Below are 248199 nucleotides of genomic sequence, written 5' to 3' on the forward strand. Positions count from 1 at the left end.
TAATAAAGCACTGTAGACGGGGTGGCGTATACACAGCAGAAATCCATTTCTCACAGCTCTGGAAGCTGGAAGTCCAAGGTCAAGTTGCCAGCATGGTTGAGGGGTGGCCCTGTTCCAGGTGGCAGACTTCTCATTGTTGACCTTGTATCCGATACCGTTGTGAAATCTACTTATGTAAGTTTGCTAAGACTGCCATAGCAAATACCACAGACTGAGGGCCTTAAACATCAGATAGGTCTTTTCTCACAGTGCTGGAGGCTAGAGGTCCAAGATCAAGGCGTCGGCAGGTCTGGTTTCTTCTGAGGCTTCTCTTCTTGGCTTGCAGATGGGCATCTTCTCCCCGGGTGCTCTCGGGATCCTCCCTCTGTGTGTGCACACGCCTCTGCCCTAATCTCCTCTTCTTACAAGGACACCCGTCATACTGGGTTAGGGCCCATTCATGTGAGATCACTTTACCTTAACCGCCTCACCAAAGGCCCTGTTTCCAACACTCATTTCTGAGTTAGTACGGGTTAGGACTTCGACATATACATTTTGGGACAACTCAATTATGCTCAGAACACTTATCAAGCCCCACAGTTCATCTCTAGATTATTTTGGGTTGTCTACATGTAGAATCATGTTATTGGTGAATAATATATTGTGTGTGTGTGTGTGTGTGTGCGTGTGTGTGTGTATTCTACAAGAAGAGACAGAGACTAACCAAACAGAATAAGGCAACAGAATAAGACATTAAAAAACAAGCAAACAAACAAACAGAAATCTCACAACATGTGAACAAATGATTCCTGATGAAAACAACATTGTAGAGGGGCCTCTGGGTGGCTTAGTCGGTTAAGCGTCCAACTTCAGCTCAGGTCATGATCTCACGGTCCATGGGTTCGAGCCCCACAACCGGCTCTGTGCTGTAACAGCTCAGAGCCTGGAGCCTGCTTCGGATTCTGTCTCCCTCTCTCTCCACCCCTCTCCGGCTCACGCTCTTTCTCTCTCAAAATAAATAAAAATGTAAAAAAGAAAATGGCATTGTAGAGCGGAAATGTAAGAATGATCTTTTCCATAAGCGGTGTTGAGTCTTTGTGCAGATTCAGTGCAATGGATATTATACAGGGATGAATATGAGCGAAGTTCTACACGCAGCATGGACGGATCTCACCTGCATGATGTTGAGCAGAGAGAAGCAGACATACATACTCACTTATGATCACATAAAGTTCCAAACCCTGGAGAAACCAATCTTTGGGATTAGGAATGAGAAAAGTAGTCGGCTTTCGGGAACTGGGAAGTGGATTTCTGGGGTTCTAGTAATATTCTTATTATTTTTTTAAAAACTTCTTAATGTTTATTTTTGAGAGAGACAGAGACAGAGTGCGAGCGGGGGAAGGGTAGACACAGAATCTGAAGCCAACTCCAGGCTCTGAGCGGTCAGCACAGAGCCCAACGCAGGGCTCGAACCTATGAACCGTGAGATCATGACCTGAGCCGAAGTCGGGCGCTTATCCGACTGAGCCACCCAGGCGCCCCAAGCAATAGCCTTATTCTTGACCTAGGTAGTAGTTATGTGGCACTCTGGAATCATCTATTAACCTATAGCCCTTGTTTTTTTGTACATGTTTATGAATGCATGATAAACTTCAATTTAAAAAAAGTCTGAAAGTGTTTGCATTCCTTCTATATCGCTGTGTAAGAAATTCTCACAAACTTACTGGGTTAACACAACTTCCATCGATTATGGATCACAATTACCGTAGGTCAGAAGTCCAGCCTGGCTCGGACGGTTTCCAGAGCTGGGCACGCTTCAGAGCGCCCAGGGTCATTTGCATAGGGGAAAGCTCACTTTAATCCATTTCTGATTCGGCTTGGGATTTGCATTTCGGCCTTCAACTTCCACTTGCTTCTAATCCATTTCAAAACCATTCAGAGCTGTGAAGAATGCCCGGATGCAATCAAACCCAAAATCCACTTAAGAAGCGCTTTGAAATGAGATTCTCCAGGTCTTGTGACCCCCACCGCTCTGCTGGAGCCGTGACTCGGTCGGTGTTCCCTCTCCATCAGCATTTTTTTTTTTTTGGAAACTAAAATGGCACTTGGCGTAGATTTCTGGGCTTGTCTTATGACGGAAGGAGCCGGTGATTAGGGTGCCGGAGCTCTCTGTCTCCCCCACTGCGCTCAGCACACAGTAGCCGGTCAGTCAATATTTGTTGAATTTGATTGGCAGGAGAACAGTTTTGGTGGGAAAGCATTCTAAACCGTAGACATGGCTAAAAGCCTAAATCAGACTTCCGGTAAGCGCATCGAGATTATCTTGTCTTACATACAGTCAGCTGTCCCGAATAAGTTGTCCGGATTCAGCAGAGCGGGGAGCACTTAGGATTTCCTTTTCTTCCCTTCACTGTCTGGGGGGAGGGGCAGGCTTTGTTGGACTTCCCGGCTGGAGATGAGGCAAGCAAGTTGTCCTCCCGTGGTGCCTCTCAAAGACCTTGCCCTCGCCCCACCCCACCCCCTCCCGAAGCGACGGCTGAGACGTATTTCTGTCCCCCGGGGATGGGGCAGGCGGAATGAAATTAGCCGGAGGGAAGGCAGCCCAAGGTCACGCCGCACAAGAGGCCGGGGAAGCTGCGATGCTGGGCTGACCAGGTCTCTGGACCTCCTCGTCTGGGGAACAAGGCACTGGGGGACGGGTTGGTGAAAGATCTGAAAATAGGCAGCTCACAATACAGCGTGGCTAAGACGAGGTCAACCCCAGCAGCGGGCGCCGGGTCGGGGCTCCGGCCTAACCGGAAGCCGGGGAAGGGAGGACTGTCCTCCGGAGAGGGCTTCCCGGAGCAAATGGCAAGAAAGAAGTCAGTTCCAGTTAGTTCTAAGAGCTACCTGGCAGCTCGTAGAGAAAGAAACACAACATCCAATAAAACCCGGAGACGATGTGAATGCAAACCACGAGATACTATTTTCGGACACAGAATTGGTACAAATTAAGGTGCTTCCTGCAGCCGGCTGGCGAGGACAAAGGGGAAGGGAGCCTAGGTGGGCGGGGGAGAGGAGACTGGTGCAACCTTCCTGGGAGATGATTTGAAGTGCCCACCCTTTAAGCAGGCAATTCCAGGGCCAGGCATTTCCTGGCTGGAAAAGCCTTCTCCCCATCAGCTTTCGTATCATCCGTGTGTCCCCTGGAGGGGCACCTTTCATTTTCCTTCAAGAACTTTCCCTTTTCCCCGTCGCAGTCACAGCTTGGCTAACTGTTGGGCAAAGGAGGCTTAGCTCTCAGCCTATGTCGGCTTTGGACGCGCCTTCTTCGCTCAGCTTTTGATTTGAAGGGAAAGACACGGGACTCTTCAAATCCCTTCCCTTGAACACTCAGAGGCCACGGTAGGGTTATCCACTGGCCTGAAGTCAATATTGTGTCTCAGGGAACAGGGAGGCCCGAGGAGAGGGAGAAAGACGGATGGGGGGCGGGGGGAACCACTGGCCAAATCAGGGTCGCCGAAAACCTTCAATTTGTTTAAAAAAAAAAAAAAAAAAAGGTAGTGTCTGCAAAGCGCCCTGAAGCGAAGCGTGAAAACAAGAGGTGTGCCTGTCTGTACTTTCTTTCCTTCCCGACAGTTCCTGGGGTTGGGTGATTAGCATTCTCCTCATCGCTGCCCTCCCCCCACATCCAGCTCCCAGAGCTTCAAGCTGAGACCCCCGTCCTCAGGGAAACTCAGCGTGTCACCCGAAGCATTTAACAAGTCAAAAGGCCACACGTCGAGCTGAAGCTTAGAGAGAATTGAATAGCCCCTCAGGTGACTGGGCTGCACCCAACCATTGCTCCGGTGGGGCCCTCCCACCCTGTAAAAAAAAATATATATATGTCAAATTTAATTCCCCCAAGATGCAGGTGTGGAAGCAAACAAGGGCGCCTCTCAGCACCTGTGCCATGGCCTGCGCGCACAGGGGACACCGATGCTGAGATGGCCCCGATGCTGCCCACGCCTGCCGAAGTGTGAACTCAGTGGACAGAGAAGGGTGAAAACAGAAAAGCACAGAAAAGCCTCCCACCTGTGTGCTCGCAACGTTAGGCAAACGGCAGGCTTTTCCTTTGGAAATGAGAATTAAAGGGTAGTTGGAAACTACCCATGACTTTGTATGTATTTAGTAACGAACGACATCATCCGGGGCACAGAGATGTTAGGTGGGGACTCCGGCTCTGGGACGCGCCTCTCCGGCCGCAGGGTCTGGAGCTCTGAGGAACCACCAAATTACGGCTGGTGGGGTAACACAGGATGCGGAATTGGGGTAGGGGGTTAATTGCAGTGTCTTGGGGAGCCCGGAGGCGACTCCACCCCCAGTTTGAGCCGCCTGGAATTTACGCTTCCCCGCAGGAGGTCGGGAGCCCCCAGGGACCCCTGGCGACCCTGAACTTCCCCTTTGAGAGTTTCCCCGCCTTTCTCCTCCCGCTGGCGGAGACACGCCCAACCGGGCCGCCTAAGTACACCCAAGGCCAAGCACTGGGCTCAACACACCTTTTTGGGGGGAAAACAAAGATGAAAGCAAGTTTCAGGTAAAACCTGACAATTAAATGTCAAGCTCCTTGAGAGACCCATCCGAGGTGTTGAGGGTTTCCTGATTAAAGCAGTCCCTTTCCACCGCTCCTCCAATCTGGAATCACCTACTGGACAGAATAATTGATTTGTTTTTGTTTGTTTGTTTTTTAAGAGTAAATCTGTTGTTTTTAAATGGCAACTAATTATAGAGACCTAAGGGCTAGTTAACCAGCTTTATAAGACCCCACCTTTTCTCTCTTTGTCCCAGGGCTTCACCGCCTCCTACCTCAGCCCCCGGGAGGTTTCCATGGTAATGGGCTTGGGTCTCCGCCTCCGAGCCCACCTGAGGGCCCTCCCTGGCGCCTGCGTGGTTGTTGAGGAAGGAGAGCCCCCGGCGAGGCTGATCCCCGGCTTAGGTCAAAGCATTCCTCAGGACCGAGCTCAGCGATGAGCCCCCAGTCTCCCCGGACATCCTGGTTCCTGCTTCTCCTAAGAACTTCTGGGCAAAGTGTAATTCTCATCTGGGATACCCTTCTTTCTAGATTCCCATTTTCGCTTCAGGAAATCCATGTTTTCCTTTAGGTGTTCTAGCAACGGCTGTGAATTAAAGCCATGCTGACATCGTCCCCCCCCCCTAGCGTGTTAGGAGCTATGGACCGCAGAAGCATGGAGCGCCTCTCTTGCAGGTATGAACCCATCTTGAATGTGAACTTTTGACCGCTAGAGCTTGCCAGCTTCGGAGATAATGGTCTGCGCCTCTCTGTCATTTGACTTCATCCTGCGCGAACCTTACAAGGGCTGCCAGCGGTGATGCTGTTTTTCCCGAGAGACCTGGAACTTGACACTGAAGAGTTCCATCCAGCGTTGCCTGTTGGCTTTGAACTTTTCCAATGGGGGTAATGGCGCCATCTATCAAATGACTAGGGCTTTCCTCTCTTGTGTAAGAAAAGTTCAGTGTCACAACCAAATGAAAACTCTGCTTCCAAAAAGTTGAAAGGCACAGACAGATTCGATACTTGCAAAACCCTGAAGAGCGATGGGGGTGGGGAAGGGATTGTCCTAACCTTAAAGTCTTCTAAGTGACTGGTTTAAGTGAAATCGTTTGCGAGATGTGATTCATCAATTGCACAGAATGTTATGGCGTCATTTGTGAAATCGAAGCCAAGAGATTTTCGCCTACTTAAAATTATGTGTATATGAGGACAGAGCCTATGAAGGCATAATACATATTGGAAGGAACTGGCTTTTAGGCGGCTTTTATTCTCATCATTCTTTCTGCTGTTTGATGAATTAGCCATTTAAAAAGAAAGGAAAGGAAAACAAAGGTGGAGTTCTACATTTTCTCCCTAGTGGTCTGTGGTCTTGTCCTCGCGTTGAGAAAGCCCAGGTGTTAACTCGAAGAGCTTGATTTGCTTTGTTTTGCTAACGGATGTTTGATTTCCTCCTCCCAGTGTGATTTTGATCTTGGCCATTTCCAAAGCGTTTGAACCGGAATTCGCCGCCGCAGCCGGTGAGGGACTTTTATTTTGATCGGTAGCAATTCTCACGTGGCCTGAAATACTGACCCCACCGAGCTAATTTTGTCCTTCAGGGTTGGGCCACCCCCGTGAACTTGCACGTCCCCCTCAGGGAGACCCCGCCTGGAGAGATAACGGCCTTGGGTCCCTGGAGGAGCCTGCAATTCGCCATCGATCCTTGCAGTTGGTGCCGTCCCTAGGAATCCAGGACAGTAAGACCTACCTGCCTTAGATCTACAGCGCGCTCTCCCCATCCTGGTCCCCCCTGCTTCCTGTCTTTCTGATGCACTTTCTCCTGAGTGGCCACCTGATGCTGGAGCCAGGTGGATGGTTGGACTGAACTTGGCTCAGGAGGCCAGACCAACAGTGTGCATTTCACCTCCCTGGGACGCGGTTTCCCCCCTGCTTCTCTGGGAACCACCCCCGGCCTGAGCATGAAAAAAAGCAGAGGCGCGATAGCAAAGCAACATCAAAAAAACAGAGTCCTGGGGCGCCCGGGTGGCTCAGTCGGTTAAGTCTCTGACTTCAGCTCAGGTCATGATCTCACGGTTTGTGGGTTCGAGCCCCGCGTCGGGCTCTGGGCTGACAGCTCGGCGCCTGGAGCCTGCTTCCGATTCTGTGCCTCCCTCTCTCTCTGCCCCTCCCCCACTTGTGCTCTGTCTCTCTGAAAAATAAATTAAAAAAAAAGAAAACAGCGGAGCCCTATTTTGTAAGGTCCACGATATTTAGACCTCGCCAAGCACTGGGACGACCAAGCCTTCAGCACTGTATTAACCTTTGCTTTTCCAGGACCTCAGCTTTTCCGTTCCCCCACCCTCTCAGCTGCCTCTTCTTCCATTTCAGGTAAGGAGCTGAACAGAACTTGCTGTCTGAACGGGGGAACCTGCATGCTGGGGTCCTTCTGTGCCTGCCCCCCCTCCTTCTATGGCCGGAACTGTGAGCACGATTCGCGCAAAGAGTAAGCAAGCCATTAAGGCAGGGGCTGGGGGGGGTGGGTGGCGGGGGAAAGAGGTGAGGGTGAAAACCCATATGCGTCACCTTGTCTGTTCCTTTTCAGGAACTGTGAGTCTGTACCCCATGGCGCCTGGCTGCCCAGGCGATGTTCCATTTGTAAGTGCTGGCACGGCCGGCTTCACTGCTTTCCTCAGACATTTCTACCCGGGTGTGGTAAGCGGATAGTCCCCTCTTTCTCGCTTTCAAGTTAGGTGCCTGTGGCCACTGGGTTAACGGGGTCTCTCCTCTTAGCTCATGGCTTGCCAGACCCTGGCAGCCAGATTGTGCTTGTGAAAGCACCGAGGACCCCAGATGGGGTGGGCACGTGCGCGTCCTTTCTATTTATTTTATATTCACTGCCTCAGAAGTGTCGCCTTCGAGGTGGAGACAGTTATTTCAAGCCTGTTTGACATTTTATCGTATGTGGACTTCTGCGAAAAGTAAACAAGCAAACGCTTGGCCTCTTAAACACCAAGAGATGCTCTCCATTTGGGCAGGGAGATCCAGGCAAGCCCCAAGGAGACAATTCAGTGCCCACCCAACTCCACCTCACGCCCTTGAATTCCACCGGATGCTTGACCTCCCTCTCACTCCTTGAGAAGCTCATGGATCTCCAAGGCCCCCTCAACCTTGTCACGTTGTATTGATTTGAGGAAAACAATAACAAGAAGGGCAGGGACCCAGGGGAGAACAAGAGTCGAGAGGGTTCTCTCCTCACCCTGACCTGAGCCAGATTTCTAGGTGCACCCAAGTTCAGAGGCCTCCCGTATTCTGACCGTGTAGATGTTAGAAACTGCAAATGGTCAAGTCCAGAAATGAAATGAAGGCAAATGCTTCACTTGAGTACAAGATGGGACCCCCGACCCAGGCGGGGATTGTGGCTTTTCCATTTACATCCTGGATGTCAGGCCCAGGATAGGTAAGCATGGATAGGTGGAGACCATATTTTCTTCCTGGACCTTGGGACCCAAAACGTGCTGTCTCCTTAGCATCAGCGCCTCACCAGGTTCGGCTGCATCCCTGCCATTGTCACCGGCTGGGGTACTTTTCCAGGTGTGAGGGCATGTGTCCAGGGAAAACCAAGTTAACGGGAGACCCATGTCAACTTGTGTTGAAAGATGGTTTTTCAGGGGAGTCTGAATTCCACGTAATCGGTACTGTTTGGTCCCATGAGCGCCCTGTACTCGCCTAATGTGGGGTCCCAACTGATTTTTGGCGGGTGTAGATATGCCATGTGCGCAGGATCAACTGCAGGAGGGATTTCCTTTAATGACCAAGTGTCCTTACCTTTCAGATGGCCACGTGATGGATGAGCACTTCCTGGTTTCCAGGACTCCAGAATTAGCACCGTCTTCAGGCATCACTTTCTCTCTAGCTGGCATCTGCCTTGCTATGCAAAGTTACCGTTAACAGGCACCAGCATATGGGGTATTTCCATGCAAACCCCATAACCTGTAAAGGCCGTCACCCTAATGTCCTAACTGGAAGATGATCATTTGTTAGTTGCCTTGAAACAGCGGATGGATTTTCATCACAGTCCGTAACACTTTCTTAAAGTCCCAACTACTTTCCTCTGCCTTCTCCTCTCCAAAAAACTTTTGTAAAAAAAAAAAAAGTCAGCCATATCTACACTGTGACCAAGTTCTGTTTCTTGATACATGTTTCTTTACCAAGGGCTTCCTGTTTCCTTTAAACAATTGAATTCTATCTTCAGATTATTAAAAGCTACTCCTAATGTGGAACTGGGGCTAAACTGAGGAGTAGAGTTGACCAAAATCAACCAAGATCTCACCTTTAGGGGCGCCTGGGTGGTTCAGTCGGTTAAGCGTCTGACTTTGGCTCAGGTCATGATCTCACAATTCATGGGCTCAAGCCCCGCGTCGGGCTCTGTCCTGACAGCTCAGAGCCTGGAGCCTGCTTCCGATTCTGTGTCTCCTTCTCTCTCTGCCCCTCCCCTGCTTGCGCTCTGTCTCTCTCTCTCAAAAGTAGATAAACATTAAAAGAAGAAGAAGAAATTATGTTTTCTCCACACCTTGCAAGTATTCTAACTGTTGCAAAAAGAAAATGTCCACAATACATGTATTTCTTTGTAAACCAGGTGGTAAAACTATTTTGTTGTGACTGTTGTAAAATCCATTTTTAAAATAGATCGTGTGTGTGAGTATGCCCAGTAAAAATGGGAAATCTATGGACCAGAAGGTGACGTGTGCTTATTTCTAGGCAGTGCTGACAGGTTCTTTGTGGTGGTGGGTTTTTTCCCTCGCACCTTTGTGTTTTCCACAGCAAGGGTGTGCGCCGTCTGTTTTCGTGGGGAGAGCCAAGACTAACTACATCACACTCAAGGGCTCAGACCCAGTGTTGTCTCTGGCTTTGGTGTCTGTGCTGTGCTGTGAAGGACAACATTTGCTTACACTATTCAGGTACCGCTTGGTCCCCAACTCCTTCTCCACCTTAATGCCTTTGCAGATGCAAAATCCCAAAGGGGTGGGATTTTTTTTTTTTTTGCAGTATCCAATGGCTAGAAGATGATGTGGGGTCAGCAGGAAGCAGTGAGGGGCACCCCAGAGACCTCAGCATGGGGGTGGGCTGCCCAGTGTGGAAGGGTATTCTAGCCCCGCACTGGCTATGGGACCCAGTGTCCCAGTCTGTGCACCTGGGCTAGTCCCTACACCAGTGTTAAAATTAAGTAAGCTAAAGCAGAGCACTAGTACAGAAATTCTCAACAAATGTCACAATTCTTCGCTTTGTGCCTGTTTGTTTACTAGAGCGTTTTTGCCCAGAAATGGAAATTTAAAAAAAAAAAAAAGGCAACTTCAGAATATTGAGAAAGCCTTCCCATTTGCATGCAAATAACCTGTAACCTGTTTTCCAAACTTGGGTATCGCGTGCCACCTCGATTTGAGCCACATCATCTGTTTATGATTTTTTAATGATTTTTTATAATTTTTATATACATATATATTTTAAATATACATAATATAAAAGTTAGCATCTCAACCGTTATTAACTACAAAGTTCAGTGGTACTTTTCAGTACTTTCACATTGCTAGGCAACCGTCCCCACTGATGGGGTTTGGGGTGATGGTGGGGTCCGGAGCCGATGGCCGAAAAGAATTTTTGAAGACGTCTTTGGTGCCAAAAGGTGGTTTTATTAAAGCACGGGGACAGGACCCGTGGGCAGGGAGAGCTGCACTGGGGTTGTGAGGGAGAAATGATCATATACCCTGAGTTGGGAGGGGGGTTAGGCGTAGAGTCAGTCTCTAAGGTATTTGGGAAGCAAGGTTTCCAGAACCTTGAGGCTAGGTGTTGTTAGGAATATGCTATTTATTACCATTTGGTAAAACCTCAGTCATGAGACCCTTCAGATGTATATCAGGGACCATATGTTTGGGGTATGATTGCCAGCATATGTCTTGGGGGAGTTGAGATAAAGGAAGTTTCCAAAGAAATCTTTATATGTTAAAGTAGACTTACAGGACCCTGGGGGCGGGGGGTGGGGGTTGGTGAGGGCAATGTGAAGCCAAGATTCCCTTTTGGCCCTAGCAAAGTGTCACCATGGAGGCGGCTGAGCTCCTAGAGGGAGGTCACTTTCATTGGGAGGGAATTTCATTTTTCCTTTGCCTTAGTTTCCCACATCACCATGGCAAGCCCTTAAACCCCTTTCCTTTGTTCTTGGGTAGCCAGGAGTGTCCGAGGAAAATCACACACATTCCCCCTGGAGGGAATTGTGAGGTCCTAAATGATTTACACAAGTCTTGAAATTCGAAAGCAGTAATAATGAATCATAACATTCACCTGTACGCCATCTAAAATCATGAACCAGATGTACGTTTTGGGGAATGGTGCCCCAGGGGATACAAATGACTAGATTCTACCTTCAAAAAGCTTATAGGCTTTTCAAAGCAAAGTGCCCATGGTGATGAGGGCAGTTCCAGACCAGGCGCCCAGACTCTGGGGGAATCAGTGTCCTTCATGGTCCTGAGGAGGGAATCCAGGCTTTTGTGGCCATCAGCCCCTTGTGCTGTTGATTCCACTTCCTCCAGGATTCAGATTGGTCCTGGGAGAACTTTAAGAAAAGGATTAGTGGACCAGACTGCAATCTCCAAGCTCGGGGCACAGCTGGCTAAGGCAGCCCCCTCTGCTCCCCCCTCCACCCGTTCTATATTCCCTTACCCTGGGCCAGCACAGCTGCTGCTTTATGTGGCTCACCTGGTGGAGGGGCTTGGCCCTCGTCCCTGAAGTCTGTGTCCCTGACCTCCATGCCCTTCTCACCTGTGGCTGCAGTATTTGCCCACTGACCATCTAGCTGGACAAGGAAGACCAAGATATGCCTCCGTGAGTCACCTGGGCTTTGGATCCCCCACAGCAACCAATTGTTAGGTGTTCCGTCCTGGGGAGGAAGCATCTCCTTGTTCTAGGTGGTTCCCTTTGAAAACAATTCCCAACAAGACACAGCTATGAGCCGGCACGCCTTTCTCATTCATCCCCCAGGGAATCCTGCCTCCCCACTCCCCACCGCCTTCTCCAGAAGCACCCACTCAACACTGAGTGGCTCTAGCTGCTTCAGTAACCGTAAATAATTGACTCTTCCCTACTTAATTTTTAAAAGTATTTATTTATTTTTTGAGAGAGAGAGAGAGACAGAGTGTGAGCAGAGGAAGAGCAGAGACAAAGACACAGAATCTGAAGCAGGCTCCAGCCTCTATGCTGTCAGCACGGAGCCCGACGCGGGGCTCAAACCCACGAACCATGAGATCATGACTTGAGCCGAAGTCGGACGCTTAACCGACGGAGCCACCCAGGTGCCCCAACTCTCCCCTATTTATAACTCCAGTGGTCCATAATTATTTATCTTTCTGACTCATTATTTTATGGAACCAGGTACATATCATTTCACCTCAGGACTTCGCTGGCGATGTTCAGCAAACAATCATTCAACAATAGATGGTTAATTTCCTTACCTCTTTTCATAGCTTAGACATTCATCGGGGAGCATGAGCTACTCCCAATTATTAGCCAGTATCCTCCTCTAGGGATCCCTCTCTCCCCGCAACAAAGTCCTAAAACAACCAAAAACAAAACAAGTAAAAAGGGGGATGGAAAATTCAGGGAGTCTGACCACTCCACACTTTTCCTGCAAGAAGAACCCCCCATCCTGAATGCCCCCACAGCAAGGGTGCCTGTTCTCCTTCCTTTCCTCACTAGGCTATAAAAGGGACAGCAGGAACACAGCCTCTCGGGGCCAGAGGGGGGAGGGGGGGCCCAGGCTGTCTTCAAACAGAACGCAAGTACATGAGACCTCATGTGGGCTTGGAGGTGCTTTTTTGTTTGTTTGCTTGCTTGCTTGCTTTGAGAGACAGAGAGTGTAAGTCGGGGAGGGGCAGAGACAGAATGGGACAGAGGATCCAAAGCAGGCTCTGGTCTCAAACTCAGAAACCGTGAGATCATGACCTGAGCCGGGGTCAGACGCTTAAGGGACTGAGCCACCCAGGTGTTGCTTTTTTTTTTTTTTTTTTTAAGGCGTCGCTTAAAAAAATTTCCAAAACTAACAGAATCCTTTGGCTCTACGTTGTTGTCTGCACCCGCACTGGAAGAGTATTCAGCTGTACCGATTTTGTAAACTGGACACATGATTCCTTTGATTTAAAAAAAAAAACAAAAAAAGCATGAAAGAACACTAACCCTGTTTATTAAAGAAGCCAACAGGAGAGAAAGGGAAGGCTCTGGGGAGGGCAATGCTAGAGCCAAGGACCCTGCAGAACAGTTCAAGGACAAGACTAGGCATGGCCACCAACTCTTTGCTAAGGAAAGGGCCACGGGCAGGGCCAAGGGCAGCCCTGATGAGCATCCAAGACCAGGTGGAGGAAGGAGAAACCCTGAGAAGACTGCAAGGTGGAGGAAGCTTCCAGAAGGGTGCCAGCCATACTAAGTGTGACAGAGAAGTCAGGAGGGAACGGATTTGAACCCCGATTTAATCAGGAGAGGCAGCCCGTGGTGCACAACAGGAAAGCATCCCAGACCCCCCCCCCCCCCCCCGCCCCTGCCCCCGGCCATCCCAGGACTGACAGCCTCATGGGCTGGCCAAGGAGCCCAGCAAGAATAAATTCTACATTCTAAAAGCTGGCATGGATTTTGATAAGCTTTCAGAAATGGTCATGAACTTTAAAAATGTAATGCCACCGCCCCCATTCCACCCCGTTCTCTCCCCTTCCCAGCAGAGGGGCTGGCCCTGTGTAATCCCAGCATCTTGCCTCTGGGAGGTGAGACACGATCTGGAGCTCCCCAACCCCCTCCCAATTTTCCTCTCTCTCCCACCCCCACCCCCACCCCCACAGGACCGACCACATATGAGCTGAACCCCTGCCACGACAGGCCTCTCAGACATTCCAGAACACTCCATCACGCTGATTTGTTTTCACATCTACTGCCCACCCCCCCACTGGTCCCTGAGCACCCTCAGCACCTGTGTGCCAACCGCTGGGGAACTAGAGCTGCTGCGGACCGAGTAAGGAAGGACAGAGAAGAAAAGGGAGGGACGGAGGGAGGAAAAGAAGAGGGAACGGAAGGCAGGCAGGGAGGCCTTCCTCTTTCTCTTCTTTCTCATTAGCAGGTATTCTGTATAAGACCATTAGCACCTGACACCACCTCCTCCATCCCGCCATGGAGGGAAGATGATAAGAAGGGAAGACCAAGGCAGAGTGCCATTTGGCCAAGGGCGTCCTCAGCATGGCCTGGCACTTCTTCCAGCTCCGGTCGCCTCCCGGAGTCTCTGAGCTTCCTAGCAGACTTGGCCAGCTTCATCCGCCAGGTCAACTCCCATCTGAAAAAAGAAAAAACTACATGGAGAAGTGGACACAGAAGAGGGAGCTCACATTCTTCTCTTAAGTGATACAGCACCTCTAAGCGATGCGGTTTTTCTTCCGCTGAGCGCATGATGTAAATGAACTGTGCACGGATCGCCCTCTGCTCCACACAGGAACCCTCTCCATAGCGGAGATCAACACTAGCAATTGAAAGTGAGAAATTACCTAATCCCAACATTCAGGTTTCTTGTTTAATTGGAGAGAAAGAAAGAAAGAAAGAAAGAAAGAAAAGAAGGAAAGGAAGAAAGAAAGAAAGAAAGAAAGAAAAGAAGGAAAGGAAGGAAGAAAGAAAGAAAGAAAGAAAGAAAGAAGAGAAAGAAGGAAGAAAGAAAAGAAAGAAAGAAAATAAAGAAGGAAAGAAAGAAAGAAAGAAACAAAGAAAAAAGAAAGAAAGAAAGAAAAGAAAGAAAGGAAAGAAAGAAAGAAAGAAAGAAAGAAAAGAAAGAAGGAAAGAAAAGAAAGAAAGAAACAAACAAAGAAAAAAGAAAGAAAAAAAGAAAGAAAGAAGAGAAAGAAGGAAGAAAGAAAAGAAAGAAAGAAAATAAAGAAGGAAAGAAAGAAAGAAAGAAAGAAAGAAAGAAAGAAACAGAAAGAAAGAAAGAAAGAAAGAAAGAAAGAAAGAAAAGAAAGAAGGAAAGAAAAGAAAGAAGGAAGGAAAGAAAAAGAAAGAAAGAAAGAAAGAAAGAAAGAAGAGAAAGAAAGGAAAGAAAGAAAGAAAGAAAGAAGAGAAAGAAAAGAAAGAAGGAAAGAAAAGAAAGAAAGAAACAAACAAAGAAAAAAGAAAGAAAGAAAGAAACAAAGAAGAGAAAGAAGGAAAGAAAGAAAGAAAAGAAAGAAGGAAAGAAAGAAAGAAAGAAACAAACAAAGAAAAAAGAAAGAAAGAAAGAAAGAAAGAAGAGAAAGAAGGAAGAAAGAAAAGAAAGAAGGAAAGAAAGAAAGAAACAAACAAACAAAGAAAAAAGAAAGAAAGAAAGAAAGAAAAAAAGAAAAGAAAGAAAAGGAAGGAAGGAAAAGAAAGAAAGAAGAAAAAAAGGAGGGAGGAAGGAAGGAAGGGAGGGAGAAAAGGACTACAAACTAGATAAATCAGCATGTAATCAATGTCAATCAGAAAATTTGACAATCATTAATACGGGACTTTTACCTTCAAAAAAGTCAAACTGACTTTTCGGATTTACCGTCCAGCCCGTCAAAATAAAACTGGTGCCATGAAAAGAAAACCCAAACCTCATTTGGTTTTGTGAAACGCAAGACTGGCTTCTCCCGAGTACTTGGAGGTGTTTGGGTAAAAGGTATTTCCCTCTCTGAACGGGGCCCAGGGACCACAAGTTGTACAGAGACATCCACCCCACAGGACACAAGATGGCCTCAGTTAGGTCCCTTCTACAAGACCCTTCCCTTCTCTCCCCACTCAAAGTTGCTGACAGTGAACGCCACCTAGCCCATCTCAGTCTGCCCAGGTGCAGTCTCCCCAAGGGCTTCGATCGCCCAAAGTCTAGGACATCTCCCTCTCTGGGCGGGGGAAGGAGGAGGGAGGTCCACAAAGCGGAATAATGACCAATAGATCTGCAACTCCGTGAGCTCCTAAAAGCCCCATCGGGAAGCATCCCATAGATGAGAAGAGCAGCTCTGCTGTGCCCTCCTCCTTCCTGCCTGACCCCTGCCCTTCCCTCCAGCCCAGGAAATGCGGGGAAGCTCATCCTCTTCTGGGCCAAAATCGCCCTGAGCAGCTCTTGGGAGCTAGTTCTGAATCGAGATGTGCGTTACATGGCCTCTTAGGAGGGGAACTACAGCTGCCTCGTGTGCCCTCTGCAGAGCCCAGAACCACACCTACTGGGCAGATTTGGACCTGATTTGACCCTCCTCCCACCGATGGCCTTGTTCCCGGTTGCCAGCCTCCTTCCTAGAAACTGCCTGGTGGGTGGAGTTGATCGATGTGCTTTGAAATGGATGTGGCTCTTCCCCTGGCTTCTGCCCCTCACTGGGGCGGGTACTCTCACCGGGAAGTGAGTTGTCCTAACCACCCACTTAGAAATGGCCCAAAGTAGGGGCGCCTGGGTGGCTCAGTCGGTTAAGCGTCCGACTTCGGCTCAGGTCGTGATCTCGCAGTTTGTGAGTTCGGGCCCCGCATCGGGGCTCCGTGCTGACGGCTCGGAGCCTGCAGCCTGCTTCAGATTCTGTGTCTCCCTCTCTCTCTTGTACTCCTCTGCTTGTACTCTCTCTCTCTGAAAAATAAATAAACATTAAAAAAAGAAGAAGAGGAAATGGCCAAAAGAAGTCTCAGAACCGTAAACAGGTGAATATATACAGACATGCACACACTTACATGCACTCATTCGTAAGTGCCCCCGGAAGCCATGCACCAGCTCAGGCAATTTTTTACGGAAGGGGAAGGAGCGAGCCCTCTCCTGGCCCTCGGGGAGAGAACCCTCCTTGTTGGGTTGGGCCTCTGCTGGGAGAAGGAGTAGAAAGAAAGAAGGGTCTTTAAAGAGACAGAGGGGAGCAGGGAACCGCAGACACACCTCCAGCTGCCAAGAGCTGGCCCGCCCGACGTTGGTCCTTTGCCCAGCGCAGTGGGTTTGGACTCTGCCGGCCTAAAAACAATCTCAGCCCCACCCAGTTCTAGCAAGCCTCCGAATGGCCTGCGCTCCCGGCCCGAAGGCGGAATGAGGGCGTGAGCGAGCTGTTCGGTGCGGTCTCCCAGCCGTGCGGGTATAGAAGTGATGCCCAGTAACCGTTTTGAACGGGAGTCCAGGGAAGGTCCCAGTAATCCCAGCCTCTTCCCCATAAGCCTCTTCCAACCACTTTCCCACAGCCTTTCTCCTACGTCTGGGCTAAACACTGCCCCCCCCCCCCCCCCGCCCACCCCAGGCAAATCACCAGGCGGCATTGAACCCGTGCCCTGGTTCCAAAGCAATGGCTTTAGAAAATAGGCAGATATGGAGAACCTGGGTGGCTCAGTCGGTTAAGCGCCTGACTGCAGCTCAGGTCATGATCTCAGGGTTCACGAGTTCGAGCCCCACGTCAGGCTCTGGGCTGACAGCTCAGAACCTGGAGCCCGCTACGGATTCTGAGTCCCCCTCTCTCTGACGTTCCCCTACTCCTGCTCTGTCTCCCTCTCTCTCGAGAATAAACAAACATTAAAAAAAATAATAATAACGAATTTTTTTTAATTATAAAAGCAGGCCCTCTTAGAAGTTTGTGGTGAGAACGTAAGATCCTGAGCCAGGACAAGCAGGCAGGACCTGCCCTTGATTTAAGTGGCTACGCTTTGATCTTGTCCCATTGAAAGAATTGCACATGTGCATAAGGATGTGCATAGAAGGTGACATAATACGGGGTGCCTGGGTGGCTTAGTTGGTTAAGTGTCCGACTTCAGCCAGGTCACGATCTCGCGGTCCGTGAGTTCGAGCCCCGCGTCAGGCTCTGGGCTGATGGCTCGGAGCCTGGAGCCTGTTTCCGATTCTGTGTCTCCCTCTCTCTCTGCCCCTCCCCCGTTCATGCTCTGTCTCTCTCTGTCTCAAAAATAAATAAACGTTAAAAAAAAATTTTTTTTAAAAAAAGAAGGTGACATAATTCTTAAGAGCAAAATTCTGGACACAGTCCAAATGCTGATAAGTCAGGGAACGATTACACAAAGTAGAGTATATGCATAATGTGCTTGCCGTGCACCTGTTATGAGGAGAGCATCGGTCTGTACACACAGACACGGAACTTGAAGCTGAAGCGTGCACGTGTCACATTTCATTCGTATCTAAAAAACCACGTGTCTTATGCCTACATTTATTTGTACTTATGTCTAGAATGGTCACAAGGATACACACCAGGGGTTTTGTCGGATCCCCTTGGGAAGGGTCATTCCCTACCCACATGCAGCATAAAGGTCAAGAGCTTGGCCTTTAGAGCCCCGATGCCCACCGTGTGGCCTAGGGCAAATCGCTTACCCTCTTTGTGTGCCTGAGAGCTGACGTGAGGCCTGATAGAGAGCAAGAACAGTACTTGGCCTAGAAAGCACGCTCTGCAGGTATCATTGTCTACTGGGCCCTTTGCAGCTTTAAGGAAGCTATGGCCTCTATTCGGAAAGAAGTGAATGTAGGAATGTCCACACCAGGGCTTTCCAGACCCCATGAAGCCTGTTCTTAACCCAAGGTTAAGGACACTGAAACCACCGTGTATTCAAGCTGGAGATGACCTTGAAAGCCCCCCATTTCGCCAGAGAACGAAAGGAGTTTCCAAGGCAGTGAGACCAGCCAGACCTTAACTCTGGACTCTCCCACCTGCCAGGTCCTCACCCCCAGACGCCCCCAGCACAGACGTGGATCATCAGGAGAGGGTCAGGCCCCGGGTTGCACCGCCAGTAGGCTACTGGCCCGGGGAGGAGCTTCGAGAACACAGGGTCCTGCCCAAACAGCGGTGGCCCTTCAGTCCTACCGCTGGCATCCCCTGCTGCTCATGTCACCCATAGAACGACAGCTGTCCTCCAGACACAGGGCGTCAGGGCCCCGTGTCCTGCAGCCGTGTTCTCACTCGCTCACCTGCGTTCCCGGAGGAGGAGTGGGAAGGAGTCCCCTCACGCTGTCACTTCAGCCCAAACCCTCTTCCACGAGGCCAGCCTTGGGACTGGCCAGAGAGCCGTTTGCTCTGTGGCCCCCGCTGCCCTTCCCGGGCTGTATCCTTGAAACAGTGAGGACGTGCTTGGCCAGGCGTGACTGGGCTCAGCAGCCTCATTCTTAGCATCTGTAAAGACCCCAGAAAGTCCTTGCTCAAAATAATCTTCCCCCTGGCGCTGCTGGAGAATCTTCTCTGTTCTCACTTGTCTTCAGAGAATGCCCGGGAAGGCTGGTGAGAATGTGAGGGTAATCCAGGGAAGCTTGCTCTCTGGCACCGTCCCCGTCAAGCAGGAACAGCTTATCCGAAGGTAATGGGACACAGATCACATTCATAAGGAGTGGGAAAGGTCAGGCCAGAGAGTCACAAGCCCAGGCCCGGACAATTTCGCAACTCTTTTATCTTTTGCAAAGCATGGTCTTATATCGTTTTAAGTTTATCTAGAAAGAGGGTGGGGGAGGGAGAGAGAGACTCCTAAGCAGGCTCTGCACAGTGCAGAGGCCCATGCTGGGCTCGAACCCACGAACCGTGAGATCATGACCTGAGCTTAAATCGAGAGTTGGACGCTTAACTGACTGAGCCACCCAGACGCCCCAGCAAAGCACGATTTTAAATGAAGTCCTTGAAGATAAACCCCTAGGGGGACAGACTTCAAATTCCCTACAGAGGAGTGCATCACAAAGTGGTCCAGCACGCCTGGCCACACGAAGGCCCTCGGAGGGAGGCTTCTGTCAGTTTACAGAGGACATCCCTCAGAGAAGTCTCAATTCCTGGCTCCGGGTCGATGGCACGTGCGGTGGGCAGGGGTCCTGGCAACCAGAGGCTGTGGGCCAACACCTCTGTCTGTCACGTGCTGTCCTGCCTCCGCCCAGGCTGTGCTGACCTCAGGGACCTGCCCATCCACACACCTACCTCCTCCTTCACTCCTCAGGGACTTCCCATGCTTGCCTTGTGTCTCTTATCATTTTGATTGTGCTTCTTATCACCTTCCCTTGGTAACTCACTGAAGTAGACAATGGAGTTGAAAGCGCTTTGTAAACTAAAAAGGGTCCCACAAAGTCAGAATTAACTGTTTAGCTTTGTAGGGTCACAGTCGGGACTCAGACTCGTGACACCTCCATCAGCTCAAGAGGAGCCTGGAAGTAAGGGGTCAGGAGACAGAACTGTTGAGAGAAGATGGAGGAGACGAAGGGTACTCCACGGCTTCCCATGTCACCACCATGGGTCCCGGTGAGGGGACAGAGAGAGCAGAGCAGGGGATGATACAGCCCTGTGTATACTCTTCACACAGCTTCCAGACTTCCCTAGTTCAGCCGGGCCATGCAGAGACCTCTTTGCTTATGGTGACTAAGTTTTGCAAATGGAAGGAAGGAAGGAAGAAGAGGGGGGGAGAGAGAGAAGGAAGGAAGGAGGAAGGAAGGGAAGAAAGAAGGAAGAAAGGAAGGAAGGAAGGAAGGAAGGAAGGAAGGAAGGAAGGAAGGAGGAAGGAAGGAGGAAGGAAGAAGGAAGGAAGGAAGGAGGAAGGAAGAAGGAAGGAAGGAAGGAAGGAAGGAAGGAAGGAGGAAAGAAGGAAGGAGGAAAGAAGGAAGGAAGGGAGGAAGGAAAGTCTTTAAGTAGCAGCATCCTTTAGGGGTAACAGGTTGGAATATTTGCCGTCAGGCCTGTCTTCAAACTATCACATGGGAAGGTCATCATACCTCTGTTGTGCACTTTTTAGTCATCTCTGCTTGGTGGTGTGGTCTTTGGGCTATACGCTCATGAGGGTTTCTTGGTTTCCTGTTCAGTCCTTGGCCACGTCATAACTGAGATAAAGCACTTTTCTGCGTTGCACAGCTAATGCGGTTGAGCTGTAAGAATCATATGGAATAAACTGGCCTCCAGAACCCACAGTCTTAGATGCCAAGCCCTCACTTTCTATTGATCAAGCCCCAAGAGCACCATGCTATTTGGTCATTTACTTGGTCATCTGTTTTTTGTTTTGTTTTGTTTTCCTTTTTAACACTTATTTATTTTTGAGAGACAGAGACAGAGCATGAGCAGGGGAGGGACAGAGAGAGAGGGAGACACAGAATTCGAAGCAGGCCCCAGGCTCTAAGTTGTCAGCACAGAGCTCGTCGTGGGGCTCGAACCCAAGAACCGTGAGATCATGACCTGAGCCAAAGTCGGACACCTAACCGACTGAGCCACCCAGGCGCCCTGGTCATCTGTTTTTTAACTGACCACATTGGCCGTATGTATTTTGTATTTAAGTATCAAAGGTTTACCTTTGAATCCCCTATCTCCTCCCTGTTAAAATGATAACCAGGCATGTTGACATGTCTTGGTCCCATGTGGCTCGAATTACACAACGTTAATCAAGTTTTATGTGGATACCTACAATTTATATCTTATGTGCCCATTATATGGGCCAATCTCAAGCAGATACAGACACACCAGCTTCAAGAGCGTTTGCCCTGCTCTGAGGTCAGAACGACCCAGGTTTGAGCGTCAGCGGTGGGACCGGGGCCTCACCACCCAGTCCCTTAGCCTTGTTTTTCATGCCTGTAAAACAGGATGGCAGCCGCGTGTGAGGCTGTCAGTGAAAGACCAGAACCGAAGGTAAAATGCTCCACAGTGTAGCATGCAGAAGTATCAGTTTCATGTTCCCCTTCCCCTCTAGCCAAAAATCAGGTTTCTCTGCCCACATTGAAGCCTTCTCTCTTTTTACCAATTTGACACGCCTTCTGGCCACGAAGTGTTATCACACTTCTCATAAGTAATGTGCTATGTATAAAGTACTGGGAGCGAGCTCGTGGAGGGAAGGGGGCTCACTCTAGAGAGCCATGAAACAAAACCAAATAGCAAGTGAGGCGTTTTACAAAAAAAAAAACAGGCCTATCGTCTTAAAAAACGTCAGTGTTGCAAAAGACCAAAACCAAAACCAAACAAACAAAAAAGTTGAGGAAATGTTCTAGATGAACCGAGATTCAAGAGACAAGACAAGTGAACGCAGCGTGTGCGATCGGAGACGAGATCCCATGGGGAGGAAATTGTTATAAATCGCATGGAAAAAAATTGAAAAACATTTGTATCTTAGATAATAATCGTCAAATTTCCTAAATTTCGACCACTAGATGATGGTTACATAAGCGTCCTTATTCTTAGGGAAGACTCACCCAAATATGAAGTGTTCAGAAATAGAAGGGCGTTATGTTTGCAATGTCCTTTCTTTTTTTTTTTATTTGTTTTTCATGTGTATTTATTTGTGTGTGTGAGAGAGAGATACAGAGCACGAGTGGGGGAGGGATAGAGGGAGAGGGAGACAAAATCTGAAACAGCCTCCAGGCTCTGAGCTGTCAGCACAGAGCCCGACGCGGGGCTCGAACCCACAGGCCACGAGATCATGACCTGAGCTGAAGTCAGATGCTTAACTGACTGAGCCATCCAGGTGCCCCTGTTTGCTGTGTACTTTCAAACAGTTCAGAAAGGAGATGATAATAAGTAGAGAGGTGATGATAGATAGGTGATAGACATGATAGGTAGATGATAGATAGATAGATAGATAGATAGATAGATAATAGACAGATGATACAGACAGAGATGTAGAAAATACTATAGCAAATGTGGTGAGATTAACATTTGGTTAATCTTGGAAGATTATGGGGAATCCTCTGTGCTGTTCTTACAATGTTTCTATTAAGCGTGAAATTATTTCAAAACAAAAAAAGTTTTAGAAAGAAAGTAAAACATAACAAGTGAAAAAGAAGATAGTGAGTAAAATACATGCCCGGGGAGGCAGGGGGGGAATATAAAATGGCACAGCCACTCTGGAAGACCATTTGGCTGTTTCCTGCCAACTTAAACTTAATATGACCCAGCAACCAAACTCTTAGGTGTTTGGGTGTTTAGCCCAGAGAAATGAAAGCTTCTGTTTGCACAAAAAAGCCTGGACACAGGTGCTCAGCGAAGCTTTATTTGTAATAGCCAAAAACTGGAAACAACCAAACATCCTTCAGTAGGTAGTCAGCAGTCCGCTACCCGGGAGGCAGCCCCCACCCAACCACGCGAGCGCCCTGATCTCGGACTTCAGCCCCCTGAACTGTGAGACTTAAATTTCTGTTGCGTATAAGCACCAACCCCCCCCCCCCGCCAGCCCCCGTTCATGGTACTTTGTTTGAGCAGCCCCCAAGTGACTGGAGACAAGTACCCGAGCAAAACCAAGGTTTGGCCACAAGGAAGAAGTGGACAGGGGCTCTCGGGTCAGTAATCAACAGCTGTGCCGTGGTGGCAAGGAGGCCTCCTCTCACCATGCAAAGCACCTTCTCCTTCTCAACAGGCAAGCTAGCAGTTTGAGGACTGAGCCACAGTGCAAACCGCACACGGGTTCGGCCAGGGCGTCCGGTCTTTGACAATCACACTTGACATCTGCACGTTTGGGTCAGGACAGGCCAGGCTGTGATGCCACAACGAGGCAGTACCAAAAATCTCTGAAACAAGCAAGAACAGCCGGTTAATCTCTTGTTCCAAAACCCCACCGCAGGTACAGGCAACTTTGCAGGGCCACCCAAGGTCAAACACAACATCCCTGGCTTATGCAAACTTCTGGCATCTCCCTCTCAGCCTGAGGCTTCAGGCTTCGCAGCCTGGGAGGAGCAAGCTTGGAGAATCTCAGCCCAGCCCGCAAGTGCTCTGGCCTGGAAGCGGCCAAGTGAGACCTCCTTGTCTGAGCCCTTGGGTCGTGCTGGCTCCGTGGCTCTGCCCAGCTGCAGGCAAGTCCAGAAAAGGGAGGGGAGCCAGAAATATCGGGTTCGTTCTGGAAAAGTCAACCACGTGTCCTGCCCAGGAAGCCACAAAGGGGCTCCATTCCAGCTGAATGCAGGTGGCAGAGAAGGAACAGGGAGCCAAGAGGCTGGCCCCTTCTTTCCTTGTAACCCTCACTTCCAGTAGGTTCCCTGTAAGTCAGTAGGAGCCCAGGGGGGGTGGGGGGCGGGGAGGGGACTAACTAATTAACCAGAACCATTTGAAATTAAGCCTCAAAGAAACAAATGCAAAACTTTGCAAACACACACACACACACACACACACACACACACACACACACAGATAGATAGAAGCATGGTAAATTGGGAAAATAGTGGTGCCCTATTGTCTCCAGGCCCCTTTTATCTTGTGAGCCTTGTTAAATACAACTTCAAATGTTTCTTAGCCTATAATATGAATAATACCGGTATTAGAGCAGAAAGGACCTGGTCCTAAGTATCTCTTTCTCCCACATGACCATAAACCCTAAAACGTGAGAAAATACGTCAGTGACAGGTCCAACTGAGTGACCTTGGCTCCAGACGAACACATGGCCAGAATCAGTGCCCCCCTCCCCGCCAAAGATAAGCTTCATCCTATCTCTGAAGTCTTCTTAAACTTCCCAGAGAAAGTCTGTATATGGCCTGGGTCCTAGGCACACCCTCATTCTAAATAAGATGCTGGGTTTCACTAGAATGAAGACTCTGATTGAATAGGAGGAGGTCTGTCCATTAAACAAATTACGAACGACAGAATGAAAATTTGGAAATTCAGAAGGCTGTCCATTCAAAATTCGGTTGGCTCAGGAAAATCACAAATGTCTGTCCTTCGACATAAACCAATTATGGATGCTTTGAAATTCCATGCTGGGGGAATGAATAGGTTTTCAGATTGTCGTGAGCCCGGGGATGGGGCACAACACTCAGACATTTAACTTAGTAAGTTTTTTCTTTTTTTTTTTTTTTAAATTTTTTCAACGTTTTTATTTATTTTTGGGACAGAGAGAGACAGAGCATGAACGGGGGAGGGGCAGAGAGAGAGGGAGACACAGAATCGGAAACAGGCTCCAGGCTCCGAGCCATCAGCCCAGAGCCTGACGCGGGGCTCGAACTCACGGACCGCGAGATCGTGACCTGGCTGAAGTCGGACGCTTAACCGACTGCGCCACCCAGGCGCCCCAGTAAGTTTTTTCTTAAAGGACTTGTGAATGACTTCAATAAAGTTTGAGGAACCCCATGTAACCAGAAAAGCTTTGCCAGCACTCAGCAGTGGAAAAAAAAAAAATCCTTCAAGATAATCTTTCACCTATGAAATATTCAGTTCCTGGGAATGCAAGCTGGTGCAGCCACTCTGGAAAACAGTATGGAGGTTCCTCAAAAAACTAAAAATAGAACTACCCTACAACCCAGCAATTGCACTACTAGGCATTTATCCAAGGGATACAGGTGTGCTGTTTCCAAGGGACACACACCCCCCCATGTTTATAGCAGCACTATCAACAATAGCCAAAGTATGGAAAGAGCCCAAATGTCCATCGATGGATGAATGGATAAAGAAGATGTGGTATATATATACAATGGAGTATTACTCGGCAATCAAGAAGAATGAAACCTTGCCATTTGCAACTACGTGGATGGAACTGGAGGGTATTATGCTGAGTGAAATTAGTCAGAGAAAGACAAAAATCATATGACTTCACTCATAGGAGGACTTTAAGAGTCAAAACAGATGAACATAAGGGAAGGGAAACAAAAATAATATAAAAACACAGAGGGAGACAAAACAGACGAGACTCATAAATATGGAGAACAAACTGAGGGTTATGGGAGGGGTTGTGGGAGGGGGGATGGGCTAAATGGGGAAGGGGCACTAAGGAATCTACTCCTGAAATCATTGTTGTACTAGATGCTAACTAATTTGGATGTAAATTTTAAAAAATAAAAAACAAAACAAGTTAAAAAATATTCAGTTCCACTGTGGATTTTTTTAAAGAGGAAAGGGGTATTTTTATTTTTATTATTTCTTAAATGTTTATTTATTTTTTTTTATTTCTTTTCAACGTTTTTTATTTATTTTTGGGACAGAGAGAGACAGAGCATGAGCGGGGGAGGGGCAGAGAGAGAGGGAGACACAGAATCGGAAACAGGCTCCAGGCTCCGAGCCATCAGCCCAGAGCCTGACGCGGGGCTCGAACTCAAGGACCGCGAGATCGTGACCTGGCTGAAGTCGGACGCTTAACCGACTGCGCCACCCAGGCGCCCCAATTTAAAAAAAAATTTTTAAAAAGTGCACTAGAAAATATTTTACTAGCCTTGCTATCTTATCCTCTCTGCTTGCATATTACACTTACCGGCAGGAGCGCACAAGGAAAATGGGTATTTTTTTTAAGTGTATTTATTTATTTTGAGAGAGAGAGAGAGCGAGTGGAGGAGGAACAGAGAGAGAGAGAGAGAGAGAGAGAGGGAGAGAGAGAGAATCCCAGGCAGGCTCTGTGCTGCCAGCGCAGAACCCAACGCAGGGCTCAAACTCACGAAACGGCGAGATCATGACCTGAGCGGAAACCAAGAGTCGGACACTTAACCAGCTGAGCAGGCGGCCTGGAAAATGGGTACTTTTATCTTTAAGTGTGCTTTGGGGATTTCAGTGTTCTCATTGTGAAGAGGGGGTGCTTCGAAGAGTGGCTTCCAGGCCTACCTCCCTCCCTCCCCAGGATAAGCCCCACCCCCTGCTCCATGGGGCATCCACGTGGGTACGGAGAGCCTTCCTGAAACAGCTCCATAGAGTCAACGTCGGTGACGCCACCCGGCTTCTCTTTCTTTCTTTCTTTCTTTCTTTCTTTCTTTCTTTCTTTCTTTCTTTTGTGGGGGGAGGAGCGGGGCTTCACTTTCTGAAGATTCACAGCAAAGGATTGAGCTTTGACACTGTGACTCTGGTAAGTAAGTTACACGCACCCATGCATGCTTAATAGTGACCCAGTCGGGTTGAATGATGAGCTGACACTGTTCTCAGGCAGGGACGATTCCAGATGTTTCACCCAAGGACACAACTCAAAATGGCGTGAAGGTCCCTTTCAGCTGGGCAGCCCTTCCTGGTTTGGTGCCCTTTTCTGGAAGATACTCGCCGGTGGCCAGTTCCTGCTCTCCCAGGTTGGGGGGGGGCGGGGGGGGGGATCCAAGCAGACCTTAAAAGGCTGTCACCAAGTGCCACGTGTGGATTAGCAGCTCCAAAGGACAACACGCCTCTCTAAGTCGTCCTGTAAAGTGACCTCGAAGTGTGACTTGTCACGCCGTCCCGGGCTCTCTCACCCTCCCAGGGGTGGAGGGCGGTTTTGCCTGCTGATGCACAGCAGGTTTGAGCTCATGGATAATCCAGAACATGTTCTGGACAATAACTCCGCTTCCAGCCAAGTCATGGTCCCTGCAGGGCCTGCCAGAGCAGAAGCTTGCTCGCCCTGGGGTGGGTAGGGGGAGCAGGCGATCGGGGCTATTTTTCGCCAGGAAGGAGGTCACCGTGTCCCTGGAATGAGACCTCGGTGATTCTGCTACTGATTGGGTGCACATAACCTTGAAAGGTTGAGGCCTTTCTGTAACTCCTCCGCTCGGCATATAAAGGGTAGGGACCCTGAGGCTTCGGGACCGGGCTGTGACCTCTGTAACCCTCAGAGCTGCAATATTGGCGCTCCTTTCCACCGGATCAAGACAGGCGCAGATTCATCTCAAAGGTAAACGATGTTGAACTTGATTGTGCCGGAGGCTGGATGTTCATCTTGCACTTCTCTGGGGCGAGCGAAACGGATATACCCCTTGTGAAAACCTCTTTTTCAGCCCCTGCGATGTATCTTTCCCTCCCATCCTCCTACCTTACCTCTGCTGGGGAATGACTTAGCCATCCTAATGGGGCTTTTCCATATCTAAGATATAGATTTAAATGATGCATTCAAAATGAGCTCAACCCGGGGCTCCTGGGTGGCTCGGTCGGTTAAGCGTCTGACTTTGGCTCAGGTCATGATCTCACACTCCGTGAGTTCGAGCCCCGCATCGGGCTGCGGGCTCTGTGCTGACAGCTCGGAGCCTGAAGCCTGCTCCGGATTCTGTGTCTCCCCCTGTCTCTGCCCCTCCCCTGCTCATGCTCTGTCTCTCTCTGTCTCAAAAATAAATAAAAACATTTAAAAAAATGAGCTAAACTCTATGAGAAAGCCAGAAATCAGTACCAGTGTTGTGTTCACTTAACATGGCTCTGACAAGACGCAACACTAGAAAGAAAACAGTGCCTGTTGAGGAAGAGATGTGGAAACCTCCAGAACCAATATCCTCGAGGAATATTTAAACAGAGATGCTCAGCCACAGGGGGATTCTCAGAAGGCTGATGCTTAAAAGCACGGACTAAATCTGGGGCTTTGTAATTCTGAGGCAGAGCTTCCGAAACTTTAACATGCACGTGAATCATCTGGGGATTAGGTTAATAATGCAGTTTTTGATTCAAACCTTGGCCTTGATGAATTCTGCACTTGCAGCAACTTCTAGGTGATGCCCGTGCTGCCGACTCATGGGACAATTGAGTTATCAGGGTTCGGTGGTGTTTCCGGGACAGTAAATGATCTTAAACAATCAATGGCTGAATCTTATCAAATCAGCAAAAAGTCAGGATACATTAAAAAAAATTTTTTTTACTGTTTATTTTTGAGAGAGAGAGAGAGAGAGAGAGAGCATGAGCAGGGGAGGGGCAGAGAGAGAGGGAGACCCAGAATCCGAAGCAGGCTCCAGGCTCCGAGCTGTCAGCACAGAGCCCGATGCGGGACTTGAACTCATGGAACCGTGAGATCATGACCTGAGCCGAAATCGAAGAGTCGGACGCTTAACCGACTGAGCCACCCGGGGGGGCCTCCCCCCCCCAGGTGTTTGCCAGTTTTGACCCGTTCGCTCACTGAAGGACTGTTAAGTTGTTTCCACTTTGTGGCGGTTATGAAGGGAACTGTGCACAGGCGTATAGGCTGTTGCTAGAACATAAGCTTGCATTTCTCTAGGCTCAATACCCGGGAGTGGTGTTGCGGTCTTCGTTTTGCTTTGTAAGAAATAATTCTTGTAAGAATGATTCTTGTACCACGTACAGAATCATTGTACGCCGCCCAGCAGCGGCGTCTGAGCCTTCCAATCGCTTCACACCCATCCTGTCTCGCAATCCATGTTGTCAATGAATCTTATTTCGGCCAGTCTTGGGGTGGGGGAGGGGGGCAGTGGTATCTCCGCCTGGTTTGAACTGGCATTTCCCCAGTGGCTAATGATGTTCAACGTCTTCCACTGGACTTACTCGATATATTTGCATCCTCTTTGATGAAGCGTCTGTTAAAGTGCGCTGCCCATCTGTTAATGGGTCGTTTGCTTTCCTCGTGTTGAATTTTGAGAGTTCTTTATATATTCTGGATACAAACCCTTTGTCGTCTCTGTGATTTGTGCATATATATGTATTTTTCAATTTGTACCTTGTGCTTCATTCCCTTCACTGCCTTTTGCTGGACAAAGTTTTTAAATTTTGATGAACCCCAGGGTGGCGATTTTTCCTTTCTGGATTAGGCTCCTTTTGGTGTCACACTTAAAAACTCTGCCTAACCCCCGGGGCTCCTGGGTGGCTCAGTCAGTTAAGCCTCTGACTTGGGCTCGGGTCATGATCTCTTGGTTTACGGGTTCCAGCCCTGTATCGGGCTCTGTGCTGACATCTCAGAGCCTGGAGCCTGTTTAGGATTCTGTGTCTCCCTCTCTCTCTGCCCCTCCCCCTTCACGCTCTGTCTCTCTCTCCTTCAAAAATAAACATCAAAAAACATTTTTTTAAACTCTGCCTAACCCCAAGCCCCAAAAACTTCTCTTATGTTTTCTGCTAAAAGTTTTAGAGTTTTATATTTTATATTAGACCTATGATCCATTAAAAAAAATTTTTTTAATGTTTATTTATTTTTGAGACACACACACACACACATACACAACGCGAGCAGGGGAGAGGCGGGGGCGGGGGTGGGGGGGGACACAGAATCCAAAGAAGGCTCTGAGCTGTCAACATTTCGTTCATCAGCACTTTGTAGTTGCTAGCAAATGTACTTTGTACTTTTTTTTTTTTTTTTTTTTGGGAGAGAGAGAGAGAGAGAGAGAGAGAGAGAGAGAGAGAGCATGAACGGGGGAGGGGCAGAGAGAGAGGGAGACACAGAATCGGAAACAGGCCCCAGGCTCTGAGCCATCAGCCCAGAGCCTGACGCGGGGCTCGAACTCACGGACCGCGAGATCGTGACCTGGCTGAAGTCGGACGCTTAACCGACTGCGCCACCCAGGCGCCCCTGTACGTGTTTTGTTAGATGTGCCCCTAAGTATTTCATTTCGGGGAGTTACTCTGAATGGTGTTGTGTTTTGAGTTCCGGTGTCCAGCTGTCCGTTGCTGACGTGTATTAATTTTTGTGCCGCCATCTCCTGTCTTGCACCCTTGCTAGGAATTAGTTCTAGGAATTTTTTTTTCCTGGTTTGTGTCATGTGCACCAGAAAAGAATCTGTGTTCTGCCACCCTGGGGTGGAGAGATCTATAAATTACACTTAGACCTAGCTGGCTGGTGATGCTGTTCGATTTTTCCAGATCTGTGCATGATTTTCTCTCCGCTACTTCCCTGTTTCGGTGAGATTCGTGCGCGGGCAGCCCAGAGGCCAGCTTAGGCGTCTGTAAGTAACTCTGAAGTAACTTGTGAGTCCATCCACTTCCATGGTATCCCCGGTCATTTCCAGTTCCCTGGACTCCCCTTTTCAGTCCTTTGGCCCGAAACCTAGGCTTTAGTTACCTGGCCTGCTGAGTGCTTCTGGTGCTGCACTTCTATCTGGGGTCAAGTGCAGAGGGGGCCAAGAGAAGAGGTGCAGGGGTGGCTCCACCAAGAGGACCACAGCCCCTCCTGGCGGACCAAGTTGTGCCGCCCTCCGGGTTTTGTCTTGATATTGCCAGTGGTCCATTCCACCGCCACACCTCCCACGCCTCGGAACCTCCTGGAGACCAAGAGACTAGAGACAGGAAAAGCACGTAATTTCCCTCCTTCCCTGAGCATTACGAGTGTCCTTTCTCCCTAAAATCAGGGGATGGGGAGCTCTCTCTGGCTGTGTTCCTGCCTGGATCCCCCAGTAAAAACTTGGTGCCATTCAACCGTAATAGGAATTCTGGTTTTCTCCGACCCACCTGCTACCGTTGCCTCTCTAGCGTCTTCCATCAGCTGCCCTGTGTCTTCATCTACTGTCCCTGGAGAGACGGGGGTAGCGCGCTTCCTCCATTAATCTGGGGCCAGAGCCCTCCGTTCCACTTCAAGCCATGACCTCCACGAAGCTTGTTGAAACGAGGTGGAAAATTGTCACAAAATGGCCGCTCTTATCAGGTGTCGGCAGCGTAAGAAGTAGCTTGGTGGCACGTATGGTCCGCCATGTGCAATGAGCCGCTCTCGCCAGGAGTCCTGAGAATGACCAGCATAAGCCAAAGTTCTTTTTTTTTTTTATTAAAAAAAAATTTTTTTTTCAACATTTTTATTTATTTTTGGGGGACAGAGAGAGACAGAGCATGAACGGGGGAGGGGCAGCGAGAGAGGGAGACACAGAATCGGAAGCAGGCTCCAGGCTCTGAGCCGTCAGCCCAGAGCCCGACGCGGGGCTCGAACTCACAGACCGCGAGATCGTGACCTGGCTGAAGTCGGACGCTTAACCGACTCCACCACCCAGGCGCCCCTAAGCCAAAATTCTTAATAAAAAAAAAAAAAAGACTCACATTCGTCAATTTAGGTTTAATCCTCCCAGGAACCTGAGGCCTGGGATAGTAAACGGTTTGCACGGGGTCAGGGCTCACAGGGGACAAGTGCGCCTTTGTTTTGGGTGACTCTCTAACACCAGCTGGCCTTCCGTGCAGCACAGAAGCCTCACCGACGTAGAAGTTCCGTACAATTCGTGGAACCGAGGTGCTGTGAAGGGGTTACGTGCCGTCATTCGCCTTGAGCACGAGTTGATTTTGTGACGTAAAGTTCGCCATTGGCCCTGAAGTTACGGCTTTTCCGAGCTGGTGACGATCGGCTGGGAATAATGTGACCAATTCTCTCAGTGGGAGTGCACCGGTGACGGTATTCTTGGTGGAGGAGATGGAGAGAACAGAGCCATTTCTTTCTTTTTTTTTTTTAAGGTTATTCATGTTTGTGAGAGGGTAAGCGGGGGAGGGGCAGAGAGAGAGAGAGGGAGAGAGAGAATCCCAAGCAGGCTCCGTACTGTCAATGCCGAGCCCGACACGGGGCTCGATCCCACAAACCGAGGGATCATGACCTGAGCCGAAAGCAAGAGTCAGAGGCTTAACCCACTGAGCCCCTCAGGCATCCTGAGCCGTTTCTTTATCAAGGACAATGCCCTCTGTTTCCAAAGGGTTTTCCAGCTATTCATATTTTCCTTGCCTCGTTTCCTCGAGGTACAGGAGCTGTCTCCATTTTGGAAGCCGGGAAACGGAAACACACACACGCTCACAGGAACACGTGTTACCCGTGGAGCAAGGGGCTAACCCCCCAACACTGACATGCTGCCAGAGTCTCCCGAGAGGTTAGAACCAGGGGACTTGGATGCATCTCGAGTCCAAAGGCAGAAGACATTTCTTCTCGGCTTCTACTGAGGCATCACCTATGTGAATAAAACGCACCCGGTTCAAGTGTACGATTTGATAAGTTTTGGCAAACCATCTCTAGAAATAAGATACAGAACATTTCCAGAACCCTAGAAAGTCCCTCATGCCCCTTTGCAGTAAGTCCCCTCCCCTGCCCCCCCCCAGGCCACGCCCCTCCGTCTCAGTCGGCTCTGCTTCTGGGGGCTCTCATCACCGGCCTCCGCAGGGCCTCCTCCCCGCACCCTGGGTGCTCCCACTCACTCATCCTGCAGGCCCTTGAACCCCTCAGACCGGGTCACGTGACTCTTCCTGTGCCCCACCCCACCCCCATTTCAGCTCCCGTCACAGCTCACCCCCTGTTACACCTGAAGTCCCCTGAGGGGACCCTGAATCATCCTAGTATCACCAGTCCCTGGGGTTGGGGGGTTAGGAGTCCCAGATGTCTTTAACTCCCTCTCTCCTCTCGTACTTGTGTGTTTTCCTAAAAGTTGTCATTAATTTTGCTTCCTTGATCTTACACAACTGGTTAACGGCAGCCGCCACCGTGCTGGTCGTATCGGGGACGATGGCTGAAAGTTAGGAAGAGGACGAGGTAGCTCGTCCAACAGCAAGATGCATTTTTTCTTAGAGAGCCTGCTCCTTTGCACCATAGTGGCGCCGGCGTTTTCCAGCAAAACAGCTGGTTAGGTTGTAAAGTAACACGGTGGAGACAGAAGTGGAGACAGACGCCAGCGTTCACCCCAGAAGGGACTCGGTTCTCCCTCGGGAACACACGATCGGATCTTCCTTCTTACACACGTGGGCACCCCCCCGATGAGTGGGCGTGGTGAGGCTCATCTCCGGTGTATCAGAGGTGAAAGGACATAAGAATGACACCAGTCACAAGCTTTTACCAAATGCTCCTCTGAGCGTGACCCTAGATGGGACGTTGTCTAATCTAAAAACCTGAGAAGCTTCTGCCTTGTCCTCTAAGCGTCCCTGAATAGGAGCCCCACAGACCAGGAACAAAGCCAAATGAATCCTATCCACATAGTCCAGAAGCCAAACATTCGATATTATGTACATGTAAGGAAAAGTGACACTTAGGGTTTTCGATTATGCTCTACTCACCATGGCTAATGACGTCACTGTGCCCGGCAACAGCCTGAGAAAATCAAAGGGCCACCTAGAAGGATGCTGTACGTGTGTGTGAGGCATTTGCAGGAGCGTGATCTGATTGAACCTTCATAAAAATCCCATTTCACAGATGACAACACGGAGGTGCAGGACGCATAAAGGAAACCCCGAAGCTCTGAGGGGACCGCTGCAGGGTGCCCGTCCTCCTCTCTCTTACCCTCCCGCCTGCTGGGTCGGGAGTCCGTGCCCCGGGAGTGAGCAGGGAACACCGTGCGTTAAGCGGGCAGAGCAGGTACACCCGGACACCCGCTGCAGGCGAGAGGAGATTTCACGAATATCCGACGCCGGGAGCTGCGGGGACAGGATGACAGAAGAGCAGCAGACCAGGGCAGCCCTTTGCAGCCCAGGCACAGGGTGTGGCTCGGGGAAGGGAGAGGCCGGAGGGGCACCCTGAGTCCCTCTGTAACAAAAGAAGAGAGCTAGAGCGCGCAGGGCGCGCTGAGGAGGGCTGGGGAGCGGAGGTGGGCGTTTGCAGACGGTTTGGGAGGCCAGCCCTGGAGCACAGCGCCGCTCAAAGCGGGGTGTAGGGTATTACGTTTATGGCTGCAAACAGGCCCAGTGGGGCCCAGACCCTCTTTTTCCTGCGGCCAGCAGGGTCCAGGAAGAAGTGTTTTGATAAAAAATTCAAAAAAATTTTCAAAAGGCGGCGCCTGGGTGGCTCAGCGGGTTAAGCGTCCGACTCTGGGTTTCCGCCCAGGTCATGATCTCGTGGGTTGTGAGTTCGAGCCCTGCATCGGGCTCAGCGCTGACAGTGGGGAGCCTGCTGGGAATTCTCCCTCTCCCTCTCTTTCTGCCCCTCTCCCACTGGCTTTCTCTGTCTCTCTCAAAATAAATAAATAAACTTTTAAAAAACACGTTTTGAGGGGCGACTGGGTGGCTCAGTCGGTTAAGCGTCCGACTTTGGCTCGGGTCACGATCTCACAGTGCGTGGGTTTGAGCCCCGCGTCGGGCTCTGTGCTGACAGCTCAGAGCCTGGAGCCTGCTTCCGATTCTGTGCCTCCCTCTCTCTCTCTCTGCCCCTCCCCTGTTCACGCTCTGTCTGTCTCTCTCAAAAATAAATAATCACTGAAGAAAAAAAAAGAGAGAGAAAGAAATGGAAGCCTGAGGCTGGACGCAGACTGTGCACACAGAAGGGACACTTCACAACTGCTCGCCAGGCCGCACTCGCTGTGTTTGGGTCTGGAGGCTGCCCAGACGCAGAGAGGCAGAGAGACAGGGAAACCCAGAATGGAAGCAGGCTCCAGGCTCTGAGCTGTCAGCACAGAGCCCGACGCGGGGCTCAAACTCATGAACCTTGAGATCAGGACCTGAGCGGAAGTCAGACACTTCACCGCTAATCGACTGAACCACCGGGCGCCCCGAGAGCCTTCCCATTTTCTTAAACATTAAAAAAAAAAAAACCAACTTCAGAGTAAAAATGAATCCTCCAAATTCTGTGGGAAAAAAACTCTAATGAGCATTTACTCCCCCAAACTGACTCTCCCCTGCACGCCAGAAACTTCACATGAACTCCTAATTCTCAGGATCAGCGGGTTCTTTCCTTTGCCCTCCCTGAGAAACATGTTCTGCAGCCACATTCGCTGGCCAGGTCCACCAGGGCCAGTGGGCAGGCAAGGTGACGTGACAGTGTCCCTCTTACTGTCCCTGCAGACTTCCCCTGGATGCCCCAAGCACTGCAGAGGAATCACTAAAGATAACTGGGTGGGGGGTGGGGGATTTTGTCAATTCAACAAGTATTTATTGAGCACGGCTATGTGCTCAAGACATTGAGATAAAACAGGAAAGATCCGTTTCTGAAAAATTCTGCTCTGAGGCAGGGGGCTCACTGCAGTCAGTGAGCCCTCTGCTATACTTCCAGGAAAGTACGAGATCACTGAGCACTTCCAGAGAGTAAGAGAGTCACATTCCTCCTCCATGGCCAACAGCTAGGGGCAGTGGATGGAGCCTGGGCCCTGAGTAGGACACCTGCCCCACTCACCATCTGAATGACTTTGATGAAGTCAGATGGCTACCTCTGAACCTCAGTTTTCTTACCTGCAAGATAGGAAAATAGTGCCTACTTTGCAAGATGGCTATGACTGTTACACTCCTTAGGCCTCTATGCCCAGCCCTCGTCACCTCGGCTTCCTTGGACCCAGCGCCGGACAGAGATGTGACCACAGCACGAGAGGACAAGATTCAAGATGGCAGTTCTCACCTTGGCTGCACCCTGGAATCACAGGGCGGGAGCTTGAAAAATCCCTGATGCCCAGGCCACACCACGGGCCGCTGAAATCGGACGCCCTGGGGATAAAGCCCTGGCGTCAGGTCTTTGTAAAGCTCCCCAAGAGATTCCAACGGGCAGCCAAGGTCAATAGCCGCTGATCCAGAAGGAAAGAGAAGTGGAATTCTTTCTTTTCTATAGAGAGTTGGAGGAGTTATTATTGCTCTCTGTTAATTATAGTATCGTGCCCTGTGCAATCTAAGGTTGACGAACTATAAACGTTGTCTTTATTCAGAAATGTATACAGTGCTAAAGTTTCACATCCACGATTACATTGTGATCTTCAGAGAAATATTATTTTATTTTTTAATGTTTATTTTTGAGAGAGAGAGAGAGAGCACACGAGCGGGAGAGGGGTAGAGAGAGAGAGAGAGACAATGAATTAGAGGCAGGCTCCACCCTGTCAACGCAAAGCCCGATGTGGGGCTCGAACCCACAAACTGCAAGATCACGACCTGAGCCGAAGTCGGATGCTCATCCGACTGAGCCGCTCAGGCGCCCACTGATCTTCAGGGAAATTTTAAAGGTGAAGAGACTGAGGCCCAGAGAAATTTATTGACAAGCAGAAGGTGTGAACACAGGTCCACGGTCGATGTCTGGGTTCGGACCCTCTCTCCTCTCCCGGCCCACCACCCCAGTCCGTCTCTGCGAGAGAGCTATGGTCCAGACCAGCAGGCTGAGCTCCGGACCCTAGGTCCAGATGCCCGTCTCCCTCTTCCCCTGGGTGGTAGCACCCAGGCATCTCAGATTCTGCCCGGCATGGCTCAAGGCCCCTCCCCGCGAGCACCCCTCCTCTGCTGCTTCCCATCTTTGCACAGGCGTCAGAGTCTCCACCGACAGCCCCTCACCTGCATTTGGCAGGTGGAGTTGGCCATCCCCCAAGATGCCTTGTGAACCCGTCCATTTTCCATTAACCTGGCCTCCACCGCACGGTCATTGCGTCTCTCCGGATGTTTCCAGTAGCCCGCTGCTCCTCACCCTGCACCCCTCTCCCCTCCGGTCCCTGCTTCTGACCTGTCCCCCGGACCCAGTGAGGTCTGGGAGTGGGTCAGAGTTTCTTCGTGTAAAACAGCGATCGTTCTTGAGTGTCTGACCTGGAGCGTTCCACACCCAAGTGCGTGCACCCACCCTCCCCCCACACACACACCTCAAAGCTGCTGGCTCCACGTGTATCAGACACTGGGACCGTCACGTGTGACAAACCCCTTTAGTAAAGGGCTTGAAGACACGCAGAAGTATGCAGCCTGCCTTCTGTTAGTTACAGTCATGGGGCCACAGGCAAGTTCTGTAACTGGTCACACGTCTCCCCCACAAAATGAGGAGGGTAACGCCCACTCACGGGGGCGCTGCGGGCATCGATAACGAACTAGACCGTGCATCCAAGCCTGGCACGCGTCACCTGCTGATGCAGAGTTGAGAAGGCCCACTCTTCCGGAAGGAGGACGGAAGGGCAGAGGTCTCTGCCAGGCCTCGCTCCGCGGGGGGACTTCCGCATTCACACCACTGTATCCCGAGGACAAGCCGTGTGGCCAACCCCACCCCCCACCCCCGTGAGGTTCTGCCGCTGGCCAGGACCCCCTCAGATAAGTGGCAGGGGCTGGATTCAAATAGTCTGTACCCCCCAGAGTCGGAGGGAGCGTGTTCCACGGGGGTTCGACTGATACTTTCCTTTTCAAGGGGATGAACAATCAGTACGTCCGCCGGGAAGTCTTCTGCGGAAACACCTGCCACGAGCTCAAGCGTTTCTGGGAACGGGAGATCGGCAAGCAGACCTACTACCGGCAGACGGAGGAATATCGCCTGGGAAAAAGCGCCCTGAGAAAGTACGTGGCTCGTTTGTCTTTTTTTTTTTTTTTTTTTTTTTTTTTTTTTTTTTTTTACTATTCATTCGATTTTAAGAATAGACATTTATTTATTTACTTTTGAGAGAGAAAAAGAGCATGAGCACGGCAGGGGCAGAGAGAGGGGGAGACAGAGGAGGATCTGAAGCGGGCTCTGCGCCGTCAGCCCAGAGCCCGACGCGGGGCTCGAACTCACAGACCGTGAGATCATGACCTGAGCCAAAGGCAAACGATTAACCGTCTGAGCCACCCAGACGCCACTAAAAACAAAATAGACTTTATTCTTTAGGGCAGTTTTAGGTTCCCAGCAAAACTGAGCGGAAGATAGAATTCCCATATCCCTGGCCTCCCAGGCACAACCTCCCCGCTGTCAGCCTCTCCGCCATGAACACACATGGGCGAAGCATCACTGCCCTTGTTTGTCTATTTTTTTTAAAGCAGAATTCATTTCCCCAGAAGAATGCCAGATGGGCATCTTAGAGAATATCACTATTTTAATTTTCCCGGCGTATGTTCCTGCCATCACCTATACTTATGGGCAGCAATTTTTTATGTTTGCTTTTCTTTTTTTTTTTTTAATGTTTATTTATTTTCGAGAGAGAGAGAGAGAGAGAGGGAGAGCGTGTGTGCGAGAGAGAGTGGGGGAGGGGCAGAGAGAGGGAGACAGAGGATCCGAAAAAGGTTCTGCGCTGATAGCAGAGAGCCTGATGCGGGGCTCGAACCCACGAACCATGAGATCATGACCTGAGCCAGAGTCAGACGCCCAATCTACTGAGCCATCCAGGCGCCCTTGGGCAGTAGTTTTTAAAATTCTTCTACATTAACAAATGTACCCTTTGATCCGTATCTTTAGAAATGGAAAAATCTCCCCTCTGGCACCATTTCTAGTGCATGAGGGTCACCCTAAATTTGGGGAGCAGGTCAGCAGATGAGCCTGTAAAGAGCAATCAAGCAAAGGAGACCGTGACCGATTCTCAGGGCTCGTCTGGGTGAAGACATGGGACACCCTGCGAGGTTCTCTGACGGGGGCTGATGGGTGGTCACCCCTCTGCCGGGCATCCCTGCGGCAGCCAAACCAGTCCACCCCATCCCTGCGGCAGCCAAACCAGTCCAACCCATCCCTGCGGCAGCCAAACCAGTCCACCCCATCCCTGCGGCAGCCAAACCAGTCCACCCAGGGCAGAGCGGCGACTCCCTTGAGCAGACCAGGGCCGCCCTGGCTGTGGGGACCTCGGTGGCTCACCACCCGCACGTGCCACCTCCACTTCGGAGCCAGTGAGGGGACAGGCCCATCTGGGTCCTCCGTCCCCATGGAACAGCTCAGCCGCCGTATGTTTGCAGAGGGCACAGCTTGTGTATGGCCGGGGGGATTGGCCCGACGGCGGGGCCCGTGACTCCACGCTGCCAGTGCGTGCTTGCTGGGCCAACGACATGCACCAGTCCGTGCGACTTAGACTCCCTGTTGCCTTCCAAGCGCCCTCTTGAGTCCCAAGGAGAACCCAGCCTCTTGCACGTATGGAGAGCTGCTGGGCCGCATTCCTGGCCACGGGCAAGGGGAAGCAGGCTGTCCTCGCTGCTGGAGCGCCATGTTAAGGCGTCTCCTCCGGGGATTGTCTGAGAAGCTGAGGTGGGCGGTCAGTCATTTCTGTGGTCCCTGCCACCTTCCTTCCCCAGGCCAGGCCACTCAGCACGCCGTGCACGCCTGTGTCCCCCCACCCCCACCCCAGGGAGCACGCAGAAGGCGTCAGGTGCGGTGGAACTGCCTAAGGAAGCTGCAGAAAGTGAGGTGCACGCCGAGGGATGAGCAAACCGGCTCCAGTCTGTTAAAGCATGACAGGGGCGCCTGGGTGGCTCAGTCGGTTAAGCGGCCGACTTCGGCTCAGGTCATGATCTCGCGGTCCGTGGGTTTGAGCCCCGCGTCGGGCTCTGTGCTGACAGCTCGGTGCCTGGAGCCTGCTTCGGATTCTGTGTCTCCCCCTCTCTCTGCCCCTCTCCCTGCTCACACTATTTCTCAAAAAAGGAATAAATGTCAAAAAATTTAAAAAAACATGACAATGTATATGCACAGTGTCTGTCTATGCAACTTAACGGAAGACCACAGGGGGACGCTTTCTGGCTGGTGGGACGGCGAGACTCGAATTTGTTCATCCTTCTCCTCCTCTTCCCATTTGAACCCGGTGGCCTCCTCCGGAGGGTCTCTGCTCTTACCCGCTAATCCATCTTGTCCCGGCACAAAATGGAGGAGATGGCCCAGTTCATTAGGCTGTTCCGAGGCTGGAACAGGATAATGTCAGTTCCTTCTCCCCCGCCCAACCCCCAGCCCCCTCCTCCCGCCCCCGCACGTGGCCACTTAGTCCAGGATTAAATACGGCAGAGACCAGACGCCAGAGGAACGGCCCCGCCCCTGTGGTCTCTGGGTGAGCCCGCAGATCTCCCCGTGCCTTCATTTTCTCCTTATGACTTTTCCCACGGACACTAGGAGGAGAGGGCTGTTGGAGAGTCCCCGCCTTTCACCAGCCGGGAGCGGTCGGTTGGTAGTGTTGTTCAGAGTTCCACAGCCCTACTGAGGTCTTGCCTCTTGTTCTGAAATGTGGGTATTGAAATCCAGCTGTCGTCGCAGATCTATGTCTCCTAACAGCTCTGTCGCATTTCGTTTCGTGTATTTTGAAGCTCTGTTTTCACACAAATGTTTAAGATCCTTACGTCCTCTTGATAAATTGACCCCCTTGTTGCCAAACGACCCTCTTTCTCTTTGGTAATGTTCTTGGCTGTGAAATCTACCTTGCCTGATATTACACTCCAGGTTTCTTTGATTAGGGTTAAGATAGAATATTTTCCCCTCCTTTTGATTTTAACCTATTTCCACCTTCATATCAAAGGTGACTTTCCTAAGCGCCTGGGTGGCTCAGTCAGTTCTTGATTTTGGCTCAGGTCATGAGCCCAGGGTTGTGGGATCGACCCCCAAGTAAGGCTCGGCACAGAACATGGAGCCTGCTTGGGATTCTCTCTCTCCCCCTCTCTCTGCCCCTCCCCCACTTGCTCTCTCTCTCTCTCTCTCTCAAAATAAAATAAAATAATAAAATAAAACAAAAAGCGATTTTCCCGTAGGCAGCCTCTATTTCAATATCATTTTTTATTCAACTCAACATCTTTTCATTTTAATCAGCGGTTTACATCTTTAACGTTAATGTGCATGATTGGGTTTAAATCTGCCAGCTTGCGATTTGTCTCCTGTTCGCTCATCTGTGCTGTTTTTTCTTTATCTCTTTTCTGCCTTCTTTTGGGTTAACTAAATGTTATTTTATGATTTCATTTTATCTCCTCTGTTGGCTTTTTAACGCCATCTGTTTGTGTTATTTTCAGGGTCGCTTTAGGGCCTCCATCACCGTGTGCCTTCGAGGGCCGCCTGGTCTCCTGGAGGGAGGGTGTGGGAGCCTTACGGTGGCCCAGCCCCCCGCTCCCCCTCCAACGGTGCAAAGTAAAGTTTCTCTTCCACACACGTCATAAACCCCACGTGACGTCATTGACAGTTTTGCTTTCAGACACTATCTTCTTTTTTTTTTTTCAATTTTTTTCTTTAATGTTTATTTTTGAGAGAGAGACAGAGACAGAGACAGAGCGCGAGCAGGGGAGGGCCAGAGAGAGAGGGAGACACAGAATCCGAAGCAGCTCTAGGCTCTGAGCTGTCAGCACAGAGCCCGATGCGGGGCTCGAACTCATGAACCGTGAGATCTTGACCTGAGCCAAAGTCGGACGCTCAACCGACTGAGCCACCCAGGCGCCCTAAGGAGTTTTTTTTCAACGTTTATTTATTTTTGGGACAGAGAGAGACAGAGCATGAACGGGGGAAGGGCAGAAAGAGAGGGAGACACAGAATCGGAAACAGGCTCCAGGCTCTGAGCCATCAGCCCAGAGCCCGACGCGGGGCTCGAACTCACAGACCGCGAGATCGTGACCTGGCTGAAGTCGGACGCTTAACCGACTGCGCCACCCAGGCGCCCCCCTAAGGAGTTTTAAGTAGTGAGACGAAATTAGTAATATGCACCCACGCGATCGCCCTTCACTGAATTGCACAGATCCCGACTTCCATTTCGGGCCATTCTCCCTCTGCTTGACGGGTTTCCTTTAACATGTCATGTGGGGACAGGCTGCTGGTGCGAGTTCCTCCCGCTCTTGCATGGCTGAAGACACCTTTACTTCACCTCTGTGTTTGAAAGATAGCTCTGCCGAGTGAACAATTCTAGACTGACAGGTTCCCCCCTCCACAACTCTAAAGACTTTGCAGCCCCAAAGGGAAAGTCTGAAGGGTCAAGGTTAGAAGAGACTGAACAGAAGTGAGAGCTAAAGATATACCTACAAAATATAAAATATGCATATATTTAAATTTGCAAGTGCTCTGCATACCTTTTAAAACCTGAATGCACACACAGACACCTTCAGGGGGGCAACAAAAGGCGGGGGGGAGGAAGCATCCCTGAGCCAACAGCCGTGGAAATGGCTGCTCCGTTTGCGTGTTTGGTGTCTATTTTCAGGCTCAGAGAAGGATGGAGGCAGAGACTGGAAGCAAAGCTGAGACTTCAGAACAGCCCAGATGAGACCAAAAAGCGGGCAAACGCTGGCCGGGAGCACCTCGCTTCGCTGACCCAAGAGGATTCAAAGCACTGAGGTCACTGCGCCGGGAGGAGTCCATGCAAATGCCCGAGTCCCTGAGCTATGCCACACAGATGTCACACTGCCCCCGACCCGTGACGGATCTACCCGCGCGTCCTCCCGGGTGCCAACTGGGAATTATCAGCCACGTCGGTCCCCTCCACGTGGGGGCCGGCATATTATGCCAAGTGTCCCTAAAGATGAGGTTATTTAATACCAGAGTTCCATGCAGCATGCTTCATTTCCGTATCGTTACCTTCCGATTTTGACGTCTACGTATTTTAAATTCTAAGCCCACGCGGGGTGCTGATCTTCCTGGTCACACTTTATAAACATCGCCCAGCAGTGCTGTTCCACATCTCTCCCAGAAACAGTTTCATGTGATCCTTCCCCTTGTTTTCCTTTTATGAGACACGTACCCATCTGCAAGAAAAGCAGTATTGTGAATAGCCGTAAAGATAAGGTTTGCCCAGAGATTGATCTGAGGCTATTTCCCCCGCATGTGAATTTAATTGGCCTCCTGAACCGTTCGATCAGATCAGGATAACTGTAATAAAACTTGGTTGCCCGGCCACCATGGATGTGCACGCCCTGTGTTTCATTGCCTTATTTTATTTATTATCATCTTTTGATATTTCGTTAAGTGATCTCTACACCCAACGTGGGCCACAAACTCACAACCCTAAGATCAAGAGTCACGCACTCTTCCAACTGAGCCAGCCGGACGCCCCTCGTGGCTTTGCTTTACGACCCACACGCTGGCACTGGTTAGCTCTCTGGCTGAGGTATATCTGGCCACCCGACAAAGTGTTCGCTGTATACATTCCGGACTTTGAAATGGCACAGTCACTCCCCGGCAGAATCTCAGGTCTCCGGTATCGCGTTGCTGCTTCCAGAAGCGCAGACTGAAACTGGGCCTTGGCAACAGTTTCCGGCCAGCGCAAGGGCTCCGAGAGACCATGTTGTAAAGTATCTGAAAGCTGGAGGCACAGTGTTGCTGTGCCACACCGAGGGCAAGGTAGGGACAATTCTGAACAGAGCAGATATGGTGCTTCTGTCCTCTAAGGGCCCTCATGTGCCAGAGAGTGCTTCCATCCACACCCCCAGGGAGCCCAGAAGGCTCATCCTGGCGATGGGAGCCACCTGAAGTTAAGAAGTGCTGGGAGAGGGGCGCCTGGGTGGCGCAGTCGGTTAAGCATCCGACTTCAGCCAGGTCACGATCTCGCGGTCTGTGAGTTCGAGCCCCGCGTCGGGCTCTGGGCTGATGGCTCGGAGCCTGGAGCCTGTTTCCGATTCTGTGTCTCCCTCTCTCTCTGCCCTTCCCCCGTTCATGCTCTGTCTCTCTCTGTCCCAAAAATAAATAAACGTTGAAAAAAACATTAAAAAAAAAAAAAAAAGAAGTGCTGGGAGAGGGGCGCCTCGGTTAAGCCTCCGACTTCAACTCAGGTCATGATCTCACGGTCCGTGAGCTCGAGCCCCGCGTCGGGCTCTGGGCTGACGGCTCGGAGCCTGGAGCCTGCTTCGGGTTCTGTGTCTCCCTCTCTCTCTGACCCTCCCCCGTTCATGCTCTGTCTCTCTCTGTCTCAAAAATAAATAAACGTTAAAAAAAAATTTTTTTTTTTTAAAAGAAGTGCTGGGGGAACATTTGCCCAGGTCCCTTACCCACATGATCCAGAAAACAGGGCTCAGAGCCCTTCCTCCCTCTACGGTGTCTCATTCAACACGGGATTCAATTCAACAAATAAACTACGAATTCCAGCTGGGTTCATGTGAGAACACGGTGATGAAAGAGGAATTTTCGCGGGGTAGGAGGAAAACAGGAATTACACAGAGGGAGAAAGAGAAGTCAGGGCTCGAAGGCGAGAGGCTCTGGGAGCAAAGCCTCGTCTTCATGAACTGCAGTGGGGCTAAATGCAGGGGAGTGAGGCAGGAAATACAGGTGAAGGTTCTTTCCATGACTCCTCTCCCACGCGTCAGGCACTGTGCTGGACAACCAGCACACCGCAGAGAAACCCAGAAGCGCTGGCCCCGGAGGCTACAGGCTGAGCAAGATGGCAGAAAAGTCAAGGCCATGGAGTGCAGGGGACTTTGGCACTGAGAGCCACAGCAGGCAAAGGTGCCCACTCTCTAGGTGACCCGTTCTTCTGGTGTAGGGAGGACCTCTTTTATTTCTTTTTTTAAAGTGTATTTATTTATTTTGAAAGAGAGAGAGAGCAAGTGGGGGAGAGGCAGAATCTCAAGCAGGCTCGACACTGTCAGCGCAGAGCCCGACGCGGGGCTTGAACTCACGAACTGCGAGATTGAGCCCTGAGCCAAAATCGAGAGTTGGCCACTTAACGGACTAAGCCACGCAGGTGCCCCAAGGGGAGGCTTCTTAAGAACAGGCTAGTTAAGGGGCGCCTGGGTGACTTAGTCCGTTAAGTGTCCGACTTCGACTCAGGTCATGATCTCGCGGTTTGTGAGTTCGAGCCCCGCGTCAGGCCCTGGGCTGACAGCTCGGAGCCTGGAGCCCGTTTTGAATTCTGTGTCTCCCCCCTCCCCCTGCCCTTCCCCTGCTCAAACTCTATTTCTCTCTCAAAAAAATAAACTTTAAAAAAATGTTAAAAAAAAAAAAGCTAGTTAAGTAAATACGACCCGGGTGAAGGTGAGGTTCGGGCTGGTGGGTCCTGACAGCAGAGCTAGGCTAGGAGTGAGGAGAAAGAGTAGCGGGAGCTGAGTTCGCAGAAGTCAGCATCCAGCCTTGCTGGCTGGGAAACCTGGAGCTTTTCCCGAGGGTGTCGGCAGGCGAGTGCCACAACACCTTGGTTTTGGAGGGTGTCCCCGCACCGGAAGGTGGGGAGACAGGGAGGGGAAGCCACCAGGAACTTCTGCAGATACTTCTGCAGATACCTTCTGAGAAGCGAGAAGGTCTACACCAAGGCCTCCGTGCCCTGGCCGTGGGGGGCTGGGAAAGAAAGGGGGAGAGAAGCAGGAATGCCATCTTGTCACGGTGCCGGAGGCGAGTCCACCATCTCAGGGCCAGCGTCGTTTCCTGCCTTGCGGACCGCCACGTTGTCACTGTGTCCTCACATGGGCAGGGGATGAAGGGGAACATTCTCTGGGGCCTTTTTCATGAGGACAGCAATCCCATCACCGGGGCCTCACCCTCCTGACCTCACCCAAATCTAATCACCTCCCAAAGGCCCCATCTCCCAATATCAGCACATGAGGGGTTAGGGCTTCAACACATGAATTTGGGGGTGGGGGTGGGGAGAGGAGAGGCCACAGATCCATGGCAGAACGGGATGCTTTAAATCAGAGCCTCAAGTCCTGGACACATCCCATTTATAAAACTGACCAGGATCGACACAGCAAAAGCTTTGAGAGCTCCGCTTTGGTGTGGAATCCTGCCCGGGTTTCAGACCGGCCTGTGGGTAACACACAAGCAGCAGCCCACGAGAGCATAGCAAAGGCTTTGAAAAGTAATTGACATTTAAAACATAGCCCACAAAAGGGGGCCAGGACATGCGTTCCTAATATAAACAGATGGACTGCCCGCTAAAATAGATACGTAAAAAGGGGAGAGTCTCATAACCTTGTCCTCCAAATGCCCAGGATACCATCCAAAATCACTCATGACAAGAGCCAAGGAAATCTCATACTCAAATGAGAAAGGATAATCCGCAAATACCAGTACGGAGACAACACAGATGTCGGAATTATCTGACGAGGATTGTGAAGCAGTTATATAAATGCTCCAACAAGCAATTACAAGCTCTCTTTAAGCAAATGGGAAAAGTAAAAACATCTCAGCAAAGACACGAAAAAGACAAAGAAGAACCAACTGGAAATTTTAGAAGTCAAAGATACAATAACTAAAGTCAGCAAACGACAAAAATAACACTGGCCGAGCGTAAGAGCAGAGTGGAAAATACAGAGGAAAGGATCAGCGAGCGTGCAGATAGCTAATAAAATCATCTAATTTGAACAAGAAGAAAATCATTTTCTCTTTTTTTTCTTTTTAAGTGATCTCTATGCCCGACATGGGGCTCGAACTCACCACTCTGACATCAAGAGTTGCATGCCCTACCAACTGACTGAGCCAGCGAGGTGCCCCAATAATTTTCATTCTTTTTTAAAATTTATTTAATGTTTATTTATTTTTGAGACAAGGAGAGAGAGTGAATGGGGGAGGGGCAGAGAGAGAGAGAGGGAGGGATAGAGGATCCAAAGCAGGCTCATGGTGACAGCAGAAAGCCCAATGCAGCGCTCAAACTCACGAACCGTGAGATCATGACCTGAGCCAAAGTCAGACACTAACCGACTGAGCCACTCAAGTGCCCCCCCCCCAATAATTTTCTTTTTTAAAAAAGGAACATAGTCTTAGGACCTGGGGGACAATAACAAAAGATCTAAACTTTGTGTCACTGGAGTTCCAAAAGGAGAGGATGTCTGCCTTCACCACTTCTATTCAACATAGTGCCACATCTAGCCAGAGCAATTAAGCAAGAAAAAGAAATAAAAGACTTAATCTCTGTTCACAGATGACATGACCTCATATATAGATAACCTTAAAGATTCCACAAACACTTAAAGATTCCACAAACACACAAAAGAAACTGTTAGAACTACTAATAAAAGAAATCAGAAAAGTTGCAGAATACAAAATCAACAGGCAGGGGCGCCTGGGTGGCTCAGTCAGTTAAGCATCCGACTCTTGATTTTGGCTCAGGTCATGATCTCACGGTTCTGCCAGCACAGAGCCTGCTTGGGATTCTCTCTCTCTCTCTCTCTCTCTCTCTCTCTCTCTCTCTCTCTCTCTCCCTCTCTCTCTCTCTAAATAAATAAACATTAACAAAATCAACAAGCAAAAATCAGTTGCGTTTCTAGTACACCAACAATGAGCTGTCTGAAAAAGATTATGAAAACAATTCCATTTGCAATTGCATCAAAAAGAATAAAATAATTAAAAACTAGCTTAACCACAGAGGCAAAAGACTGAAAACTACAAAATACTGCTGGAGGAAAGTAAAGAAGACACAAATTAATGGACAGACATTCTGTGTTCATGGGCTGGAAGACTTGGTATTGTTAAGATGTTAGTACCACCCAAACCAAACTACAGATTCCGTGCAATCCTGTAAAAAATCCCAATGGTATTTTTTTATAGAAATAGAAAAATCCATCCTAAAATTCATATGGCATCTCAAAGAATTTCAAATAACCAAAACCGTCTTGAAAAAGAAGAATAAAGTTGGAAGACTCATACTTCCTGATTTCAAAACTTTTTACAAAGCAAAAATAATCAAAAAAGTGTGATGCTGGCATAAAGACAGACATATAGGCCAAAGGAATAGGATAGAGAGCCCAGAAATAAGCTCCCACAGATGTAGTCAAATGATTTTTGACAAGAGTGCCAAGACCATTCAATGGGGAAAAGGACAGTTTTTTCAACAAATGATGCCGGGAGACCTGGATCTCCTCACACAAAAGAATGAAGTTGGACCCTTACCTCACACCACATACAAAAATTAACTTGTGCCTGGGTGGCTCAGTTGGCTAAGCGTCCAACTCTTGGTTTCAGCTCAGGTCATGATCTCACGGTTTGAAAGTTTGCGCCCCACATCGGGCTCTGCACTGACAGTGAAGAGCCTGCTTGGGATTCTCTCTCCCCCCACCTCTGTCCTGTGCTCACTCTCTCTCTCTCTCTCTCAAAATAAATAAACTTAAAAAAAATTAACTCAAAATGGATCAAAGGCCTAAACGTAAGGGCTGAACCTATAAAACTCTTAGAGGAAACACAGGGGGGAAGCTTTATGACATTGGATTTGGCAATGATTTCTTAGATATTACTGTAAAAGCACAGACAACAGAAGACAACAAATTTGCCCTACAACAAATTTTAAAACTTTTTTTACATCCAAGGACACAATCAACAGAGTGAAAGGCAACCCATGAAAATGGGAGAAAACATTTGCAAATCATACATGTGATAAAGGGTTAGTATCCAGAATATACAAACAACTCCTATAATTCAACAGCAAAAAATAAACAACCCAGTTCAAAACTGGGCAATGGATGAGAATAGGCATATTCAAGTGGAAATTCAATAGCAGTCTCCAAAGAAGATACACAAATGGTCAATAAGTACATGTAAAAATGTTCAACGTCACTAATCATTAGGAAAGTGCAAAATAAAACCGCAAATGAGATACCACTTCACACTCATAGGATGGCCACTATACCCCAAAAAGAAAAAAACAAAACAAAACAGGAAATAAGATGTGTCCGTGCGGATGTGGCAATTGAAACACTTGTGCACTGTTAGAGGGGATGTAAAAGGGGGTATGATGTTGCTATGGAAAACAGTATGGTGGTTCTTCAAAAGAATTAAATATAGCCTTGCCATAGGATCCAGCAATCCCACCTCTGCATATATGCCCAAAAGAATCGAAAACAGGATCTTGAAGAGATCTTTGTATACCCACATTCCTAGCAGCGTTCTTCCCAAGAGCCAAAAGGTGGAGTCAACTCAAGTGTCCATCAACGAATGAATGAATTAAGCAAAACGTGGCGCATCCATACAATGGAATATTGTCCAGCCTCAAAAAGGAAGGAGTATCAGACACCGGCTACAGCATGAATAAACCTATAGGACATTATGCTGAGTAAAATAAGCGAATCACAAAGGGACAAGTACTGGATGATTTCTATCAGGCCCGCATGCAATGGAGAAGGAGCCGTTTCTGAAATAAAAAGTGGGAAGTGTACTGAGTATAAAATAATGACAATCCCCACAGATCCAAGGGGACTGCGACCAAATGGCAAGCACCCACGGGACCTCAACAGACCTCCCTACTGGGGCCCAGTCTCACTCCCACCCTCACCGTCCTGAGCAGACTCTGCCCAGGACTAAACTCATGGGCTGTGTGGCCCCCACAGCAGCCATGTTTGAACCACCCAGCTCGGACCTGACTTGGGTTCAGAACAGAGCATAGGACAGACTCAGCAGACATTTCCCCAGACGGTGGAATGCGACCAAGAAAGAATCCTGACCCTGTTGGTTCATGGAAATCTAACAGCTCTAGGGGCCACCGCTGTGAGTGGAAAAGTGGAAAGCAGAGAAGTCTAATTGCTAGGAAACAGGAGGGAAGGAGATGCCTGGAGAAAAGGCACAGGAAGGGGAAACAGTACCTTCCAGGCTTCTGGGCAGCTTTCCACTCCGGTGCTTTCCAGGAGTCCGGCTGCTTTCTGGCCTCGGGTTCCATGAGGTACTGCTGAGTTCATGGGATGAATTCCTTTCTTGTAAGCTACCTGAGGTTGATTTCTCTTACAAAATCACAAATAATGTAGATTAATGGGGATTTCAGGGTGTCAATCAGGAAGGAAGGCTGTTCTTTGTTGTTGTTGTTTTTTAATGTTTATTTACTTTTGAGAGAGAGAGAGAGCAAGTGGGGAGGAACGGGGAGGCGGGGGACACAGAATCCAAAGCAGGCTCCAGGCTCTGAGCTGTCAGCACAGAGCCTGACGATGCAGGGCTTGAACTCACAAGTGGTGAGATCATGACCTGAGCTGAAGTTGACACTCAACCAACTGAGCCACCCGGGCGCCCCTGCAATGGTCAAGGCTTTAGGTTCTTTAGAAGCAGGGCCTCCCACATCCCCTGTGACATCAGCCGGAACACGAGGCCCCAGGCTTGGGACAATGGTCTAGGACACCAAGTTACAGCTTAGGGGGAAAACATCGGTCTGAAACATTTGGTACGAGGGGATATTCCTGGGAGGAGACCACCCAGAGTCTGCTCATCCTGAGGACTAAATTCTGTAGACATACTCCTCCTAGTTCCATCTCAAGGGAACCAAATAAGCTGGGCTCTCCAGAGCAATCCCAACTTCAAATGCGCTACCGATATCCGGCCCTGTGTCAACATTTTTGGTGAAGAAATATGGTCACCATAAATCTATCCCAAGAGGCTTCCAAAGGTTTTTCAAAGACATCTCTCTCGGGGCGCCTGGGTGGCTCAGTCGGTTAAGCATCCAACTTCACTTCAGGTCACGATCTCGAGGTTTGTGAGTTCGAGCCCTGTGTTGGGCTCTGTGCTGACAGCTCAGAGCCTAGAGCCTGTTTCAGATTCTGTGTCTCCCTCTCTCTGCCCCTCCCCCTCTCTCAAAAATAAATATTAAAAAAAAATTTTTTTTAAATGTCTTTTTTTAAAAAGACATCTCTCGGGGCGCCTGGGTGGCGCAGTCGGTTAAGCGTCCGACTTCAGCCAGGTCATGATCTCGCGGTCTGTGAGTTCGAGCCCCGCGTCGGGCTCTGGGCTGATGGCTCGGAGCCTGGAGCCTGTTTCCGATTCTGTGTCTCCCTCTCTCTCTGCCCCTCCCCAGTTCATGCTCTGTCTCTCTCTGTCCGAAAAATAAATAAACGTTGAAAAAAAAATTTTTTTTAATAAATAAATAAAAATAAATAAATAAAAAGACATCTCTCTCAAGTACATAGTACTGCTTACCCCCCAGAGAAAGTACCTGGTGATCAGAAGATTCTGGATGGCAGGTATTTCACAAGGACCAGGGAGCTAGTGCTGCTGTTAGTTTTGAAGCCAGAAAGCACCTTCTGTATTGGGCTAACTTTTTATATAATATAAGTACACAGGAAGAGAATGTACCTTGCATATTGTACGTTAAGCTAGGCAAACCGACAGCGACAGTGAGAGGGTAAACAACTGAACAGATCGCGAAGCTTCCATGAATGATAATGCTCAGAGTTACCAAAGGCCTTCCAGTGAGCGCACTTGAAGGTTGCCCCTACATTAGGCTTTTAAAATCAAAGCATTTTTTTTCTTCTAAGAAGGTTTTTCCAGAAAGCTTCTCCACCCCCTGCCCCCAACTTCCACCAACCCCCAATCTCATTCTCTCTGTAACAGGTGCCCCACCTGCCCCGATACTCACACCAAAACCCAATCACCCCCACTCCCTCCCTTCTCTTAGCCCTCCCCTCTCTCGACTACTCACAAATCCGCAGAAGTACCTTCCAGATGTCAATTCTACCTCCTAAAGTTTACAAGGTTTAGAATCGAGCCACTACACCCTTGAACAAGGGTGACAGTAATTTTAAAGCAGTTGAAATGTATCATTTTTATGCCACTTAATTTATCAGAGAAGCTCAGAGTCCCCTGTCCTCACGTTCTCCGGGCAGTTGCCACCTCATTTCCGTGAGCCCCTCAAGAGAGATGCAAAGGACTGGCCTGATGGGTCATAGACAGTCACTCAACAAACTTTGTGGAAATAGTGTTTTCAAAATGGAGTGTTTGCTGTTTGTGGGTTCAAGCCCCATGTCAGGCTCTGTGCTGACAGCTCGGAGCCTGGAGCCTGCTTCGGATTCTGGGTCTCCCTCTCTCTCTGCCCCTCTCCCACTCATGCTCTCTCTCTCTCTCTCTCTCTCAAAAATAAACATTACAAAGATAAAATGAAATGAAGTGAAATGAAATGAAATAAAATAAAATAAAATAAAATAAAATAAAATAAAATAAAATGGAGAGGAATATGGAGGAAGAATCCTATTCCCAAGTCACTGCTCAGACAGTCTAGAACATTACCTCCTCAGGACACTGTTTAGAAACTATAAAAATGGATATCTCAGAGCCTGTCTGTTTGGATATCTGTCTGGTCTTCTAAATGTGGGATGGAGACTTGGCACAAGTCTTGGCCGCTTCCATGCTGGTCTCCAGTGCAACGTGTGTGACCCATCAGAGAGAACGATGAACTCATGGCCAAGGGTATGATGAATGTGGAAATAGGAGTTTTGGATTTGGAGACCCCATTCCCATGGGGAGGGTTTTCTTTGAGGTGTGCTGACAAGTGAACCTGTTTATAAAAGTCCTGTTTCTGAGTATCAAAAAGAGATGCCTAGAGGCGCCTGGGTGGCTCAGTCAGTTAAACGTTCAACTTCGGCTCGGGTCATGATCTGACAGTTCATGAGTTCGAGCCCCGCGTCGGGCTCTGTGCTGACAGCTCAGAGCCTGGAGCCTGCTTCAGTTTCTGTGTCTTCCTCTCTCTCTGCCTCTCCCCTGCTCGTGTTCTGTCTGTCTGTCTGTCTGTCTCTCTCTCAAAAATAAATAAACATTAAAAAATATTTTTAGGGGCGCCTGGGTGGCGCAGTCGGTTAAGCGTCCGACTTCAGCCAGGTCACGATCTCGCGGTCCGTGAGTTCGAGCCCCGCGTCGGGCTCTGGGCTGATGGCTCAGAGCCTGGAGCCTGTTTCTGATTCTGTGTCTCCCTCTCTCTCTGCCCCTTCCCCGTTCATGCTCTGTCTCTCTCTGTCTCAAAAATAAATAAACATTGAAAAACAATTTTTTTTAAATATATTTTTAAAAAAGGAGATATCTATCTTTTGAAATACCCAAGAATTGCTGACCTTGGGGGCTGTCTCCTCTTCTCAGGCTGAATCTGTACTGAAGAGATTTTTATTGATTGGTATGTTTTGCTTACAAATGTTTTAGATGCTTTTTTTGTAAGACGCAGAAATCCAAGCAGCATGAAATTGCTCTCATAGGACTGATACATAAAGTAAAACGTTCACGTCCACTTGTACGGATGTAACCCGTCATTCTTAAGGCTCTGCTGGAATTCTCTTCCAGAAAAAAAAAAACACATTTTTTTAATGTTTATTTATTTACTTTAGAGGGAGAGAGAGCAAGCATGAGCAAGGAAGGGGCAGAGAGAAAGAGAAAGAAAGAATCCCAAGCAGGGCCCACACTGTGAACGCAGAGCCTAACTCGGGGCTTGAACCCATGAACTGTGAGGTCATGACCTGAGCTGAAATCAAGAGTCGGACGCTTAACTGACTGAGCCACCCAGGCGCCCCTAAAAACACATGCTTCTTTGGAACCTGGTTTACTTCCTGGAAAATAACTGATGTCTAACACAGGATTCCTTTGTTCAAGGTCAAAAAAGAGCCTTTGAAGATGTCTCACCCCTTGAAGCCCATCGGCTTCGTTCTGTCCCATTGGTGTGGTGTCTTCTCCGAGGTCCGACCAGTCCTAATTGTTGCTCTTTGGGAAACTTGACTCCCTGGAGATGAGCAGACACGGTCTCCTCTCTCTGATGTAGGAAAGGGCCACCAGGATAAAGCACCTGCTGGGCTGGAGGCCAGCTCTGGGAGAACTTGAGAAATGCAGTGGGAGAAGACCTTGAAGGGAGGGTCCAGCTACATGGTCTGGCTATGGGGAAGGGCAGATAAAGTTAGCGTGGGGCCGGGAGGGGCCGGGACCCACCTCAGCGGGGCTCAGAGCCTGAAATGGGAAGGCAGAAACTTGGGCTGCCTTGGCATCCGGTACAGCCCTAGGGTCTGGAACAACACTCACAATATGTTATGAGACACAAAACGTATCCGGTGGATGAATGAATGGAGCGTTTGCCTATAGCACAAGCACCCTGCTTTAGGAGAAACTCCTAAATATAATACCCCATTCAAAGCAGCGCTGATGTCACTCGAGGCTTACTTCCTCCTGCTCTGAGCACATTGCTAGCTCAGTTTGTCTGAGGTAGTCAGCATCAAACGGGCTAACGTTAGTTGCTAAGCCTCAATGGCTTCCCCCTTTTACCAGACCACTTCCTGACCAGGAAGCTTTCAGTGTTTCATAATGGTCCAAATGTTTCCATTTGGAAACGCCTCTAAAGTAAAGGGCGTTACAAGGGTGTGATGTTTCTGGAAGCTTCCCACAACCTTCTCAGCTCCAGGTGTTCAGCAGCTCCTCTGCCTGTAGTTAACAAACAAACGTGACGGGACGTTTGTACCTTGAGAGGCTTCAGTGACGGGTCGTCCGTGCCCCATCTTCATGACAGCGACCTCATTCGGATCCTACCATCCCCAGAGTCTGTACAGAACTCGAGACAAGAAGAAGGAAAGATAGTGAAGAAGGCAGAGGAGAGAACGAAACTGAGGAAGGTAAAACCCACAGAGGAGAAAGCTGGCTTCGTTTTCTGGAAAGACTCTCACACAGGAGTTAGAAGAATCAATCCATTCTTGACCCGATTCATCTGACTGACAGAGGCTAGCCAGATTCATTTAGTTTGATTAGTACAACATGCAACTACACCAGCTGTGAACAGGACTTCAAGCCTCAGGATGAAGCCATGTCGTCCAGGGTCCCGGACGCAACCAGCGGAACGAATCCCATCAACCGTCAGGGATTTCTACCTAAGAAAGCAGGCGGCTCTCTCCTGAAGTTTCTGTATTGACTGTTCTTGGCCCGAGGGTATTAATCCGGGCTTGGCAGAATCCCGGAGCAACCTCAGACACCGTCTTAGCCTGCAAGGAAGAAGGCCAGGGAGATTCCACCATCCAGACCAACCCGGCCAGTGAGCTGAGGCTGCCCTGAATGTCTTCGAGAGCCGAGGAAGTATCACTGATCACTAGTTGACCAGCTTGTCCCTGATCAACTAAAATCAGGGACAAATGTCATATCATCCCATCAGGACTCAAACCCAGATCAAGACCACCATCTCCCAAAGAAAGCGGCTTTCCCGGTTTATCAAGACCCCACGGGGACGGCTCTGGCCCCCACAGATCTATGCTTCTCTGTCCCCTGGCTGCGGTCCTTGTGGTCTCTGTGAAGGACCAAGACTTTCCCTTGGTCAAGGCCAACGACCAACTCTCAGCTACATCCTGCTCACCTCCCTTTTCCTGTGTTTCCCCTGTTCCTTATTCTTCACTGCCCTCCCAACAAAAGCACCTGCACACTTCATCTGTGCTGGATGCAGTAAGGGCTCTGTCACTGCCTTCTACGGTGTCCAGGGATATCTAGGCTCTGTGGCCCCGGGGAGCACCGCTGGGGCTCTCCGGGCCAGGAGTCTGCCTGACCCCGTCAATGAAGCCAAGTTCAAGCATGCCGGTGCCCCGCAATGTCTGGGTCACCTCCCTCCTCGTCCATCACAGCACCAAGGGGAAGGTCAACGGGGCCAGGGAGATCCTTTCTGTCTTGGCCTCCAGCGCAGAGCTACTAGGCTGCCTCTTTGCCCCCAAGGGCTTCCTTATTATTTTCTTCCTAGCTCTGGTAAGAACACCCTGCAAGAGGTCCCAAGGAGGATGATCACCTGTTACACAAACAGAGAATTTCACATAGAAGTGTTAACCAGGGTGTGTGTTTTCTATTGCTGCTATAGCAAGCTATCGCAAGTTTAGTGGCTAAAAACAGCACACATTCATCATCTTTCAGTTCCGAAGGTTAGAAATCTGACACAGAGGACATTGGGCTGTGCTCCTTTCTGGAAGCTCTATAGGGCTGAACCCATTTCTTTGCCTCTTGCAGCCTCTACAGGTTTTCGGTCCCGCCCCCTATCTCTCAGGCCACTCCCCCTCGTCACATCTCCCTCTGATCTTCTGTTTCCGACTGCCGCTTTTAAGGACCCTTGTGATGAAGATGGGGCCCACCCAGATAACCCAGGATAGTCTCCCCATCGCAAGTCCTTAACGTAATCACGTCTACAGAGTCCCTTGTGCCATGTAAGGCGACTTATTCAAGGCCCTGGGGATTAGGTCATGGATATCTTTGGGGGACAATTATTCTGCCCACCACACCCAGCAACTGAAGCACTGAAAAGGCAAAACAAGAGTTCTCCAACAATTACAGAAAGCCGCCCCTCTCCCTAGGGCTGGAGGAGGAAAGGAAAGAGGCTAAAAATATTAAAACTTGGAAGCCTGGGAGAGGGGCAGGAACGCAGAACTCTGACAAAGGGGTGCATCACAGCTGGCTGCGGAGTTCGTAAGGGGGCTCGGCAAACTGGTTCTGTAAGTGCTGGGAAACCCCCAGCTGCACACACCGCCCCCTCCCCGGGCAAAAGCAATGGTACCAACCTAGATGCTGAAAACCCAGTTCTGCTTCCTGCGTTGCTCTATATGATTGCCTCCCTTTTATCCTCATTGATGATCGACTTCCATGTACGTAGGGATATGAAGCTTCCCTTCTTAATAAATCCCAGTGTTTAAAAAGAAGCATATAGGGAGGCTCTGGGGGGCTCTGTCGGTTGAGCGTTCGACCCTTGATTTTGGCTCAGATCATGATCCCAGGGTGATAGGATCGAGCCCTGCATCAGGCTCCAAGCCCAGCTTGGAGCCTGCTTAAGATTCTCTCTCTCTCTCTCTGCTTCTGCCCTTCTCCCTTGCTCACATTCTCTCTCTAAAATAAAAAAAAAAAAATTTTAAAGTCAGATGCTACTCATGCAATGAGAAAAAACTTTTTTTTTAAATGAAGCATATAAAAGTGTTTTTAATTAAATGATGAATAGTGGGTAATGGCGAAAGGACTGTTCCGTTCATCTGTTGTCACATTAAAAAGACAGCCCCAAACCGTGGCTTGGAACACCAGCGCTGTTTGGTTCGCTCATGAATCTGGGGCCCACTGGCTAGGCCAGGCAGCTGTTGTTTGTAGGGGGGTCTCCTAAGGTTCCAGTCAGAGGGCGGCCAAGGCCGCAGTCACCCCAGAAGTGTTCTCATTCATGTGCTCAGGGTCTGGGCTGGGAGACCCAAACAACCAGATCCCCGATGAGCTGGCTCCACTGGGCATCCACCTCTCTCTCTGTCTGCTGTCCCCACACGGTCTCCCCACATGGCCGCTCAGGGTGGCAGACTTCTCTCTTTGTGGTGAAATGCTCCCAGCACGGATGTCCAGGGGAACCGGCAGAGGCCACGTGAGCTTCTGGATCCCAGCCTCACAAGGCTGGTGGCCTCTGTCCCACTGCATCGTCAAAGGTCAAGGTTTAAGGGCAGGGGTTTTTGCCTCCGCATCTCGATGGGAAGAGGGAGAAAGAATTGGTGGGTGTTTGACAACCATCATGGGGACAGAGGACAACATCGTAGGAGGGTGAAAATCGGGAAATGTGGGAAAAGGCTCCCACGGGTTTTGCAAGGCTTTCTCACCTTGGGTTTGCCTGACTTCTCCTTGATTCGGTTCAGCAGTTCTCCACATTCTGGGAAGGCCGGGCCCTTCCCCACTTCCCGGCCTCTGTCCCTGCCTTTCCTTCTGCCAGGCGTGCCAACCCCCCGCCTGGCAAATTCATCCCTCGAGTTCCAGTTCCACGGTGCCATCTGCCGGGACGCAGCCCTCCCTTCCTGCCCTGACCGCGAAGACTGTGAGTGCCTCCTGGGCTCCTTCTCCTGCAGCGAGCAGGACCCCACGCAGGACGGGACACCAAGAGCCGCCCAATCACCGATGCCCCCCTTCCTCGGAGGCGACGGCAAGGTTCAGTGTGCAAGCACAGGGTTGGTCTCAGCTCAGAGGCTGGCACCTGCGTTTATCCCTGAGGATGCCTGGGGCCTGGGACTGACCCTTGGCCACACCCGAATGAAATGCACGAACTCGTGATTAAGAGGGTCTTACACTGGTGTCAGAGACAGACCAGAGGCTGCCGGTAAACAGCCTGTCTGCACCATTTACAGAGCGGGCACCAACTGATGGGCTTTTTTGGGTTTTGAGAGAGACAGCATGTGTGAGTGGGGGAGAGGGGCAGAGGGAGGGAGACAATCTTAACCAGGCTCCACACCCAGTGCGGACCCAACTCAGGGCTCAGGCCCTATGACCCTGGGGTCACGACCCGAGCTCGTATCAAGAGTCAGATGCTCAAGCGACTGAGCCACCCAGGCGCCCCCACCAACCGACAGTTTGCACCTGGTTCCTCTTATGTTCTTTTGGTTCCTGAAACTGAGCCTGGTGCGGCCGTATGACCAGCAGGGTGTAGAAGGTCCCTTTGGATGAAGCAGTGGCCCCGAGACCTGGGTCTCAGGGAGGTCCCATGTGCATTGCTGGTCCCCTGCTCTCTCTTCTCCCACCACTCGTCTCCCGAGGACTGCAGATGTGGGGGGTGGCAGGGGAGCGCTTGCCTCCGAAGGTAGGCCTGGAAGTGACAGTTGGAGGACTGGGAAAGACGAGCAGGACTGCTAGCCCTTCCCCACACACAGACCCAGGCCCCTCCCCGCCCTGGGCACAGCCGCCCCAGCTCGGACACACAGAGGAAGAGCCTCGATGCTGCCCTGGGCAGACCAGCCTCTGCAGGTCCTTTCCAGCCAGCAGAGCAAGGGAAGGGGTCACTGTCCCCAGGGAAAATCCAGGGCAGGACTCATCTGTCCCCAGCCACCAGCAGCCTTCACCCAAGGGTACTCCAAGCGCTCTGGCTAACTCTGTGTCCCCCCCCACCCCTGCACTGCCCAGCAAGCGTCACAGGACTGCTTGGCCCAGGGGTGAGGGGGGCAGCTGAATACTCCCTTAGACCCCCCTTCTCCTTCACAGCCTCTCCCTGTTCTCTGTCCCCGGGGTTCTGATTTGCTGATGAGCCAGGGCTGAGAGATCTCCTGTTTGGCAAACCTCAGATGCGAATTTCAGATAGATACGAGGCTTCAAACCCTCCTTAACACCCCCCGCCGGGGGAGAGAGCCCAGACACCGGCCGCTCCCCAACACAGGGGACCAGCGGGTCTTACTTACTTCCACCGGTTTGGAGTCCCGGCCACACTCAATGAATGTTTGTTTAAAACCGCAACAGGACGCTGCAGGGGCCGGGCCGTAGCCCCCAGCCTCGGGTGGGTCATGAATACTGTACTTAGTGACTCCAGCCCCGTTCTGCAAACTGAGCCCTTCTCTCTAGCGGCACCAGCACCACATCTGGAAGGGGTCGCTGCCCGGGCACCTTCACGGCGCCAGACCCCCAGCCTCACCTCTTGCCCACTCTTCTCTTCCTTCCCCGGATGGCAGAACAGTGGTCTTGCACAGTGAGGGTTCTTAGAGACAGCAAACCAGACCCAGTCTGGGGAGGGACTGGGCCACGGTCACAGGGACACCAAGGCCTTGGCAGCCTGGCCCCCACCCCTGGTTCCGGCCCACAGCAAGAGTCAAAGCCAGAGCTCACGTCCACACAACCCTGGGTGAGCAAGGCCAACCAGTAAAGTCCTGACCTGGACCAGGACCCTGAACTGACCTGAACCTGACATTTCCTCTCACTCTAACCTTAACTTGAACTCCAACCTTGACCCTTATTCTAATCTGACGCTGACCTTGCTTCTGACCTTAACCCTAACCCCTAACACTGACCTTGACTCTAACCCTGAACTTACCCCTTCCCCAGTGGCCACAGGAGGGCAGTCCCTGCCCCTCACTGGTCCCACGGTGGGCGGCCATCCCTCTGGGAGAGACGACAGCTGAGGCCACGAGGCTCACTTTGGTCCCCGCTCAGGGAGGGCTGGCCTCCCTTCAGCATTGCTAAGGTTTCTCCAGCAGCCCCGCGCCCCTCTGGCTGTCCCCCACACTCTCCCTCCAGCCTTGTCCAAGGCTGCAGTGGGCAAGGGGTTTGTCTGGGCCGTGCCCTGGCTCCCAGCACCCTTGGGGGCGATCAGAATAGAGGCCTAGTCAGAACTGGCATCCCTCAAGATGCCTGGCAGCTCCCATTCTCAGTAGCTGTGGACTCGGCTTCTCCCGCTTCCCTCTACTCCCTGTCATTGGTCCCTTTCTGGGAGGACAGCTGGCCCTTCTCACCTAAAGAGGGCTGGGGCCTTGCTGGCCACGTCCCAGATTGTAGCCTGTGCAGGGAACGGGGCTGGCATCCAAGAGGCCCCTGGTGAGGCTCGCTGACTGAGGGAGGGAGGCGGGGGGCTTCGTGGGGCCCCTCTGTGCCCTGACCGATCACCAGCCACAACTGGTCAACAGGTGTAACCTGGCCACCTCGTGACATTTCCTGCTGTGGGAGCGCAACACCCGCAACAGATTAGCGCCCGGAGACAACCTGCTGGACTGGCCACATTGCTGCCGGGTGTGGTGCCCCGGGGACAGGAACCTGAGCCCCAAACAGAGAGGGCGTTGTCTTTTCCCCCCTTTCTCTGAGGGTTTGGCAACAACTTCCTGGCTGCTCCTGGCCAGCCCTCCGTTCCACGTGGGTCCCTGCCTGTGCTGGTCACACCCGAGGGGCTTCTGTTTTCACAGATGCCACCCGGGCCAGTCTTGAATGCGGACCCAGCCTGGGGCTGGGGTCCTTCACAGTCCAACCTTTCCCAAGTCCACCTGTTTCCACCCTCACGCTCACTGCCATCGCTGCTGGCCCAGGGAGAGGCGGAGGGCGTTGCTGCGCCTGGAGATCGAGGGCGGGGGAGCAGGCACCCACCGTCAGGCACCAGTAACACGACTGGGCCAGGGAGCGGGCCCTGGAGCGGGGCCGGGGGGCTCATTCTTTGGGACATGAGGGCCTCACGTGAGCTGGGCCTGTGAGGACGGAGCAGCCTGGGACCCAGGGGACCGGAGGAGGGCGCGTGTGGGGCCCAGAACGACGAGGGGCGGGAGCTGGAGAGCAGGTGGGGAGGAAGGGAAATGCGGGTGCAGGAAGCAGGAGTTGAGGGGCGCCATGGGAGGCCGCGTGTAGGCCCAGGGCTGCCGTGGAAGGGAGGGGGAGGTCAGGCTGTGACTCCAACGCGTCTGCTCACCGAGAGGTCATTTAACCTCTCGGGTGTCTCTCTCTCAGCCCCAAACCCAGGCCCCCGGGGACAGGGCTGGTGCGGCCCCGTGCAGCCGGTCAGAAAGCCGCCTGCAGGTGTCAAGGAACGGGGCCCCCTTGGGCCCGCAGCTCTCCGGCACAGGGGATCATGAGGTCCCGGTGGCCAACCTGACCTCCCGAGACGTAGGACCCTGCAGCCAAAGGGGCTCCCGCAGCAGCTGGGAGAGGTCCTCGCTGGGGTCCCCGCAGGTGACCCGTCTCCATCAGCCTCCCGAGGCGCCCACGGGGCAGGCGGGCTGCCCGGTTCCAAGCGTCTCTTCTGTGAATGCAGCACTGACCTCGGCTGGCAATGTCCTCACTGTCTCGGGTTTTGGCTGCCACGGCGCGGCCGCCCTCGGCCTCTCCCGTCCCTGTCCAGAGGCTCCAGCTCCGCTGGTACTGGGCAAGGCCCGGCCACAGGGCGGGTGGAGGGGTCCTGGTGAATCGGAGCTACAGTGAGAGTTCTCGGATCCTGACGGAGGCCGGGTGGTGTGGGGGGCTGGGGGGGAGCTTGGGGGGGCAGCCTCTGGGGTGAGGCTACAGGCGTCCTACCATTCAGGGCCGCCTTGAGGCAAGCGTGTTCTACTCGTCAAGGGACAAGAAGGAGCTGGTCACCGTTGAGAGGATTAAAGTAGCAGTGGCAGCGTCCTGGGTAAGCTCGAAGGCCCACGGCATCCGGATATCCTCACTCTTCCTGCCCTCCATCCTCTCAGGGTCTGTGGGTGCCCCCAGCCACCACCAGCCCCCCACCCTGAGACTCCTGGGGGGCTTCCGCCTGGGGCTCAGGAGTGGCTGGGCTTTCTGAGAGCCTCCCTCACGGGCCTCGAGGTCAGTGCTCATTTATGGAGAGCACACCTGGAGCCAAGGACGGTGACCTGAGTTGCTCACGATCCAGGGCACGGTGGCAGGGCGGCTGTGGCGGCCGGGCCCAGCTCTCCCTCCAGGGCGACATCCCTGCATAAATCCACCCTCTCCCCATGCTTCGCCCCTGGACTTCTTCAGATCAGTCACCCCGCCTATTGTCACACGTCTCCTGTGACAGGGCAGGGGGAGCCCCCGCAGGTCACCAGGTGGAAGCCCCTCGATGTGGGGAGAAGAAATCGAGGCCAGGCAGGGGTGAGGCTGCCCCAAGACGGAGCTCCCGTGTCTCTCAGTCCCACATGGAAACCATTGTAGGAACAAAGTCCTCCTCTCCCCAAGGCCCCTGAGACCCCCTGTCCTCCCCCTGCACCTGCAGGGTCTTGAGCCTGGACAGAGCACAGATGGCCCCATGCCACTGCTGTCCCCCTGCACACGGGTCCATGGGCTGCAAGCATGTGGCTCTTAGGACCTTGCCGGAGGCCACCCAGCAGGTCAGGGTGGACTGGGGTTTGTCCAGCCCCGCAGCCCAGAGAGACCAGCTCAGTCCCGGTGCAGAGTCGGGAACGAGGCAGGACCCTAGGAGGCCACCCCCGGACAAAAGGCCTCATGAAAAGCGGCCTCACTAGCAACGTGGAGCCTCTGACCAGGAAACAGGGAACACCACCGACGATGATGTAAGAATCTCAGCCCGGCAGCCTAAAAAGTCAAACTTCCAGAAGGACTCCGGGATCCAGCAAGACGGGCAGAAGGCCCATCACAGACCATCTAGTCCACTGGTAAACAGACGGCGATGCCGAGGCCCCGCGAGGTCCGTGTGGAGCCAGGCTCGGGCAGCAAAAAGGCCGGTGAGCCGCTGCAGGTCAGGGAGGTCATCCAACACCGACCTAGGGGCAGGGCGAGGGGGAGGGGGAGCCCCCGGCTCCGGGCCCACGCGTGTCACCCTAGCCCTTGGCCCACTGCAGGCAGCAGCAACGTCTCCCTGGAAGAAACTAACTGCCCCTCCCCTCCGGGAACCGCCTCCAGGGGCCCCTCCTGTCCTCCGCTCTGTGGGTGACGAGGGCCAGGCTGGACCATGGCGGCCCCTCTCAGCTCTGCGGTCGGCCCGGGAGCGGCCGGGCTACCAGGGCCGTCTGGAGTCCCCGCGGCCGGGAAAGCGGTGCAGCCTCATATCTTCCTTCTGGATATGCTCATAACAGGACTGGCAGGAAAGAGGCGAGGCTGATGGGGGAGCTGGCCTGCCGGCCCCCAGCCCCACACAAACACGGCCCAACACCAGGGAGCACAGCCGCCTCCCGGGCCGGGAGCACCACGTCTCCAGCTCAGCCCCCAGCCACAGTCTGCAAGGACGTGGGGCCTCCCTCTCCCGGTCCGCTCAGGGATGCAGCCTGGAACATGCCCAGGGTCCCGGGGCCCCAGGGGTGGGGTGAACTGCGGGGCCTCCCCGCCCTCAACAAGGGCAGGCCCGGAGGCTCGGTGAGGCCCGCCCCCCAGAAGCACACACGAGCAGTGAATTTGGGTTCATCCCCACCATGCGCCTGGGTCTGTCCCACCGACCAGGGTATTTTGGCCCCAGTCCACCACTTCTGTCCCTCACCTCCAGGGCCGTGAGTAAGAAGTCATACAGGCCTCCCGTGTGGACGGGGTCCATCATGTCACGGATCAGGTGGATCTCGGCTCCCAGGTGCTGGATTCTGGAGGCATCCACCCCCGCAGTGAGAGGGAGAAGGGGCCCATCAGGGGCAGGCACCACGCGGCTGGGGAAGGATCCCCGGCCTGGGTGGCTGGACACCTGGGAGGTGGCCCCCGCTCTGCTCCCCACCCGGGACCCGAGGCGGGCCTCTCTGGGCCTCCGCCTCCCGCTTTGTACCAAGAAAAGCTGTGCTCAGAAACCCTGATGTTGAAGGCTTCAGCCTGTGTCCTGGCTGGGGGCCGGGCAGGGTGGGAAGGGATCGTCCTGCAGCCCCCCCACCCCAGCTCCCGGCCTGGCCCGGGGCTCACCGGGCACGTGACACCACGTAGATGAGCAGCGGCAGCAGGTCGTCCATGGGCAGCTTGTGCTCCTGGCCCAGCACCCGCGACACGGTGGCCTCAATTTCCCCGTATGTCCTCTCCAGCACCTCCAGCTTCTCGCGGGGGTCCACCGTGGTGCTGTGGCAGGGTAGCGGGCTCCAGATCGAGGCCCCTGGGTTCAGTCCCCACCAGGGGCCCCATCACTCCCGCCTCTGGTCCCCCACCCTCCCCAGGGCGCAGACTCACATGATCTTCTGCAGACACTCAGTGGCTGACAGGAAGCACTTGTCCCTGACCAGGGAGAGTCTCTGCATGGTGGGGGGTGGGGGGGGAGCACAGGTTGGATGAGGCCACGGTCCGCCCCCCAGCTCCGTCCCTCTGGCCCTCCCGGGGCTGGAGCTCTTGCCGCCCACCTTTCCCCATCACTGGCTCCAGCACAGCCCCGCCCAGAAGCTCGAGTGACCCAGGGTAAGTCACAGCTCCACCGTGAGCCTCAGTCTACTCAACTGTGAAGTGGGATAAATGGTCTCCAGGAGGTTGGGGGGACCAAAATGGATAGAGAAGATAATGATTCCAATAGCCGATAGTCACTGGGTCCCTATGGGTACCTATTTCGGTGGCCCCCGGACCCAAGGGCTTGTTGAAACACAAAGAGGCCTGAGCAAACCGTGGGGGGCCCAGCTCAGGGTTCAGGCCTCCCCCCTACCTGGGGCAGCTAACGGACCCACCTTCTCACCTGATTGGTTGTCAGCGTGAGGTCCTTGAGGGGCCACAGGTGCCTGAAATTAAACAAGTATGACACGGAGCCTCTGCCAGACGGAGGGGGCGGGGTCTGAGGTCAGAGGGCAAACCCCCATATACCGTGTCCCGTAGCAGGACTGAGCGCAGGAAAGGGGTCTGCAATGGCACCCTGGAGCTCCCGCATGGAGACCAAGGCAAGGGAGGCTGGGACAGATCCCTGGAGAAGACGGCCCCCCTGAAACTTGGATAGGGGTGAGGGGCAGCGCTGTGGGCCAAGGGACCCTATGAGCGAAGTCCCAGGGGTTGGGCCAGACAGAGAATGACAGCAGAAGAGACTGTTCTGGAGGCTCGGTGAGCCAGTGCAGGCTGGTGAACAGGGAGGGATGTGGGTGCCATGCAGGGCAGCACAGGGCAAGGACTTGGGGAAACAATGGAGCAGGGAGGCCAGCATGGAGGAAGCAGCACAGAGGCAGCAGCAAGAGTTGGGGAGGAAGGAAGCTTGGGAAGCGGTTGGCAACCAGGTGTCTGGGCTGGTGACCAGTCAGGTGCAGGAGACATTCACGATGAAAGGGGAAACAGGGTTTTGGAGGGGGTGGGTGGGAAACACCATCGCGGTGTGACAAGGGAGACCAGGTGTGGAAGGAGAGGTCCCATGCCCCCCATTGGGCAGGCGGTCACTCATAGTATCGACGGATGAGAAGGGGCACTGAGGGTAGAAGGGACCTGCTCCCAGAACAGTCCTCAGTTTCCCCTTGAGGATCTCCCTTCCCCCCACTCTCAGTCCAGCTGCTGGGAGCAGGACGCCTGCCCCAGCCCCAGTGGCAGACATTGAGGCAGGCTGGCCGCTGTGGGCCACAGCCAGCATTTAGGGGCGGGCTCCAGACCCCAGCCAAGCCAGTGAGGGACAGCTCCCGGCTGGAGCTGGGAAGGGGACACCAGCTCCCTGGGGCACGGTGTGGGGACTGAGCTGGTAGAGTATAAACCTTGAATGGCTGGTACCCTGTGTTTCACCATCAATGGGAGCCAGAGATACATCAAAAGAGACGGTGTTTCCCTTCACCGTGAGGTTAAATAGCTAGATCCAGCCACACCTGAAACCCACCACACCAGCATAATCCTAGAACTTCATGGGCACCCGAGCCAATTAGCACCACCCCCTTTTTTGCTAAAGACAATGTGAACTGCATTTCGTATCCTGTGTACATGGGGGCCCTGGCAAACATGGCAAGGAGGGAAGGCTTACTTCTGCACATCCAGGAACTCAAGCAGCTTGGTGTCGGGGAAGAGGCTCAGATGGGCAATGCCCTGGCTGTAGAGACCGTCCTCCCTCTCATGGAGAAGCAGGTAGAGCGTGAAGAGCTCCGAGTAGAAGCTGGGCAGTATAAGGGGCAGCACCAATCCGTGCACCTGCACGTCCCTGAGTGAAAGTGGTCAGGACAGGTTGGGGCCAGCAGGGTGGGAGCCTAGGGGGTAGGGACCCCTACTTGGGCTGCCCCTCAAAAAGCCCACAGAGCCCCTTGTCCCCCAACAAAGTGTCCCTGCCCCCTCCATTCTCTAGAAAGCCCTTCCTAAGTCTGTTCTTGGTCATTCCTTCATTCGGTTGAAATCTGGGGCCTCCTGATTCTCTCATTTGACTCACAACCAAAATGGCAAGTGGGGTGGGATTTGATCCCCATTCGACTGAAAGCAAAACCTGGGCCCTGGACAGACAAGGGACTTGCGGCAAAGCACTCAGCCGTCATTCCAGGCTAGTCCAGTTCTGCCGCCTGGTTTTCTAGGCTTCCTAGGACTCCAGAGGGGAAGTTCTACCCAACGTCTAGCCCCGTTTCCCACGCATCCTGCAGTGCAGTGACAGGCCTCCCTGATCAGGATCTCTCGGCCTGAAACCTAAAGGCAGAACGGGAAGGTGTGGTCTTGGGGGACTAAGGAGACAGGCTTAATGACGCAACTCCCACTCTGCACGACCTCGGGCTCAGCCCCTGCCAGGCCTGTCTCCCCATCTGTGTGCAGGGAGGAGGGTGCCCGGCGCAGCTGCTCACCCCCTGCACACCCAAGAGATGAGCCTGGGATGGCACGTCCCGAACAAAGATGCATTTGATGCATTGTGGCGGGGCCTCCTCCCAGGTCGCTCAAGGAGCAGAGGTCGTGGGTCATTCTGATCTTCGTGGGCAATGAACAATGCGTGGTCGATAGCATGAGCCCTGAGATTTCCCCAGAAGCCCCCCCTCCCCCTATCCTCTGAAGGAGGTTCCAGAGGCTTCCCTGAACCTAGCCCCAGGGGAGCAATCACCTTGTCTCTGTATCTTCGTCTTCCTCTGGAGCCTGGCCCTTGCGCTGTAAGGCCACCTGCAGCAGACCCCTGCAAACCAACGACAGGGAGAGCTGGGCTGCCACCTCCCACGGAACCCGAGTCCCCAAAGGACAGGGCAGCGGGCTCTGCATCCGCCCCCACCACCAGAGCCGTGGAGCGTGAGGCCCAGAGCCCCGGCTCCCAAGCCTCTGCAGTTAAGAAGCTGGGAATACAGGGCGTCAGCCTGACAGCGCTGGAACCCCAAAAGAGAAGGAACTACAGCATCTAGGGCCCCCATCTGTGACGTTAGATGGGGTCTGAGTCCAGAGTCAGGCTCAGCCTGCAGGGGGCTGGAGCTCCCCTGGGGTCAGGGGTCAGCTCAGGGCCCGTCGAGGCTCCGACTCTGGCTCCAGGAAGTCCGTGCTATAATCTCCCTGCCTTCTAACCCCTTTGCTCGGCCTCCGGCTCTTTCTCAATCCAAAGGCACCGTTCCTGCCCAGGGGGCTAGGCAGAGCACCTGACATCCGGGAAGAGCAGAGCTCTACCTCTACAGGGCTGTGGCTGTCCCCAACAGGCCACCGAGCTCACCTGTAGGCAGCCCAGAGTTCCCGGGCATGCTGCTTCACCTCCTCCTGGGCCAGCGCCTGCAGGTGCTTGTTGGCCCCGATGCCGGCATACGTGGCCTGGAAGGTCAGCATCAGCGTCCGGAGCAGCTTTCCCAGGGGGTGCAGCGAGTTGCTCAGAGCCTGGCAGGTGCCAAGGCAACAAAGAGGTGACCGGGGCCAGGGGCTGGAGCCCCGACAAGACTCCCAAGACTGCTCCCGTTTCACAGATGAGAACACTGAGGCCCCCTGAGCAGAAAGGGTCCCCGGGCTGGCCCCTCAGGCCAGCACCAGGGGCAGTGAGGAGGCCCCCTCCCCACAGGCCCCCCTGCCCGAGGGCCCTCACCTTCCTGAGGCACTGCCGCAGGGCTCTGGGCTCCCGGTGCTGCAGCAGCTCATCCAGGACGTCTTCCATTCTGCCCGCGCGGTCCTCGGGCTGGGTCCTGGGGCACCGCGCACACACATCTCTCACCCACACCTGGGTCCTGGCCTGCCCCCTCCAGGAAGCCTTCCTCCCCAGCCCACGCGGGAGTCCCACAGACCCCCAACCCCGGCCCTCCGGATGCCCCGCTGGGCGCACGCGTGCCTACACTCACGCACACGCCCGCGCCTCACCTCTCGCAGCACAGGTACTCCTGGGACTTGCGAAGGTCCCTCGAGTTCTGTACGTGGAAGCCCAGCAGGGCCTCCTGCAAGTCCCCAGGGCAGCCGGCTCTAACGAAGTCCCGGAAGGGGCCGTAGACGCCCTGCCAGCGGCTCTCCGCGGGGAAGGCGCCCACACCTAGCTGCCTGTGATGGAGGTGGCGGAGGGTGGGAGGCAGGGATTGGAGCTGCGGTGGGCAGGACCCCGTCCGGGCCCTCGGGGAGAGGGGGATGTCCCACCTGGCCTAGAGTCGGAGCCCAGGAACGGGGGGGGGCAGACTGGGAGGGCTGACCTCCAAGGCTCCAGGGAAAGAAAGGAGAGGCAGAGAGAGGGACAGAAAGAATCTGCTCCCCGGTGGAGAAGAGAGAAAGGGACACACAGGGCCCTGGAAAGGAGACAGAAAGATCTGAAGAGCTGGAGGCCAAGTCCAACAGCAACGTCTGGCCCTAAGAGCTAACGGGCCCAAAGTCCAGGATCCCCCTGCCTTGAGACCCCGCTCTCCCTCCCACCCAACCTGGTTCCTTCCTGAGCTTGGTCTTATCTCGGCCAACGGGCCCGGGGGTCTGGCTGCATGTGCCCCGTGGAGCGCTGCCCTCCCACATCACGCTCACAGATTTGCCTATACCTGCACCCCACCCAGGCTTGGTCAGGCCTCTGGGGTTTGCTGTCTACTCCCAGGTCCTGCTGTCAGGGAGAAGAAGCGAGCAAAGAGGAAGGGTCTAGTAATCAACTCTTCTCCCCCCCCCTCCCCCCCCACCCCCACATCTGAAATGCTGTCTGTGATCCGCACCTTGACAGACACAGCAAGAGTCGCCACTTGAACTACGGTTCCCCAAGGAAGAACTCTGTCTCCATGGGAAGAAGTCTATCCTCTTCTCAAATACCCCATGAGAGTGACAGTAAGTCCACTTAGCAAGTTTCCTTCTTCACCTTGGCTACCAGGGAACTCAGAGCCAGGTTCATGCTCAGCCATAACCACTGTGAGGCCTATCTGTATGTTTCTTTCCTTGAAGTCCAACTCGCACTTTTATTTTCCATTTTATTCTTGTCTACGTGTGTTATTTTACACACCGTCTTGTACCCTTCCCAGAAAAAAAGCAGGGTGGAAGCAAAGCCTGTGCCTAATATTTTTCTCCGGTTTTGTGGTGTACGAAGTTAGGCCATAGCCCTTGATTCCGAGAGTCTCTGACTTGAGGGCCGTGTGACCTGGGCCCTCGGAACTGAACAAAGAACGAAGAGAACATACAGAAAAGGCCCTCTGACGAGACCTGAGCCCTTGGGGTGGAAACAGACACACACAGACACACCCCAGTCAGGCTCCAGAATGCACGGGCCGGGCGGCCAGGCTCTTACCTCTTACGGGTGCCACTTGGTTCTGGAGGGAGGGCGGCCGTGTCCAGCAGGCCCTGGGTATGCAGCCCTCCTCCTGGCCCGCTGCCAAAAGAGCCCTCCAGGGTGAAGCCATTGGGGAAGGTGACCTTGCCCTGCAGCCAGGGAAGGAGACAAGGTCTGTCCGTCCAGCTGCCTTCCCATCCAATCATGACAGGCCTCCTGCTTGTCCATCCTCGGTCACAGAAGCTAGCGTCTGGTGGGTGCCCTTCCCACCATCCGTTCACTCTGCCCCACCCTGAGGGGCTCCTAATCCCCTCACCTTAGAAGCCCCTGACCTAGAGCTGTGCCAACGGCCCAAGGGCTCACCTCAGGTGGGAGACTGGCAGGGAGAGAGAAAGGGACTCTCAGGTCACAGCAGGAGAGCCACTACTGGAGGACTTGGTGGCGGGGGACGGGGGGAGGAGGTAAGTCCAGAAGTAGGAAGAGGCCTAGGCAAGGCCTGAGGGCCTGCTGGCCCTGGGAGGGACAGTCCCTGCCTCATGAGTGTCCCATTCATAGCACTCGGGGCCCACCCATTAGATGCCTTAGTGCCCTCCAGTCACCAGGAGACTGAAACAGCCCCACATTCCCAAAGGCCCAAGCAGGGACCCAATTGCCTTCTGCTGGGTCAGCCCAGGCAGGAACATTCTGAAGGACACTAACTCCAAGGCGCCAGTGCTGGTGGAGGGGGTGGATTCCCAACGAGGGGCCTGTAGGGAGACACGGCCAGGCCGCCAGCACCCTGTGCACCAAGGCAAACCCACCTGTCCCCTCTTGACTCTGACCAGGGTTCGAAGTCCACTTCCACGGCAGGGGGTCACTGTGCCCACCCTCTGGACGCAGTGGACATGGGAGAGGCACGTCCCTACCTTCACCCACCGCCCACACCCTCAGCCCTGGGTCCAAGTGGGGAGATTACAGGTTCCAGCCAAGGCTTGACCAGGAGGGGATAGGTCTCAGTGGCCCTCACCTTCCCCACAAGGGTCAGGTCCCTGGTGAAGGTGCCCTCATACAAGGAGTCGTCTTCAGAGAGGAGGATCCCTGGGCCCTAGGGAAGGAAGCCGGAGAGAGTCAAAGCAGTCAGTTAGGAAGGGCCAGGAGATGGGGCCTAGGGAGGGGCCAGCAGGAGGAGAGGAGGCAGGCATCAACCCGGGTCCTGAGCCCTGTCACACCTCCCAGGACCGTGCCTAGGTGGGATGCCAGCCCTTGGCCTGCTAAGCCCTGAGCACCCGTTCCGTGGACCTCATCCCTGGGTTATCCTGAATGACTCCCTGGGACCTGGCTCCTCCTTTCCAGTGGCTTCTCTCAGGAGGCCTCCTGGGTGACCTCCCTTCCCCACCCACAGCTCAAGAAGCCCTGGGCTTCTCCTCACCCATCCCCACTTCCCTATCACTGACCCAGGGGGCACAGTGGAACCAACCAGGCTTCCTTGTGGCATTGGCCGCCAGGAAGCTCAGAGCCAAACAGGATCCAATTTGTGTCCTATCTGAATCTATTTTGTGTCCATTCTTATCTTATTGTCCCCCTTCAATCCTTCCCCCATAAACAAATGCACAAGCCATAATAACAGTAACAGTCACCAGGCCAGACATGGAACAGAGCACCTGGCAGGGTGTGAGTGAGGCAGGAGGCAAGGGCTGGTGTGCCCGGGCTCAGGAGACCTGGTGACACTAGGCAGGTTCTCTGACTTCTCTGAGCCTCACATCTGTCAGTCATACACTGGGGACGATGACACGATCCGCGGGACCACGGGGAGGATCCCACGAGATGGTGCTGGGAGGCTGAACCCAGAGCTGGGTATCCAGTTAGGAGTCTATCAATGTCAGTTGCAGTGACTGCTGGCATCATCCTCACCATGCACCTCATTCTTGCTGATTTCACTGTGCTTATAGTAAGTAGTCAACCTGAGGTGCTGATGGGGAAACCGAGACGGGAGGGGCAGGGACTGAGAGGTTCTGTCTCCCTCTAGCACCTAGGAACCCAGCTTCCGCCCCATCCAGCGCCGCCCAGCCTCTGCTTAGCATCCGGACCCTCAGAGCCGGGGGTTCAGCCCCAGTGCAAGGAAAGGGTGGCTCAGGATACACGCGGGTCACCCCACTCACCACCATCTTGTCCGCCTGGAAGGTGCCCTGGTAGCAGACACCTGCCTGGGTGACCATGACCCCTGGGCCATGGCGCTGGTCAGCCTGCCACATGCCAATATAGCGCTCACCCCTGGGGGAGGAGCCAGAGTTGGATCAGAGTCGTTCCTGGGCACTTTTAAGCTGGCAGGGCTGGGGTCAGGGGGTGAGGGTGGTGAGCGGATAAGGAGCAGTGATATCGCCTGAATCTACTCAACTCAGACATGGGGCAAGTGAGGTCAGGACCTCCAAGAGAAACAGAAAATGGGGGAGGGAGGGAGCCTGCCTGCGGGGCGGGGCGGGGGGGGGGTATCCTGGCAGGCTTCCTGGGGCGAGGTGGCAGGAAGGGTGATGGAATGCAGAGTCACGGAGGTAGGAGCCTACAACAGGTACGACAGGTACAAGGGGACATTCAGTGGTCTAGAAGGCTGGTCTAGGGGGGCACGCAGGCAGCACGGCAGGGGTGAGGTCAGAGAGACAGGCAAGCCTCAAATACAAGGCCAAGGACCCCGGGCTTCCTCTCACAGCCCAGAGAGCCTGGACGGGCTGTGATCCCTACACGGGACTAGACTGGGGGGTCAGAAAGTCCTCCTGGACAGCGCGAGGAAGGGCCAGTCTGGGAGGCTCCTTAATCAAGGAGGTCAGGGCTCCCTCATCCTGAGCCTCAGCAACAACCAAGGCCACGGAAAGGAAGTGAGTGACTGCAGAGAGACTCTGAGGGGGCAAACGGACGGGACGCACTGACCACAGGACCCACGCCCTGCTCAGTCTGGTGTGTGGGGGTCTCCTGAGCCCCCTGACCCTGCGGGGGGCGGCCGTGGAACGCTCACCTGTCACCATCCTCCTCGATGCCGTAGCCGCTCTTCTGGCCCCTCTCCCAGTGGCCCGTGTACTTGCAGGGCTGCGGGGCCTGTGGGGGGCTCTCAAGGACCCCGAATCCGTGCCGCAGGCCCGCCTGGAAGTAGCCTTTGTACACCTCGTCAGTGCTGTACCTGCAGAGGGTCACCAACAGCTGGCCCTGCCTCCCGGAGCTCGGCCCAGGGGACGTGCCCGCCCCAAGAGCCCCCCTTGCCATGGCGCCGAGGGTCACTTACTCACAGATGCCGTAGCCACACATGCTGCCTTCCCACCAGTGGCACTTGTAACAGTCAAACTTGTCCTCGGAGGCCTGGGGCACCAGGCGGATGCCGAAGCTGTCAGTGTGGGTGCGTGGAGGGGGCGGTCAGCACCAGGCTACCACCTTGACCAGGACACCCCGTGACACCCCTCCCTGCCACCAGAAGCGTCCCCGCCTCCAAGGGGCCTTCTCAGACAAGGAGGAGAATCGCCCAGGTGCTCAGCCGTCTGTTCTTCCCAAGAGCCACTCTGAGGACGCCTCCCCCTGTCCCGCCCCCCTGTGCATCCTGGGAGCACCTTCCGGTCCTGACCACTCCTTCCAATGACCCACCCCTCCTCGGGGCTTTGGTTTCCCGAAGTGCAATAAGGGGAACTGGACCAAATGGCCTTAAGTTCCTGCTTGAGGTTCGGGGATTTAGGATGGGGCCAGGCTGGTGACGGTGGCGGGGGTGAAAACCACTCCCCCGCCCGCCACATTCTCCCGCATCAGCCCCAGCCTTACCCGTGCTCCAGGCCCTGGCAAAAATTCCCCACGTGATTCCGGCCATCTGGCCACTTCAGGGTGCCCCTGGAAGACAGTTGAAGGGCACACACATCAGGCCCACTCGACCCGTCCTTCAACACGCACACAGCCCCCAGCTGACCTCCACCACAGACACTCTCAGAGCCCTAGCTCCCCCAGACTGGATTCCCTGCCCCCACCCAGCCCTTCTCTCTGAGCTCCATGACCCACAGGGGGCTCTCAGTCCTTCTCGACTCCAGGCACAACTAGCCCAGCAGCCTCAGGCACACTCACCACACCCCACAGGGAAAGCTCTGGAAACATCCAGGTTCCCTTTTTCCCTTGACCAACGGGAAGCTCAGAGCTAAACTTCAAGCTTAAGTCAAGCGCTAGCCAGTGGCTTCTAGCATCCTCCTCCCCTCTTCTGACACGGCATTGTTTTTTCTGTTTTTTTTTTTTTGTTGTTCATTTGCTTCCTCAAGTCCTTTCTGGAAGCAGGCAAGGTATCAGAAACTAACGTGCTTATGAGCATAACCTTGGCAAGTCCCTTCTGCTTTCGGGGCCCTGGCTTTTCCAGCTGGAGCATAGGGTGGGACCACAGGGTCTTGAAAAGCCCACCTCCCTGTGACTGAAGCCAGACTCACGCTATAACCTGCCCTGAGGCCTTGGGTAGGTCATGCCAGCCTCTGGGCCTCCAGAACGGGTGATGACACTCGCCCAGGGGGGTCTTGTAAGGGCTGGGGGAGGCCAGGTATCTGCAAACCATTTCCTCCACCAGACGGTGCTACGTGAATATGAGCATTATTCTCCCCCAGCTTCCCGAGAACAGTCAATGCAGCCCTGCAGGCTAGCCGCCTGAAGCCTGTCCCACGCCTTCTGGTGTCATCACCCTCACCAAGACTCTACATGGCACAGACCTACTATGGGCCAGGTCCTGTCCAATAGAGCTTAAGAGAGACCGGGGGACAAACAGGCTTGACCAACTGATTTGGAGTAACAGCCTTTGGTTCGTGCCCTCGGGTGATTAGGTCCATGTGGGTCCCATCTGTCCTCAGACTCCCACAACGACCCCTGCCTCGCTCGGCCCGGAGCTCCGGTCACTCACTTGCCATGGGGCCTGCCCCGGCACCACTCGCCCTCGTAGGTGGCCTGGCAGAGCCGACCCTCGGCGCGGAAGGTGTATGCCACGCAGCGGCAGGTGGGGGGCTCGGGGGACTCCAGGCCCGCCCCCAGCATGGGGAAGTCCTTCTTCCCACGCAGGGCCTGGCACACAGCCTGAGTCACCTTCCACTGCCAGACCATCTGGTGGGGACAGGGGAAACACAGGATAGGTCACTGCTGTGGAGGCAGCCCCTCTAGGAAGCTCCAGATAGTACCCCCGCCACGCCCCTCCCCCTCTGTTCTGTCGTCTGGGGGAAAAGCCAACTAACGGCTCCATGCTGCTCCCTAGGCCCTGCATCAGACCTCGTGTGCAGTTTCGGTGCCTGCCGGGGGAGCCAGACAGAGCCGCGGGGCAGGCCCCCGCAAAGGCCCCAATCCCGGCTTCACAGGGCCAAGTACCCTGTTCTCCACGGCGCTCTGAGGCCCGACCCAGGCTGACCGCCGACTCGCTGTGGCCATGGTCCCAGAGCCTCCGGGGGGGGGGGGGGGGTACACCTGTGCCCTCCCCCTGCCCTCCTGCTGCCTTCCCTCACTCCTCTGGCCCCGCCCCGCCCCGATTCACAACCCACCCACACTCACCCGGCCCTGGGGGTCCTTGGAGCAAAAGGAGACCTCTTCCTCAGGTGTGAGGAGATCAAACGTGCACCTAGACAGATGGAGGTGACGAGTAGGCCCCAGCTCCGTTCCGGAGGGTGTTCCGGGAGGCCCAAGCCCTGGGGTGCGGGCGGTGTCGGGTAGGTGGAGGGAGAGAAAGCCTGGGGTGTGATTGGAGGGGGCCGCTCACCCGTCCTGCCCAGGATCCACCCACACCAGCTTCAGATCAAAGGTGTGGACGCTGTGGCCCTGGAAGGAGATGGGGCACTGGTGTCACCCAGGGCCCAGACCAGACGCTCCCCTCCTGCTCTGGGCCAGTTGTGCTCCAGGCACCAACCTGCTGCCACGCGGCCGGGCGTCCCCAGGCTACTCAGTCCAGCTCGCCCAGCCTGCTCCCCATCTCCCTTCCCATCCAAGGGCCTGGCTGGGAACCCTGGAGCAGCCCCTCCCTCGCCTCCGGCTCCATCCATGACCCTGTGCTGCTCCTTCTATCTGGACCGCCATCCCTGCTCGGAGAGTTGACCCACGCCCCTTCCTCTACAAGATTGCATGCAGCGACCTCCTGCCTGACCTAGGTCACTGCCTCACCGCCGCAGGGGGAGGAGGCACCAGGCCCAGGCCCGAAGGGCAGGAGGAGTGTGCCAGACACAGGCAGGGATAAGAGTGGGCCTGGTACAGGACATGCAAAGGTCCAGAGGTAGGAAAGGGCACAGAGCACTGAAGTATCTCATCGGTGTACCTGGGGCACAGAGTGGAGAGGAGCTCAAAGTGAACCAGATTTCAGGAGATACAGGTTTAGACAGGGCAAGTAGCAGCCCCCCCCTCCCCCCAGGCCTCGGCCTCCCAGTCTGCAGGGGAGCCCCAGCCTGGCATTCTGAGGGGACAGAGAAGACAGCGCCATGGCTATCACAAGGGCCATATGACTTCAAGGGTGGGGGATACTACAGGCCAGGAAACAATCCCAAACCCGAGCCCTGGCTCCCCCCTGACTTCTGCAACGTCCAGAGCCCAGGCCCTGGTTCTACACAGTACTTTTTTCTAGAAGCCTCGTGTGTGCCTGGATCCATCCAGCCCTCCTCAGTCACCAAGGGCCACCCCTGACCTCCCATCTGGGGCTCCCCTCCTAAGTAAGGAAGAGAAAGAACCAAGAGTTGTCCGGCTCCTGCTGAAGACCAACTCACTCACAAGTGTCCCGTTTTCCAGATGAGGAAACCGAGGTACAGATGGTTAGCAGCGATGGCAGCCGGGACTGGGACGCACTTCGCGCGGCCTTGCCCGATAGCTCACCCTGCTCCAGGGATGGCGGGGCCTGCCGCCCCCCACCCCCAGCAATGACTGCCTCTCGGCCCCCATCACCTCCCCAAGTTCTCGCTCCCCACTCCTTTCTCAGCCAGGCCCCCGACCCCCGCTGCGGCCCCAGGACCTCTGGTCAGCCCCACCCCAACCTGCAGCAAGACCAGGGCATCATCGAAGAGCAGCACGCGCTCCGCCCGTAGCGGGGTGACCGTCACAGGTATGTCCTGGCTGTCTTGCAGGAGTCTGCGAGCAGGGGTGCAGAGCACATCCTGGGGAGGAGGGCGGGGAGGCACAGGGCTCAGGCGCCCCTGTCCCCCACTCTAACCATCTCCCGGAGGCCCCCAGCTCTGTGACGACAGTGGGGCTCCAAGGTCTGGAGGGGGTGGGGGCAGCAAACTTGTCTCAGAGCTTCGCTTTGAGGCCCGTCCCACCTCGAGCCACTGCCCCCGCCGAGCCCCCCACAACACTCACCGGGGCTCTGCGGTCCCTGCCTCTCGCTGGCGATTCTTGTCCCCTTTCTCTGTTCCCCTAATTCTCTACACTGGGTCCCAGGCCTGCCACACCCTCTCAGGGCACAGGGGGCTCCCCCGCCGACCCCAGTAGGGGCAGTGCGTGCCACAGTGGGTGGTGACATGAGGACGTGATCGCCAGGTGGCGTCTCAGGAAAGAGTCAGTTCTGACTGCTTTTCCCCAGAGCCGGCTCACGGCCTGGCCCAGGAGGCACTCAGCAAGTGCCTGAGGACGGCTAGACACACGGACCTCACAGCCACCTGGCCCCTGCCTGATAAGAGTCCCCTTTCCTGACCCGCCCTGAGGCCTCAAACTCACTCTCAGCCGGCTGCTCAGGGCGTGCCAGAGGGCCTGCGTGGCGGTGGCCTGGTCCAGCGCCTGCCTCATGAAGGACTCTAGGTTCCCAAAGAGGGTGGCCGCGTGCACCACCAGCTCCCGAGTGGGGTGACGCTGCAAGGACACAGAGCAGCTGGTGAGTGGGGGACAGGGGTGGGGGTGGGGGGGCCTGTCAGAACCTTCCGCCACCCTGTGATGGTTGCCCCGGCCCTGGCCTGGCCCCAGCTGGTCAGAAGGTCTGGATCTAAGCCAAAGTTTGTCCTTTTCCCCCTGCCAGCCCTTCCTTGAGGGAGAGGCCAGCATGAAGGTGCTTCCAGAGGACCACTGGGTGACACACACACCCCCCCCCCAAAGCTGGACCTGGGCCAGGTGTCCTCACACCCAGTACATGATTCTCCATCTGCTTCCCGGGTCTCTGCTGGCTCCACTACAGCAGGGCCATGTACCTCAGACATGCCAGGGCAAGGCCATGTCCCTGCGAACCCCCCAGAACAGGGCCACGTCCCCAAAAGCATGGCTGTGTCTTTCTCAAGCCAGGGTTCCTGAGTCAGATGGGTCCCCTGAGCCAGGACCGTTCCTCTCCTCCCCCGGCGTCCCTACAAGTGACAGGCCTATTGAGCAGCACCTGGTCGCCCGACCTCCCTGCTACCTACCTCCCCAACGGTGTCCCCGAGGCTCAGCAGGAGGAGCACGTACTGCTGCACGTGATGGGCGAGCGGCTGGCGGAGCGCCTGGACCAGCGTTGTGCCCACGGAGGCCTCTGAGCTCACGCCCGACAGGAGCTGCCGCAGCGCCTTCCGCTGGCCCCGCCAGTACTCGCTGAGTGGAGGAAGGGCCACACGCCGCCTTCACCCCCTCCTACGTTCTGTCCCTGCCACCATCCCCCACCCAAACCCAGCTAATGCCCCCAGATCTCAGGAGCAGTCCCAGACCCCAAACCGCTCTCATATCACACGAACACGGTCGCCTGATTGGAGGAGATTCAACGACAATATCTCGGGGTGAAGGGATCATCGAGGACAACCATCCACCCTGAACAGGATGGCCCCTCCTTCCCCTTCCCAGGGTCGGCCTTGGCTAGTGGATATCTGGATTTGGCTCACAGCCTCCATAGACTTCCCCCCCGCCTTCCGGTGTGGATCAGTGTGGAATTGTTAGAACCAGGAGTGTTCAGGATGAGTCATGGGTTGTGACACGGGCTGCTGTGGCCATGGGACTTCCCCAGCCTTCCCTCCCGGACACCCCCACCGACTCAGAGCCCCCGCAGCACCCTGTGCTCACCTCCTCTTCTTTGCTGCCTTCTGAAAGGCCTGCACCACCACGCAGCTAGTGTAGGCTTCGATGTACCTACAGACAGCACAGGAGACACCCTGCAGGCCCAGCCCACGGCCTCAGACCCAAGCCCCTGCCCTTCCGGGGTCCTCGGACCCCACTCACCGAGTCCCCGCAGCCCTGGCCCAACCAGATAATTCTAACTCGGTCTTTCCTCCCTGGGAGGCCCCAAGGCTCAGGTCTGGGGTGTCTGTGATTGTGCCAGGCTAAGGCCCCAGGCCCTGAGGCTGACCCACCCCAGACCGAACCCAAACCTAAACCTGACCCGGGGAGCCCTAGGCCCAGGACGATCCCCCGCCTTCCTCGCCGCCGTACTCTACGTGCACCCGTAGAACGCGGTCGGCGCCGCACAACAACAGCAGGGATTCCAGCCCGACGGAGTCCTGGTGGCACAGCCTCCTCCTCAGCGAGTGCAGGCTCTCCTCCGTCACCTCCCAGAGCTGCTGGGAGCTCCTGTGTAGCTGCTGCAAGAGCCGCAGGCACTCTCTGCCCTGGGGGTCCGAGGGCTCTGGAGGAGGGGGGGCGGGGCAACCACGCTGTGAGGGGGCGGGGCCTCTCCGCCTCGAGGGGAGGGGCCCCCACAGCCCAGGAGCCTCGGCCAGGGTTCTGCATCCTCCTCGGGGTCTTTGGCTCTGGATAGGAAGCTGATGTGGCCCCCTGGAACTCAGCAGGGACAGGCAGCCGGAGAGCCGGGCAGCACCCTTGAGGAGTAAGTGGGGCACATGTCCACCCCCCCACTAAGCAGGGACACCACGTACACTAACTCCCCCCGAGTCTCTGGACTTCCTGGGGTCTGGGATGCGGGGTCTGTAAGGTCCTATGGTCCCCTCCCTCTCACAGATGAGTGGATAGAGCCCCTCAGTGGAAGGCACCTGACCAAGGTCACTTCACAAGTGAGACCCAAACTGGAAGTAAAAACTCAGCATCCTGCTTTCCAGCCGTGCCCTGGGTGAGAGCAGGCTGAGAATCCAGGCAGAGCATCAGGCCTGTGCCCTGGAAGAGGTGGGACTTTGACTCTATGTACAGCTGAGTCTGGGCTCGGGGTCCGTGGCCTGGCCCCTTGGGGTCCCTTTGAGAAGGGAGCAGCCAGCGACCAGAGGCAGAGCCCCAGTCCCGAGTGTCCCCACTCCCGTCTGAGGCTGAGCAGGCTGTGCGTGCCTCGAACAGTCTAACGAGCTAGGTCCCGGGGTCCCAGGATGGTTCCTGCGTCCCCCGCCCTCCCACTGCAGAGCTGAGACTCACCAGCCGTGAGCAGCGGCTGGAGGACGAGGCTGTTGATGCGGGCGAGGGTGGAAGAGAAGACCTCCTCCAGCTGCAGCAGGGCCTCCTCCTCAGGGCTGCACATGGCCAGAATGCTGGACTCGGGGCCTGCGAATGGGGCACAGACCAGAGAGAGGGCGCCAGGGAGAGCACGGTCAGTGCCACACTCTCAGCCCATGTGCCCGGGACTGCCCACAACAGAACGGAGTGGTGAGCCCGGGCCGCCTCAGAGGGGAACGCCCGGACCAACCACTGACCCCTGCCCTGCTCTGCACCTGGGCCCAGCAGAGGGGACCTGATGGAGAGGCAGTGAGGGCTCAGAACTGCCTAGGGAAACACCTCTTTTTAGCCCAAGAGGCAGGTGCTCCTCAAGCCCAGTTCTGGCCTGCTCATTCCCCTGCTCAAACATCCACCGTGGCTCCCGAGGTTCAGAGTAATATCTAGTGGTACTCTGACCTAGCTCCCCCTCCACAGAGTCTCTGGAAACAAGGACACACTGTCAGAGGAACCCAGCTTTTTTCTCAAGGCCATGGCTCAGGCCATGCAGATGGGCACAGTGAGAGCAAAGGATCATGGGCACAGTGAGAGCAAAGGATCACGGGCATGAGGGCCCAGGCTCCATGCGTGGCCCACAAGAGTGGCCTACGTGGCCAGTGGAGGAGTTATGGAGGATCTCAGGGCAAGGGAGCGTGGTAGGACCCAACATCAGACTTGGGGAGATGGATGTGGTGACAGCTGGAGAGGAGACGGGGCCCAGCAGTGGCAGAGTGAGGTCAGCAGGGGTGAGAGCCAGACCCTCCGTGCCCCTCAACCTGTTTGACCCTGCTGTGCCCAGAGGAAAGAGGTACGGGTTGTGGGGGCGGGCAGGTGGGCTTGAGTCTTTGGACTCCCCACCATGGAGTGACGGACCCACCAAGCAGGCAGGGATCCCCTGAGGATGTGGCTCTCTGACGAGAGGGAGGGTCAGCAAGGGGCCTGGGCTCCAACCCACCCCCACAGCCAGGCCGCAGCCTCCAAACAGACACAGCGCTCTCCCACCAGAGCCGGGTGCCCTCACCGAGCAAACTTCATCTGCCCGAAGGACGAGACCACACATCTCAGGGTCTCTTAGCCTGAGACCCTCAGACTGCCTGTCCCTGGCTCTGACACTCAGAGGCTCTGCTGTTAGCTGACCTAGGTGGGGTGGGAGATATCATCGGGGTTGCCGGAATGGGCAGGTGACGCAGGTGGAGCCCCAGCGCCCTTTCCGGGCCCCTGACAAAACCTACAACTCCTAGGGAACAGGCTCTGGGGCAGCAGGGCGGGTGTCTCAGAACGCTGGCCAAGGGCCCAGGCCCCGGCATTCCTGCCCCACCTTTCCTGCTGCTGCTGCTTCAGGAGGGCGAGGCCTTGGGAGGGACCGACAGGAAGGGGAAGCGGCCAGCTGCCCAGCTGTGGCCTGCTCTGTGGGCCCCTGTGGCAGCCCCAGTACCTCCCCCCACCCCACCTGGGGCAGAGGGACAGGTGGCTCCACGTCAACTCAGGCAGATCCGCAGAGCTCAGCCGAGGGGTCAAGGGTACAGCAAGTGGGGCCCGGCCCCCCCGACCCTCCCCCATAGCTCCAGAAACTGACAGAAGGGAAAGGCCCTTTGGGGGGTGGGCGTGACCTTTCCATCCTCAGTTGGCAGCCAGTCAGTAGGGGGTGTGAACTGAGAGGCGAGGACACTGGCTAAATAAAGGTGGAGGAAGAAGGTGCAGCCAGGACAGGAGGTGTGGACTAGGAACCAGATCAGGGCGAGTGGGGACCTGCAGTCAGTAGCTCGACGCCGAGAGGCCCTGAACACCAGGCATCCCCCACACTCACACTGACCTGGGGTCCACCCCAGCCACACTGCACCCCAGATAGAGCTCTCTGCCCCTCTCCACCTCAGGCGTCCCCCGCCCTTCGCTGGGGGGCTGGCAGCTACCCTTACCCTGGACCCATGGCCCATACCTCAGCTGCTCCCACAGGACCCCCTGCCAACCCCCTACCCACTGCTCAGTCCTGGCCATGCTTGTCCAGAGCCCTGCTCCCCTCTGGGCTTCAGTCACCTCCTCTGTGAAATAGGGGTGCGTTTAGATCAGAGCTTTCAAACTATGTGAGTCCTCCTTAGAAATGATAAACTGGTGTGGGGAGTTGCTCTGGGTGCAGAGACCTGGTCCTCAGCCTCCTTCACCGCTCAAAGCAGCCTAGGGACCCTCCGGATGAGTCTTACAGACCCAGACTGGCATTTACTCCAGGACCCTTCCAGATCCGTGGCTCCAAAGGGACGTCAGCCTCTAAGGAACTGAGGTACACTGCTCAGAGAAAAGGCCAGAAGTTAAGCATGGCTGGCGAGGCAATGGTGGGGAAGGCTGCGGCTGAGGTTGGGGATCTGGTCTGGTGGTGCCCAGGTCCCCGCTCCCCGGCTAGAGAGCTTGGGCCTTCATCCTGGAGGCAACCAAGAGAGTGAGAGCAGGGAGCAGACCACGCACGAGTATGCAGGAGTGTGTGTGTTTGGGGGTAGGGGGAGGTGCTGAGCCATAACGTGAGAGGGACCCAGCAGGAGTAACCCCTGCTCAAACCCGTCACACCCCTAACCCACCGGGCTCTGGTCACGAGTATGGCCTCCATACCCTCTCCCTCCACCCAGTTCTAAGGTTCCTTAGTGTTAGGCTGCACATGAAGCACCTATGGAGAAACTGAGGCCGAGGAAGGCAAGAGAGGGGCTGAGACGCTATCTGTAGAGCATGTCTGTAGAGCATGTGCACGGCTCAGACCCAGGCCTCTGGCTGCCGGTCCTGCCAGGTCACCTGAGTGAGGTGGTTCAGAAAGGCTGGGCGACTTGCCTCAGGGCACACAGCAAGTTCCCAGCAGGACCCAGCCTCCTACCTCCTCAGGCAGCCTTGGTGCTCACTGTGGGGCAGGGTGAGGACAGAACTGGCTAGTCTTGGCGTGCCCAGGTGAGTCAGCTGCCCTTCCCCTGTCGATCTAACCAGCCGCCAGACCTGCTGTCTCCCCTGCATTCCTGGCCTCTCTCCACACCTGGTCGCTCTCAGGCAGGGTCACCGAAGCCTCCCTTGCCCTCTCCAAGACCCGGCCCCCCCGGGCCCCTCAGGCCCCTGGGCCACACCCTGTCATGGCACCCACTCTGGTATTTCCTGGTGTGGACAAGCAAGGAAGTTTTGCTTGCTCTGGACGTTTTTTTCCTGGGCTGCCCCAGAGTCCCCTAAAACAGCCCAGTGGTAGACACACGACAGAGGAACTGCCCCAGGGCGGGGGTGCTCAACTGTCACAGCTGACCCCTCAGTCTCCACTTTGGCTTCTCCCCTCAGCACTCCTTCTTGGGCTCTCCATGCCTCTAAGCTTCTTGTCCTATACGCCCCCACCCCCAACCCTTCTCAGTCTCTGACAGCTTCCCTGCCCCTCCCTGCCTGGCACACGCACAGTCACTGGAGTTTCCCAAACATGGGATCCTGTCCCAGCCACCAGGCATTGCCCATGCCGGTCTCACTGCAGGCGTCACCTCCTCCTGGCAGTCTCTCAGGCTGGATGGGGTCCGGGGGCGGCCCTCGCACCCCAGCCCGGGACCGATCCCCTGCGCGGTGCACGAACCCCGGGCGCTATCTCTGCGCTGCCCGTAAATTCGAGCCGGGTAACCGCGGGGCAGGGAGAACGAGGCTGAAAGGCCGAAGGGCCCTGGCACGGGGCGGGGAATGGGGAACGGGGCCGGTGCCTTGGGACAAACTCAGACGGCCCCCATGTGAGCGCCGCCTGGGACCGAGGAGCCGTGGAGGGACGGTGACGCGGCGGCCCGAGGGGGCGCTAGGCGAAAGTCCCACCTGGAGTGAGGGGCAAGCGGGCGCACAGGAGCCCGCCCACAGACGCGCGACCTCCGCCCCGCCCTTACCTGCGCGGTGCCGGTGCCCAGAGCGGGGAGCGTCGCCGCGGCCGCTGGCTCCCCGCCGCCCGCACGCGGCCCCCTCCCCGCTGCCCCGGAGCCCGCCCCGCCCACTGACCCGCCCCTCGCCACGCCCCCACCGCCGGCCCCGCCCACCCCGGGTTGTTGCTCGAGGGAGCTGGGGCGTGAGCCGACCGACCCGCCTAGCGATCTACGCGACCCCCGCACCCCCGCCCGAGGTCTAGTCCTGAGGCCTTCCCTGGAGACCTCCGGGTCCGAAGGCTTCTGGGACCCAGTGGGAGAGGGAGGTAGGGGCCTGACCCCTCCGCCGCCTTAAACACACACACACTCACTCACTCAGGCCCAGGCTCGCCTAGCTTCCCAGGAAGGGCTCCCAGGACCGCCCGGCAGTGTCCGGGAAGCGGCCTGGCTTCTCCGTCCTGGCGGGGCCTTCCCGGGCATCCGCCCCTATTCTGACCGCTCTGGGCCTGGGTGCAACCTCCTCCACCCGCACCGAATCCCAGAGGCCAGCACAAGCGCAGCGCTGGGTGGGCTCGAGAAACGTACCGAAAGTGGGGTAAACCGAGGCTGCCCCGCACCCCCTTGGGCCAGATGTGTATGGCCAGCGACCATTTCTTTCTGTGTGACCTTGAGGAAGTCCCCCTGCCCCCACTCCTGGTTCTCATCATGGCCCAGTAGAGCATGCAGCCTGCGCTGGTCTGCTCCAGGGCCTGTGACCTTGAAAAGGGTGGCGGAAGCCTAGTCCCAGGAAGGGGGGTGGGGGCCTGGGAGGACAATGGTTCAGCCTGTAACAAAGGATCCGCTGTCTGCTGCCTGGTCCCCCTCCAGCCACCATGCCTATGCCCCCCCCCCCCCATCACTTCCCGCGGTACACGGGTTCCAGAGGATGACTGGAGTCATTTCCCCTTTCAGGGTTGACAACACTGAGGCCAACAGGCCCCATACGGACAGTGGAAGGGCAAAAAGGGTACCCCACCAACCCCATACTCAAATCTGAGGGGGTGGAAGTCATGCCCCACCCTGCCAGGCTGAAGAAAGATCCCCAGTGGAGGGGGCACATGGCAGTTCAAGGGGATCCTTCTCAGATGAGCAGGGTCTTGGTGGGTCTGTGGGTCCTCTGGCACGTGGGTGTGGTCAAGCAAGGGGTTTCTGGGGCTGGGGGGGAAGGGCCAAGGGCCATGGAGACATGGCCACATAGAGAGAGCAAGGTTGTCCAGGAGGGTGTGGCGAGCAAGGCAGGCAGGACAGAGCCCTGAGCAGGAGGAAGCAGATTCCGTGAGTGGTGTCTCTGCAGCAGCCCGTCCCCTCTTCGGGCCTCAGTGTCCTCATCTGTACCTACAGCTGAGGGAGGGCAGCGCTGGCTGGGCTCAAGCAGGAAGGGAAGGGCCCCCTCAGCTTCCTCCCCACAGCCCAGCCTTCCTGTTCGGCCACATCTAGGGGAATCAGAAAGCTGGGGGACATCTTCCCTTACCCCCCCCCACCGACCCCTAGAGTGGGTGACCTCACCAGCATTGCCAAGCCTGGTTTTACTGTCTGCCAAGTGGGGCAAGACCTGCCAGGCCTCGCTCCCTCTCTCTCTCTCAGCCAGGGCCAAGTAATCTGTAGTCCCCTAGTAGTGCCCAAAGGACAGCCTCCACTGGGTCCACCCGCCCACACAGCCAAGGGCCCTTGCCCAATCCCACCGCTGATGTGCACACACACACCCACCCCACTCTCGCATGCCCCGCACACGTATGTGATTCCACAGTCACAGGAATGTGCGGCGTGTACATTTACTTGTGCCACACAGACCCATCTACTGTGAACACACTGGCAGGACTTCCAAGTTGCACAGCCCAGGAGGCAGCCCTGTACGTGGGCACGGGCAGACGCTGTGCACATCCACATGGACACGGACTTACATACTGCTCCATGGGACACACACTAAGACTCACAGACACACAGAGAGGCAAGTGCAGAGTGTGCATGCACTCCTGTGCACACGAGAGCCTGGGACACGAGCGCATGCTTCTGTACACACAGGTCTCACCAGGCCCGGCCCAGCCCCAGAGCTATTCTGGGCCAGGCCTGTGGCCAACAAGGTCAGAGATTGCCAGCTCCCAGCAGGCCCCAGCCACCGCGTCTCAGGCCTAGACAGCCCAGCCCCCACTCTCAGCCCAGGCCAAGTCCAAGATGTCCTGGATCCCAGCCTGGCTCCGTGGCTGGGAAGATACCTACTCCCGACCCTCTGCTTCCCCAGAGCTGAGCCTTGAGCCCTGGCATTTCTGGCTCCAGGAGAGAAGTGTTCAAAGGTTCCCCTGGCCACTGTCGACTGCACTGCCCATGGCTTCCAACCCAGCGGTCCTAGAGACTGGACCGGGCCCCTACAGGAAACCCACAGGAGCTAAAAATAGCACCCGAGGGACAAACAGGGTTCCGCAGGCCAAGCATTCATGCCACCATGCATGGAGGGGACACCGTCTTCCAGGGGAATGAGGCTGGGGAATCTGGGCACCTAGAGCTCTGCCACCCCAGACCTGATGGGCCTTACTGGTAGTAGGGTGCAGGAGAAATCAGGGACCTCATAAGAAATAAAAAAAGTGGGGCACCTGGGTGGCTCCGTCTGTTGAGCATCCGACTTCGGCTCAGGTCACGATCTCACAGTTGGTGAGTTCGAGCCCCGCATTGGGCTCTGTGCTGACAGCTCAGAGCCTGGAGCCTGCTTCGGATGCTGTGTCTCCCTCTCTCTCTGCCCTTCCCCGGCTCACGCTCTTCTCTCTCTCAAAAATAAATAAACATGAAAAAATTAAAAAAAAATAGAGAAAGTACTGGACAGGGGACAGAGGCCTGGGTTAGGGGCCACAGATTGAGTTTGAGGCCTCAGTTCCTGTGTGACCTTATGCAGGGCACAACCCCTCTCTGGCCCTCAATTCCTCATAAGTCCACAGAGGAGAGGAAGAAAAGCCTTTGAAGATGGAAAAGGCTTTAGCTTCAAGGATGTTTCGCTCACCGTGGTATTTCACCTTTTGGAGAATTGGAAAAAACACCAATGTTTGACAACAGGGAATTGAGACAAAACCCACAACAATCACAACGACTAGCATTTCCTGAAGGCTTGTGATGCGCAGGTGCTGTGATACCATAGTTATACCCATTTTACAGATGAGGGATTGAAGCTCAGAGAGGTTCAATCTGAGGTCTGAAAGCTGTCGATGTGATCATGCCCCAGGAGTCTTAGTTTTAAGCTTCAGTACCTTTAGAAGTTATAAAGTTTAAAGCTACAAATCTATAGGAAACCTAATTTGAAAGTTTCATTTCTTAAAATGTCTTCGTGCTCATTTAGTTTTGTGAATTGAGGATAATAACTTCAGTTTTGTTCAGTCAACTTTTGCCGCCTTCAGAGAGCGAAAAAGGAAATTTAAATCATTTTTCCTAGCAGGGAAAGCTAGCAACTCAGCACTCCATAATCCTTAGTTCAATATAATCCTCCTAACAGCCCTTTGATGAAAGTCTTGCCCTCTCCATTCCGTAGACGAGAAGTTCAAAGCAGAGAGGGGTAACGGCTTGCCCACGGCCACTGTCAGGCCCACTAACCTCAGCCTAGTCCAGCCAAGGCCTCTCTGACCCTGTGTCCCAAGGGTGACCTCCCTGGGTGGTCAGTGCGGCTTTCCCTAGCCTGGCCCATGACAGAGGCATGAGGAAGCAGACGCTTCAGCAAGTCATTTGGGCTTTAATAGAATCCCTATTTGCCTGGCTGGGGCAAGCCTGGGGAGGATGGGGTGGCCCAGCCCACTGAGACCCTAGACTTTGCCACTTACTGTTGAGGATCCCTCAGGCCAGCTGTCCTTTGCCAGTGGCTCTCTTGTTTCCCTGCCCGCCTGTGATTTCCCACCCCTGTCACCTGTGGGTGTCCATGGCTGGCCCTCTGCTCTCTGCTGTAGCTCTCACCTTGGCCCTTGCCCATCTGCTGCACCTCCAGGCAGGAGCCCTACGAGGCTCTGAATCTACAGGGTCCGGAAGGAAGGAAGGAAGGAAGGAAGGAAGGAAGAAGGAAGGAAGAAAGGGAGGGAGGGAGGGTGGGAAGAAGGAAGGGAGGGAGGGTGGGAAGAAGGGAGGGAGGGAGGGAGGAAGGGAGGGAGGAAGGAGAGAGGGAGGAAGGCAGGGAAGAAGAAGGGAGGGAGGGAGGGGTGGAAGGAGAAGTGAGAGAAAGGATGGACCAGAGGAGTCTCCCCACCCCAGACCACCCTCCTCCTCCTCCTCCTCCTCCTCCTCCTCCTCTTCATCCTCCTCCAAAGCCCTCTGGGTCTCCACAGCTTCTCAGACCCTCCATTGCTCCATCCCTGGGTTGTCAAGGCTCATCCTGGGGTCAGGACCAGAGTACATGTGGGCCAGGTTCAGTGCGAGGTCAGGATCATGGCTCAGACTGGAGTAAGAATTGGGGATCAGACTGGGGCAGAGGCTCCAGGTCGGCCAGAGTCAGAAAATGGTCCTCCAGCCCTTCCAGGGGGAGTCGTCCGAGTCCCGTGGGGCAGCAGGTGCTGGCTTCTTCAGGAACCTTCCATAGCACCGGGAACTAGCAACTCTGACCATACCATCCCCTGGTCCCCATCCCCCACTCTAGCTCTGGTGTCCAGAGTGACCAGAGCCATTTCTGGGCAGGAAGCCAGCCCAGAAAGCCCAGGACATCCCTGAGCGCCTGTCACTATGGCAACCTGCCTGCCATACCGTCCCCCACCCCCACCCCCACCCCCACCCCCTCTGCCAGCCTGGGTCCAGCAGGGTTTTTCAAATTCAGAACGTCAGACTGGGAAGGGCCTCCCAGATCAGCAGATTCTAACTCCTCCCCTTGCCCCAGATGGAGAAACTGAGGCCCAAGTGGGGCAGGGGAGCTGGGGCCTGTTGTTCAAGGACCTGACCCCAGCCTGTCACTCTCACTCCTCTCTGCCCGGCTGGATCGGGTTAGGGGAGGGAGACCTGGACTCGGATCCACCGGGAGGGGAGGGGGGCGGGCCCTGCATCCGCGGTGATGTGGGGGCGGGCGGCAGGGAACCAGACACCGACGATGAATAAATGATGCCCACTCGCGGCCTGCGACCAGATCGTCACCGCGAGCGCCGGCTGCCTGGCGGGGCAGTCACCGGGCCAACCGCGCCCGGCCCCCCGCGTCGCTGGCTCCCCCCACCTGCGGCCTCGCCCGCCCGGAGCCGCGGGGCGCGAAGATGGCCGGGCAGCGGCGAGGCGCGGGGCCCCTGTGGGCGCTGGGCGGCGTCGCGCTGGGGGTCTGCCTCGCGGGGGTCGCCGGGCAGCTGGTGGAGGTGAGGCGGGGCGGCGCGAGGGGCTTGGGGAGGCTGTGGCCGCGTGGCAGAGGGCTGGGGACGCCCTTCTGCCTTGGGAGCTGCCTTTTTCCCTTCCTCCTGCCCTCGGGGACCTGGATTAATGGGGTGACACAGCCCTCCCCCGAGGGCTTCCAGGCTCCGGGGGGGAGACTCAGCCCCCAATCTTAGGGTCCCTGGTCTAATGGGAGGGCACAGCCCCTGACTTCAGGAACATTAGTCCGGTGGGGGAGACTCACCCTGATCATAAGGATTCCAGGTCTGACTGGGGATACAGCCTTGCTCAGTCGCTGGGGGACACAGCCCTTATCCTCTTGCCTTTGCCCTAATGAGGGCGGGGTGTGGGGGGGTGTAGGGAGAGGCATGATCTTTGGTTTCAGTGACCTCTATCTAGTCTGATAGGGGAGATCTAGTCCCTGATCCTAGGGTCTGCCAGAGGAAAGAGCTCTGCCTCCAGAGATCCTTCAGGGTCCCCTGACTAATGGGGGAGACATAGCCTTAGGAAACAGGTGAGGGCTTTCCAAGCTGGAGGGTAGGGGCAGGAAGAGGAGGAGACCCTTTACAGAGCAGCCGTGTGTTGAGTTCAACTCCATGTGGAGCACTTGGCCCTGGAGGGGAGAGGCAGGCAGGCCAGGACCCAGGGACTCACTCAGGGGTCTTACTTGGTCCTGGTGATAATGGAGAGTTGGCAAAGGTCTCTGAGCAGAGGAGAGTTGTGATGGGTCCTGGTGTGGAAGGAGGAGGGTAAGTTGGGAGAGGGCGCACGGCTGAGAGAACTGCGGGGAGCTGCCGTGCCGCCCAGCAAGAGGGAAGGAGGACAGCCGGGGGGGTTCGGGAGCTCAGCTGGGGCCAGGCAGGGCGGGGAAGGCAAGAGTCGGGGCCACCTGCAGCCTCCCTGGCCCCTCCGTACCCCATTCTTGCTGAGCTGAGCAGGGGAGCCGAAGAGGCAGACCAGACCCAGAATTCTGAAACACGAGGCCGGAGGGAGAAGGCCCAAGAGGCAGGGCCAGGGAGGAGTGGGGGTTAGAGCCTGTGCAGGCAGAAGCAGAGAGGAGAGGCCAGAAAGGCAGGAGTCAGCAAGGTGCCCAGGAGAGCCCTCGGGGGCAGGTGCCAGGAGACAGGATGGAGAGGGAGGACAGAGCCTTATCCTGAGGGTCTAAGAAGACACACAGCCCTGAACCTGAGGGTCCGAGGGACATGAAGACAGAGCCCTATACCCCGATACTAGCCTGTCCCTGCTGCAGACCAGGGGGTGTGATCAAAATGCTGGGCTGGAGTCGGATGTCAGCTCCAGTGTCCCTGTAAGGGGAGCCAGGCTGGCTTGAGCCCCGCAGAGTGTACCTGGGCCCCTTAGTGGCTGCCCTGAGGCCTCCGGTGCAGAGCTGAGCTGGCCTGGGTGTGGCAGAAGGCTGAGGGTGGGTGTTGCATCACTTCTGAGCCAAGGACTCTTCCCCTCAGCCCCCAGGAGCACATCTTCTCCCGGCTCGTCAAGGAAAATTGCATTTGGAGTCCATCTGCCTACAGCCTGAGCAAGGGCCTGGCTGAGCCCAGGGGACCCAGGGAAGAGAATGGGGAGGGCTGAGTCCACGGTACCACCCACCACGATCCCTACAGCCATCATCCTCCATCTGATGGAGGCCGGAGCTCCCAAGCTTTAGAGTTCAGACCCCCCAGCAGTGCCCACCACGAGGAGGTGCCCCACTCTTACGTGTTACCCTCTACCTGAGATCCCTATCAGGGAGAGATTGTAAGCTCAATTCCACCCAGAACAAGGCTGGAACAAGGTGTCAGAAGTGGGCTCTCAGCTTCCCCGGGCTCAGAATCCAAGATCTCTTCTCTGGACCTCGGAGTCTTCCAGCCACACAGCCCAGCCAGGCCAGACACACTGAGCCTTAGGACCCCGGCCCTGACCCTACAGACATATGTCTGACCACACGCTCGTACTCCAACCACACGTGTGCCCTGTACCCACAACTATGTGCCCAAACCCTATGTGCTCCAACCCACACACATGTGCCCTGAACCCCCAGATGTGCCTGACCCCACACACATGTGTCTGACCCTGCAAACGGATCCAGGCCCCTGGGAGGATGCCGAGGAGGGTTATCTTCTTGTCAATTTTCCCACTCTACTTGGGTAGAGAGAGCTTCCCAGAGAACCTTGGAACCACCCCACGTTTAAGTTACAGATGGAGAAACTGAGGCCTAGAGGAAAGGAAACTCCCACCCCAGTTTACCCTGGTTAAGAGAAAAAAGCTGAGGAAACATGTATCAGTCCCAAGCACAGAGATGCCCTGTGTTACCTGGGACAGGTTGCTGATCCTCTCTGAGTGTCCCCAAACATGCCGAAGGGTGGTGTTCATTAGATGAGGAACTTGTGGTAGGTGCCAATCCATGCTCATGTACCAGGGGAAAGACTGGACGGATGGTTGAGTTGTGAGTTGCCTTTCCTTCCCAGAGAGCCAGAAAGGACTCCTCAGGTCGGTCCATATTCAGTTAATCAGGAGACAATGAATTCCACAGATGCCCCGGGGTCCTCTCTCCCTCTAAACGCTAACCGCCTCCCCCTCCATCCCTCAGCCAAACTTGGTGACAGAGATAGGGTCATATCCCTCTCGGCCCCTTAGGTCAGGGAGAGGTCCTGCCTAGACCCACCAGGACAGGGCTATGTCCCCCAGGGCAGGGCCTTGTTCCCCTAGACCCCCAGGGCAGGGCTGTGTCCCCTCAGTACCCCAGGGCAGGGCCGTGTCCCTAGACACCCAGGGCAGGGCTGTGTCCCACTGGGAAGGTGGGAGGTGGCCTGCTAAGCTCTGCACAGGCTTGTTCCAGTCATGCTTATAGCTTTCGGCCTCTAGGTGTCGCTGCCTCATTGCAGACAATTTATCTCGTCCTGCCCCAGGAGACTCTGGCCTATCCTTCTGGTCAGAAGAGGTGACTCTGGCAGGATAGGTGACTGTTGAGGTCACCTGGTGGGGGTCCTGGCCAGACAGCCGAGCCACGGGCCCTGAGTCCAGCTCCACAACCCACCCCACACCGAGGGTGCTTGAGAGCAAAGTCCCCCAGGGCAGCACAGGCCTTGCCTTGTCTCTGGCCTTGGTCCTGAGACCCCATCTGCCTGTGGGGCCCAGGACTGGAGCAGGAGGAGACCAGCAGGCTGCCGGAAGGGGCCTTGAACCTCATTAGGACAAGCCATCCACCTTTGCCCCTTCAGGCCTTGGTGTCCTCAAGCATCCCAAGTACCCTTGTACTCCAGGTCCCTGGCTCCATGGTTCTGGAGCTGCTGTCTTCCCTTGCTCTAAATCCGGAACTTCCCAAGGTCTAGGACGTTGACTGTGAATGTCGAAGACTCTAGATTCTGGGAGATTCCGAAACACTTGCGCTGAGTCCTTGCTGAAACCTGGGCCTCTCTCGGCCCAGCCCCAGCCCCCGGCCTCTGCCTGGCTCATTCTTCTCTCTCCTGACCTGCAGCCCAGCACGGCCCCGCCCAAGCCCAAGCCGCCCCCATTGACCAAGGAGACCGTGGTGTTCTGGGACATGCGCCTCTGGCACGTGGTGGGCATCTTCTCGCTCTTCGTGTTGTCCATCAGTGAGTAGCTGCTCCCCGCCCTCTCCCACCCCACGCCACCCCCTGCACCCTGCCCCCGGCACCACCCCCAGGGGCTCAGAGCAGCAATTCCGGGCAGTACAAGCAGGCCAGTCGCCCGCAGGAGGCCCACTGTGGTTTCTGGCACCTCCTGATCTACACAAAGTCCCTGTGGAGGGCTGACAGGCTGGTGGTGACCTGAAGTATTCTGCCCAACTGGGACACAGCCACATGGCAATTACGGTAATTACAGGGGACTCCACTGAACCAGGATGAGGACGTGTCATTTTTCCCTATCGCTGGCCTCCTGATGCTTCTCCTGCTGTTTGGCCAGGCTTAAAGGGCCCACACCCAGAAGCCCCAGCAAGGCCATCCTTGGCCGCAGCCCAGCCTGGAGGCTCCCCAGACACCCGGCAGATGTGGCTCCCAGGCTGCAAACCCTGCCTTCTCAGATCCCGTCCCCGTGGAACGACTCACACCCACCTCCATTAAGAGCAAGGGACCCCTTCCTCTCCTGGGACTGAGTTGCTTGACTCCAGCTCACAACAGAGATGGGCTTGGCGTGCCCCCTTCGGCCCTTCCAGAGCAGGGGTCTGGAGTTGGAGAAAGAGGGCAGAGAAATGTCAGTGGATAGGGAGACCACCAGGGTGCAAAGCAGAGTCTGACGAAGGTTCCTACACGTCAAGAGGTTTGGGGGAGACGCAGGCAACGAAGGGACAGAAAACACCCTCGCCCTGCACAAGCTTCACGGAGGAGGGTCCTCTCCACTGCGGATGCGTGCAGAGACGCATGCAGTTTGGCTGGGTAGGCTGCCCCCCAAGAATTCCAGGCAGAGGGCATGGTGCGGGCAGAGCAGGGACGGAATGGCCTCCACACGAGGTCTCAGGTGACCCCTAGAGGACTTTTACTGCGTGCCCCCCAGGTCGGATAAGTTCGAGCTGGAGCTGGCTCAGGATGAGGTCCCCTGGAGGGCAGTGCCACAGCAGAGGGCCCACCCAGATGTGAGGACTCCGAGGGAGACAGGGACATCTGATTTGCATCTGTTTCTCCCGGCACCAGAAAGGCCCTCCTTGTGGGAAAGTCTCCACGCACACCCCCACCACCATTTCTTCATGGCTGGGGTGGGAGCAGGATCTGAGCAAGGGGCTGCATTTCATTCCTAGCCAAGGTGAGAATCAGTCAGGCGTCTCTCTGGAGGCCCTACTGACACACCGTTGTGGCTACAGCCCCAGCCCAGGTGCTCAGAGAGGAAACCGTGCCCCCCAGCCCGCAGCACCAAGAGCATCTGCCCATAAGGAGCAGTTCAGGGTGCGTGTCCAGGGAGCAGCTCCGGGACACTCCACGGAGCAGGGGTGAAGGCACTGAGGGGCCTCTAAACACAGAACGGCCTCTCCAGACTCTGCTGGGCCCCGGACAGTGGAGGTGCCCAGGGCCACACAAGAAAGTTGCAATGACAGACCTGAAGAGGGACTTGGACATGAAGCACACAGACCAGCCCCTACTCCTCACCATGCTTCCTAGGAAAGAGGAAGGGAGAGTAAGGGAGAGTCCCAAAGTCTTCTGAGCAGCAGGGCACCACTTGTTACCTTCCCTGCAGGGCTCCATGCAGGGCCCTGGGGAGTAGGGATGGCATCTCCCGGAGAGGAAACCTCTTTCCTGCTTTCCCAGCTGCTTGGGCCCAGAACCTCGTGCAGAGGGGCTGGGGTTGGGTGGGGGCGCCTCTGGAGGTCCTTCCAGCCTGGGGACTCACATTCCAAGCCCCTGCCTGGGCCCTGGGACTCAATCCAAAACACGTTGTTTTTTTCCCTTCGTTGAAGAGAAGTGACTGGGCCAGGCTGGGTGGGGCAGGCAAGGGGCGGTGTGTGGGCCCTGCTCCAGCTGCCAATGGCTGAGCTCCCTGCAAAGCTGAGGCCTCATAGAGCCTGGGACCAGCCTCTGTGGAGAACCTGAGTAAGCACGGTCAGAGGATGTGCCTGGTGGGGTGGCTGGAAGAGACGGCCCAAGCCGGTAGGACTAGGGCCATAGGCCTACATACAAGGGTCTGGAGAAGACCAGAACCCAGCTCTCTGGATAAGAAAGGTTTGCCGTTTACCCCTGGACAGCAAGGTACAGACCTACTGCTGGGGCCTCGTGCAGCCCCCCAGAGTACCCGGATGCTGTTAGCTCCCCCTACCCACCCACTCGGGAGTCCAGTTCTGTCCTCAGCAGCAAAGGCTTTGAGGCCATCTCATGCATGCATGCATTCCTTCCTTCCTTCCTTGTTTTTCATTCTGTGAACCTGGGGGAGACTTAGCGGGGCCACGATATTTGGCTGAAAGAGTCACACCAGTTGACTCCAAAGGGTGCTCCAGCCCTGGCTACGTTGGTCTGATGCATCTTCCCTAAAATAGGCCTGGCTTGTCCCGCTTGGCCGTCCTGCCCCCAGGAGTCTGCCAGGAAGTTATGTCTTGTCATCTGATTTATAATAGGAAGCAGCCCCGTCCCCTCCCCTGAGGCTGGGGCCAAGGTGGTCAGACTGTGGGGCCTTAGAAAAATAAACTCAGTCCAGCCGGGCCCTGGCAGCCCAGCACTGCCCTGCCCATCACTAGACAGTCCAGCTTCGTTCCCTGGCCCAGCTCGCGTGGGCACAGCTGCCCTGAGCCGGAAAACCGCTCCTGGAATAACTGTGGGAGGTGAACGCCCCAGGGCAGGGTCTGTGCCCTCTCGTGGGCTCTCGTGGGCTCTCACGGCCAGGAGGAGCTCAGGCTTGTCCTCAGGGGGGTTGAGGAGGACACAGCTACGTCCTCCAGTGTCTGAGGTCCTCTCAGGAGCCTGGGGAGGAAAACCTAGGAATTACTAGGAGCCGAGAGACCTGGATGGGAACACAGGACAGCCTCCAGGTAGCTGTAGTGTGAGTCACCGTGCAGTCCTCTGCCCTGCCCTCCAGGGGCCTCAATCGAGTCAGAAACTGAGACCAGTGACACGATTTAGGATCCAGGGCAAAATGAAAGTATGAGACCCCTTGTTCACAAATTGCTGAGAACATTGACGGCAGAGCATTAAGCCAAGCGCGAGGCCCTTCCAAGAGCGGGCCCCCGTGTGAAGCCAGTCCTGCTCTGGAAATTGCTGAGCTGACCTCGGAAATCCCAGAGCCCACAGGGGTTCTGTCCAAACACAGAGCCTTCTGCCAGAGTCTCTTGGGTGAGACACATTTAGGTAGATGAAGGCAGGTCTGCAATGTGGGCACCATTCCTGGGGTGTCTGAGCTCCAGCCTCGGCCAGGCCTGCTCTGTCGTCCCTACAGTTATCACTCTGTGCTGTGTCTTCAACTGCCGCGTGCCACGGACCCGGAAGGAGATCGAAGCCCGGTACCTGCAGCGAAAGGCAGCCAAGATGTACACGGACAAACTGGAGACTGTGCCGCCCCTCAACGAGCTCACAGAAATCCCCGGAGGTGAGCAGACCGGGGAGGGGCCCCCAGCTGTACCACCGCCTGTCCCTGCCGAGCCAGCCAGACCCTCAGTCCTGCCACCAAGAGTGGCCCTGCTCCCCGCCTCTGCCCCAAACCTGTCCCTGGAGACCAGAGCACAGAAATGGGCCCGAGTGAGAGAGACCCAGAGGCAAGTAACACCCGGAGCTCTTCTGCAGGCAGGAGAAGTTCGGTAGGAAGGAAGAAGTGAAGGGCTGGATGTGGGAGGCTCTGGTGGGGGCCCTAGGACCCTGCCTCACTCCCGCTACCTGCCTTTCCTCTACCCCACAGAGGATAAGAAGAAGAAGAAGAAGGATAGTGTGGACACAGTGGCCATCAAGGTAGAGGAGGATGAAAAGAATGAGGCCAAGAAGAAGAAAGGAGAAAAATGAGAAGGGCTTCCTGGAGGTGGCAGCTGGGGCTGGATAGCCCTGGGGCTCAAGTCCAGGCCAGGGTCCAGGCATCTCGGACTCCAAGCTCACACATGGACCACAGAGGTTGCAGAACACCCTCTTCTCAGCTCCGACAGGGTGGCCGAGGCCCCATCGTTACGGCCCGTCAGGGGCAGAGACAGGACTGCCTCAGGTGTCCTGCCTCCCGGCATGGACTCAGCTCCTGTTGCCTCACCCATGTGGCTGTTCAGCCAACGTGGTCTCTGGCCACTGTTGCCCTGCAGATCCAGATCACACCCACCTGGACGTGCCTCTGTCCCTTCTGTGAGGAACAGCAGTGGCTCTACAGGGTTGACGGGAAGCAGTTTCCTCTCTCCGAAGGGGATGGCCAAACTGGATGGGCTGCAGTGTGAGGCCATGCCCAGAACAGCCACAAGGAGGCAGAGGGTGTCTGGGGGAAGCTTCAGACCTGGCTAGACAGCAGCCCTGGTGGCCAGAAAACTGTTCTAGGCCCCGTGGGGGTGCTGGCCAGGATGGTGAACAGAGAGGCCCAGAGGCAGGGGCTCCAGCCCAGCAGATACCCTGTGCCGAGCAACTGCAATGGAGTGGAGGCTGCTGGGGGCCTGAGCGGAAGGCCTGGGGGCTCAGGGCTGGGAGCTACAGGGCTGGGTCAGGGGTGCAGAAGGCTGAGACCAGCAGGCCAAAGGGAGAGGGGAAGAAAGCTGGTACTTGGGCCCCATCTTGGGGATCCAGGGAATCAAGAAGCCCAGGGGAGGCTTGGGCCGTGCTGGCGGTCCCTTCTCTGTGGTGGCGGTGGGGAGGGGGTGTCAGGGCCCTAGGGGATCGTCGCAGAGGGCAGTTAGGGGCCGGCCACCCCCCGGCTTGTGAAACAGAACAGCACACAGCTTCCTCCTCTACCATCTCAGCTCTCATGCCTCAAAACATCACTGCTGTCCCGAAGGGGAAGGCCCAAATACCACCCAGAGACTGAATCTTTGGGGACGGGACACTCAGAGGGGTTTCCAGATGGCAGCGAACCTCTGCTGAGGCGCTCAGGTCTGAGCCTGGAAACCAGAGGCTCCTGAGCTGGGGAAGCTGCTGGAAAATCTCTCGCTGCCTCGGCAGCCTGCAGACACTTGTAAATAAAGCTGAGTGCCTTCTCGTACCCGAGTGACCTGAGAGGACCCCTCAGGACGCCCTATCCCTGAAGCATTTATGTGGAGGGTGACGTGGCAGTGACGGGTGGCACGGGCCAAGCTGAAGCTCCCTCCCCTGACTATTCTCCCAGCCTGAGTTAGGATGAGCTGGAGGAAGAGGTGGCGGCCGAGAGAGGCAGAGGGACAGCCGCAGCCAGCCGGGCATTAAAACGGGGGAGGAAGCCGCCCGCTCTCCGCTCCCCTCCCCTCCACTTTGTGGCTTTCAGTAGGCCTTCCGTGGCCTGAGCCTTGTGCTGGGGACACGGAGGAGTCAAATCTGGATTCTGACCTACGGCTGGATCACTGTTCTACAAGAAGACACGAGTCTACAGGCAGACACGAGTCACGGAGCAGCGAGGGGGCAGAGAAATTGCAGAGGACCCGCTGTGGGCGCTGAGAGCTCAGTCCGCCAGGCAGGAACCCTGACTCTGCCCTCAGGGTCCAGCCTTACGGGCTTCTCATACAGCAGGTTCAGGCTGTGGCAAAGGTCATTAGACCCATACAGGCCTGGGCCCTCCTGTGTGGCCCAGGCAACAGAGGCCCAGAGGAGCAGGGGCCACTTGAAGTCAAACAGAGAACCAGCTGGTAAAGCCTCGGGGGTCCAGGCCTGAGCTCCATCTGCCCTGCCAGCTGCTCCCTGGCCTCTGCCCCGGGGCCTCCGCTGCTCTTTTATGGACAGGCATGGCTGCCGGCGGATAATGTCTGGTCCCAGTGGGCACCTGCCCCAGTCTCTAGGCAGGGGGCGGGGCTGGACGATCAGAGTTCACTACGGTGCTTCAGGGCAATGACAGGGTGTGTTCCAGCCACCAAAGTCAAGCAAAGTATCACAGAAAAGAACACACTCACCTGCGGGGCCCAGACAGAGCTGCACCTTTACCCCAGCCTCACTCTGCGTCCTGGCAGCCCAGCTTGAGCCCGGACAGAACATTCTAGGCCATCCATCACCCCAGCATCGTCCCTATACACTCCCACCTTCTGCGATAGCCACCCCAAACCTAGAGATGGAGGTAGACCCGGGGTGGGGGGGTGGGGGGCTCTGCGCTTTTCAATAGAGATGGTCTGGAGTCCCCCCATCAAACCCCCTTCTGGCTTGCTCACCTCCCACTCGAGCGCACCCAGGAAGGAGGAGGCTTGTGGAAGAAAAGTGTTTAATTGAGCACCTCATCTCTGCCCCACTTTGCGGGGCTGGGAGAGCTACACCTGCAGCATTCTGGGCTCAGAGGGGGAGGACGGCACCCCCCCCCCCCCAGGGACGGCACGAGGGTGTCAGAGGGCAACGAGGAGGCTGAGGGGCAGCGCTACCACCAGGAGCAGGGCCCTGGACGGGGCTGGCAGGGCCTGCCCATTGACGCGTTCCCAGATCCAGTGACGGTAGGAGGTGACCTGTAGGTAGATGGGCGGGGCCTTGCTCTTTTCACAACCTGGGCCCCAGCTCACCAGTCCCACCAGGTACCACGTGGTGTCCACAGGACAGACCAGGGGCTCACCGCTTATCTCCTGTGGGGAGGGGTGGCGGAACAAAAAGGGTCAGGGGGCCAGGTGTGGCTGGAGGGAGACCTGCCCCAGCTCAAGGACAAGCAGGGACCTCGCAGCACATCTCTCCCACAGCCCCCTACCACCCTGCCCGGGGGGTGCCCTCGAGATCCAGACTCAGGAGACCCTCCCTCAGAGGGGTTCATCTTCCCTCTCTCATGCCAGGTCCCGACCCCCCGTCTTCCCACTGCCCCCCCTTCTCTCTCACCCCTCCCTCCGTGCTCCTGTCCCTTCCCCTTCCAGCCCCACTGCCCTGCACCCCAGCACCCCTCCTGGCCATGCACCCTTGGAGGTGAGGGAGCACGAAGAGGAGCACTCACATAGCAGAAGTGTTCCCTGTCGGAGTCCTCGGCACAAACCATCTGGGAGTCCACGATCTGGACCATAGAGGGGACTTTGGAAAACTTGTGGTAGAACTGGTTGCATTTTTTGTTGCTCAGGATGGTGACCTCCTTCTCCTGAATGGTCCGGAACTGGGGCCACATGCCTGTGGGGCAGGCCCCCCCCAGCTCAGGCTTGGTGCTCTCACGGCTGCAAGCCTGGCGGCCCTCCTCCCTGCTCCTGGCCACTCCTCCAACCTCTCAAACGGCCCCCCACGGACAGCTTGGAACAGGCTGCCCTCAGTCTGGCCTTGCTGGGTCTGCTCTCACCCCTGCAGAGTCCAGTCCACGGGGTCCGTTCCTGCCTCAGCGGCTTGGCCTCTGACCCTTCTGCTCCCAAGGCCTGCCCGGCCCCACGCCGGTCCAACTCTCCGCTTTGCTCAAGCCCTCCCCAAAGGCCTCTTCTGCCCTCACTAGCCCAGACCCCCCTCTGTGGGCCCCAGGCACTGTGTGCTTCTCTCTCTCCTCCTCCTCCTCCCCCTCCTCCCTCTCACCAGTGTGTCTTTGTCTCTAGCCAGGAGCCCCTGGGGGACAGACTTCCAACCATCCCCAGCCGTTCCCCAGACAGGCCACGGCAGGAAAGACAAACAGCCACCCCCACCCCCAGGGTGGAGCTGCTCTTTTTAGGCAAGTTGGCTCAGTGAAGCCACAGGCAAGAGCACCTCTCTTGTGAAAAAGAGGAGCTCCCTAAATGGACTGGGCACTCGTCAGACTCCTAAAGAAATGCTCCCTGGGGGGGCCTGGGATGACAGGCTGCTCTTCGGGCCTTGCTCCATCCCTTGGGGGGACAAAGGGATTGAGGCCCACTGGGGGCAGGAGGCAGCCACACGTGGATTCTGAGTGACTCCCAGCCTTTGGGTGCGGACTGCCCTTAACCAACCATGTGAGGCGTCGGGGGATCTTTTTACAGAACCTCGTTCATGGCACTTCAAGATGTCCTGCTTCAAGTCCTGATGTCCCACGACTGCGTGCAGTCAGCAGGATATTACTCTCCACTCCCTCTGCCTTCAAGGAAGTCCTGTTTACATGCCCCGGCCTGGGACGGGGGGTTCATGGGCACTCTGGGGCCTCTAAGGCCTGAACGGCCACGGCGCGCTCACTGCCGAGACCCCCAAGGGGAAGGAGACGAGAGCCGGACAAGAAGATGTCTCAGATCCGGGCCTGCACCTGGGTCCTCTCCCACACGCTCCCCACCCACCCAGTCTGGGGAGGCTCTGACTCACCATCAACCCTGGGGAGTCCCCAGCCTGTCACAGTGCAGACAGAGTGATCCTTCACCTGGAAGTCCAAGTTAGGCAGGCAGATGGGCCAGACGTACGCGTTGTACTTGAGTGCCCATGCAAGCTTGACAAGGGCAATGTTGTTGGCCTGGCCCACCCAGGACCAGTACCGATGAGACTGGTACCTCTCGTTCACGATGACCTGGAGTGCCGGAACGTCGGCGGTAGTCTGAGATATCTGGTCAATCCTTGGGCTCCCTGCCCGCACTGAATAGATAAAATCATTCCTGGGAGAACCACGAGGGGGGTCTGTCATCAGCTCCAGGCACCCCACCCCCGCCCCCACCCCACTGTTGTACTCTGAGCAAATCCAGGCAGGCCACCCACCTGCTTCAAGCCCCCCGGGCCTTTCTCTCACGACAGATGTGGACAGGGCCCTGCGCACAGACCGTGTGGTCCAGCTTTCACAACAACCCTTGACTTTGTGGAGAGGAAAACCGAGGCTCAGAGGAGCCCAGCAAACAGCTCAAGGCTACACAGCTAGGAAGTGGCAGAGCTGGGATGTGGACCATTTTTCTCTGGTTCCAAACTCTGGACTCTCTGTCTGGCAGCCCGTGCTGGGCCCTGGAAGTGACAGGGGCCCAACACACTCAATCAAGGCAAGCATCCGTGGCCTCGCCCTCCAGCCTCCTTTCCCGGCATGCCCCTGAAGTCTCCACCTCGGCCTTCAGGCGTGGAGCATGCTTTTCTGCGGTCAGCTCTCGAAGCCAGCACGGATGTTGCATCCGGGCTGCTGCCCTGGCTCCCTGGAACATGTGCAGCCCCCTCTCTTGTCCCCACACTGCCCAGACTCCCCTGTCTTCTCATCTGTGTTTCCTGGCACCCCAAGAGGAGTGATGTGTCCCCTCCCTGCCCCCAGCACCCAGGCCGGGGCCTGGCTCCAGAGGAACGTCAAAGGCTTTGAGTCGAACAGAGGAAGGAATGAGTAAGTAAAGCAAAACGTCTGAAACAAAAGAATTGGGAGCTCTTTTCTGTGGACAGGAGGAAGGAGGCCTGCCCTGTGGCTTCCAAGCCCCCCCCCCCCCCCACCGTCCTATCTGTGGCATGACAGCTCAGGACAGGGTAGCCAGATGAGGGGAGCAAGCACCCGGCTTGAATCCAGAAGGAATCTGCAGGACTCAGCCTCCACCTGCTAAGAGCTGAAGTGGGACTGAGGCTGGGCCCGTGGGGTTCTGCAGAACCACAGTTGTTGCCGAGGGACCAGCTGCCAGGAATGACTGGGCCCCAGTGGCTCCAGACGCCTTTCTACCCACCAACCTACGTCCCGACTCACCGGATCAGGCAGTGGGCCACGGTCAGCACCCACTGGGAGGCAATGAGGGTGCCTGCACAGATATGTGTGCCATTGGCCCGCACACTGACCATCCACGGCCACCGTCGAGCCATGGCCTCTGGGTCCCTGAGGGTGGGGTCTTCCTCGAAGGAGGAGCCGCAGGCTGAGGAGGAAGGTGAGAGTCTGATGCAGGATGGGACCTTCCAGCCCCATCACAAGTCGCCTTCCCACCCCTCCCCTCAGCCCGATTTCCCGCCTCTCGGGCTGCTGGCCCACGCTCATGCGGTGATTCTCTTTCCCCACTGGTCACCCTGTTATGATGCTGTCCACGTGAGGACTGAGGTCTGCAGTCTCCAAAGGGCCTCAGTGCTCCCCAAGTAATCCCTCTCTCTGGTCCCAGGCCCCAGGGCATTCCCAGCCACCAGCCTGGTGAGGCACTGGCCCCTTTGTCCTGGCCGAGAAGCCCCTGAGCTCTGGCCAGAACCTCCAGAAACTCATCCATGTTTCCATCTGGCTCCCCCTACTTTGGCCAAGGCAGACCCCTCTCCCTCCTCTGGGAACCCCTCCTGTGATTCAGTGAGGAAAACAAACCAGATGACCCAAGAGAAAAAGGAGCCACGTGCTTGAACAGACACATCCCGAGGAGGGAACCCCAGCAGCCAGCCAACACAGAAGCTGTTCAGCCCTGTGAGTCCTCAGGGAAACGCAGACTTGCATCACAGTGAGGTTCCGCTCCACCCCACCTGCCAGGCCAACTCCAGGGTCCCTGACACCATGTATTGGTGAGGATTACCGCCCCCCACCGCTCACTCCCCGCTGGAGCGAGTGTCAGCGCGTGCAGCCGCTTTGGAAAAAGTTTTCAAACTGAAGATGCACATCTCCGACCTCACAGCAGCCTCCCTCCAGGGTTTTTCCAGGGAGATTAGTGGATTGTGAGATGAGGGTGCATGGGCCAGGACCAGCGTTTGCCAAAGATAACATAGGAGAGGGGAGGTCTGCGCGCACTGGGTCCTGTGTGAGAGCCTTTCTGCGGCAGCTAAACTGTGCGCACGGAGTTCCAGGGTAAGGAGTGATTCTGCGGGTCTCTGTTCAACATGCTGGAGAGCCACTGCTGCAAGGCTCCCACCCCAAGGCTCCCTGAAACCTATCCTGGAGATCCCCTAAGTCCTTGGCTGGAAGCCTGGGTCAGTTCAGGGACATAGGGACATGCAGCCCGCCGCAGGCTCCGCCAACTTTCCTGGCCTCCTACCTCACCAGGATGGGGGCCTGGCCCACGGTAGATGCTCAATGAACCCTTGGAAAAGGAACGTCTCTTCCCACTTCTCCCTGCCCTTCCTCCTCCGTGCCCTCCGTCCCCAGGGGTCAGAGGTCCGCAAGACTGCCCCGCACCCTCCTCCCCCGGGGAGTCCATGGTACTCACTGGGAAATAAGCTGATGCCTTCTTTAGAAACAGGGCTGGTCTGGAGGGTCAAGGGCGGCGACGGGACGGTGGGGGCCTGGCGAGGAAGGCGAGGCCCGCCTGAGGGGCAGGTGGCAGTGGGTGCACAGGGGACGCCAGGGTCGGCCGGAGCAGGCTTGGAGGGTGTCCCGGGAGTCTGGTCCGCCAGGCGGCCTGCGGAAGGACGCAGAGGGGTCAGACGAGGCCGGTGAGGGCCCGGGGGAGAGGGACGGGGAGCGGGACGGGGCTTACCAGCGGGCCTCAGCAGCAGCAGCACCAGCAGCAGCAGCAGCACAACGGCAGAGACTCTGCGGCCCTGAGGGCCCGGCCTGCGGGCCCGCGTCCTGCACTGACGCTCCATCGGGAGTAGCCGCTTCTGCGCCGCGGTGCTCCTCTCGCGACGGCGCCCCCAGTCGGCCTCCCGCGCAGGCGTCTGCTGCGTGGGGAATGCGGGCGCCCCCCAGTGGCCACCCTCGGTGGCGCTCCCCGTGTCCGCCCGGCCCGCGGGCGCCCCCTACTGATTGGCCTCCCTTCCACCCGCACTGTGTCAGGGCCCCAGGGCGCGAGCTGCCGCTGGCGCCGCGGGGCCACGCGCTTTCTGGAGTCCCTCGGGCTACCCGCAGCCAGTTCCTGCACCTCCTCCCTCCTGCAGCCCACTTGCCCTGCTGGGGCCTGCTTCCACCCTTCCCCTGGTGACATGAGACCCGGCCCCTGGGGCTGGCCTCCAGGGTCTTCAAGTGGCCCACCTGCCCCTTAGCCTGCTGACTACTGTAGGGCTTTGCCCCCGGGGCACTGCAATTGATCAGATGGAAAGGTTTTCAGGAATGATTTTTTGAAGATTAAAATTTTAAGCAGCAACCTCCCCCCCCCCCCCTCGACCATTCAGCAAATGCTCTTCTCTTATAGATTCATCCGCTTTGGAAAGACGGCACAGGAGGTAGGTGAGGTTTCTCCTCAGAGAAAGAGTGATGGTAACCAGCAGAGCCTCTGGGAGCAGAAGGCCACTTGAAGGTGGGTTGGAATTTGGGGAACATTTTGATGGCTCCGTGACACAGACAGATAACACAATTAAAAAGTGTCGTGATGAAATCCTATGGGGGGCTTAAAACTGTTGGGAAATTCTAGGTGACAGTGAAAGCAAGTCAGGACATTCTAACTTTTGCCAGGACCCGCTGTCTTGGGGGACACTCAGGCTGCCCGTTCAGTGCCCCAATCTCTGCGAAGACAGCAAATCACACCCGCTACGCTTTTGGCGCCCAAAGGGCAAGGGCTCTGAACCTGAGGCCCACCGGGTCTGAGCCGACCCCACGCCTACCTCCGCCCGGAGGCAGGGCTCTGGCTCCCTGGGGCGTTGATGGAGGTCACTGAGGCGGCTTGGGAGCTCAGGGCGCAGTCACCTCACACGATTCATCCCAGCAAGTACTCTGCCTTGCCCCCCCCCCCCCCCCCCCCCCCCCCCCGTCACCATCCACCTCTGCCAGGGAGGGAGGAGGAGGAACCGGTCAGCTTCTGTAGACCCTTAGGGGGATCTGAAGGGTTGGGAGAGGCTCACGGGTTCTGGAACAAAGTCCATAAATGCAGATCTGGTCATTGTGAGTTTCCTGGGAAGAGGCCAAATTCTCTTAGGAAGGCCCGAGGGAAACTCTCGTCAGAGGCCCCAGGGAAGGCCATGGGGACCCGGGGAGTTGCTGAGGTGGTGACAGGATTAAGCAGGGCTTAGGGGTCACAGAGTCCCACCCCAAAGTTGGCAGAAGGGGAGAGCGCAGCCCCGAGGGGGAAAACATGGCCAGCACAAAGCACAAGTAAGCCCCTCAGGAAAGGCTCCCCTTGAGAGGACAGACAGGCCCCCCGGGGCTGCGGAGGCTCCGGAGGGTTCTGGCCACAGTCAAGAAGAAAGATGATGATTTCTGTGGTGCAAAACTCAAGAGCATCTTCATTGAACAACTCTGAACACAGCAGCTCTTGGACCCTCCCCCAAGGGCGCTCTGCCCTGATGTCACGTGTCCCCTGGGTCTCCACTTCTCCTGAGGGCAGACGGAGGGAGGAAGAAGTGGCCTCCGGGCGGGCCTGCCCTGGAAACACCGCTCACAGGAGCCACATGGAGCCCAAGGACACCAGCAGGATGTGGCCAGTGACCGGGCTCAGGGAGGCAGCGCTGGCCCTGCTGATGAACCTCATGTCACTGATCTGCTTCTGGATCCAGTAGGTGAAGTGGGGGGTGCTGGTATAGATGCTTGGGAAGCGTCGCCGGTTGCAGCGAAAGCTCCAGCTCACCACCCCCACCTGGATCCAGGAGTTGTTCACCTGACACACGAGGGGGCTGCCAGAGTTAGCCTGTGGAGGGGAGGGGGGAGACGTGAAGGAGGCGGCAGGAGGGGAGAGCCTCGCTGCAGGCCCTGCCGAAATTCACACCTTCCTGGGCCATAGGCTTAGCATGAGCTGCGTTAGGCAAGTGCTGTCCCTGGTCACATGGCTATGAGCCTGCTCTGTGGCACAGAAGCTCGGCACCGGGGCCCCGGCTCAGGACCACACTGGCCTCTCTCTCCCTTCTCCTGCGACCTCTCTGACCAGAACCCCCGGGTCCTCTACCTCTGTCCTTCCTTAACTCGTGGGAGGCCTCCAAGGTGTTGCCCTTGACCACCTTCTTTCCTATACTCCTGCTTGCAGAGTGAGCGGTTTGAAATGCAAACCAGCCCCCTCCTTGTTGTGCAAAGCATTCTAAAGTTGATATGGAAGGACACTGGGCCATGAATTCCATGACAGGTCTGAGAAAAAAGAGCAAATTGGAGAGTCCAGCTGGTGGTAGATTTGACCTAGCAGAGAGTTAGATATATTTCAAAGCTGTGATTACAGAAACTGGCACTGGCATAAAAATAGGAAAATTGACCAATCATGCAATGGAGAGCCAACCTGATGTCTGCATGTGAGGAGATGTGGCACATGTTCCAGAAAGTTCTGGGAAAGGTGGTCTTGGGGCCTGCCTGCCATAACAAAACCTCAGAGGAATTAAAACCCTCAATGTGAAAAGTTAAAAAGGTAAAGCTCATTAAAAACATGTAGGATCATGACTTTGACTTAAGATGAAGCATATGGTTTTTTAAATTTTTTTTTAACATTTATTCATTTTTGAGAGTGAAAGAGACAGAGCATGAGTGGGGGAGGGGCAGAGAGAGAGGGAGACAAGGAATCCAAAGCAGGCTCTAGGCTCTGAGCTGTCGGCACAGAGCCCGACGCGGGGCTCGAACTCACGGACCGTGAGATCATGACCTGAGCCAAAGTCGGACGCTTAACCGACTGAGCCACCCGGCACCCCGAAGCATATGTTTTAAAACGAAACTCGGGGCACCTGGGTGGCTCAGTCGGTTAAGCATCTGACTTTGGCTCAAGTCATGATCTCACGGTCCGTGAGTTCGAGCCCCGTGTCGGGCTCTGTGCCGACAGCTCAGAGCCTGGAGCCTGCTTCGGATTCCGTGTCTCCCTCTCTCTCTGTCCCTCCCCCACTCATTCTCTCTCTCTCTCTCTCTCTCTCTCTCTCTCTCTCTCTCAAAAATAAACATTTTTTAAAAAATTACATAAGACTCAAAACCCACAAACTTGAAGAAGGGAGATGTGTTGGGCTTAAGTACATCAAATTTATGACTGTTCAGTGAAGGACACCATATCTCATTGAAGATAGATGATGAATTAAGATAGGGCATTTATTCGGTCTAAAACCAACTAGAGGTCAATATTTAGTATATGTAAGGACACCCTGAACAGTAACAAGCAGAGAAAGAGACTTGGGAGACTTCCGGGGAAGGTGATGGGAGTAGGAGGATCCTGGGCTCACCTCGTCCCACGGATACACCTAGAGAACACCCACATCAGAGTAAAGAAACCAGAAAATGACCCAAAGCCTGGCAGAACAGACTCACCACAGCTAAATGCAGAGAAAAGGTCACCTTGAAGAGGGTAGGAAGGGTGGACAGCCAATCAGGAGCCAAACTGACCTGCAATACTGTCTATGGGAGGAAGGGATGCCACAGGTGCAGGGCAGGGAGAGGAGCAGACCCCACACCAGGCACCCCAGGCATAGGGGATCCCCACTGGGAAAATGAATCATCCTCATGCATTTGGCTTTGAAAACTAGAGGGGCCTAACTTTGTTGGTTCTTACAAGCAGTAGAGCTTACCAGAACTTTAAAAATCAGTGGCTCAGCTCTGGGAGAGCCAGAGGGTAATAGGAAACTGAGTCTTTGCTCTTAAAGAGATGGCATAACAAACAGCCAGGGAGATACAGCACAGAAGGAGCAGCTTAAAAAACACCTAGGGTATATGAAAAGGAGACGTACTTACTAATCTCACAGTGTGTGCTGGAGGGGCAGGGATCTTTGGGAGACTTCTCCAGGAACAAAAGGGCTGGCAGGTGCCGCCTGCCTCTCCTACCCCCCAGCCTAGATATACGGACACCTGCAGGAACCAGCTCATTGAGAACACTCTCCACCTAGTTTGCAAACTAGGTGCAAACCCCTGCATTCACCCCTGCATTCTCCTATGGACACGCCCCCTCTATCCCAGCTGGCCTCAGCAGTTTTCCCAGGCAGCCACAGCTCATCCTCCCGCAGCGACGAGCACAGGCCTTGCCGGCATTGGGCGCCCCACACCACATTCTCCTATAGACACACTCCCTCCAACACGCCCTTGGCAGGAGACAATCCAAAGCAGTGCCACAGCCTAGCAGGGTGCCAGTACCACTCCAAGGTGACTCCTGCCCCAGGGAGAGGGGAAGATAACCACACATACCAGTCCATCAGCGGTCCCAGCAGTGGACTGAGGGCAGACATCTGATCTGACAGCAGGCCCCACCCACTGACGAAAGTTTTCAGGGGATGACACAGGGAAAATACCCAGCGATTCAGTGCTACCACAGTTCTTGCAAACGCCTGGACTGACTCAACTCAAGCTGAAGGCAGCCCCAGGCTGACCCACTAACAACACAGAGACCAAACCCTACCCACAACAGGCAAAGAGGGCCATTGCAGGTGACTGGACTGAAGGCAAACATGGCTCAGCCACAACAGTCGGGTGCACACAACACACATAGGGGACACCCCTGAAGTGCCAGGTTCTGGTGAACAGGGGATATTGCAGTGCAGGGCACAACAGGACCTCTTCTTCATAAGTTTGCTACTTTCAAGAACAGGAGACACAGCTGACTTTCCTAACACAAAGAAACAGACACAGAGAGTTAGACAAAATGAGGAAACAGAGGAATATGTCCCAAGTGAAAGAACAGGAGGACAAAATCACAGCAAGGGAGCTACACAAAATAGAGATAATATGTCTGATAGAGAATTCAAAGTAATGGTCATAAAGATACTCATTGGACTTGACAAAAGATTGGAGGACCCCAGTGACTCCCTCAACAAAGAGACAGAAAACAAAAAAGAATCCATCAGAGATTAAAAAAAAAAAAAACTCAAATAAATGAAATTTAAAATACATTAGAGGGAATTAATAGTAGACTAGAGGAAGCAGAAGAATGGATCAGTGACCTGGAGTACAGAATTATGGAAAGCAATCAAGCTGAACAGGAGAGAGAAAAATACAAGTGGCCAACAGACACATGAAAAGATGCTCAACATCACTCATCATCAGGGAAATACAAATCAAAACCACATTGAGATACCACCTCACACCAGTCAGAGTGGCTAAAGTTAACAACTCAGGAAACAACAGATGGTGATGAGGATGTGGAGAAAATGGAACCCTCTTGCATTGTTGGTGGGCATGCAAACTGGTGCAGTCACTCTGGAAAACAGTGTGGAGGTTCCTCAAAAAATTAAAAATAGAATTACCCTACAACTCAACGATAGCACCACTGGGAATCTATCCAAAGGATACAGGAATGCTGATTCACAGGGGAACATGCACCCCAATGTTTATAGCAGCGCTATCAACAATAGCCAAATTATGGAAAGAGCCCAAATGTCCATCAACTAATGAATGATGTGGTATCGGGGCCCCTGGGTGGCTCAGTCGGTTGAGCAACCAACTTCGGCTCAGGTCATGATCATGTGGATCATGAGTTCAAGCCCCATGTCAGGCTCTGTGCTGACAGCTCGAAGCCTGGAGCCTGCTTCGGATTCTGTGTCTCCCTCTCTCTCTGCCCGTTCCCTGCTCGTGCACTGTCTCTATACCTCTCAAAAATAAGTAAACATTAAAAAAAAAAAGAAGATGTGGTATATACATACAATGGACTACCACTAGGTAATGAAAAAGAATTAAATCTTGCCATTTGCAACATCATGAATGGAACTGGAGGGTGTTATGCTGAGTGAAATAAGTCAGTCAGAGAAAGACAAATATCATATGATTTCACTCACATGTGGAAGTTGAGAAACTTAACAGAAGACCATGGGGGAAGGGAAAGAAAAAAACAGTTACCAACAGAGAGGGAGGCAAACCATCAGAGACTCTTAAATACAGAGAACAAACTGAAGGTTGATGGGGGTGGACCACCAAGCCAGCCCTATACGAAACGTTAAAGGGGATGCTTTAAGTGGAAAGGAAAGACCATAAGCGGGAGTAAGAAAAGTAGGAACCACAAAAGCAGTAAAAAACTATATCTATAAAAATCAGTCAAGGGACTCACAAAATAAAAGGATGTAAAGTATGACACCATCTACCTAAAATGTGGGGTGCTAGCGGGGAGAAGAAGAAAGAATGGGTTCAAACTTAGGTAACCATCAACTTCATATAGACTGCTATATGCAGAAGATGTTACATACAACTCTAATGGCAAACACACATCAAAAGCTGGTCATAGATATGCAAAAAACAAAAAGAAAGGAAGCCAAGCATATCTAAAAGCCAGCAAACTGTGAGAGAAGAGAGTACGAGAAGAAAAAAATCAGAGAACTACAAAAATCATAAAACAAGTTAACGAAATGGCAACACATACACAGCTACCACTAATTACTTAGAATGTAAATGGACTAAATGCTCTGTCACATTCAGTGACGGAACAGACAAAAAAAACAAGAGCCATCTGTATACTGCCTACAAGGGACTCATTTCAGATTGAAAGATGCATGCAGATTGAAAGTGAGGGGATGGGGAAGCAGTGATCATGCATATAGAATTGGGGAAAAATGGGGCACCTGGGTGGCTCAGTCAGTTGAGCGTCTGACTCTTGGTTTCGGCTCAGGTCATGATTTCATGGTTTGTGAGATTGAGCCCCACGTCAGGCTCCACGGCGCTGGTGTGGAGCCTGCTTGGGATTCTCTCACTCCCTTTCTCCTGCCCGGCTTGTGCACATGCCCTCTCATGCTCTCTCTCTCTCTCTCTCTCTCTCTCTCTCTCTCAAAATAAATAAACTTAAAAAAAAGAGTTGAAAAAAAAAAAGCTGAGGTAGAAAAAGAGTTGAGGGAGACACAAGAGTGTCCACTCCAGTTGCCAGCTCCCTGACAGTTTGGCAAGGCAGGGAACCCCTCATCCCCCAGGAGCACTGGAGGAGGGAGATGTGGTCGAACTTGGCAAGGTTTAAATCAAATTGATTTTTAAATCGAGACTTGTAATCAGACAGGGCGTATAGTAACTAAAAGTGACTGAAAACTGTATACTCTGCCCCAAATGATGTTTGGGGGAGGGAAGAAGCTTTGACATAGGACATGTGGCGGGGAGTGACTTGAAAAAATAAAACCATTTCATGTGGATTCTCTAACAAATTGAGACTCCTCAGCAAACAAATACGGGAGGGGATATGTAGCACAATATCATTTATGCAAGTTTAAATACACATTCAGCAACACTATGCATTTTTCAGAGATACAGACATCTTTAAAGAGATGTAAGAAAGAGATTTGAGTAGGTGCCTTTGCAGGGCAAGAATATGAAAGATGAAGGGGAAAATCAAGACGCTGATAATCAAGCTAATGATAACGTGAGGGCCGTTCCCCAAGAGAGATTTACTGGACTCTGGGAGCTCAGAGAAAAAGAGAACTCAAAATAGTGGACAGAGAGAGAAATCTCAAAAATGGACATTCTCTTACCACAAGGAAATAAAACCAGAGCTCATAACAAAATGGGAACTACCCCATCAAAGGAAAAGTTAATTTTCAAAAATGTTCAAGTAAAAACAGAATTAAAATCCACGATTGTTGTGTAGGGCAAAAAGAATACCACATGTGGCAAAGTCCGGGGGTTAGGGGCCTGAACTGCACACGGAAGAGTCTCAGTCTAAATATTTTTACCGAACAAGAGAGAACGAAACTAAGTTATCCATTATTATCATCAATTATGTATCCCTGCACATTCAGCTCAAGACACTTGAAAAGGAATTAATAAAGACAAAAAGGAGAACATCCATGCATTAGAGAGCAGAAAATCATAGCCTTGAGAAGTTAAATCAAGAGGTCATTCTGCAAAAACAACAAAATAGGGGGAGGGTGGGTGGCTCAGTCGGTTGAGCGTCTGACTTCGGCTCAGGTCATGATCTTGCGGTCCGTGAGTTCGAGCCCCGCATCGGCTGTGCTGACAGCTCAGAGCCTGGAGCCTGCTTCAGATTCCGTGTCTCCCTCTCTCTCTGCCCCTCCCCTGCTCACGCTCTGACTCTCTCTCAAAAAATAAACACTAAAAAAAAATTTTTTTAACAACAAAATTGATTAGCACCTTGTAAATCTTTCCAAGAAAAACAGAAAGAGAAGGAGATGCAAATACTTTGTGGCATGAGTAGAAAAGAGGCTAGAACTGCATCCAGGGAAAATGCACTCCCTCAGAATCTGAAGAATGTAACTTCCTCTTTACGTATTTAAATTCTGGATGAAATGAGTAATTTCTAAGAAAATGCAAATCATGTAAGTCCAATAACCATGGGCAAAACAACTTGAAATACTGTCCACAAACTACCCCTCAAAGGAAAACAGGCCCACGTGGTTTCCTGGGTAACTTCTCCCCGGCATTCAAGGAGCAGGTAATTTATGTTTTTCAAATGTTCCAGAACATGGACTAATATTTTTCAAGGGAAGCGTAGTCTTGATTCTATGCCTTGATACAGGGGGTGCCTCTCTCCACACGCCTTTAAAAGGAGCCCAGCCTCACTGGAGGAAGAAGACAAAACACAAAGGCCGTGTGGGTCGTGCTGTGTGGATGGTGCCCCACGGGACACTCCCTTCCCAGGCCAGTACCCTTCCTGGGCCCTGCACCCACACTGTCCTGTGCCTGGCCCAGAGCCCAGCACGGGGTGTCTGTTGGATGAAGGAACAAATGAAACACGTTCTAAAACAAGACATTATAAATCTGAATCCGACCTATGAAGGGAAAATAAAGTACACCATGAGCGGGGAGGGCGATCCTGCACGCAGGGGACACAGACCTGAGGGAATCTGTTCATGGAGCTGACTCAGCACATCCCATCAGAGCATGGAGTCATCCTGACAGCTACAGAAAACACATGTTAGGAAGCAGGGCATTCATTCCTGGAGTAAAAATGCCATAGCGGAACAGGAAGGAGTGGCTCTCTCCCTGAAAGACGATATGCCAGATGAGCACCACGCTTCATGATCAAGTGTGAGAAGCGCGTCCAGGAAGGTCGGCAACAAGAAAAAACACAGCTCCGTTCCAGGTTGTTCAGAGGAGAAGTGCCCAAGGCAATGAAAAAAGTAAATATCGTGGAAATAAAAGAGGCAACATGATTGCTAATGGCAGCTCATAGGAGTGTAGGCCTGGAAAGCCCCAGAGAGTCAACTAAAAACTCTTAGGTAGAACAGAAGAGTACAGCTCACCCTTTTCAACAAGAGGATGAGTCTGGGGATGGAAGTGAAGAAAGTGAAAATGAAAGGAAGGTCTCATCCTGCTGAGGAGGAAGCTGAAGATGCCAATGAACTCTGGGTGTTCATATATTAATATTAAATGTTAAATATGAGCACGGAAAATGCAAGGTGACCGGTAGCAGACTGAAATTGAGACATGACAAATTGCAAACCAACAGCAGAAAGGTGGAGTGGAAAACAAAATCAACCCAAAAGGCAAGGTGGGGGAACAAAGCGCAACATTCTTTTTGGTAAGTGGATTAAAGGATATTCTCCCAGATGTACCAACAAAAACAGCATCCAGGTTTATGCTGTTGAACAAGAAACAAACTTAAAACAAAATGGCATATGGGATGCTGGGTGGCTCAGTCGCTTGAGCATCCAACTCTATTTTATTTTTATTTTTTTTAATGTTGATTTATTTTTGGAGAGAGAGAGAGAGAGAGATGGAGCATGAACGGGGGAGGGGCAGAGAGAGAGGGAGACACAGAATCTGTGTCAGCACAGAGCCCGAGAGCCCAATGCGGGGCTTGAACTCACAAACCGTGAGATGGTGACCTGAGCCGAAGTTGGATGCTTAATTGACTGAGGCACCCAGGCGCCCCAAGAGTGTGCGACTCTTGATCTCAGGGTTGTGAGTTGGAGCCCCACAGTGAGTATAGAGACCACTTAAAAATAAAACCTTAAAAAAAAAGAAAGAAAAAAGAAATGCCCCCTTTATTATATCCTACATTCCCATCTTGTTTTGGTCTGTTTCTGCCTCTTGCAGTCTCATTCCTTTGCCAACACCACTCTTAAATTATTGTAGCTTTTGAATTCTTGTTTTTCTTTTGTATGTGGTAAGGCAAGTCCTCCTTCATTATCCTCCTTTTAAAGAATTTGCCTGGCTGTTCTCCCACGTTCATTCCAACTGAACAATTTTAGAATAATGTCAAAAAGAAAATCATGTGGCAATGTTGGTGGAAATTAATAGATTAACTTAGGGAAAATAGACTATTTTGTTCTATTTCTTTCTGTCTAGAGCGAGGGGTTTACAGCTTTCTCCATATAGTTACTGCCTGATGCTGCTTAAGTATATGCTTATGTGTTTTGTATGTCTGCTGTGAGCAATATGTTTTCTTTCATTATATTTTCTGCTTAAATATATATACATTTATATATACATATTTATATATATACATTATATATATTTCTATATATTTATGTATACACATACTATATATATATGTATATATATACACAAGGTAAATATATTATAAGGTAATATATATATACACAATATATATGTATATGTATATACAAATACATGTATATACATACAAGGTAAATATATATATTTAAATATATATATATTTACAATATGTATATATACAAGGTAAATATATATATATTTAAATATATATATTTACAATACATATATATACAAGGTAAATATATATATTTACAAATGTGTGTGTATATACATATATATATATATATATACATATATAGTGTGTGTGTGTGTGTATGTGTGTGTGTCTATTTACCTTGTAACAAGCATCCTTTCTGGATCTAGTTGATTCTCTTTAATTTTGTAGGTCCAGAGACCATCATCTATAAACAGTAATCAATTTACCTCCTTTTCAACATGTGTACTTCTTATTTTTCTTGTCTACTACAGTGTAAGAACTATATTTCAGAACAATTAGTCTGTCTTCCAGGAAACACTGTGCCTTTTTTTAAAAAAGGAACTTTGTTTTGTATTTTAGAGAGAGCAAGTGCGAGCCAGGGAGAAGGGCAGAGGGAGAAAGAGAATTCCAGGCAGGCTCCACACTCAGGGCTCAATGCAGGGCCTGATACAGGGCTCAATCCCACGACCCTGAGCTGAAATCAAGAGTTGGATGCTCGGGGCACCTGGGTGGCTCAGTCGGTTGAGCATCTGACTTCAGCTCAGGTCATGATCTCATGGTTTGTGAGTTCGAGACCCACATCGGGCTCTTAGGCTCTGTGCTGACACAGATTCTGTGTCTCCCTCTCTCTCTGCCCCTCCCTGCTCACGCTCTGTCCCCCGTTCACGCTCTGTCTCCCTTTCTCTCTCAAAAATAAATACGCGTTAAAAATTAAAAAAAAAAAAAAAATAGTCGCACACTCTTCTGAGCCTGCCAGGCTCCCCTAAAGGGGGCATTTCTATTCATTGTCCCAAAACACATTAAAAGCATTCAATGAAAGATAATTTACATAACTGGCTATGTTTGGAGAAAAATAAAATGGATGCCTTCTCTCGACCTTCCAGATGAAACAAAATTAAAATATTTAAAGAAAAGAATTGAGAACATGTATGAGTGAATAATTTATCTTAGGGTGGGAAAGGTACTTCTAGGCCTAGCACAAAAATCACTATCATCAAGGGAAATAATGATAAAATTTTAAATGACTCTATGGAAAAAAAAAATCCACACTGAAAAAAGGCAAATGATGGACAAATAGGGCAAAATATTGTGAACCATGTTATAAATGGTTAAAATTTCCAGTTCCCAAAGTTTTTAATAACTTTTTTATTTTGAAATAATTTGAGACTCACAGAGAAGTTGCAAGTGTAATATTTTTACCCAGATTTACTAATTGTTCATGTTGTACCATATTTGTTTTATAATCTTTCCCCATACGTGTATGTGTACATGTATGTATGTATGTGTGTGTGTGTGTGTATAGATACACATATATATATATACACCATTTTAAATTAAGCTGAAAAGACATGATGCTCCTTCCTGATAATTACTACAGCATATAATATCCAGAATGTTGACAAATCAATAAAAACAAAAGTAGTTTAATAGAAAATCATGAGCCAATGGCAGGGAAAAGTGTAAATGGTACACTGAACACAGCAAGCATCTTTATCTAGACTCCCTCTGTCATTTCACAATTGATTTAGAAGGTGAGTTCTTTCTCTGACCCTGGGTAAACACTTGGGCAGAACCAGAAGGTTTTGCTCCCTGTGATTAATGTAATCATAGGCGCTATGAGGACACTGTCACATAAACATATCTCCGTTCAGAAATCAGAATATGCGTTCCCACACAATAATTACAACGCCAGACTTGATTTAAAGTAAGAACTTTTCCCCGCTGCTGTCTAAGGCTTTTGGACTCCTGGGAAGGAGGAAGCCAGATCCGCTCCCCTCTCCCCCCTCCCTTCCTGTGCCTTCCCTTCAGCAACTGCTCCAACCCCATCTTGCTAACCTGTTTCCTGAACCTGCCAAAGTTAAAGCTGGAGGGTGGGGAAGCAAGAAAACCAGCTTATCCCCCAGGTGCTTCCTGCTCTCTGGGTCTTGAGCAGATTGACAGCTGACTCTGCCCCTGAGTGGGCACATATCACAGTCTCTGAATGATCTTGTTGAAACCCCTCGCGGGAGATCTGACACCCCACCCCCATCCCTTAAAGGGGGAAGGGTGAGCACACAGGAGCAGCTCTTTCCAGAGAAATCCTCCTTATAAAATCACCTCCCACTCTACTCTCTTGACCCTTTGGTATGTACACATAGTGGAATGTCACACAACTATCTTTGAACCCTGATACATACTGTATTTTGATGACTTCACTGAAACTTCCTATTTAATATCCTGTTGCACCGGCAATTTACAAAATTGCTCGATTTCATGAAATTAAAGCAAAAATAAAAGTTTTAGTCTCCCAGAGGAACAAAAGTTAAAATAACAATAATGCCTAATGCTGATGATGATGTAGAGAAAAGGGCACTCATATACTGTTGGTATTAGTGTAAATGGGTCAAAATATTTGAGGAGGCTAATTTGTCTGTATCTCTTAAAATGTTAAATGTGCATACAACTGCTCTTGTAATTACACTTCTAAAAATTTATTTTAGAGAAATACTTGAACAAATGTGCAAAGATCTATGAACAAAGATTTTTACTCTAGCATGGCAGAAAAATATTGAAATGAGTTCAGATATCTATCAGTAGAATGGTTAAATAGATCATGACACAGCAATATGAAAGAATTACTATTCAGTATTCAACGAGAATGAAAGGCATTTATATAGATAGTCCAAGACAGTCCAAGATCTATTTCAAGTGAAAGTAAAAAAGTTGAATAAAATTATAATACAATCTTTCATTAAAAATAAAAACTAGAGGGGCGCCTGGGTGGCTCAGTTGGCTAAGCGTCCAGCTTCGTTCGGGTCATGATCTCACGGTTTGTGGGTTTGAGTCCCGTGTTGGCCTCTGTGCTTACAGCTCAGAGCCTGGAGCCTACTTCAGATTCTGTGTGTGTGTGTGTGTGTGTGTGTGTCTTTGCCCCTCCCCCGCTTGCTCTCTGTCTCTGTCTCTCTCAAAAATAAATATTAAAAAAGTTAGAAATAAATAAAAACTAGAAAACAACCCTAAAACTTATTTAGGGTTTCATATATGTATAGAAAAGAAATGTTAAGGATAGAAGCTAAATAACTTAGGGTGGAAATTTCTGGAGAGTTTGATTATAGGAGTGTCTCACTTTCTAATTTTTGCATTTATGTACTACTTTTTAAAGGCAATGCATCCATTTCCTTTCAAATCACACTCTATGTATATATTCTTAAGTAAGGTAGTGATAATTGAATTCACAACAGTACAGAATTTAAGAGATGAAACCAACGTTTAGTTAAAAGATAAGTTTTGGGCACCTGGGTGGCTCAGTTAAGCGTCTAACTCGATTTCGGCTCAGGTCATGATCATAAGATCAAGTCCCGTGCCAGGCTCTGCACAGGCAGTGTGGAGCCTACTTGAGATTCTCTCTCTCCCTCTCTGTCCCTTTCTCTCTCTCTCTCTCTCTCTCTCTCTCTCTCAAAATAAATAAAATTTTTTTTAAAAAGATGATTTTATGGTTTTAAATACTTCAAATGCAAAACTAGAAAGGGTAAATCCTTTTGTCCAAGAAGACAGAAAAAGAAAACCAAATCAAGCCCAAAGGAAGCAGAAGAAAAATTAATAGAAATAAGTAATAATGAAATAAATGTTTAAAACTTAACTGCATACCAGGCTGACAGGCAAGTTACAACATATTCCATTTAACTGGTATTGCCATAGAGCCTATTTTATGACCACACAGAAATTGGGTTGGAAATCATTAACAAAACAAATAAGTACACATGTATTTGAAAATCAAAAAAACACACTTCTAAATAAGTCATGGGTCAAAATGAAATAAGAATGGGAATTATAGAAAATATTTAGAGCCGGATAACAGTAAAAATGCTACATATTAAAATATGTGGCATTAGGCTAAAGCATTTACTAAGAGGGGAATTTGTAGCCTTAAATACTTGTATTAGAAAAGAAAAAAGTAAGGGGCGCCTGGGTGGCTCTGTCAGTTAAGTGTGAGGCTCTTGATTTTGGCTCAGGTCATGGTCTCAAGGTCTGTGAGTTCGAGCCCGGCATAGGGCTCCATGCTGACAGTGCAGAGTCAGCTTGGGATTCTCTCTCTCCTTCTCTCTCTGCCCCTCCCCCACTCACACGTGCTCTCTTTCTCTCAAAATAAGCTTTAAAAGAAAATTAAAAAGTCCAAAACTACATTGGATGTCTTCTTTATCTATTCATCTATGGATGGACACTTGGGCTGCTTCCGTATCTCGGCTATTGTAAATAATGCTGCAATAAACATAGGGAGGCATATGTCTTTTCAAATTAGTGTTTTCACTATCTTCAGATAAATGCCCAGCAGGAGAATTAATGAATCATAGAGTAGCTCTATTTTTAACTTCTTGAGGAAACTCCATACTTATTTTCACAGTGGCTGCACCAGTTTGCATTCCCACCAATGGTGCAAGAGGGTTCCGCTTTCTCCACATCCTTGCCAACACCTGTTGTTTCTTATGTTGTTGATTTTAGCCATTCTGACACGTGTGAGGCAGTATCTCATCGTGGTTTTGAGTTGTATTTCCCTGATGATGAGTGATGTTGAGCATCTTTTCATGTGTCTGTTAGCCATCTGTATGTCTTCTTTGGAAAAAAAAATGTCTATTCAGGTCTTCTGCTCATTTTTTAAATCAGACTGAGTTTTTTGGAGGGTTTTTTTGGGGGTGGGTTTTTGGTTTTGGTTTTTGGTGTTGAGTTGTATGAGTTCTTTACATATTTTGGATACCAACCCTTTCTCAAAAATATCATTTGCAAATACCTTCTCACATTCAGTAGGTTGCCTTATCGTTTTGTTGATGTTTTCCTTTGCTGTGAGAAGTTTTTTTAGTTTGATGTAGTCCCAAGTGCCTTAATTTTGTTTTGCTTTTGTTGGCTTTGCCTGAGGGGGCAGATTCAACAACAAATTGCTAAGACTGATGTGCAAGAGTTTACTGCCTATGTTTTCTTTTAGGAGTTTTATGGCTTGGGGTCTTACCTTTAGATCTTTAATCCATTTGGGGCTCATTTTTGTGTATGTTGTAAGAAAGTGGTCAAGTTTCATTCTTTTGCATGTAGCTGTTTGGTTTTCCCAACATTATTTATTGAAGGGACAGTCTTCCCCATGGTATATTCTTGCCTCCTTTGATTAACTATTGATTTGTATCTATTTTTGTTTCAGTACCATATTCTTTTGATTACTCTAGCTTTGTAGTATAGCCTGAAATCTGGGATTGTGATACCTCCAGTTCTTCCTTCTTTCTCAAGACTGCTTTGTCCGTTCTGGATCTTTTGTGGTTTTATACAAATTTTAGTATTTTTTATTCTAATTCTGCAAAAATTACTATTGGTATTTTGATAGGGATTGCATCAGATCTGTAGATTGCTTTGGATAGTATGGACATTTTAATGATTAATTCTCCCAGTCCATGAGCATGGTATATCTTTCCATTTATTTGTGTTATTTTCAGTTTCTTTCATCAGTGTCTTATAGTTTTCAGAGTACAAGTCTTTTACCTTTGGTTAAATCTATTCCTAGGTATTTTATTCTTTTTGATGCAATGATAAATGGAGCTGTTCTCTTAATTTCCTTCTGCTACTTCATTTTTAGTGTATAAAAATGCAACATATTTCTTTATATTTTGTATCCTGTAACTTTACTGAATTTCTTTATTAGCTCTAATAGTTTTTTGATGGAGTCTTTAGGAGTTTCTATATGTAGTATCATATCATCTGCATATAGTGACAGTTTTACTTTTTCCTTACTAATTTGGATGCCTTTTATTTCTTTTGTTTGCCTGATTGCTGTGGCTAATCTTCAGTACTCTGCTGCATAAAAGCAGCAAGATAAAGTAAAAACCAGGTGAAATTTTTAAAAATAAAAAATAAATAAATTGGCAAGTGAACATCCTTGTCATTCCTGACCTTAGAGGAAAAGCTTTCTGCTTCTCACCACTGAGTATGATGTGCTGTGGGTTTGTCATACATGGTCTCTATTATGTTAAGGCATCTTCCCTCTATACACACTTCGCTAAGAGTTTTTACCATGAATGGATGTTGAATTTTGTCAAATGTTTTTTCTACATCTGTTGAGATGATCATATGATTTTTATCCTTCATTCATTAATGTGGTAAATCATGTTGATTGATTTGCAGATACTGAACCATGTTTGCATCCCTGGAACAAATCCACTTGATCAGGTGAATGATCCTTTTCCTGTATTATTGAATTCAGTTTGCTAATATTTTGTTGAGGATTTTTGCTTCTATTTTCATCAGGGCTATTGGTCTGTAATTTTCTTTTTTTATAGTGTCTTGGTCTGGTTTTAGTATCAGGGTAGTGCTGGCCTTGTAGAATAAATTTGGAACCGTTCTTTCCTCCTCAATTTTTTGGAATACTTTAAGAAAGATAGGTATTAACTCTTCTTTAAATGTTTGATAGAATTCATCTGTGAAGCCATCTGGTTCTGGACTTTTGTTTGTTGGGAGTTTTTTGATTACTGATTCACTTTCACTACTAGTAATCAGCCTGTTCCAATTTTTTTTTTTCTTCCTGACTCATGCTTGGAAGATTGTATGCTTCTAGGAATTTATCCATTTTCTTTGTATTTCTGTGGTGTTGGTTGAACTTCTCTTTCATTTCTGATTTTGAGTCTTCTCTCATTTCCTTGATAAGTCTAGCTAAAGTTTATCAATTTTACATTTTCAAAGAGCCAGCTCTTAGTTTCACTGATCTTTTCTATTGTTTCTTCAGTCTCTGTTTTATTTGTATCACTCCAATATTCATTATTTCCTTCTACTTTGTTCTTATTCCTTCCTTTGTTCTTATTCTCGTTCCTTCAGGTGTAAAATTAGATCGTCTCAGATTTTGTTTCTTGATGTAGGCCTGCATTACTATAAACTTGCCTCTTAGAACTGCTTTTTAAAGCATTCCCAATTTTGTTTATTTTTTTTGGAAAAACTGCTCATTACTTTCAGTGTTATGTTATTGTTTATTCTGGTCTCTATTTATTTCTGATTTTTTTATCTCCTTCTTCTACTAAATTTCAGCTGTTTCTTCTTTTTCTGGTTCCTTGTGGTGTAATGTTGTTTATTTGAACTTTTCCTCTTTATACGAGCATTTATAGCATAAATTTTACTCTAATATCTGCTTTTGCTGCATCCCATAGGTTTTGGAATATTGTATTTTCCTTTCTTTTGAGACATATTTTAATTTGCCATTTTATTTCTTATTTGGCCCATTGCTTGTGCAGTAGTGTGTTAATATTTACAGATTAAATATTTAATATACACATTGTAGACTTTCCAGCTTCGTTTTACCGTTGTTGATCTTTAGTTTTATACCACTGTGGTTGGAAACTATCCTTGGTATGATTTCAGTCTTCTTAAATTTGTAATATTTATTATGTCTCTTTTTGTGGGATTTAACCAGAGGATTCTTCTATGTGTACTTGAGGAAAATGTGTATTCTATTTTTGTTGGGTGGAATGTTTTATATTTATCTTTTAGAACCATATATTCTGAAATATGCTTCAAGTAGAAAAAATGTTCTTGTTGGAAAAAAGCGGTAACTTTAACTGAGGGTATTCATTTAAAATAAAACATGTCAGAGGGGAGGTGGGTGGGGGGTGGGTGGAACAGATAAAGGGGATTAAGAGTACACTTATCATAATGAGCACTGAGTCACGATGTATGAAATGGTTGAATCACTATATTGTACACCTGAAACTAATATAACACTGTATGTTAACTATACTGGAATTAAAATTAAACACTTAATAAGTTTTTTAAAAAACTGCTTTTGCTGCATCTCAAAGATTTTGAACCATTGTATTTCCATTTTCATTTGTCTCGAGGTATTTTTTAATTTCCTCTTTGATTTCTTCACTGACCTGTTATTTATTTGGTAGCGTGTTGTTTAGCCTCCACGTTTCTGTTTTCTCCAGTTCTGGGTTGTTTTTTTTTTTTTTTTTTTCTTGTCACTGATCTCTAGTTTCATACTGTTGTGGTCAGAAAAGATGCTTGATAGGGTTTCAGTCTTCTTGAATTCACTGAAACTTGCTTTGTGGCCTAACATGTGATCAAGCTCTCCTGGAGAATGTTGTATGTGCACATGAAAAGGAAGTGTATGCTGCCGTCTTTTGTTTTTTGATGGAATGTTCCATATATATGTTTTTTTTCTGTATATTAAGTCCATCTGGTCTTGACTTCAATAAAATCTAAACTGCTGCTCAGCAAAGGACAGTGTAAACATAATGAAAAGATAAATTAAAAAACCGGGACAAGGTATCGGCCATATACACAAGGAACACAGAACCAAGATCCAAAATATAAAATATAATAAAAAGAGAAAGGCAAACAATAGAAAATGTGCAGAACAGCTGAGCAAGTGATTCATAGAAGAAGAATCACGAATGGAGAACGCACACAGGAAGCGACGCATAGCTGCACTGGTCACTGGGGACACACGCTGCAACCACAATGGGATACTATTGCTCTGTTTCTCATCTAACAGGATGGAAAACGTTTTATAGTCTGACAATACCAAAAATGTTGCCAACAGTATGGAACAGAATTCTCAAACACTGATGTAAGAATATGGATTAACACGATCCCTTTGGAAAACAATTGGCAAAAACAATTTTAATTTTTTTAATGTTTTATTTATTTTTTTGAGAGAGACAGGGACAGAATGCAAGTAGGTTAGGGACAGAGAGAGAGGGAGACACAGAATCCAAAGCAGGCTCCAGGCTCCGAGCTGTCAGCACAGAGCTTGATGCGGGGCTCGAACCCACAAGCCGTGAGATCATGACCTGAGCCAAAGTCAGACACTCAGCCGACTGAGCCACTCAGGCGCCCCTTAATATTTTTTTTCTATCGAGAGAGAGAGAGCAGGGAATGGGCAGAGAGAGAGAGAGAGAGAGAGAGAATCCCAAGCAGGCTCCATGCTGTCAGCACAGAGCCTGATGTGGGGATCGAACTCATGAACCATGAGATCATGATCTGAGCTGAACCAAGAGTCAGATGCTCCACCAACTGAGCCCTCCACCGCCCCAGCAAAAACTATTAAAGATGAAGGCATGCACAGCCTATGACCCCCCAGTTCCCTGCAGGACACATCCTGTCGAGAAATTCTGGAACACGTAAATAGGGAGATGTGTGTAAGAATATTCAGAGCAGCAGTTTGTGATATGAAAAAAACCCTGAAAACCACCTCAATGCTATAAACAATAGAGTGTATAAATTGTGACATGGTCACAAGAGAATATCCTAGCTCGAGATGTCAATTAATGAATGAGAGCTGCACTTTTCAATAGGGATAAATCTCAAAAACAATGTTGAACCGAAGATGCAAGAGACAGACACACGCTTACGGAACGATGCCATTTATGAAAACCAGTTCTGCCAGCACCGGGCCCCCATCTGGGCATGTGACTGATGTTCAGAAATGTCCAAGAGACCTGAAGAGCATTGCCATTATTACCATTATTGTGGACAGGCACAAGGAGTTTTTTCACCCTATTTTACAGACTTGGAAACTGAAGGCCGAGGAAAGGAGACCTTCCTCAGGTCACCCAGTGCCGTGTGAGAAGGAAGACGCGATCCCTGAAAGTCCCCTGCCTCCCCTGGGCCACACACCCCGCACCTGACAAGAGTCCATGCCCAATTCTGAGGAGGCACACAGCGTGTCCTTCCCAATGAACTTCTTCTCTTTCTTCAAGAAGAGAAACTGGTACTGCTGACGGCAGATACCGTTGCTGACGATCCTGACAGCCACCTCCTGAAGACTGTAGGGGCTACTTGAGGTTTCTGAAGAGACAGAGAGAGAGACAGAGAGAGACAGAGAGATCCTGCCTCATCATCCCTTCAACTATTTGACACATCTCCATCTTGAAGTTGTCCACATTCACCAGGGTTGTGAGACAGGGCTACTGTCCCGGGATGGTGATTTATAAAGGCCCCATCCCACAGCCTGACTTTTGAAACACCCAAACTCCTCAGAAAGACCAAGCAAAAGCTGCCCAGGGGGCTCAGAGCAGCATCTAAGCCCTGAATGAGGACCAGGAGAGACTACTGCAATAGTTCAGGTTTCAACAAGGGTGAAACCCTGCTCCACGGCTACCTGCCAAGGTGTCAAGACCCAGGAGCCCAAAATGTGCCATCCCCTGGAGGGCAGGATCCCACAAACACTCCTCGATTCTAGGACTCTAGGGTGGCACCAACCAGGGATTATTGGTGCCTTGAGGTAACAAGTATGTATGATGGCTGTCCAGTGCCTCAACACTTCCTGAGATCATGGCCCATGTGCCATGTAGACAGGGAATCCCATTAATGGCCCAGGATTAATTTCCCTGCCATGCTGCAAGGTGAGGGGTTGGCACTGGATTTAACTCTGGGAACTGAGGCCCACGTAGCCCATGTGTGTCCTTGACACTAGAGCACTATGGATCTCTTCCTATCAGCAAAGGTCAGGATAGTGTGTAGCAAGCGTAAGTGCTCGGGAATGTTCACTGAGGGACTGAACGAGTGAAGAAGGGAATGAACAAACGAGCCCACGTCAGAGCTGTGTTCCGAAGAGTCTGCAGTCTTGGGACCTCTGCCTGCCTTTACTCACCTTGTTCATTTTTATGTCCCCACCCGATCACCCAGCACATGGTCCCGAGCGAGAGCTTGAATTTGGTGTTGGGTAGGCAGACAGGCTGGATGAGGGGGGACCAGGAGATGGGGTCCCTGAGCTTCAGGAGGGCAATGTCCTGGGATAGGAGGTCGTGGAAATCCTCGTGGATCACGATGCGAGTGAGCAGGAGCCAAGTGCCGTTTTCTGAGACCTGCTGGACTCCCACCCTCACGGAGTACTTTTTGGGGTCCTTGGATCTACAGGGCCATAGGTAGGAGGCAGATTGCCAGCAGTGAGGCCATACGTGGTTGCAGACACACAGACTGAGCACAGGGTAACCCAGTCAGGCCCCTACTCCCAGATCCCCAGATCTACTGGGCACCAGCCCCCACGCCAGAAAGCAAAGCCCCTGGGAACGGCTGGCCACCCCGACTGACCTCTCTAGGCAGTGCGCGGCCGTGAGGACCCACTGATGGTGGATGAGGGAGCCGCTGCAGATGTACGCGCCCAGAAACAGGATGCTCACCTGCCATGGCCACTTGCCTACCTCTACCAGCTTCCCCTTCACCATCTTGCAGGCGATGTTGGTGTGACCACAGGCCTGGAACCAGGGCTCTAAGGAAAAAGGTAGAAAGGGGGCCATGCCAGGCCTGTGCAGACTCTCAAGACCACTGCACACGGCAGCAGACTATCGAGGAAGAGAGAGCCACATTCTGGCCACCACACACGTGGGGAAGGGCTTCGCATACAGCCCTGCAAATGACAAAGGCCTAGAGGCAGCAGATGCCCCACATGTTAAAGCAGTCCCCCACACAATGGGAACTGGACGGCCACCACCCCCAGGGTTTCTCTCTGCCCGCTCGTTTACACAAGCAGATGGCTAGGGGAGTGAAGGAGGAGACTCATCCGAGGAGTGAGTTGCCAGTCAAGGGATAAGTGATGGGGCACAAGTGAGCAGGACAGCTTATGGCTGTGGTCAGAAAGCAATGGACAGTGATGTCGCCTGGTACAACTCCAGCGCCTGCATTCGCAGGTCACCTCCCCGAGGTGTGCTCTCTGTGACCATATGAGAAAGTGAGTAGAGATGCTTGTCAACCCCCTCCTTGCCCCGCCCCACCCCCAACAGCAGGAGTGGGAGAAGAGGGAGCTGTGCTGAACTGGTTTAAGACTGAGATCTTGAACTGGACCATCTCGGACTGGTATTTAATAACTGAACATCGAGGACAGGAGAGGGAGAGATTCTGCAGCAAAGGCTGGAGACCAAGATTAAAGACAAATAAAAAGGGTTTTTTGGATCTAGCCTGCTGTCAAGGTTGGACTGGCCAACAAGCTGCTAACATGCAGTCACAGATCCTCATGGAGGCAAAGCTAGACATGTGTTTACGACGTCAGAAGCTGGCATGATTCCAGAAAGTCTGTTTCCCTCAGCAGCTCAGTGTGCAATGCCAAGCAGGGCATCAGGGACTCAGCAGCAGTAACCAAGGCCTGTCCTTGCCTAGAGAGGGTCCCTGATGGCGGTGGAGGGGTCCACTGATAAACAGACAAGATTAATAGCCTATGATGACCCCGACACATTAGTGGAAACATCTGGTGTGCCCTGCCTCACAGAAACACCCCCCACACACACACCATTGATGTTTTGGCTCATTCTGCTATGTCCCAGGGCTCCTGGTACCATCAGGTGTAGATGGTCAGCTCCCTTGCCACAGACTTCCGCGGCTAAATACCTTTACCCTCAACCAGGGTCTTCCCCACGGGCCCCCACATCTCCACTGAGTTTTGTCCTGCCTTGCTTTCTCAAGGCTCCACTCTTGCCCATGTCCCTATCCAATGGCTTGCTGTCCTATTTTCCATTTCCCCCCAAGGGGGAGCCGCATTTCCAGCTCTTCTCACATGCTGTGGTAGGTCCGTGGCTATCTTGTGATTTGGATTACAGCCTGCCCCAATGGGGGCTGTTCCACTTTGGGGGGGAAGAGGAGTTCCAGCGGCTTGCCCTCTCCTTTCTCACAAAGCTGAGGGCCCCATGGAGCCAGGGTCTTGCAGAATGAGCCTCACCACCTAAAAAGTGACAGTCCTAGGGGGCGGGGTTGGGCTTCACCGCCACACTCCGCACCCTCAGTGTGTTCCCCAGGCTCGGGGAACAACAGTCCTCAGAGCTCACATCCAAGACACAGACTCCCACCTCCTTACACAGGATTTGCAGGATTCAGCCTGGAGATGCCAGCACCAAGGACAGCGGTTCAGTCAGAGGGGAGCCATGATGGATTGTTTGGGGGTGTGAGGTGTCGCGGATCAACCTCGCCATAGACACAGCATCACCATCACACACACAGGGAACACTCAGTGGCTAGAGTCTACTGAAAACCAGTATTGAACCCTGGCTCCACAAGCCACCTAAGTCCCCTGGGCCTTGGTTTCCCGTTGTGAAATGGAGACACTGGTAAAGGCCACCTCACAGGGTGTTGAGACCTTACAGAGGGTGAACAGTCACTCATAGCTCACACATTGTCATCCTAAGTCCTGGTTCTCCTAGATTGCACCTCCCAAACAAGCTCATCTGATCCCCGTCTGTTAGCTTGTTCCCCGATTTCTAACAAGACTCTTCCTTCATGTTCACGGTCACCCTTGCCAACTGGAAGTGCTTCGACACTATCTGGGCCCCTAAGTTGGTACACTGTGCAGTCTGGTGAGGATGTGCCCAGCAGGATATGGGCAAATTCAGGAAGGAGGACAGAACCCAGGCAAAGACACCCCCTCCCCTGCCCCTCTCCCATGTCCCAAAAGCCCTACCTTCTGAAAAGAGGGAATTTCCAAGTTTGGCAGAAGAAAATGGAGATGTGAGGCTCTGAAGATCTCCTGGCCCACATGCCATGGCTAGCAGGTGCCTGACCTACACTGGCCCTCATAATAGGACGTGGGGGCAGGGTGGGGCAGAGCATCTCTACTGTGTGAGAATTCTAGAACTCACAGTTTGTTTATTCATGGTAGCAGGGACTGGGTCTCTGCCCCAGGGTTTAGGGCTCACCCAGCTAGGGCAGCGGCAGGATCCTGGGAAGGAGACAGTGCGGTCATGGCAAGGTCCCGCTGGGGCCACAATAGAGGCTGCTGCTAGGCACCTCCCTGGAATGATGCCTCTGGTACCCTGAGCCCATGACAGCACCTGCCATCTGGCCCACAACAGTACCCCCCGGGCTCAGCCTTGGTCTTGATGCTGCTCCTCTATGCCCAATCCTGAGCCCATGACAGCACCTGTGGACCCCAGTGCCCAGTCCAATCTCCTTCATGAAACCCTCTTCAGGGCACCCGGGAGGTGTGGAAACTGAGGCACTGAGAAGGAGATGGCTAGTTCCTGCTGTGGGTGACTGAATAGAACTGGAGTTTTCCTTTTTCCCCCAGGTTCTGCATTTTCAAGAAAACAGCTCCTGGGTAGAGGGAGGCCCAGTGTTTGGGGCCGTGGAACGTGGCTTTCTAAGAGGAAGCAGCTTGTAAGCCTGGGTCTTCATGAGTCATCAGAATAAATGACTTGGGTCCCCTTCCCACCACCCCACTGAGGTCCCTCCCCAGGGCTCCCACGCTCCTCACACTGTCCTTTAGGACCACTCCCTTCTGCCGCACCCCATCACCACTGCTGCCGAGGACTCAGGGTAACGAAGCTGCTCCCAACACTGCTGGGGGAGGGGGATGGTCCAGGCCACTGCTGTCCTCACTCTGGGATCATTTAGTAAAGCAAAGTATGTGCCCCACAACCTGCATGTCCCCTTCTGCTTGTGTGCCCTCCAAACAGACATGCACAGATACAGCAGGAAAGATCCAAGAGACGGCTCACGGCAGTGCTGCTGGATAGAGCCCCAACCGGAAGCTACCCGACAGCCATCAAAGGTGGGATGGAAGGGGCGCCTGGGTGGCTCAGTCGGTTAAGCACCTGACAGTTCGTGGGTTCGAGCCCCATGTCAGGTCCCATGTGCTGACAGCTCAGAGCCTGGAGCCTGCTTCCCATTCTGTGTCTCCCTCTCTCTCTGCCCCTCCCTGCTTGCTCATGCTCTCTCAAAAATAAATAAACGTCAAAAACAATTTTTTTAATAAAAAAAAAAAAAAGGCGGGATGGAGGCTCACAATTACTCACCCAAACGAAAGCGGACCACCACACGCAGCAACACGGCCAATCCCATCAACGTACTGCTGAGGGAAAGAAGCCGGACACAAAAAGGTACATACTGTATGAAACCAAAAACAGAGACACATGGCAGAAAATCAAGGAAATGATTATCCCTACAATCAGATTTACCCTCGGGGGAAACAGGGAGTAGGAGGGGGGGGGGGGGAAGAAGAAAGAAAGAAAAGAAAATCCAGAGAAGAAAAACCCTATCTACTCTTCTGCCTTTGTGGAAAATAATACTCTAGGGGGATCAATCAATGAAACAAAATAAGACAGTTCAATGAAGACCATCATATCTATCATCATTACCAATGTGAATACAACCCTCTACTTTTAAAAGTAAAAGATTCTTAAAATGGGTAGGAAAAAAGTCTACTCATGTGCTACTTATCAGGGACCCACCTAAAACATACTGACCCGAAGCAGCTGAAAGCAAAAAGACAGGCAAAATATAGTGAGTATATACAAGTGAAAATAGAAATGGCAATGTTTATCTCTAGAAATGTGATTCGGGGTGCCTGGGTGGCTCAGTCAGTTAAGCGTCTGACTCTCGATCTCAGCTCAGGTCTTGATCTCAAGGTTGTGAGTTCAAGCCCCACGTTGGGCTCCACACTGGGCGTGAAGCTAAGAAAGAAGGAAAGGCAGGAGGAAGGAAAGAAGGAAAGAAAGAAACAAACAAATGTGATTCAGGTCAAAAGCTTCAAACAGAAAAAGAAAGTTACTTTGTGTTGGGAAAAGATGAAAATGCCAATGACTACATAACACCATAGAGTTCTGTCCACTTATCACATTGCATCAAACCTAGAAAGCAAAGTCAATCAGCGATATGTGACAAACTGAAAAACCTCACCTGTAGGGGACAGTCTTCTCCAGTTCCGTCTTTGGGGGATGGAATTTCTATAAAAATCAACCGCACACTAGACTACTGAGAACATCACAATAACTTCCCTAAAAGCTGAACAGTTTGGGCCACACTTTTATACCATGATGCAATCAATGAAACAAAGATTTAATAACAAGAGTGAGCAACTTATCTGAAGTTTTTAAAAATAAACTTCGTTAACTTATTTTGAAGAAATAACATTCTATAAACTCTTTAGAAAAATGTTAGTAATTAGAGCAATGCGTTAAAAACTTACTAGATGTGTTCAAGGCAAATCCACAATCTTAAAGGTATTTATTATTGAATAACAAAGAATGAAAGTGAGTTAAATGCTCAAACCAAGAAACTACAAAAGGTCTAAAATAAATCTAAGGAAAACCTTTAGGAAACATATACAAAACATAAAATTATATATCCCCTCATCAGTTAGAACAGCAGAGTTAGGAATGGATTCTATGATCCAGATCTTTGAAAAAGCAAATACCATCAAAGGCAAATTTTATATGGATAGGGTATAAGCCACCACAATGGCACAGTGAACATGTACTTTGCTCTCTTAGCAACATAGCTTTGAAAGAGAAAGCAAGAATTGCTAGAACTGAAAAAGAAGTCTTTTTTTTTTAATGTTTATTTATTTTTGACAGAGAGAGAGACAGAGCATGAGCGGGGGAGGGGCAGAGAGAGAGAGAGACACAGAATCTGAAGCAGGCTCCAGGCTCTGAGCTGTCAGCACAGAGCCCGATGCGGGGCTCGAGCTCACAGACCGCGAGATCATGACCTGAGCCAAAGTCGGCGGCTCAACCAACTGAGCCACCCAGGCGCCCCTAAAGAAATCTTAACTCTTGTGGTAAACCTCTCAGAAATCAACTGATTATATAGACATAAGATATCTGAAGTGTCGAGAGGACCTGAATAATACGATCAACAAACCTGATTCAAGCAGTTATGGCTAGAACTTTGTTTCAAAAGACACAATGCTTTCATTTCAAACACACATGAAACACTCACTAAAAACTGACCAAATACTAGGCACAAATAAAACCCCAATAAATTCCAAAACACAACAGTAATTAAATCCACATTGTGATATAAGTTTTAATAGCGGAGAAGAAAGGAAGTCCCCATCCTCCCCCAAACAATCCATCAGGAAATTAAAGAGCACCCTTCTATGTACACCTTGCATTAAATAAGAAGTATAGCATGAGGTTTAGCAATGATATTTACTGATAAGTTTTGCCTAATTGTTCCCTGTGTAATCCCCAGTTATAACAAACCATCACTTTTTCAGATTAATAGGATATGGTGGAAAGTCTGGGCTGCAAAATATTTTGAAATAAATTCTATACAAAACATAATCATTCTTTTTAAAGTTTATTTATCTATTTATTTTGAGCAGGGAGGTGCAGAGAGAGAGGGAGAGCGAGTTTCCCAAGCGGGTTCCACGCTCAGCACGGAGCCTGCCATGGAGCTCGATCTCACAAACTGTAAGACCATGACCTGAGCCAAAACCAAGAGTCGGATGCTCAACCGAATGAGCCCCCCAGGCGCCCCAAGAATTACTTCCACATAAAAGAAGAAATATGACTACAACTGCACGAAACAAACATTACATCATAAAGTTTGGATAAAATCTTCCTTAAAAATGTATGTCGCGTGAAATTAGAAACAATATAGAAATGAATCAATGAGGTCAGTACCTACCAAATCCTGTGAAACATGGTCAAAGTGAGAGTCAGAGGAGATTTCACACAGATAAGTGAAAATATCAGAAATCAAAGAAGTCTGTAATAACTGACTAAGCACACTACTCAAGAAGTTAGAAAAAGGACAGTAAAATAAGTCCCCCAAGAGTAGACAGAATTACTAAAGCTAAAAGAGCTTTAATTAAATAAAAAGCGGCAGCAGATTTGAGCACTAAAACCCAAAGTTAGTGTGTACCATTCAGGAGTCCCCAAATAAGAGGCTTCAAATTTGTCTCCTCTCCTCATTGGTGGTGGCTTCATCCTGAGTTGGTTCCTTTGTTGAAAAACAGTTTGCCAGGTGATGTACCGAAGTGCCGAATCACTATAACTCCTAAAACTCATATTACACTGTATGCTACCTCACTGCAGTTTAAATTAAAACTTTAAAAAAAAAAATGGTTGTCAACAGCCCACATCCTTCTGCTTCCTCATCCACATTCACAGAAAGAGCGTGCATGCCCCTCTTCTAACCACGCCTTACGCTGGCTGGGTGACCCAACTGGGGTCAGGTGGCGGGGGCACTGCACTATGCTAACTCGATCAGACCAGTGAGCCACTCCTTCTGGGAGCTGGGAGTGTGATAGCTTTCCCCTAAAGAACATGAGCAGCACAGCAGAGGGGGTGGGCCGCTGACCAGGACGTGGGGTAATATGAGGGTCGGATGGATACCATGAAGCTAAGTAATAAGGTATGCCAGATGGATTTCTAAAAACACCTACGAAACACAATAAGCTGGCAATTGTAATCTTTAAGTATTGAGAAAAGGTCAAGAGTACATATACAAATGTTAGAAATGGGAAAGAAGCCATAGGTTCAAATTTTATACATCAGTTTGAAATGTAAGAATCTAAGTTAAAAAAAAAAAAAGAATCTAAGCTAAAGTAAGTGATTATACTAAAATTTATGCAAAAGAAAATGAGAAACCCAACTCAGCCAATAACTATACAAGATAGTTTTTAAAGAGTCAAAGATTCGTTTGTCCTTTAAAAAGCTATTAGGCCCAGTGAGTTTTATGTGCACAATTTATCAGACCTAAGGAATAGATAATGCTGCTGTTACAGACACTTCTCTGGGACATAGGAAAATACCAGAAAGCTTCTCAACATGTTTTAAGAGGCTAGCACAGCAATGACACCAAACTTGAAGAAACAGTACAACAGAAAGGAAAGGTGTAGACCAATCCAACATTGGGGAAGAACTTCTAAACAAGATTCCAGCAAATTGAATTCACAATGTGTTATGGAATTTACCTAAGAAATCTACTAAGATCTGGTAATGAATTTCATTATGAGAACAAATTAAATAAGAGAAACCATATAATCATCTTAATAGTTCATTACTGCATCCGCAGGGCCCCAAACAGTGCTGGACACAGAGAAGTCTCTGTGAAACAGACTAGTAACTATCTGTGAAACAGACCAAGACTGAGATACACACATATCCCGCACCCCCCACATCGCGGCTATTTCACACTGTGTTGAGGGTCACAGGCAGAGATGATGAAATAAATGGTGCAATTTTCAAAAAGGACAAGACGTAGCTGTCACCATTTTAGGTAATTTGATTAGCCAAAAATAAGGCAAAAGAAATCAACTGAGAAACTGTTGAATTAAAGTAAGTCAGTTTGGCAAGATGACCAGGAATCAAGATCACTATTTTTTTTTTTTTTAAATCAACAGCTTTAGGGGCACCTGGGTGGTTCAGTCCATTAAGTGTCTGACTCTTGATTTCAGCTCAGGCCATGATTTTGCAGTTCACAAGTTTGAGCCCCACATCAGGCTCTGCGCTGACAGTGCAGAACCTGCTTGGAATTCTATCTCCCTCTCTCTCTGCCCCTCCCCCACTTTCTCTCTCTCTCTCTCTCTCTCTCTCTCTAAAAAAAAAAAAAAAAACAAACTTTAAATAAGTAAATAAATAAATAAATGGCTTTAAAATACCTAACATAGGGGCGCCTGGGTGGCGCAGTCGGTTAAGCGTCCGACTTCAGCCAGGTCACGATCTCTCGGTCCGTGAGTTTGAACCCCGCGTCAGGCTCTGGGCTGATGGCTCGGAGCCTGGAGCCTGTTTCCGATTCTGTGTCTCCCTCTCTCTCTGCCCCTCCCCCGTTCATGCTCTGTCTCTCTCTGTCCCAAAAATAAATAAAAAACGTTGAAAAAAATAAAATAAAATAAAATAAAATAAAATAAAATACCTAACATATAAAGTTAGAAAAAAATAAGGGCCCCTGGGTGGCTCAGTCAGTTAAGCCTCCAACTCTTGATTTTGGCTCAGGTCACAATTTCACAGTCCATGAGTTCAAGCCTTGCATCAGGCTCTGCACTGACAGTGAGAAGCCTGCTTGGGAGTCTCTCTCTTCTTCTCTCTGTCCCTCCCCTGCTCATGCACGTGCTCACTCTCTCTCTCTCTCTCAAATATTTTTTTAAAATATATAATGGGAAAAGATATCACCCACAGTAAACATAACCAAAATTTGTAAAAACCAAACTCAGTATGTTTCCAGACATCCTGGAGCAGAAGAGCTGAATGAATGGAGACATATACCACATCCCTGGTTAGGAACTCAACATTGTGAAAATGATAGTTCTCCCAGTATTAGCCTGTGTGTTTAATTTCGATTCAAATACCAACAGCACCTCTAATGGAAATTGACAAACTGATTGTAAAGTTCACATGGAAGATAAACTGTAGATTAGGCAGTATTTTTTTTAAAAAAGGGGGAGCTTTTGCTACCATTTCACAAAACATAACATAAAGCTATTTGAAACAGTACAGCACTACCCTAGGGACAAACAGATCACTGGGAAAATAACAGAGGTTTCAAAAACATACCATGAATAGATTAAGACTTCCTTATTGTGAATGCAGATTTTCAAATCAGCAGGGAAAAGACAGACTCTACAAGAAATAGTATCAATGGAACTGGCTCGCCAGTTGGAAACAGAGTCAGATCCCCACCTCACACCACACATAAACAGAAATTTCAAACGGATTACAGAGTTATACGCACAAAAAAATAAATTTATCAAAATAATAGGAGAAATATGGGAAGACAGCTCTTATAATCTAGAGATGGAGAAGGCCACCTTCAGCTAGGTGCAAAATCCATAAAGAAGTAAAGACTGACAGATTTGACTCCATAATAATTTTAAAGGTCTTTATGGAAAAATTCCATAATTCCATCTACTCCACATGTTTCCAGAAGACAAGACAATATTTGTAAAATAACTGAGCAGGGCTCAGTATTCAGAAAAGACAAACCCTTTCGTAAGAAAAAGAAAAGCAACCCAATCTTAAGAATAGGCCAAGTATATGAGTAGAGGATTTACTAGAGAAAAAGTATATCTTTTTATGAGCAAACACATGAAAAGATATTTTTCCAATCAAGAAAATCCAAATTAAAACAGCAATGATACAGGCGCCTGGGTGACTCAGTTGGCTGAGCGTCCGACTTCGGCTCATGATCTCACAGCTCGTGAGTTCAAGCCCCACGTTGGGCTCTGTGCTGACAGCTCAGAGCCTGGAGCCTGCTTCGGATTCTGTGTCTCCCTCTCTCTCTCTCTACCCTTCCCCCACTCATGCCATGTCTCTCTCTGTCACTCAAAAGTAAATAAACTTTTTAAAAATTTTTTCAAATAAAAAAGGCAGCAATGATACAACTTTGTATCATTGGATGGGCACATTTTTAGAAGGTTAATAATATCCATTTTTGGCAAGAGGGGAAATATTTACCCTCCTGTACTGTAGGTATGAATGTAAACAGGCTCAGCTTTGGGGGAGGAATAGATCTGGTAGTACTCATCCAAAATTATTAAATTTGTGTTTCCTTTGATGACCATCCTCCCCTCAGCCCCTCGGGAAGACAGCTGCAGAAATGTTTCAGAGCGTGCCATCCCCCACCCCCACCACGCACACGCACACACACACGCAGGAGGATGTTAATGGCAGCACCACCATCATGCTGACAAGTCAGGACAGCCTAAAATTTGGTGCTGGTTAAATAACGTATGTCATACCCGCGCAGAACCCAGGCAGGAAGGTAACATTATGAATAGCCCTAGGTATTGACATAGAAAGTGTTTTAAGGTGTGTAATTTTTTAGTGTAGGCTATTAATAATACATATATAAGATCTCATTTATTTTTTAAAAATCATAAAGACATTTTATTGAAGGATGCCAGCAGAAATTACTCCTGGGAAAGGCAGCGGCATGGGTGGCTGAGAGAGGGGATTCTTTATATGTATTTCTGAACACTTTCAGTAAATCACAATAAGAATGTATTCAGATATTACTTGTAAACAATCTTTAAAGAAATTTTTAAAAGCAAAAAAAACATGTAACCCTAACCCTAACCTTAATCCTAAATTTTTATAATCAGTTTTTAGTGCCATTTTTAAAAAAAGAAAGCAAGCTATATTTGGAGCACTTTATGTGGGTCCTTCCTACTGTCAGCCTACAGGGCATGCTTCGGCTGCCCCTTCCAGCCGGCCCACTTTACAGATGAGGAAACTGAGGCCTGAGGCCCAGGCCCTTTCCCTATGGCCCTGGACTAGTGATATAGCAAAAACCATCAGCCTCCACTCTGGGGAGTCTGCTGACAGAATGAATTCTAAGAGGCCCTGCCCTCCCACCCACCCTAACCTCCCAGGGTCGCCCAGAAAAAAAGAACAGAGCCAGCTCACATTTGCACAAATTTAATCCCAGCTATCCTGGTCCCCAATTCCAGAGCTCTTCTAGGCCACACGTCCCTTTTCCTGGTCACCCAAGGCCTAGTCATCCACCGCATCCCTCCCCATGGGGAGGCCAAAGCAGGGCCCCATCCTCCCGGGGGCCACTCTCCCCACCTTGACTCTTGTTGAATACCGACACAGGAACTGGGTCTAACCTTGACCTGGACCCATAAAGCACAGGCAAAGCAGGGAGAAGAGAGAAGAGAGATCAGGGGCCCATCTGGGGCTACAGCAGCCAGAACAGGAGTAGAAGCCAGGCAGAGGTCTGGGGGCCTGAGAGAGCCCCATTACTTATTTGCTGCTTGATCCATTTGCTGTATTTGGTGACACGGGTGTACACGCCAGGATTCTGCGCTTTGGCACAAGCCTTCTCCCAGGACAACACCCCGGCCAGAATCCATTTGCCCTCGACTTCACAAGCCAACGGACCCCCAGAATCCCCCTAAGGCAAAGAGAGAGGAACAATGGAAGCCCTGGGCCCCGTGGGGACCCAGGACCCCAGAGGGCCCAGAATGCCCACCCTGAGTTCTGTCTGGAAGATTCTTTCGCTCCTTGAGGTCCTCACTACATGGGGCCCTCCTCCTTCAGCTCCTCAGTTGTGGACCGGTCCCAGGGTTATCAGGCAAAGTCAAAGTCACAGGGGATGGGAGCAGAGCATTGCCCGGTGATGCTGACAGAGAGGGGAAAGCCCAGCAAACCCCTCCCCAGGAACTTCCCCTGCCCCCACCCTGGGAGTCACTGCCAAGAGAAGAGCTGCCAGAACCGCCCAGAAACTCACAGAGCACAAGTTTTCTCCATAATTGGTGGCACAGATCATGTTCCCCAGGACAAGGGGGACAAGGGGGGGGATGAGGGACTTCTTGCGGTAAATCCGGTTGCACCTCTTGTTGTCCATGATAAACACCTCAGCTTCCCGCAGCTCTGGGGTCAGCGTGGAGTTGGCTGTGGAGGAGCCCAGTGGGGTGAGAAAGAACTTCTCACTCCGCTCAGCCCTGGCCTCTCCCCAGTGTCCTATCACCTCCACTTCTGACACTCGGCCAAGCCACATCCCTTCACACCCCCGTGCCCGCCCTCACCTGTCTGTCTCCCTCCAGCGCGGACCATGTCCGGCAAGCCCCTCGCCCTCTGAGGCTTTCAGGATCCCTCTCTCTGGGCAGCAGCTGCTTCTGAACCGAGCAGGCCACAATCCAAGTTTCAATGCAACCACTCGCAGCTGGAGACCCCAGCCCCATACTGCTTCTCTCCAGCCTCTGGGCTTGGCACCGGCTGTGCCCTCTGTCACCTGATTAACAGTCGCTCCTCCTTCAGGCTTCTCAGATGCTCCTCCCGGATCCCTCCCGGCTGGATCTCGAGATCACCCGACCAAGTCTTGGCCTCCTTCCTTGCCAGCCTGCGCCCCCCCCCCCCACCCTCAGTTATGACGCCCCGCAGGTAGGGCTCGTGTTCCCAACGCAAGGGGGCTGGGGTGCGCCAGACGCTCGAGGCTCGTCAGGTGAATGAGTGAGTGAGTGAGTACATTTATGATTCCCTGACTCTGAGCTTCTGTAAGACACAAAAGATCGTGCCCAGCGCAGGCGTCGCTAGACCTGCGTTAGTGCCCACAGCAAGCCCAGTGGTGTAAACCGTGAGGACCGTCCTAACACATCCAAACAACTGCCCAGAGGTGGCAGCCACAAACTTCCTGAGAGGCACCGTGAAAGGGTCTAGCAGCCGAGGCCCCAGAAGGAAGGCAGCACGCCCTCTGTGGTTCCACACCCCACCCTCAGCCCAGCGTGCTCACCTGAGAAGCGCTGTCTCACCTGGCCCCAGCCAGTCACCCAGCACTGCGTCCCAACCTTCAGGTTGTAGCTGGCCTCTGGGAGGCAGATGGGCTGCACGTACTCGCCGAAGATGGCCGGAGTCTGGAGCTGGAGAAGGGCAATGTCACCCGTGATGAAGGTCCGGCCCCAGTACTTGGGGTGCATGATGATGTCCTTCACGGGGATCGAGACGCCCTTCGGGAAGTCCACGGGCTTCAGCTTGGGGGTGCCGAGAATCACGGAGTACTCTTTGGTGCTACGGGAGACACACGGCCTCGGCCAGTCGACGTCAGGTTTCCAAACAACGCAGGGCTCCTACCTCCGCCGAAGACCCTCTCCCTCAGCGGAAGCCCTGCCCGATGTGCTCTGCTCTTTCCGTTTTGCTAATCCAGCCTGGAGGCCGTCAGGGCCAGGGATGCTGCCGCCTCCTCATTCCCTGTTCAAGTTGATTCAAGCTGGCCTCATCTATGTATGGTGTATGCAAGCGTGCAAGTGTTGCTATACGTGTATGTTCTTGTGTGCATGGCGGGGGGCAGGTGTCTGAGGACTGGGGGGTGGGCAGGGGAGTGTAGGCTGGGTTTTCCTGTCACCTTGCTCAGGAGGCAGTCATGGCTGCTTTGGGCTCCTGCCTCAACTCAGCCCCTGGCGCCCTGTGAGACTTTGAGCAGGGCTCTTCCCCATTCCGGATATCCCTTCCTACTCCCCCTTCACCTCCCAACTCCCACATTGTTTCACAGAGGAAATGAGGAGGATGGGCTGGGCCCATGGCAGCCCTGGGTCTCCAGGCCGTGGACACAGGGGCCACACTCACCCTTGGATGCAGTGGGCAGCAGTCACCACCCAGCTGAGATCAATGAGGGCCCCTCCACATATGTGTTCATTTTCCAGCCGGAGGCTCACCTCCCAGGGCCAATGTCGGGTCATGTCCAAATCTTCCGACCACCAGGGTCTGCCACAAACTTCAGGAACAAGTGTGCCGGGGAGACACGGTGACCACATATTGGAGAATGAGGATACCTGAGACCGAGATGCCCCCCCCCACACCCCGGGACAATTTGCACAAAGCTGTGAATTCAGGGTCTTGTTCTCATTTCAAAGATGGGGAGACAGGGTGAGAGAAAGGCACTGTGCTAGACAAAAAAATGACAATGACAGAGATAAAAGGCTTCAAGCCAGAGACATAAAGACATCACAGGAGAGAGAGAGATACTGAGACAACAGGGAGAGATTAGCTGGGAACCTCAAAACAAGAGAGAAGCATAGAAAATGCCCCAGGACAAGAAATACATTCTCTTGGATCTGGGAGAAGTCCTGAGGCCCTGTTCCCAAAAGGCCATAAGCTTGCTGTATCTCTCAGATGCAAAAGGCCTCTGCCCCCACACTACTCAGAGCTAAGAAAAGCTCCTGACTTCTGTGCCAGAAATCTGTACACAGGCCGTTCAAGAAAGAGCCTCCAGGGGCACCTGGGTGGCGCAGTCAGTTAAGCGTCCGACTTCAGCCAAGTCACGATCTCGTGGTCCGTGAGTTCGAGCCCCGCGTCGGGTTCTGGGCCGATGGCTCAGAGCCTGGAGCCTGTTTCCGATTCTGTGTCTCCCTCTCTCTCTGCCCCGCCCCCGTTCATGCTCTGTCTCTCTCTCTGTCCCAAAAATAAATAAAAAACGTTGAAAAAAAAATTTTTTTTAAAAAGAAAAACTCAACACATACTAATGACTAAAAAAAAACCCCAAAACCACCTGTTACTTAGCAAAGTAGGAACGGAAAGGAAATCCTTAACAAAAGTTAGATGCCACAAACCTATAGCAAACACCATACAACATTAAGGAACACACAAAATGACACTATACTGTCAGAAGCCAGGAATGATGGTACTTTGTGGGCAGAGGGCAGGAGAATCACCGAGAGAGTAGAAGGGAGCTTTTGGCTCCTGGCATCGTTCTACTTTCTGACTAAGGCAGTGATTACACAGATGTATTCTCTACGGGATAATTTCTTATGCTGGACACTTATAATTTATGTATTTGTGTGTATGCAGGTAATACTCCAACAACTGACTTTCGAAATCAACGACACTTCTCTACTCCAGCACAATCCACTAGAAATTATATTCGAAACAAGATACATTCTCAATAACAAAAAAATCACAGGCACTGAGGAATTAACCTATCCAACACTACGTAAGATTTCTGTGGTGATACACTTTAGACTCTAATAAAGGACACTGAAAATGATCAGCATAAACAGGGAGCCAGCCCTTGTTTTTACATAAACAACTAGACATTTCAGATGTCTTTCTTCCCAAAGTTAATCTATAAAGTCATTTTCCAAGTTAGAATTTTAGGAAACTTTACACTCTACAACTGACATAGAAAAACAAAGGTCCATGAATAGCTCAGTCTCTGAGAGAGTGGAACATAAAGGGACACTTGTCCTAGCAGATATCTAGACACACACCAAAACCATAATAACAAAAACAGTGTGGTATTGACAAGGACTGACAGATGGAAGCAATGGAAAAGAACAGAGAGCCTGAGGTTGTTCTGGGAACATAGGAATTTAATGTAAATAAAGGAGCCACCACCATCGGTGGGTGGAAGATGCATGTTGAGTAGACGGCGCTGGGAAAACTGACTCACTATAAAGAAAATAAGAAAAACAAAACTGGATTCTTTCCTACCAGCACTCGAAGACCTAAAAAGTGAAAATGTAAAGTTAATGATGAACTGTGTGACATGGGGCGGGAAAGGGCTCCTTAAACAAAACTTCAAAACACAGTCCACAGGGGCGCCTGGGTGGCTCAGTCGGTTAAGCATCCGACTTTGGCTCAGGTCGCGATCTCACGGTTCACAGGTTTGAGCCCCACGTCGGGCTCTCTGCTGTCAGTGCCGAGCCCACTTAAGATTCTCTGTCTCCCTTCTCTCTCTGCCTCTCCCTGGCTCGCACTCTCTCTCTCTCTCAAAAATAAATCAACACTTTTAAAAAATCCATAAAGCATCAAACTGATTACTTTGATTAATCAAGTTAATGACAGACTGGGAGGCAATATTTGCAATTATCTAAAATCAGCACAAGACTTTCATTAGGAACATACAGGGAACTCTAGGAAATCAACGAGAAAAAAAGAACAACAGACAACAGGCCAAGGATAAGGGCAATTTATTAGAAGAAGAAACTCGAGAGGCCAAAAGCACATTGAGGCGTGCTGAAACTCCTTAATACTGAGAAAAACGTCAATTAAATCAAGAAGCCATTTTTCATCTGTTAGATGGGCGAAAACAGATAAAAGCTGCATCTAGTAGGTCTGTTCACAAATGGCTGATAGGAATGCAGAGGGCTGACCAAATGAGATAAAAGTATGGTATCCATGTAAATGTGTGAAGTTGATAAGTGGTTGATAAGTAATAAGTTGATAAGTTGATACTACGGCTACGTAAAGGAATATTCTTAGAAAATACACACCTACATACTTAGAGACAAGGAGTCACGGTGTATGTTACCCTCAACTGATTCTGAAAAAATGATGCGTGTGTTCCTTGACCTATTTGTATTCGCACAGTGTTCCATAAGTTGGGGGAAACAGAAAGGGATCTAGAGAAACGCCATTGAACGTAAGTTAAATGTACATGCACACAAAACCACAACGTGTATTTTGACGAGACTACGCACAAGCAGAGATACGCACTGGACATACAGGAAAGGCTGGAAGGACGGGGAGGGGAGGATGGCAGTGGGGCATGGACAGAAGCAGGAAGAGGTAACTTAACTGAACAATTCGTAACAAATCAGGGAGGACCTGTGACCACAGAAGGCCTTGAACAGCAGGAGCAACCCACCATCCCCGCCATCCCTGCCATCTAAGGAAAAACGCCCTCGGAAAGCAGACAGGTCAGACTAAATTCCAGCTTCCCACACACCCAGAAACACCATCTGTGTGACCCTCTTCAGAACACACCCTCCCAGGAGCTGAGGTTTTCCTGGCGCAGGGGCTCACCCTCCCCACCTGGTATGGAATTGTTTTCTTTATAACCTGGAGGAGAAAAGGGGGAACAGAAACGAAGGAAGAGGTCATGAATCGGTTAATTTGTTCATTCGCCAAATATTCCCTCCCCTCTCATTCCATTCCCAGCCTGGAGCCCGAGGCCAGGGAGGGGACAGAGCGTATCCAACAGATACCGGCTGTATGTGCCCTCTAGGAACACCCTGTCCAGCAGGGGAGACAGGAGTAAACACACACAGTCGCCTGTGTGCGATCAGTGCAGGGACCAGGTCACACGTGTCAGGGGAGCCCAGAAGAAGCGGTGGACAAGGACGCTTCTGAGAAGAAGGGTGATTGTGCCAGGTCTTAAAGATGAAAAGAAGGTAAAACAGAAAAGTGACAATGACATTCCGTGCGAAAGAAACACCACGGTGTGTGCCAGAGCCTCCAGAGGATAAAGGACAAGGCTCTATGATGACAAGAAATGATGCCATGGAGGAAAGTCGGGGTCAGTCACGGAGGGGGGGAGGCTCAGAAGCCAGGCCGAGAAGCCAAGAGACCCTCTGGGAGGAGGGAGGCCGGAGGAAGGGTGACATGGTCAGGCTTCTGTTGTGAAGAGGAAGTAGGAAGATGACCGACCAGGCGGTGAGATCCCACCAGAGGCTCCGCAGGACACAGGCAAGAAAAGAGGCGGTCTAAATGAGGAAGTGGCAGTGAGAACACGCATGGAGAGCTGGATGTGGGGTGCGGGCAGATGGCTAGGTCTTGGGTAACCCCCACTTTCGGATTTTAGGGAACAACGCCTCCTATCCACCGAGTTGAGGAGAACAGAATAAGAGAACCCAGTCTGTGGTCAGATGAGAGCCTCAGCTTTGGACCCCAAGGAGTTGGGAGCAAGGGAGTTACCCTGAGGCAGAGAAGAATCAGGAGTCATGGCTGGAGAAACCAAGGGACTGGAAAAGGTGAAAACGGAGGAAGTGGTAGAAAAGTCAGGGACAAGGACAGAGGCATGGCCGGAAAGGCTACGGATTACGGGAGAAGGGAGGAAGCAGTGAAGGCAGCACCAAGTGGAAACTGTTACTTGGAGAAACCTGGCAGTGAGGGGAAGGCGCGGGGAGAGGCAGCTCAGCAGACAGGGAGGGAGAGGTTGGAGACCTCCAAGAAAATGACCGAGCAGCGCGGCGCGGGTCCAGAGCAGGGTCAGCATCCTGACCTTGAACAGGAGGTGTATCTCTGATTGATAAAGAAAGGGTGGGGGGGCTGAATAGTGGGGTTCGGAGGGGCCCCTGGGGGCTGGAGGCACTCAAGGAGAACAGCACCTGGGGGCCTGCGTCTTCGGAGGACAAGAGGGGCGCCAACGGGAGGAGTGGGCCGGGGGCAGAAGAGGGGGACGTGGCATCCCGGTTTCAGCGCACGGAGACCACGCGCCTCTGGCCTGCAGGTCCTGCGCAGCGGCCTGGGGTCTGGGAGGCCAGACCGCGCCTGGGAGGGCGGCTCGGTCTCGGCCACCAGGCCCGCGTGGACTGAGGAGGAAGTGGCTGCGCATCGAGAGAGAGGAAATGCAGGGGGTTCTCCGCCCTGCAGGTCCCCAGGAGGCGGCAGGGCGGGTGGCACCTGAGGGAGGCCAGGGCGGCAGGAGGCTGGCGCCATCCTGAGGGGTGGCGGTGGAGGGCGGGTGACGGTGGGGAGGCGGGGTCCTCAGAGTCCCAGGTAGCCAAAGAGGGGGCCAGGCCGAGGGGCCGCCCTCAAGGGGGGGGGTGCTGGGAGGGGCAGAGCGGGGACTGGGGAGGGGGAGGTGGCAGAGGACACGCGGACACACGGAACGCACGGCCGCGGAGGAGGCGCAGCCTCACCCGAGTTCAGCAGCGGCGGCAGCAGCAGCAGCAGGAGGAGGCGGCGGCTCAGGCCCCAGGGCCCCGAGGCTCCAGCGCAGCTGAGCGGCGGCGAGGCGGCCATGAGGCCCGGGAGGTGCCACCTGCAGGCCCAGGCACGCGGCGCCGCGAGTCCCGACACGTGAGGGCGCCCCTGACGCACGAGGGCGCCCCCAGCACGTGACGGGGGTCCGGTCACGTGATGGGGCCCCCAGCACGTGACAACGCGCCAAGCCTTCCCCGACGCCCGCGGGCGCGTTTCCGGCATCTGCGCTGGCACACCTCGTGCCTCTTCCTCGAAAATGACCTCGGAGCCCCTGATCTGTGATTGCCCCCCGGGTGGCCAAGCCCATGAAAACATTCCCAATTGCTTTAAGCTGGTGACAGCGTCCCCCCCAGTCTGGGTAGTGAAGGCCCGCCCGAATTGCCAGGACCTGTGAGGCCACCTGGTCGCCCAGCCTCTGACCGCACCCTTGGTCCCCTCCCCGGGCTCGGCGCATTCGAAAGGCTGACAATTTATATTGATTTGAGAGTCTGAAAAGATACAGAAAGCACAAGAAAGGAACATTAAGGCTAGGCAACCCGGGAAGGCATCTTTAGGGAAGTGGCATTTGAGCTGGACCTATGACTGGAACAAGGACTCTTGGGGAAGTCGTGAGAAGGAAATACATGCCTCCTCTTCCACAGACCATCAAGGGAATGGTCTTGAAAGAGATGATGGCGTATACCGGGCCTTGGGCCTTCACAGAGCATTTTCCCAGAAGGATATGGTCTCTGCATCCGCTGGGTGTGACAGAGATTGGGACCTGACCACTAAGATTCCACCTTCTCTTGTCTAGTTGGGGGATGAGGGGAGGGGTCCAGCTCCAGGGACCACATTCCCCTGCCTGGTATCTAAGGGGGTCCACATAATGAGTTCCCATGACTAGCAGGTGAGTAGAAGTGATGTGTGTCACTTACATGTCAAGGCAGTCAAGAGGAGGCTGCCTTCTCTCCTCCTGTTAATGACAGCAGCGTTCTCCAGAGCAGCAGAGGCAGTGCCTGGAACTTGTTAGAGATGTGGTTCTCAGGCCCCACCCCACACCTACAGGACTACAAACTCTAGGAGTGGAACCAGCGATCTGCATTTTAACAAGCTCTCCGGGGAAATCTGATGCAGTTAAAACATGAACCACAGGGCTGAGTGGAGCCTTAAGATGGGGGAAAAGATACCTGCCGACCAAGAACACTTGATTAAGATGTTTTAGGAAGAAGAAGTTAAATTTATTGGGTTAACCCATTTATATTCAGTGGCTTCTTAAAGCCGATGGTTCAATACTTATTAATAAGCTCGGTCCCAACCCCAACCTTCCTCCCACAACATATAGGATTGACACGGACTGCCCTCTGAGCCCACGGATATATGGGATCTAAAACATTGACCCCTGGAAGGACAGGGGACAGGAGACTGGGAGGAGTTGATCAGAAGCCAGACACAGACAGAGAGATGCTGGGACACTGGACCAGAGAATAAGGGTAATGAACCAGTGCCTCTGACACCGAATCTCCCTTGCCTTCCTCCCTCTGAGAGTACAAATGCTTGTTAATAAAATGGGCAGCGATAGCAGCAAGTGGAAGAAGCAGAAGAGAAGGAATATTTCTCATGCTCTAACTTCCTTCCTGCTTCCAGTTTTGGTCTCTTGTGATCCTCTCTTCTGAGCTCCAGGGGCTGGTAATTAAGCTACAAAGCTCCGGGCAAACATACTGAGTCCGGGGAGCAGGACCCAGCGAGCTAAAACCATGCAGAGGACTCCCACCCGAGCAGGTGGGGACTTAACGGCTCCCTCAAGGGCTCCGTGAAAACCACGAATAGTTTCTTTGCCACATGGGAAACTAGTTTCTCTACAGAGTATGTCATAGGCAACCCCACAACATTCAGGAGACCGGAACTTCAGAACAAATAAGAATGCACCGCAAATGTTTATTCATTGGCATCTAACATCTCCACACTCCTTAATGTCTCCACACGACTTGGGGTGAGCCTGGACGTGGCCACTGGGTACTCAAGAAAGGGGGCCCCATCGCGGGGCTGCCCCAGCAGGATCCAGGTGGATCCGCACTGGGTAGGGGGGAACTTCGCCCAGTCCCAGACACCTGGGTCGGATGTGGAACCCCCGGGCCTCAGACCTCACCAGGGCCGTGGTGACACCGCCTGGCTCTCTCTGCACAATCACCAAGCTCACTCTCAGGTGAAAGCCTGAGACCACAGCCAGGTGGAATGCTGTCTCACTGCTCGTGAGGTCTCTTCTTTGGTAGAGGCTCTCCAAGGCATCAGGGAAGCACAGGGCTCCAGCTGGCAGATCGGCTGCCTCCTTCCCGGCAGGCAGAGCACAGCCAAGGTGTGGGTGTGGCCGAGGCAGGTGACTGGGGCATCAGGCTGGGACACTTTCAGGGCTCCGGGCTTACTGCCCCTCTCTACTGGGTAGCTCCCTACAGGGTCAGTGGATCCCAACCAGCATTGGAGGAAAGGGCAATGAGGAGGAGGGGCCTCGTGTGAGAGTCAGAAACAGGAGGGGAGTGGGCGGGGGTGATCACGGGGCCACCAGGATGCCCAGGGGCAGCACCACGCACAGAAGTATGAAGAAGTCTGCTGAGTCCCAACAGCAAGCCTGACTCAAGTGATCAATGACCCAGTCCTTGTAGAAACTAACTTCTGTATAAACTCCGGGAAAATTTCTGCGACCACAGCCAAAGCCCCAGCTCACAATCCCCACCTGGACCCATGTTTCATTAAATTCACAGGCCATGGGGCCCCCAGAATCTCCCTGGAGAAAGAGGAGAAAAAAAAAAACACAGGGATGAAACAAATCAGTATCAGAACTGACTGATTACACTGCAGGGCCTGGGGAGACGGGCACGCATGGGGTTTCCCTGGGCTTCCACCAGCCCTAGGTTTCTGGGGATATCAGATCCGAGAGTTGAAAACGTGAGCAAACAAAATGCGTATACACACTCAAAAAATCGTGTACAAAATATAAGCCAAGGAAATGGACACACTCTGAGGTAATCATAATGAGTGAAGTCTTCACCCAAGTATGGCCTGTCACATTAGAAGGGGTTCAAAACACGTGACTGGCATTACTGGTATTTTCTGCCTGAATCGCCCGTCCTCTCCCAGCTCCCTGCAGGCAGCGCAGGTCCTACTGAAGGATCCAGTCGGGCCAGCCTGGCCTTGGCAGTGTGTCCCCTGGAACCCCCTTGACTTGACTGAAGGGTGACCGGAGGTGCTGGTGGATAACACGGGCCCCACTGCCCGTGAAAGAGGAAACTGTGGTGGAACAAGATGCTAAGATAGCGAGGGCCCGTGAACTGACCTGGCAGGTGTCCTTTCCTCGGGAACTGTAACCACAGACAGCCCCTTTTTTCACTAGGTCACTACCACTTTCCATCTGTTCCTTGAGTGCCCTATTGCACTCCTCGTAACGTACAACGTTTAGCTTGGCCTCCTGAAGTTGTTCCGGAGCATCTTCGGGTTTATCTATAGAGAAGATTTAGGAGTTGGTGGATCTGCCTAGCAGACCAAAACCAGAGCCTCGGGTGTCCATTCTTGGTCTCCATACGGTATGTTCACATACAGACACCCCCCGCAGCAGTGAATACTGTCCCCATTTGACACTGGAGGAAAGGAGGCCCAAAGTGGACATGGGGAGGGGAGGAGGTGAGAATCAAAACGAAGACAGGAGGGGCGCCTGGGTGGCTCAGTCGGTTGAGCGGCCGACTTCGGCTCAGGTCATGATCTCACGGTCCGTGAGTTCGAGCCCCGCGCTGGGCCCTATACTGACAGCTCAGAGCCTGGAGCCTGCTTCAGAGTCTGTGTCTCCTTCTCTCTCTGCCTCTCCCCTGCTCACACTCTGTCTCTCTCTCAAAAATAAACGTTAAAAACAATTTTTTTTTTTCTAATGGAGATAGGAGGAGGAAGAACAGATCAGGAGAGAAAGAGGCCTTACCAGCCATGAGAAATCAAAACCAAATGTCTGTCACTCAGGATGCTTAGTAAGAGTGGCAGTTGTCCCGTGCATCAGCAAAGTGACTTTCCTTTGGAGCAGGACCATAAACTCTTGGACAGGTAGTGCCCCAAAGGTACTGAATCCAAACTCTCCCCAGGGACAGGAGGCCCTACCAGCCTCACCAGGAGTTAGTTCTCACGTCTCTTTTCACTCACAGGAAGCCCCCCATCCACCATCACCCAAGCTGGCTTGGGACAGCTCCCATTAGCAGACAGAGCAACACCCCCTGGGCTAAAGTCCACCCCAGAGAGAATCCACCTTGCTTGTCACCCAAGACCCCAGGTCCTGAGATTCTAATCGAAATCTGTAACACCATCAATCGCTCCCTACCAGCATTCTGCGGCCTCCTCCCTTACCCTCTTGCTAGAAAATGGCCTCCCCGCCTCCCCCTTTAGCTCGTAGGCCAACCACGGGGCACCAGGCAGCCTCTTGCCTGGCCTGAGCTTAGAGTCTTGCTCCAGTCTCACCTGTTTCTTTTCGTTTTCCCCATCCAGTCACCCAGCACTCCATACCAGCTTCCACCATGAACATCTTTTCAGGGAGGCACACGGGCTGGATGTGCGAGGAAAAATTCACAGGGAACTCCAGCAGGATGAGGGCAATGTCATTCTCAATGCTTCCAACAGGATTGTAATATTTGTGAATAACGATGTCCCGGACCGGCACCTGGATGGCCATCCTGGAGGTATGGTTCACGTGGACGTCTCCCATCTTCACGGTGTACTCCACGTGGCTGCAGAGAGATCCCGGAGGGTCGACACCCCCCCTTCCGCATCTTCTGGGCCTTCCCAGCCTGGCCCTATCTCCATCAAACCACTTCCCTCCCTCCAAACCGGGTCCCATCCCCGGACCCGTGGCCAATCCATCCAGTGGTGCTCCAAGGCAGGTTCGCTGGTGATGCATCAGCATCACCTGGGAACTTGTTAGAGATGCGGATTCTCAGATCGCATTTCTGATCTACTGCATCAGAGACACTGGGGGGGCGGGGGTAGAGGGAGTGGGGACAGGCTATCTGTGTTTTAACAAGCTCTGCAGGTGTTCCCATGCTCATTAAAGCGTGAGACCACTAATCTGGCCAAATTGGTTTCCTACCCTCCACTCTTCTTAAGTATTCCCCCTTGCCGGTCTTTGCCCAGACACTGCCTCTCAGCTGGCATCTTGCCCCTTTTGTGCCACTTGGCTTGAAGACTAATCGGCACAAGCTTTGAACCTGATTTGGGGTCTTGCCTTTTCAGGCTACCAAGGGCCCTGCCATCACTTACCTCTGCCTGCCGTCTGAAGAGCAGGGACTATGACCCCCTTCTTCAGATGAGGAAGAGGAAGCTCAGGGAGGGGGACAAGACGGGCTCCAGGTCACAGGGCCTGCTGAACAGGAGCCTAAGCCCAGAACCCCAGACACTCACCCAAGTATGCAGTGGGCAGCGGTCAGCACCCACCGGCTGGCAATGAGGGAGCCTCCGCACGTGTGTTTATCCTTGATCTGCAGGCTCACCTGCCACGGCCACTTCCTCTCTGGGGCGGGTATTCCACCAACTATCCTCATAGACCTGTGGCCACATCCTGGAGCAGGTCAAGGAAGGGAGGGGACTGAAAGTAAAGCCATGACAGCCCCACCAGCAGAGCCGGATAATCCTCAGAAGTCTCAGAACCCTCAAAGCAAGGTCATGTCCCCTCAGAACCCCCCAACCCCCCCCCCAGCAGCTCTGTATCCCCCCAAGACAATGGCCATGTCCCCTCCGAGCTCAAGGGCAGGGTTGGGACCACTCAGAGCCTCTCCTCCCCTGGGAAAAACCATCTTCCCGTGAGACCCTCCCCTAGAGCAGAGTCCCATCCCCCTGGGCCCAGGCCAGTTCTCCGCGACAGGGCCTGGCCCGAAACATCACCTGCAGGAAACGGCGACTTTGCTGCTGGCTGAGGAATGGCCGCAGCCCTGTAGGAACCAGGGTCAACGGGGGTGACCGCCGCCGCCTGTGGGGAAGCGGCAGCCTCTTGGGGCACGGGGGTCGCAGAAGATCCCGCAACCCTCGACACGCTCTCGCGGCGGTCCTCGCGGCCGCCCCCCGAGGGGGACGGGGAGGGTGGTGACGGCGCCGACCCGCCCTGCGCCCCACCGAGCCACGGCTGGAAGAGCAGGAGCCAGAGCAAGAGGCCGAGGGAGCCACCACCCGAGGACGCCATGGGCCCGCCGGCGCCGCGCCTCTCGCAGCGCCCCCTCGCGGCGGCTGGCGGCCCTGCCCTCGCGTTGGCGGGAAACTGCGTTCCGCGGAGATCAAGGTCCCGCCGCGCCCGCTGGATGCCCTGACGGGTGGCGCAGGCCGCGGAGTCGTGACTCGGGGACGCTTTTCGTCCCGACTTTGCGAGCCTCCCGGGCACTTGGTGCCCGGGCCTTGGACCCGGCACAGGGTGCCACCGCTGACCCCGCAGCCACGCACCCGCAGCCCCGCGCCCGGCGTGCAGCGCGCCTCGCCGCTCCTCCTCCCCCGCCGGTTCACGGTCAAGATCAGGACTGCTCCGCGGACACGGACACGCTGCCCTCAACGGCACCCACCACCGCCTTAGAGATGGCAGTGCCACCTTTTAAAAATCAACCTCCACCTAGGGGCGCCTGGGTGGCTCGGTCGGCTGGGCGTCCGACTCCGGCTCAGGTCATGATCTCACAGTTGGTGGGTTCGAGCCCCCGCCCGTCGGGCTCTGTGCTGACAGCTCAGGGCCTGGAGCCTGCTTCAGATTCTGTGTCTCCTCCTCTCTCTGCCCCTCCCATGCTCATGCTCTGTCTCGCTCTGTCTCTCAATAAAAAATAAACGTTAAAACAAAAATTTAAAAATCAACCTCCACCTGAACGGAGCCGTTAGCGCAGGGCAAATGCAAACCACGATGAGATATCACAACACACCACACCAGCAGACTGGCTAAAATAACAGACCTTGACAACCCCGATTTGTCAACAAATCTTGACACGGGTGCAGAGGTACACTCAGACATTGTGGTAAGAATGTAAAAATATTACAGCCACTCTGGAAAACAGACACTGGCAGTTTCTTATAAAACAAAATGTGCAATTACCATACGACCCAGTAATTGCATTCCTGGGCACTTACCCCAGAGAAATGAAGCCGTATTACACACACACACCTATAGGAATGTTTTTAGTAGCTTTATTTTTAATAGCCAACATCTGGAAACAACCCTGTAATAGACAGAATACGGGCAACCCAAAGATGTCGGGGTTCTAATCCCCGGAACCTGTGAATACGTTACCTTACGTGGCAAAAGGACGGTGATTAAATGAAAACTCTTGAGCGGGGAGATCATCCCAGAGTGCACACATAAGAGCGGCCGCAATGCTCTGTAGTTCCTCCTATGAAGAAACGAAGTCAGGCTGTAGTAGCCTATCACTTGGGCTGTGTGACCCAGCAAGCCCCATCGAGCTAGTTTGCTGGTAAGATTAAAATGCGGTAAGGAGGTAAGGAGTCTCTGCTCTGTCCTAAGTACAGAGAGACAGTATAGACTCTCACAGTACTGGAACGAGACGATACTGTCTGCAGCAAAGAAGTTGTGAAATTGTACATTCTTTGAAAAACAACTCCCGGCACGCCACCGCACCCTAGAAAGAAACTAACGGCCAGACCATGGGACATGAAGTGACTGAGAGTCCCATGCCTCCTCTCATAATGTAGCTATTTAGCCAGACTCACCAAGTCATAAACTCAGCCAGACAAAGCAATTCATCATTCAATGGACATGATATATGTGGAGTTGGGTCATGATAGGTCTTGAAGACAACAAGTAAATTGCACAAAAGCAATGGCCTAGACCTTCATATCACCTACTTGTATTGAATTAAAGCTTCTCTCTCAGTTCATACCCATAGCTTTATAAGGGGTGTCCTATCACCAGCTGATGAAAGAGTAAAAACCTGGGCCTCGTTCACAGATGGGCTCAAAATCTTGGTGCCAGCTGAAAACAGACCGCTGTTGCACCAGAACCTCATTCAGGAGTGGCCCTGAATGGCAGTGATGAGGAGAAATCCTGTGCATAGGGCTTCAAATAGTGCACTTGGTCATCAGCTTGCTGCAAAAGGAGAAGTGGCCCGAAGAAGAATATAAATGGGCCCCTGAACAACGATGAATGGCTTGTCTGGTTGGTCAGGGGCTTAGAGAGGCCAAAACTCCACAATTTGGGAAAGACGTACCTGGATGCACCTGTGGCAGTGGAAACCACTGAGCCCACCAGTGAGTATCCACTGCCAAGGAGCCACTCAACGGCCAAGTGGATAAGATGACGCCTCCGCTGGAGATCGGCTAACACGTGCCCTTGTCAACCTCCATGCTTGCAGTGTCCAATAACAGAGTATTTGTGTTGGCAAGATTGGAGGATATTCGTCCACCCAATAAAACAACATGGGGTTCCTCTTACCAAAGCCGATGTAGCTCCTACTGCTGCTGGATGTCCAACCTGTCAGCATCAAAGGTCAATGCCAACCCTTGAAATTCAATTTCAGCCTTGAGATTTGCTACATCCCTAAAGGAGACCAAGCAGCTATTCGGTAGCACGATTATTATATCCATGTATTTGCACCCTGGGGGGCTAGCGGTTCGCCCTTTCAAGACTCTGTGGCGCAGTATGTGAGGGGGGATCCCACGATGATAACTCAGACGCTCCATGAGTCACTGACAGTGTGCTGAACAGGCACTCTAGGCAGACGACGCTTTCCAGCTTTCCGATACTTAAATACTTTTCTGACAACAGTAGTGGTAATATAAGTAATTGTGATTTTTGATGTTGTGTCGTGAAATGTGTCAACAGCGAGCCAATATTTTCCGACGATTCTACAAAATTATGGTTGAAAGATCCATTCGAAGTGAAAGACCATTTGATCTTTTCTTAAATTTTTTTTCACGTTTATTTTTCGAGAGAGAGAGGGAGACAGAGCGCGAGAGGGAGAGGGGCAGAGAGAGGCAGAGACACAGAATCTGAAGCAGGCTCCAGGCTCTGAGCTGTCAGCACAGAGCCCGGCATGGGGCTCGAACTCATAAACTGCGAGATCATGACCTGAGCCGAAGTTGGACACTTAACCGACTTAGCCACCCATATGCCCCAATTTTATGTTTTTTTACGTTTATTTATTTTGAGAGAGAGAGAGAGAGAGAAAAGCACAGGTGGGGGAGGGGCAGAGAGAGAAGGAGAGAGAGTTACAAGCAGGCTCTGCAATGCCAGTGCAGAGCCCGACGCGGGCCTTGAACTAACCGTGAGATCACGACCTGAGCCAAAGTCAGTCGCTCAACCGACTCAGCCACCCAGGCTCCACAAGACTAGTTGATTTTAACGTAATGAGTACAAAAAGTTCAAAAAGTTGCATGTTCTACGCTGCCATAAATTTAAAAATGGGAAGGAGTCTTTAATGCTCCCTAATAAAGCTTTTTCGGGCCCACCTCATTTCTTTGCACAGACCAGTTTCCATCTGATATCATTTTCCTTCAACCTGAAAGAACTTAAAATTTCTTGAAGTCCAGGAAGGAATTCTCTCAGCTTTGGTTTTTAGAAGTCTTTACTGCAATTTTATTTTTGAAAGGTATTTTCACTTGATGTAGAATTCTACACGGACTGACTGACTTTCAAATTTGAAGATGATCCTCTCTCTACTATCTTCTGACTCTCATTGTTTCTGAAGTGTAGTCTGCAATCATTCTTACTTTATTTTTAAGTAATCTCTACGCCCAGTGTGGGGCTCAAACCCCCAACCCTGAGATCAACAGTCACATGCTCCACTGACTCGGCCAGCCACGTGCCCCAATCATTCTTATCTCTGTTCCTCTGTAAGTAATACGTCTTTTCCCTCCTGCTTTTAAACTCTATCCCTAGGTTTTGAATAGCAATTCAATTATTATGCTTGGCAGTGTGGTCTTCTTTGCGTTGGCTTGGGGTCCTCTGTGCTTCCTGAATCTGTGACTTCTAGTTTTTAATCAATTTGGAAAATTTTTCGGCAGCTATTTTTTTCAAATTTTCTTGAAGAATAGCATTTCTTCAGGTATTTCTGCTCCCAGTTTTCCTCCACCTTCTGTACTCCAATTTCCTCACATAAGACCATTTGATATCCCAAAGGTCCACTCATCATGGTCTGATAACTGGTTTCAATCTTTTTTTTATCTGTGCTTCAGTATGAATAGTTTATACTGTTGTGCCTTTGATTTCACTAATATTTCCTTCTGCCTCCCAGGCATGGGTCTAGTAATTTTTAATGAACACTGAAGGCTATTAATGTTATGTTGCTGACTATTTGAATTGTATTTTCCTTCTTTAAGGAATGTTGAAATTTGGCAGGCAGCTAAATTACTTTCAGCCCACCTTGGTCCGTTTGAAGCCGGTTTTTAAACTTTGTAGGATGAGTCTAGAGTAGCCTTTATCCTAGGATTACCTTAGCCTTAATACTAAGGTGTGAGCCTTGTGGGGTACCTCCTGATTGCCTGAGTATTCAGCGAGGTCCTTTCTCCGGGTGGATGAAGCTTGACCCTCCCAGCACCGTGTGAACTCTGTGAGTTGGTCCTCTTCTAGCTCCCTGGCAGTTGTTCTTTGCCCAGCCTTCTGGAAATTTAACCTGTGTATGTGTAGATTAGTATTCAGCCAAAGACTGAAAGGGATTGTTCTGCAGATTTCTGGAAGTTGTTTCTTGGCATATCTCCATCCTATACAGCAGGGATCAGCAACCTTTCTCTGTAAAAGACAGTAAATATTTGAGGCCTTGCAGGCCACATGTGGACTCTGCCACATGTTTTTTTTCCCCTTGAGATGGGGGGGAGGGGCAGAGGGAGAAAGAGAATCCCAAGCAGGCTCCACCCCCAGGGCAGAGCCGAACGCAGGGCTTGATCTCACCATCGTGAGATCATGACCTGAGCCGAAATCAAGAGTCAAACGCTTAACCGACAGAGCGGTTCTTTTTTTTTAAAGCAACTCTTTAAAAATGTGTACATCATTCTTAGCCCTGTACAAAAACTGGCTATTGTGGAATTGGCCCACGAAGCGTAGTATGATAACATCTGCTCTACGGTATTGTGACCTGCAAACTCCAGATGCCTCGCCTTCCTGAGTTCCAATCTGTCCTCTTAACTTAGTGGTGCCATCGCGTTCTGTTTGGGTTCCCTTCCCCATGCCTTCTGAAAACTGCCTGTGCAGGGGCGCCTGGGTGGCGCAGTCGGTTAAGTGTCCGACTTCAGCCAGGTCACGATCTCGCGGTCCGGGAGTTCGAGCCCCGCGTCGGGCTCTGGGCTGATGGCTCGGAGCCTGGAGCCTGTTTCTGATTCTGTGTCTCCCTCTCTCTCTGCCCCTCCCCCGTTCATGCTCTGTCTCTCTCTGTCCCAAAAATAAATAAAAACATTGAGAAAAAAAAAAAATTTGAAAACTGCCTGTGCTTAGGAAGCCAGGACCCTCGTTCCCCTTCTCTCTGGGGTCGTAGTCCTACACTGTCCTACAGTGCTAACTCTTAACAACTCTACTTTTCCAAAAAAGCGGAACCACCGGTTTTCCATGCATAGTATTGGCATATTTTCACTCTTGATGACGAGTAACTCTGCTTCATTGTGTGTCTTTTGAATGAGCTGTGTCACCAGAATGAGTAATGACCTTGGATGTCAATGATTCATGTGGAAATGTATTCATTTTTATTTCTTGGTTCAAAATGCGAGTTCTCAAACTCATTTCACCAAATGACACTCCTACCATCAGTTTATGGCTCTTCCTGTTACTCTACACGACACTTACTGCCACAGTTCTGTCTTTTCCCACATGGCGGGCATAAAATTATACCTTGTTATGGTTTTCATTTGCATTTCCCTGGAGTATATTCTCATATCTTTTCTGGCCATTTGTGCTTTCTTTCTATAAAATGTTTGTAACGTCTACCCAATTTTATATTTGGGTTGCTTTTGAAGTATTCTCATTTAGCTTTTTTTTTTTTTACGTGTTCTCTTTTGTGGGTAATGTGTGTTCCAAATATCATCTATCATGATTTGTCTTTTCACTTTATTACATCTTTTTTTATTACATCTTTTGAAGAGCAAAACTTCTTAGTTCTAACGTAGTCAGAAATAGCAATCTTTTCCTTTATCATGTATGTTTTTTGTGTCTGGTTTTAAAAAGCCTTCCCTATCCTGAGGTCTTAAAGGCATCATCCTTTATTTTCCCCTAAGATTTTGAAGTTTTGTTTTTCATGTTTCATCTTGTATCCACATTTTTTTAAATCTGTAGTGTGAGGTAGGAATTCAATTTCATTTATTTTCCATTTAAATTTTTTTTAACATTATTCAGTTTTGAGAGACAGAGAGAGACAGAGTATGAGTGTAGGAGGGGCAGAGAGAGAGGGAGACACAGAATCCAAAACAGGCTCCAGGCTCCGAGCTGTCAGCACAGAACCCGATGCGGGGCCTGAACTCACGGACTGAGAGATCATGACCTGAGCGGAAGTCGGACGCTTAACGGACTGAGCCACCCACGTACTCCACATTATACTTTTATTCAACAATCTTCCCAAATTATATTTTCAATTTTAATAATTTGTAGATTCTTTTGGGGTTACCTATGTTGACAACCAGGTCGTGTACAAATAATTGTATTTTTTGTGCAGTGGATATGTCCTCCTTGTTCTTCTTGATACATTCTCTCATTTTGTTGGGGTTAGTCCTGTCTTGATTTAAAAAAGAAAAAGGAAAAAAAAAGCCTACAAACTAGAAATTATTATTGTTTTACACAGTCATGATTTTAGGTATTTGTTATTATTCATTTCTTTTTTTGAATTTTTTTTTAACGTTTATTTATTATTGAGAGACAGAGAGACGGAGCATGAGCAGGGGAGGGGCAGAGAGAGAGGAGGGGACACAGAATCTGAAGCAGGCTCCAGGCTCTGAGCTGTCAGCACAGAGCCCGACGTGGGGCTCAAACTCACAAACCGCGAGATCGTGACCTGAGCTGAAGTCGGACGCTCAACCGACTGAGCCACCCAGGCGCCCCAATTACTTATTTCTTTACTCACTGTATTTGTTTGGGTACAGGCTAAAGTGTGTTAACAGAGCTATCTCAAAAAAAAAGTTTATTTCTTACTTAATAGTCCAAATCGAGCCCTGATCGAGGTCTGCCACCCTTAACATGGGCTCATATCTCTGAGTCCAAGATGGCACCTCCACCTTTCTATCTTCCCTTTAGAAAGGGACAGGGCCAAAATGCATACCCGTGTCCCTTTGAAGGGCATCCCCAACTGCACACTACTACTTACATCTAATGGAACATAACTTAAATACATGGGCACCCTAAGCTTCAAGGGAAACCGAGAAAGGCACTTTTTAAGTGGGTATCAACCCAGATTGCCTGGGATCCATTTTACCTGTTTGGTGTACCTGTCTCCCAGCTACTCTGGGCACTGCTGCTAGAAACTCATAGGAGCTTCTTAGGAGGCTTGCCCTTGAGCACATGGAGCCACATTACAAAAGGTGACGAGGAGTTGCATTCTTACCTCCCTACCTCCCTACCTCCCATCCCTCCGGTCAGCCTGTGGCCAATGACATGGTGTGGCAGGGCACAAAAGCCCAGTCTCCCTTGTCTTAGGTCTGGATGGATTCTGTAATGTACGCAGACTCCAGGATCATGCTGAGCCTAGACTTCACCTCTAATCACATTCTTATTAAACTCCTTTGCCTTTCCTATCTGGCTTCCCTCACGTCCATACAGGTTCTTCCTGAAAATAACTCTCTTAATAGGTTACTTGAACATGGATCCCTGTCCCGGAATCTGCTCGTGGAGAAACGACCCAGCGAATGCTGGAGCTGGCTCACGAAAGCCGATTGCAAATCGTCGGGACTTTTATGAGCTGGCTTTCAAACACGGTCATTATTAAAGTTTTAATTATAAAAGCTGTCATTAAAGAAATTACACTCAAAACAGAGGTAGTAAATACTCAAAATTCATTACTTCCTAGTTATTTTCCTGTGTTTTATTATTACCTGTGCTCTTGAGGTTAGGTCTACTGTAGCTGTTATGGTAGAACTCCTTTATAACGGTGGACATCTCTTCCCAACTCCAGATTCAGTAATGTCATGTTGGTGTCTCGAAATCAGCCATGGTGGAAGCATTTACACCGTGGATATCTGCAAATGTTATACATCAGGGTTTTCCCCCCTACAGAGCTGCTTGTTAAATATTTGCAGGCACAACACCAGAATGACCTAAGACATCAGGCCATTGCGTAAGACATGTGTTATGGAAGAGGAAGAGAATGGACGTCGGAGCCAAACTAGAATGTGTCACATTAACCTATTTTTTAACTGAGGAAAAATCTGCATATGGTGAAATACGTAGACCTTAAGTGCACAATCTGATGTTTTAATAAATATACAGAGCCATATAACTACCACCTCAATCAAGCTATATACGATTTCAAAACCCCAGAAGGTGCATTTGGGCCCTCTTCAAGTCCATCATAAGCAACCACCGATCACCTGTTGTGCCTGTTTGGTCTTCATATAAATGGAATCAAAACTCTGTATTCGTTAGGTCTGGCTTCTTTCACTCAACATAATGTTTTTGAATTTCCATCCATGTTCTTGGGTCTATCAGCAGTTTATTCTTTTTGATTGCCAAGCAGTATTTCATTGATTAGCATTCATCTGTTGATAGACACTTGAATTGTTTCCAGATTCTGGCTATTAGCAATAAAAGATGCTATGAACATTCATATGTAAGTCTTTGAGTGGACTTTCTGCTATTTCCTCCTATTTTCTATTTTCTTCCTATTTTCTTTCTGTGGCTTCTATTTTCACTTTCTTAATGGTGTCTTTCAGTGTCTTTCAAAGAGCAGAATGTAATCATTTTGATGAAACCCAATCATTGATTTTCTTGTATAGTGCATGCTTTTCGTGTCCTATATAAAGAATCTTTGCCAACTCAAAGGTCACAAAGACTTTTCTTCTAAGTTTTCTCTAGAAGTTTCTCTAGATGTAGGTTTTACATTTAGTTCTATAATCCATTTTCAGCTAATTTTTACATATAATGCAAAGTTAAGATTGAGGCTTTTTTTTTTTCCTTGAATAGGAATGTCCTATTTTTCCCGTATCACTTACTAAAAAGACTATCTTTCCTACAGTGAATTGCCTTGGCAGTTTTGTTGAAATCAATTGGCCATATATGCAGAGATCTATTTCTAGACTCTATCCTGCTCCACTGATTTATATGTCTGCCCCCTCATGCCAATGCCACACTGTCTTGATTATTACACTTTTATAGTAAGTCTTAAAGTACAGTAGCTCTTTGTTTTGGTTATTCTACATCCTTTACTTTTCCATACGCAGATTAGAACCAGCTTGTCAATTTCTCCACAAAGCTCCACCTTGAAAAACGTGAACAAATTAGGAGGTGTAATGCTACCAAATTTCATGACTACCTATAAAAGCTACAGTAATTAGAACGCTGAAAAGTTGGGGAAAGAATATAGAAATCACAAAAAGGGGGTACCTGGATGGCTCAGTTGGTTAAGCATCCGACTCTTGATTTCAGCTCAGGTCATGATCACAAGGAGATCAGCCCTGAGTAGGGCTCCATGCTGACAGTGCAGAGGCTGACTGGGACTCTCACTCTCTTCCCTCTTCTCTGCCCCTCCCCTGCACACGCACACACACACACACACACACACACACACACACTCTCTCTCTCGAAATAAAAAATTTTTTATAAATTTAAAAAAGAATAAACAGATAAGGAACTGAATAGAGAATCCATAAATAGATGCACATATACACTGTCAATTAATTTTTGGTGAAGTACCAATGCAAATCAATGTGAAAATAAATGTATTTTCAACAAATGGTACTAGAAGTGGATAAACATTAAAGATATGGAAAAATATACTTGGATCCTTATCCCATACCATGCCCCCAAATGAATTTGTAGAGCACAAACATAAATGTAAAAGCTAAAAGTATAAAGCTTAGGGGAGAAAAAAAATAGAAGAAAAATCTTCACAGCCCCCAGCTAAAAAGTGAAAAAAGCAAGTGACAGACTTAGGATTCTATTCAGAACATAAGAAGACTACTTATAAATGAGCAATAAAAAAAAAATAATAAGCATCCTAATTAAAAGTGGGCAAAAGAGGGGCGCCTGGGTGGCTCAGTCGGTTAAGCCTCTGACTTCGGCTCAGGTCATGATCTCACGGTCCGTGAGTTCGAGCCCCGCGTTGGACTCTGTGATGACAGCTCAGAGCCTGGAGCCTGCTTCGGATTCTGTGTCTCCCTCTCTCTCTGACCCTCCCCCATTCATGCTCTCTCTCTCAAAAATAAATAAACATTTAAAAAAATAAATAAATAAAAATCAAAAAAAATGGGCAAAAGAATTGAAAACATACTTCACAAAAGAAGATACACAGATAACCAATAGCACATGAAAAGGTGCTCAGTATCATTAGTTACAGGGAAACACAAATTAAAACCCCAACAGATACCACTTCATACCCATTAGAATTGGACAAATAAAAACACTGAGGACGGATGAAGATGTGGACCAACCTGAACTCTCCTTTGTTGCTGGGACTAGCGTAAAACGGTACAACCACTTTGGAAAAGTCTTTGGAATTTCCAATAACATTAACCATACATCGATTTTATGAGCCAGCAGTTCCGCTCCTAGGTTTATTCCCAAATGAAGTGAAAGTGTATAGATACAAAAAAGTCTTATATTAGAATGTTTACTAGCAGCTTCATTCATAGTAGCCCCAGACTGGCAACAACCCAAATGTCCACCAACAGGAGAATAAACCAACTGTGGAATATTCATGCAAGAATATTACTATTCACCAATAAAAAGGAATGAACTAACGGTACATGTAGCAACATGAACGCATCTCAAAAACAACACGTGGAAGGTAAGAAACCAGACACAAAAGAGCATATTATTCCATCAATATGAGGTCTAATGACATGCAAATAATCTGATGATAATCAGAATGGTGGTTATCTCTGGGAGGGGCTGATTAGAAAGGGACACGTAAGAGAGCATTCTGGATGAATACAAACGTTCTCAATCATGATTTGGAGATGTTGGCATGGGGTATACCTCTCTTAAAACTCATAGAATTGGGGCGCCTGGATGGCTCAGTCGGTTGAGCATCCGACTTCAGCTCAGGTCACCATCTCACGGTTCGTGGGTTCCAGCCCCGCGTCGGGCTCTGTGCTGACAGCTCCGAGCCTGGAACCTGCTTCAGATTCTGTCTCCAGCTCTCTCTGCCCCTCCCCTACTCACGCTCTGCCTCCCCCACCCCCACCCGGCCTCTCTCTCTCTCAAATATAAAAAATAAACATTAAAAAAAACTCATAGAATTTTATACTGCAGGGTGTACATTTTACTATAAATTATACCTCAATAAATAACAATACGGAAGTACATTAAGAGATACCAGTCATTCATCAACATAAGCTTTTAACCTTATCAATTTTAAAAACTGAATAGAGAAGGAAGCAATGGTGTATATAGTCAAGTAGGAATTAGAAAGAATTCCTTCTAAATAAATGACTTCAAAAGCTTATATTCATAAAAATCCAGAAATAAAACTCCAGATGATACCAACTGAATTAGTTAGAATGAGGTTTTTATACGAGTAACTGAGACTGAAGATAATAATGGCTTAATTAAAAAAAAAAAAAAGAGTGTATTTCTCTGTTGCATAAAGAGTTGTGAGGGCAGAGCGACAAACTCCAAGGAGCCAAGTTCCTTCTAAATTCCTGTTCTGTGCCCTTAGCATTGTTCCTTCTGTCCCATATCACCCGCACAAGCTCTGGTCACCGTGCACACACTCCAGCCAGGAGAGAGCAAAGAGATCTGAAGGGGCTTGTCCTCCATTTAAGGACATTTCCCACAAATCACACCCAGCACTTCTGTTTATATTTTATTGGCCAGGACTTAGTGCCACACGAGCTTAGGCACACAGAACTTAGTGTCTCCCTTAGTGGAAGGCTTGGAAACACAGGCTTTATTAAGGGATGAGAGGTGTCAGAGGAGAATTAGCAGTCTTTACCCCAGTCCGCTTCTTTATCCACCTAAATAGTCATCTGGCACTTTCTTCTCACATGCAAAATGCTCTAATCCCCTCCTAAAAGAAAGGAACTTCAAAGTTTCAAGAACAGGGAAGGAAATCTGGAGCGGGGAAGTGCTCTGCATCTCTGCATCCGGACAAAGAGCTACTCTTGGGACCACAGATAACGCAGGACGTGAGCCGGCAGAGACCCAGGAAGCATTCAACCTGTCCTCTCGCTGAGTCTCAGCCCGGCACTCTTCACAGGCCAAGGGAACCTGGTGCTCAAGGCTCTACATAACTCCAGGGGAAGCGGCACAAACAGGCAGAAAATAAGGGTTGCAGACTGGGTGCAGTGCCCTGACCTTTCTCTCGCTTCCACTCTCTCTCACTTCCTCCTCCCTAGAAGCAACGGCCAGCAAATTCAACTACAAAGGTCCCTGCAGAGCTGCTGGCGGCCATGAGGGGCACAGCAGCAGGACCCAAGAGCTAGAACCATCTGTCAAACTCGAGTCGAGGGCCAGCCCCCCTCTCCCTCTAGGGTTTAAAAAGCATCATGTGGGCGCCTGGGTGGCTCAGTCGGTTGAGCATCCGACTTCAGCTCAGGTATTGATTTTGCAGTCCATGAGTTTGAACCCCACGTCGGGCTCTGTGCTGACAGCTCATAGCCTGGGGCCCACTTCGCATTCTGTGTCCCCCTCTCTCTCTGCCTCTCCTATTTTAAATTTTTTTTTAATGTTTATTTATTTTTGAGAGAGAGACATAGAAGGCAAGCAGGGGAGGAGCAGAAAGGGAAACACAGAATCTGAGACAGGCTTCAGGCTCTGAGCTGTCAGCACAGAGCCCATTGTGGGGCTTGAACTCAAAAACTGCAAGATCATGACCTGAGCCGAAGTCGGACATTCAAACCGACTGAGCCATCCAGGCACCCCTAAAGAAATGCTTTAAAGCAACATCAACACACTCCTAAGTTAAATGTGAGATAACTTCTCAGTGTCCCCCACAGCCCAGACCAGGAGATGCACAGAACACAAAAGCAACTCTTCAAACATTTATTCAGTTGACATCTAAGATTTCCACACTCAGTGCCTCCACACGACTTGGGGTGAGCCTGGATGTGGCCACTGGGTACTCAAGAAAGGGGGCCCCATCGCGGGGCTGCCCCAGCAGGATCCAGGTGGATCCGCACTGGGTAGGGGGGAACTTCGCCCAGTCCCAGACACCTGGGTTGGATGTGGAACCCCCGGGCCTCAGACCTCAGCAGGGCCGTGGTGACACCGCCTGGCTCTCTCTGCACAATCACCAAGCTCACTCTCAGGTGAAAGCCTGAGACCACAGCCAGGTGGAATGCTGTCTCACTGCTCGTGAGGTCTCTTCTTTGGTGGAGGCTCTCCAAGGCGTCAGGGAAGCACCGGGCTCCAGCTGGCAGGTCGGCTGCCTCCTTCCCGGCAGGCAGAGCACAGCCAAGGTGTGGGTGTGGCCGAGGCAGGTGACTGGGGCATCAGGCTGGGACACTTTCAGGGCTCCAGGCTTACTGCCACTCTCTACTGGGTAGCTCCCTACAGGGTCAGTGGATCCCAACCAGCATTGGAGGAAAGGGCAATGAGGAGGAGGGGCCTCGTGTGAGAGTCAGAAACAGGAGGGGAGTGGGCGGGGGTGATCACGGGGCCACGAGGATGCCCAGGGGCAGCACCAGGCACAGAAGTGGAATGAGGAACACCACTGGATACAAAGAGGCAGCCCGGTTTATCACTTCAACTATCCACTTAGAGTAGGCAGCAATGTCTGTATAAACTCCAGGCACATTTCCACGACCACAGCCTAAGCCCCAGCTCACGAGTCCCACCTGGACCCATGTGTCCTTAAATTTACAGACCAAAGGGCCCCCAGAGTCTCCCTGTAGAAAGAGAAAGAAACAAACAGGCATGCAAGGCCATCCAAGTCAGAGCAGGCTCACTGCCCTGCAAGGCACCAGGGACTCAGGCACATGGGGAAGTTCCCCCAGGCACCTATCAGGCCCAGCTTTCTGCAAATATGAGAACTAAGAACTGAAAAGTTAATGGGCAGGGGCACCTTGGATGGCTCCATCGGTGCAGCATACAACTCTTGATCTTGGAGTTGTAAGTTCAAGCCCCATGCTGGGTTTAGAGATTACTTAAAAATAAAAACCTTTTTGAAAAAAATAGAAAAGTTAATGGGAAAACTTTAATATCCTCAGGAGGATATTTGAACCGGTCACTGCCCAAACCACAGTGGCTGTGAAAACATTTGGAATATCACCTCTTCTTGGCAGCCCCCTCAATCCATCTATCTAGCTAACAGTTTCTCTAGGACTCCTAACCCATATAGCCAGCTGCCTCCATATTGGAAGATCCCCTCCCAGACATCCCATATACCCCCCACCTCACCCAGAGCACCGCACGTCCTTCCCAGACCCGCTCTGATGGCCCCGCACCAACCAGCTCAGACAGAAACAGACAGCCCTCCTAACCTCTCCCGAGCCCCCTCCCTCAACGGCACTCAGTTACCCAAGATTCAACGTCGGACACACCTCCTTCACCCCCTCATCCCCCCACGTCCCGCTCGGGACTCAGCACCATCGCCTAGATGATGGAAACAAACGTCTAGCCCACAGTCCTGCCCAGACGGCGTCTAGAAACTTGGACCAGCACCCCAGGCCACGCGTACTCTGACTCCAACCCTCTTCTCTGGCCACATTTGCCACCTCATTTGGTCCAGACCTGGAAAACGTTCCCTTAAATGTGACACGTTCCCTGGGACCTCTGAGCTGCTCCACATGCTGATCCCTCTCCCTACAATGCTGTTCTCTTTCCAAGAAACCCAAACACTCATCCTCTAGGAGTCCTGCAAGCACCCACGGGGGAACCTGGAGCTGCCATCTTTGGACCTCACCTCATCTGTATGATCGCTACGATGTCTATGCCGCGGGGTCATGATGTGGGTTCACAGAGCTATTGGCGGTCAATACCCACACTGGCTCACACCGTAAGTGCCACAGAGGAGGAACTCAATCAAAGGGACTTCTGTTATTAGCGTTACCTGCCCCAGCTTCCCCACACCGTGGCAGTGCCCCCAGGCCAGCAAGGACTGCTCCCCTCTGAAGAAACAGGTCAGGCCAGCTCGGGGGAGTCACGAGGGAGGAGGAGGCCGTGCCACTTGCGAACGAGGAAACTGGGAGGGAACAACCTCGCTACAGAGGTAGGAAAGGGTCCGTGCACTTACCTGACATGAATCCTTTCCCGTGCCTTTATAGCCACAGAGCATTCCTTCCAGTACGACATCCCTAGTTGTTTTCATGGCTTTCTGAATCATCTCATTACATTTTTCGTGGTGGATGATGCCTTGGTCGACCTCATGGAGAACAGAGGTAATAAGGTCGCCACCTACAAGTAAAGAAACTCAGCAGTGGGTGGTTGTGCGCAGGTGGACAGTAAGCCCCTAAGCACCTAGAACCCCCTTTGAGAAAGGCAGGGCGGTGGGTATCGTCCCCATTAGACTCTGGAGGAAACTGAGGCCCAAAGTTGACACGGGGATTAAAAGGAGGTAAGAACTAAAACCAAGACAGGATAAAGAAGAACCGATCTGGACAGGAAGAGGCGAGGCCTTACCAGCCTGAGAAATGATCATCAGGCATCTGTTACCCTGAGTATCAGTGGTAATCGTGACAGGTATTCCGTGCATCAGTAACGTATCTTTACTTTTGAGCAGGATCACAGACTCTCGAATGTGCCCCAGGGTTACCAGTCCAGACTCTTCCCAGAGATGGGGGCCCTATAGCCTCAGCAACAGCGACCTTCTGGCTCTGCCTGTACTCAAAAGGACAGGAAGCTCCCTAACCACCAAGATACTTTCAGAGAGGGACAGCTCTGGCTGGCAAACCACTCCTCACCTGCTGAGCAGAAAGCCACCCTGAATAGAATTCCATAGCATCTGGCTCGGTCCCCAGCCCCAGGGAACCTAAAAAAAAAAAAAAAAAAAAAAAACAACCCAAGCCAGCCAGGCATGGTCCTTCACGAATCTCCATAAAGAGATTTCACCCCTGTATTTCTTCTCCTGACAGTAGCTCCAGTTCCCGGGACCGGTGCCTTTCCTAAATGGCTACCATGAAATATTTGTGTTGCAACCAAAGTCCTCAATCAGTGTCCTCAAGCCAATCAGGAACCATCACCCTGGCTGCTGCTAAACCGCTGTCCCCTCACCCCTCTGCCAGGCCGTCTGCTTCCCCGTCCCTCTCTTTAGCCTGTTTGCCTAATGCAGGGCTAAAGCTGTCTCCCTCTTCCTGGGTCGGCTTCCTGCCTCACAGTCTCACCATATTCTTCTTTTCTGCCCCAACTGGTCACCCAGCACGTGGTCCCAGCTTCCACCCGGAAAGTCTTCTGAGGGATGCATATAGGCTGGATGGTCATGGTGAAGTTTACAGGGTAGAGGAGCTGGAGAAGGGCCAGGTCCTTTTGAATGGTTCCAACTACTGACAGCTGAGGGTGGACAATGATGTCTCGGACGGGGACCACCACACTTGTGATTTCTTTATAGACACTCCGATCTCCCATCTTGACATTGTAGTGGAAACGGCTGTGGGAGAGAAGATGTGCCCCCTCAGAGAGACCCCAGGAAGCATCCCGTGTGCCTTTTCCACACATGGCAGATGTTTCCCAATATGGTCCCAACCTCCCTCACCACTCTCTCCACTGGCCCAACACCAGGAATCCCTCCTTACCGACTCTCAAAACTGGTCTGCTCATCCAAACGATTGGTTTTGTTCTCGGAATTAGTATTCCTGGTAACCACACTCCCAGCGCAGACCCCGCCCATTTTTAGTGGGTGTGCTTTGACTGCGTTGGGTTGGGCTTGGGTTCTGCCAACTCGCCAGGGCAACAGAACCGACTAGGTATTTGAGGAGAGCAGGACTGGCTTCAAAACTCTCAAGTCTCAGGGTGCCTGGGTGGGTCGGTCTGTTGAGTATCCGATTCTTGATTTCAGCTCAGGTCTTGATCCTAAGGGGGGGTGGGATTGTCCCCCTCCCCCCTCCCCCCCCCCCCACAATGCCCAGGGTTCTGCGCTGAGCGTTGAGTCTGCTTGGGATTCTCTCCACCTCCCCCCAACTGCCCCTCTCCCCCCTAGTGCACTCTCTTTCTAAAATAAAATCTAAAAAAACCCAAAACCTCTCAAGTCTCCACTTGTCACTCCTCACCTTAAAATACAGTGGCCTGCAGTCAGTACCCACTGCTGTGTGATAAGGGAACCTCCGCACACGTGCTTGCCTCTGATCCTCACGCTCACCTGCCAGGGCCACTTCCCGTCTTCAGCCTCCTGTCCTCCCAAGATTTTCGCATTTACCTGGCCACACCCTGGGGTGAGAACAGCACAGGGGGAAGAACCTCAGAGAAACAGGCCCTGCTCCCCAGGCTTCCCAGGAAAGGCCCAGGTGCCCCTTGGACACGTGAGAAGGCCACGGCCTCCTTGACTCCAGGACGGTGTTATGACGTCCCCAGGCCACGTACCCGGGAGGCCGAGTGGCATCCGGCTCAGACTCCACAAGCGGTGCTGCATTCCTCAGACCACCCCCCCCCCCCGAGGGGGGGAGGGGAGGTGGAGGGAACCTGGCTCCCCCACACTCCCCGAGAGCACTGGTTCCCACTCTGGTGCCTCAGCCACCTGCCCAGGGCCCCCAACGCCAAGTGTCACCTGGGATCAATCCCACCAACTGGGAGACTGGGGCAGATTCTTGGGGCTCGGGGGTGGTAGATGGTCCCGCAACCCTCCACACGGTGGCATCGGTGTCCTCGTGGCCGCCTCCCAAGGGCGAAGGGGAGAGTGGGGACGGCGCCAACCTGCCCCGCGCCCCACTGAGCTGCGGCTGGAGGAGCAGGAGCCAGAGTAGGAGGCCCGGGGAGACGCCAGTGGGGGACGCCATGAGCCGGCTGGTACGGCGCCCCCTCGCGGCTCCCCTCGCGGAGGCAGGTGGACGGGCCTGCGCATGCGCGCGAGCGACGGAACTAGAGCTCCCGGATTGGGGGCCCCACTGGCGTGCCAAACGTCGCGCACTGGGTTCCACCGGGGCCCTCTCTCCACTCCGGGACCGGCCTTTCAGAGCGCAAATTAAAGCCTACTGCAGCTAGAGGAAGAGAACATAAAACAACTTCTACCCCTAAGGAAGGAGCCAGCTCAGACTCTCTCGCCTATGCTGGGAAAGAGTCAAGATCACTGAGAAGGCCTCGTCTCTGAGAGCCAAGAATATAGCACCTGCCAGACGGTGAGGCGCTGAGCCAGAAAAACAAAGAATGCCCCACCTCCTCCCTCCCCTACTAGACTAGCAAGTGTCCAGGAACAAGTAACCACAGTTTACTGCTAAAGGAGGGGTAAAAGTGTGGAAAGACGCCCTCTTTGTCACATAAGCACAGAGAAGACTGTCCCGAGTGTGGAACAGACACGGAGAAACAATCCAACAAATCAACCACCACTCTAAGCAAAAAATAACAGAAGAATTTCAAGCCTGGTACACATGGAGGGTAACCATACAACAAAACTGGGCATGACTGTCTCAATACTCTCTAATAAAGAAAAGACGTGACCATGTCTTTTTTTGCTTTTTAATATTTTTATTTATCTTTGAAGGAGAGAGACAGACAGAGCATGAGCGGGGGAGGAGCAAAGAGAGAAGGAGACGCAGAATCCGAAGCAGGCTGCAGGGTCTGAGCTGTCAGCACAGGCCCGATGCGGGTCTCGAACTCATGAACCCTGAGATCATGACCTGAGCTGAAGTCGGTCACTTAACCGACCGAGCCACCCAGGTGCCCCAAGACATGACCATTTCTGAGCACAGTGTTTACTTAAGTCTCTGTTCGCCTACACAAAATGACTAGTTTTCACAAAAAATGATGAGACACTCAATGAAAAGAAAATTAACAACATGGTGTCAAGAGACAAAGCAACCAACAGAACTAGATGCAGATATGACATGAGGTTTGGAACTACCACACAGGGAATCTTAAATACTCTGATGAACATATTTGAAGACTCTAGTTCAGAGGTCAATAAATGTTTTCTATAAAGAGCCAGAGAGCAAATATTTTAGGATTTTGAGATACAACTGAGGATATTATGTAGGCTTTTATATAAAAAGAAGAAAATTTTTCCATAAAAATATAGTAATAATCGGGGCACCTGGGTGGCTCTCAGTCAGTTGAGTGTCTGACTTTGGCTCAGGTCATGATCTCACAGTTCATGGGCTCAGGTCATGATCTCACAGTTCATGAGTTCGAGCCCCATGTCAGGCTCTGTGCTGACAGCTCAGGGCCTGGAGCCTGCTTTGGATTCTGTGTCTCCCTCTCTCTCTGCTCCTCCCCTGCTCACACTCTGTCTCTCTCTCAAAAATAAATAAAGATTAAAACAAAATTTTTTAATTAAAAAAATATGTAGTAATAATAGTAATTGGGTATAATATTTTATCATACAAATCTACCAGTGAGAAGAATGGGATTATTTGGGAGGAGAATAACAATTTACCTAACTGGGTGTAAAACTAGTGCTCTCCAAAAATAAACTCAAAATGGATGAAAGACCTAAATGTGACACAGGAAACCATCAAAACCCTAGAGGAGAAAGAAGGCAACAACCTCTTTGACCTCAGCCACAGCAATTTCTTATTTGACACATCTCCAAAGGCAACAGAATTAAAAGCAAAAATGAACTATTGGGACCTCATTAAGATAAAAAGCTTCTGGGGGCGCCTGGGGGTGGCTCAGTCGGTTGAGCATCTGACTTCAGCTCAGGTCACGATCTTGCGGTCCGTGAGTTTGAGCCCCGCGTCAGGCTCTGGGCTGAATGCTCAGAGCCTGGAGCCTGCTTCTGATTCTGTGTCTCCCTCTCTCTCTGCCCCTGCCCCATTCATGCTCTGTCTCTCTCTGTCTCAAAAATAAATAAACATTAAAAAAAATAAAATAAAAAAGATAAAAAGCTTCTGCACTGCAAAGGAAACAATCAACAAAACTAAAAGGCAACCAATGGAATGGGGAAAGATATTTGCAAATGACATATCAGATAAAGGGCTAGTATCCAAAATCCACAAAGAACTTAGCAAACTCAACACCCAAGAAACAAATAATCCAGTGAAGAAATGGGCAGAAGACATGAATAGACACTTTTCCAAAGAAGACATCCAGATGGCCAATAGACCCATGAAAAGATGTTCAACGTCACTCTTCATCAGGGGAATACAAATCAAAGCCACAATGAGATACCACCTCACACGGATCAAAGTGGCTAAAATGAACAAATTAGGAAACTACAGAGGCTGGCAAGGATGTAGAGAAACGGGAACCCTCTTGCACCGTTGGTGGGAATGCAAACTGGTGCAGCCACTCTGGAAAACAGTGCGGAGTTTCCCCGAAAAATTAAAAATAGAACTATCCTATGACCCAGCAACAGCACTACTAGGAATTTCCCCAAGGGATACAGGAGTGGTGATACATAGGGGCATGTGTACCCCAATGTTTATAGCAGTGCTTTCAACAATAGCCAAACTATGGAAACAGCCTAAATGCCCATTAACTGATGAATGGATAAAGAAGATGTGGTTTATATCTACAATGGGATACTACTTGGCAATAAGAAAGAATGAAATCATGCTGTTTGCAGGATCGTGGATGGAGCTGGAAGGTATTATGCTGAGTGAACTAAGTTAGTCAGAGAAGGACAGATATCATATGTTTTCACTCATATGTGGATCTTGAGGAACTTACCAGAAGACCATGGGGGAAGGGAAGGGGAAAAAATAGTTACAAACAGAGAGGGAAGGAGGCAAGCCACAAGAAACTCTTAAATACAGAGAACAAACTGAGGGTGGATGGTGGGGGGGGGGGGATGGGAGATGGGCATTGAGGAGGGCACTTGTTGCGATGAGCACTGGTTATTGTATGCAAGCCAATTTAACAATAAATTGTATTCATAAAATAACAAAATAAAAAAAAACTAGTGTTCTCTATCATCAAAATCAATTGCATATTTCTGTTAATGGTGATCTATAATATTTTATGCATTTAATTTTTAAAATGGCTTTTCATGCAGCGTTGCCAAATGCTGATATTAATCCATGAACCTATAGCTTCAAGCATATTCTTCCCTTGGAAGGCTTTAATGAGCTATTTTAAGTTTTTCTCTTGATGCTTGCCTTTCATCATGTCATTACATCGCAAATTAATCACTTCACTGGAGTTGAGGTGCAAGCCCCTCGACTTTACAGTTAAATGGGTTTGAAATATGTAAATTTCCTTTGCGGCACTTACGCAGAGGTCCAGAAACTGCTTCTGGAATGATAGCAGAAAGCTCAGAAAATATATTCACTGCAAATTTGTGTGGGCATGCATATCTTGCTTAGTTTAACTTTGAACAGCACAAGAACTGTATAAAGCAACTTGACATAACTTCTGATGCAAAAAACATTAGCTATCGTCCAAATGATTTGACTATAGCATAGACAGCAATAGAAAACTAATACAGGAATGAGAAAGAATAGAGAGGATACAGTTATAAGGTCCTTGCACTTCCTGAAAAGCAAGTAGTATTATTTGAAAGAAGAGGGCAATTAATGAAAGATATATACTGTAAACTCTAGGGAAATCAGGAAAAACAGTTACATAACTATCAATAAGACAACAGCAAAGATAAAATAGAATCATAAAAAATACTCCATTAATTTAACAGAAAGCAGGAACAGAGAAAAAGAGAAACGACATGGTACAAATAGAAGGCAATTGGCATGATAGATTTTAATCCAACAATATCAACACTTACACTAAAGGTGAATGTTCTATTAAAGAATTAATGCTTCTTTTTTTTTTTAAGTAGGTTCCACACCCAGCGTGGAGCCCAACATGGCACTCGAACTCACAACCCTGAGATCAAGACCTGAGCTGAGATCGAGAGTTGGACATTCAACCATCTGAGCCACCTAGGCGCCTCGAATGAAAGCTTCTATTACGTGAATTAAGACAGTCAAACTGTTTTTTTTTAAAAAAAAAAAAAAACACAGCTCAAATATATAAAAACACAGCTTGGGGCGCCTGGGTGGCTCAGTCGGTTAAGCGTCCGACTTCGGCTCAGGTCGTGATCTCACCGTCCATGAGTTCGAGCCCCGCGTCGGGCTCTGTGCTGACAGCTCGGAGCCTGGAGCCTGCTTCGGATTCTGTGTCTCCCTCTCTCTCTGACCCTCCCCCGTTCATGCTCTGTCTCTCTCTGTCTCAAAAATAAACATTAAAAAAATTTCTTTTTAAATAAAAACACAGCTTAAATATAAAAACAGGGAGGTTATAGGGAAAAGGATAGACTATGATATACGGCGCAAACACTAACTAAACAAAGGAGTGGCTCTATTACCAACAGCCAAAGCCAACCTCAGAGCAAAGGATATTATCAGGGATAAGCAGAGACATTAATTACAGGTGATAAACAAAATTCTAAATGTGTATGTACCTAAATACACCTAACAACAGAGCTCAGAATTTACAGAGCAAGGAGAAAAAGACAACCTAACCAAAATTAGAATCTGGAACTTCAACATGTCTTTCTAAAATACTGATAGAACGAGTACACAGAGAACTAGTAAGCATATATAAGATCTGCAAAATACTATCAATGAGTTAGACCTAATGGACATTTATAGATATTCTATCCTAGCAACAGCAGGATACACTTTTTTTCCCAGTGTTTGTGAAACATACACCAAGAGAGACTGCATTATGGGCCATTAAAGAAGTGGTCATAAATTTAAAAAACGGAGACTGTACAAATTACATCATGCAGATACAGATCATAACAGAAATTAGAATAACAGAAAAATGTCTTGAAAGTTGGCAAATGTTGCGAGTTTTTTAAAACTTGGAGTTTGGACTTCCAGAACGGCTTCGTGAAGAATTTGGTTGATTCTCTCTCTAGAGAAAAAGCTACTTAACTGGTGAAAGTTATTTTTTAAGAACCATGATGTCAGGTGTCTGGAAAAATCCTATGGGCATACAAAACACTGAGAAATATTTATACGAGAAAATCTACAAAACTTGCTAAGAACAGCAGGAGCCTATGGCATTTGAGCCATAACCAGCTCTCATCCCCCCTCCTTAGCTCCGTTTTATGGAACTCTGCTATGAATAAGCGGCCAAGACGACGGATCCCCTTCTCCCCCGGCTAAGATTTCACCTCAGAAGAAGGAGGTAGCTCGTGTCTCTCCTTCCCCAAAGTCCATTTGCAGAAGCCCTGTTCCAACAGGCATGCCCAGGAGGACTGGAGCTCCCTTTCCGCACTTTGCTCCTACTCACAGGGCAGAAGGTCAACCCCAGGCACGGCAGGCTGAGAGCACTGGGGCTTCGGGTGCCCCATCCCAGCTCACTCACAGGACAGAGGTTCCACCTGGGGAAGGGCCAGTGAGAAGCCCCATGGATTCCATCTGTTTCCCGGCGCCCACTCACGGGACAGGAGTTTCACTCGAGGAGAAGCAGGCTGCCACCCCCATCCTCGGCTCTGGTGCAGCAGCAGCACAAACATTCTGCCCAGGGGGACAGGCAGGCTGCAAGGAGGGCACTGCAGCTCTGTCTGAAATAACTGAATTTATTTGGAACAGACGCAGAGAAATTCGTGCCTAAGGGAGTTGTTTAAAACATAGAGATCTTCCTGATTAGCAAGTAAGAGAGGGTTGATCGCTCCGTAACACTGGCCGCGACCAGTGAAATGGCAGACCGGCTGGAAGTTTAACAGAGAAAACTAGTTCAGAAAACTAGAAAGAAAACTAGAGAGAGCCAAAAAGACCATGCACACACCACTGTGCACAAACTATGTCTTCTAGGGAGTGAATGGACAAGGAACTCCCAAGCTACTAGTCCCTGGCTGAATGTGTAGGGGAAAAGTAAATTCCCTAAGCTGTGAAAGCAGTCTCCAAGATAAACACACATATTCAACAGTAAATAGTGAAAATAAAACTGACTAAAGGCGCTTACACACGACCATTGACCAATGAGTGGCTTATGCTGATTCAGGAATCAACCCTAAAATAAGGGGGGGGGTGTGCAGGAATCTGAGCAAGGATATCTCAGAGACTGCAAAATGGAAGGAAAATAGACTTCACAGGATTATCTTACCCAAGTCACTAAACAAATAAACAAATGACCAAACAAACGACATGACCATAAGTCCGGGGTGGGGCCAGGGGGCACAGAACCAGTGTCCAGATTCGCTACAATATATTACCTGTAGTCTGCCTTTCAGTGAAAAAATTGCAAGACATGCAAAGAAATAAGAAATGCACAGGGAAAAAGGCAGATAATAAAAACTGTCCTTCAGGGGACATCTCAATTGAGATGCAAGAAAGGATTCCACAAAATGTAACACCTTTTCGTGATAAAAACATTCAGTAAACTAGGAATAGAGAGAAATGTCCTAAATATGATAAAGGCCATATATGGAAAACCTACAGTGAACATCACACTCAGTGGTGGAAGATTAAAAGCGTTCGCCTAAGATCAAGAACAAAACAAGGATGCCAACTTTCACCACTTCTATTCAACGTAGTGCTGAAAGGTCTAGCCACAGCAATTAGGCAAGAAAAAGAAATAAAGGCACCCAAATTGGCAAGAAGTAAAATTATCTCTGTTCATAGATGGCATGATCTTACCATAAAGGTTTCACAAAAAAGAACCTGTTAGCCATAATAAACAAATTCACAAAAGTTGTAGGATACAAAATCAACCACAAATATCTATTCTCTAATGCATACACTAACAGTGAACAATCAAAAAGGAAATTAAGAGGGGCGCCTGGGTGGCTCGGTTGGTTAAGCATCTGACTCTTGGTTTCTGCTCAGGTCATGATCTCATGGCTTTGTGGGTTGGAGTAAAGTGAAGCCTGCTTGGGATTCTCTCTCTCTCTCTCTCTCTCTCTCTCTCTCTCTCTCTCTCTCTCCTCTCTCTCTGACACTCCCCCACTCTCTCTCTGTCTCTCACAAAATAAACTTTTTTCAAAAATGAAATTAAGAAAACAATCCCATTTACAACAGCATCAAAAAGAATAAAAATACTTAGGAATAAATAAATTTAAGCAAGGAGGTGAAACAACTGTACAATGACAACTATAAAACACTGCTTGAGGAAATTAAAGACTTTAAGTAAACAGAATGACATCCTCTATTCATGGACTGGAAGACTTAATGCAGTCTTGTTAAAATAATATTATCCAACGCAATCTGCAGATTCAATGGAATCCCTACCAAAATCTCAGTGACTTCTTTTGCAGAAATAGGAAAACCTATTCTAAAATTCATATGGAAACTTATGAACCCCAAATAGCCAAAACAATCTTGAAAAAGAAATCCAAGTTGGAAGACACATTTTCTGATCCTGAGGATGGCAGAGCACAGAGGAGTGAAATGTAGGTCCTGGCTGTACCCACCGAAGCCATCTGACATCTGGACTCCTGAGGAACAGCCATCTACTAGTCTCCTTTATACTCAGAGCCACATGACATCAGTGTTCTGTTCCCTATCACAAAGCCTCTTCTGATTGTCACAGACATTCTTTTGACTTCCCCTTCTGGAGTCTGTGTATGACCCTCCCGGTCCCCACATCCACATCCAGGTTCCATCTGGGGACAAAGCCTTCTGCCCCTACCCCGGGGGGCGGGGGGAGGGGGGGCATCACAGGTACATGATGGAGATACCTCTCATCAAGTCTCTTTTGAAAATTTAAATTCTCATTTTTATGAGGGGAAAGTAGGAAAGTGGGGAGAAGAAGAAAAAGCAGGGGAAGGAGGGAATTAAATGTGAAGAGGGGCGAAGGGAGGGGAGAGGAGGGAAGGTAAAAGGGGAAAGGAAGGAGGTGAGGAGAGCATAGGGAGGCAAGGAGAAGGGAAGTGGAAGGAGGGAAAGAAAGGAAGAAACTGAGTCATATGCAGGTAGGAAGATACAGAAGGCACTTGCCTTCCAAAACAAATCGAAATGAACCAACTGAAAAATTAATAAAACTATAAGAAAATAGACTAAGAGGGCTGGGAGAAAAGATCAATATACCAAATCAATAACTTCTATCCTGCAGCAATCACAAATTAGAAAATGTAATAGAAAACAAGCGATTCCACTAATGATAGCCACACCCATTTTTAAAAATACCTACAAAATGGGGTATCTGAGTGGCTCAGTGTTAAGCAACTGACTTCAGCTCAGGTCATGATCTCACGGTTCATGAGTTCAAGCCCTACATCGGGTGTTCACGAGAATTCTCTCCCCTTCCTCTCTCTCTCTCTCTCTCTCTCTCTCTCTCTCTCTCTCTCTCCCCCTCGCTCACTTGTATCCTCTCTCTCTAAAAAAATAATAATAAACAAACAAACAAACCTAGGAACTGACATTACACCATTAGCCCAGGACCCTCTGACCCTTTCCAATCCCTCCCCTCCTCACTAAAGGGGCTCCAGCCTCCCTGGCCTCCTTGATGGGCCTCATGACCTCCTGCCTCCTGGCCTTTGTACTGGCTGCTCCCTCTGTCCCCAGATATCCAGAGAGTTCATTTCCTCACCTCCTAGGTCTATACAAGGGTTGGCAAACTTTTTCTGTAAAGGGCCAGATACGAAATATCTTAGGCCCTGTGGGCCAAGAGACAAAATCAAGAATATTATACACATAGTTAAATAGAACAGAGAAAACAAACTTCCACAAAATATTTATTGATGAAATTCAAAATATAATCACAACTGGGGTGCCTGGGTGGCTCAGTCGGTTAAGTGTCCAACTTCGGCTCAGGTCATGACCTCACAGTTCGTGGGTTCAAGCCCCATGTCAGGCTCTGTGCTGACAGCTCAGAGCCTGGAACCTGCTTCGGATTCTGTGTCTCCCTCTCTGTCCTTCCCCTGCTCATGCTCTGTCTCTCTCTCTCTCTCTCTCTCAAAAATAAATAAGCATTAAAAATATATATATATATAAAATAAATAAAATTAAAAAAATAAAAAAATTTTAATAATTAAAATATGTATATATAATCACCACTGAGTACTATTTTTTTGTCTTTATTTTTTGGTAATACAGGTTTACCAAGGAGAAAGAATGGAGTTCTTTTAAGGGGATACCATCAGTGTTAAGTGTTCCGGATCGTGGAATTGACTGCAAATGCTCTTCTGTAAGAACCACTCTCAGCTCAGAGGTGGCAGGCCAGATTTGGTCTGTACTCAAATGTCACCTCCCCGATGAGGCTCTCCCAGGACACCCTCTCAAAAGCTGTGCCCTCCACCCAGTCTTCCCCCCTTATCCTTTGATGATCTATGCTGCACTATGTATTTCACTCATGTATACATCAACCGCCCTCCCCTTTCACGTCTAAACGTTCCGCCTGTAGGTTCGTCTTGCCACTGCTATAGTCCCAGCCCCTGGCACACGCCTGGCACCTGGTAGGCACTTGATACACGTCTGAATGAAAACACAGAATCGGAGCGCAAGAACGTAGATAACTCTCAAGTGCTTAGAGAAGTGCCTGGCTTGTGCTGTGCTCAAGAAGTATTAGTCACTGTTATTGTCACTTGCAGGAGGGGCCCAAGCATCCGGACGGTGCAGGCCCCAGAGCCGACAAACAAAATTTCTAGCCACCAGCCACCGCCACGTCCTGCCTACCTGCCTGCGGCATCTCCTCTGTCTCCCTGCTCCCTCTGCGGCTCCTAGTCTCTGTCCCTCCACTGGATCCTGCGTCCCCCTCTGGCTCTCTCAGTCTTTGTCCCTCGTTTACAGAGGGGACTTCAGGACCAGCTCCCAGGGCTCCTCGCCCCTCAGGCAGAGGCCCCACTCACTACGGAGATGCCTTAGCTCCACTCTCCTCCATTCTGTCCCCCACCCCACGCCCTCAGTGCCTAAAGATTCTGGCCCCCATGTCTCCACGTGACTAGGTGCACCTCTCTGCTGACCCTTCACTGAGCACTGCGACTCTGCCAGGACACCTGACTTGTCCCTATCTACCCCAGGCTGCCAATTCCCCAGGCCGTACCCCTGCCTCCGCCACCCTGCTCCAAGAAGCTCAGGCCTGATCCCTGCCCCCCAGCTTCTGAGAGCCCCTCCCCCTGCCCTCGGGAAATTTCTCGTTGCTGGGGTACAGCCGCTCTCCCTCGCTGGTCCCCTCTCTAATCCCACAACAGCCCCGTCCTACAAGAGAGGAAATGCCAGGTGAGGGGTCGAGCGCTCTGCCACACAAGGAGGCAGGGGTGAAGCAGGACCCTGGGCAGGGCTGGAAAGGGCTTCTGGCAGTACAGCAGACAGAAAGCGACGGCAGACAGAAAGATGGACAGATTTTTGGGTGAGCGGCGGCTGAGCTGGGACTAGAAGCCGGAGGCCCTCCTCCCCGCCCGACTTCTCCGCAAGACCAGGCGTCAGGGGCTCACCCGGGAGCCGGCTCCCGCCCCCTGGCCCAGCGCCAGCCGTCATCCCCGTGAGGTCAGCCACCGGCCCGCGATTTCGGGGAAATACCAGCTCCTTATTAAAACCAGGCGGTGGTCAGGCCCCTGCTGCTTTCCCAGTAGAAACTAGGGTGTTTGTTCCGAGAGCAACGAGAGTGGGCAGGGCCTGGCCAGCGCCGCGGGCGGGAGGCGGGAGCCGCAGCACCTACCTGGCCGGGGGTCCGGGCGTCCCGGGGAGCCGGGCAGGGGGAGGGGGCGCACCCCGAGGTGTGGGCCAGGGCCGCGGCGGGGGGCGGGGGAAGCACACAGCACAGGAAAGCGGGGCCGACCGGGGAGGAGGGGCGTGGGCTGGTGACCGGGAAAGCACGCGGGAGCCGGCGGGACAGCCCCCCCACCCCCACCCGCAGCGGCTCCGACCGCGGGCGGGGGGCCTGAGGCCCTCCCCTTCCGGGCGGGCGGTGCGCCCCGAGCCGCCCGCCGCTCCCTGCAGGGGGCGCCCGAGCGCCGCGCTCCCGGCCGGGCCGCCGGCATCTGGAGCGAGTTAGGCCGGGGAGGCCGGCGGGCGGCGGCGTGAGCTCATCCCGGCCCGCCCGCTGCGGTCCCGGCGCTGGAAGCGAACGGAACAGAAGCGCCGCGCCGCGGGCCGATCGGGGCAGCGCGGCGGGAGCGCGACTCCGCCCGGAATGTGGGTGCGAGTGGAGAGGCGGTGTTGTGTGTGTCGCTGGCGCGCCGCCGAGGGAGGGCTGAGTCCCGGGAGCCGGCCGCCAGCGTGTGTCGCTGTAGGTCACCGCGTGTCGTGGCTTGTGAGGGTGTGTGTGTGTGTTCCCGTGGGGCAAACACCGCGTGTGACAAGTTACGCGCATCCCAGCACACAGTCGTCATTCTACCAAGTGCGGAGAGGGGAGAGGGCCGGCTGGACCGCACAAAGCTGGGTCTCCTGGCTCCCTGCCACTGATCCCCTTCTCCGTGTGTGTGTGTGTGTGTGTGTGTGTGTGTGTGTGCGCGCGCGCGCACGCAGAACAACGAGCCCGCCCACCGTGCCCCGCAGTGCCGGCGTCCACCTCCCCTCTGCCCACACACAAACTTACCCTTCCCGGTCACTGCCCCAGGTCCCCACCCCTGCATCCTCAGGCCCTCTCCTCCTTCAGGAGGGAAGGAGAGACCACTTCACACCCACTTCACACCGGGGTCACGGTCACGGCTAACAGTGGCACACAGAGACCACACGAGGAGACCTTCGTATAAGAAACTCCTTCCTGTTAGCAGGGCTCCCAAGTGGGAGAACCCACAGGCAGGTTGCAAGGTAGTTAGCAGCCTAGAGAGGTCCCTTGGGGAAATGCGCTCATCCCTGCCAGCCGGGGGGAGGGGGGAGCAGGAGAGGCTGGAGGTCACTGAACCCTGCAATGGGCCCTGGGGTTACTGCACAGGGTCTGAAGGGCCTCCAAGGCCCCAGCACCCCCAGGGCCAGGAGCCAGGGTGGGGAACATGGCACTGTGGCCATCCCCAGACACAGAGTGGGGAGCTGGGGCTAGAGGAGATGTCTCTGAGCATCCAGGGCTCCCCTGACCCATCAGGCTGGTCCCGGCCTTTGACCCTCACCTAAAGGATCAGCTGTGCCAGCTTTGGGTATCTGTAGCCCCAGCTGTGCTAGAGACCTTAGGGGGGTAGCCCTGGCCACCCAGCACCCACCAGCCTTCCTCGCGGGGCTTGCAGCACTGTTATGCTCCCATCCTCTTCCCTTCACCCCACAGCTGGGCAGTGGCTCTGAGACAAGGACCCTGCCTGCAAGATGGGGCACAGGAGTCTGTCCCCCTTCCTCACCAGCTGTTGCCCCTGGGGCCCAAAGTACACGTTTGCAAAGGGTTGGCCAAGAGCTCCAGGCCTCTGAGTCACCTCCGGGCCTCCACGTGAGACGAAAGGATGCCCTGGCCTGGCTACGCCTCCACACAGAGTGTAAACTCTAAAGGGACAGGCATCTACTGTAGCCAAAGGGGTCCTCAGCTCCCAGGACACAGGCTCAGCTCTCAAGACACTGGGGCAAGCTGGGTGAGGGTGTTTTTTGTTGTTGTTGTTGTTGTTTTCAACTGGAATGACTCTGGTTTGTATAACCAGAGCTTCCAAATTACTTAGGAAAACATGTTTGCTTTTTAATTAACATGTGCTTGCAAACAATGGTTTTAATTAAAGTGGGTGGGGGGAGGGAAGGGACATGGGGGAGAATATTTCAAGGAGCTCCAAGTCCTGGGCCAGACTTCTTAAAAATAAAGTGGGAGCTTTGCCCCAAGCCAGCAGAAGCTGGGAGGCCAGGCTCTTTGGGAAGCTCCAAGAACACCCCTACCTGCCTCCACCCCTCTCCGGCTCCTTTGTTGAGAATTCACCCTATTGCTGATGGTTAAGTTGCTCACGTACCTACTGTTCCCTGGGCCCCCTGGGAAGGGGTGGTCTTTTAGAAGGCCATTTTGCAGGTAGATGGAGCGGGGTCCACCAGATAAGAAAGAGGGGACAGCATGAGTGGAGACGTGAGAGTGCGGGCTTTGTTGGGGGAATATTAAGTTTACTGGGGAGGGAGAGAGTAGAGGTGGGGGAAGGTGACCTGTGAAAAAGCCGGATTCCCCAGACTGGTGGACTGAAAGGGTAGTGCTGGACTGGGAGGCACTGATGTCCAAGTCCCAAGGAGATAGGTAGGGGGAGGTGAGCTGGGGCCAGGGATATAGGGGTGGAAGGCTGCTTTGGGCAGAGGGATTGGTGGAGGAAGGGGAGGGACTGTGGAGATTAGAAGTCAGGAGGTGGCCTGGAATCAGGGCCCTGGGGCTTGCTGGTCAGAGGTGGCTGCTGCAGGTTTGGTGGGATCCAGCAGGGGGCAGCGTGGGCCCCCTCATCCTGGATTCAGGATGCACCCAATCAGTGCTCTGTTCAGGAAGAGTGAGAATGAAGAAAGAGATGTTCCCTCCAAGTCAGCTACACTTTCTCCCTTTTCTGACTTTTAGAGCCAATACTGGAGTGCAGCCCAGGGTCAGAGGTCAGCACCGGGATGGGACGGTGCCCCCACCCCCTCTCACATGCAGACAAAGGGAGATTGAGAGGAAGGTTTTGGGGAATAAGGGCACCCACCGCCAAGGCTCGGGTCAGGTGGCCCCTGGCTCCAGATCCCGGGGGCCCCACCAGGACCCTGTTTCTCATTAGGGGCCCTCTAGCCTCCCCCAGTCTGCGCCCCCACATGAAACGTGCCTCCCTGTACTTAATTCATTACGCCAGGCAGGGTGGGAGGCCCAGCGGGTGGGGGTTATTTTTTTCCCCTGAGCTCAGACATTCCTCGCTTTATTATTCTCCACATTTCAAAGCAGCTGTCGCCTCCCGCCGCCCCCCACCGCCCCCAGCCCGAAGCTCAGAGTCCAGAAGGGGCCTCTCCAGGGCTCAGAACGGCAGAGGCTTCCACACCTCCAGCCCAGCACAGGAGAGAGACTGAGGCTCGGAGCTAGAGCTCCAGGACAACGTGCAGGGACCTCCCCCCACAGTCTGCACCTGAACTTACCTCCCCCCAAGCTTGGATCCCCGCTGCCCTGTCACCCTCTTGTAACACTGTCTTCCCTGTCTCTATTCACCCTCTCTGGGCTACCTTCCACACTGGTGACCTCAGAGGCCCCCTCTACAATGCAGAGCCGGCCCTGGCGTCTCCTGCCTGGAGCAGGTGCTAGAACAGCCCTCAGGGGCCCCGCCCTGCTCAGGGCATTAACAAACCGAGCTCTGGCTGGGTCAGCAACCTTACAGAGGGCAAGGCCCATCCTGGATCCAAGGGATCAGCCCAGAGGACGGCAGGGCTGGGGTCAGCCTAGAGAGTCACCTAGAGGCCAGGCCGGGGAGCAACAGTTCTAAGGACCCAGTTTTGGAGAACTAGGGAGGCCCTGGACAAACTGTTGCCCCACATCAGGAAGCTGCCCACTCAGCAGAAACGCCTCAACAGGGGGTGAGTTTCCTGTTGCTGGGGGTGTTCAAGCAAACAGCAGCTCATCAGACTCGCCCTGGAAGAAAAGAGGTTGGCCCAGGTGTCTGAGGCCCCTTCCTGCCCAACTTTGAGGTCGGAACCCAAGGCCGGCAGGGAAGGCACCCATTCCAGATGAATGGAATTAGAGGTCCCTCCTCGCTCACTCCGGGATGGCCAGACGGGTCTGGAAGCATAGGCCGAGCTGTAAGGACAGGACACTTGGGAGCGGGGCCAAGACCAGAGCAGGATCTGGCAAAGGCATTTTCCTTGTCACCTCACCACAGTGTCCTGGCACCTGGGGGAGAGCTGTGAGCACAAGCAGGTGATGGTTGTGTCCTGATGAGTTAAATGCGGTCTGACCCAGGCCCTGGTCCCCGAGCCTGCAGGCTTCAGGGCCTCCACCTAAGAGAGGGACTGTGACCTCGGGGGAAACTGAGGCAGGAGCCTAGGCGGGGCAGGCAACCCCGGGGGTGCTGAGGACTGAGTGCGGAAGCCACTCTTTTTTCCGTTTTAATGTTTATTTATTTTTGAGAGAGAGAGAGAGAGCATGGAGAGAAGGAGACAGGGGATCTGAAGCAGGCTCCTCAATGATGACAGAGAGCCCGATGCGGGGCTCAAACCCACAAACCGCGGGATCATGACCTGAGCCGAAGTCAGATGCTCAACCAACTGAGCCCCCCAGGCGCCCCTGGAGGCCACCCCTGATACCATCTCGCCGCTGCTGACCTGAGAGCCAGGCATGTCCACCCTACGTGTGGGGCTTGATGACCGGATCCTGATTCTTCAGAGGGTCAGAGTCACTCTGTGATATGGCCCTGGAGGGTTCGCGCCTTCCACCCAAGCCTAGGGGCCCAGGGCCTGCCCACACCCCCAGCTCTACTCTTCAGACCTACCCCAGGGACCCCCTTACTACAAGGAAGGCACCCTCTGGGGCATGGACTGCACAGAGCCTGAGCTCCTGAGAGACGGAGAAGCTATCAGTTAGTCCGGAGCTGGCTTAACATGCGGCTGTGGATCTGGGTGTATCTCCCTCCTGGGGGCTCCCAGCCCTGGGCCCCTTTACTCAGATCAGGCCGTGCAGAGGGAACCCCTGAAGCTCCTGGGATGTGCTCAGCTTCCCCCCTCATCTGTCCCTCAGCCCTGAGCACTGTTTCTCTTCCCCGAGTTGGAAACCATTGAACATGTGCCGTCCTGTCTCTGCAGCTACCATCCCGCCCCTGTGCTGCAGCTAGAGACAAGGGGCTGTGGCCACTGGCTTCCCACTCCCAGCTGCAGGTGGGAACAGGTATAGGCATCCAAAGGTTTGGGGACACTCCGAATCACAGGGTCCCAGAGTCTGCAATGAAGGGAATGGAAGCGTCCCCCCCCCCCAACCCTGTGTGCCCCCTCCCCCAGCCCCGGCCCCGTCAGTGCCCGTTTGTCTTAAGGGCTCATCTGCACTGCCCCTGCCAAGTCTCCACTCCCTGCTCTGTTCCAGCCTCTGTTCCAGCTGGCAGGGCCAGGCCTCTGTTAGCCATCACAGAGGGAGCACAGGCATCTGATGATGACAGGACAGGTGGATGAGTGAATGAGTGAATGAATGGATGGATGGATGGATGGATGGATTACAATGAGCCTTAGACCTAGAAAGGCTAGGCCTCATTCAAGGGTTTCTTTCCAGGGGTTGGGGGAGATGTCGATTGCAGATTTTTCTCTGTGAGATTTTCTCAAAACCTAAAAATTGACTTGTAAGGTCTTATTTTGCCAACTAAAGACATGAAAACAACAGCCACCAGCTACCGTCAGCATTGTTTGGTAAACAAAAGGATATTCTCAAGACAAAAAAAAAAAGGAGGCCACAGGAGATCTTGGAAGAAAGACAAGCAGGCCTTAAAGATGGATAAATTGAGCTTCATGGAAAGGCCATGGGCCACCAACATGGGCCTTACTTTTTTCTCATGAAAACGTTCTTGGATATTGTCACAAGCTGGGCCCTGGGGCTTGGGGACACCCCAATGCTTCCAAACTCTACCAGCACAAGAACCCCTTTAGCAGCCTTCCTGACTAGAATGGGTTTCCCTGTGCTTGCACACTCCTTGGGGCAAGGTGCTCACTACCTCTCCCAGTTAGCTCCAGAGCTGGGGCTGCCATTCTGGAGCACCTTTAAGTGGCTTCTAGGCTTACCATGGAAGGAAGGGAGGGGAAAAGACCAGAAGACGAATGAAGTGAGGTAGAAGAGATGCTGAGGGGAGGGAAGATCGAGGCCTCCAGACCCAGGGTATGGGACTGGTGGGGGAAAAGGGGAGCTCATCATATTCAGCTGGAAGTATAAAAATCAGAAAGTTGGCCAAGACCTAAGACTTCCCAAGGACCACTGTCTTCCCATCTCTGGAGTTCCAGAGTCTTCCGACATTCCACCCCCAATCCTCTAGAAAGGCTCTGGCGTGCTCATTCCCACCAAGACCTCCCCGGATAGGTGGGTGAGGTACCCAGACCTATAGGCCAGAGAAGGGAACACAGATTGGAAGAAAACTGTGGAATCCCAGGAGTCCTCAGCTAGGCAGGGGAAGAGGGGGCTGGCAGGGGCCCCCTCCCAGCCCTGACCTTCTAGGACCTCCCCTGTCGGAGGGGCCCTGGGCCCTGGCTGCTGAGACCGGAGGGGGCATGTTGGGCGGTCGGCCCCAGGGAGCCTCATGTACACACACTCACACACTCCCCACATTCCAGCTGTGCTCTGTCAGTGTTTGGGCAAACCAGGATTGTGCGGCTTTGGGAAAGCGGGAACAAATAACCCCCAAACTTGGGTGAGGGCGGGCCTGGGGCTGGGTGGAAGGGACCTGGGAGAACCCCAGGGAGCCTCTTCTGTGCCGGGGTCACCGGGTTCAAGGTCTGGGGTTTTCCTGCTGTTCTCTGAGGCGACCGGGCCGGCAGTCCTGGGGTGTGGCTAGGCCGGCACCCACAGGCTCCTCTGCACCCCCTCCCCTCAGCACTCCCCACCACCCACAGCTTCAGGACGGACAGCAGAGCCTCCCGCCTGGTGTCCCCAAGCACATACTTTCACAGCAATGAGGGCTGCCTGTCACACCCGCCACCGCCTGATTTCTTTGGCCTCTCCTCCTATCTCCCCCACATCCTCCCCCCCACCCTGCCTCTGATTTCATACACTCTGTGGCTTGGACCCTTTGACTCCGCCTCTGATTTCTCTTAACATCTTCATCAGCTTTCTGTCGGCCCCTCTGCCGCTGAGTGCTTTGAGCCCTAGTGTCCCCTTTCTCATGCCTGCAGCCTGATTTCTTTCCTTCTCGTGAGATTTTCCTTCTCGTAATATTTGATGTCTTCAAGACCCTGCCCGACTTCATTCTACCTCAGCCTGAGATTCTGACCTTCTCAGCCCCTCACTTAGTGCTATCTGACCCATGTCCCCGTGGTGACCTCACGATCCCTGAGGATGGTGTTTGGAGAGAGGACGCAGGGCGTAGCAGGCTACCAGGAGCCGGAAGCAGCCATGCAGGGACGTCAGAGCAGAGGAGGGACAGTTGGTTCTAGGGTCCTGAGGCTGAACTCTGCCCCTGGCCCCCGGTTTTCCCTGGCTGCCCCACTGACTCTCTGGATCAGCCTGGACCAGGACCGAAACCAGAGGGGAATATTTCTGCCACCTTAGAAAGACCTCAGAGGGGGCACCTGGGTGACTCAGTTAAGCATCCGACTTCAGCTCAGGCCATGATCTCACTGTCTGTGGGTTCAAGCCCTGCATTGGGCTCTGTGCTGACAGCTCAGAGTTCCTTCGGATTCTGTGTCTCCCCCTCTCTCTGCTCCTCCCCTGCTCACACGCTGTCTCTCTCTCTCTCTCTTTCAAAATAATAAATAAACATTAAAAAAAATTTTTTTTAAAGAACAACCTCAGAGATCAGGCTTCAGACCAGATGGGGTAAGTGAGACATAGAGAGACCCCAGATCAGACCCCACCTTACAGGGCACGTGACCAGGCACTTGAGACGTGGAGGGGACCAGGCCAATAAGGGGGCAAACCCTTTGTCCCCTCCCATCCCTTGCCACCGGCCACAGGGCCACAGGCTAGACCACCCTGCTTGAGGGGACAGCTGGGACAGTGTGCAACTGTGGGAAGGCCACAACCCGGCTGGCAGTGCTGTCCCCCCCGGCCCAGCACTGACTCGGCAGAGCCCCCTAGCACATACGCACTTTAACATGCGTGCAGACACACACAGACATGCACACGCGGGGGAACACACACGTGCCCATATGCACAGACGAGCAGCACACACATATACAGGTATGCATACGGGCAACTCATGCACTCACAGGCACAGACACAAACACACAGGCCCGCTTGTGGGCACACGCATGCACAGACACACGGGGACACACAGAGATACACATTCCACCCAGCCGAGGCGGGGGGGAGAGGGGATGCTGAGTGAGGAAAACTCTCACCCCTGCAGCTGAGTGGCTCCCCTGGAACCCTCCACCCATCCACTGCGACGCTTGTACCTACAGCTGGTGGCCGGAGCCCACACGTGGTCAGCACAGCCATATACAAGAGGCAAAAAAAGGCCCAGAGGGGCAACATGACCATGACTGGGATAGAGACATGTTCCGAGGGGAGTCCCAACGAGTGGGACCAAACCACCCCAGCCAGAGCTTATCAGACACAACAGCCCCTGCTGTACCCCGCCAGCCACCTCCAGCCTGCCCCCTCATCCACACAGGAAGACCGGTGGGTTCGGGCTGCAGAGTGTCTTAGGGGAACACGTGAGACGCTCCCTTCCACTGCCAGACCAAGCCGAGGGGGGTGGTAGCTCCCAGGAACTAAGGCAGGCTGGGAGCCCCGCAGGACCATTCTGGAAGGGGCAGGCATTCTCGAGAGAGCAACGTATCCCCTGGGATCCAGGAGAGACGTGAACTTGGAGGCAGGGTCGCTTCTTGCCTGGAGATGACAGGTGTGATCCCTGCCTGCAGGACTCCGGCCCAGGGTGAGCATCCCCAGAAAGAAAAAGCTGGGATGTCCCAGTCCCATGCGGCCCCTGGAGACTTCTGAAAGAGAGCTCAGCAGTTCCCCGGCTTGGCGTCCGGGAATGAGGTGGCTGGGGCAGGCAGGAAGTGGGGGCTGCCCAGAAGGGTATCGGTCAGTCACGTGGCTCCCTGCCCTGATTGTAACCAGCGGGAGGCCCTGCTTTTCTGTGAGGGTCCTCAGCCACCATTTGTCCTGGGAGGCTAGCCAGAGTCCAGCAAGGTCACACGTACTCGGGAGGCACCCCCACTAACAGAGGCCACCGCACGCTGCCCCACCAGCCAGCCAGACGCCCCGCCATAAACGAGCAGGCCCCAGTCCCTCTCCTGCCGCCCCAGACACGATCTGGGGCTGGGGCGGACTGCGTTGAGACAAGGAAAGGAACCGGAAAGCCTCAAAACCTGCCCAAGATGTTGTTGAGACTGGTTTCAAAGTGATCTGCAGTCTGACTGCCTCTCATCTCCACCGGGCCAAGCTGCTGCCTCTCGTCTGTTTTCCTCTCCTGGACCCTCCTACCTTATCACTCTGCTTCTGCTAGTGTCCCCCAGGCTATTCTCCACGTGGCAGCCAGAGTGATGCTGATAAAACATCTCCCCGGAGCACCCACCAAAGCCCATCCCGTGGCCACAGGCCCTCTGTCACCTCTCTGACTCGGGTCCCACCACCTCCCCCATGGCACTGCCTGCTCCCGCTCAGCGTCCTTGTGCCCTCTGCGGGAATGTCTTCCCTCGATGCTGCCCGGGGCAAATGCCGACGTGCCCCACGCGGATGTTCCAGCCTGCCTAGGAGGCCCTGCCTCAACCAGTGAGGACAGGAGTAGCTGCATAGCCTGATTCCCTTATCCCCTCAGTAGGACAGCCAGCCATCTTCTGGAGGCCCCCAGTGGGGCTGAGCCCCTACTGTCTGCAGCGCTCTCTGCTCCCATGTGCCCCACAGAGACTTCCTTTCCTTCCAGCTGCTCTCCCATGCTCCCTGGGGTCACCTCCCAGGGAGACCACTTGCATGCAGGCCCCTGTCTCAGCTGAGACATTCCATCTCTCCTTTCTTGTTTTTTTTTTTTTTCTCTTCTTTAACAACTCTCATTCTCCCCTCCCCCTGCAACTGCATTCTTTCTGTCTCTATGAATTTGAGGACTCAAGGTACCTCATTCAAGTGGAATCACACAACATTTGTCCATACCTGGCCTATTTCACTCAGCAGAACATCCTCAAATTTCATCCATGTTGTAACAAGTGCCAGATTGTCCTTCCTTTTTCGGGGCCGAATAACAGTCCATTGTGTGTATACACATCCATCCGTCCGTCCGTGGGCGCTTGGCTGTTTCCACCTTGGGCCTATGGTGAATAATGGCTCTATGAACATTGACGTGCGAGTACCTCTTTGTCCCTGCTTTCAATTCTTTCGGGCATGTACTTAGAAATGGAATTGCTGGGGGGCGCCCAGGTGGCGCAGTCGGTTAAGCGTCCGACTTCAGCCAGGTCACGATCTCACGGTCCGTGAGTTCGAGCCCCGCGTCAGGCTCTGGGCTGATGGCTCAGAGCCTGGAGCCTGTTTCCGATTCTGTGTCTCCCTCTCTCTCTGCCCCTCCCCCGTTCATGCTCTGTCTCTCTCTGTCCCAAAAATAAATAAACGTTGAAAAAAAAAATTAAAAAAAAAAAAAGAAATGGAATTGCTGGAATCATATGGCAACGTGTTTTTAATTTTGCGATGACCCTCCGTGGCGTCTTCCACAGCCGCTGCACCATTTTACATTCCCACCGACAGCACCCACGGGTCCCAGTCTCTCCACATTCTCGCCAACGCTTGTTGTGTTCGTGGGTAATCGTCATCCTAATGGGCGTGAGGTGGTATCCCGTAGTGGTCTGGATTTGCATTTCCCCAACTAGGGATGTTGAACATCCGTTCACATGCTAATTGGCCATTTGTAGCCCTTCTTTGGAGGAATGTCTATTCAAGTCTTGCCCTGTTTTGTTTTGTTTTTTAATTTTAGAGAGAAAGAGTGCCCGTGCGGGAAAGAAGGGCAGAGGGAGAGAGAGAACCCTTGGGGCCCCATCCCAAGACGCTGGGATCACGACCTGAGCCGAAATCAAGAGTCAGACGCTCAACCGACTGAGCCACCCGGGCGCCCCAAGTCTTGCCCATCGCTGAGGCAGGTTATTAATTATGTTGCTGTTGAGTCGTAGAGATCCTTTATATATTCTGGGTATTATCTCCTCTTTTTTTTAAGTCGTTGTCCAACTATTACCTTCTCTGATCATCACCGGCCTCATTATTTAACATGTCAACTCCCTCCTAGCTCTTACACATGCGCACGCACGTGCACACACACACACACACACACACGCACCGCAAAGCCTCTTCCCCACTTTGGGTCCCTCCTCAGCCTTTATCACGTGTTGACACACTTTATGGTTGGTGACTTTGCGAGCTCCACGGGGCAGAGGTTTTGACACTTTCTCCACAACGGTGTTCCCGGGGCCTAAGCGAGAGCCTGGCAAACAGTCGGTGCTCAATAAACTCTGAGCAAATGGAAGGAAGATGAGTGAGGCTCCTGCACACTCACCCCCTCATACATACTGTCTCACACGTGCTGCGGGCGCACTCCCCACACGCGCTTACACTGACAACCCCAGCGCACTTGCAGACAGGACCCCCACCACACCACACCCTCACGCAGCGACTCACACAGCCACAGGCTCACCTCACATGCTGACGCACTCACATGCACAGGAGGCCATGCAAATGCACCCTGATGGAGCTGCCCTGACCTCCTGGGTCCTCCTGGCCTGCGGGCTGTTTCCTACCCTCTGTGGCCCACTCCTCACTCTGAGCCCCTGATCTCCCCCACACCCCCGGTCTCTAGGGCCCCCAGCCTCTCTGCAGGGCATTGCTTTTCCTCCCGATCAAAACCATGTGGATCACCTCCTCCAGGAAGTCTCCCCTCACACTCCCCACTGAACTCCAAGGGGAGGGGAGGAGCCCTGGCCCCAAGCAGGGTGTGGGCAACAGGACGGGGTTTGCAGGCTGTGTATGTACCTCCCGCTGTCATTTCAGGGACTGTACACTTATCTGCTGCTGAGAAGCCCAGGGCTGGGGAACCCACCAGGGACCCCAGATACTGCCCCAGTAAGGCCTCTTCCTCTGGCCTACAGCCATAACACAGGCAGAGTGCCTCAGTTTCCCCATCTGAGTCAGGCAGGGGTCTAAGGCCCCTTCCATTCTGTTAGCCTGGAAACAAAGTCAGCTCCTGCCCTGCCATTCATTCCCAATGTGACTCAGTGTGACTGCTCTGGGCCTCAGTTTCCCCACCTGCGACATGGGCGGCCCTGGGCCCATGCCCCGTGAGTCCCCGATTACTGGTGGTGGGAGGAGACAGTGCAGACACCCCAGTGGCATCCCTGTGTTGGGGGCTACAGCACAGCTCCCACCTCCAGAGGGGAGAGGGGGAGGAGGAGAGGACAAGAGCAAGGGGTGGGGGGGCACCCGGGCCTCTTCCAGCTCAGCCCTACTCCTACCCGTGTCCCTGGACGCAGGCGCAGAGGATTTGGGCACACCGGACAGGATAGTTTGAAGGGGAGAAAGGAGGCAGGATCTCAGCATGACTGCCCTCATTTTGTCCAGGGCTAACCATGTGGGGCTCATACATATTACAGAAGTCAACCAAAGGGCCACAGAGGGGAAAGAAGGAAGGAGGGAGAGAGGGAAGGAAGAAAGGAATGAATGAGGAAGAAAGGAAGGACAGAAGCCGTTTATTCATGAGGCCCCTGGGGTGAAGACAGAGAGGCACAGCTCATAGAGGGAGATGACAGGCACACGGAGATCTGCAGGGCAGTGCGGAGGGAGCTGGTGTAGGAGCCTCGATGCCCTCCCTTGCTCCCCACAACTCCAGGCCACTGGTGTCAGCGCTGAGAGTGGGGGATGAGCGGTCCCCAGCATGGCCTCCCTGGGCTCCCTGAGAGCAAAGGCGGTCACCGGTTACAGAGGACAGGGCGGAGCGAGGCAGCAGGATGCCAACTGAGAACTGGAGTTGGTGGGGATGGGGAGGTGGCGATAAGGGATCCAGATGACAGCGCGTGAGGCCATCTCTGCTGTCAGCAGAGGCCGCAGCTGGTTTGGAAAGAAGTGGGGGGTCTCACCTGCGATGGGAGGCTCAGCTGGCCATGATGTGCTTCACGAATGCTGGAAGGAAGGGGAGAGTGAGTGGCAGGGCTCAAGCACTGGGTAGCCAAGGGCGGGAGCCTAGGGTCCCGGTCCCCACCCCTGACCCCCCACCGGCTCCTGGCCTGCTGAGCAGCACCTTCGTAGTTGATGCAGCCATTGGAGTCTTCCTGCCCCGCCATCAATTTCTCCACCTCGTCTTCCGTCAGCCTCTCACCTGGCGGGGCGGGAGGCTGAGTCAGCACCCCCGGAAGGTGCGAAGGGTGCGGGGACCCCCTGAGCCCCTCTGGGTGGTGGGTCTGCCTCCCTAGTGCTCCCGCACCTCACTTTGGCACGGCCATCCCGGCTCACAAGGCCTCGGCCATCACCCCCATTTCTGAGTCCAGGGGAATCAGTGACAAGTCAAAAACGGTGGAACCTGGGGTGCAGGCCTGGTGCCCCCTCCAAGCCTGGGCTCTGTCCTTAAAAAGCCAGCTTGGCGTTCAAGTCACCAGCACGCACTGTCCTCTTTTTTCGACGGGCTGCTGGGGGTCCTCCCATCACGAGGAGGCCAGCCCCACCATGTCCCCAGAAGCAGCTCCCCAGGGCGGCCTCTTGAGGCTCGAGGAAGGGCCCGTGGGGTGAAGCTGAGGGCCTTGAGGGGTGATGGTGGAGGAGACCAAGAGACAACATCTCTGTTCTCCAGACAAGTCTGCCACGCTCCTGCCTCTGGGTTTTGTGTGCTGTGTGGGTTCCCTCACTGCAGTGGGGGGCGACCTCCTACCCCCAGCCACACACACAACCCAGAGACCAGCACAGGGCTAAGCACGCAGTAGGAGTTCAGTCAACGCTTGGTACGGGGAAGAGCTGCTTTGAGCAGACATAGTAGGTGCTCAATAAACATTTGCTGTACAAAAAGCTTCTTTGAGAAGGGGGTGCCCTGCCAGCCAGATGACGGGGGTCTGGATGTCCAAGAGGCAGGCGCCTAACCTACTGGGCCACTTAGTTGCCGTGTCCCTGGAATGTGACCTCAAGACAACGAACACCGGGACTGAGTTGATCCTGCTGGATACGCCACACTGCCCTACCCTGTCCCCAGAGCTGTCCTCACCCCCCTGGGGTTCTGTGAGCTGCACCAACACATTCTCTTCCTCCCTACCTAAGTCTCTAAATTCCCCACATTGCTGCTGCCTGCCATAGAGGCTTCTTGACTGTCACTCTCTCCATTTCAGACATGAGACACAGGCTCGCCTGGTGACGAGTGGTTTCTCCCAGGATGCCCCGCGAGGGAGGAGTGGGGGTGAGGAGGACACGGCCCTCACCTAGAGTGGCCAGCACGTGGCGGAGCTCGGCACCCATGACAGTGCCATTGCCCTCTTTGTCGAAGACCCGCAGCCCCTCCACAAAGTCCTCATAGGTGCCTGTGTCCTTGTTCTTGGCAATGTGCTGGAGCATGGGCAGGAAGGTGTCAAAGTCCATCATCTTGGTGTTAAGCTCTGTGGAGAGATGGTCCTTGGTCCCACGCTCTGAGGGGCGGGATGGCCACACCCTTCCGTTGTGCCTTATGGTGAAGGGCTGTGGCCCTCACACAGTCCCAAAGCACTCTCTACACCCGTTAGCCATTCACAAAGCACTTCACCATCATGAGGCACTTCACAGTCAACGGAGAAATGCATTGTTTACATAATCCTTTGCTGTCCACAAGGACGGTTGGCTGCAGTGCTCTGTCTAGCGCCTCTGCTCTCCTTTGGGGAAACCCTCCTAGATGGTGTCATTTTCTAATAGACCCCACCCTCCCCACAACCTGTGATTGGCCAGCAGATTGGCCAGGGGCCAATCAGAGACCTTCCCTGGGACTTTTGAACCTGGGGAGAGGGCTTCAGTCTCACTCTTCCTGGGGGCAAAGTAGGCAAACCTCTCTGGCAAAAACGGTGAGGGAATCTGGGGCCCGGAGCCCCAGAGAGACGTGGAGGAGACAAGGAAGGGCCACTGAGCAGAGGGTGGCCAAGGCTGGGTGCCCCCCACCCCCCCCCCGGCCGCCCTCACACCAGCCGCTGCAGCTCATTTGCACTGTCAGTTTCCTATCTGGCGAATCAGCGTGGGGACAGATGGCCCAGCAAACTCACTCCTTGTTGCCCCGTCGGCATCGCCTGAGACCAGCTCAGTGTCCTCATCCAGACAATGGGAAGATGTCAGGAGAGCGCAGAGCAGGGAGGGTCCCACGTCGTCCCACCACAGACAGCGCCCCCCCAGCGGCCTCCCCGGGGCCTGGCACTCACGCATACCAACCTTCTTGCTTCGGTCTCCCCAGGACGCGGAGCACCTCGGCCTGCGTAGGATTCTGGCCCAGCGCCCGCAGGACATCCCCGCACTGCCCGTATGTGATCTTCATCTCACACTTGGGTGTGCGGTCGAACAGCATGAAGGCTTCCTTGAACTCTGCCAGGAGAGGGCGTGAACTGGGGACACGCTCATAGTCAGCCCACCCCACTCACGCTGCATTGGCAGGACTCTCAGGCTGGGGACCCTGGGCCCCACCCTGCCGCCCTCGGGCTCAAGACCCTCACTCACCTTCAATCTGCTCCGGTGTAAACTCGATCTGAAAGGAGACCCCAAAGATTCTGAGTGCCTGGCTCAGAGGGTGGGACCAGGCCTCCTCCCAGGCACTTCCAGGGGCACAACCCAGGCCTCAGCCTCTTGGCTACCCGACTTGTCCCCGTTCCAGCACCCACAACCTCCTGCCATCGACCCTGGTACCTTCCTGCCTCCTTCCCCCTCCTGACCTGTTAGAACGAGGGCCTTCAGTCTGCATGTGCTCAGACCCTGATGGCGGTGGGGGGAGGGGGCGGGGGGCCGCATCTGGGGAAGAGGTGAGAAGGCTGGCCCGGTGCCCTGAGTCCCCAGCTCAGCCTAGGCCTTACCTGTCACCCCTGGTCCTGGACAGAGGTGTCTGAAGCCACAAGATTTGATCAGACTGGCTTTGCCCCCACCCCCGGCAGGCCTGGGGGCCCAACGGGCAGGACCATCCACAGGAGAGAGACGGGAGGCCTCATCTCCTTGTGGAGGGTGACAGGAGGGGGAAGGGGGAAGGTCCAGGCCAGATCGTTTCTGTCAGAATGAGAGCATATCCACAGGAATGCACGCGTGTGTGTGAGAGAGATGCACGTGTGTGCATTCACACACGTGTGTGCATCTGCAAGTGTTTACATGCACCTGTCCCGCACAGGGCCCTCAAGGCTAGGCACTGTCACTCACATGGCCCCGCTCTACAATGGGGTCTTACCCACCCCTTCCATAAGCCGGAGGCCACCCCCACCGAAGCAGAGCATGGGGCCAGGGGGGTGTGGGTGAGTGTTTGCTGAGGCCACATCAGAGCCACCTGAGGTCAGGAGGCCTCCTGGGACCTGGTTTCCCCCTCCTCACCCGATACCAGGTCTATTTTTATCACGGCAGTCACTCGCCCCAAGGTCAAGGTCGCAGGAGGGAAAGGAGCTTGGGGGAGGGGGCGTGACTGGCACCTCTTCCACTGCTGCTCCCTGGGAGCCCCACCGACCTCCACCTCCACGGCACACATCAGCGCAGAGGAACCCTGCCACCTTGTCGTGCGTGTCCCCACCCAGTGCTGGGAAGAACAAGTTGTTGCTCCCCGCCCCCTGCGAGCTCTCTCAGCACCAGGAAGCCTGCTGGCATTAGGCTGCCTGGCCTCCTGGCAAAGCCTCCTGCCCTTCACTGGCCGGCCCGAGGGGCTCCCTACACCCTCCTCTCGGAGGGGAGTCTGTGCCCACCGCAGATCCGGGGAGACTGGACAACGCCACCTTGGGCCTGGAGTGGTCGGACCCCAGCAGGGGACCTGTGGGACACGAGTTTGGACACAGGGGGAGGCTGGGGCTCAGGAAGCCAACTCCAAAGAGCACTTTCTGTGAACAGTTCCTGGTAGCCTGCAAGGAAGGTTTATTACCCCATTTCACATCTGGGGAAACCGAGCCCCAGAGCAGTGAACAGGAGGGAACAATGTTGGGATTTGAACCCGGGTCTTGAGGGACAAGGTAGGCGCCCCGGGAAGGGCTCACAAACAGGAGACGGTTCTGTGCAGTTGGGCCACAGGTCTGGCTGGACAGGCAGGAGCTGTGTAGGGCTGGGGGAGCTCCACAGGGCAGGGTGGCAGTGACCGGTGGCCAGCCACGAACAGGGGACAGGCGGGACACGGGGGATGTGCCACTATGCAAATACCACAGGTGGGAGTCATGGCTCTCCCTCCAAGTTTAGACTCTGAGAAAGAATCTCTGGTTCCACTGGTCACGGCTCCAAGACCAATTTCCTACATGATCTACTCAGCCTGTGCCTCAACTTCCCTACCTAAAAGCTGAGGCTTGACTAAGTCTGGGGCTCGGCCACTCTGGTAGGGGTGAGTGTGACCCAGCCTGGGCAGGGGCCTCACCTCCTCATCCTCTCCCCCCAGGCCACCCTGGGGGACTTGGCGTGGACGTGAGACCCCACTGCTAGACAAGGAAGATCCCTACTTGGCCACAGGGGTTGGGTCCAGGCAGCTCCGGGATTCCCCAAGGATGAGGTCCAGGGACGAGGGCAAGAGACAGTTTCCAGAGCCACCAAAAGACTTGCCCTTCAGCGGCACTGGGGGAGTCCTGCCTGATGTCTGACAACCGTCCCTCCTGCTGCAGCCCTCCGGATGCCTGAAAGCCCCCAGGGCCGGTCTGACCTCTGCGTGGAGGCTTCCAGGGTCCGCTCAGTGCTCACTTTCTAGAGTCTGGCCTGCCACTGAGTAGGTCCACTCTGGGATCCACTGACCTGCCCCGTCCTTCCTGCTGAAACCCAGCTCCCACACCCACCTTGATTTTGGAGGCATCAAACTCCACTTCCTTGGGGCGCTCGGGCTCGGGTGCAGGTGCGGGCGCTGGCGCGGGAGCCGCCTTGGCTGCTTTGGCATCGTCCTTCTTGGGGTCTGGCTTTTTGGGGGCCATGGGAGCTGTCAGCACAGAGAGGGATGTGGAGAGATGGCAAGCAGAGAGCAGGGTAGGTGAGGCTCCCAGGCCTGGCCTTTATCCTGTCCGGACACCTCCTGACCCCAGTCCCCCCCACCCCCACAGTGCACAATAGGGACAGGGCCATAAAAGGACATTGGCTAAGCTCAGGGGCTATTTCGGGGCCTGGGGAGGGCATTGTTCGGGCTCAGGAATGGGTGGGGAAGAGGGAGGGCCCTCCCTTCCTCCCAATCACCTGTTGGGGAGAGGGAGGGGGAGGAGAGGACCGAAGCCACTGCTCAACACACACCACTCACCCTCAAATGCACACGCACCCATAGGCACAGCAGCCCTGATGCCCCTTGGCAAGTCAATACACTGAACAGGACCCGAAGGCTGGACCGGAGCATGTTGTGTCGGGAGCAGAAGGGCTGTGACCTAAGAGCGCCTCTTGAGTTAAATTTCCCATCTGTGCACCGAATTCCCGTGTGTGTGTGTGTGCGTGCGCGCGCGCGTGTGGCTGTTTGTGTATGTCTGTCTGTCTACGGTGGGAGGCGTGTATCTGTGTGTGTTGTCCAGGTGTCTTCATGTTTGGCGGGGGAGGTCCTCGTGTGCGCCTCTGTGTCTCGTGGGGAACGGCTCATGCCCATCTCCGTGTTGGCTCTGTGGGTCTGTCGGGGTGTTTATACGTACGCACATGTCTGTGTGTATCTCTGTGAGCGTGTCTGTGAGTGTCACTTCCGTGTGTTTGTGTCTGGGTGTTTATAAGTATCTGTGTGTGTCTGCTCAAGGCTCGCAGGCAGCTGCGGCCCCGGGCGGGGCGGGGGGGGGGGGCTCCGGGAAGGCCCCAAGTGGCAACGGAATGTGCTGCTCCCTCGAGCACAGTTCAGCAGCCCAGCGGCCCCCACTGCCTCCTTCCTTGGCACCCGGCTGGCCCCTCGCCAGCTCCTGTTTCACCTCACTTCCCATCGCCTCTCCCCCCACCGCCCTCTGCCTGTGGACCACTTTATGCATGCCTCTGAGGGACCTCAGGGAGCCAAGCGAGATTTGCAACCCCCCCCCCCCCGCCCCGGCACCCACCCCATGCCCAGGTCTCATCAGAGGGCAGTGACAGAGGGCAGCCTGGCCAGGCCACCACTTGGGAAAGCGGGGTGGTGGGAAGGCTGAGCTGGCATGAGGCCCCTCCGGGCCCAGAACTGTGAGAGTGGGGACATCTTGTGAGCACATTGGGCTCCCTCCCTCTGTGCCGGGGGTGGGAAGGAGGTGCTCCTTGTTATTTTTAAGTGCCTGGAGCCTTTGATAGAAACTTCAGAGGCAATGCCTCACCCATCCAGACCCCAGGGGGGATTCCTGGGTGTGGAGAGGGGCTGGGGCTGGAGCCTGGAGGGGGGGAAGGATTCACAGGGGCCTCCCCCTGGGGTCCCCCCACCGTCTACCTGCTGAGCCCAGGTCGCTCTGATCCTGTCACTCGTCCTCACCAAGAGGGGGAGAGCAGTGGGACAGACGGGGCCGGGTCCCCCCCCCCCCCAGCTGGAACACAGGAAATGCCTCCCCTCATCTGGAGGACAGAACACCCCACATCTGGAAATCTGACAACATCCGGTGCTGGGGGGGGGGGCAAGTTTTTCACTTTCCTTCCAGATGTTTGGCAAAAGTATTGAGAAAAAAAGGGGTGGGGGGAGGGTCCACAGAGACAAGCCAGAAATACCACAAGAGAAGACAGCCAGGGGAGGACACACAGAGAGAGAGGCTCTTGGGCGGCCCCACTGCCCAGGCCTGATGGCCCTCAAGACAACTGACTCTGGATGTCCCACGGGGACTCCAGCCACCCACAGGGACAACCAGTGAGACACTACCCAGTCCCCTTTCACTCATGATGGGTGAAACCAAGACCCAGGGCAGAGGACACACTCAGGGTCACCCAGACTTCTGATCTCGTTCCTTTCGTCCACACATGACTGCCATCTCTCAGAAACCACTCGACACCAGCTTGAACAGGGGTAGGTGAGTGACATAGGGCTCCTGACCGGCAGCTGCCAGGTCCATGCTACGGGGTGGGACAGGCTGATGCAGCCAGCCGGAGCCACACTGCACCACGTCTTCTGCTTGGGAGAACGTCGGGGGGGAGGGGGGCCTCTGTCCCCTTCCCTCATGCACAGGGCAGGTGCGGTCCTGCAGTGGGGACATTGTGCACAGAGCCACCTTCCACTGCCTCCCGAAGGCTTAGACGGAGGCAGGGGCCAGGTCTTTGACTGCTGAGCTCTGGTTCCTGGGAGCCACAGCATCCCCAGGGCTCACCCTGCGGGACCTCTCTCAACCTCAAGCTAATGCCCAGCCCCCAGCAGGGGCTCTGCAGGGATCAGCCTCCTCCATTGCCAGCAGGACAGGCTGTTGAGGCCAGAAGCAAGGCAGGGGGTGGGCTGGTGGGCAGGCAGGTGAGCAGTAAGGAGGGCCACTCTAAGGTTTGGCTCTCCAATCTCTCTCCCAGGTCCCAGCCTGAGCTCTGTGTCCCTTAGGAAGGACAGCCTGCAGGCAAGATCCTGGCAGGGCCTGTGGGGTCTGGAGAGCCTGGCTCTTACCCCTCCGGTGCCCCCAGCCCCGGTGTCTGAGTGGTGACCGGTCTGATGCAGACTCACAGGTACTACAGTCCAGAGCCTTCTGGGGGCAACTACCTTGCCCTCCTCTCTCTCTAGCCAAGGGGAATGCTGGGGAAGATATGGGCCTTAACTTCTGAGGGGCCCATGGATAGAGGCAGAAGACCTCTGGCCACACTGGCCTCCTTCTCGGCTATTTCCAGCCCGCATACCTTTTGCATAAGCTGTTTCCTCCCCTCGTCTGGGACCCTGGCTATGGCTTGCTCCTTGTCATCCCCTGATCTCAGTGATATGTCACCTCCTCTGCGAAGCCTTCTCAGACTACCCTGGACCTGCTCCTTCTGCCTTGTCTCTCACTCAGACTCCCCATCGCGGTGCACCCTACAACGAGCCTGTTTCTTTGTTGTTTTGTCTCTTATGTGGATTCCCACCCTCCCCCCCATCCCATGAGGGTCAGCTGGCACGGAGGAAATTTTGTTCTTTCACATCTGTATATTCCCAGAGTCTACGACAGAGCCTGGTACACAGTAGGCACTCAATAAATGTCGGATGAGCAGATGTCCCAAAACATCTCAGTTTTACCCATTTCTCACACGGGGACTGGGATCTATTGCTAAACTCCACCCATGGGGTGGTGTCAGGGGAGATTGAGGAGGGGGGATTGGCTGGAAGACTGGTAGGAGCCTGGGTCGCTGCAAGGGGCACCTCAGGACAGGAGTACAGTCAGCAGCTTCGGCCACCTCAGCCCAGGCCTGCGCCGTCTGCCACTCCCACCCACTGGCTGGGACTCCTGTCACTAGCCTCAAGAAACACTGTGACCCCATGCTATAGGCAGTGACTTGACCATGAAGACCAGCCAGCAGGGGGCGTAAAAGGGATAGAAACCAGCCAACCCCCAGGACCCAGGATCCCGAACCAGAACCCAGAATCCAGAACTGGAACCTGGAACCCCAAGCCCCGACTCCGGTTTCAAATCTCAGGATCTGAACCCCAAAACTAGAACCTGGAACCCAGAGCCCAGGACCTGACCCCACTCCGGAGACCCAGACTTTAAAACCCAGCATGCCAAACCCAGACCCTCAATCCAGACTCCAGACCCACGACCCCAGGCCAAGGAGCAGGACTCTCAACCCAGAGTCCAGACCCAGGACTCAAGACCCAGGACCCAGGACTGTCAACCCAGACCCCGGACCCAGGACCCAGGACCCAGGACCCAGGACAGGGGTTTGCTGGCTCCCCAGAGTGGCACTGCCGACATCTCTGTGTAGACAAGGGCGGGGAAGGGGGGAGGGTAAACGCTTGGCAAACAGCAGGGGTGAGTGCTTGGCAGACCTTCCTGTAATGTTCAGAGGGGCATGAGGAATGTCCCTCATCCTGTCAGAGCCAATTCGGGGAGCTCAGAATATGGTGGCCACGTGGAGAGGGTGGTGGAGGGTGACGGGAGGGAGGAATGGACAAGGCCTGGCTGTCCTTTGGGCTCAGGAGCCAGAGGCAGGGAAGGAGGGTCGGGCTCTTGTCCCCCTGGCCGCAGGCTCCACAGGCCGTCCTGGCCCGCCCCAGCCCGCCCCTCCTGGCCTGAGGCCTCTGGGCTGGGACGCAGGCCCACACTTCCCGGAGGAGTCGAGAACGCGGCCTGGGCCAGACCCAGAGCCTTAGAAGTAGGTCAAATGTTGCTGTGCAGCAGGTCCTGGGGACCCCGTCCAGGCGTGGGCAAGCCCACAGGCAGCAGCTCACCCACCAGGGCACCCGTGTGTATCCACATAGACGTGAACCCACCACCACGTGTTGGGTGCCCATAAGCACAGACCCCACGCAGGGCCCCCGGTCCCTGCCCAGCTGCACAGATGGGGGCACTGAGCCCCCCCCCCCAAGAGGGGCAGCAGCTGCCCAGCAACTCTGGCCAGAGGTGGCACGAGGCAGACACGAGGACCAGGAGGACAGGAATTTCTGCACCATTCCATGGCCCTGGAGCCTTGGGTGAAAGTCTGACTCCAAAGAGGACTTCCCAGCAGGGCTGCTATGCCACCAACAGGATGTGGCCTGCTTCCCGGAGCATAGCCCCAGGCCTTGAAAGACGGGAAGGAGTGGCCAAGGGGGAAGCAGGAGACTGTACGCTCTTGTGACCCAGGCTGGTCCTGGCTTCTCTGGGCCTCAGTTTCCCCATCTGTACAATGGCCATGGTGGGGCGAGGTGACAGTCACTGCCCCAGAGTCCCAGTCCATCCTCACCACCCCCACACCACACACAGACAACTCTGTCCTCGGCAGGCCAAACACAACCCTCAGGCCCCTCCCTCTGCCCACTGTGCTGACGGGGACCAGATGCTCCAACCTTGTGGTTCTGGGGTGGGGGTGGCAGGACCCAGCGGGCTGGCAGGCAAGCCCTGGGTTTGGCCCAGGGACCTATAATCAGCTCCTGCCCCTCTGATCCCTGCCCAGGACTGACGCTTGGGGCTGTGGTGTCCTGGCCGGCTGTGGCCACGGCCGCTATATTTGGGAGCCCAATTGAGCATGAGGGAGGGGTGGGCAGGCAGGAGCCTCCAGGGACCAGCGCCTCGTGGGAGGACAGACTGGGGGACTGTTGGCCAGGCTTGGTCCGTTACAGAAGGAGGGCAGAGCCCTGACTTTAGGGGCCCGGTGTGAGGGGCGTGCTCTGCTCTCAGAGGCCTGGCCTGGGGGGCATCGGTCTTGCCCTCCGCAACTGGTCCGAGGAGGTAGATTGGAAACGGGTCCGAGAATACCGAACCCCTTATTTAGTCCAAAGAGTCAGACTGCAAGTTGGGGCCGGGCATCCTGAGTGTGTGGGAAAGGGGTAGGGGCTGACAAGGGTGAATGGGAGTGGGAAGGCTCTCCGGGGGTGAGTTTGGGGCTAGAGGGGTCTCAGACGGAAGGGACGGGAGGAGGGGTACCCCTGAGCCGAGCCAAGGAATGGAGAAAGCAAGGCCCGAGGCAGGGGTCCGAAGGAACGAGGCCAGGTGCCGCCCAGTCCCTCGCCGGCATGGCCTGCGGCCTCCCTGAACTGCCCTGGACATTCCCGCCGCCGGGCCAAACCCTGTACCCTCCCACCAGCAGTTTCCCAAAGAGCAAATATTTATTGTCCTTGGAAGAAAAAAAAAGAGTCCCCTTTTAGGATCGGGGTCTGGGAACTGGTACTGAGGCTTGCAGGGGCTCGGCGGCGGCCCCAGATGACCAGAGGCCCCACCTAGACAGGCTGAGGATGGAAGGAGCCCAGCACGGAGGCTGGCCTCGGAGGACAGGGGTCGTGGCTGCCCCGGGCTGCGGGGTGGGGGCTTTGCCCAGGCCCATTTCCCCAAGGCTCCCCCAGAACAGGTCTGAGGGTGGACAGACACTGTCACCGTGGCAGGAGGTGTGAACGCGTGCGTGCAGATGTGTGCCATCTCGTGTGCTCACGCGTGTCGCGAGAGGCCGTGACCACACGCGTGTATGAGCGTGTCTGGGGGCGTCCCTCTGTGAGCCTGTTCATCTGCTGGCACGGGGCAGGGTGGGGGCATGTGGACACAACCTCTGTTGAATGGCCAATTCAGTCAAAAATGAGAGTAAATTTAGCAGGGGAAAAAAAAAAAACCCGTCAGTCAGACGAGGAGTCTGAATTGGGCGGTTGTTTGACTGGATGGACCGACTGTCTCAGGCAAACAGTCCCTGCTGGCTGGGAGGGGGAACGGGCTCCCCCCATCCGTGCCCATGCAGGCATGGGGGGAAACTGGAGGCGGGGACCCCCACCGACCGCAGCAGAGACGTGACACGGGGACTGAGACAGAGATGGGGACGGATTCAGAGACAGGGCAGGGAGGGTTGTGAGGCAAGCCAGAGACAAAGAGAGAACCCAGGGTGGGAGCAGCTTCCCAGGGCCACCAGACGAGGTGCGCGCGCACCGGGCCCTCAGCTGGGAGCCGGGATACGGCAGGTTCGGCCTCACCCGCGAGCAGCCCAGAGTGGACAGGAAAGGGGCCCCAGACCAGGGTGCGGGAAGAGAGAGCGGCCACGGGCGGCCGTGACAGCGGGGGTGGTGGCGGGAATGTAGGCAGCGCAGGGTTCAGCGATGGCAGTGGCGGAGGTGACGGCAGGAGGGTGACTAGGGGGTGATGGTGGTGATGGCAGAAGAGGCAATGGTGACCGGGAGGGCCTCCCTCCCCGTCCCCTTGCACACGCCACCTAGTTGTGGTGGCCCCACCAGACCCACACACTCCACCCAGCACCAGCTGTGTCCTTGTGCCTCCAGTGGCCACACAAACACCCTCTGTGGCCCAGGGTGTGGAACTGCATAAAAATGGCCCAAGCCCCCAGCCAGGAATAGTTAGGGTCAATTCCGGTACCTGCCTCTGCAGATATTTATATATCTGCCCCACCTACCCTGTCTAAAACACAACACACTCACACTCACACACACATACACACACACACACACACACTCAGAAATACCATAGTCAGGCTAACCTGCTCTTGCTGTGAGTCCCTGTCTGGAAATACTCACTGGGCCCTAGACACTCCCCACACCACCTGGTCCCTTTCCACCAACGCCAGGGCCAACAGGAATCACACGGAAGCGTGTATGCGCACACACGCACACACACCCCGTCCACGGGGGCTTGCACCAAGAGCAACCACACTCCCATGTGCACACCTGTAAACATAAATCCTCACACAGTATAGATGCATTTGCACAAATGTTTATACACGTGTACATGCCTGCGCGCACACATGCGTCCACACATATGCCTGTCGCACGCATATGCACACACACTCGTGTGCCTCCGCATACACGCACACCTAGCACATCACACCTCTGAGCTCACTGGAACAGAAAGAGTTCTGGGTGGGAATTAGGAGCATCGAGAAGGAGGAGAGATCAGGGAAATCGGGGAACCACAGCAGGCCTGCCTGATGAGGTCTGGGAGATCATGTGAGCACACATGAGTGTGAGTGTGTGTGTGTGTGTGTGTGTGTGTGTGTGTGTGTGTGCGTCCAGGTGTTTGGGACCTTTTCACTGCCTCCTCCCTGGCCCCCACTCCCACCCCTGTTCACAGAGGGAAAATAGAGGCCAGAGCACAGCAGCTGGGCCTGGGGAGGTCAGCGTCCCCAGGTTTGGGGCTCTCAGGCCTTAGCATCTGTGTTATTCTTGGCAAACCCAGGCCAGATAAGCACGGGGGTCAGAGCTCGGCTCTCGTGGGAAAGGACTCTCTGGAAGTCTCCCGACCCATTCCTTTCCCAGAACCTGGACCCCAGAGCAGGCAGGGGTGAGGGCAAAGGGAAAGAGCAATGGCCGAGGGACAGGCAAGTCCTCATCAGGCTGGCCTTGAGGGCCAGGGTGGGAGAACACAGCAGGTTCAGACACTCACAGATGCCCAGGAATGTGGAGTGACCCCTCAGACCAGCCCAGGGATGCCCAAGTGCACAGCCAGAGCACAAGGAGAGGGGCAATGCCAGGCACCCAGCTCTCTGCAGTGGCGGGACTTGAGCCCCTCTGCTCCAGGGGGCTTCATGAGGTTTGGAGCCAGGGCTAATGGAAAAGCTATTTTGGGGAGATGGTTGGGATGTTAGGGGACACAAAAGCATCATGCCCCATCCAAAGCAGATGATGAGGTGCTGGTCCTGGGATTAGTTATCTGCTCCTGGTGTCATCACTGACTCCTGGAGCCTCTTCCCTCCAGAGACCTCTGGGTACACACTGGCAGGATGGGGCGGGGTCTTGGGTCAGCTCAAAAGGCAAGCAGTGTCCCCAGCATAGTCAGATCGGGTCTCCTCCGTTCCCCACTTGCACCAACTTCTGCCCGCCCCCCCCCCCCCCCCCCACAGGTCTCAGTCCCTAGCAGAAGGCTGAGGCTTCTCTGCTGGAGTTTAGAGCTCAGAGCCGAGTCATCAAGGGAACAATCAGCTGGAATTCTGCACAACTATAGGGCTCGTCCAAGGCTGCAGATAAGCGAGAGGCACTGGGGGCTTCCTGCGCCCCCTGCCCTCAGAGAGCCTTGCCCCCGCCCCTCTGAAGAGGGGTTCTGCCTTCAGGAGTTCTGGTCAGAGGGGATAAGCAGGCCGCTCCCACAGCCCACCCCCATCAGCACGCTCTCTCCCCGGCCTGGCCTCTACTGGCTGCAGCAGTCTGGGGTCAACAACCACGAAGAGACTCATTGATTGCGGCTGCCAAGAGCACTCTCCACCTCCGGCCCCCGCTTGCCTGACCTTGGGGTCCCGAGAGAGGGCATGCCAGTCTCCCCACCCCCATCACCCCACTGAGGACAGCAGCCACAGGGACAGCCGGGTTGGCCTGCACTGGAGGACTGGGGCGGCCCCTCCCTGCAGTCCCCCAGCCTCCCAGGTTTCAGTCTCCGCTTTGGGTTTTGGGCTCCAGTCACCTCCAGCTTGATGCTTGGGCTGCTCCCTGATTTGCTAAGAACTCTCCATTGGACGGGTTCAGGTTCATAAGGCTCCCTGGAGGAGAACTTTCCAACACTGCATGACAGGAACTTGTCCAGGGGCCAGAGGAGGACCCCTCTGAGATCCTGGGATTCCCTTCCTCCCCGTGGGGAAACTGAGGATCAGGAAGGGAAGGCCTTCCCCATAGCAGATGAGAGATGAGAGGGGACAAGAAGGAGCACCGTGTTCAAAGTCTAAAGCTCCAGCCACTAAACCCCTTCCTGCAGAGATACAGGACAAGATGATGGTTTTTTTCTACCACGGAGGACGCAGCAGGACAGAGATGACCCAGTCCCTGCCCTCATGGGCTCACTGTCTCTTAGGATATGGCAAGAATCAGGAGAGTGAGGTCCCATTCTGCTGGGGAGTGGGGGGGCGGGGGCAGATCCAGGAAGACCTCGGAGAAGAAGGGACATTAGAAGAGCATAGGAGAGCCTCCCAGCCGAGAAGGGAGGGCAAGTCAGACTGGAAGAAGCAGGGGCCAAGGTGAGAGCTCACTGAGGGTTCAGACAACGGGAACCCCAGTCCAGGGGGGCTAACAGGGAAGTAGCTCCTGGAAGCAAAGCAAAGCCTCCACATCTGGGGGCCCAGCCGAACACACAGTAAGCTCTCAAGTGTTGGGGACCGAGTGATCTGATCCAGGAGGCCACAGGAAGGCATTTGAGCAGAGGAGTGGCCCCATCAGGGCTGAGCTTACAGAACAATTCCTTTCTCTCTGCTCCAACTTCTTTCTTTGCTAGGTCATCACTCCCTTATCCCCCTGGGCCCCTCAATAGCCCCGTGTGGTTATGCTTGAATCAGAACAGCGGTGTGGAGCACTGAGTGGCAGAGGCAGGGCTTCCCTCCACATGGGGCCCAGCTCAGCTCACTAGGCCAGGAATGGTTCCTGGGGTTTCGAGCGGGGACAGGACATGCTGGACGGCCCAGGGGTCAGCATGCCTGCTCCCTGCCTCTGCATCCCCGATACGGCTCAGGAAGGCGGGAAGGAAAGGGGTGCAGTGGGGGCCCAGGACCTCTGCTTTCCACCTGGGAAGTGAGGCTTGAGCTTTGCGTTCACTCCAGAAGAGGCAGAGGTGCCCCAGAGATAGAGCAGTGGGCCGGAGCAGGCAGGGGCTCCGTATGTGACTTTGAGCAGCCCTCCCTGGGTCCAAGCAGCTGCTGGAGCCCTTCCAGCTCTGGGGAAGTTTCTGATGTGTGCACAGTCACTCTCCTGTTATCTCTGGAATCTCCTCCGAGGTGGGGACCCACTGGTCCCCAGTCAGGACCCTTCAGCCTCTCCCACAGCCAGCGGGGTCCTGGGTGTTGGGAAGACCTGGGTCCTTGGTCTGAACGAGCTTGATGACCTCTGGCACGCCACTGCCCCTCTCTGGACATCGTTCTCCCACACACGGTTTTATAAACTTCCCCAAGTGCTTCCTCTTTCTGGCCAGTTCAGCCAACGTCCACGGCGCCTCTGGGCCAGGCTCTGTGCCGGGTGCTGGATGGCCGGACAGACACAGTCTGGTCCCAGCCCAAGATGTTCCCAGTGTCATTGCCAGCGCATTGCCTCACCCGGCTAGTGTTCTCCGAGGCAGGAGAGGAAACTGAGGCCCAGAGAGATGGCCCCGCCGTCCTCAAATGGCCCAGCCTGACCAAGGACCACCCACAGAGAGCACCCTTCCAGTCCAAGCAGGGCCCAGTATCAAGACCTAGGGGTCCCCGACCCTAGATCTCCCCACCATAACCCCCAGCCAGGACCCCGTGTCTGAGCTAACCCCCTTCTTTCTGTGTCTTCCTTCCTGGCCCCCTGTCCCTTCAAACCGCAGGGCCCAGCCGGCCTCTGGAACGCGTGCCCAGGACCTCGGTGATATTTTGAGTTTAAGAAAACTTTGCAGTCGGCAGGAGCTCTTAAAAGTTATAAATAGCAGCAGCGGGAGCCCATGCTGGGAGAGGCGGAAACACGTGTCAAACACGCCTGGGAGGGGGGTATTCCGAGGCACAGACACCCCCCCTCTCCAGGGACCCACCAAGCTTCAGGGGATTTTACAACCACTGGAGTGGGAAGTCACACCCCACCCGGAAGGCGTCTGGGAAAGGAGACTCCATTCTAGTCCCGCCTCCCCCACCAGGGTCCCAGAAGTTTGGCCAGGTTGCCCAGGCATGTGAGGACGCTGTTGAAAGGCATCTGGGGTGGGAGGGCTTGCTCCTACCCTGCCCTTTCCATCACCAGGTCCCCACCCAGATGCCCAGCATGGGAACCCTAAGGGCTTAACCCCAGCCAATGATGGCAGGGGTGCGGAGGGGGTGAGAGCTGGTAAGCCTGGAGTGAGGAAGGGACTATTCCAAGGTCACACGGCAGCTGGGTGGAATTTAGACCCCCAAGCCACAGTTCTTCCCACCTAACAAATACTGCTGCTGCCTCCCTTCCATTTCAAGGGACCAGGGGACAATATTTGACCCCATCCGACTAAAGCGGAGTTGGAAGCCTGAAGACAGTGTGAGGCATGAGCTATCCCCGTCCTCACCTGGGGGTGGACGGACCCTGGAGCCTCATTCCTTAACGCCCCAACCAATCCTCACGCTTCCACTTCTGATGGAGACCCTGTGTTGAACAGATGAGGACCTGTGTGCTGGAGAGAACAAGGGTCCCCCTGCACCGATGTAGGATGTGCACCCACGCCCACCCCAAGGCCAGGTGTGGGGTCTCAGGTTTGCCTTGAAGGCCATGGGCTTTGAGGACATGCTCTCAGAAGGCTGGCGTGATGGGACACAGCCTCCAAAGCCCCCTCGATTTTCTCAACTGCTCTGCAACACTCATGGGCAGGAACCATTACTCCAGCGTACAGGTCAGGAAACTGAGGCTTGTCCAAGGCCACCCCCAGGCCTGCCTCACCCACGCCCCACCTGCTGCCCATGGCCCCCAGCAGGTCCGGGGGCGGTAGCCAGTCCTGGCGTCCAGGCGCTCTGAACCTCAGGGAGCCCCAAAGGGTTTATGGGGCTCCCGATGAATGGGCCTGTTGAGCTCAGAGGGGGCCGGGCCCGAGTAAACATGACTGGGTCTGAGCTGCCATTCTCCCTTGCCTCCTTCCCGAGGACCCAGGACCAAAATACAACTTCCTGTCCCCGGAGCTGAGGGCCAGACTCGCCCCTCAGAGCCCTGGACTGGGGCTCACTGGAGGAGCACAGCCAGGCCTGCACAGGCGGCCCCCAAGGGGAGAGAGGTCTTCAAGTTTTCAGATTCATAGATTCCAAGCCCTGAGTGCCTGCACACTTTGTGGAGCCCCTTCAAGCCTTGAACTGGCCTGTGAATGACAGATCAGGAAACCAAGGCAGGAAGGGGACCCACAGGTCAGGGCAGAACAGGCCCCAGCCTCCCACTCCCCTGGCCAGAGAGAGTGGGAAGAGCAGGAAGAGCAGAGGGGCGTGTGGGGCTCAGAGGAGGGAGAGGCTCCGTGAGTGGAGAGTCAGGCAGCAGCAAGCTTGACAGAGGGCAGAGGAAAACTGACCTGCAAAGCTGAAATCTGGTCCCCATTGTGCACCCAGGGATCCCCCTTGGTGCTGCGCTCCTAGGAGCAGCCCAGCACCGGGGGGCAGGAGCCCCATAAACACTAATTTGTCATCGTCTCACTCCAGGCCCCTGGCCATCCTGGTCTACCCCCTCAGCCTCATTTCCCCCACCCGGAGGCCAGGTATGGACAAGCTCTCTACCTCCCTCTCCAGCCTGTGAACTAGAAAGTGCTCTGGAAACTGTAAATTGTGGTGTCCTCCCCAGGAGCCTGGGAGACCTGGGGAAGGGTCTCCCCTGAGGATGGGGGCTCCAGGAACGTGCCCCAGCTGCTGGGGTTGGTCTCGGGCCAGCCACCTCACGTGCCAGGCGCTGGGGGCTACTGCTGGAATGTGCTGAGAGGCAGCAGCCACGTGAATCATTACACCTCGTCAGGCTCAGCCTGGGACTTCCAGACACAAACCAGCTCAGGCTGGGCTCAGGCAGAAGGGCAGCCTCCAGCCAGGGTCTCCGGGTGCAGAAGCGAGGCTCCAGGGTCTTGCACGGCCTCTTCCACCCCATCTGTCCACGTCCTCGCTCTCGGTGTCGTGACCCAGCCCTGGTTCCGTCACAGCTCACTCCACAGAACCACAGAGGAAGGTCATCCTGTCCACAACCCTGCCTCCGTAACAGCATAAGCAGACCCTGAGCCTGAGTGGCACCGGCTGGTTTCATGCCAAGAACCCACATTCCAGTGGGCAAGGAGTCAGATACGGAGCGGCTATGGGGCTGCAGGATTAGGACAAGGGCTGGGTGGAATGAGTGTCCCCACGTGTCACCTGCCTGAAGAACACTGAGCACCCAGTGCTGAGAGGCGAGGCCTTCTCAGGTCTGTTTTTCTGCCTGTGAGCCAGGTATAAACTACCTGTAGCCTCCATCTGTTTCCTTCAGGTGCCAAAGACTTCAACGAAGTCACTCAGAGGGGCTCTGCTCAAACCTCAAGGTGGCCTGAAATTTCTGAGACATGGAAAAGGCCAGGAGAGGCAGACAGGGACACCAGAACAGACGGAAGAAGAGTTAGCCAGAGAGAGGCTCGGAAGGGCAAGGAGAGGACCACCGTGTCACATCCACACCTGAAGGGCTGGGCTGGCCTGTGTCACACCCATGGAGGTGGGGGAGGGCCCAGTTCAGGGCACGGAACACAGGTACACTTGGACCTCCCTCTGCTCCCCCACCAGGCGTCTGGGACAAAGTCCTGGGCTGGTGCAGGGCTTGGTAAAAAATAATTAATTTTTCTTTTCAAGCGAAAGCTCTCACTTAAGCCTTTTCCTGTCCCCAGCAGCAACATCCTTGCTTAGGTCTGAAGCAGAGGCAGCTCAGACCTATCCATGGCCTCTCCATGGCCGACCTGAGTCTGCTCTGTGTTTCCAGGCCCTACCCGGAAGACCTTGTGGGCTCCAGGTGAGTGGGGTCCAAGGCAACCCCGGGACCCGAGCACAGCTGGGAGCGGCAAGGCTGTTGTGCCCCATTGCGTTAGCGCATGTGTCTGTGTGCGTGTGTACATGTGTGTGCCTGTGCCGTGCTGTGGGGCAGACAAGGCGTGCCTGCGTGGAGATGTCTGTGGATCTAGCGTTACTGCAGGAGGGGGTCTCTGACAGGAGGCCCCCCCCTCCTCCAGGCGCCCCAGGAGTGCTCCCTGCCTGGGGCAGAGCCTCCCAGCCCCTCTGCCCCCAGCTTCCCTCCCTTCGCCTTCCTGAGAGGTGAGAAAACCAGGCTTCCTGCTGCAAGGGGAGGGGGCTGCCCGAGCAGCTGCCGTGGGAGCCTCCAGTGACTCATCCGGGTGGGGGGTGTTTATGAGCAGGCGAAATGGCTGTAAAAGTGGCACCTCGGTTCACTTATGGCCTGGCCATCCCCACCCCCACCAGCCCCTTGCCTTGAAAAACTTCCAGAGGGGCCTGGAACCAGGGAGAGGTCTGAGGCTTGGTGGAGGCTCAGCCTGGGGTCAGGGTTCAGCTAGGGGTCAGAGGTCAGACTGGGATAAAGACTCCGTGTGTGGGGGGGGATAAAGCTCAGTCCGGGATCAGGGTTGAGATAGGGATTCAAGCTGACTTTGGAGCTAGGATTGGGGGATGAAGTGTTGAGGGTCTGCAGGCCAGTTTTCCCACAGAGCTCCCAGAATGGGACAAGGAGTTTTCTGAGGGAGTGAGGCCAGGCTGAAGAGCTAAGAGCTGAGCCTCTGTCTTTCCTTCCTGAGTCTGGTGCCCACCGTGGCCCTAGGGTCTGTGTAGCTTGGCCAGAGCCCTACTCACAGCAGCAATGGCAGCAGCAGAATCCAGTTTAGGGTCACTGGGCCGGAGTCCAGTCTCTGCTCCAGTTCTGAGCTCCAGTAACCATCTTGGCTCTTCCCCATCAGAGGCAGGAATCCCTAAAGGCAGCTCCCTACCCCGCCCCCCCAACCAGACCTTTTCAAACCACTGAAACTGACCAGAAACTGACCCTGGGGCCCTGGGGCTTGCCTATCAAAAAGGGCAGGCTGGCTCTGTCAGGCAGGTGGGTGCTACCAGTTAATGTGTGACACCCAATCCCCATGGTGGTACTTTAACCAGAGGCCTAGAGGTGACTTAGGGGATCAGCCTCACCCACACTGGTGGAATATCCGGCAAGGGCTTCTGGGGTGAGGCACAGGAGTTATGGCTAGAGGAACGCCCTTAAGGGGCCCACCGCCCGTCAGACCCCTCTCTGCAGCCCTACCCACAGCCCACCCCGGTCCTCCCGAGTACAAATATTGTTTGTTTCCCAATCTCAAGCTTTCTGGTGTCAGATCTAAGGCCTCCCTACATCAGCCCCTAGTTCCTGCAATCCCTCCATGAATGTTCTTTTCCTATCACAGGGCAGGGGTGGTCAGCCATAGAACCATAAAACATAATAGAATGCTTTAGGAACAGAGACATAAAAGTGAGACTATCAAAATATAACCCTGAAGAAGCACAAATGTTCCTTAGGTACCCACTCTGGGCACCTGGGCCTCTCTGTCCCTGTTGCTAAGTAACCCACACACCATAGGGGGCAGCTGCCAAATCACAGCCCCTCCCCCCACCGGCCCCCCAGTAAGGGAGAAGATGGTGTCACAAGGAGGGAGGGATGTTCTCTACACCAGGCATAGCATGATCCTAGCACCGTAAACTACAAAGGCCGAGGGCTGGGGAGTGAGCATGAGGAGGCCAGGAGTCTAGGGGACAGTGCTTGTTGGGGAAAGTCACCTCTGGAGGAAACTGCCTCAAACAGCATAGTCCTCAATCACCAGGACAAGAAATTTGAGGGTAGTGGGATACAGAGGAGGATGTGGCCACAGCCTCCTATGAAGACAGCTGTGCACACAGTATGGGAGGTGGGTGGGTTTGGGCCTGAAGAAGGGTGGGCTGACAGAAAGGCTGGTTGCAGCTGGATTCCAGTAGTCTGAGGGTTTAGGCTGGCAGATCCATTCACATGGGGGGAGGGGCCATCCCTGAAATGTTGGGGCGGGGGCGAGGGCCGGTTTGGGGGCTCTGAGGAGCTCAATTTCCACAGGCTGAGTCTGGGAAGCTTACAGACCCCATGGGTCTGGCCACCCACCCTCTGCAGCACGAAAACAGTAAAGTTAAAAGTGCCCTTTGAATCAGCTGGTCAAATCCTCGGTTTACAGATGAGGCAACTGAGGCCCGGACAGCAGGAAGTCGTCCTGCGCAGGATATACAACAGGTGAGTGGGTAAGCAGGGACTGCCACTCCACTCAGGTATTTCCCAGGGCAGCTTCCCCCAAGCCATCCCTAAAGCCATTCGCTCCAGGCGTCCCAGGCCCTCCCCAGCACCTCGGCTTCCCTGCCGGATACTGAAAGGTGGCAGGCTTGGGGTCCGAGATGCCTTCCTCTCGGCGCTACAGCGTCCCCTCCCGGGCATGAGCTCGTAACCCCGCCCCCACAGACTCATCCCGCTCTTCCCCCAAGTTGGGGGTCCCCAGTGGACCAGAGCCCGCCTGGAGTGTTTGGAGATGTGAAGGGGCGGAGAGGGACGCGGGGCTCCGGAGTGGGGGTCCCGGCCGAGCCCCGGGTCTCGCGGCCTGGAGCCTCCCGGGGTGGAGTCAGGGGCGGAGCTGGAGGGGTGGAGGCCGGGCCGGCGTCTGGAAGGGTCGAGACTCTGAGAGACCCGGACCCGGGGAGAGACCGGGGAGGGTGGGAGAGGGACGTGAGCCCCGAGACGCGGGCAGGGGCGGGGGCGGGTCTAGAGCACAGCGGACCTACCCACTAGGGAGTTCCCGAGGCCGGGGGTCCAGGCGAGGGCGGGGCGGGAGGGCCGTGGCGGCCGAGCCAGGCTCGGGGCTGGCGGCCCGGCAGCCTCCCCAGGGACCCCGGTGCAGCCCGAGCGGGAGTCCCGCGGGCGAACAGACAGCGCCGCGGCCGGGGGCGCGCGGGGTACCTCCCGTGAAGAGGTCCTGCTTCGCGGCTGAGGGTCCCTATTCACGGGCCCGGGCAGGCCGATCAGAAAAAATAACGTCTGTGCCTCCCGGAGAAGAGAATGAAGCGGCGGCAGCGTCGCGGGCTACGTTCCCGGGCCCCGATGTCAGGGCTCCCTTGGCCCCGTCCCCTCCACACTCACATCCCGCCGCTGGCGACCCGGGGCGCGGCCTCTAGAGAGACGTCCCGGGGCAGGGGCAGCGGGCTCGGCTCGGCAGCTCCGCACACCCGTGGCGGAGGCGGCGCGGGGGGGGCGGGGGGGCGGGGGGGGCGGGGGCGGGAGAGGCCCAGGGAGGGCGCGGGGGAGGGAAGAGGCGCCCGGCCGCGGGGGGGAGGGGGAGCGGCAGACGCCGAGGCGAGGGACGCGCGCGGCGGGCGGCGGCTCCGAGCGGCGGCCGGGCGGGGGGCGCTGGAGGCCAGGCCGGCCAGAGGGGATCCCGAGAGCCCCATGAAGTGCCCCCGGGGCCGCGGACGGGGCGCTGTCCTGGGGAGGCTGTCGGGGGGTCCCCGACATCCATGGCTAGGCGCGGGCCGCGGCGGCGCGCTCGGAGTAAGTCGGGGTCGGGGGCCGGCGCCTCGGGGAGGGGGGCCGGCGTTGGGTAGGGGTGACGCCGGGCCTGGCCGGGGCGGGCGGGCTGGTCCGTCTCGGTGTCAGTCGGCGGCGCCTCCTCGGAGCCCGGTGGAGCCGGCGGCCCCGCGCCGCTCGGCTCGGTGGCTTTTTTGGAAACTTGCAAATGTTTTCGTAGAGAGAGGGAAGGGGGAGGGGAGGGAGGGAGCGAGGGAGTGACCGAAACGGAGCTCGGGGCTGCTGGAAGAACGGAGGCCAAGGCTGGGGGAGCTAGAGACGGACTGACAGACAGGCCGACAGGCAGAGCGTCCCGGCCGCAGGCGTGCTTCAGCCGCGCGGGCGCAGGCGGGGCTCCGGCCCAGGATGGGGAGAGGGTGCGGGAGGCGGCGGCGGACAGGATGGGGATCCGAGGGGGCTGAGGGGCAGGGAGCCGGCGGCCCGATCGCCCAAGGGCTCAAAATGTGGTTGCAAAGTTGGGATCGCGTCCCTAAGCTGCACGCCCCGAGCGGCTCGAAACGCGCCCCCCGCCCCGCCCCACCTCCCCTCCTTGCGCTGCCCGCGGAGCTAAAAATAACAGCCCGGTTCGCCCCCCGCAGACCGCGACCCCAACCCCTCCCCCGACCCCTCCCCCACTGGGCGTGGGGCGAAGCCACAGCTCCTAGTTCCCCAAAAGAAAAAAAAAAAAGAAAAGAAAGAAAAGGCGGCGCGGGGTGGGGTGGGGGGGACGGGGGGCGGGCCGGGGGCGGGGGGCCCGGCCATATGGATGTGATTTCTCCGCTCCGAGGCAGACGGGCAGCTCCGCAGCGCTCGGCGCCCGCCCGCCGCCCGCCCGGCCCCCGGCTGCCTCCCTTCCTCCCTCCCTCTCTTTCTCCTTTGCGCTCGCTTGCTAGCCCTCGGCGCATGGGCCCCGCGCCGGGCCCCGGGGCCTCGGGCCGCCGGGCCTCCGGGGTCCCCTAGGCCCGGGCGTGGGCGGGGCAGCCCGGCCTGACGCAGCTCTGTACCCCACCACCACCACCACCAGGGCCGGCGGCGGCGGCTGCCCCGAGGGACGGGGCCCTAGGCGGTGGCGATGGGGGCCGCCCGGATCGCGCCCGGCCTGGCGCTCCTGCTCTGCTGCCCGGTGCTCAGCTCCGCATACGCACTGGTAAGTCCCTCACCCGCTCTCCAGGACAGGCTGCGGGCTTGCTCTGCGGTCCCTGGGGTGGGTCCGACCGGGGCGCAGAGTCTTAGGTTCCCTGAGTAATCTGAACTCTGGGTGAGCGTCCTCTCTGACCCGAGATCCTGGGTGCCTGCTGTCTCTGGGGTGTCTGGACCTGGTGCCAGATGCCTAAGGTCTCCTCATTTCTGAAGGCTGGGTTTGGGGTCCCAAGTCTGGAAATCTGTGGTTGGGGTTCCCCTATCTTCTGCTTCTGCGAGCACCACTCCCGTGGCTGTGTCTCCCTCAGAGATGACAATGTGGTCTAGCTGTAGACCGGGCTTTGGCCCTAAGGTAGGGTCCCACAGACTTTGTTCCAGGGCCTCTGTTTTCTGCAAATGTTGTTTGCAATCCAGCACACGGGGCTGTGAGTCTGAGGTCAGAACCAACCAGGCAGGGGGTAGGATTTAGGGGTCCCCTCCAGCTCTCACAATCACATGCGTGCACACACCGCGTACGCTCTTGCCCAGGGAGGCGGTGTGTGTGGCATGGAGGAAGGATGGAGGTCCCCTGAAGGAGACCGACCTCACAGAACACTTCTCCAGGAGAAACGTGCTGGAGGGGGACTCTGGTGAGTGAGGGACAGAGCAGAGGCCAAGAGGGGACCAGAGGGAGAAGAAGAAACAGGCCGGGAGATGGGCAAGAGAGACAGATGGGGTGGGGATGAGGGCTCCCCAGAGCAGAAGCAGCAGACAGACCAACAATAGCACAGAAAAGCAGGCACTGGCGGAGGCCAAGAGCCGGAGACAAGGAGGGAAGCATCATCGTCCGGGGCCAGAGTCTGGGTGCCAGGTCCCGGGGAGTCGGTCAGATCCCTCAGCAGCCCTGTCCCGGGAGACTAGCTCATTGCTGAGGAGACTGTCCCCCTGTGTGTCCCACTTCAAGGCCCCTGCTGCCTCCCCGGTACCTCCCGGGTGGGGGCATCTGCCTTCTAGAGAGACAAGCGGGCAGGCAGGCAGCTGCCTCCCCCCTGACCAGCTCCCTACCCAGGCAGAACCTTCATCGAGAAAGCAAGAGCTCTGAGACTCCTCCAGCTGCCTAATGCCCATGTGACCTTGGCCATCCTCCACACCTCAGTTTCCCCATCTGTGAAAAAAAACAGCAAGAACTATTTGGCTAAGAATCCCCTGATCTGAGGCTCTCTTCTCCTCTGGGGGCCTCAGCACGTTCCATTCCCTGGTGCCCGTGCCCTCTTAACTCTGGCTCCCCAAAGCCAGAGACCTCACCCCATAGGAGGACTTGCAGATGGGGGAAATCGAGGCTCAGAGACGTGTGCGGAGGCAAATGCAAGGACCCAGAGCTGTTTCCCCACATCCCCCTTGGGCCAGGCTCACGGTCCCCAGGGCCCCTTCCAGGCTGTGTGCAGAGCCAGCCCGCGGTCTGTGTGCACATATATGGGATAGACAGGAAGGTGGGTGTGAGTGTCCTGAGAGCATGTCTGTGTGTCAGAGCAGGGCTGAGCCAGACTCGGGGCGTGCTGTTCTCCGGGTCCCCGTGAGTGTGTGTCTGAGACGCGTGTGAACTCACATGTGTCTGAAGCTGGGTCTGCACATCACTTGCAGGGACGTGGTCGTGCGTATATGTGCATGTGCTTTTGTGAGCACATGTGCACCCAGGTCTATTGTTTCTTATTTCTATTTAATAGATGCTTTTGTAGCACTCTCTTCTTGCCAGACACTGTTCTAAGCACTTTACAATATTAACTACTTTAATCTTTCCAACAACCCTCTAAAAAAGGTTCTGTTATTGTTCCCATTTTTAAAGTAATCTGAATCACGCAATCAATATGACCATTTTTTATTGCATGCCAACCTGGTGCCAAGCCCTGTGTCTCTGTGGGGGGGGGGGGTAATGGGTCCCCAGGGCCCCTCACTGCTTTCTGGGGAAGTTGAGGCACATGCAGAGAACCGGCCTGGCTTAGCCCTGGTGCAGTTCTGAGGGTAGGGCAGGAGGAGGGATGCCCTGGCTGGGTCTGCCCTGAGACCTTGTCGGGACAGCAGTGGCGGGATACTCGGACTGTGTATACCCTGGACCTTCCCGAAGACCTTCTAGGTTTTAGGTCTAGAGGATGTGGCCCAAGCGTCACCCGATACCCTGTAGGCCCCCTGGGCTCGGCTGGAGCCAGCGAGAGACTGACAGCCTGCCAGTTTCTTCTTCTGAACCCCGGGGTGACCGTTCCCACCCAGATCTGTCCTGTGACCCACTAAGCCCGCCAAACTCAGCGAATAGTTCCTGTCACCAAACCTTCATGCTGCCTGCCTAGCCGGTCCCAGAAGTGGGCTCCCAGGGACCTCAGGTTTGGGGGGGGCCAGAAAGCGCCCCACTGTGAGGACATCGGCTATGGGCAGACTCAGCCGGTCCATCTTGTGCCTTACGGGGAATAGTAGCCGCGAGCTGGGGGTCAGGTGGAGTGGATTTTGGAGGAAGGGACGGACCCACAGATTGTGAGTAGGGGGCAAAAGCATCCTTGGGGATGCCTCATCCTAAGGACATGTGAACGAGAAACTGCAGGTCAGCATGGGGGGCAGGCCTTGAGTGCAGAGATGTGATGCGACCTCAGGGTCAGACCCAGGAGGGCCTGTGGTGGGTGGGAGTACAGATGAGCCCTCCTAGCCTGCTCCAGAGCCAGTGTGGCCATGGACCCTCTTTTAAAGACAGGAAGGAACCACCACGTGTTGAACAATGGCTGTCCTCAGATTCAGAGCTAGAAACTGTCACAAATGTTTTCTCATTCCATCCTTTCACCAGCCCGTTTTATGGGAAAGGGCCCTGAGGTTCAGGCAGTGAATCTGTGGCAGAGGTGGGTCTTGAACCCACATCTTCAGACTCTTGCACCAAGCTTCTTCCTCCAAAGCAAGATCCCCATGTCCCACTGTGGGTTATTTAATTTTCCTTCCTTCCTTCCTTCCTTCCTTCCTTCCTTCCTTCCTTCCTTCCTTCCTTCCTTCTTTTCCTTTTTTTCCCTCTTTCCCTTCTCTTTCTTCCTCCCTTTCTTCTTTCTTTCTTTCTTTCTTTCTTTCTTTCTTTCTTCTCCCTTCCTCCCTCCCTCCCTCCCTTCTCCCTCTTTCCTTTCTTCCTTCCTTCCATAAAATCCTTGTTATTTTACTTTTTTTAAATTTTTTTATTGAACAACTGATACTTGAATATGTTCTTTCTTATAAAAGAGTCACATAGTACAGAGTAAACGGAATTCACCCTCTAGAGAAGATCATTTTTAACAGTCTGGGTCCGTGGGTGTCCTCCCAGACCTTTTCCTGTATATTTCCAAAAGGTACTTTTTTGTGTACATATAAAGCAGACAGTTTTGTTCTGTCATTTTCTGCTTGTTGTCAAATGAATGGTGTCTGTTTGTAGGTAAAGCTCTGCCATGTGCATTTTTTTTTGCATAAAAGTATGTCTTAGAGATCTTCTTGCCAGGAAACATAAATCTATTTTTTCATGGTGCATAGTATTCCAAAATCTGGGATGCATTAAGCAGTCCCCAGAAATGTATATTTAGACTTTTCTGCATAGGGGTGTGTGTGTGTGTGTGTGTGTGTGTGTGTGATTCCAGATGGGGGGCAGAGGAGCTCCTTGAAACGCCCTCCCGTGGCCTCGTGTGACCATTTCTCCGCAGGGTATTTCTAGATTCTGTCATCGCTGGGTCTGAGAACATTCACGTTTTTGTATCTTAATAGACATGGCCAAACTGGCTTCTAGAAAGCTTGTGCAAGTTTATACTCACAATACCAGGAAGGACCAGGAGGGTCTCTCCCCAACACCCTCTGTCTCAGGGGGGAAGCATGAGGATTTTCACCTTTGCCATTCTGATAGGTGAAAAATGGTGCATTTTGTCATTTTAATTTGCCAATTACCCATAAGCTTTAGGACTTTACGTTGGTCTATTGTCCCTCTTCTAAGAGCTTGCACAGAGCCATTACTCACTCCTCTTTCCATAGCTCATTTGTCTTTTTTGTATTGATTTGTTCAAGCTTTTTATATCACCTGCCCTTAAACACCTCCCCCCCCCCCAACACACACACCCCAGCTCTGGGAACGGTCTGTGGACAGAGCAGGAGGAGGGGAGCCGAGCCCTCCCGGGAACTTGGGTTTTCTTCGGAATGTTTTAATGAGGCGTCAAGTGGCCTCCCCCAGATTCCTGTTGTGGGCCTTCTGGGGACACTCCCTGGTCCAGCCACCGCATCAGGAAAGCAGCTCTTTCAGAGAGAGAGCTCCTAGGAAAAAGAAAGGGTGGGGTGGGGTTTTTGCAGACCCCTGAAATTGTCTGCAAAATACAGTGTGACTGAGAGAGGGTGCAAAGCCCCCCTCAGATTCGCAAACACACCAGAAACCTCCAAACCCTAAAGACCCCCAACTCTGGGCCCGGCCTGCGCGGAGGTGAGAGCCGGTGGATCCTATTCTGCTGACCAGGCGTACGGTTAAGTTAGGCTGTACTATCCTTCTGGGCCTTGGTCCTCCGGGCCAGGTAGAGGCCGCCTGTGAAGATCCACCGGGTCCAGCAGCCAACTCCGCCATCCCAGGTTCCATCCCACCTCCTGCCCTGAAGGCGTCCACGCTGGCCAGGATGAGAGGCGTCACAGTGCCTCCCCCCCCCCCAGCCCCTCCCAGCCCTGAACACAGGCAGCCTGTTCAGGAAGGCCTGGAGAGGGGGAGGAAAAGTCAGCACTTGTCAGCGGTGGCGGGGCAGGAGTGTCCCCGGCAGGGAGCCCGTCCCAGCCTGCTCGGGCCAGCCGGACAGACAGAGGGCAGCAAGGGGCGGGGAGCAGTCCCTAGCCAGCTGGCACGGGAGACATCGAGGGGTGCCAGCACAGGTCCCAGTAGTGGAACCTGGAGAAGAGGTGCAGGAAGGCCAGGAGGTCACGAGGGGGTCTCCTGTGAGCCAAGGTTTTCCCCTCCTGGCTTTTCTGGAGGTACAGCTCTCCTCACTCCGAACACCAGGGCGCAACTGTCCTCTGTCCCATTAGAGCCGAGCACAAGATGCCATCACCAACGCCATCGCCGTGTGGTCGCCTCTGTCTGCCCCCACCCCTGAATTACCTTTCTGCCTCGGAGCCTCTGCTGGGAGGCTCTTGCCTGGTGCAGCAAGAGGCAGAATCCAGAAGGACTCTGGAAAGCCGGAATTGAGGCTTGCACTAGGGGATCCATGGGGCCTGGTGCTTCCTCAAGCAGACTGGCCCTCTTCTTTTTAACTGTGACTCTCGGCCTCAGTGTCCCCATTTGCCAGATGGGGATGTGGTGGAAGATAAAGGAGATGTAGATAAAGCTCCACGGGCAACGGGGTGGGTGCCAATAGGCAGAGGGGCTAGACGGATGCCAGGCAGGTCTGCTTTCTCTAGAGGTGATGAGGAAGCCGACAGCCGCCTTCCCCCACGGGACCAGGGCGAACCCGGGCAGAGGAATGGGTGAGATGACCCAAGAGGACATCTCGAGTCTGACACTACTCAGTGGAAGAAGCCCCTTTCCCAAAGGCAGGGGTGTCGGCAGCTGAAGAAGTAGCCCTTGTATTTCCTTCTTAGTTTTGCCTGGAGGAGAATGTAGGCATGTCTGGGATCACAGACAGCAAATGTGTGGAATTTGGCAGTTAGGAGAGGAGCTGAGAGGAGTGGCCCTCGTTTGGTCAGTGGCGTGGAACTGGCTCTCTCCACCACCGCTGTCACCGTCACACCTCCATCACCACCCCTGGCCTCCCCGTCCTCACCTCCACCCCCACTGCCACCACACGAGGACGCTCATCTCCAACTGGGAGACTGTCCTCAGTGGGACTTCTCCGGGAGCTCAGGTAGAAGGAACTGCTCCCCCCACCCCCCCACCCCCCGTCCCCGCCCCAGGGGAGGGGTAATGAGCAGATGGCCTTTTCTCTTCGTCTGGGCTTCTGAACTCAGGAAATGAGAAACACATCCGGGCCTCTTGACCACACACTAGTCTCTCCCTGGGACAGCAGCTTCTATGTTTGTAAATAACATACTGGCTTCCAGCCTCCACCTGCACCCTGCCGGGAGCCCCACAGACACCAGCTCATTGCTCAGGCTGCCCTCTCCCTATTCCTCCAGCTCAGGGCTGAAGTCAGGGCATCACCCCACCCCTTGCGTGTTCACAAACTGCACATCGTGCACACGTGTGCACAGAGGAAGGCTCTGTGTTGGGGGGTGCACCATGGGGAGTGTGCTACAGCAAGGGGCACTGACGCCGAGCCGTATATCGGTTAGGTCAGGAGAAGTCAGCCCTGACTCCAGACCATAAGAGGGATGTGGGAGGGGAGATTTGGGGCACCTGGTGCGGGGGCTGGGTGGCCCCCTCATTGGTGGGTGACCCCTGGCTATGATCCATCCCTGGGTCCCTCAGTCCTCGCCCCTGACACCCAAGGTCTGCCAGTACTCTAGATCTAAACTGAGTCCGCACTCAGTTTATTTAAACTGAGCCAGCGTGAGTCCCCCGCACCAGGAGCTGGGCCAGAAAGACCTGAACTCTGCTGGGAAAGGGGAAGAAGGGCTGGTTAGGTCCGGGGAGGGAGGAGCAGACAGAGTCGACAGGCCAGGAGGGGAAACCGAGCTGCCTTCGCTTTCCCCTTCACACTCGGGAGATAAGACCCCCTCAGTCAGGGCAGAAGCAGATGAAGGACCCTGTTACCCGCCAAGCCCAAGCCTGGGGGGGCCTTGCAGTGACTTGCAATCTTACTGGGAATCCAGCTTGGATCGCCCCAAAAACTCACCAGGCACACTTCACCCAGCAGGCCCTCCTGTACTCCCTCCTCCCCCACCTTCTGGAGTCCCGCCTCCCATCCACCCCTCACTGTGGGTCCCTGGCCTTAGTCATCTGCCCAGTCTCCCTCTGCCATTCTAGGTCCCCAGCCTGGAGCCACCTGCAGTGCCCAGCAGCAGGGGAGCCCATAGCAAGTGGGAGAGCCACGACTTGGTGGTGGTGGCGCTGCTAACGGGAGCAGTTACAGCGACCAGCTCGGCCCCGACCCAACCCCTGTCCAGGCTGTCCATGCAGTACCTCACTGAATGCTCACGACAGCCCTATCATCCCCCTGTTCGCACAGGTGGAAAACTGAGGCACAAGGGTTAAGCAACTTCCCTAGCCACAGAGCCCATCAGTGGTGGAGGTGGGATTCAAGGTCCAGTGGTGGCCAGCAGAATGTCCCTGGATGAGGAGAGGGCACAGCTGGAGGGAGGGACGAATGGGGGCACTGCGGGCAGGGGAGCTGTACTCAAGGGCAGTGGGAATGAACTTGGCATGGAACTGTCCTCCTTTCCTTGGGAAAGTGCTTCCTTGATTCTGGCTTGGGTTCTTGCTACAGTGGCAGTCCTGAGTGGCAATGGGTCCTACAGCTTCAGGGAGGTCAGAGGTGGGGCCACCATCCCTGTGGATAAATGGAGAAGTTTGGGGGCCATGAGGTGCCTCCCTTCTCCTGAGTGTCCCCAGCCCCACCGTGGAAGCCAGACTCCAGAAAAGAGGGGTGCCTCCCCTTGGCCATAGAGAGGATAAAGCAGCAGCAGTAAGTGGAGGCTGAGCGGACGCCTTGGGCCTGTGAGGGAGCGTGTGGTTAGTTCCCGGTCATCACCCAGCCAGCACGCTTTGCCGAGTGGGCAGTTTTCAACCCATGACTGCTCACATCAGTGGGCTAGTCTGTCTATTAGGAGGGCTGGTGTGCCAGCCTTTGGGGACTGGTAGGAGCTTCAGTCACTCCGGAGCTTTCCATCAGCTGGCGAAAAGATGGGGCATTATCTGTTTGTCTTGAGAGAGATGGAGATGGGCAGAAGAAGGGGTGGGGAGGGGGGTACGGTGAGGGAGTAAGGATAAGACAATGGTAGAGGTGGTACCGACAGTGGTTATGGGGCTGGTGGCAATAATGGTGATGGCAGTGGTGGTGCTAATGTTGCCTTTGGTGGGGATAGCGACAGCGGTGATGGTAATGATGCTCTACTGGCCGGGATGGTGCTCATGGTGGTCATGGCGGTCACACTGCTGGTAATAATTAGTGCTCGTGGTGGTAATGGTGCTGGTGCAGGTGGCGGTGGTGATGGGGGTGGTGATGGTTTGTGTTGGCGTTGTCGGTCAAGGTGATGATGGTTGTTGGTGGTGATGGTGGTGGCGTTTATTGATGGAGGTGCCAGTTGTAATGATGGAAATGGTAGTGAAGGGGTGCTATCATGGGTTGGGGTGAGCAGCTCAGCTATGCAGGGATCAGACCCCTCAGGAGCCTGGACCCCCAATGCCAGAGGCACAAAGAGAACTTCTGATTAACCTTGGAGCCCCGTGAACTAGGGCAGGCCCAGTTGTCCTCCCTCAAGCCCCATCCTGCTCCGCTGCAGCTCAGGGAGGAGCGTGTAGAGCCGGGCGGAAACAGGAGGTGTGGGGGCCACTAGGGAGCACATGACAATCTGCCCCAGCCCTTCCCGGGGTGCCCTGGGCACTGGATCCAGCTGAGATCTCAGGGTCCAACTCAGACTGCAGAGACGGAGCACGGACATCTGATAGACACCCCCCCCCACCCCCACCCCGTAAGGAACCCCCGCATGACACACTTGCAGGGGCGCACACGCGGACCTTTGCCCGGGAACACATGTACACATGCATGTTCCCAGACACCCGAGGCTCACGTCCCAGATGCATGCGGGACAGTCCCCACGTGAGAACGCAAAGAGACAAGGGCGCACACGAGCGCGCGAGCCGGCCCGCAGTGGGTGCGCGGCCGCTGGACGCCGCGCCGCCCCTCACGCGCGCGCGCACAGACGCGCACGCGCTCCGCTAAGTAAAACCAGCGGAACCCAAGTCCGGCCGAGCCAATTGGAGACTCCTTGGCCCTGGAAGCCGTTGCTGCTGCCACCGAGAGACGCGGTCAATTAACTTCCCCCAGCAGCCGGGCTCCCTGACCCGCCCCGCCCGGCCAGCCCGCCCCTTCCCCAGCCCGCCTCCTTCCTCCCCTGCCTCCCCCTGGCTCTCCGCCCTGCAAAGCTCCCCTCTGACAAGGGACCGGCCCGCCATGCGTTGGCTGAGGGGCAGCAGCTCTGCCTGTTGAGAGGCTAAGGGAGCCAGGCTCTGCCCTGTGGAGTGTGAGGGGACACAGCCCTGCTCTTGGGGCTGAGGGGTCTAAGGGGACAGACATGTCCCTGTCCTGGTGTCTGAGGGGACCCGGCTCCAACTTGGGGGGGGGGGGGTGGGGAGGGGGATGCGAGGGGAATGTATTAACCTCTGTGGGTCCCACTCGTGGAAGTGGCTAGACTTGGTCACACTAAGCCGTCCCCAGGGCAGCATGCTGCCTTTACTCTGACCCGCTTCCAACCCTGTCGGGGGGGACACAGCTTCAGGGTGCGACCACACCCCGATGCCCGTGATGATCTTGTTCTCCTCCTCAAAATGATTCCAGGGAACCCCAGTGGGTGGCAGCGAGTGCCCAGGGTGCACAGGTTGGAAGGAAAAGAAGGAAGTATATTCCAGAGGAAACAGTGGGAACTGATACTCTCTTGTTGGCACCGTCAGAATACAGGGTCAGTCGGGCACCTGGGTGGCTCAGTCGGTTTAGCATCTGACTCTTGAGATTTCAGCTCAGATCATGCTCTCACGGTGCGTGAGTTCAAGCCCCGTGTCGGGCTCTGCGCTGATAGAGCAGAGGTGCTTGGGATTGGCTCTTTGTCTCCCGCTCTCTCTCCCAAAATAAGTACACTTAAAAAAAGAAAAAAACACAGGGTCGGCTTGGGTGGAAGGAGCCTCCAGATAAGCAGTGGGATGTGGGTGACTCCCACCCACAGCCCGCAGGGGAGTGTCCGCCCAACCAGACCACTGGCCAGCAATTCCTCAGTCCTCTAGCTTCTGGGACCACAAGGCGGGGAGCGGCTGAGGCACTCACCATTCACTGCAGAGAGCAGTGACTGGGGAGAGGGCCAGGATGGAAATTGGTGACTCCGGAGGTCCCCCAGGGCACTAGGGCTTGAAAGAATCCAGGGCTGGTTTATTTCCCCAGAGTTCACCACTCCTTATCCACCCCCTCTCCCTACCAGGTCCCCAACAGACAGGATCCTGTGAGGATCCATCCCGGGACATTCCATCCCTTTCCCATGTACCCTTAGGGAACAGACTGCACAGAGAGTATCAGTGGCTGCAGCCTACAGGGTCACTAGCGGACAGGCAGGGGACATTCCCCTCCCTCTTTTATCCTTCTGGTGGGACAGGCCCTACCCTTTGGAGCTGCAGATTCCCATCTGTAAAATGGGAGCTTTGTAAGGCAGAGCTCCCAAATTCTAGACTCAGGGCCTTCGGAAAGGGTTGGGGGCGGGGTGTGGGTGCGGGAACCCCTCAGGGAGGTTGGGATGGTTGTAGGACCTGCCTCTGAGCTGGTAAGTCCTGCCTGCAGTCTGACGTTCAACTTGGTAGGTGGATGCAGATGACGTCATGACCAAAGAGGAGCAGATCTTCCTGCTGCACCGTGCCCAGGCCCAATGCCAGAAGCGGCTCAAAGAAGTCCTGCAGAGGCCAGGTGGGGGCGGAGCCGGAGGGAGGCGGGGCCAAAGAAGGAGGGTCTGGAAGCGAGGTCCGAGGGAGGGAGGGTCCAAATGAAGATGAGAGCCCAGGATGCGGAACCAAGTGGCACCAGGGAAGGGGTGGGGGGGAGGGGGTGGGGGTGCTGGAAGGGGAGGTCAGGCCAAAGTGGGGTGGGTCAGGTGTCATCAAAGTCAGCAGACTGAAATGCACTGAGCCTTCCCTCCCGTGGCAGGGTTAGGGCGATATGAAGGCAGCCACAGTCCGAATCATCCCCACAGGCTTAGATCTGGCAAGGCACACCAGGATCAGGGGCACCGACTAGGGTGCCACATCCCACTGGGGTGCGCTGGGACAGCTTCCTGGAGGAGGAGGTATCCAAGGAAGGTCCAGAAGGATAAGTAGATCTTTGAAGAGGGCCACCCGGTCAGAAGACGAGGCTGAGGTGTCCAGGGTCAGGAGAATTGGGGTGCATGGGGCTGGACGGGGAGGATGACAGAGGGATAGGGATGGGTACCTGGGACTCTGAGTCATAGTTACTGTCCGGGAGAGGGTGTTTGATCTGAGGTAGGGAGGGCTGCTGCCCACCAGTGCCGCCTCTCCAGGGACCTGTGCTAAGGTGAAGGGGGGGGCACTCACCTTCCGTCCTGCCTCCTGCCCTATCTTGCCCTGAGTCCATTTCCTGGAAGCGAAGATGGGAGCTCATTAGCACCCATCCGGGCCTCTGCCGCCTGTCTGATCAGTCTCATGGACCTGGAAGAAGCCCAGACCCACCCTCCCCCCCCCCCGCCCCCCCGACTGGCTGTCAAGAACAGTTTCCTGTCTGGAGCTGGCTCTCAGACTGCCGCGGACCCAAACACACAGTGACACACTTTGTAGCACGTGGACTTTGCTCACAGTCACAGGGATTCACATGGTCTCTTTGGTCACGGCCCTGTCCACACTGGCCCCACTGGTGACTCCTTGGTTCCCTGCCCCGGTGACTTCAGGGTTTGGAGGTCAGGTGGGCCCCCTCTCTTTGGGTCCCAGCGCTCTTCCTAGTTGTGGAAGCCTGGAGGCACCTTGCCCTGCCCTAGCCCGCCCCATCCTGATGGAGCCCCTCTCTTCCTGCTCTACCCCGTCTTGCTACCCCCTCCCTGCTGATGCCCCAAGGATCAGGCACAGCCATTCCATCCCGGTTGGGGCGTCTGCCCTCAGCTTCCCATTGCTGCCACAGACCCTGACGCGGGAGGGCCAGGGGCCCTGCTCAGGCTGTCACTGAAGGGACACAAGTCAGAGAATGAGGGAGACTTTTCAGCGAGGGAGAGAGATCTTGAACATCTCTCTACTGGAGAGAAAGGCCAGCCCAACTCAGTCTCCGGAGTCCCTCTGTGGACCCTGTGAACCCTTAACTCAAGTATCTCAGGGCAGGGGACGGACGGGTAGGTAGACTTGCCTGAACACCCTTGACAGCTGCACACTCTTGCTGTTGTCGTCCACACCGCCAGCTTCCTGAGCTGCACAATGCTCTGACCGGGCTGCGTTTTCAGTTTAACCTCTCCGTGGACATCACCCCTACCGTCCGCTTTTGTCCTGCGCCCCCTGGTGGGGCCTCGTCCTCCTGCACAGGCTCTGGCTCCGACTCCTGGGTCGGAGGACACCGCCTCTGCCCGTGCGTTGCCCACGTTTACTGCTCGGCCGGCTAGTTGACCCCACGCCCGCGTGGTGTTCGTTCCCATTTGAACCTCCTGGTTGACAGTCTCCACACCCTCTGCTTACTTTGCACCTGCCAAGTACTTTACAGTTTGTAAAGCGCTTCCTCACCTGTTACCTCAGCTCTTTCAGTGGCCTGGGCTGTCAGCAGGACAGGGATGAACCCACATTGCACAAAGGGGGAGTCTGAGGCAGGAGTGTGCCCTGGGTCTCCTGCCGTAGGACAATTGATAGCCATGACTGCCCTGATTTCTCCAGCTGACATAATGGAATCAGACAAAGGATGGGCATCTGCATCCACATCAGGGAAGCCTAAGAAAGACAAGGCATCTGGGAAGCTCTACCCTGAGTCCGAGGAGGACAAGGAGGCGCCCACTGGCAGCAGGCGCCGAGGTATGTCTGTGCTTCCATGCATCCATGGGAGACCACCTAGGACCCACCCACCCCGCCGCTCGATCCCCGGCAAGTGAGCTCATGCTCTTCAGCTCTTGTGGAAAAGAAGAGGCTGTGGCCCCCTCCCTTAGGAAAGCAGGGGAGGGGCTGGGAGGAGACAGAGCCCAGGAGGTATGGTGTGGAGGGGGCCGGCAGCTGGATGGGTCCGGACACCCAGGAGATTTGGGCAGAGAACTTGCCCCACATTACCCCAGCGGTGGCCCCAGGGCTATGGCCCCTCCCATGGAGAGAGATGACAGAGGACCTGGGAGACAGAGGGGCAGGGACAGATACAAAGACAGGGAGAGACAGACAGGGGACCGGGAGGCACAAACTGGGACTGGGACTCTGTCAGAGGAGGGTCCATCAAAAATAGTATCCCGGGCCATAGACACAGAGCAGGAGAGGATGGTAGCCACGGACGAGTGGGGCCAGAGAGAGTGAGACAAGGAGGGGAGGAGAAAAGAGAGGGAGGAAGATGCAGGGCAGTGTTGTCCCTCAGGAAGGTAAGGAGAGACAAACGCAGAGCCCAGGCTGCAGCCACAGGGCCGGTTTGAACCGGCTGGGTGGGCAGCAGATTCCAGATGGGCCACATCTGGGAGGCTGTGGTCACCCTGTGGCTCCCCAGGGACCAGAGGGAATTGTGGGCCTAGCCAGGCGGGGCTGGGAATATGGTGCCCAGGACAGAGAGCCTTTCACCAGGCTGGGGTGGGTCCAGCCATCAAGGCAGCCTTCCAGGATGGCTGGAGAGTCCTGTGGCTGGAGCCCTGCAGAGGGAAAGAAGGGAGCTGGGGGGTGGAAAGTAGAAGATTCAGAGGCCGGGGACCCTCCAAGGTCACTTAGTAGCTCTGCTGTGAGGCTGGAGCCCTAAAGTAGGGTAGAATCCCACAGACAGCACTTAGATTTGGGGGGATGATACCTTCCCTACGAATGATCATTGGAGTCTTGTAGCAGGTGCTCAGGGTGGGTCTGGGATGGGGGTGGAAGCACAGGCTGATGTGGTCAGTCCCAGCTACCTGGTGAAGAAGCTGGAATACAAAGAGGGTGGACATCTGCATGAGGTCAGCTGGCACTGGAAGCTAGTCCTCCTGCCTCCTGTCCGTGGTCCCTGGGCAACGATCACACGGAAAGCATTCTCAGCTGAGGGAATTAGTCTGGGAACTTCCCCTTCTCCAGGGACACCTGGAGGTGGGACCAAGAGTAGAGGAAAAAGAGAAAGGCCCGGCCAGGGGCTGAGTCCCTGAGGAGGGCAGGGCCCTAGGCTGTATGACTTCAGCAGATCACTTGTCTCTCTTGGCCTCCACCAGTCAATCTAGAAAATAGGGCCATGCCAGTACCTGCATACAGGGGCTGTGGGTGAATTCTATGAGGCCAGGTGGGTGCAGGGCACAGTAGGTAGTAAGGCTCAATACATTCTCTCCAGAACGCTCCAGGCCTGAGTTCTCCAGTCCTGGGGCACACCTGTCCCTGAGGGAGCCAGCGACCACAGGTGTGTTCATTCTTCTGGGTCACTAACCATGGACTTGACTGGTGTCCCCCACCTTGTCTGTCTGTCTCTGTGGGCACAGGGCGCCCCTGCCTGCCCGAGTGGGACCACATCCTTTGCTGGCCGCTGGGGGCACCAGGTGAGGTGGTGGCCGTGCCCTGTCCCGACTACATTTATGACTTCAATCACAAAGGTAAGGCAGGCTGGAGTAGGGTGGGGACCACAGGGGTGCCAGGACTTGGAGCTCAGGGCTCCAGACCTCTCTGCCTGCCCTGACCCTCCCCATGGACCCGCAGGCCATGCCTACCGTCGCTGTGACCGCAATGGCAGCTGGGAACTGGTGCCTGGGCACAACCGGACATGGGCCAACTACAGCGAGTGTGTCAAGTTCCTGACCAATGAGACTCGTGAACGGGTGCGAGCTTTCCCCCTCCCCAACCTGACCTGGATAAGGTTACCCTACCCTATTGGTGACCCCTGAGCTAGGCCTGACTCCTCCGGCAACCTTCACTGGCCTCTTACCCTCCACCTGAGTCCCAGGGCTCTGACGGTGTGTCCCCACCGGCACAGGAGGTGTTTGACCGCCTGGGCATGATCTACACCGTGGGCTACTCTGTCTCCCTGGCCTCCCTCACCGTGGCTGTGCTCATCTTGGCGTACTTCAGGTGGGCGGGGAGAGGGGCGGAGCCGCGCTCGGTGGGCGTGGGCGTGGGTGGGGCCGAGGTCCCGTGCCTCCCTTCCCCTTCCCCGGGCGGGGCGTCCCTGCCCGCCGCGCACAGCCTGGCTTCCCGGCCACCCCCGCCCCCGCGCGTCCCCGTGCCCTCACCCACGGTGTTGTCGCGCGCCCCGCAGGAGGCTGCACTGCACGCGCAACTACATCCACATGCACCTATTCCTGTCCTTCATGCTTCGCGCCGTGAGCATCTTCGTCAAGGACGCGGTGCTCTACTCGGGGGCCACGCTCGATGAGGCCGAGCGCCTCACCGAGGAAGAGCTGCGCGCCATCGCCCAGGCGCCCCCGCCGCCCGCCGCCGCCGCCGCCGGCTACGTGAGTGCCCCTCCCTCTCACCGGCGGCCCGCGCCCCCCTCCCCACCTCCCCACCTCCCCACCTCCCCACCTCCCCACCTCTGGCTTCGCGGGAGACCCACCCTGCCGTCCCTCGCCGGGCACCTCCACCTGCCGCTAGAACCTCCCCTCTGCCCGTCTCCTCCTGCCATGCCACTGGAGTGAGCCACGCACAGCCACCCGGCACCCTCGACCCCGCTTCCAGCCCCTGCTGCCGTGGGCTTTGTGACTGTCTCCCACCCGGCACTTTCCTCAACACTCCTGCCTCAGCCCAGCACGCCCACCCACCCCACCTCTTCACATTGCCCCCTGCCACTGTCCTGAGTGCCTTCCTGCCCCTGGCGACGGCTTTCCCCCTCTCCCTGCACCCCCAGCTCTGCCCTTGACCAGAGCCTGGCCCTTCCTGCCCTCGTGACCAGCACCACTTGTCCTATGTTATGAGCAGCCCTCAGCCCATCTCCAACTTCTGCACATGCAGGCCTGCCTTCTGGCTAACACCACTGCTCTCCTAGGCGGGCTGCAGGGTAGCTGTGACCTTCTTCCTTTACTTCCTGGCCACCAACTACTACTGGATTCTGGTGGAGGGGCTGTACCTGCATAGCCTCATCTTCATGGCCTTCTTCTCAGAGAAGAAGTATCTGTGGGGCTTCACGGTCTTCGGCTGGGGTAGGCAGGCGTGGGGGACAGCGGGGGCTGGGGCAAGGGTGGGGCCATGGGCAGCAGGGTCAAAGGGTCAGGTGCCCACACAGCATATGCCATCCCATCCACCCTTCTGTGAGTCTGACCCCATCCCAGATTCAGGCAACAAGCCTTGGCCAGGGGTCAGGGTTCACCTGGGATTGGCTCAGCCCGGGGTTGGGGTTCACTTGGCCTTGAGGCTCAGCCCAAGAGAAGGAGGGGGTCCTCTCAAGTTAAGATTCAGGTCAGGATCAGAGTGGGATCTCGGGTCAGAGATCACACTAGGGCCAAGGTTGGGATCTGGGATGCCCCCTCCACCCTGAGCCCTGTTTCCCTACCGATCCCCCTCTCTGCCTGCAGGATCCATGACCCAGAGCCCCAGGGCGGGCTCTCGGCATCATCTGAGCTTCAGCAGCCCCTCTGCAGAGTGGGTTGCTGGGGCTCTGCACGGCTCCCCCACGGGCTCTGGGATTGAGTTACCGATAATTGTCCATTATTGTTGGCAGCTCCCGAGCTTGGCTGGGCTCCGGGGCAACTGGCCAGACTGGGGCGACTGGCCAGACTGCAAAGGGGTAGGCCCGGTGGCTGAAGCCCTCCTCCCTGCACTCAGCACCCAGAAGCTCTCAGGTCAACAGCCACAGCCCCTTGCCACACCCTGACCTTGTCCTCACCCACAGCAAGCCCCAGAGCTGGGGGAGATCTGGGCCTGGTTCCAGGAACTGACATGGGCTCTGGGGCTAGAGGGTGTCAGGGTGGGCAGGAAACACACAGATTGGGAGCACACAGAGCTTCATGACACAAGAATGTCACAGCTCTTTTTCCCACCATAAATCCAGGTCGCACCCTGCCCCTCCCAAGAGTTCGCCTGGCCTAGAATGAAGTGTGAGGGGCTGGAGGGTGGGAACCTGGGCTCCCTTCTAGAGGCAGAGCTCACTGAGAGGTACCATGTGCATTCTGAGCTGACTCGGGCCTGGGAACACCAAGGTTCCCCTGTGGACTTTACTCAGCCTGGAACGACGGTTGTCACTCCATCCAGTCTCATCCGTGGGGGCTAGGGCCTTTCACACTGGGTGTTGGGGAGGGGGGCGTGCTGGGACAGAAGAACGCTGGCACTGGGCCCCCTCCCCACAAGAGCGCCCCGTGCGGATCACTGCCCTTGAGAGGAGAGCAGGGGGGAATGGGCTGGGCACGGGGAAGTCAGCGATGCCTCATGTTACCCTGTGCCTGGCAGGTCTGCATGTGTGGGTAGGAGACGCAGAGCCAAGGTGAGGGCAGAGGGCTGAACTGGGCGCTGGGCACTAGAGCCTTCAGAGGAGGCTGTTGGGGAAGCAGAGTGGCACATGCCAGCCTGTGGCTCTGTCGCCAAGCAGCCCGTGGCTCCAGGGTGAGGGGGGTCAGGGACGGTGACTGGGTAAGCTAGGGGTCCTCAAGGATGAGAGGGGTCTGGCGAGGAGGGCTGAGGGGGGAGACATCGTGGGCAGCACCTACGGTTCCTCACACGCTGCCCCCTCTGCACCCACAGGTCTGCCCGCCATCTTCGTGGCCGTGTGGGTCAGCGTGAGAGCCAGCCTGGCCAACACCGGGTAGGTCCAGGTGGAGAAGGGGGCCAGTGGGGGCGGGGGGGGTTCCGACACAGGCCAGAAATACCCCTGGAGCCCTCTTCCTCTGTGCGGTATGTGAGGGGGCTTCCTGTACCCTGGCCCTGAGTGGGCCCCACTTCAGTTTTGTATCCAGCGTTGAGTCAGGTGCCCCCTCAGGGTCACAAGAGGCTGCTGCAAAAGAAGCGTGTGAGGGTGGCCTTAGGCCTGGCCACCCCCAACACTCGGCTGTCCTCTGTCAGAGCAGACCAGCTCTGGGGCCACTCTGTGGGCAGGCTCAGGGTGGCAACAGGGGGGTGGGAGCTGATGCCTCGGCCTCCCCCAGGTGCTGGGACTTGAGCTCCGGGAACAAGAAGTGGATCATCCAGGTGCCCATCCTGGCCTCCATCGTGGTGAGCAGGGGTGGCAGCAGGCCCGGGTGGGGGTATGTGCCACAGGCCCCAGTGCCCAGCCCCTGACGGGGACTCGAGGCTTCCCCGGACCCCAGGACTGGAGCCACAGGCCTGAGAAGCAGCTGCCCCCCACCCCAGTCCGCTGGGGAAACCAAGGGCCCACCTGGGGACGCAGTGGCAGAGCAGAGTCCGGGCAGGGCCGCATGCCCCGGGACCCTTGCCCCCACCCCCGGCTGGGGTGCAGCTCGAGATGCAGCCCTCCCTCCCTCCCACAGCTCAACTTCATCCTCTTTATCAACATCGTCCGGGTGCTGGCCACCAAGCTGCGGGAGACCAATGCCGGCCGGTGCGACACGCGGCAGCAGTACCGGTGAGCTGTGCCCAGCAGACCCCGGCTCCTCAGAGCTCAGGGGTCATCAGACCCCGGCACCATGTGAAAAAGCAAAGACAGAGGCCCCAGGAGTGAGCCTGTGTCAGGGGGAGAACCCAGCTCCTGACTCCCTGGCTGGCCCCAGGGAGCTCACCCCAGAGCCAACCTGGGCCATTCGGTGCTAGGCCCTGCCCTAGAGCTGGGGTCTGCAAGGGTGAGACAAACCCAGACCTCTCCTTAAAGAGCTGATCGTTCAAGTCTGAGGGACCTGAGGGCTGTGGGTGGCTTCGAGAGGGCGGTGGTTCAGCTAAGACCTGAGGAACGGGCCGTGGGATGAAGAAGGAAGGCAGGGGCGGGGGGGGGGGGGGCGATGAGTGTGTGCCAGTAGGGGGACCGGCAGGTGCAAGCACCAAAGGGCCCTATTAACACTCTGCCAAGACAGCGAAGGGTGGGTGTCCCAGGTTAACTGGATTGTCCTCCGCCCTGGCCCGAGCCTCAGGTCCCGTAGTGGCTCCCGAAGCCTGGAGCCTAGGGCTGGCGGGTGGGGACGGCACCGTGCCTACTGAGGGGAAGGGGCTTGTTCCTGACCCGTGCGCCCTGCCGGCCCAGGAAGCTGCTCAAATCCACGCTGGTGCTCATGCCGCTCTTTGGCGTCCACTACATCGTCTTCATGGCCACGCCGTACACCGAGGTCTCAGGGACGCTCTGGCAAGTCCAGATGCACTACGAGATGCTCTTCAACTCCTTCCAGGTGCGCAGGCCCTGCCCAAGGCCCGGCCGAAGGTGGGGAGGGCCGCGGAGGGGGGTCCACTCCCACCCTCCCTGGATGCGGCCTCCGGGCCCTGACCCCACGTGCCTCTCTCCGCAGGGATTTTTTGTCGCCATCATATACTGTTTCTGCAACGGCGAGGTACGCGGTGGGCGACGTTGGTACGAGGCAGGGAGGACGCGAAAGCGCCAGGGGCCCCCCAAGTCCTGTCCTTCCGTTCTTCTGTTCGGCTCCTCCTATATTCCTCCAAGAACATCCCTGAGGACATTTGTGAAAGCAGAGTCTTTCCAGATGATTCAGGCTTGGGACGTCCTAGGATTTGTGGGCTCTTCGATCTCTGGCATAGCCAGTGTCTTCCCAAGCCCACAGTTGAATCTCCGTAATCCAGACTGAACAACTCAGCCACCCTTGGGGCCATTTGAGCCTTGTAGACTCTGGGCGTGTCAGCTGCCTGAAGCCAGGCACCATGTTCTGAGGATGACGGGATTTTACTTGGCCTTGGAATTTTCCAGTGATATCCCGTGCCTTCGGTTCTATTCAGTGCTGAGTGTCGTAGGGGCAGGGAGGAGGGCACGCCTGGGCCTGGTGGGGGGGCACATGTGGCAGAGGGGTTACCTGACGGCCTGCCCTCCTCCCGCCACCCCAGGTACAGGCTGAGATCAAGAAATCCTGGAGCCGCTGGACACTGGCACTGGACTTCAAGCGGAAGGCACGCAGCGGAAGCAGCAGCTACAGCTACGGCCCGATGGTGTCTCACACGAGTGTGACCAACGTAGGCCCCCGCACGGGACTCGGCCTGCCCCTCAGCCCCCGCCTGCTGCCCGCCGCCACCACCAACGGCCACCCCCCGCTCCCCGGCCACACCAAACCGGGGGCCCCGGCCCTCCAGACCACACCACCTGCCGTGGCTGCTCCCAAGGACGATGGGTTCCTCAATGGCTCCTGTTCGGGGCTGGACGAGGAGGCCTCTGCGCCGGAGCGGCCACCTGCCCTACTGCAGGAGGAGTGGGAGACAGTCATGTGACGGGGGACCTGAGGGGTGGGACCCATGGACATGAGGGCCGACAGACGGACCAAGAGACGGGTGGTTGGACGGTTGCCCACTCAGGGCTGGGGCTGGGAAGACAAAACAGGAAAAAAAAAAAAAAAAAGGGAAAAGGAAGCAGCGTGTAGCTTCCTGTGGTCTGAACTGGGGACTTGGGAGGGGAGGGGCAGGAGCATCGGAGAAGTTCATGGGTGTCAGCTCAGGAGGGACTCTGGGGGCCACAGGCACAGTGGAGCAGGAAAGACCTGAGAGAGGCCTACAGTGGCTGGAGTTTGCTGGGGTCACACAGGGACCCGGCGGAGCCATGCAGGGGCGGGGCCCCAACCTTTCCCTGCCACCCTTGGATGCTTCTGGTTGGACCGAGGCCCCCGGGGGGACCCAGGCTCCTCCGGGCCAGCTCTCCACCTGCTGCCCCAGTCACTGTCCACCAAGGGCCAACCGCCTATCCCTAGGTCCCTGGCCCTGCTCCGGGCCCCTTCCTGCCCCTCTGGTGGCCATACTGGGCCCCTTGGAGGCTGGGGTACGCAGGGAGCCCTCCATACATGGTCCCAGCCCCCACCCCAGATGTGACACACTCCTGGCAATCAGACTGAGGGTGAGGGTGCGGGGAACATGCCGAGGCCATCAAGTGAAGGGTGGGCTGCGGCCTCTGCTCTGGCCTGGGAGCTGTGGGGGAGCCTGGGGACAGCCCACAGGTCCGGCTGGGCTGAGGACCTGCAGGACTCGGCATGTCCACTCCCTGTGCATCCGAGGCTGTCGCTGAGCATCCCCCTCCGTCACCCATCCACTACATTCCTTGCCCCCTTGGCCCCTGCACTGCCCAGTCCTGGGCCCCAGAATGACCTCCTTGAGAACTGACCCAGCTGAGTGTCCATCCCGTGCTCTGACCAGCACAAGCTTCTTTCTCCATTCCGAAGGCAGCCCTGCCCGACTCTGGGCTTACACAGGCCAGCACCCCTGCCTGGCCCTTCCTTCAGCCCAGCGCCACCCGTTTGTTCTGCTCCATGGACTCAGCGTCTGGAAGGCGCTCCCATCTCTAACAGCACCGCCACCACGGGGGGCTGGGTGAGGGGTCATGGGGGAGGGACCGCAAACTCACTTGGGCAGCGGGTGGCACAGGTGTGCTCTGGGCAGCCTCAGGCCCGGCCCTGCCTGTCCTTCTAGATGGTGGACAGGGCAAACAACTGCCCAAGGCCTGGCACACGCCTGGAGCACCATGTGGTGTCATGTGCTTGGAATGGCGTGAGACGCACGGGCCAGGACCTGAGCCAGTTTAGGCATCGAGGACTCCCATGAACACTGGGCGCCACTGGAAATCATACAGGGAGAGCAACAAGGTCTGAGCCACATTTAGAAGAGTCCTTGCATTAGTGGAGAGGCCGGAGGAAGTTAGGGGTCAGGGGACAGGCAGCCTTGTGGGAGGCAGGTGGCAGGCCAGAAGCACCCTGGATGAGGTGCTGGCTGGGAGGAGGCCCAAGAAGAGAACCCCCATCCCCTTCCCAGGGGTGTCCGTGTGATGCCCCTCTTCAGGGCTCAGAGCTATGGGACCTCTGGACCACTGGGCTTTCTGGGAAACTCATCCCACCCACCCCGCAGGCAGGCACTGAGGCCTCTAGTGGGCTGGGCCCTGGGGCCCCACCGTCTAGCCCAGACTCCTCCCGGGGAGGCTTCTGAAATAGAGTCCATGAGGCCCCCTCACCCTGAAACATTCAGACTGGGTATCCCTAGGCCCGGGCTGTGTCTTCCCCCTCAGACTAGGCATGCCCCAGAACAGAGCTGAGCCTCCTCTTTCAGATTGGATTCCCTCTAGGACAGGGTTTAGTCTCTTCCTACAGACCAGGGACCTCCACCCCAGGACAAGGCTGTGCTCACCCTTCAGGTGAGATACCCACAGGACAGGGCTGTGCTCCTCAGACTACATACCCCCACACCCCTACCCCAGGACAGAGCCAGGCCTTCCCCTTTAGACTGGGAACCATTTCTGGGATGTCCAGGACGGGACTGGACCTTATACCAGTCCAAGCCCCTAGGCCAGGACCCTCCTCTCTCAGACCCAGAGCCCCTGGGCCAGGGCCGGGCTTCCCACTCAGAGAGGCCCTTGAGCAGCGCCTGGGCCATCCAGGTGTTGGCAGAGGAAGTGGGAGACCTCAGTGGGCCTGGCAGGCAGTCAGGACCCTGTTTGCCTTGAGCAGGGGCTGGAGCCAGGTGGTCACTTCTCCCTTCAAGGCCTCCCAGCGCAGCCAAGCCGCAGGGAACACGTAAACAGCAGGCAAGCTGGGAGCAGGCAGGCAGGGAGGAGGGCACGGAGACCCCGGCTCCGCAGCCTCCTTGGCCACAGCGGCTGGCACCTCATGGGCTGCCATCAACTCCGAGCTGGGCCAGCGAGGCTGCCTGCAGCTCCCACCTGTCCTGAGCGTGTGGAGAGGCCCTGCCCTCTCTGGCCTGTGTTCCTTCGGGCAGACTGGGACAGGGACCTCCGAAGACCATTGGAAGGTACCCTCTTAGGGCCCCCTGGAACACAAGGCCAGGCCTCTAGGCTGGGTGAGACCATAGCTCCCGGCTCAGAGTGGGGCCTAGGGGTCCAGGGGCACCAAAGAGACAGCCCTGCTCACCCTCAGCCTGCAAGCCTGTTGAGAACCAGGATGGAGCAGGCCCCCCATGCCCACCTGGAGCGGGCAGGCTAGGAGAGCCCACATCCTTCTGCTCTCACCCTGGGAAGGTGGGAGGGGGCAGGACACAGGGGAAAGGGGACTGAGTTCTCTGGAAGTTCAGAAGGGACACGACCCTGCCCTAGAGGGTCTTAAGGGGACACAGCCCTGCTCTGATGGTGTGTGAGGGGCCGTGACCCTGCCCGGGAGTCTGACAAGGTCCTGCCTTGGTTCATGGAAGAGGTCTGGCTGTGGGGGTCCGTCGGGGGGGGGGGGCAGGAGCGGTGGGGCTTGCCACTCAGCTCCGGCACACAGGCTGGGCTGGGTCCAGCTGCCTGTACCTCATGCCTCCTCAGCCAATTCCAGGAGAATGATCCCCGCCTGAGGCTACCATGGCCAACTGAAACAAGCCTTGGCTGGGGCGGAAGAGCCTCCTCTCGGGCAGAGGAGGGGACTCCAGAGCCAGGCAGGGGCCTGGACCCTGGCTGGCTCCCGGCGTGTGCTGTGTGATCCCGGGCAAGCTGCCTTCCCTCTCTGAGCCTCAGCTTCTCTTCTGTGGTCAGGCCCCTGTCCAGGTCTCCAGGCCTGTGTGGATTCAGTAGTCCCACTCCTCAGTGGGCCCCCAGGACACAAGGCCAGGATATCCCCAGTGACTGGTTCCCTCCTTCGGTATATCACAGTCCTGCAGGCAGTGGGGGCCAAGAGACGGTGGGTGTGGATTCTGGGCAGCTCCTCCTGTCTGAGGGCCGGGGGAGCGGTGAGGGGAAGGGGGCCAGGGTCTCAGAGGCAGAAGAGGCAAAAGAGGCAGAAGACCAGATTCCAACCTTCCCTTCTGGCCTCAGCTCTCCATCTGTGGGGGGAAGGGAGGCAGCTGCATTAATTATGTGCCTCCTGTTCAGGCCCCCCGGCCCCCAGCAGTCTTTGTGGGGGTAGAGAGGTGAGCTCCCCAGGGAACCGCTGGGGGTGGGGTGGGGAGCTGTGCAGATGAGCAGCCCCCGTGGGCTCCTGCTGGCTTTGCTTCCCAATGGGGAGGAGGAGGGGACGAAGCGAGGCTGGGAGGATGGGCTTCCGGGCATGGGAGGGCTGGCCTGGGGCCACCCAGCACCTGTGGCTGCAAACGCTTCAGGTGCTGGCATTTGAGGCCCTTCCCCTGCTCCTCCCGCTCCCCACGCTGTGCTCTCCTGGCAGCCCAAGGCAGCTGGTCCCTCCTGGGAACCGTCCAACCCCAGCATGGATCAGTCCGGGGACAGCCTTGATGGGAACCACGCTCTGGCCCCGCCCAGAGGCCACACTGGCCAGCTGGGTGCCCCCAACGAGCTCACCATCAGTGATAGAGGGATGTGCTATGGGGCTGTGTGTACATATTTGTGTGGGTCTATGTTTATTTGTATTTGTGTGTGCATATTAGTATGTGTCTGTGTATTTATTAGTATTTATGTATGTATATTTATAAACGTGTGTGCCTGTTCATATATGTGCCTAGCCATATATGTCTGCTGTGTCTTAATTGTATTGTCAATTTGTGGTTCTATCTGTATATAAACGATACCTATCTGTGTGTGTGTGTGTGTGTGTGTGTGTGTGTGTGTCCATTTGCGTGACTGTATTATGGGTCTATTTGTATTTGTGTGTATGTCTGTGTATACGTGTGTGTCTGTTTGTGTGTGTGTGTCTGTGTGGACCTGTGGTCTGAGAACGCCGCCTGTGGGTGGAATTTGGCCCAGAGACGTGTTTGGTTTGGCCCCTACAATATTTTCAACGTCTTGAGCCAACATTTAAAAATCAGGATATTTCACATAAAAATTCAGCTTTTCAGTTTCTCTTAAAAATTCAGAAGCCCTGGCAGCCTTGGGCCTGTGCTCCCATGAGGCTGCTCTCCTCCAGCGCCACACACGGGTGCCCATCCTCCTGCCCTCCGCACCCCCCTCACTTACCTGCCTACTGGCACCTTGAGGATGACTCAGTTTGTGACCCCAGAGTGTGCGGTCACAACTCAGTGCGAGCCCAGCTGTCAAGGAGCACGTACCTGGACTGAGTCTGCAACGTGGGGCCGTACATGTGAATGCATATGTGTGTGTGAGGTCAGTCTGTGTGAATAGGGTGTGAAGGCATGAGTGTGTGCATCAGGCCAATCTGAGTGCACGGGGGACATGCGGGTGCCTGCGTGTGCATGTGGGGGTATATGTGTGTGAATGCACGCACGTGTGTGTGCATGGGGGGGGTATGCGTGGCTGTATTCGTGGCCATGTGGAGTGTGTGGGCCACTGTGGTCTGGCATGCTCTGCATAGGGGCCTCTTCCGGCCTTTGATGGGGAATTGGATTCCCAGCTTCTGGCTGGGCTGCCTTGTGGGATTTATTTCTGTCTCAGTGCCGACCAGAGGCCTGAGTAATGGGAACATTTAAAGAAAACCAGTAAATACATAGAGAAGGGGCAGGCTGGCCGGGAAACTCTGCCTGGACACCCCTGCCCAGCCCACAGCTGCCAGAGGCCCTGAGGCCAGGCCTGAGCCGGGGAGGGAAGCAGCCTTAGGACCTAGCACGCACATGCACCCCGTTCTGTGGGTTGCCCACTTCTGCCCACCCAGGCCCATCAGGTGAGGGCTGTGCTGCCCGGATGGCCCCTGGGACAAAGACAGGCATCTTGGGAGCTTGGCTTCAAACAAGAGATGCTCAGGACCGGCTCAGAGGATGGCAGAGGATGCCATGTGAGGTCTGGCCCAGGGGCTAAGGGACCCTGACCTTCCTTCCAGGCGAGTCCCTTTCCCAGCCAGACTATACAGGGTCCACATCCCTGGGTATTCTGTACATACGGGCCTCACACAGGTGCAGACCCTTCCCCAGGAGGAATGAGGCTGCCTGAGACCTGACAGGGCTGGTGCTGCCCCTAGAGCTGTGGTGCCTGGTGCCTGGAACCTGAGTAAGGCTGGTGTGGACTGGGGGCCTGGGGTGCTGTTCTCCTAGCGGGCCCCCACAGTTCTGGGCTTCAGGTCGACAGAGCACCACTCTTGGGACCATCTTGGACATCAGTCACTTAAATGACATATGCCCTGTGGGAAAGGAAGGACTGCTTTCCCTGGTGGCGAGATGTGCATTACACAAGACCCACAGAGCAGCAGGAAAACAGGCTGAGCTGACCCACACTCCCTCTCAGGGGCCCCGGGATGGTGTCTTCTGCTGCCCCCCAGTGGCCACGTGAAGACGGGGAAATAAAGGCTGCCCGGAGACTTGTCCACGCAGTCTCCAGGCTGAGTGGACTTGCGGGGCCCTTGAGGCCCCACATCTCACCACTTACGATGCCCCACTAATGCCTAGCCAGAGGGCTCTGGGGGAAGCGAGGAATTTCAGACGGGTCTAAGGGAGGGAGTTTGGCTCCCACCACCGGAGGAAGGTCAACTCCTAGAGGACAGGGTATCATCGGATTCACAGCCATACAATCAGCCCCTGAAATAGTGCCCAGCACCAGGTGGGTACTCAGGGAGCAGATCTGAATCCCCAGATCCTATAGGGTGGGCGGTCTTGCAGCAGGTCCTGGACATGGCTCAGAGCCCCGCGGAGAGGATGCCTGGATGAAGGCGAGCAGACATCTCACGCTAGAGCCCAGCAGTGTGAACACTAGCAGTGCTGGTGAGCAGCAGTGTGGAACCCCAACAGGGGATTTGGCCCCAAGGCCAGGCCAACTCCACGGAACTAGATTTGCCCAAACTGGGTGCCTTCACACTCTTGACTGCAGCCTGCTGGGCTAGGCAGAATCTTCCCTCGTAACTTGAGGGGCTGTGCCTCCCTCTGACCCCGTCGGCTATTCCTCACTGTGGTATAGGCCCTGTACCAGCCCCCGGGGACCCATCCCTGCAATCCCAGGTCCAACTTCCTCCCAATCCTCTTGCTGCCCTTCCTACCTAGAGGCACCAAGCCTGGGTCTCTAAGCCAGCAGGCCTCATCCCCCTGTCCTCTGCTGGGGAAGGGGTGTTGCAGCTCAGGCCCGATAACCTCTCCAGAGATGACCCAGCGGCCAGATGTCCTCAAGGATTGCAAGCAGGAGGGGCATGAAGTGTTGGGAGGGCAGTCAGGGCTGTCCTGGGGAGGTACCTGATGAGCTGGGCAGCAAGGGGCACACCAGGGCTCCCTCCATCCACAGAGGTGGGCACTGCCACCTGTCATTCCCTCAGTCCTGTGATACGGGGGCTGCTGGGGCCCGAGAGCCCCCAACCTGCCCCTCCAACCAAGGCCAAGATTCACTATGACCAAGTCTGTGGATCCAGAAAACTTGTGTCTTATTTTTAAAGTGCTTCTTAAAAAAAAAAAAAAAAAATCACACAATTTGTTAACATGTGTTACCATTTTCTTTGTTCACCACTAAAGACATCTTAAAACTTTTCGCCAGAATACAAATTCAGAGGAAGTTAAAAAAAGATAGTACACCACAGTCCTGTGTACTGTTCACCCGGTCTCCCCTGATGGCTACATCTTCTGAAACTATAGCATAATGTCAAAACCAAAACCAGGAATCTGACATTGGCACGTGTGTGTACAGTTCCATCCCATTTTACCACATATATAGATTTGCATAATCACCAGTGCGACCAAGAACTATTCTATCACCACTAGGCACTCTCTCAAGCTACCCTGTCATATACAGCCATGCTTGCCCCTTACCATTCCTAAACCCTTGCACCCACAAATCTGTTCCCTATGTGTAGGATTTTATCACTTCAAGAATATTATAGATAGGGAATTGTACAGCATGTGATTTTTATATGTATAAGATAGATGCATATATGTATATTTCACTCAGCATTAATGCCCCCGAGATTCATCCAAGCCACTCACTTTTATCAAGTTTGTTGTTCCTTTTTTACTGCTGAGTAGTATTCCATAGTATGGATGCACCAGTTTAACCAGGCACCAGGACATTTTGTGGTTGGTTAATTTCTTTTCTTCATAGAATAAAAACTTACTTAATTGTCCATTCCGTTACTCCCCGAAGTACAGGACCAAGTGAAGTAATGCCTTCATCCACTGCCGTAGGTCAGAAATGTATTACCACATATCCTTATTTCACCCATTTTTGTCTAATATTTTAATTCCAAAATGAAGGATGGGGAGTTATACTAAGACCTTGATCTTCATCTGATGACTTGGAAACCTCCATTAAACTAGAGATCTGGGCTGTTTTTGTTGTTGTTGTTGTTGTTGTTTTTAAGTGACATATCCTGGATGGACAACAAATTCAAATGATCTAGCATTCAATAAGCCAATAATACTTGTGAGATTTGGCTTTTTTTCTAGCTTTCGGTGATTATAAATAAAGCTGCTATGAACATTTGTGTGGACAGGCTTTATTTCTCTGGAATAAATGCCCAGGCGGAGCGTGGTTACTGGGTTACACAGGAAGTGTATGTTAGTTTCTTAAGAAACTGCCAAACTGTTTTCCAGAGTAACTGTACCATTTACAGTGCCACCACCAATGTACGAAAGATTCAGCTTCTCTACAGCCTTGTCAGCATTTGGTATCAGCACTCTTTTTGGAACCTTGCTGATGCAGGGCTCGATCGCACAGCTCTGGGATCATGACCTGAGTGAAACCAAGAGTCGGACGCTTATCCGGCTGAGCCACCCAGGCGCCCCAGCACTTTTTTAGTTAAGCTATCCTAACAGGTGTGTGATGATGGCTCATCATGGCCTTCATTTGCATTTTTCCTTAATGGCCAATGATGCTCTCCTGTGCTTATCTGCCATTTATATACCCTCTTCCTTCCTTCTGTTGTGAGAGTTCCTTATATATTCTAGATAGGAGTCCTTTAGCAGATATAGGGTCTGCAATTTAGTCTGTAGCTTTTCATTCTTTTAACATTTTTTTTAAAGTTTTTATTTATTTTTGAGAGAGAGAGGAGAAAAAGAGCACAAGGATAGAGGGGCAGAGAGAGAGGGAGACACAGAATGTGAAGCAGGCTCCGGGCTCTGAGCTGTCAGCACAGAGCCCGATGCAGGGCTCGACCCTACAATCCATGAGATCACGACCTGACCTGGAGTCGGATGCTTAACGGACTGAGCCACGCAGGCGCCCCTTAACAGATTTTGTTGAAATAAAAGCTTTCTGTTTCAGTTAAATCAAATTTCGATTTTTTTTCTTCATGAATGCGCTTCTGGGTCTCGTGTCTAAGAACTCTTCACCGAGCTCGAGGTCCTGAATGTTTTCTCCTAAAAGCTTTTATAGTTTTACATTTTATGTTTACACCTATGATCCACTTTAAGTCTTGGAACTTACGTTTTTAAGAATAACCACTGGGCAGGGGCGCCTGGGTGGCGCAGTCGGTTAAGCGTCCGACTTCAGCCAGGTCACGATCTCGCGGTCCGTGAGTTCGAGCCCCGCATCAGGCTCTGGGCTGATGGCTCAGAGCCTGGAGCCTGTTTCCGATTCTGTGTCTCCCTCTCTCTCTGCCCCTCACCTGTTCATGCTCTGTCTCTCTCTGTCCCAAAAATAAATAAGCGTTGAAAAAAAAATTTAAAAAGAATAACCACTGGGCTTTAGGTTGGGGCTTTCTTCGGCATGTGGGGATCCAATCGCTCCAGCACCATTTGCTGAAGAGTATCTTGCCTCTACTGAGCTCGTTTTGCACCTCTGTTAAAAATTAGTGGGGCATCTGGGTGGCTCAGCCGGTTAAGCATCTGACTTCGGCTCGGGTCATGATCTCACGGTTCCTGGGTTCGAGCCCCATGTGGGGCTCCATGCTGACAGTGCAGAGCCTGCTTGGGATTCTCTCTCTCCCTCTCTTTCTGTCCCTCCCCCGAGCACACATGCTCTCTCAAAATAAGTAAACTTAAAAAAAAAAGCAAATCAGTCAGCTGTTACTTGTTTGGGGCTACTTGAGTTCCCTACTCTTTCCCACTGTTCTCTGTGCCTATCTTTCCACCAACACCACCATCTTGATTACAGGGTTTTTTTAAGTCAGGAATTCAATATCCTTAGTATAGAGCTATGCAAATTATTTCGTCTTGGGTGAGCTGTGGTAGTTTGTGCTTTTCAAGGAATTGGTCCATTTCAGCAACTTTTCAAATTGATGTGGATATTTACAGTATCCCCTTATTGTCTCTTTGAGGTGTATGGGGTCGGTAGTGACAGCCTTGCTGCCTTCTGAATATTCGTAACTTGTGTCTTCGTCAGTCTTGCTGGAGGTTAGTCAATTATTGATTTTTGCAATGTTTACCAGTTTCTTTGCTTACCACTTCTTCCTGCATCCTGTGGCAGGCACTGCTGGCTGCCTTCCCAGGACTCTTTCTACCCTTCTTCTTTTCTCATGGAACCTCAATTCCAATCACGGTGGCAATGTGCCCAGCTTAAAATACCCTCACTCCCCACATGTCTGCAGTTCGGGCTGGATCGGACATGGTAATGGCTGGTGGATGTGAAGGCGAGCCTGGTGGACTGGGCTTGAAGCCACCGTTTCCTTAGTTGGCTTGCCCCTTGCCCTTCCCCCTCCTGCCCGTAGTTGCAACCCGGTGGTGCAAAGACTCCTAGGGGAGCTAAGGACGGCAGCTGGGGAGACAACGGGGAACCATGTCCCTGGAGCCACCGCATCCCCATGGACTTAACACAAGAACAGCAAAGCCTCCTGGTTGAAGATCCTGTGTGTGAGTGTCCACCAGATGTAGTCCCGATTCTCTCCTGCTCTCCCAGCTCCTACCATGCTTCCTCTCACTACAGAGCGTTCCTTTCGAGTTCTTCCAGCAAAGATCTGTGCAGAGTAAACACTTGGTATCGGAAGCCCGAAAATGTCTGTCTGGTGCTATGTCCGATAATTAAGCAGCTGGACATTTGTTTCCTCAGCACTCAGGAAAATCTTGTCTTGTAGTATCTACTACTGATGAAAACACAATGCATTCATTCATAGGTTGTTTTATCTTCCATGTGCTTGTATGATTTTTCTCTTTACCCCCAGTGTTCTAACCCAGACCGTTGTAGTGAAATTGCAGACGTGGTCATTAAAAAATTGCACTTCAGGGGTGCCTGCGTGGCTCAGGTGGTTGAGCGTTCGACCCTTGATCTCAGCTCAGGTCTTGATCTCAGGGGGAGTTCAAGCCCCTTACGGGGCTCCAAGCTGGGCATGGAGCCTACTTAAAAAAAGAAAAAAATTGGGGTGCCTGGGTGACTCAGTCGGTTAAGCGTCTGACTGATCTTGCAGTTCATGAGTTCAAGCCCCGCGTCCGGCTCTGTGCTGACAGCTCAGAACCTGGAGCCTGCTTCCGATTCTGTGTCTCCCTCTCCCTCTGCCCCTCCTCTGATCACACTCTGTCCCTCTCTCTCTTTCTCAAAAAATAAACAGTAAAAAAAAAAAAAAAAAAAAAAAAAAATTCCATTTCACACTTACCGAGTAATTTGGTTGTGAATTCTGGAGACCTCTCTCCTTAAACAAATATGCATGGAACACACAGAATATATACCAACAAAGTATATAAAATGAACGGATAGAGAATAAAACGAATTCCTGCCACTCAAGCCAAGTTAAAGAACATTATCAATACCTCAGAGGGCTCCTTCCCGGAGTGAAGTGCAAGCCTAGTGTTGAGGACTGTCACCTTGCTTTTCTGCACCCACTTTATCCTCCGTACGCGTATCCTTAGAGAGTCTATTGTTTCACTGCCTGTTATGTAACACCACAGAAGTGGCTCATACTCTCTTTCTTCTGGGACATGACATCGCATGTGGCTGTAGCTCACTTCATTGCCAGAGTCTTCCACCGGACGAATCACAGCTTATTACACGTGTGTTTCAATGTGGTGGATGTGTGCACACGCGCTGTGATGAATGACGCTCCTGCAAGCGTCGCACCCGTGCCGAGGTCCCCCAGGACACTACTTCTGGAATTGCTGCTCACAGCTTGTACACGCATTCCGCTTCTCCAAAGTGGTCGCGCCCTTTGGGCGGCAAGTGACAGCCCCAGTGCTGCACAGCACATTCACATAGCTAATACCACTTCTGTCCGAACGTCTGATGTTACCCCAGCTACCTTTGTTGGTTCTGGGCTTGATAGAGCTTTTCTAATCCCTTCACTTTCCATCTTTCTCTGAGTTTAGGTTTGGGTTTAAGCTTTTTTTTTAAACAGCATCAGACTGAGTTTAAAAAAATAAGGTGGTTTAGTACACTGATGTATTTTGGATTAATTTACTTGTCCCACTTTTCTCTCTTGGCCTTCTTTTGGGTAGTTTGTTTTGTTTTGTTTTGTTTTTTTACAACTGCTTTGGAAGTGGTACACTCTTTTTCTATTGTTAGGGTCACTGCAGAAATGTCAGCCTGCCTGTGTAGCAGAGTCTGAGTCTTTTGCTTCTTCACCCGTGGGCTTCGTAGAGAGCTGTAATTCCAATCAAGAGTATGTACCTACCACTGCTGTTACATGTTCTCGTAGCCCTTGTCTTACTTTCACTCCATGGAACATTCTCATTTTATAACCTATTTAGAGTTCCACCTTCTTTCTCTTTGTTCCTACTTCTAGCTCAGATTTTCCATCTGGGATCCAGTCTCATTTCAATCTGAAGACATCCTGTAGAACTTTTTTTTTTTTTTTAAGAATGCTTATTTATTTCATTTTTAGTTTTTTTTTTTTTAACATTTATTCATTTTTGAGAGAGAGACAGAGAGCATGGGCAGGGGAGGGGCAGAGAGAGTGGGACACCCAGAATCAGACACAGGCTCCAGGCTCTGAGATGTCAGCATAAAGCCCAACACGGGGCTCAAACTCACAGACCACGAAATCATGACCTGAGCTGAAGCTGGACGATTAACTGCCTGAGCTGCCCAGGCACCCCTATTTAATTTTTTAACAACAGCTTGAGATATAATATACACCTCATACAATTTGCCCATTGCTAGTGTATAATTCAATGGCTGTTAGTGTATTTCCAGATGTGTGCAACCACCATAATCCACCGTAGAATATTTCCATTACCCCTAAAATCGATTTTTTTTTTCATGAGGGTCTGCTGGTAATAGATGCTCTGGGCTTGCTTGTCTGAAACTATCTTGTACTTGTAAGATATTTTCTCTGGGTATAGAATTTTAAGTTGACAATTTCTTTTCGTCCAGTTAACACTGATACCAGAAGGTATCTCCCCAGTTAACCCTGGTTGTGGTTGAGACATCTGCTGTCTTGCTCATTAAAAGGGAATAAATCTTTTCTAATTTTAACATCATTTCTGCTCTTTTCATTCTGCCAACTTATTGCACTGTGTCTGGGTATGCAGTGGTTTTAAAATACATCCACAGATCCTTAGACCTCCCTTCCAGAGGTGGAACTAATTCTCCTTGAGTGTGGTCTGGATGTCGTGACTTGCTCCTCACAATATAATGTGGCAGCACCTCACTTCCAAGACCAGGTCATAAAAGGCTCTAAAGCTTCCACTTGCCTCTGTCTTGGCTCGCTCACTCT

General features: G+C 53.6%; 10 protein-coding genes and 4 long non-coding RNA genes across 36 annotated transcripts; 5 read left to right on the forward strand and 9 right to left on the reverse strand.

Annotated features, from left to right (window-relative positions):
* Positions 1-4677: 4677 nt before the first annotated feature.
* TDGF1 (teratocarcinoma-derived growth factor 1) lies at positions 4678-9121 on the forward strand. Its single transcript, XM_019826095.3, has 6 exons — positions 4678-5203; positions 5969-6027; positions 6109-6246; positions 6878-6992; positions 7092-7201; positions 8322-9121. The coding sequence occupies exons 1-6, from the start codon at positions 5130-5132 to the stop codon at positions 8435-8437; spliced, it is 612 nt and encodes a 203-aa protein (XP_019681654.2). The 5' UTR covers positions 4678-5129; the 3' UTR covers positions 8438-9121.
* Positions 9122-36627: 27506 nt separating this feature from the next.
* On the forward strand, positions 36628-42428 carry FAM240A (family with sequence similarity 240 member A). 2 transcript variants are annotated; one of them, XM_045049276.1, is made up of 3 exons: positions 36628-37179; positions 40561-40675; positions 41730-41869. In XM_045049276.1, exons 1-3 carry the CDS (start codon positions 37037-37039, stop codon positions 41790-41792), a joined length of 321 nt encoding a protein of 106 aa, XP_044905211.1. In that variant the 5' UTR covers positions 36628-37036; the 3' UTR covers positions 41793-41869. The 2 variants fall into 2 exon arrangements, with proteins under 2 accessions (XP_044905211.1, XP_023103886.2); XM_023248118.2 differs by lacking the exon at positions 40561-40675 and having other exon boundaries at positions 36887-37179; positions 41730-42428.
* Positions 42429-52272: 9844 nt separating this feature from the next.
* Positions 52273-55951, reverse strand: LOC109495198. Its single transcript, XR_002739360.2, has 2 exons — positions 53622-55951; positions 52273-53044 (listed from the first exon to the last, which is right to left on the reverse strand). It is a non-coding gene; the product is annotated as an uncharacterized LOC109495198 (long non-coding RNA).
* Positions 55952-56044: 93 nt separating this feature from the next.
* ALS2CL (ALS2 C-terminal like) lies at positions 56045-83569 on the reverse strand. 5 transcript variants are annotated; one of them, XR_006592065.1, is made up of 27 exons: positions 83546-83568; positions 79062-79187; positions 78135-78327; positions 77769-77834; positions 77141-77306; positions 76470-76601; positions 75791-75910; positions 74536-74594; positions 74331-74397; positions 73696-73892; positions 72591-72656; positions 72067-72165; positions 71803-71964; positions 70955-71066; positions 69823-69900; positions 68835-68965; positions 67454-67627; positions 67185-67281; positions 66825-66982; positions 66237-66305; positions 65190-65363; positions 63942-63984; positions 63452-63513; positions 63194-63343; positions 62790-62886; positions 60634-62393; positions 56045-57716 (listed from the first exon to the last, which is right to left on the reverse strand). XR_006592065.1 is itself a non-coding variant. In XM_045049285.1 (26 exons), the coding sequence occupies exons 2-26, from the start codon at positions 79162-79164 to the stop codon at positions 62313-62315; spliced, it is 2856 nt and encodes a 951-aa protein (XP_044905220.1). In that variant the 5' UTR covers positions 79165-79187; positions 83546-83568; the 3' UTR covers positions 56045-62312. The 5 variants fall into 5 exon arrangements, 2 of the variants coding, with proteins under 2 accessions (XP_044905220.1, XP_011289444.3); XR_006592064.1 differs by having other exon boundaries at positions 59347-62393; XM_045049285.1 differs by having other exon boundaries at positions 56045-62393.
* Positions 83570-87869: 4300 nt separating this feature from the next.
* TMIE (transmembrane inner ear) lies at positions 87870-96898 on the forward strand. The gene is made up of 4 exons (XM_003982146.6): positions 87870-88293; positions 91779-91896; positions 95177-95326; positions 95633-96898. Exons 1-4 carry the CDS (start codon positions 88198-88200, stop codon positions 95731-95733), a joined length of 465 nt encoding a protein of 154 aa, XP_003982195.3. The 5' UTR covers positions 87870-88197; the 3' UTR covers positions 95734-96898.
* Positions 96899-98060: 1162 nt separating this feature from the next.
* On the reverse strand, positions 98061-103532 carry PRSS50 (serine protease 50). The gene is made up of 7 exons (XM_023241215.2): positions 103377-103532; positions 103086-103269; positions 102816-103007; positions 101396-101558; positions 100066-100349; positions 98783-98949; positions 98061-98426 (listed from the first exon to the last, which is right to left on the reverse strand). Exons 1-7 carry the CDS (start codon positions 103530-103532, stop codon positions 98196-98198), a joined length of 1377 nt encoding a protein of 458 aa, XP_023096983.2. The 3' UTR covers positions 98061-98195.
* Positions 103533-104734: 1202 nt separating this feature from the next.
* LOC101084521 (putative serine protease 46) lies at positions 104735-127616 on the reverse strand. Its single transcript, XM_006928682.5, has 5 exons — positions 127402-127616; positions 125049-125226; positions 124609-124868; positions 123640-123803; positions 104735-105167 (listed from the first exon to the last, which is right to left on the reverse strand). The coding sequence occupies exons 1-5, from the start codon at positions 127481-127483 to the stop codon at positions 104919-104921; spliced, it is 933 nt and encodes a 310-aa protein (XP_006928744.4). The 5' UTR covers positions 127484-127616; the 3' UTR covers positions 104735-104918.
* A 162-nt stretch (positions 127617-127778) lies between these two features.
* Positions 127779-128623, forward strand: LOC109495203. Its single transcript, XR_002150484.3, has 3 exons — positions 127779-127921; positions 128008-128096; positions 128396-128623. It is a non-coding gene; the product is annotated as an uncharacterized LOC109495203 (long non-coding RNA).
* A 7445-nt stretch (positions 128624-136068) lies between these two features.
* On the reverse strand, positions 136069-145560 carry LOC101094990 (putative serine protease 45). 3 transcript variants are annotated; one of them, XM_045049333.1, is made up of 6 exons: positions 143746-143914; positions 141869-141943; positions 138731-138878; positions 137901-138175; positions 136899-137062; positions 136069-136562 (listed from the first exon to the last, which is right to left on the reverse strand). In XM_045049333.1, exons 1-6 carry the CDS (start codon positions 143846-143848, stop codon positions 136347-136349), a joined length of 981 nt encoding a protein of 326 aa, XP_044905268.1. In that variant the 5' UTR covers positions 143849-143914; the 3' UTR covers positions 136069-136346. The 3 variants fall into 3 exon arrangements, with proteins under 3 accessions (XP_044905268.1, XP_044905269.1, XP_044905277.1); XM_045049334.1 differs by lacking the exon at positions 136069-136562 and having other exon boundaries at positions 136906-137062; positions 137920-138175; positions 143746-145560; XM_045049342.1 differs by lacking the exons at positions 136069-136562; positions 136899-137062 and having other exon boundaries at positions 138089-138355; positions 143746-145560.
* Positions 145561-145703: 143 nt separating this feature from the next.
* Positions 145704-178824, reverse strand: PRSS42P (serine protease 42). 7 transcript variants are annotated; one of them, XM_045049317.1, is made up of 9 exons: positions 178488-178824; positions 167063-167219; positions 166181-166443; positions 165094-165254; positions 149693-149777; positions 149213-149369; positions 148277-148542; positions 147117-147280; positions 145704-146567 (listed from the first exon to the last, which is right to left on the reverse strand). In XM_045049317.1, the coding sequence occupies exons 1-9, from the start codon at positions 178807-178809 to the stop codon at positions 146334-146336; spliced, it is 1809 nt and encodes a 602-aa protein (XP_044905252.1). In that variant the 5' UTR covers positions 178810-178824; the 3' UTR covers positions 145704-146333. The 7 variants fall into 7 exon arrangements, with proteins under 7 accessions (XP_044905252.1, XP_044905263.1, XP_044905258.1 ...); XM_045049328.1 differs by lacking the exon at positions 178488-178824 and adding an exon at positions 178264-178386; XM_045049323.1 differs by lacking the exon at positions 178488-178824 and adding an exon at positions 167703-168455.
* On the reverse strand, positions 150945-152807 carry LOC111558502. Its single transcript, XR_002739401.2, has 2 exons — positions 152002-152807; positions 150945-151167 (listed from the first exon to the last, which is right to left on the reverse strand). It is a non-coding gene; the product is annotated as an uncharacterized LOC111558502 (long non-coding RNA).
* A 12177-nt stretch (positions 178825-191001) lies between the features above and the next one.
* On the reverse strand, positions 191002-196453 carry MYL3 (myosin light chain 3). 2 transcript variants are annotated; one of them, XM_006928689.5, is made up of 7 exons: positions 196253-196453; positions 193977-194004; positions 193695-193844; positions 192728-192901; positions 191566-191643; positions 191405-191447; positions 191002-191289 (listed from the first exon to the last, which is right to left on the reverse strand). In XM_006928689.5, the coding sequence occupies exons 1-6, from the start codon at positions 196382-196384 to the stop codon at positions 191419-191421; spliced, it is 591 nt and encodes a 196-aa protein (XP_006928751.1). In that variant the 5' UTR covers positions 196385-196453; the 3' UTR covers positions 191002-191289; positions 191405-191418. The 2 variants fall into 2 exon arrangements, with proteins under 2 accessions (XP_006928751.1, XP_003982196.1); XM_003982147.6 differs by having other exon boundaries at positions 191002-191220; positions 196253-196451.
* Positions 196454-210181: 13728 nt separating this feature from the next.
* On the forward strand, positions 210182-235246 carry PTH1R (parathyroid hormone 1 receptor). 9 transcript variants are annotated; one of them, XM_045049362.1, is made up of 16 exons: positions 210182-210330; positions 212552-212607; positions 214949-215071; positions 225497-225599; positions 227552-227686; positions 229294-229404; positions 229508-229626; positions 229782-229876; positions 230064-230259; positions 230790-230943; positions 232478-232538; positions 232879-232945; positions 233221-233315; positions 233925-234066; positions 234184-234225; positions 234731-235246. In XM_045049362.1, exons 3-16 carry the CDS (start codon positions 214997-214999, stop codon positions 235106-235108), a joined length of 1773 nt encoding a protein of 590 aa, XP_044905297.1. In that variant the 5' UTR covers positions 210182-210330; positions 212552-212607; positions 214949-214996; the 3' UTR covers positions 235109-235246. The 9 variants fall into 9 exon arrangements, with proteins under 9 accessions (XP_044905297.1, XP_044905306.1, XP_044905316.1 ...); XM_045049371.1 differs by lacking the exons at positions 210182-210330; positions 212552-212607 and adding an exon at positions 213686-213909; XM_045049381.1 differs by lacking the exons at positions 210182-210330; positions 212552-212607; positions 214949-215071 and adding exons at positions 223814-223963; positions 224493-224613 and having other exon boundaries at positions 225477-225599.
* Positions 224568-226344, reverse strand: LOC123382931. The gene is made up of 2 exons (XR_006592116.1): positions 226241-226344; positions 224568-225642 (listed from the first exon to the last, which is right to left on the reverse strand). It is a non-coding gene; the product is annotated as an uncharacterized LOC123382931 (long non-coding RNA).
* Positions 235247-248199: the final 12953 nt, after the last annotated feature.

The sequence above is a fragment of the Felis catus genome, chromosome A2 (genome assembly GCF_018350175.1).
Source record: "Felis catus isolate Fca126 chromosome A2, F.catus_Fca126_mat1.0, whole genome shotgun sequence".
NCBI classification, from domain to species: Eukaryota; Metazoa; Chordata; class Mammalia; order Carnivora; family Felidae; genus Felis; species Felis catus.

Bases quoted from the DNA above. Each gene is read 5' to 3' on its own strand.
- TDGF1 (XM_019826095.3), top strand. From the start codon at position 5,130: ATGCTGACATCGTCCCCCCCCCCTAGCGTGTTAGGAGCTATGGACCGC. The intron at 6,993-7,091 runs GTAAGCAAGCCA...GTTCCTTTTCAG, and splicing joins GAGCACGATTCGCGCAAAGA to GAACTGTGAGTCTGTACCCC. The intron at 7,202-8,321 runs GTAAGCGGATAG...CTTACCTTTCAG, and splicing joins GACATTTCTACCCGGGTGTG to ATGGCCACGTGATGGATGAG.
- FAM240A (XM_045049276.1), top strand. From the start codon at position 37,037: ATGAACAATCAGTACGTCCGCCGGGAAGTCTTCTGCGGAAACACCTGC. The intron at 37,180-40,560 runs GTACGTGGCTCG...TGTTATTTTCAG, and splicing joins GGAAAAAGCGCCCTGAGAAA to GGTCGCTTTAGGGCCTCCAT. The intron at 40,676-41,729 runs GTAAAGTTTCTC...GTCTATTTTCAG, and splicing joins TCCCCCTCCAACGGTGCAAA to GCTCAGAGAAGGATGGAGGC.
- ALS2CL (XM_045049285.1), bottom strand. From the start codon at position 79,164: ATGTGCAGCCCTGAGGAGGAGGCCCTGCTGCAGCTGGAGGAGGTCTTC. The intron at 77,307-77,768 runs GTGAGCACAGGG...TCCTCCACTCAG, and splicing joins AAGGCAGCAAAGAAGAGGAG to CGAGTACTGGCGGGGCCAGC. The intron at 67,628-68,834 runs GTAAGAGCCTGG...CCTCCATCACAG, and splicing joins CCAAGTGGCACCCGTAAGAG to GCAGCTAGGTGTGGGCGCCT.
- TMIE (XM_003982146.6), top strand. From the start codon at position 88,198: ATGGCCGGGCAGCGGCGAGGCGCGGGGCCCCTGTGGGCGCTGGGCGGC. The intron at 91,897-95,176 runs GTGAGTAGCTGC...TCGTCCCTACAG, and splicing joins GCTCTTCGTGTTGTCCATCA to TTATCACTCTGTGCTGTGTC. The intron at 95,327-95,632 runs GTGAGCAGACCG...TCTACCCCACAG, and splicing joins GCTCACAGAAATCCCCGGAG to AGGATAAGAAGAAGAAGAAG.
- PRSS50 (XM_023241215.2), bottom strand. From the start codon at position 103,532: ATGTCACCAGGGGAAGGGTGGAAGCAGGCCCCAGCAGGGCAAGTGGGC. The intron at 103,270-103,376 runs GTGCGGGTGGAA...TTCCCCACGCAG, and splicing joins CGCCCTGGGGCCCTGACACA to CAGACGCCTGCGCGGGAGGC. The intron at 100,350-101,395 runs GTGAGTCGGGAC...TGGTTCTCCCAG, and splicing joins GTGGCCCACTGCCTGATCCG to GAATGATTTTATCTATTCAG.
- LOC101084521 (XM_006928682.5), bottom strand. From the start codon at position 127,483: ATGGCATGTGGGCCAGGAGATCTTCAGAGCCTCACATCTCCATTTTCT. The intron at 125,227-127,401 runs GTAGGGCTTTTG...CTTTTTCCTTAG, and splicing joins AAATTCCCTCTTTTCAGAAG to AGCCCTGGTTCCAGGCCTGT. The intron at 123,804-124,608 runs GTGAGTAAAGGC...CTGTCTCTTCAG, and splicing joins GGGACATAAAAATGAACAAG to AAACCTCAAGTAGCCCCTAC.
- LOC101094990 (XM_045049334.1), bottom strand. From the start codon at position 144,331: ATGTTCCTTTCTTGTGCTTTCTGTATCTTTTCAGACTCTCAAATCAAT. The intron at 141,944-143,745 runs GTGAGGCTGCGC...TTTCTCCTCCAG, and splicing joins GCCGCCGCTGCTGAACTCGG to GTTATAAAGAAAACAATTCC. The intron at 138,176-138,730 runs GTGAGTGTGGCC...TGTCTCCCGTAG, and splicing joins GCTGCCCACTGCATCCAAGG to CACCAAAGAGTACTCCGTGA.
- PRSS42P (XM_045049317.1), bottom strand. From the start codon at position 178,809: ATGCCGGCGGCCCGGCCGGGAGCGCGGCGCTCGGGCGCCCCCTGCAGG. The intron at 167,220-178,487 runs GTAGGTGCTGCG...TTCTCACCCCAG, and splicing joins ACGCCCGGACCCCCGGCCAG to GGTGTGGCCAGGTAAATGCG. The intron at 166,444-167,062 runs GTGAGGAGTGAC...TCTCTCCCACAG, and splicing joins GCAGGCCACTGTATTTTAAG to CCGTTTCCACTACAATGTCA.
- MYL3 (XM_006928689.5), bottom strand. From the start codon at position 196,384: ATGGCCCCCAAAAAGCCAGACCCCAAGAAGGACGATGCCAAAGCAGCC. The intron at 193,845-193,976 runs GTGAGTGAGGGT...CTCTCCTGGCAG, and splicing joins TACACCGGAGCAGATTGAAG to AGTTCAAGGAAGCCTTCATG. The intron at 192,902-193,694 runs GTTGGTATGCGT...ATCTCTCCACAG, and splicing joins GGGGAGACCGAAGCAAGAAG to AGCTTAACACCAAGATGATG.
- PTH1R (XM_045049362.1), top strand. From the start codon at position 214,997: ATGGGGGCCGCCCGGATCGCGCCCGGCCTGGCGCTCCTGCTCTGCTGC. The intron at 229,627-229,781 runs GTGCGAGCTTTC...CCACCGGCACAG, and splicing joins CCAATGAGACTCGTGAACGG to GAGGTGTTTGACCGCCTGGG. The intron at 229,877-230,063 runs GTGGGCGGGGAG...CGCGCCCCGCAG, and splicing joins CTCATCTTGGCGTACTTCAG to GAGGCTGCACTGCACGCGCA.